Source organism: Gavia stellata, chromosome 6 (assembly GCF_030936135.1).
Source record: "Gavia stellata isolate bGavSte3 chromosome 6, bGavSte3.hap2, whole genome shotgun sequence".
In the NCBI taxonomy this organism is placed as follows: Eukaryota; Metazoa; Chordata; class Aves; order Gaviiformes; family Gaviidae; genus Gavia; species Gavia stellata.
This window is the reverse complement of record NC_082599.1, coordinates 27,345,190-27,588,982: the sequence shown is the minus strand read 5'-3', so window position 1 is coordinate 27,588,982 and position 243,793 is coordinate 27,345,190. Positions and strand designations below refer to the sequence as shown.

General features: G+C 39.7%; 3 protein-coding genes across 9 annotated transcripts; 1 reads left to right on the top strand and 2 right to left on the bottom strand.

Moving 5' to 3' along the window:
* Window positions 1-1,546: 1,546 nt before the first annotated feature.
* On the top strand, window positions 1,547-33,000 carry SGCE (sarcoglycan epsilon). 7 transcript variants are annotated; one of them, XM_059818438.1, is made up of 13 exons: window positions 1,547-1,667; window positions 10,294-10,398; window positions 14,251-14,373; window positions 16,900-17,057; window positions 20,127-20,199; window positions 21,023-21,221; window positions 22,896-23,058; window positions 26,405-26,616; window positions 27,363-27,389; window positions 28,104-28,292; window positions 29,900-29,943; window positions 30,778-30,812; window positions 32,506-33,000. In XM_059818438.1, the coding sequence occupies exons 1-13, from the start codon at window positions 1,547-1,549 to the stop codon at window positions 32,554-32,556; spliced, it is 1,500 nt and encodes a 499-aa protein (XP_059674421.1). In that variant the 3' UTR covers window positions 32,557-33,000. The 7 variants fall into 7 exon arrangements, with proteins under 7 accessions (XP_059674421.1, XP_059674422.1, XP_059674425.1 ...); XM_059818439.1 differs by lacking the exon at window positions 10,294-10,398; XM_059818442.1 differs by lacking the exons at window positions 14,251-14,373; window positions 30,778-30,812 and having other exon boundaries at window positions 1,598-1,667.
* A 1,847-nt stretch (window positions 33,001-34,847) lies between these two features.
* On the bottom strand, window positions 34,848-68,996 carry CASD1 (CAS1 domain containing 1). The gene is made up of 18 exons (XM_059818595.1): window positions 68,864-68,996; window positions 60,676-60,772; window positions 59,855-59,975; window positions 58,273-58,317; window positions 56,099-56,161; window positions 54,675-54,719; window positions 52,103-52,226; window positions 50,162-50,376; window positions 48,797-49,222; window positions 48,293-48,382; window positions 47,579-47,698; window positions 45,287-45,443; window positions 43,657-43,736; window positions 42,725-42,826; window positions 41,234-41,374; window positions 40,616-40,693; window positions 39,573-39,665; window positions 34,848-38,500 (listed from the first exon to the last, which is right to left on the bottom strand). Exons 1-18 carry the CDS (start codon window positions 68,994-68,996, stop codon window positions 38,234-38,236), a joined length of 2,397 nt encoding a protein of 798 aa, XP_059674578.1. The 3' UTR covers window positions 34,848-38,233.
* Window positions 68,997-84,717: 15,721 nt separating this feature from the next.
* On the bottom strand, window positions 84,718-127,979 carry COL1A2 (collagen type I alpha 2 chain). The gene is made up of 52 exons (XM_059818265.1): window positions 127,794-127,979; window positions 125,419-125,429; window positions 124,781-124,798; window positions 124,060-124,095; window positions 122,318-122,401; window positions 120,886-120,942; window positions 118,551-118,595; window positions 118,393-118,446; window positions 118,010-118,063; window positions 117,567-117,620; window positions 117,003-117,056; window positions 116,657-116,710; window positions 114,923-114,967; window positions 114,646-114,699; window positions 114,503-114,547; window positions 112,000-112,053; window positions 110,376-110,474; window positions 110,246-110,290; window positions 110,046-110,144; window positions 109,542-109,595; window positions 109,333-109,440; window positions 108,402-108,455; window positions 108,204-108,302; window positions 107,281-107,334; window positions 106,795-106,893; window positions 105,955-106,008; window positions 105,246-105,299; window positions 105,069-105,122; window positions 104,916-104,969; window positions 104,026-104,070; window positions 101,720-101,818; window positions 100,878-100,985; window positions 99,480-99,533; window positions 98,872-98,925; window positions 98,260-98,313; window positions 98,098-98,151; window positions 97,888-97,995; window positions 96,851-96,904; window positions 96,704-96,757; window positions 95,619-95,780; window positions 94,086-94,193; window positions 93,553-93,660; window positions 91,780-91,833; window positions 91,567-91,674; window positions 91,319-91,372; window positions 90,838-90,945; window positions 90,111-90,164; window positions 89,870-89,977; window positions 89,206-89,452; window positions 88,589-88,779; window positions 87,232-87,474; window positions 84,718-86,650 (listed from the first exon to the last, which is right to left on the bottom strand). The coding sequence occupies exons 1-52, from the start codon at window positions 127,861-127,863 to the stop codon at window positions 86,504-86,506; spliced, it is 4,092 nt and encodes a 1,363-aa protein (XP_059674248.1). The 5' UTR covers window positions 127,864-127,979; the 3' UTR covers window positions 84,718-86,503.
* Window positions 127,980-243,793: the final 115,814 nt, after the last annotated feature.

Genomic DNA, 243,793 nt, shown 5'->3' with positions numbered 1-243,793 from the left:
CAGAAGGAGAAAATAAAAGTAGAAACAGATCTATTTATTGAGCTGGGGCTTTAGTAGTTGAAGGCAAAAAAAATCTTCAACTGCATTCTATGCAATTCCAAGCAAGTATTTCACAGAAACCCTCCATCCAAGTCTTGTCCCTATTTAAATGTACTTCTATACTAGCCTATACAGAAAAGCATATACAAAGCATTTGTCAAAAAAATCTACCCTCCCATGCGTAACTGCCCTAAGATGTTGCAAGTTTAAATAATGAGTTAATCAAACCTACTAATACATAAAAGCAGGCATGGCTCTAGATGTGGTTCTATATGTAGTTCTAGTACAGGGACTACTCTTACATATACACCATATAGAAAGCTGAAGGAGTGTAGCTCCCTAAAAGAAACTGCTGTATTTACATAGCACTGTGTCTTAAGTGGTTATGTATGACATATACATACACCTACCCACAAAATACATCACCATTGCCAAGAACTGTATTTGGCAATATTCTTCCTTCCTACAGAGGAGGATTTGCTTCCACAGCAGAGCAAATACTGTCATAGTTTTTGGGCTATGCCACAAACATTAAATGGCAGCCAAAACCCAGTAATTAGTCCAAAAAGCATAATGCAGCCAGTGTGAAATGAAACAGCACGGAATGATCAGACCTGACTCAGGAAGTTGGGTCCAACCTTTCATGGAGGCCACAAAGCTGCAAGGCAGCAATGCAAGAGGAGTGACAAGTCTCCACACACACCAGAGCCTGGAGCATGGACCCCTAACCATCCCCTCCAAGCACCCTACTCACAACTCTGCTAGTTGCAGGTGCAGCTGCTGAATGTTGAAAAAAAAAAAAAAAAGGACAAACCACTTTGGATTTACATGTAGACTGGGGATATAGAGTTAAAAAGGGGTAATATGTTCAGAAAACTGATGACACAAGGGCTTCAGCCATGACATCCTCCAAGAGCACACCACACCTGTGTGCACCAGGCAAGCTTGCGAGTTGTCCTGTCCTGTTCTGTCCTACAACTTGTGTCCTGGCTTCAAGGGCGGGGGGAGCGGGGCTGCAAGAGGCAAGCAGCAAGGTACCTCAACCACTGCCTTCCCTTCCCCACCCGGCGCATCAACAGCCCCCGCTTCACTCCGACTTCGTTCCCGCCACATTTGCACAGCTGGCCTGAGGCGACAGCGGCCAGGCCCCGGCTGCACCGGCCTCTCCGCTCAGATAGCGCCGAACACCGGCAGGGCAGGGCAAAGCAGCCACCCGAACCTGCCAGGAGCCCACGAGCCGGCCTGCCTGCGCCTCCAAGGGAAACGGGTCGTGCGAACTCCACTCCCGCAAAACTCTCCACTCGGCAGCTTAACTCCCCCGCGCACACCCGGCTCCCCCCAACATGGCCGCCGCAGCCGGGGTGCGGCGGGTGGCTCCTCCCGGCATGCTTCGCGGGGCAGCCGCGCTGCCTGGAGACCGCCGGCGGGGCGGGGCGAGGCGGGGACGATGCTGCAGCCGCCGCGGGGCGAGGCGGCGTTGGCAGCACGGCACAGCACGGCGCGGAGGATGCGGCGGCGGTGGTGGCGGCAGCAGCAGCAGGCGGCGGAGGAGCGGGGACCGATGCGGTACTGCGCGGCGGGGCCCTGGCCGCACAGAGGGGGCGCCCTCACCACCCTCCTGCTGACAGGTCGGTCACGGCAGCGTTTCACCGCGGCAAACGGGCACGAGCTTCGCGGGCAGCCGCCGGCCTGCGCCGCCGTGCCCCCCTCTCCTCTGGGCTTCGTGTCCCCTCCGGGCGGCGCCGCTCCCTCCCCGCTTTGCCCTCCGGCTGCGGCTCGCTGTGGTCCCTTTTCCCCCCACTCAGTGCCCCCCGTCCGTGCGGGATCCGAGCTTCCACGGCATCCCCAACCCGCGGGTCCAGCGGCTTCCCGGGGCGGCGGAGGACACCCCCAAGGCGGCGCTGGGATGGCGGCCTGCCCGCCCCTCGCCTCTCCCCCTGCGGAGGGAAGCGCCGCAGCCCGCCCCTCCCAGCGCGGCGCTGCGGGGGGAGTGCCCCGAGTCCGGCGGGGCCCCGAGCGGAGGGAGCCCGGCTGTGGCGGGGGCGGCCGGGCCGGGGAGGGGGATGAGGCCTCGCGGTGTGGGAGCGGGCTCGCCGGCAGGGCGCGGGAGCGAGGCCTGGCTGAGAGCCGCTGGATGGCGGGGGCGGCTCCGCTGCCGGGGGCGGCCGGACCGGGTGGCAGCGCCCGCTGCTCTCTCCCTCGACCTCACAGGGCTGGTGCCTGTCCCCGGGGGCTGGGCTACTTTGAGTACAGGGGTATCTTTCATGTTCCGCCCCCCAGTTATTTTCCAGTTTGACCACTGAATCCAACTGTGTCAGAATTACGACTGCAGAAAAATCTTAATCGTGCTCCCTAATGCATGTAAATAATAGCTGTTATGTAGTAGGCAGGTTTCACACCCACAAGGTTTTTCATAGTGAAACACTTCCAACGGGTGACACTAAATAAGCAGCCCAGCCACAGGAGTGCCTTTGTGAGACCGTTGCTACCCCAAGGGCAAGTTAACAGCAAGAAATCTGTTTCCTTAGGTTATTTTGTGGTCTGAAAGGTTGGTGATGACCTGAAAGCTAACAATCTGCTCAATATCTTCTCAAATATTATCTAGGTACACTTCTAATACTTCTTTAAGTATATGGCCATACTTGTCATAGGATACTGACAGCAGAAGTGACATGAGCATTGGATATATTAAAGATGCAGCACTTAGCACCTAAGCGTTAATTGTTCAACGTGAGGATAAAACTTTGCATTTGTTAGGTGCAAGATACTGCTTTCTCCTTATGTGGAAATTTTTCCTGCCTCTTCTGCCTCTCTCTCCCAAGACCAGTTGTGGGATAGCAACCAAGAGAGAACTAGGACAGTCTTAGGATAAGCTTTCAGTATCAACTAAGATACTAAGTTTAAAAAAGTTCAACTGAAATGAGCTTCTAGAAGTTGAGCTGTAAGCTTAATCTGCAAGTCCCTTCCAGGCTGCATGGTAAGGGAAGAGGTCTTAAGGTTTTTTTTTTTAGTGTTACATTTTCCACTTCAAATTCAGACCTTTTTAAGCATGGTTCAATTGGATTTCATTAGTTAAAACAACAAAATACACGTTTTGAGACTGATGTAAAAAAGGAAGCATGAACTTAAGTTCAGCTGAGTTCTTTTAAAAGATATCTATATTAAATTTATTATTCATCAAGGTGGAGTTTCATAATATGTTCCTGGTCTGAATTCGGGTACAATACAAGACAGCTTGTAGAAGTTGAATGATGCAAACTGTCCCAGGAGCTCCCCTGAGCTCCCCCCCCCCCATCCACCTTAAGCAAAAAAAACCCAAAACCCAAACCACCTCAAAACAAAACCCATTGTTTTCATGGTAGCATCTTCCTGCTTTCCCAGAGCTTGACATCTCAGCTATGACCATGTGAAAGAATTTCCAACCTCGTCTGCTGGCTCTGAGATGAGCCATAGCTCTGAATGAAAATCCTTTCTTTTGAATCCTGTTCTTAAGTAATGCTTCAATACTGTAGAGTCTACTTAACCAGGCAAAAGACATCTCACAGACAAAATGGAACATGAGAAGTAGCACAAGACCTGAAAACAGATTTCTTTGAGTTCTCCTCAGCTAATAGAGATTATTTTTTCCCATTTCTATTGTAGCACATGATCTACAGAAGAAACTTAACTTACGCTTTTTGCACTTCTTAAAGATGTATGAAACATATATGTAAAGGCTTTTTGGAGGAGGCTGGCTGCTGTCAGAAGTCCGGGCTGTTCCCCTCCGCCTCCTCACTACCCTCCCCGTGGTGAAACGTTAACTCAAAATCCAGGGATTTCAAGCGATTTAAGAGTTTAAAGGGTGTAAGAGTGATTTCAGAAACCCAGCATTTGCTCCTAGGGGGCTAATATAGTATGCAAATTGAAGGTACTGACTCTCAAACGTTAGCTGATGAGCATTTTCCCCACTGCTAGAAAAAATGGGACATTGTTGTGAGAAGCGACACTTAGGGTTAAGTATTTCTAATACAAACTAGGTAGTTGTTCTTTGACTCTAGCTTCACAGTAACAGACATGGTAGAAGTTTACTAGATTAAACTAATAGAGATGTCTGCCATATTAGTTTGGTAGAACAATGAATTGCCCCCATATTCTGCTTCTACAGAGAGAGTGGCCATCAAAACGTTGTTTGAATGACTGTGGCCATTTTATGGTTGTTGCCCAATATTTCTACGCTTAAAGAATTAGTTCTCAGTGGCCATGTTATCCCTGGAACCCCTGTTTTACCACAGGAACAGGGAGTCATAGAGCAGTGGAGTCATATTCCCCCTTCCCTGTAAAGGGGTCAAAATGGGGAAGGAGCTGATTAGTTTTCACTTTGGAAGCTGGGATTACGCAGTCACATATAGAGCTGCATTGCTGCCAGAAAACATTCTCCTGCCCTTCCACAGCTAGGCATTTTTCACTGTATCCCTTGTGGGTGCTGAATAACTTGTACAGTGATACTGTGAATTGGGTCATCTGGTTGAAAACTAGTCCACCCACAAACAAAAATTGTTCACTGAAATCAATTTACTGACCAGGACTGGTACGGGATCATTTACACTAGCGTGTGCTAGGTGGCCAAGAATGTGCTGGGATTTCCCCCTTTCAGCATGGCTGTAAACATAAGCTAGTTTAAAACAACTGTGAAATCACGGGCTAGGACGGGTATTCAGGAGACTGAGCTAGATCCCTGCACTCGTCCCGCTGTTCACAGCAGAAGTCAGAAGTACCATTGGCAACACCCAGCTTCTCAGCCGCACCCTGCAGAGGAAGGCAGAACATTTTGCAGATGATCTAGCATTTTCAAACTAATACCATAGCATACCTGCCTTTTTTTTTCTTTTGTGGCTGCAACCATAAGGGCAAAGAAACAGGTTTTCTTCATACAGGGCTCTGAATCTCTGCCTGTGAAGATGTTGCCTGTCAAGTCTTTGTACTAATCTGACCCAGATCAATAAACAAAATCTGTTGTCAATGAGTACTTGCTGGAATAAGTAATTATGGGAGGGAAAAGCTAGCCATACCGTTAGTAAGCTTTTCATTACAGAAGCACATTATTTATAGGTGGTATAGCTTACATGGAGACATCTTAGAGGTCCTAAAGCCGGATAATAAGAAGTCAGCTTTATAGTAGGAATTAATCTTCTAGATGTAACTTTTAGTGTGTAAAGAGAGGCTTATTTTTGCTCCTTAGTGTTTCTAGATTTGGTTAGAAGTTCATTGAAGTACTTCAGAAGGTACAGTCACCAAAGTAAAACCCTGTATGAAGAAAGATTGTTTCAGATCAAACTAATTAGAAAGAATTTCAAACCTAGACAAGAATATTTATTTTGGTACAGCTTTTGGGCTCTTCTTGAATAGATATTGATAAATTAGCAGGCACCATCACTGTAGAGTGCCTTCTTTTGGCAGAGCTCTAGAGGAAAGGAGGGAGTTGCTGCTTTTGATTACTTACATAGGAATTTGAAAGAAACGGAAGAGCCAAGAAACCAGAGAACACATATTAGTTTCCCTCTTAATCAGTTGAACTGCTTTTCAAGCAAGTAGTAGTAAGAAGTAGTAGAACCAAGAAGTGCTCTAACCTGAGAGGAGTTTTTACATGACTGTCTTGCTGAAGTGTTCTCAATGCAAAACGAGCTGCTACAGATTGAGAGCTGAAGGTATGGATTTCAGTATTCACTGGTAAGTATTGCTGTGTTGGAATTAGCATGAGCATGTTACATAGGTCAAAAGTTCTGTTAACAGCATAGTTACAGTGCTCATTATGTAATACCAAAAAAATTTGTTTATGTAAACATGGACTGTGTCTAAATGTTGTTATAATTGCAACACAAACCACAAAAATGCCTTCTAAATGTAGATTATTTTTAGTGGCAGCCCAAGCCATGAAGATGAGAAGTTAGAAAGAACAATCTAGTGATCAGACTGAAATTTCAGCATCTTGAAATCCATGGCTTTTCTGAATTCCTTTAGTCTTTTAAATCAATTGCCACCTCAGAAACTTGGAATGTAATTGCAGGGATACTCTCATAATTTGTATCAAGAGATAACAGAAATGAAGGGGGCATCCTGGAATAGGAGGTTTACAGGGTGACCTGGCCATGCCCCTTGGTTACACTGTGGGCTTGGGGCTGGACCGCAGGAACTAGCAGTGTTTTCTTCACCTTCATGGAAAAGCTAATCTAATTCGGTTCTCTTTCCAGGCCTGCAGTAGGAGGGAGAATGGTGGTGGGTAAATGTTACTATGAATAAAGCATGAGGTTTTTGTTCTCCCAGTACTTAACTTGCAGAATTCCCAAGAATGCAAATGCTGAAGTTTCCCAGTGAGACTGACAAAAATTCCTTATTCAGTTACTTTTCTGAAATGATCTTGGAGAAATATTCAGATGTTACAGTAATCAATGGGTAGCGCAGAAACAGGTAGAAAACCATTACCTGATGAACAAAGATGAATACAGAGCTTAGAAACATTTCTGGGTTTGATTGGAACTTTTACAGAGTTACAATGAATGGAGTGCAGAGGGATCCAAGCAATCCACAACAGAGAACTAACACAAATTAATTCTTATTTCTTATGTAGTAGCTGTTGTTGAAGAGGATCTTATCTGTTAAAAAATATCCAATCTTGATGTGGATTTCCAATGAGAGAATCCACTTTAATTCATAGTAAATTTCTGCACTGATGGTTGCTTATGTACTGCATATTAGGTAAGAGGACGTGTTTAGGTCAGGTCCAAGGTGGAGGTGTGGGAGAGAGGGGAAATGCCAGGTTTTGAGAGCTGGAGATGTAGTAGTGGGAGAGATGGGCTTGAGATCCTACTTCAAAGAAGCAATAAGAAGGATAGATAAAAGGTGCAAGATGGTGTGTGGATGTTAAGAGTGCAATAAAGGAATGGGGAAGGTGAAGTTGGGCCATGATACTTAGGTCCTTTTTTGATTGTGAGGTGGGCAGAAATTGTTGTGTGTATCTTCTGTTAAACATTCCACTGTTAAATATTTAAATACTTAAAACCATTACATAAAACGTAGGCAAATATAATTAAAGGGAAAATAGTATAAACAATATAAATATAATTTGTATTTATAAAATATACAAATACGATTAAAGAAAAATATTAAAGAAAAATAAAAAAGATTAATTTAAGGAAAATAAAATCAAAAGATTAATTAAAGTAAAATATAATTCAAGAAAAGAAAAAAGAAAACATTGTAGATGTATTTCACCTGGGCATGTTCAAGTTGCTCCTGCTGTTAGAAGCACTGGTGGGTGCTCCAGCAACTGTGGCAACGTGTAACAAACCGAAGAGCCTGACACAACTAATGTTTTTTTCAGCATGAATACAAAGCTGATCAAATTAATTCTAAATCTCTCTCTTTGATAAAATGCATAGTTTGAATCCCTGCATTCTGTAGTATAAGGCCTCTTTTGTCATCCTTTAATAATATTCACAGATCTTCCCTGAGTTTTTTTCATGTTGTCACTATGCTTCCTGAAGGCTCTATGTAAGTACTAGACACAGCATTTGAACACTGATCATATCTGTGTCAAGTACAAAAAAAAAAAAAAATCTCCCTGCTTCTCCTTCATGTTGCTGTTTACATATCAGCCATTCTAACCAGTCTTCTGCTGAAAGCTTCTGTTCAACCAGTTATTACTTGATGTATGTCCCTAGTTTTTTATCAAAGTTCAGCATCCCTGAAGTGTGTGCTCTGTAGTGTGCGTATGGCATGCCGCCTTTGTTCCTGGGTATGCATTTACATTTTATTCCATTGACGTGCACATCACTGATCACATTTTTACCAAACAATGCGGACTGTTCTGTGTTAGTAGCATGTCATCTCCATTATTTGACAATCTTCTAGCCCTTGTTTTTACCTGCAAATTTTATCAGTATATAGTATATATCCAAGTAATTTTATTTTTTTATATGTATGTGTATATAGATATTTGTATATATAAAAGTCAAATTGCATAAGGCCAATGTTGGAACCTTGTGAGACCCACTAGAAATCTTGTATAACAAGTTAACTCTCCAGTAGCCCTATTCTCTTGCTTGAGACTGCCATTCTTGTGGTGAGAGCTGTTGAATGGGCAGTGTGCTCCTGAATTGTTTCATGTCAAACCTGTCATTTGAAATCAAATAGATGCTGATATTTATTTATATTAAAACATTGCACTGTAAACTCTAGGATCTGAGAAGAAGCACACTGGTTGCTTTTCCAGTTCCCCTGTGAAATGCAGTGTAGGGTGGACAGGTAACCTCTTTAATCCTCACAGCTGAACCTAGCACAACTTGTGAACCCAATTCAAAGACACTTACTGATCGTTTATATTTAAAAATACATCTTGGAACCTGTCTTTTTTTTTTTTTTTGTTCCATTTAAATATGCTAGAATGTTTTTGTATCTAGTTTCTCAAAGTGCTAGGTGATACGCTGTATATCTAAGGGTAACACGTCATTATTGCTATCTTTATCAGAAAAAACTTGTGGGCTTAGCAAAAGTGTCTGAAAAGATGCATTAAGTCCTTGTTGACTGTGATAAATATAATACTCTTCTCCATTTAAGAATTCAGTATCAAATTGTATTAATTGTTTTGCTTGGTGCTGGTTTGTTGCTGACAAGCGTCTGATTGCCCAGCTAATCCTGTTTAAATATTGGAACAACTTTATTTCACCTTTTTGGAATTTCTTGAGTGTTCCAATAATTACGGAAAATTTACATTAAAGGTCATATGCAGTACTGAGTTGGATAATCCCTAGGATGGTATTATATTAAGACTTGCAATGTATGCAGATCAATTCAGCAGGGAGAAAGTTGTCCGTCTTGCAAGGCAGATGTAAAACAGTGAATGTGAATAATACCTTTTTGTTAGATCTGATCCTTTGTGTGTATTGAAAATCCAAAGAAACGTAACAGAAACTCATAATTTAGAAACATTGTGTTGGTATGGTAATTTGAACGCGTAATTTTTTTATTACACTTCATCCTCAATTCAGTTTTAGCTGTTTTGTGTAAATTATCATTAATAAATGGCTCACTCATACGCATAGATTGAGTATTTGTGTATCTTGGCTACTGCTTAAGCCAGATTTGTTGGGTCTCCTAAATTCTGTTCGGAGAATGCGATATCAGTAATATAATAGCTGACCAGTGTAACTATGTCAGCAGAAGTTTCCACAGATGTTTACGCTTCTAGTGTAAATGATATTTGCATACTTTGAGTGTTTGCCAATAAGCGTTCATTTCTTCCTGCAAACTGGTGTATCCGTACGCAAGTACTGCTGCTTGATGATGTTTCCGATATTGCTATTTTTACAAGGAAGTTAAACAATGGTATCGGATTAGCATCCTAACTGGGGTTTGACTCCGAGTTCTCGCTCCCAGGAGGAATTCAAAAGAAAGACTGTTTATTATGGCCACTTTCCTAGCATCTGACTGCAATTTCTTTCCTTTGCACTTTCAGTTGGCATGTAACTATACAAACAGCTGATATATCTATTATTCATCACAGAAGAAAAGGAACAAAAGAAAAAGAAGTAGGAAGTGAGGAGGGAGCTTTCTTGGGCAGTTCTGCTACTGGTGAAATGGAGTCTTTCTGTCAGTTCCACAGCTGCTTTCTGTCTCCTGTAATCATTTGCTCCTCACCAAACCTTCTTGCACCTTCAGCTGTACTGATCCAGCTGTTTTCAGGCTGTGTTCTAGCTGCATGGGATGAAGACAACCATTTTTAACTGGTTCTGTTTTTCAAAATTGATTATTGGTTATGCCTGCAAGGTAATCAGCCCCATGTGTCTTTATATAAGCAAAGCTGTGCTCTTGGTTATACTGCTTTCCCTACTTTGGCCAAAATATACTGTACCAGTGAAAATAACTTTAGATATGTCTTTGCCTGTATGTGAGGTTTCGCCAGTGCAAATATATTTATCAGAGAATGCTCTTCATCATCTTTATTATCAGTATAATTATGTCAGCAGAAGTGTCTGCAGAGGTTTAAGCATTTAGTGTAAACTAAGCTTATTTGGAAAAATGAGTGTCAAAAAGGCGACTGTCAGATTATTATGTGTTTATATATTCAAATCAAACACCACCATTTTTTTGACCTAAGGTTCCTAAACTCTGACTAAAACCAAAATCTGATTTAGAAGGTATCTGATCCCATCTGATACTTGGTTTGTGGCAGTCTGTTGATCTGACTAATTTTTTTTGCATTTGTTTTATTCTGAAAAGCTTTTTTGTTAAGCTCTGCTGATGGCAATAATGGAACAGTTAACTGGACAACTAAGCAAGCCCACAGTTATATTATCAGCAGAATAAAGGCTGTTGAGAAGAATGGTGAGTTTAGGTTGTAAATTTAAATCCCATGTTGGTTCAGTCAAATCTTCTTTTAATATTACTCTTGCTTTTTCAGTCATGTCCTTGTTTTAGGAATAAGGTGCTATTTCAAGGTAAGTAATTTGGAAATTTTTACGTTTCTTCCATCTTTTAAACATTCACAGACCTGCGTGTCTTTGTGAGTCTTCCCCAACTTTTCCTGTTCCTATAGCTTTGCTTGAAATAATGGCTGTGTGTATACCTAATATTGCACATTTTCTTATCACGGCTGGTTGCTTGGAGATACCTCTGCAGTTTGCTTAATACAATAACTTGTCTGTAACAATTTTAAAAAAATCTTTTCATATACATATGTAAAAAGACTATTTTACTGTCATTTATGCAAGTACACATAGAATATTTTAGCTAGTGTACACTAGCTGAGAAAGGGCTTTGCGCTGATTGACCATCCAGGCAGGCAATCTGGACTGGCCCCCAAATCAAGTTATTTCTGGGACTGTGCTTCATCTGCTAAAAATCAATGGGGAGAGAACCCATTGAAATTCCCAGAAAAAAATTTCCAGGTGGACTTTTTTCTGAAGATCATCAACGTACAGGCTTCAACCAACATGGTAAATCTTCTGAAATTTCTGGGGGTCATCTGTATCTGATAACAGGCTCTGGGCTGGAGGCTGATATAATCGTAGCTGAATTACTGCCTGTGCCCATGTTCAAGACCTACAAGAAGAAAAACTGGGATGGATTCTGTACATGTTTTGGAAAGAGTGATGCATGTTTCCCAATCTTCAGTTCAGAATTAATCTACTTCTTTCCCAGTCTGCAGAACTTCTAACCTTTCTGCACAGTTATATCTTGGGATCTACAGAAAGTCCTCCAAGGGATCTGGAAACAAGAAAGAAGAAAACAGTGCTGGCAAGGTAGCTGATACTGTCTTTTTTTCTAGTGGGGATCTGTTGGCATCCTATGTAGTGAAGATTTTTCATTTCCCGTGGTTAGTTTTACAGAAACCTTTCACAGTCCCTGAGATTTTTATCTACCATGGGGAATTTGCCCAAGCAATTAACATCTGGCAGTCTGCTGTGTTAGATTAGTATCTAGAAGTTGGTAAGTGTATTCAGTTTCATCCCTAGATCACCTAAGATGATTACGCATTCATCTCCAGTCTCAGGCAGTCTTACAAAAATAATTGTGGGTTTTAAAAGCTTCTGAAGAAAATAGCATTTCACTTGTTTCATTATAGAAAAGCAGTGATTGCTGTAGTGGGATGAAGACTCATCATTTTCCTTCTGATTTTGAAGAAACTTCCTGGGGGAAAAAGAAGAGAGCTTCTCTGACAAGGGAGACAAGAGCTTTCGAATTCTTTATCTCCATACTTGTGTCATTACAGTGTGTTTGTCATTATAAGATAAAATAGGTTTGTGGGTTTTTTCCTTCTGAGAGGCATTTTTAGACTTCTACCAAGATCAGTGGTTTATATCTGCATGAAATCCTTATTGGTATGCTTGCTTCAGCAAGAGAGTATGTCTCATTACTAGGAATGGGCAGGCATTTAGTGGTGGCAATAGATTTCCTCTAACAGACAAAAGAAATGTTATATTTTTTTTTTCAGTAACTGCTGATTCTATTATCCATCTTACTTTCTAAAACTATTGCTTATGGAGAAAATACACTTTACTTTTTCACTGTTCTTCCTGTTTGAAATGGATTTTTGTTGTAGAGTCAAAGCATCAGAAATGGAAAAATGGATTTTTTCTAGATATTTGATGCATTTTCAGCCAGCCACCATATTTTTTCAGCTTTTCTGCTCTATTAATGTTATAAATTACTTTTTCAGCTTTTCTTGAAAATATTTTGAAGGAAATTAATTAGTTCCCTTGCTCTATTTACAGCTCATTCACAGAAGTGAGTGCAAAAGTTTTTTGGGTCATCAATTTACTAATTTTAATTATACAAATCAAATAGCTATGTTACTGTACTTAGATCAAGTCTGCATAATTAAAATTACAGTAACTGGTTTGCTAACCACACAAAATTGTAAGAAACTATATAAATTTCAGGATTCATTTTAATTTTGTCTTTAAGGTAAAATTATTAGAAAGATATTCTGTTCATTACTGTGTTAAAAGCAGTTTTCAAAAGTGGGAAAAAGCAACTGCTGTGGAATTTGATCAATAGTACATCCAGAGCTTAAGACTATTAATTCTCCAATATCAGGCTCAAAGAGTGGGATGTATGTAACAGAATGTAGAGGTCTACATTACAGATGTCTGCATCTCCTCTCAGCTGCCTCCACAGTCAGTGGAGATCTAGTCAGTGTAGTCAGGAATCTAGGACATGATTCATCTCATTTTACAGGAGAAATCAAATTAATCAACCCCTAGAAGCATCTGTTTCTTTTCTACTGACTATAAAAGGAGCCTGACTAACTCAGTGGTGGATGTTGTTTCTGTAGGCATCTAAAATTAGGTAGATAGATTCCACACGGAGTACGTGGTGCGAGGGATGGAATGTCTGTGATTAATGCCTAATTAGCAGTGCCTTTTTAAGTGGATCTCAAGTGAGAAGGTTGGTACACTGATAAGGCTGGAGAAATTATACCAGGATTAGAAAATTACATGAGCTTGATCCACATTTCAAACATATCTTGCTTATTGATCCAACTGTTGAAATTAGCCCTTTTATCTTCTAGGGAGGTACAAGCATGTTCCTAGGAGTTTGTTCCAATGACTCTGAAGTCTCTTTCAGAGTCGCTCTTCCTTGTGACGGTACCCCCATGCTGTATTGCTTATAGTTCGGAGATGTGACTTCTCATGAAGTTTTCTTTCAGTTTAGCAAGCAAGGCAGGTAGCTGTGTGTCTCTGTATCGGTGACTTATCTTTATTTACCACTTGTGTAATCCTCATCTCATTGACAAAAATTACCAGCAATGGTTGATTCTTTCAGGGCATTGACTTAAATTTTAATAGGAATATGGAAGAGTAATATGACCTACAGTGTGTCCTGTTAAGACACCATGAGAAACACCTAATAGATCAGTATTCTCCATTTATGCTTCAATTTTTAAGCTTGTCGATAAAGTGGTTTCTTGTCCATTTAATGTATCATAATTATGTTTGTATTCTTTTTAGTTCTGAGTCCTGTAAAATATGGCTTCATTTTTTTGTTTGGAATCAGTGGCACTTGAATGGCTTATAATTGCCATGTCCTTCTGTTTTATCGTTCAATACAAGCACAACATCTTCAATAATGAGCTCTCTAACCAGATTTTTAGGTGTACAATATCTGAACTTGATGGTCTAAGAAAGTCTAGCTTTTAAGAACTCATAGAAATCCTCCGCTGAAGTTCATTGCTTTATTCTTTTCTGCATGAGAACTGAAAAATCTGCTATTTCCAGTCAGTGAGGAATCAGTACCATTGATTGGTAAGGTTCCTCTGTATTTCTCATGTTCCTTATTTTTATGTAAAATATCAAGAAAACACAATTGTATCATTCATTTAATGTATTTTTATTCATGTAATATTACAAATAAACCAACTATAATATTACAATAGCCTCCCTCAGTTTTTTTATTGCAATAAAAATAAAGAGCTAGTGCAACTTCTGAAATCCTGACATAGACAGTTTTGTTTATTGCACTGTTGGAAGGGATCCTGTTGGGCAAAGAGAGGGTTTGCTCTGTGTTTGCTGTTAAATCTATGCAACCTTTTAAAAACTTATTAACAGGTTTCTAATATTCGTTGCTTTCTTTCTCCCAGATTGCCCACACTGCTGTTGAAATGCATGCTGTATTATCTAGAGCATGTCTCATTTTTGCTTTTTTCTGTCTCTTATATTTCCTTCTGCTTTTCAGTGTACACGATTCTGTCTAAGGTGCACTCTGATCGGAATGTATACCCTTCTGCTGGAGTTCTTTTTGTTCATGTTTTGGAGAGAGAGTACTTTAAGGGGGAATTTCCTCCTTACCCAAAGCCTGGTATGGGATGCTAAGATCTTCCATATTATATAAAAATGTAGGGGAAAATAAAGTTTTAAAAAAAATCAAATCCATTTAGCATACCTTACAGTTCAGCTTATAACATACAGAAATATCTTCAAATGAAATAAAATATGTGGTTCTACAAGTTTAAAATGTTTTGGTTTGTGATCATCATTTGTGAAAAGATACATGTAATTGTGTATTGTGAAAAATGTACTTAATAATTTGGGAAGGTGTAATAACACATTATATATCTGAGATTAGGAAGTATAACTTTTCTACACTTTTGCATTAAATTTAAAATAATGGAAGTTTAATAATTATGTCTGTTAAAAATACCATTTATCTGATCACTGTTTCAAATGTGCTATGTATCAGGCTATATGAAGGAGCATCTTGAAAGCATATAGTAAACTTGAGACAAAATAGAAGATTAAATCAAATATGAGACTATGTAATGATCTTCTCTTTCATTTAAAACAAATGCTCCTTTGGATTCAGCCTTCTTCCTGTATTTAGGAACAGTTTAATATTAGTAAGCAGTTTGTTTTTAGAGAAAGAGCTGTGATTGCCTAAGTATGGTGTTTTGACATACACCTAAGGCAAACCTAAAGCATTGATCGTTGGCAGGTTAGAATATGTATAAGCAATCTAGGGGGGAAGGAGAAAGAGAGAACATTCTGCCCTGCATGCTTATCAACAATGAAAAGGAATAATAAATATATCCTATTTATATAAATATAACTATCCTATTTTCCTATAAAAATAAGAAAAATCTGTAATAAATGTACAGTGCACACATAATCAAAACCTGTTTCATTAATAAGCTTTCAAATTGATTTGAGAATATTATTTTCAAGACTCACTTTAAAGAAAAAATTAGCTTCTGTTAGCATTGGTTAAATTTTGTCATGAATAAACCCAAATGTTTTAAAAATGTCCTCTCCTTGAAAAATGGATGTTTCTCCTGACATGTGTACCTGAGTCTTCATTTCATGTAACAATGACTGGCAGAGTGAAGTTTGCTTCTGTCCCCATTTTCTCTCAGTTTTGGCACATAGATGGAAGGAACCTGGAAATTTTACTAAAGATGGATTGTCTTTCGAATCTTTGCAGCCCCAGCCTGTCTTGACATTCATGTAATTCAAAGGCAGTATGAATCTGATTTCAGATACTGCTGAAATTGTTGTACACATTAGATGATTGTGATCATATCAGAAATTCAGTGTAAGGCCAGCTGTTAGCATGGTCCTTTTATTTTTGTCTGCTGTGCTGGATCATTAGGATAGCCTACCTTGATGAAGGGCAAACCAGAATGTATCACAGGTGGCTTTCAGATTTTTTCCCCAAATCATTTGTGATGCTGGGAATTCTATTACGAATGCAATAGATGAGATTACTGGGACGTCCTGAGAGAATTGTGAGGATAGTTGTGTTACACTCTGGTGCTGGTTTAGTGTGGTTTTGGTCTCTTATCCACAGCCAGATGTGTAAATGTGTACCTGAAAACTGTTACCCGTTGGCAACGGGTCTCAGTCTCTTTGTTCCTCTCTGGAGATGACAGACATTCTTTCTTCACTGGGCTCAGTTTCTGCCTTCTGTGCCAGCCTGCCTGTTATCTTCTCCTGTCACTTGTCCTACAATTGCTGCTGTTGCCATTTCAAAGCTGAGTTGGAGGAGCGCAGTGCAGAGGTGTCTGCAGGCTCAGAGCAGATTTGCCCGAGTTCTGTGCCTCAGCTGTAAGGTGCTCACACCTCAATGGTGAGGATCTGGTAGTGTTTACAAAAGCTAAAATGAACGCAAGTCAAATTTGGCCATTTGTAAGAGTATCAATAAGGCCCATGAAAACTGTTGTACTGGTTTAAATTTAGAGGCTTTTAGAGATTGCATCTGGACCATTGTATTTAGTAGCCATCAGTGGATCCATTTTGCAGGAATGACTGGTCCTTTTTTGAATTAATTTGTTCTCTAAAGAAAAACTGCCAGTCTGTTGGTGCTGAAGACCTGTATGTATATCCTGATGCTAAGAGAAGCTTTCAGACTATGATGATTACACAGCTACTCTTTACAGTAAGTCTATCCAGGTACATTGGGTCTCCAGAGCCATTATTAAAAACATAAATGAAAGAAGGTTTTTTTGGGGAATTAAAGGACTGAAGCCTTTGTGCTTTTGTCAGTAAGGAGGTTAGATGCTTCAATTCTAGGTGGAACTGAGCTCTAAAAATCAGACCTACTGGTTAATGAGTGCAAGCACACAGAGTTAGCCAGGACTCTAAGAAGTACAAGCACATTCATCTCTGCAGTTGGTTACACTTTTCAGATACTAATTTCTTAATACTTACAAGTGCTGAGTAGGAGTTCACATATTTCTGGTATGGTGAAGGTTAGCAATTTTTTTTTTTCTTTCTGGAAATGTTTAGAAGAGATAACTGGAAGATAGAGTAAGATTTTCTAATGGAAACATCAAAATCAAAGTGCATAGTATTTTCTTGTAAATACTCTAATACAATTTTTCTTATCTAGGTGAAATAAATAATGATCCTATAACATTTAATACCAACTTAATGGGTTACCCTGACAGACCTGGATGGCTACGCTATATACAAAGGACACCATACAGTGATGGAGTGCTGTATGGCTCACCAACTGTAGAAAATGTGGGCAAACCAACCATCATAGAGGTATTTTCTTTTAAAGGTTCAAAAAGATTTATTTTGTTTTAGAGTATAAGATTCAGAATTGTCAACAAGCATTGCCTCTTTTTTTTTTTTTTTTGAAAAGTTAATTACAATTAAAGATTATAAGGTAGGGATAAGGACTTGTGACATTAACATTTTCTCTTCGGGAACGTTGTAGCCTCTTGAGAGAAAGCCAAGTTGTATGACATTTCATATTTTACTTTTAAGGTATAACTAGTAAATAGCAATAACCATTTAAGCTTAATATTTGTAGATGAAATACCTTTAGATTCTTGCCCTTCATCTTTCTAAGAGGCATTTCATTTCAGTAAATTCAGAATATATTAAAGCTGTATTCAAAATATAGGGGGGAAAAAACTTTGTAAACAACTGTACTTGGAGAATATCTGACTTCTCAGTTTTGTAACATTCTACTATAAATATGGGCCAGACTTTTCCCCACTGAAAAATACAGTGTTCAGTCAATAAGCAGGTTTTGGGTTTTTTTTAAATTAAATTATTTTTCATCAAATATTATCTGGTTCATTATTCATGTTTATTGATAGATTTAATTATCACTTTACATTTATTTAATTCTAGCCTTACAAATGTAACAATGACAAACCCCACTACTTTATTTTTGAGAAATAGCTATCCAAATGTTTAAAATTGAAAGGGAAAAAGGACGATATTTTCTGCCATGCATATCGTAGACAGCAGACTGAGTCAGTCGCTGTGTGGTCCACGATGTAAAGGAAAATCTGCTTATTAACTTGCTGCAGCCATTTTGCTGCTTCAGCAGTGTATTTGTCTTAAACCCTTGATGAGTTTCTTTTGTTGTAAATTGCATTTGATATAGTTGTTCTTCCTCAAGAATGACATCTCTGAATGTTAAGTTATACTGTAGATAATTTCACCCATGCTTAATTCTATATACATCATTCAGTCTTGATTTCAGCAGGACTAATAATATTAATCAACTGCAGAAGTACTTGCAGACTCCGCTTAGCTTTCAGTAGAGGAAACTTGTTTAAGCTTGCCCTTTTGTTTTAATTGGCACGTGCTTTTAGATTCTAGGATCTATATCAAGACCTCCTTTATAAGCATGACCCCAAGCCTATATTTGAACTAAATCGTGCCTAGCATACAATTTAATTCATTGCAGTCCCCTCTCAGATGTGGCTTTTAAATTCTGTAGTACGTGAGGCGGGCAGATTGCATTTGATCCACTTCCTAGTGCCGTCTAAGAGGAATGATTGCATATTCCTGGCCTGAACATAATTTTCATCATGTCCTATTCCTGAGGTGATGTCATGGGTAGGTCAATTAATTGGAGGAGACCTCATGATTAGAAGAGCCTAACATTATGCATAGCACCGCAATAGAGCGGGTAACATTCTTGAGCTCAAGCTCTTTTGAAAGCTGTGCAAAGATGATTTGTGTTGGAATGCTTATTCAGTACAGAGGCAATCTCCTCCCCTGTCACTATTACTCAGTACAGGTGCATGGTCCACACTGGCAACTCTCACTGCTGGAGTGCAGACTCAAAGTGGGTACTGTCATGTTCCTGTATAGATCTTGTACAACCAGAGACTTAGGTTTTCTAAGTATTAATGTTGAAACAAACCTTTGAAAAATTAACAGAATAAAGGATTTGAAAAATCTCAGGAATTTACTTTCTGTTAATTTTATAATGAACTTGTTACATTACATAAGATGCAATTGTGTCAGGTAAGATTTTCCCTCTACACTTAAATGAACCTGCAGAAGATATTCCAGAGCATTTTTCCTTTACATTTAAATCCCTTAGAAGAAGTGCAACATCTATTACTTTTGTTTCTTTATTAATTAATGTCACAATGCTTTGTAGCTCTGTTTGCTGAGAAGCAGCATAGTTCTGTCACTATTGCCACTACTATCCCTCTCCTTTGTCCCTGGAATGAATGAACTAAAGTCAAAATTAGGAAGAAGGTTAGTTTTTTTTTCAATTTGTTTAATGAAAGATTTATCACTTTTCAGGAAAAAAAAAAGTAGAGAAATTAACACATAATTATACTGATATCCAGCCTCATTCAGTATTTCTTACGAACAAGCACTTAATCATAGTACAACTTCAGAGTACAGTCACCACTGAGGAGTAACCACTTGGGAGCAGTTCAGGCATGCTGTACATTTAAACTATAAGATTGGTATCCTTAATAATTTGATCATGAATCATAAATTGTTTAGGTTGGAAAAGACCTTTAAGATGATCGAGTCCAACCATTAACCTAGGACTGCAAAGTCCACTACTAACCTATGTCCCTAAGCACCACATCCACAAGTCTTTTAAATACCTCCAGGGATGGTGACTCAACCAATTCCCTGGGCAGCCTGTTCCAGGGCTTGAGAACCCTGGTATAAGCTTCCATAAGAGTCATGAATGTTGCATCTACCTACTAGTTTTCAGTTCCCCTAAAGTTACATATTCCAGGATTTTTTTAAAAACTAGTGTTGGAGCAATGCTTGTGAATCGATTCATGGAGTATGACTTCAGTGGGGCTAGAGCTAAAAATAAATCCCAATCCCAAAGATCAGATTTGCTGGGATGCCAACACTCTCTCCTTTAAATATCTCCATCTAGTTTAGTTCCCTAGGAGCTGTCAATGAATATAGATCTTATGGTATTGGTAGAGGGGGTGGAAGGTGGAAGGGGAAATGGAGAAACCAGTCTTTGCTTATGGTGGTTCTTAAAGATAGCAGGAAAGAAAGAATACACATGTATGACAGTACACTTTTATCTGGACCAAAATATATTATATTCATATATATCCCTTGGATAATTTGGCTAGAAACCGGTTGAGAAAATTTTGGTATCCTGATTTGAAGGTAGTACTGCATCAAATAAATTGATCTTACCTTTCAAATCTTATATTAATGAATGAATGTTCATACATTTCAAAATAAGGAGGCAAAGCATTTAAAAAGTGATAAGTATTTCTAAATTATCGATTTAATTTTCATTGATGTTTCATTTACCTGATTTCCATATTTGCATTGTTGTTTTGCAATCATTTTTTTTTTTCACTCTAGATCACTGCATATAACAGGCGTACCTTTGAGACAGCAAGACATAATTTGATCATTAATATAATGTCAGCAGAAGGTATGTACAGAAAATAGCATGTTGGTTTGAACTGAACAAGTAAAAACATCTTATGGGCTCCTATTCTTTTAAGATTAAAAAATTAATGTAAGATAGTTGTCTGGTGATCAAGCCAAATGTGGAGGCACAAAGGGGAAGTAAGAGTTTTCCCTCTTTTGATTAAATTTGTTATTTTTATCTAAATTATTTCTGTCAGGTAAGACTATCATTCCTCATTCATTTTAAAAAAAAGTGTGTTTGCTTTTTTGAATAATTAATTTCAAATTTTTTCCTTGTCTTTTCAAGTGGACCTTACATGAAGGATTTTTCTCTCTCTCTGCACGTTCTTTATGCAGAGAACAATCATACAGGCAGATTCAGAAAACAACAGATTATGGCATATTTGGATGTTTCAATTTAAAAAAATTGAATAGTTTGTGTCCTTAAAATTAGTTCTCTTCATCATATTTATATATTTATAGTCTGGAGTATTGCAGATTGGAATTCATTGTCACTGCAGATCAGTTTTGACTCCAAGATTAGCATGAATGTAATTTTATCTGTTTAATGAAGATTTACCAGCTGAGACTCTTTTCCTCTAGTCCGCTCCTTCATCTCCCAGTTGCTTTATAAATAGCCAATGGTTTTCAGCTTAACTAACAGCTAATAGTGCTAACTATTTAATTAAACATAATCACATTAAGTACAAAATGAGCTAGTTCAAATACAAGATTTTTGGAAAGATGTATCAATCTTGAAGTGGTATTATGTTAATCATTACTTCAAATTCTTTGTTATGGAGCCTTTGTTTAAGGCAAAACTCTTCCTTTTTCATCACAACTAGATTTTCCTTTACCGTATCAAGCGGAGTTCTTCATAAGGAATATGAACGTAGAAGAAATGTTGGCAAGTGAAGTTCTTGGCGACTTTCTTGGAGCAGTGAAAAATGTGTGGCAGCCAGAACGCTTGAATGCTATAAACATTACTTCAGCCCTCGACAGAGGAGGGAGAGTTCCACTCCCTATTAATGACATGAAAGAGGGGTAAGCACATGTGTCAGTCTAATGTTTTTGCTTTATTCTTTTTTTTCTTACTGAAAAGCTTAATATTTTTTTTTAGGTTTTCTAGAAACTTTGCAATTGCTGTTTTACATTTTGGAAATCCAGATTGGTATTAGATATGAAAAGTTTTACTGATGTTCTGAGCCCCCGTTACACCATGGGTTTATCATGTTAGATACCATTTCAACAGGCGACAGTTTCTATATATTGATTTTACAATCCAAGGAATACTAATGAATTCCATTAATTATAAACAGTTGGTAGTAAATAATTCCAGCTCTAGTTCTGAGCAGTTGTTTGGCGTAGTTTTCGAGTATTCAGTAGTTCCCAATTCACAAAAGTCAACATTTTGAAGCAAGGTGTGATAGAGCATAGGTTATAAAGATGCTTAGATTTCTAAAAGCATTTAACATGTAACAGTGTCATTTGTAGCTGTGCTCTTACTTAGTGAAATTTAGTTATGTGCTTCAGGAGCACTGTGGACTTTTATCTGAAAGTGGTAAGCTGAGGTATCTGGGGAATTTAGGTTACTGAGTGTAAACTGCAGAAATGTGCTATTGCCAGTTGTGATTCGTAACCATAAATTCTGTTCTGAAATATGATACTTCAATTAGAAACTAATAAGGATTCAGTCTTTTCAAAATATGGTTGTGGTAGTGCTTTTCTCTGGCGCAAATAAAGATGCCTAGTTATTTTTAGATATTTTGTGTCAAATAATATCTAAGAAAGGGATGAGGGTTCAAAATCCGAGGCATGTGCAGAAAAGATTGTTGTTTCAGAGCTCTTTTGTTTATCTAGAGTTTCTGAGCACATCTAAAGAAGGAAAGCGACTTCTGTACTAGCCAGAGTAATAGCAGAACCACTTAACACAAGCGGCTACATTTTAAACATTTAGTCAGATAATGCCTTTTATACTGAACGGCAACTATGACCTAATTTATGTTTCAGGATCCATTGATACGTTATTACCTGGTGCAGCAGACTGTATTTTCCAGCAGCATTCTACATATTTAAACATGAAAATGAATAATAGAATTAGTGCAGTAGCTCTTATTTTATGTACTGTAATGCTAAAAGAAGTATTACATTTACATTCCGCTTTCAGTATTCTGCAAATTTTGTTGGCAGTGCATAGCTACAGTATGGAATCTTTTAGGAGAAGCTGGGGGCTTTGGCAGCTTCATACTAGTATTAGGTTTAGAAAGAACTAGTCCTCGTGAATTTTGTTTGAAAACATGGGGAGAACTTCTTTAAAAATACTATACTAAGCAAGACTGAAGATTTCCTTAAGATAAAATTATACTCTGTTAATGCAATTTTCAAAAGTAGTACAGATTTACTTACATGAGGAACTTGCACTTGGAGCTCTATGACTTCACAGAAATTGACAACTCTAATGGTGAGCAAACATTTACATTATGCAGCAAAACAGATAAGTAGTAATAAGTAGCTAGAAAAATCCTTTTGATTTCAGTCTGTTATTCATATGCTTAGATAAAGTATACTATCAAGAAAAATAATAAAAAAGTAGTTTTAGTCTTTAAAGCACAGCTGCATGTTACCATGAACAATAATAATGCTTGGAAGAGTACATCATTGTCCTTCGGGGATTTGTGACAGGTATCCTGACAATCTGTCACTCATCTCTTTCTGCAGTGTGTATGTTATGGTTGGGGCAGATGTTCCATTCTCTTCGTGCTTACGGGAAGTGGAAAACCCACAAAATCAGCTGAGATGCAGTCAAGAAATGGAGCCTGTTATAACCTGTGATAAAAAATTTCGTACTCAGTTCCATATTGACTGGTGTAAAATCTCTCTGGTGAGTTATTTTGTTACTGCATAAAAATTATGTTTGTAGTAGTACAATATTTTATGCCAGGCATGATTTAGGTAAGAGTTTTGCCAGCCTGGCCAGACAGCTCGGCCAGATCCTACTTTATCATGACTGATGTCCATTGTTTTCCATCTAGCAGACACTCTTAAGATTGTGAAAGGATTTTGTTGTGTGGGCTGAATTCTATTAGAATTGGGCGCCACTGAAATCACCATATTCAGTTTCAGTAGTGGTGATTTATACAAATGGCCAGAGAACTCTAGGGCTTACAGAACTGCAAGTAATGAGAGAATTACTTAGGTAGGTGTGGTTAATTTAATTCAGCGTGCTAATACTGCTAGTTATGCTTGCTTTCTTAAAATACATGTGTGTAAATATATATTTTCTCAAATAATGAGTCTACAGCCATGACCAGTTAAATAGTATTTCTATGCTGTTAAAAAAATCCTTCTGAAAATTGTCTAAAACATATTTCATGTTAAAAATGAAATAGAAAAAGAAAATAAGATAGTGTTGTCTAATGAAATCAAAATAAATGGGAACATTCTTCTCAAATACAAGAAGAATGATAACTGAACACTAGACTATTTGCTGTGGAAGAAGTGTAATTCCCAAAGAGGCTTTTTAAGGTTATTTTTGTTTAGTTCTGGTAAGAAAAATCAAGAAATGATACAGCATTGGAAGAGAACATTGCATATGACAAGTTTGAACATAGATGATGAAAGTACATAAACATAGATGATTGTTGAGCTACTTCAGACATTACCCAAGAGGAAACTGAAAGGGAGATATGAAAGACTTGTAAAATTCAAAAAAATGTGTTGAGTATGAGAAAAGGTATTAATACAATTGATTGGATAACTTCCAGCCTTTTCTTTCTATACACTGTAAATTAGCAAAGCTGTTAGACAGTGGAAAATACTTGTTTTCAAAAGAATATCCAGATTATTTACTGTTTATTGGCTTTCTGTTGATAAATTGCAAAAGGGACATATGTACACAGCAATACTTACCAGCACCTGAAAAATAGTAGAAGGCAGTCAGCCTTGGTCAAGAACAAGCTATGTAAAGTCTTTGATTTCCTTCTACAAGAAAGAAGTAGAACAGAGGTGCAGCATCAGATGTCGTTTCTTTTTGGTAAGTTTTTTTGATACTGTCTCATAAACAAGCTAGGACCTAGTGGAGAGCTGGTTGGATAGCCATAATCATAGCAGAATTATTAATAATTCCTTGCCATTCTTCATTAATAAGCTAGGTGATGGAATGTGCTTATTAAATTAAAATTGCAGGCCCCAAGAAACGTAAAGGATCTGCATGTGCATTGAAGAACAGAGTACAATTCAGAAAGGTCTTGAGAAATTGGAGAAACAGCCTTAGGAAACAGAGTGAATTTCAAAAGGAGCAGCAGAGGAATGGTGCACTAATGCAAGAATAATCAGCAGTACCCATGTACAATGAAGAGCATCTGGTTAGGAGTACTTCCCAGAAAAAACGTCCGATAGTAACAGTGGCTCGTAAACTAATCATGAAGCAGTGTTGTCATGCTGTTTTGAGAAAAGCAGAGATTGTGTAGCAGGAACAGGCTCTCAAAGAGAAGCGTAGTTTTCTACAGCAGCCTACAACCCAACCTTCTTGAACTTGGCACTTGTTTTGGCAGCATGCCACGATAACTGAATTTAAACGGTCTTAGAGGGGTTTGCTGTTGCCAACAGCATTGCTGCTGCACGCTGTAACCTGGTGGATCACAGGGAAAATGGAGCCAGGCTTCCCTCTATCTAATCACAGGCTGCTCTTTGCAAGGCAAGCCAAGGGGCAGGAAGTCCCCCAAGATCCATGGACTGGGAGGGAGTTGAGCTCCGTTTCCCATAACCACAACAGATACTAGTGAAAATACAACCATCATATCCTCTTCCTCCCAGTTTTTGTGAGGTGATGCTGGCGGTTAGCACCTAAATCAAAAAGTAGATTTAAGCTTGTGGGTCCCAAATACTGAAAAGAGAGGTAACTTAATACATGCTTCCTCTTAACGCTGCTTTCTGATAGCTTGTTCTCGCACTGTGTATGGGCTTCTGTCAGTCACATCAGTAGCTGCATACATCTTTTTTGTGCGTCTGCTTAGGGCTTGACATTCAGCTAAGCAGCCAGGTAGAATTCATAACGTAAAATATACTGCAGAATTTAGTAAGTGAAGAATACATAAATGATTTTTTGTCAAACTGTCTTGCACTTAAAATATGTAATATACACGTGTATGCATTTGAAGCTCAACGTAACATTATTTCTAGCATTCCATGAAAACCTGTTCATCCATTGCATAAATTTTAATACAGCATTTTATGACTGAAAGTGTCAATTATAAAGAAATTACCATCAGTTGCAAAATTTCTCAATGAACAGGCAAAAGGTCAAGCAAGTAGGCAAATACAATTTATTTTCATTAATGATCTGGAGAGAGTTTTAAAACTAACACTAATAAAATTTAACAGTAATATCTAACTGAAGATAACAAGAAAATGGAGGCAGAAAATTGAAAAGTCATGTGGGAAAGGCAGTCAATTAAATGCAACAGGAAATTCAGTAGCAAGAAAAGGTTGTATTTCTACGAACGTTAGATACAGACATAAAAAAAATAAATTATTTGTGACCAGGAATGCAGCCTTCTGGAGGTTAGTTGAATTAGGAGGTAGAAAAACCTTGGAACTCTGGCTCTGATCAACTAAATGCACATCTCATGTTGGGGTGCTTCCTGCATCTGGTGGGTAGGGGAGGCAATAAAGCTGCTCAGTCCTCAGCAGCTTGGTTCATGCTTCTTGCTTTTTTGAGCGCTGGATGCAAAGCTCAATAGGAAGGAGGAAGAAAATCCATAGGTACTCCACTCATCTGTATCACCTTCATACAAGAGAGGGCAGTATTGTTATTTAGGAAGACTGATAAGAAATGGATTAATTCATCAAAAAGAAATCACTATCAAATAATTAGTTTGCAATAAAAGTATTTACTGAATTTTTACTGAAATACTATTTGTGTGAGATATCCCTAAAATTAATCTGTAAAAAACATACTATCTCTGGTAGGCACAAAATAAATTGATAATGTGATAAAGTAATAAAGTGATATTACTTTTCACATTGATCAGAAGCTTTCAACAAAATGTGAGGTTTTATTGGGTAAAAAAAAGTGATTGGATGAAATTGTATAGAATTTGTCAAATGTGTAATATGGATTTTTCTATATGTTATGGCTGGTTAAATACTGCCTGGTTTTACACTCTGTTACTTTGTTACATAATTGTCTTTTTTTTTTTTCTTTTTTTTTTTCCCCTGGGTATCAGGTTGACAATACAAAACAAGTTTCCACCTTTCAGGAAGTGATTCGTGGAGAGGGGATATTACCTGATGGTGGAGAATACAAGCCACCTTCTGATACACTGAAAAGCAGAGACTATTACTCGGATTTCCTAATTACACTGGCAGTGCCCTCGGCAATAGCACTGGTGCTTTTTCTAATACTTGCCTATATCATGTGCTGCCGACGGGAAGGAGTGTGAGTACTTTAACACACTAATAAGTAATTGTAGACTTTTCTAAGATTATAATGCATAGAAGACTATTTGTTAGAAGAATTCCATTCAGTTCATTAAAAATATTTAAAACAGGCCAAAAGATATCTGCTTGAAATATTGAACTATTTCTCATCTAAGCACATAGAGTAATTTCCAAGAGAATGGATATAGGGCCTTTAATTGTTCTAGTTGAAAGGGTTAAAAATCTTAACATACGCAAAAAGCTCCACAAAATCTCCACGTATGCACAACTCTCCAAAATGCCCCAAACAAATAAAATACTAATAAAGGATCATTGATTCAGGAAAATATTAAGTAATTTCTAAAATGCTAACTTCTGTAAAATAGATCTGGGTGAGGATATGAACTGAATTTAGACATAAAAGAAAAACACAAAAAAGCAAAGCAGCAAGTAATGTAATTTCTGCCATTTCTTACACAAACTATAATTTCATTTTGTCACAGAATTTATTTTAGCCAGAAGCTTGTTCTTTAACTTGCATTTTCATTTCTCTGTGTGTGTCTGTGTGTGTGTCATCAGTATCACATCTCTATACGTGCGTTCATTGAGGCCTCATCATAAAACCAGTTGCAAATGCTGCCAAGTTGCGTTTAGCAATAACCTTGTCAGCATTTCTACATCATGTACTATTTTCATCATCAGATAGATTTAATGTTCCAACTATCAATGCTATTATTTAATTCATAAATTTTGTTTTGTTTTTAGGGAAAAGAGAAACATGCAAACACCAGAGTAAGTGTCTTCTTTCCTGTTATTTTTCTTTTACCATTTAATTTTCATTCTCAGTAGCTTGTCATGCTTCATACATGTGTGTCATAATCTTCTTTCATTCTCTCTAATCCATGGTTTAATTCATAAATGTGAAAGCTGCTTTTAAATCAGAGTCTTGGCAAGGATAGAAGACCAGAGTAAAAAGGGTTTGAAATTAACGACTGTCAATTCAAAATAAAACAGTGCTGTTAGAAAAAATATGTTAGTATGTAATTTATACTTCTGGTTATTGAACTTCCCAGCCTATGTCTTAAAGGCAGTGGACAGGAGAACAAATATCCTGGAAGGTATCCAGTGCCTATACTATGGAGTGGTTTAAAATCAATCTGAGTTTTTATGAATCTACCACAAGAATCAGGAGTTAACCAAAAACTTTTATTTTAACTGCAGCAAATAAATGGAACATTAGCAGGAAATGGATCCAGTCTTGGATCCTATGAAAAATACTTATCCAGACAGCAAAATCTAATGGAATAATTACTGCCTTAAAAATGAAATAAATCTAATATTTATTAAATTAACTATGTAAAGGTTTACTGTAATTGCTGCACTATAAAGTCTGTAGCATGCATCAAAGTCCTTGTATTTTTAAGAATAATAATAATTGTAAAAGTCCATCCATTTTGATAGAGCATTTAAAATACATATTTATGATTTTATTTCCTTTTGACATAGCATCCAGTTGGTCCACCACAGTGCTATACAGAAATCAACCAAAGAGCTTCGTGACATGTCTAAAAATAGAGAGATAGCATGGCCTCTTTCAACGCTTCCTGTGTTTCACCCAGTTACTGGTGAGATTGTACCACCCCTTCACACAGACAGCTACGATAATACCAGTATGCCACTAATGCAAACACAGCAGTAAGTATCTAGATTTTACTTTTTTAATACTTATTATGTTGCACGATTAAACTACAGATTCCAGTGCTTGTCATCTAAATGTGTTTATTATGGAGGTATCAATTAAGACTCTGTAGTTCAAGATTGCTCTGATGTTAGCATTTCAAGCAGAAAGAAAGGCCTTCTGTTACAAAACTAAATGGCTGGATTTCAGTCTGCAGGGTTGGCAAGAAGCTTTGCGTGGAACAGTTACATTTCTGCATATTTTGGAGAAAAACTGCTTTTGACAGATGAGTCAATTAAAACTGTTCTATTTTAGACACCCTACCTCTTAACCCCTGTGTTTGGATTTCTGGTATGAAACTACCACCAACCTGGTGATAGAAAATCCAGACTTTATAAGTATGTAGTCATGTACCTGTCACACACGGTTTATGTTTGAAATGTTAACATTGAACAGAAGAGCATATTCCATTACACAGACAATATATACAGACTTGCCAATGAAGACATTCAGAAGTCTTGGCCGTTTCCATTGTTGCCGGCCTCCCACCAAGACAGGAACCAGAAAAATATTCACTTCTATTCCTAAGTTCATTTATCAGTAACTTAATGAAACTATTGAGACAGACCCACCTAGTGCTTTGCACATGTTCTAATTCAGACAAGTCGGTTGTGCTGCAGAAAAAAGGCATTTCTAGAAAGGTTTTGTTGAGGAGTCAGGGGTTGAGCAGATCTGAGGCAGTGGTCTCTGAAGCGGCTGGTGTTTTTCAGTGCCGTGCTATGATAGTAGCTCCAGTCAGTAGCTCCTCAGCTGGCAGGCCTGCATGGCCCCAGTGATATTAGTCCAGTGCCAGCACTAACCTGGCCCTAATTTACACATGCTTGCCCTGAATTCCCTTCATAACGTAGATACGTGCTAGAAGAGTGTTTCTTTTCCCTGTCCCAAAGCTTAATTCCCCAGAAAGTATGGCTGTATAAATTATCCCTGTACAACTGCTGCAAAGTGCTCTGCCCTGTATTTTATGGTTTCTTCTCTATTCAGAATAGCAATTTTTTATGACTGGGGTGCCAAAGCCTGTACCAAAGGCTTTCTTACGTTGTATACAGAGTTTTTATCTCCTTCACTTGCATTCCAACCCCTAATTCCTTTCTGTAAAAGCAACCTTAATATCTGGTAGCTGTTAAAACAGACACTTAAGCAGGACACAAAAATGTTACTTTGCCTTGATAAGTGAACTGGTCTGATGTGTAAAACTAGCTGACCATTCATTTATTCCACAGTCAATAATTAAGTTGCAAAGGCTGTCACCTTTTCTCTATTCATCACTTACGGGAACCAAACTTTGCATAACATCAGGAGCCTCCAGTGATTCTTGTTACCTCTGGCATTTCACCAAGTCTGAGCTTTTGAACCTACTTGACAAGTGCAATAATAGTAACTACCCCTTAACACTAATTTTCTTTCTTTAACTGAATTGGCTAACCTTTTGACAACTGTATTGGCATAGTGAAAATGGATTATTTCTTTCTAAGTAAAACTCCAAATTTTAAATACTGAACTTTTATGCATAGCATACTTCAGAGTTTGTATGGAAGCATTAAAGACATTAAACTGTTTTTTGTAGGAACCTGCCACATCAGACTCAGATTCCACAGCAGCAGAGTGCAGGTCAGTACTGAGAAAATACTGTAACTATTAAGTGACCAGTGTGGAGCAATCACTAGTCAAAACACACACATGGACAGTGGAAACCATTTTCAAATATAGTAAAGTATTACAGCATTGCCATTCCAGAATTTTTTTGATACATCAGTGAAAATCTTGCAATGGGATTGATTAAACAAGTAGGAGAAATGCTACGTTAGGACTCAGCATGAGACACTGGAATCTGGTACAGCTAAGTTGGAAACCTCCTCATATAAGTAGTTTTCTGTTACAACATGAAGTTACAGCCAGATTCCTGAATGTGGTTACACTGTTCAGATTCTCCAAAACTTGACAGGAAATTAAAATTTCTAATTCCCGCCAATACTAGTTAAGCTCTGAAGGAACTCTTTATTGCTGTTACTAAACATAAAGAGGTGATATTGGGGAATCTGTGGTGAGGCAAATATCCATTCTGCTGGTCTCCTGTGTCTTAGTCATCACTTTTACATCATTTTCACAAATCGTAATGTACTGACTGAAGTGGTGAATGATCCCATTGGAGTATTGCGTAAGGCTGATTGTTCTCTCTAGTTAGTGTATCAGGTCTGAGAAAAAGCTACAGCCATAGCCATATAGGAAAGGGGATAAGGATCATACAGGGAAAATGTAGAGGCCAGAGTATAACTTTGAATATTTAAAGAGTATTTAGGCAAAACTCCAGATACATACGTATTGAACATAATACAGGAACTACAGCTCCAAGAGGAAGATTTGTTTTAACTTAAGGGTTACATAAGCAACTCTTTCTTTTCATTCAAAATCCTTCTTCTTCATTACTGCTTTCGGGGATTAAAGGAGAATTTCGTATGACAACATTTCAAAGATTTGAGGCAAGTATATAATAGATGCTTCTGCCCATGTGTTGGTTTTTTTTTTTTTCTGGAAATTAAAAACACATTTATAAAAAAACACCTGACTGCAGTTCTTCTAGCTTTGCTATTTGTGTGCTTTATTATACCTATACTGGAAGTGGCAGATGGCCCTGGCAGTATCCACCCAGAGCCTCCAGCACTGGTTTGGGTTGACATTTAGCATAGCACTTAACTCTCACTACTGCAGGCATTCTGTCAGCGGAATAAAAATGTCACAGAGGTCAGCTCTTCTGTTATGACTGTTTTCTTACAAGAATCCCCGTCTGTCTTGCAGTAAAAAAGATCCAAAATCACCTGGTAGTACTGTATGTTCACAGCGGTGAGAAATTTTTAAAAAGGTATGAAATGTAAGTTAGCATGGGTTTGTCACCTGCAAGTCGCACTGAAGAACTGCCATAAAAATGGATCTTAAAAATCCTCCTGTGTCTGTAGTACATTATTTTGGTAGAATACACTTGTTCTTTCATATTCATCATAGACGCTGCCTGCAACAAGCTCTCAGAAATCGGGGGGAAAGAAAATGTATTTGGGACAGACAATGTTTCCTCCTGTTCTCTTAGTTTACAATGACACCTTCCTTCGTAACTCAGATGCGCAGATGACACTGCGAGGACTTCCATGACATGATGGCATATGCCTCTTGCAGTTTATCTTCTAAAGGATATCTATGACTCGTGTTGTCAGAAGGTTAGATTTTTAGAATGTTACAATTTAAAAAAAAAAATCAGGCGCTCCTGAGATCTTTAGTAGCATCTGTACAAACTTAGCAATCAATTTTATTGATCTGTTCAAATAAGAAATTTATGGAACTAAAACACTTGAGGCTAAAAAACCTATAGAACTAGGCATTCATTGTTTAATTTTCTTCCTTTCCTACAGAGAATCCCCAATAATATACTCAAGATTATTAACATGCTATCAGTTGCCACCATAAATAAGAAGATCTTTCTATTTTAAAGCTTCAGTAGACCTTACTTAGTAATCTGAAGAGCAGACCATGTCTAATAATCACTATCCTCTTAAGGAACTATCTGAATCCCCAATAAGAAACAACTTTTTTTTAACCATATGTAAAATGCAGACTTAATAGCTGACATAATGCTTGACTATTTCACTACGTTAAAACATAATTGGGAAAGAATTTTATGTAAGGTGACAACTCACATCTAGCGTTTATGTTACACTGCTGAAAATTGCTACTGGTCTCCAATATGAAAAGGCATATTAAGTTTTATAATTGTCTCTCTGTCGATTGACAAAACTCATGAGGACATGTAAGCACCTTAAATAGAAAAAGTTTGTAGGATATTCCTATAATGCAAAAGACTAAATATTGCATGTACACTGTATACTGGATTTTCCATTTTGAGCTTCACAGTCTCCTTATGAAGCCTGTTAGATCCCTAATAGAGAGATAAATTTCCAGTTAAACAATCTTTTCCCAGATTTCTCCTTTCCCAGAAGAAAACAAGTAAAGCTTTTCCACGTTTATGTTGTCTTTTGGTCCAGGTTGTACTTGTGTTTCTCCAATGTGGTTGTTGATAAAGGACTAATAAATACTATTTATGTGCTGTGCTACCAGTTAGCAGTTCAATATTGTTGAAGCATCATATGCCACTGATGCATTATGTAAATTCTCATCTATTTGCAGGTAAATGGTATTCCTGAGGAAAGAAAACTAACAGAAGCAATGAACTTGTAATCAGAGAAAGCAGCAAATTGTCTTATTTCCTTATTTGTTTTGATTGATGCATGAGTTTTTCTGGTGTATATTGTGCATGCCTACATTATTCAGATGATTTCATTGCCAGAGAGTACAATCACTTCCGTATAACTAATGATGTACTGTATCCTTTTGTACTTTGGACATTTTTGACAATTTGTAAACACTGATAACTTTTTATATTTGTTACGTTCAGAAAACAATCTTTCAAATATATGTATTAATAAATATCAAACTTTATTCTGTCTTGTGATCTCTCCTGAAAGTTTTAACAGGGAAATCAAAACTTCAGAATAAGCACCAGATTCAAGGGATTTCAGACTCTGTTCAATGGGATGATATAATTGCCTTACATTTGCACACAAAAAGCAGTAGCGTATAAGCATGAAAACTTGTGCAGTGTGATGAGGCTCAGAAATAGTATTCCGGATTTATTAGACATTAATTTTGTAGGTATTATAAAAATTTAATGAGCAAAGTTTTTTTTTTTTAAAAAAAAAAAAAAAAACAAGAAACTAAAACTATTCCTGTTGACAGTTGGATTTCTGTTCCTTTACCAGATATTTAACCTATTTGACAACTTGTAAGCAATAAAACATTTAAAATCTGTCCATTCATTCATCTGGTTGTTACAAGAAACTGTTACAAACTACTGTAGGCAGAAATTAACGTCTGCAAGTAATCAAGGGTAAATTTTGTTATGGTATGTATGGGCTAACTTTTAACTCTTTAAAAACACTCTTTAAAAATTTGTGATATTCCTGATGCAGTTTATTTTTTATATCCTCCACATTCTTTGTTTTATTTGGAGCAAGAAGAGTTGTGGGAGAACTAGCTATCCAATAAACCAAGAATTATTTTTTAGCATCTTAAAAAGGAATTGATTAAATACATACTTCCCTGGGAGGTGGCTACTTTGAGAGGTGTTTGTCTATGCAGATGTAAAGCTTAATAATATGAACCTTGTTAAAAGGAACTGAAGTGAGGTTTCCTTATTTTTCAATTGATGGTGATAATTTATCTCCTGACATTGTTTGCATATTTTAAATGAGTTTTTCTAATGCTTCTTTAAATCCTCAAATACAGTGTAACACAGGACTTCAGGGTCTCCAGCTGTAACAGCTCACACCAACAGTTCTTGGGGTTTTACCTCAAAGCGTCATACTGTTTTAAGCTGACACTTACTTACGCGTTGTCTTTTTTCTGTTAATATTTTCTCTTTCTGAAGGTGTATGTTCATCAGGACATTGCATGGTAAGCAGAAAGCTGTGTCTGCTTTAAAATTGCTAAATGCGGGCTACATTTCCTTGGCTGAGGTTTCTGAGGTCTCTGCTAAGAGAAATTCTGCGTAACTTGCCTAAGAATTTAAGACTGAGGCTAAAAAGAAACTGTAAAATAAGGTTGTTAGAGTTTGTAAAAAGACCAAAGTAGTCACTGGCTTTTTTTCTTTTTACAGTTATGACCCTCTTCCTTCAAAACACAAACCCTTATTTTATGTTCACTTTTAAGCAAACAATGCTGTGTTTATAGGCTTTGACCTGAATGCAACACCTTGGCAGATAGTTAAAACAAGTCCTGAGCTGCCTTTTAGACACATTTTGTGCAATAAGTATAACTATTGCAGCAAAGTATATAATCGGAGCTCGGTCGTTGCAAGCCTTAAACATCAGTGTTTGCAAGGCTGCCCTAAACACTAAGCACAACCCACAGAATATGTTAACAAATGCATCTAGCCATAGGAATAGTGCCAGTGGTTATTATACTATGAGAGGTAGCTCAAGCTACAGCAGTGTAAGTTGAAAAATTAAGTCAGTTTCTGAAACAGCTGGAATAAAGAGCCATTCCTACTCTCTTTCAGTGGCATGCATCATGCCTGCCTACCTACCTCATCCAAAAGGTACCAGGGAAGAGATTTCATCAGTCAACTCCTCCTTTCTTCCAGCGGCTTGGCTGGCTATTGGTGAAAAGTGATTTAGAAAACTGCACACTGAGATTTACAGTAAATAAAAAATTTACATCTTTTATCCAAGCTGTGGAAAATTTGAGTACAATCAGCATTTGGTTTCTACTAGTTTCTATTAGTTTCTACTACTACTTTCAAATGTATGAGCTGTCAGTGCTTTGAAGCAGAAATGAATGGAATGGATTTTAAATTATTTTTAATGCAACATAAGACTAAACTTTGCAAATAGTATTGGTTTTGGATCATAACAATTTCTGGTAACTTGAGGATATGACAATCAATTACCTACCAGTTGAGCTGCTCCCATCTTACTTGTATGGATATGTAACAGTGCCAATATATTTAAGGAAATTTCTTAAACTGCTATGTACATGCATAAAAAAATCAGTTTGTACTAGTGGGGGCTCCACCTGGTCTGAAAAGAATCTAATGATGTAGGTGACTTGAGTATTAAGCACACCTGAACTATTTTATGATTGAAAGCTTCATTTATTTGAGGTAAGTTTAATAACAAAATATTTATTTTTAATTATAAAACAATTACTACGGAACCATAGATTTATAAAGCTGGCTAAAGACACTTAATGGCTAAAGAATTAGTAATAGTTAAAAGTGCTGATATTTAAAACAGTAAATTCACAGCCTCTTTTAACAATGTATGATGACAGTATGAACTGATATTGTATCAATTAAGTGGGAGTTGCAACCAAATTAAATAGAAAGCACTACAGATGTCTTTGTAAATATATGAAATGTAAAATCTAATAAACAGGAAAACATTAAGTAGTGATGTTGTTGCCTGGTTATTTTACATAGTGATACCGGAACAACTTGTGTTACAGTTGTTAACATTATGGACAGCGATACTGGATGGGTAAGTGTCCAAGAACTGAAGTGGAACTGATTGTGCAGGCTTTCTGTTTAACTGGGGGAGATGCCTGAACAGGTGTTGTAACTGGAAAGGCTGGAGAGTATTTGCACCACATAGTTCAGGTGTCCACGTTAGATATTATCTCCCCAATTACGCGAAGCTTTGGGGATATGAACTACCACTCTGAATCCTTTGCTTAAGGAGCCCTTCCTCCTAATTAGTACGGGACATAAGTAGCTAAATTAAAAGCTAAATTCCTTAACCCAAACAAATCTTAAGGATGGGTTCCTTGATGTTGCCAGACTGAAGAAAAGCCTTGTCAGTTCCTCTGCTTTCATGCAGAGCTCTGCTGCAGAGTTTCTAGCTTGTAACATGGGGGAACAAGAATTCAACACCTCCGGTGCGGAGTTCTGCTGAAGTCCCCTGAGCTCCAGGGGAGGTTTTGGCTACCAGAGCTGTAATTTCATCAGGTCTGGGACAGTGCGATTTACTGCAGAAGAATCTTTCTTTCTGCATTGGATCCAAAATAATTTGTGATACAAGTGAATATTTGCCCTTCGTTTGAAGTAATAGTATCCAGAATATCACTTTGGAGAAACTGCAATATTAATCTGTAATTTAAGGTAGGCATAATAGTGAATTGTAGCCCAGCTAGAGTCAAGCAGTAAGAAGTTTTTACTCGATGCTGCTCCCGTTACAAAAATAAGCATCCACAGCACATTTATTTAATGTTTTTAAATTACTTCATATTTTTACATAACCTGAAAATATATTTATCCCACATACAGTAATAGTAAACAAGTGCATTATTTCAAACATTAAAAATAAATCTTTTAACCAAGTCTGTACAACAGATAAATAAAATTATATCTACAATACTTAAGTTGTGAAGAACAAAAAAATTATCCCTCAAACTCACAGTTCCCCATTGCTCCTAATACTGGCATAGATGAAGGTTATGCATCCTATCCCCCACCACAGTGTTCACCTATACCATTTCTTTCAGCCATTCAAATGTACTGATCAAGGAGGTTAACTTTCCAAACATGGGAAGTAATGCACACAAAGAACAAATAGCTGAGTATCTTTCCAATAGCTTCAAAATAGCTAGCAGACGTAAAACTGCTGAATTTGGGAGAAGTGAATGACTTATTTTTTCTTTTTTATGATGAAAGACTGGTCATTCTTTAAAAGAAACTGTTCTCCACCAAAAAAAGTAATTGAAGCCATAGTTTTCACAAATCTTTTTTGCACTTATTACTGGCTGCAAGGTTGAATTCAATTTTTTAACTGGGATAAGATCAAAAACATGTGCGTGACAGTACATATGGTACAAATTAGGATTCATATTGTATATAATCCTACATCATTGCACATACGCTTGGAAAACAATATTGTGCTTGTGTTTTTGACTGCTAACAAGTAACCAGTAGAAAAGTAAAATGAAAAAGCAACTAGAGGTCAAACTATCACTTGAATCAAAAGCACAGACAGCAAAGAAATGACCATAATTTCACTGACTAAGTGGAACGTAAATTACAGCTTATCACTGCCACACTGAAGGGCTATTTCTTTCAATTTTCCTTTTTATGCTAAAGGAAAGAGTTAATAAGAAAAATGGGCACTGCTAAAAAGGATGGGAAAAAACGTTCCTCCAAACAGCTCCAATCTCACTTAATTTGTAATTCTGAGACTCGACCATCTGCATGCAACAAGATGATCACTCAATCCCTCATCCCCGTGATATCAACAGATTGACTTGCATCCTTGCCTCGCATCCTTTTAAATGAAAATATTATTACAGGATAGGATATGGCACCAGTTCCCTAACAAGACCTACAAGTTCAAGGTGACCTACAAACTCAAGAGAGAGGTTTGAAGATCACCATTCCCCTCTTCTCCCGCTTCCTTATGATCTGATGGAGTGGATATGATGGGATTTCATCCGACTGGAAAAGGTTGGATGTCTTCCAAAAATTCTCCATCTTGAACTGAGTCTCTGAAAATTATTCATCTGGGTGTTCACTAGGATTGTACAGAGAACTGCACACAGTTAAATGAATTAGTGGAAAATTTATGAAGAAGCACTCAATTTTAGGGGGGGGGGGAATCAAATTCTCTTTATAAAAAAAAATTCACCTCAGAATTCACCATTATTTGCTGAAAACATTTTAAATTTCTAAAAAAACCCCATAAAATATTATGTTAACTTGTATATAATCTTAAATCACTGAACTGGTGATGACTTTTTATTTCCACATATAAAGGGCTTTGTATAACATGCACTATCTCCACCCAAAATACTAATTTCTGAACAAAAAATTACCGTTTTGTTCAGAAAAATGCCCTGGTTTACCAGTAACTTCATCTTTCACATCAGCTAAAGGTGACCATTAATTAAGGATCATAAGTTTGCTCTTTTTTGTTCCTTGATGAGAATGATTACAGCATGTGTTACGTATAGGCAGTACTCTAGTAACATCCACTCTTCATTCGGCTGATCCAAGGTAAAGTTAGTTCCGTGATATGCACATGATATTGCTAAACCATTTAACTTCACTTCTTCGTGTCACGTTTAAACAGATATGTAAACAGAAACATATATCCAGTAGAAAAGACTCATTTTCACATGCAATTCTGTACAGTGCATTCTTGTTTCTCAGGTTATTTGAGAAGGCTATTTCCACACAACATATGTACATTTGCACTATATACATTTTCCACACACTTAATTTAAATGTCTTCTTGTACCTCCAGTTGAGAATTTTTGTTCAGGCGGACACAAAGAAAACCTGAAGAAAGTTTCCAAGAATCTCTTCAAGTTAATGCCTTGACTGATCTTGCATTGCTGAGAAGAGGAGTAGTCCAGAAAAAAATCCAGCTATGCACAGCAACCTTTTCAGCAGAGTTGAGTTATCTTTAGGAACCACAATCTGTGCTAGATCATTAGTGATCTGAGAAATTTCATGTGCCACACACACAAATATAAAAGTGCTGACAAGAACATTAAACATTGGATATCCAGGAATGAGCACCAAGATCCCCTTTGTGTCTGCTGCCAGCCAAATATGGTATTGGCAAATGAAAAGCTGAAAGAAAAAAGAGTGCGTTTAATAATACTTATATAGAAATATTTTTACTTATATAAAACCATATAATTATTACTATTGCATCAGTTGACACACTGTACTTCTGCTTAAGTCAGACATTTATGATTAAGTAACATACTTTGAGAAGCTGTTTTCCACATGTCTTTGCTGTAAGACAAAACTATTAGTCTCTTACAGTACACAGTAAAATGGGTTTGCTTAGCCCTTAACCAAATATGGCACAGGGGAGCATCATTTACATTATGTCAAAACAGATGAGGAATACGCCTATGCTCAGTTACTGTCTGGTGAGGGACTGAACTAACATGCCTGCAAATAAAAGATAATGCTTTAACTGCTGATGAAGGCAAAGGTCCCTTGAGCTGATCAGCACCTTGAAGTTCACCAGGAATCAGAGCAGTGAAAATGTGATGCTTTAAAAGAAATTAAAAATCATCTACTACATATACATCGTATTACAAGGAGTTTCTCCTATAAGTTCCTTTCCCTTTTAAAAATATATTTTACTAATACAATAAAATTAAAAATTTAATATTACTAAACACCAAATAAAATGGAAAGCAAGGTAATTCCTACTGTTTCAAAATATACACTCAATGGAACAAGAAAACATTTGCACTAAGAAGGGTTTTGTTTGTAAAGTTACATTTGTTTACTAACGCAGGAAAGCATTCTAGGGCAAACACATTTATAAGTGTACTTATACTAGTCAGTATAATTCATGCTGATTGTTCAACTGGCTTAAATTTTTATCTTCCAATTGCATACACACCACAGCTTACTCCAGCATTAAATACCCACTCTCACAACCCTGAACTCCCCCCAAAAAACAACATAAGAAATAAGTTTGCTACTGTGAAACTGCTTTTTCAGCTATGATTTTTAAGTGTAGATGGCAACTACAATGCTAAAAGAGGTCAAACACAACAGCAAGGTATTAAATAAATCAATAAATGTTTTCACTATTTATGTGTTATACTACGATTTAGATAATAAAACCACCTTACTTTTCTAAGTTGAAATTCACTGTACTTCTGATCATCGTACTTACCTCTAGAGAAATTTTCCCAAACCAGGCAAAGAATGAGCTATACACAGATCGGGCATATCCAGGAATGTTTCTGATGAGGATGAAAGCTAAAATCTTAAAAAAAACCAAACCAAAACAAAACAAGGGACCGTGGGTGACAAGCAGATCACACACACAGAGAAAACGTCTTACTCATTTTCACTGTCTAAATTAAAGTGCATCATAAAAATAGTTGTTAAATTTTCTTTCAAATCTAATAAATATATAAACCGAACAAAAATCCATGCAGTTTATAGTTAACTAAGTAGGTCTTGAAATTGTAAATCTCTTGCATACATTCTTATAGCACAGCAGGTCACGTTTACAGCTTCAGTAGAATCACAACCTCGACATTGATAGATACTACTATACACTTACCAGGCATAGTCACAAAACATGCTGTACCATGCCAGCCTAAAATGAAGGTGACCACAAATCTAAGTTAAACCTCAATTTTTAAAGAGAAAGTGTCAAGATGGACAAATTAATATTAAAAAAATTAGGTCACACACGCTGCCCCTCAAAAGAGCAGGACAAGCTATAAAAAAAAAAAAAAAAAGGAAACAGAGAGGGAACAGAATCAAGACAACTGGGATCTAGCAGGGCAGGGGACACAGTAAGAGGAAAACCTAAATTTAAGAAAACCACATGCATGCCCCTGTGACACACCTCTTCTCTGTCTCAAAGTGACTATGGGGCCCCATAATTTGGTTTCTGCACTAATACCTCCCAAACACTCACGCTCCCCTTCAGCTCTCTTCTTTTTCCACTGCTATGCAATTAGTCAAAAGTTGGGTTTGGACTTCAACAGTGCATATGAAACATACGCTAAGGTGCTTAAAGGCAATGAAAACCACCAAGCAACGTAATCAAACCCTTTTTCACTTTCAGACATGAGAATGAAGCTCATCATCTGACATTCCATGCTAAAGCAAAAATATATTTAAAACCGATTTTTAAAAAAGCCCAAATGAGAACAGACTGGATTCTATCACAGTAAGGAAAAGGACTATAATTATAATTACCTGCACCACAGAAACAGAAGGATGTAGTTCATTGCACTCTGTCTTGTTTTTACAGCTACTAGCCCAAATAGAGTAGGTCTAAAAGGTATAAAAATCAGTCTGTGTAGCAACTATATGTAACATTTAAAAATGAAACTAGAGGTAAGTTATTCTGAAGCGCTTCAGCAGTAGTTGGTTCACTAAGATGTGAGACAGTAATAAAAAAAATACATTATGCTTAGTTTTGTGTTTCTCTCAAATTCTTTGCACCTGATGAATACCATGCTTATTCAGACCCTAAGATACAGCCATACTGTTGACATTTTTTTCCTCACAAACAGACAAGCAATCAAGAGCGAAGATAAGAGCTGCATTATCTACCATATTATTTTTACTATCCAATTTTCTTGTAATCTTTGCAATGAACTGAAAAAGTCATGACGTTTTTATCTACAGTTGACATAAGGAAAAATATTTTAGTGAGTAGATAGGTAGGGCTGTGCACAAAAACACAGCTGAAATATCTCCAGATCAAGATTTGATTTTTTTAAAGCAATGTATTTTCTAAACAAGAACTTCAGAAAACTGATTGTTTAGAGATTTACAAACCTGATTATACTAGTCATACTAGGTACGTACCAAAAAGGATACAATTGAAATAAATAATAAAACATTTGAAGCTCTGTTGGAGAAAAGAGGATCTCCCTTTCCTTCTGAAATCATCTGACGTTTCTGCAATGCCAGATAAATAAAAGCGAACAGCATCCCATGAAAAACCACCTGTAGAAGACAAACAGAATGCAATGAGTATCTCATGGCTTTTGCATGTACTTCAGGTACAAACTCTTAACAGAAATGCTACAGGATAAACTATTTGTATTATCAAAGCCTAGGTGTCAAAGGGTCCTTCCCCAGATTTACTGAAGCAAACAGAAACAGGCTTTCTACACTAGGTTGTCATAAACTGCATTTTTAACTCAACTCAAAAACTACAAATAAAGTACTCTTACTAATGTTTCACAGAGCACAACAATGAAATTCACACAACAATGAAATTTCAAGAAGGCTTCAAGTACCTACTATCCTCTCTGCAATCTATGCCAGCATTAAAAAGGGCTTTCTCTGAGGAAAAACCATGAGTCTCTGGCCTTCACCCAAGTTGGCAGGTGAAAACATTCAAGAAGCACTACAAGTGCTTTCCTCTCTCACAGACACAGTTCCTCAGCAGAGTGGTTTATGATCTTATGCCAAGCTCTCGTTAGCTAGCAACATGATGCTGTTTCGGGCCCATGCGGTGCTTGTCTTCTGTATTTATTTTGGGACTTCCTCTTTAGCAGCATCACAGAATACACACTGTTGACAAGCAACAAAGCTCCAAGTCTGAAACGTCGCAATGGAGTATGCACTGCTGATGGGAGCAGCCCAGGATGTGACAAGTGTGTGCTCCACAAATTTCAGCTACTGAAGGCTGCCAGAGGGAGAAGTGTGCAAGTAATCCCGTAAAGGATAAACTTAGGAGATAAATGGTCCCATCTTGGACATTCCACTTACCTTACCAAGAAGCCAAAAAAAAAAGACCAGTGTCTCCCTGTTCTATCCCCCCACACTGGGGGTCAGTAACTGGAAGGAAAGCACTTTTCCACTGGAAAACCATTTAAAAATATGTGCAAGAATAGTCTAGTTTGGGCATCAAGACCCTGATTTTAAAAATGTTTTAAAGATTACCTTAAAAGAGATATATCCTTAATTGATACAACTTTAGAAAAATATATTTAAGAAAGCCACCACAATAATTCGTCTTGTATTTCAATAGCCTGAAGTGCTACAGGTGTTAAATTTTTGCAGTAATATTTTTGAGAAAAGACAAATCTAGGTCACTTTATGACTTTTTTTTTTTAAAAGCAAACTAAGCAGGATCCAGCACCAAATAAGTCAACACCATATTTTAAGCCAGGCTTTGACAGACATTTGCAGAAGTAAGGTAGATGCAACTCAGTCTTCTAATAAACAACCCACTGGGACAAACTTCTGCTTTATCTGGAGGAAGGGAAAACAACTTTCCCTCCTCCACCCCCCAAATTAAAAAATACACTTAAAAGACCAGTATAAATTCATGCAAATGTTACATACATAGCGATCCAACTTCCACCTAAACCACCATTCATAGACATTCCCATTCAGTTCAAAACACTTGGACAGTGGCCAAAAAGAAAATATCTTCTCAAATGCGCCCTGTAAAAAATAAACATGGCAAAAGCATTAACACTGATGTCAACCATATTTACTAAGTTTAAATCAATATGCTGTCCTTTATTATTATCACATGCCTATTTCACTAGCTGCGTGGCATCACCAAAATAACAGGCTTCCTTAGAAGGCACTCTCCCCCCCCCCAAAGAAAAAAAACCCAAAAGACTTCTTCATATGAGAGAGGGTTTCAGTTTTGTTTCCCATAAAGTACTGGCACACCTTCCATTTTGTACTGCAGGCTTAAAGGGAGAGATCCACTGATGTGTTGGGATAACGAATGCATACTCTACAGAAGGCTACTCTTCAACAGGCTTGAAACCAATGAGGGGTTAAAACCACACAAACCCCCGTGTAAAATCCTAGAGCGACAAACTATGCCCTTATTTCTGGCAGCTATACTTACAGCATGCAGTAAGTCACTAATTTAGCATGAGAACCAGTCTCTATTTGATAATGTATCAAAGCCAACACTAGGTCTCTAAGACACACAGATGTCTGTATCACCGTATGCTAGCAAAACCCAGTAACTTTAAGCATATAAAAAACCCACCCTAAAACCAAAGCATAGACCTTTGTATTTATTACATTTATTGTAGTATATTGACAATATGTCAAGCATTACAAACAAATGAGTAACATACAGAATTGTGTTTTTTCCAGCATCCACACCAATTCAAATACGAAAAGAAACTGAAAGGTTCCATTTTTTCCTTCTGTATTTATGATACAGGAGCAAATATGCAAGTTATGAGCACATTAAAAAGTAGTGATAGGTACTACTCTTAGGTTGTTAATAGTCAAAATTCACAAACCTGAGAATAAGACAGAAAATATATACATGTCAGCAAGAAAATCAGTTTCAGCAGTAAACCAAAGTGCCATAAGCAGTTCCCTGAGGAAGAAATAAATTAATCAGTATACAGTCATCAATTTTTCAATAGCAAAACCCAGGACACATTAAATAGTAATTGTCAATTATGTAGTGTAGCTATGCTTAGTGAACATTCATAAATAAATGTTCAAATATTACCAGCAATATTTTATCACTATCTACACTTACACATTAAATTTTACTTTAAGCAATTAAAATAAACATTCACAGCAATTAACAACCTATTAATCCTAAATTAAGCCTCATGTCTAAAACAGGGACAACATAAATACAAAAAGAAGCAGAATTTACGTATTCGAACTGAAATGCTATTTCAAAGCCTCTTCTTTCCCAAACATTCTACATAGGCAGTCCTTATTCTAGTTGAATGTGAAATAAATAAATAAAACAACATCCCCAACAGCTTTTGTTATGTGAAATAAGTAGAGCATATATTATTAAACTTTGAGGTACCAGCTGTACTCCAAAGCCCAACTGCAGGTCATTAAGGACAAGTATCTTGTTAAGACAAGCCTGAGAATTTGCTCCTCAAAGCTGTCAACTGATACTAAGCTCTACCCAAGCCTCAACATAGCAACAGAGAGATCATCTCCCTCTCTCACCATATAAATTGACAGCTGTAAACAGGGACATAAACAAGTGAAAGTTGTCATTGAAAGATTTTCTAGTTTCACAGTACACTGTTGCTCTAAAGTACACAATAGTCATTTCTCTGTATCTGGAACAGAAAAGCCTTTGTAGGGAAAAAAAAATTAAAATATTAGAGCTATTTGCCTTCGAAAGATCTTGTAAAACTACTCTCTAATTATATTTTTGCAGCATCTATTCCTAGCATGCATTTGGTATATTTATTGTCGTATCTCCAGACTACAAAATTTGGGTATCACTCCATCAATAGGGAAGGAGGATCTAAGACTCTTAAGGCTGTTAGTTCTAATTCAGGTGAAATAAACTATAAGCACTTAACACATGATGACAGCTCGTCAATGAACTGCAATGCATAAAATAAATTGGGATTTCACTTCAATTTTTGTTTAAAATACCTGTATCACAAGACATACTTCTGATAGTTCACTTAGTCTAAGACACTAAGATAACAAACCCCACGTTCTTATTTGGCAGGATATGGTAGGATTAGTGCTCAAGATGGATGAGACATTGGAGAATGGGAAAGTCTAAATGCTCACTGTTCATGTCATACCCATTAGTACACTACAGCAACAATCTCAGCTAGCATAGATAGTGTAACCTATGTTTTTAGTTTGCATTCAGTAATATTACAACTCTTATAAAACACATTTCTGATGGTCAAAACCTATTAAAAAGTATTCTAATATGACTGTAACCAGAGACAGAGTTTAGTTACCAGCTGTTACATTTCTCAGCTGACATATAATTAATCTATGACAAACTGTATTTCTGTGAACAGCTGTTTAACATATTTTGATTATGTTACAGAGAGACTGAGATCTACTAACAATACCATTTTCTGTATGGTTATCATTGTAGTAACATGCAAATGTTTTATAGCAGAAAAAAAAAACCCTTACCATTTGCTTTCTTCTGGACTATCTGAGGCCATATAGCTAAGGTGGCATAAATTATCATAAACCAGACAGTGACTAATGGCACAAAGTAGTAGAACTGGTAAGGTCGGTCCATCACTATGCACAGCACCACGACCAAGAAATTGAGACGAAATAAAACCTGGAACGAGTCAGAGAAGACAGAGGATATATAAACTGGGAAGCAAAGCTAAGAGAGATGGGGGATATGTTTCTTTAGCATTATATGAAAATATCTATGTATTTTATACCTCACACACTGATTATATTTCCGTTGAAACCCGGTTAAGTATCTCGGGGAACACCAATAATGCAATGTAAGACTGCAGGCTGATTATGTAGTACTGGACCTGTCCTATGCTGGCCTACTTGGGTAGAGGTAGCAATGAAAATAGGGTAAAATAGAACTGACTCCACGCTGGGGACCGAGTATTCCAGTTGCTGGATGCTGTTAATGCCTCTCTGCTTTCACTCCCATAGCACCTGGGCTAGCTCAGTTAAAGCTAGGGTAATGTCATCACCAGTGCTGCAGTTAGGCTGTAGTTGTACATTTAATAAGCAAGATGACATGAGTTACATGACAATACAACACTTAATAGCAATTAAAAGATTTATTTTTATTTTCTAAACTGCTACAGCACACACTGCAAAACCTGGGAGGAAACCCACAAAAATAGGTATGTTCTCCAGTACTGTTATGGTGCAAAAATTAATTATTTTTATTAACAAATGTGGGCTCCAATACACTGTCTTTGGAAAAGGAAACAACCGATAGAATCAATATAGCTGACTGGAAAGTATTTGTTTTCTTCCTATTTTGCATTTTGATCTGAAAACTCAAACCCATAACTGAAAAGGCTTTTGGACCAAGAAAAACACCTGGTTTTAAATGAACAAAAAAAAACCCTGTATATTTGTTTTTCAAAGGAAGCAGATACATCTGATACATTTGTGAAATTTTCATATGTTTCTAAAGCAAAACAGTAGAGGGGTGTAGTGTTTCTGACCATATTCTATATATCAAATGGTTAAACATACTGTTACACATAGCTAACTGTCCCAACAAAAAAAACAACCCAACAAATTCTCAGTTGAGAATGAAAGAAAAAGTAATGTACAATATTTGGCGATACTTTGCTATGTCTTGAAAGACGTAACAAATACTACAGTGGTGCCTCTTGTTCATGTATTAGTAATCTACTTCAATGCAAAACAGTTGGATACTTAATAAAATAGCGACATGAAGAGTTTCTTTAACAGATCCAAAAGATCACTCATCTGAAGGAAAGAAAGATACCACATGTGCTTTGGGACACTATTAATGGCCCCGACTAATCAACCAAAAAGTTGTTCATTTCACCAACAAGTGAGGAAGAAATCCAGAATGCATACAAAAATTAAAAGCTTTCACAATAAGCAAGTGGAAATGACTTAAATTTGAATCAGAGACAAGACAATGTTTGTTCCATCTACAAGACTTGCCATGCTGGGAGCAAGCAAACCAATATGCTGAATAATTACCTTTATTCACAGAATAGGACAAAAAAAGAAATTCTGTACAGAACTGTCTCTTGGATTCACCAAACATTTATCTACTTGTATAAAGAAAACTCTAATAGAAACATACTAATAATTAAAAAAACCCAAACACACAGGAAAATACCAACATGGAGCAGACCAATGTTGTAAGAACAAGGTAAGAGAAGCAAAATGAAGTATTTTCATTGGCTAATTTGGGAAAACCATCTTTTTTTTGGCCAACAGGGGAGACCAGATGAGAACATTCACTCCGCCTATCTATTCTCAATAGTAACTGGAGAAAGGCGATTCAGAATACCACAGCTATCCATGTAAATTTCTTACTCACCAGTGACTATAGAATAAATCTAGGAGGATTTAGCAAATAAATTAGCTGTCAATGATATCCCTCTTTACTGCCAGCCAGCCTGGATCATTACTTATATATTGCTATATCTTGTAAATTGCTACTGCAATGAAAACTCCATTGCTATACATTGGAAAATATTTGTCTTGATATTTTAAAGGCTACATACTTATGTTTTTTACATTGCAAGTACCATTTATATGATATGTATTTGTACTAGATAAACACTACCGATTAAACAGGTCAGATTATATATAATCAATAGCCATTTTTAATGTGCAAATTTCAGTTAAGTAATTTCATATCACATTATTTAGGGAGTACAGCTATATTATGGATATTTTGTTATCCGAAGAAATTTCTTTATTAAAACGGTAAATAGATATTCTTACCTGACACACTCTGTATACACCAAAGTCCCCTTTTATCCAAAAATATGAAAAGTGTCCATAACCTGTTTGGAACAGATATGCAGCAACCAGAACTCGAATGTGCATGTACACAGGCAAAAACTGTTGAGAAAAATAAAGTACCTTTTATAAATGGCCATGTAAATGCTTTTGATTTTCCTTTCTTCCCCCCGACTTTATGCTTTTTCTGCATTGCAGTAAATCAAGTTTAACCAAGAAAAGAAACATTATGCTGCATTTCCTTGTTTCTTACTAAGCTCTTTTGTTGCCCTAAACTCTCTGATGCTAAAATGAGTTTCTGCTATTTATTGCTCTACACTTTCCACATTCTGTAACCAGTTAAGAAAGAGTTAAGAAAGCATCTTTGAAAGCTTACCTTCAGCAGTTTTAAGTTCTGAACATAAAAATAAAGTGTTGCTAGCAATTAAAAATAAACTAATGTAATATTCTACATGGAAGAAACCATGTATTTTTTCATTGGCTAAATAACGCATAACATAGATTTCATTATCAATGAAATCTACATTTCAATTGAGAAAAAAACTAATTCTGCTAATACCATTTTTAAAACTACATGAACAAGAGCATGAATTATTCATTCTATTCAACTCTTATACACATTTGCACTATCTTTCTTCCAAAGTAACATACCCAAATTGCATTCCCACTTTAAAAAAAAAAATTCAAATCACTTACAGTGCTCGCTCCAGAGATATGATAAATCAAAATAACAAGTTGCATCCAGCCCTTCCATTCATCAGTCTGTTCTCTATTTAACACTTTAGTCTAATGCAAAACAAAACAAGAGTGTTGCTATTCCAAAATGTACAACGAACATCTACAAAATGAGGAGAAAAAGTTCAAAACAATAAACCACTTTATGGGTAAATAGGTCTCAATTGTAAAAGACTTCTGTCTAGTGGACACAGGTCTACCAGATTTTAATGTGCTCTACACTCTCTTGTATCTGAGCTATGCTCACTTCAAATTTGACTGAGTGACAATGGCTAAAAGCACTCATACCCATATGCTTTCAAAAAGCTTTTGCATCTAATTCCTTGCAAATGTTATACTACTTGTGAGTGCATTTTTTGCAGATGAGTTATACTGACTTTGAAAATTTAACTTTCAATATTTAGCAATTATTTACACTCAAACTGGGAAACAGCGTTATAAGTAGGATGTCAACATGATCATTACCTCTTTGGTATTTTCGGTATAAAATACCCCCAAAACCAAGATATAGGCGATTGGTATGAAGAAAGATGAATGTGTATAAAATTTATTTTCCTTCATGAAAAGATTTGCTCTGTCACATAGATAAAAATAGGTCATGATTAGACCAAGTTTGCAGAAGGAGTGTAAGAGCATCTCTAAAGTAGAAACATTAGGAGTGCTGATGGCAGGTTTCTTCTCCTCTCCACTTTCCAAATCAGTGCATGATTTGTTCTTCCGAAAATTATTCCGATGAATTAAATTGATAATTAAATATCCAATAATGGACAAAGTAAAGAAACAGAAAGCTAACTTCTGTATCAGAGTGAGAGGAGGCTGAGGCTGGCAGCAGGAGCCATCAATGGGCTTCATTATCTTATTGCAGTAGACATTCATAAGAATCATCGCGTTCTGTCAAAGAAATAGGCAGTTTTGTCAATTAATCTCTAATAAAAAAGCGAACATTTTCATCGTAAGAAACTTTCTTCTAGATCAGGCATTGACATAAAACATATGCAGTTTTCCCTTATTGTTACATAGATAAAATTTCACAGTACCCCCATATACCTAGTTGCATTCAACAGTAGAGTCAAAACATCTCTTCCAAACAGGAAACCCTTGAGCTTCTTGAGATAAGCAAAAAGAGCTAATCCTAATTCTTACAAAAGAAGGGTTGTCTCTACTGGCTGTAAAAGGAGCTACAAAGACCTAATGGACTATACATGAAAAACAGCTCACAAACTTGGGTCCTAAAGGGGCACAGTAATGGAAGTCTCTAAAACATGACAATGAGACTGAAACCTGTCGTGAGATGATAATTTAGTTCATCCAGTACTTGAAAGTAACTGAAACGTGCAAAGGGCAGACTGACAAAGCTCAGAGGGGCTCACTGCATGCATGCATATGCAGGTTAAAGTCAGTGGCACTCCATGCAATCAGGAAGGTGTACATTGTGTGTTTTCTTACTCTTTTCATGCTCCTTACTAAACAAAATTATATGAGCACATAAGGGAAAATTTAAGACTTATTTCTTAGCACTGCTTTACAAATCATTATCACTCTAACTCATTCATGCAGATGAAGGCATGAAGTTTGCACTCAAGATCTAAAAGATCTAGTGGATTAACAGCTATTTTAAAATAGCTACGCACTAATGTCTTTGCTATTACATTTTTTAAACATCCTATATAACTGCCTGCCCTCCAACCTATAAGATCTTCTGAAGAAGATTTCCTGAAGAATGTGTAGGTCCTCATTACATTCATATTGTCTGCCATTTCAGAACATTCACTTAAAATCTTGTTTTACTATTATTACTTTTTAATGTTGACCAGTGATAAAAACACTTACTGTATCTCTGCTTGATTCAGGGAGATGCAGGCCATCTGCAGACTTCATGATAGTTTCTTGTGCTATCAATTTTGATACACTGAACACTTTAACTTTAGCTTTGGAATTTCGGGAGCTGCTGTTCAGAATACGAACAGCTGCTTCGTTATAAGCATCTATTTTCTCATTAGTGATCATTTTCCGACTTTCACTCAGCATATCTTCATAAACAGGGTCTGAATTTGAAAGGACAAAGAACAGGCATATTAATCTTCTACTTGACAAATACTTAGCTCAACATGTACAGGCTACTTTCATTTAGGTAGTCAAAATTGTTTAATGGTACAGAAAAAATGTACAAGGAGGAATGAGTGACTATTACAGTAACTAGAGTAGTAACGAGAGTTTATGATGAAATGTTCTTATCACCATTCCCTAGTTATGCATATGTACTTATAGATTAGAAAGCTTTAGCCAGACATGAATACCTCTTTAATTTCCCCAAACCCACGAAGAGCATATAAGGCTGGAGGGCAGAGCTGCTTATGCCTTCTCTCAGTAATGGAATCCCCCAAGGAAAGACTCCAAAGCTGAGAGGACAGAGATAGGCAGCAAAATAGACACGGGGAAGAAAAAATAATCTCTCAAACCCCCTAGTTACTGCAGAGGAAACCAGCTTCTCATTTCTCTAAGTCATAGTCCATAAGAATATTCCACTTGCTCCTGTTGATTCCAGTTTAACTGATGGTAGAATTTCAGTTTTTCAGAAGAATGAAACACCACTTAATTGCCTACAGGCTTCAGAGATTATGTAGAGCTTAATACAAAGCTATACAGGGTTCTAGATCAAAAAGTCAACTGGAGATCAGTAAGTTGCTATGAAAAGCTACTGATGTTTGTAACTGGTAAAACACACTCTACAAGCTTTAAGTTTATTTACTTTAGCTACCTCAATGCCTACTTTTGGACAATCAATGTTGAGACAACTCTGTGTACAGACTGCTTTTCCTCGTTTGTTCCATTAATGAGCTCAGAGATTACTTAAATGGACTGGATCTTTATCAACAGAACATTGGGACATGTCTGACAGCTAACTGCTTCTGTTATAGATAAATATGATTTTGAAAGGAATGCGACCAGATTAATCTGTTGATCCAGGTTAACCTCTAGAACCATCTTTGACAGGAACTTAGATGTGACTGTAAGGATACAGCTGGGTATATTCCTATCAGGGCTCAACATCTGGCTATGTTTCTACCTGAGGTGATGATAAGCTAAAATGCTGTGTTCTGTGGCAGATAAACCAGGAGCACATTCTACCTATGAGCTCGTTGTTCAGTGTCAGAGACATACCTTAATTTTATTGAAGAAAAGCAAAAGAATGTAAGCTTGGTGCTATAATAAAAATATCACAGACTCATTTTGAATGATGATTTCTGGCTCCTAATCTTAGCTCATCACTGCTCAGTGTACAGAAACAAGTTTCATTCTAGAGACTTAAATACTCTATAAGCTCTAGAGTATGTCTATTAACTCTAGACACACACAGAAGATGCACTTGTTGAACCTCTCCTATTACTTACGTAATCTGAAAATTTAATTGAACACAAACACAGGAATACAGCTGTTCTATGCACTTGTGTTCTTGACTCCCAGGAGGCATGTATGGAGCACAGCACAGGGAGAACAGACCTGGTATACCGAGTCTGAGAGTAAGCTAACAAAGAATTAAGAGTTCAGAAGGCAAAAGATTTTCCTGATAGAGCTTTAAAATCTCCATCACTAGTAACAGCTAGTTAGGTACCAGCTAGTTAAGGCTGCAAGAAAGGCCAGATTTGAATTCAGCCAACACCCTTTTCACTCTGCAAGTATGCAGTATAGACTAAGTTTTCCATATCCTACAAAATAATGATTCAACAGACAGTGACAGTACAAATTGTTACCTATTGTTCATTACTTTACCTTGTAAGACCCAGTAGACATCACTACTTTTTGCTAATTTTTCCAAAAGAGGTGCAATTGAAGTGATATTGATTTTATATTGTGTGAGGGCTTCGTTGCTGCCATTGTGAATCTTGATAGACCACTGGAGAAATAAAGAAAGATTCAGAAACTGTATGTCGCAGGACCCTTAATTAACTGATTCCATTGTTCCGTTAGTAGCTATTTTTCATTATTTCTATAAAGCTAAATTATTTCTTTAGTCTTCACTTTTAAAGTGCTAAAAAGTTTCTTTTGGACCAAGCAGCTGTCTAGACAGATAACTACATTCAAACAGACCGTTTAAATGTGGATATATATTAGTCAACTTAATGTGTATTTGATTTTTCATAAATTAAATAATGCAAGGTGTTTTAGTTAAAAGCCCCTTGACTTTGAACGATGATGAAGTAGCAAAGCCAGACATTATATAAAAATCATGGCCAATTTGGTTGATTTTACTCTAGGAAAACTGACCACAGCAAGAGATGCATGCAAGCAAAACTTGACGGTGGTATCGAGTTCCAATATTTCCATTTGTTTTGCGATATCCGCAAAGAAAAAAAAAGCCATTTTAATTTCTTATTTAATCTGCTATAGGAAATGATTGGAAGAATGCTAGAGCCACTCAAGAATTTCTCCTAACTTCTGAAAATAATCTCCCATACTGTAGGAAAAATAGATTTAGAATTTTTTTAAAGTATTACTGTACACTGATTTAGTCAAAATCTGTAAAAAAAAAAAAAAAAAATTTAGCCTGAATGTAGTGAACTCTGTAGTTATTTCTAAATATCTACATAAATATTTTGATGTAAGCCAAGTACACTGATTAATCCACTTCCTGAGAATATTATCAAATATAAACGAATACTTCATGAAACCAAATAACATGCAGCTGCTCTGAGAACTCACACTCTAGAAAAAAAAGAAGTTTCTCCCAGTAGCTAAATCTTTACTCATGAAATACTCTATTCAACAGGAAGTCAGGAACTAAGAAGCAGAGCACTGCAGTGACATTCTCAGAGCATCTCCTTTTCCCAGAACAAACAAGCAACTGAATTTTGTACTAGCTGGACCTTCTCCAGCTTTACTCCTATTTATAAACTGTTATGCAGTTGACATCTTAAGACAAACATGTCCAGACCAAAGTAGCATGACCAAACTGAGAGCTAAGTTAAAGATACAGGTAAGTTTCAAAAAGCTGACAAGTCCAAGGGCACGCACCAGTTTAATCTAGTAGCAGGTTACCACACTAGTGCTAGCCATGGTAATGTTGCTGACGTGTCAGATTTTTGAAGCACTTTATTTTTCTGCAAGTCCTTTAAAATAGGGGATGTTTAACTTTGGCCAACTCAAGGTACCACTAATAATGTTTTGTGTAAATATATTAGTGTTATAAAGAGCTGAGCATCACGTACATCTTGTTGCTTCATATCTCCTGCTGTCCACAAAGGATACAAGCTATGGCTAATGTACATATATAAGTAAAAGGAATTATTTAGCTAAGAGTCCTGTAGTTTTGCAACCTGACCTTCTGCATGCCAGAACAATATCCATATATATTGACATTTTCTTTGTGCAATTCCCCTAAAACTGGGGGAATTCACCCTAGATTGGCATGCCCAGGAGCTTCCAGATTGGTAGAATGCCTGAACTGTCTCTAAGCCAAACTGCTTTCAAAGGATTTTGTTTAAAATGGAACACATTCTCCCCCCTCTACATTTGAGCTGGTATAAGTTTGTAATAGCTAATTCCTTTCAAATTCCAGTTCCAAAATATTTGGAAGTAAGGGACATTAAACGTGGAATTAATGATATGAGCAGCTGTTCCACTCTTGACTCCCAGTACCAGCCAACTACTGGAAGAGACTACTTAGGAGGGCTGTTGAATTCCATCCCTGGAAGTTTTAAAGAATTGGTTGACTCTTGTCAAGTGTGACACAGGTATAACTGATCCTGCCTTGTGGCAAACTGATGGGTTAGACCTCTTCAGGTCTTTGTCAGCCCTGTTTTCTGTGATGCTGCAGCTCATAGCAGTGGTGGAAACTTCCAGCGGAACAACATTCAGGAAGTGCAATTTCTTTGGTTGTTGAATTATTCTTGTAAAATTCACGGGTTTGCCCACATAAATCTAAAAGAAATATGTGCGCTCAAAAAGAGTGTTCCAGATTGGGCCATGCTCAAAAGCAGTATTTTGTGACTGAAGAGAGTTTATTAAAAATGCATCTCAGTTAGTATGCAAGTACTTTTATTTAACTTTTTTAATTAATAATCTGCTTTTAATAAAGAAGCTACTTTATTTATTAGCTAGGTTCAAGCTAATCAATGCTTATCAACCAGTTCTACTGCCAAAAAGCAAGCACTGTACATTGCACAGCTATAATAAAATATATCTGATATTTTAGAACTACTTGTTATAACAGAAAATTCACTGAGAGTATTTTTTTTTATAAATTGGGTTTAATAACTTCATCATGTAACCAACTTGAAAGCATACAAGTTAACCTACTAGAACTTTCTTCTTTACTAAAATACTCCATATATGTGTAACTTACCGTGGCAGCTCCTGCTACAATTATATGAGGTTTTGCCACAGAACCCTAAGACACAAAGTAAAAACAAATCAGTTTTAAAATATTCACAAATTATTATTATATTGAGCAGGTTAATTAAGACTCATATCTTAATTAACTGTGACTCGACTTGTCCATCAGTTAATGGTTACAAAAGAATAGATTGCAGATATATTACAGAGAACATCAGTTTGTGATATACCAGAATTTTCACGTAAGAGAATCTGCAAAAGCGCAAAGCATCAATAAGTACTTACAACCATCATCAATTTAGCAGCATAAGTTCTCTTTAAAAGCTATCTAAACATCTCCTGCTAAGGTCAAGTAAACTGTAGATCACACCATTAAAGTACTACTTCTCTCAGTGTCTCAGCATTCTCAAACATCTGTTTGAGCTGTTCTACTGACTGAAGTGACTGTAAACCCATTGCAAAAACAGAAAAAGGACAATGGACAGTTGTTGCCCTGACCTGAAAGTTATGTCTAGGACAAGGAATACAATATGCACCCAAACAGAAGAGTACAAGGAAACAAACAGTGCTGATCACTTCAGCATGAGTTTTGCCTTGGTACAGCAAGGGTTTAGCAGCTCTCAATTTTTTTCAGTAATCACAGAAAAATGGATGATAACTTCAGCTATCTTGATGGAAGGTGTTGTGCAAAAGTGACAAATAGGGTAGCAAAAGCATCACCCACTGCGATAGCTAAATAACTCCAGGCTATTTAAAGGTCAACAAAGGAAGAAACCAGAAAAATTTAGTTGCCAATCTGTAAACATACTACTCATTATCAGAATTACATACATAATTTTATGCTGAATAACGTGACAACCTATATCATAACTTAAACATGTAAAATAATTAGTATGTAATTTGAGGGAAATACTGGGAAAAAAATAATCAAGACAGGCTCGATTTTCCAAATTGCCTTTGTCCTTCAGTTTGGAACACTCAAAGTAACATAAACATAAAATCATAGAATCATAGAATATCTCAAGTTGGAAGGGATTCATAAGGATCAAAAATGTTTGGTCATACAAAAGTGGAGCCATCGCAGACACAGGAAGACAAATGCCAAATCAGAGTAAAACCCTTTCAGCTCTTAATAGGATGAATCAGCCTTCTCCTAGGAAGTAGGGTTTGTTTGGTTTGGGGGTTTTTTGGCCCAAGTGAAGCCATCCTTATGAGACCAGGAGACGTCAAGGAACATATACACCAGTAAACATCCCTCTTTCACTATTTTGATGTCAACTTTCAGATCTCTGGCACATAACTGACTGAATATGTGATATCCTGCAGTTACTGGACTCCTAGAAATTATAGTTGTGTGTATGAAAAACCAAGAAAGGTAGGAGTCCTCAGTCAGTTGCTCTATTTTCCTAAAATAAACAGTTTTGTAAGACAGACCTCAGTCCAAGATTTGATACGTTGCCTCATAGAGCCATTAACTTCTGGATACCACAAGAAATCCTGTAAAATAAATGCAGATTTACTCTGTAAGCTTAAAGACAAGCAGTAGACTAATAACAAAAAAAAATCAAAAAAACCAAACTAATTGCAATCAATTCAACTGTGAAGGAAAAACACTTGGTCCAACATGAAATTTCCTTTATAGTTAGCATGAAAAGACTGACATCTCGGTCTAGCATGGAAAACAGAAAGAAAAAAAAGGAAAAAACACAAAAAAACCCCTTTGCCCCCGTGAAAAAAGAAGACATTTTAATTTGTAGTTCAAGAGTTGGAATTTCACCAAGAAGGTCTTTTTTTAGCTTCTGCCAAATGGGATGTCCTTGAGCTTCCAATGCAATCAAGGCTAAAACCAAGCTCACATCTATAACATATTTATTACAACTTGCTTTTTGCTCAATTTCCCCACGTTTTACCAGCAAGGTTTTTTTCCTCCAGATCTTTACATAATGCGATTGATAGCTGGAAATCACAGTTTTCAAACAAAAATAAATCCTAATATTTTAGATTACCACTTCATAAATTATTAGCTGTTTAAATCTAATAGTGCTATGGACATTAAACGCATTAGCTACTGACTTTTTTTTAGCTGTCAGGAGTAGTGCCCAACTTTCATCTAGACTTTGGCTAGTGCTATTATGTCTCCCAGGTAAAGCTGAGACTACCTAGCATCTAGTTACTCCTCAAGGGCAGAACTATCAAAAAGACTAAAAATATACATTAAAGTGAAATGGCAGGGACTACATATGCAGAAATTATTGTGAGGAAACTTTATAATGCAGAATGCAGAAACACTACCAGCAGAGAGGAAATCTCTAACTTCCACCTCGACAGACCTGAAGATTTTGGTAGTTCAGTCGAGTACTGTCAATTCACTATTTGGCAGGAATCCGTAAGTGATCAGGCAGCCATCTGCAGTGGCTGAAGGATGGAAGGATCAGTATGATGAACAGAAAGGGCAAAATTACAACCCTCTGCTTGTTTCCAGTGATTTTCTCTTGTGTTGGTCAAGTATTTTCCACATTTACATTACTGGGTTACAGTAATTCTGAATGTGAAAATTCAGCTACCATGCCAATAATGTCGACAGCAATACAGCATCAAAACAGGGAAGCAGCAGACTAGGAATATATTCTTAACTACCCAGACATCTCCCAAAAGCCCAAACCTGGATACCATATCTCAAATCTTGGTGCTTAGACACCTCCCAAGGCTTAAAGAGTTTTGAAGATGTAGTTCTGTGCCAGGCTACACCAACATAAATCCCATTGCTTTGTCCCCTTTGTCCTGCCTTGTGTTCTGCTCCTTCTCTTCCAGCATTCACATAACCATATGATGAGCCACATCAGACCTGACCAAAAACAAACCCTACAAGGTAAGTTTTTGGCTGAATCGACTCCTAAACCAGCCCATCCCACAGCTGTACCAGGGCTAGTTACAACACAAACACAGAAACATACTGTGAAGGGTGACAGAATGGGACAGCCTAGGCTTAAGTTGCCACGGGCTTACACCTTAAAATGTTATTCTGTACCCTAAATCTTAACCATGTACACAAACAAGTACTGAAAACTCACTTGCAGACAACTCAGCAAATACACCACTTCTTTGGTTTTCATGAACAGAGAATGAGTTGTCTCCAGGGAATAAACAAATACATGACTAGCAGAATCCCAGCGCTGCTGACAGCAATCATGGGAAGGAAAGAAAGCTATAGAGGACACCATTCCAATTGCCAGGGCAGAGGAGAACAGAGTCCTTCATAAAACCTACCCTGGAGTACTTTTGTTTGTTTTCTTTTTTTAAATATCCACACTACAATCAACATTGTGGTTATTTCTCCATGCAAAAACAGTGGGAGGAATACTAGCTGGCATAGCATAGGGCGCTCAATGGCAATTATGACAATTACCACTCCAATTAAGTTAGCCTCAGACACATATTTTTACAGCAGTGGAAAAGTAAACTTTCTGGCAAAAGCTATTTTTGGGAAGGCCAAATTATAAGATCTGACAAAAAGAAAAATCCAGTTCTGAATGCAATTTGGATTACATTGTATGAAATAATACTATGCATTATTATGGCTTGCAGTTTAATCCTAGATAAAAACTTACCACTTTAATTGAAGCAGATTTATCTTCAAAAGGAATATTTCCATGCTGTCAAAAAACCCAAAACAATAAAACCAAAGTAAGACAAACTTTCAGAAGGAAAAAACCAATTACGTTCATATGTTAATTTGCTCTCACTCAAAGGTTTATTGTCAGCAGAAAGGATTTTTCTTGTATAGACTTGACAGTATACTCACGCAAATTGTTTCTGTTACTTTCTTGATAAAACAAGCTACTTGCATAGAGGGTTATTCTTCCTGGAAGAAATCTATCCAACAAAGTCTGAAATGCTTTCTGTTCACTCTGTTACAAAGGTATAAATTTTTTTCCTAAATTTAGCCTCCCAAAATGAGAAAAACTTAGACTTTTTTTTCTTTCTTTCTTTTCTTACACTTCCTTTCCCCTAGCCTTCCTCTCCATCTGCCCACCTTCTTTGCACAAAACAACCAAAACAGTTTTAATTAAAGAATAAAAGAAAATAATCTCAGGCAGAAATAGAGTCTGGAATGCATTATTAAATTTGCTGAGTGAGACTGTAAGAAATCAGAAAGGAAGCAGTCAGATACTACATGCACAATCCTCCTTTAAAATATTACTAAATACAATATTATTTTCAATCCTCAACCAAAAGAACAAGTGTATTTCTCCTCCACAAACTGAGACCTTGATTTCATAAATACTTGACAAAAGATACCTCTTGACTTAAAAATCAGTTACAGCACTATCATCTCACCATCACTTTTGTGTAGCAACTGTGACCTAACCAACAGACTAGGAAAACCAGAGTTATTCGATCAAACATCTCGTTTTGACAAGTGAAAGTGACTGCATGCTGCCTGCTGAAGAAGCTGCCAGCTTGCACTTCTAAACAACAGAAGTACTAAATAATTGACAAATCTGATCTACAGTTGAAAGTGAAACGTCTTTTCCCTGACATATGTACATACACCCATAAAGGGATATGCCTAAGAAGCCACACACAGCAAAAGAAATGAATATTCTGTTCAACACAGCTAAATCCTTTCTTACTGATTCCACCCAGCAAGCTGCAGCTACATTCTTCACCTTATAAAATCCAAATAGCTCTTCAGCAGCAATCAAAAGGAAGACCAGAAGCTATTTTTAGTTTCAGCCTCAAGTTAGACCTGGAAATCTGTCATTGCCCCAAGGATTTTTACGAACAGATTAGATCAGCAATTTAACTGTCATTTAAAATGACAAATTATAAGCCATGAATTACAACTATCTAAAAACACACAAAGGAGCAATCATTTTCTCATCAAGAAGTCAAATATGAAGCATAAGTTGCTATGGGACAAGTCAGCTGCATTAATTTATTCCCAGACTGCCGCAAGCTTTCTCCCCAGCTTCCTAGTTCACTTCTCAGATTCCCAATCATCTCATTAGTACTCAAACAATTATCTTGGTCTCATCTTGCTCTTCTGCAAAAGACCTTTCTGTGGTGGTTCTTCCTGATGGCTAGCCAGCAAATGGTATAATTTCTTGCTTTTTTTAAGTTCAGAGAAGAGTTACAAGGGAAATTAGAAAGAAAGAAACAAAAACATCATCAAATAAACTATCTCACCTTATTTCCTTCTTCTTTGACTTGAGGATTTATGAGTTTTATAAATGAATAGAACAGCTGTCGAATTCTAGAATCTCCTATAAACACAATATATTTGTCTATGAGGCAATTTTTTGCTTCACTGTAAAACAAAACAGCAACGTTCATGTTACAGAAAATTTATATTTCAGGAAAAACTCTTTAGAAAATCTACACAGCAATATACATAATTCTAAGCATTATATCCAGGTCTAAGGAATGGTAAATATTTTTTTAAACATGCTGAATTAAGAAGTTTAGCGCAATTTGCATATAAATGAAAACAAACTCTCCTGCTAATGTGATGAGGCAAACAACCAAGCAGGCTTTCCTATTCTGTGGTGCTACACAGTAGTTTCAGAATGGTAATATACAGCATAATTTTAAAAAATAATGTTCTCTTACTAGTAGGTGAAAAAAAGTGATTGGTAATTTTATTTGGGATTTTTTTACTGTGATTCTACACATAAGGTCAGCATTTTCCCTTTCAGCAACCTGAGAGTGATATATGAAGCTATGCATTTTTTTGTACTATCTTGTGGCTCTCCATAAGACATATCCGTACCAATACCACCAACATTTATTTGTATTTTTATATATAAATACAACTATGGTAAACACTGTAGGCACACAGATAATATACAAGGAAAAGACTTCCTTTTGATAAATGTCGCATATTTTTGAAAGCCTAAAGAATCAGCTATAAAGTGAAAAACAGATGACACTGCAATTACTACAGCTGCAGTCAAACAGCAATTACTCTTCTTTCCAGGCAGATGAACAGAAGACATGAGTTTCCTTACCTATTTTTATACTTATGCATCATACAACTGTGGGGCTGCCATACTTTTTCTCCAAGAAATCTTCCACTGGACAGAAGATACTCGCATGTGTCACCACCTTTAAAATGTCATATTAAGATCAGAATTCAGACACATGAAAGTTAAAACATAGCCCCATTACTGTTAAAAAAAGTAATTTGACAATATTTGAAACATAGGAATTGACGCAATCAACAGCAGTAAACAAATTTAACTTATTGTAAAAACATCTTGCACAACTTTCTACAAATTGCCTTCTCAGTTATTATACCACACTCCTCTATCCACAAAATGTTAAGTGATCCCATTTCTGCTGTCAGAAAGATGTTGTGACCTAGAATGGCATTTCCACCAAAAGATGCCAATCCAGTGTGCTATCTACCATACAGAATACTCTAATAAGAAATTAAAGAATTACACAACAGTTCAATATAATAATCTTCTACACAGAATCACCATACACAGCATCTTGTACAGAACATGAATCTCAACATGAGATTTGCAAGAAAGTCTATTACATCTCCTTGCTTAAGACATAGTGGTCACCTTAGAACAGGTGAAATTACATACTGGGTTAATATGCAAAACTAAAAACATTTACGTAAGAATTTGCTGATCATTCTGAACTGCAGCTACCCTTTTCCAGTCAAGAAGTTCTACACTAATTAAGATTAATCACTGTACAGGTGGTGATGTTTCAGGTCACTTTAAGTTCATATAAATAAAATACCTCAGTTATGGAATCAGTGAGGTTTATCTTCCAGCAAAATCTGTGTCAGATTCTGCTGCCTTATAACAGAACACAACTGAGCACTGTTCACTGCAAGAGGAGTTGCCCTCCAACATTTTTGTCATACTTGGCATTTCAGAGCACTGACAAAACAGGGAAATGGTGGTGAATGAAATGGCAAGTACTTGTACTAGCTTGTGCAGAAATAACGTACCACAGCACCTACTTAAGACTTTCTGTGAAACCCTGACTTCATTAAACTCAGTGTGAACTGCTCTTTTACTCCACCGAAACTTGCACTAATCCTAAAGAATAGAGCATTTTCTATCTACTTCTTTCCAGGGCTGCTAGAAGCCACACATTATGAGACAGACTTTCTGCTTCAATTACTACGAGGGAATCCGAAGCTTTACCTAGAACTGCAAATTAGACGAGGTGAACAGAAAGAGATGCAAGTAGTGGGAGGTCTGAGGTCTGTAAGAATGGAAATTTACAAGGCACTGCTGGTGTCTGCTGACACCCAAGCTCACAGTTCTCAAACATTAGTACTATAGTAAAGCTTTTAGGAAAAAGAGACCGAGCCATGGTATCACTTCCCTTGTGCTTAAACAAAGGCTTCCACATGACCACAGTCCAATCAGTAAAAAAAAAAAAAAATGGAAAAAACCCCACATATACTGGATAAAGAAAGGCTTTCTATGTAACATTCTGATAAGAAAACATATCCTAAGTTACGGTCCTAAGATCACAATGAAAGCTAACTAATTCTCATATGCACTGAATCAACATTTTTGTTGTTGTTCTTGGGTTTTTTGAGTTGGACATAGGATAACTGGGAAAACTACTTATTTCCATAATTTCCCAACAGTGGGAAGAATGACAATAATATCTATACTGAAATAATTTTTCTATAAACATTTTAAACCTATGGGTAGTAAACTTCAGAAAATGTTAATAATTACATGGGTGATAGAAACATATCCATATTTCCAACAAATATGGAACTAGGATCTTTATAATCCTGCATGACCACAGATATTTCCATATAATTCTTGCATTAACATTGGCAATGACGTTGCTACTCTAGTTTGTGAGCTGATACTCAGCTGTCTGCTCCTTCACAATCCACCCAAAAAACCAAAAAGGTAAGGTTCCCATCTATGAAGCTGGGAAAATGTTACAAAAAGCATAAACCAAAATGCATGTTTGAAGTACAGCTGACACCCAAAACTCTTAGTTCTCTCTTACTTCAAAACTCTAGCTCTCTCCTAGTTAGGATGCATGAAGAACATCTCAGATATAGGAGCACAGACAATGCACCTCATGTATGCTGCTTCTTGAAGAAGAATATAAAGTCAGCTTGGAGGAAGGAAGAAGTGGCAGCTGAAGAAATTTTCTATCCTTACTGTCCTCCCTGAAACTACTCCTACCTGTTTTCATGAAAATCAGAAAAAGGCAATGTAGAACAGACTGTATTCCAATTGTTACTCTTTGGCTCATTTATCCAACCAAACCCAGCAGTGGTAACATAATCAAGTAGTATTATTTACCATGATCTAAGGCTCCTCAATCCCTCATTTCAAAATGCAACTCTAACAATCAGACTTATTTTCTCTCCTGGAACTTCAATAACTTACCACTGCTATTGCATCATGACTCCTGAAAAAGCTGGAATAACATGAAGAATTATAACAGTCTTGAAAAAGATCTAGATAAACATCTCAGAGTCATAGGTCTGGGTTTGAGTTGGTTCTCCGTGAGAAACCCACATGTGACCTACTCCTAACATGCACGATAAACTGGCTTTATTATAACTGCCATTCTTTACTCCCTATCTCTCAGTTTTGGGAGCTCTTGGTCAGGCAGATTTTAACATAGAGAAGAAAAACGTGTTTAAAATTTAAATAAAATACATACCTATGGTGATAAACTCCTATTTTATCATCAATAAGATCATATTAATCACCCCAGGGCAGTTCAGGAATTCTCTGAAATTGACCAGTAATCTCTCAAGCAAATCCTTCAGATACCACATATCAAATCCACACTTCCTTCCTAATAGCAATGCACATGCACTATCCATGTCAAACTGATTAATTACTGCACAGCAGCAACAGGATGTGCCAAACAGCCAGATGCAGAGAGCCACATGCTTCTGAACATTTAAAAGAGCTCTTATGAAAGTATGCTGAGACCACAGATGTAGGCTGAACTCAAGAGGTTTCCAGAAACCTAGTCTCTGTAACTTTCCTATCTTTCAATGAGTACAGGTCACTCCAGGTCAGCAATATCATCTTTTTTTCCAGTCAGTGCCTGTTTCATTATTCAATACAGTGCCATTTCTGAAAAGATTAAAGAAAAGATCTTCCAGAAGCAGTTTACCCATGCCTTTCTGCTCCTTTTCCCACTGCTGCTACTCACCAGACAGCTGCTGATCCTTCTGCCAAAACTTCTGCAAAAGTAGCTCAGAATACAGCAGATAACACAAAAAGCCGAATCTTTATCTGTTTTTAAGTATGTTTTAAATACGAGTTCTCACTCATGTCTATCGTGATTTGTAGACCACTATCAATCCTTCCTCAATCAAGTTTTCAAGACTGAAGTATCTTAGGTTACTAATTCTTCATAGGAGAGCATGTTCCATATCTTGAGTTCATGACTCAGGCTTGGTAGCTCCGCACTCCATGGCACTCCCATCATAACTACCCACAAATAAAACAATCCTCCATCCTACAGTATGTTTACTGAAATAACATTCCAAACATCACACACTCTATACATTTTAAATACAGAGATAATATTTTAAGCCAGGAGTTATGCCTTCTTTCCCCACTCCAGATACCAAAAATCTTACTATTTCCCCGAGCAACGTTAGAAAGCTCCTAAAACTCATCAGAAGCATTACTGATGTCTGATGTCTTTCTTTAAACATATAGTAGATGTTTAGGGGGGAAGATAAGGGAGGAGAATAAAACAAGACTAAAACAGCAGCCAAGAGGGTAAACTGGAGGTTACAGACAAGACAGTGCCTCTGGAAATGTCCAAGTCTTAGGAGATGAAATACACAGCAGCCAAAGAACCACTCTGATCTGAATATACCACACCTTCTTCTTAACCATTAATGAGATCTTAAAAGAAAAAAACAAAACAAAAAAACCCAAAACCGGAGAAAAAGAAATCTGTCATTCTATACACAAAACACAGACCATTCTTTTTAAGCTCCTCCTTTTTGCTTTGCTTAAATTGCCCTTCCAACATACTACCTTTTATTTTCATCAAATGTTGCACTTAGATACACTGCGGTATATTTATACAAAGAGTATAATTTCTCTGAATTTTATTATGCTCATTATTCTAATTTATCATTCCTCAAAATCATGTTTTTTTCCATTGAAATTGTAAAATCACAAAAATCTTTGTTCAGTGCCAGAACAGACTATGTTTCACAGCACTTTCTCTAAAAGGCACACTCTCTATTTCGAAGAAGTGGAAATTCAGTTGGTCTTTATTATTCAAAAATGTAGTTTTAAACAGTATCTATCACTGCTGATTTTAAGAATGCAAAATTTTAAATAAAAAACTTATTTCCAACAAGGTTTAGGACTGTACCTTTGAAATAGAATTGAAAAAATACACAGCACTAACTTCACTGGGTAGTATATTAACATTTAGTCCAATTAACTCTTCACAGAAGCTGTATGCAAGTTAAAGACGGTCCTTAACTTCTCTTAAATCACTTTAAGTTTCGCAAAAAATGTAGGCGACCCCTAAATATGACAATCTCCCTGAACATGAATTTGACCTTCCACAATCCCAGTCCAGCATTTTTTCATGCAAGTAACTTTTATACAGGCAAGTTTTACTGGGAAGTGCAGTGGGCTGCTCCTATCTATAATATATATTTGCATGACTGCGGCCAAAATTAGCTGAAACCTTTACATGTAAAGACAATCACACAAAACAAAATAGTTCTAACTAAAGTCTCAATCATCCAAAACCTCCCAAAGGAAGCCAAGACAAAAACAACCGCTTTATAAAACATGCATATTCTTAACTTTAATTGATGCCTTGTGAACTTTTCAATATTGCAGTGAAAGAAGAAAAATAGATGGCAATCTGCACAACATGGGTTTCTAAATTGAGTGTGATAAACTAGGCTAACTACCAAAAAGTGAAAGCATCCAATTGCCACTCATTTGAAATCTCAAAAGTACAGACATATTGCAAGCATAGAGTATCTTTACATTAACACTTTCACTCCTACCTCGGGATAGTAAGAAAAAGGAAAAGGTATGAAAGAAGAGGCCTTTATGTGCTTTTATCACTTTCAGAATGCCTTTATAAAAAAAAGAAAGTTTTAAAGGTAACTACTATCTCTCAAGGAGTCTTTGCATACCCTTGTTTGTCCCACAGAAAGAAGGATTCACGGACGAACCTTCTTCACATGTAGCATTCTATGTCTGGTTATATACATTATTTGTGGCTTTTTCCTTCTGGCTGAATTGTACAAGGGGAAAAACTGCAGTTGGACAGGCTAGAAGTCTCAACACTGTCAATGTGCTTCTGTGGTATAAGTTTGATTTTTTTAAATAATAGAGGACATGAAATGACAAAGTATTTTGACTTAACACATAATTTTTCTTCAAAGTCAACTGTGGTCTTTGCCATCCTTTATATACCCTAGAGGACACTTATAAACCAGGATCTTGTTTGTATCATCAGACATGTCTAAATCCATGAACGACACGTCTAATTTCAATCTAATTTTCTCCATTATTCAGAGAGTTGCTGTTTCAACTAATGCAAACGTTAGGTTATCAGTTTCTTCAGATCTGAAAGATCCAATTTTGGGAGGGAGAAAAAAATCCCCACACCTCCCACAAAACAGATTTCACCTCTTTTTGTTCATATACAGCTCGCTCTAATTTCCTCCATATTCCTGGACATCTATGAAAGAGAGACAGTATGCACATGGATGGTTAATCCATTGTTAAAATTCTTGTTTGCTTCACTGTGTCAGAGCATATGCTCACATGAAAGAGCTGGTCTTGCCTGCTTTCCTCTTCCTGACAACAGCTAACAACGGATGCTCAAAGACAAAGTATAAAAGCACAGCAAACACAGAGCAATCCCTTCCCTGGCATGGCCCAGCTTTCACAGCCCAGCAACTCTGAGCCAGAAGTGCAGCATGTTTGCAGCCCCACCTCATCCCCTCTCTGCAAATCAGGACAACCCTTTTCAGGGTATTTTTGGTATAAAATCTTGGCAACGTATTTCAAAATGTCTTGTGTGGAAAAAAAAATGGTATATTCTGATCATTTTAAATGTACTGCCTGCTAATTTTATTTTTCAGTTGATACTTTTGTGTTATGACACAATCACAATGAATTTACCTTCCCCCAACAATTCAGAATATTTGAGACCATTACCAGGTCATTACCAGGTCTCATTACCAATTTTCTATCCAGGCTACAGAATTTTAATCTATTTCACTACTTCATGTACAGAAGCTGTTTCATTCTTCTGCCATTTGTGTTGCTGTTTTGTTCATGTTTTTCAAGCTCTACTACACCAATACTAAGAGGGGGTGACCAGCACCACTGACAATAAGTAAGGTACTGTTAGCTTTAGTTGTGCAATATCACAGTGAAATTTTCTGTTTTGTTTTTCATTAATTGCCAAAAATATCCTAATATTTGCTGGATTTCAGATGTTTGAGATCACTGAAGGGTTGCAGAATGATCTTTCAAACACCTCTGCTTTTTATCTATCCTGAAAACGTTTGTATTTCTACAAATGCTCCACCCTCCTTTTCTAAACTATTTGTGTCTTTTGAATGTTATTTGTTCAATGGAGCACAAACTGGTAACTCTGTATTCACTCTCACTCTGTGTCCTATCTTTTACACAGTTACTGGAAAGCCTCTCTCTTACCCTATAATAAAGAAACTAAAAGCCTTAGGCGAAGGAACTTGTTGAAAGTTTTGTGAAAATCCATTCAGACTATATCAACTTACAGAAAGGTCTGCAGATTCTCACTGTTTTGCAATTTGTGACTCAACCCCCTCATTAACTCTCCCATCATATATCATATTTATGCACAGTCCAGTTTCCTTGTAATCTGCTTGATATGGCAGTCGCTAATTCCTTAGGCCAGTCTCACAATCCCTCTTTAAAAAAGCATCACATTTGCCACCCTCCTTCCATCTAGTTTTGCGACCGATTTGAGCCTTAGGGAACACAGCGCAACAGGCAAGTTCAATGACTTCATGCTTGAGCTCTGTAGAATTCAGTAAATGGTTCTGTGCCTTGCAACTTAGTACTATTCAGTTTATCAGACTGACATGCCAGCCGGCGGGTGAATCTAGGGAACTGTACCCATATTAAAGGCTCCCTACCCCCTTTCCCACTTCCACAATAAACTGCCTCAGCCCTGTCTTCCACAGATGCTGGCAGCAAGTGTTAGAATAGGACACCAGTTGTCCTACAGTAAACAGAGCCCTGGTGACCTCTCTCGGGATCAACTTTTTGATTTACCCACACAACCATTGTACATTTTTTCATGTGAATCAGAAACAAGAAAAGATATCCTTTAGCAGTGCCATTAGCATTCACGGATCATGCCAAGATTCACAGCTTCGGAGCCAAAACAACCCAAAAGAAGAGGAATCAGCAGAGCTCCCAGCACCGCTGTAACTGTCGTGCACCCACGTGCAGCCCCGTCACGTTCACCAGCTACAGTCTCCAGGTCTCGTCCACAGCCACTAACAACATGTGAAACCAAACAAGTCTTTATTTTGCTTCATCCACTAAAAAGGCCGGATTTTGTTACGTTTGAAGCAATGGTTCAAACGGTAAAAGAATATACACCAAGTCGTATACCAATTAAGATTTTAATTACTAATTGCCAGGTAAAGGTCATTAATCATCCTGTATGGGAACAAGTGACAGGGGAAGAAGTCACCCTCTACCCCTACAACTTCACCTGCAGCCACACAGCTGCTACACACACGGCAGGCAAGGCCCCAAGAGTTGAGCTGTGCTCACAGTAAAAACATCGCACCGCCATAGACCCCGCGAACCACACACGCCCGAGCCGCGGGGCCTCGCCCGGCCGGCGGGAAGCCTGACGCGACCCCGAGGCCGGGCCCTGCAGGGCCCCGCGATGGGGGCGCCGCGCCGGCTCCCCGCCGCCGGGTCCCCGGCGCCGCTCTCCCAGGCTCGCCTCCTGCAGCAGCCAGCGACCTGCCACGCCGCGCTGCCCCCCCCGCCCCAGCCCGCCGCGGCGGGGGTTACGCGTGTCGCCCCCGCCGCAGCTGCTCCGGGCAGCGTGACCGCCGCTCTACCTGCACGGCCCCGGTCCCCGGGCTCCGCCGGGGCTCCGCCTCCCGCTGCCCGCCAGCCGCGGCCCCCCGCGGAGCGCCTGCGGCCGCCCCCTCACCTCGGTAGCGGCGGGAAGCGGCGTGGCAGGCGGTGAGGAGGAGGACAGCGCCCAGCGCCAGCGCCTTGGCGCTCCTCACGCTGAAGTAGTAGTTGATCTCCCGCTTGCCCAGGGTGTAGGCCAGGGCCGCCATCTTGGCTCCTCCATGACAACAGTGTGCGATGGAGCGGGCGGGCGCAGCGGGGCAGCACTGGGTCCCCGCTGGCGGCGAAGGCAGATCCCGCCGCCGACGCTGGCGGCTGCCGCCGTCCCCACCGCCGCGGCGGAGAGAAGCCCGACACCCCGCTGCCGGGGCGGAGCCGTTTCCTTCCTCCTAGCGTCGCCGCTTCCCCTCGGCCGCCAGCGGGCGGCCCCAGCGCTCGCTTCCCCGCCCCGCGGCTGCCGGCTCGGCGCGGTGGGCCGCCGCGGCGGGCGTGGTGGTGCGGTGGATCCCCCTGGGCTCGGTCCGAGGCCCGCGGCAAGGCGGGGACCCTGCCGGCCCCCGGCGCCTTGCTCCTTGCCGGGGGGTCGTTGGGGCTGTGCTCCCCGAAGGAGTACCTGCGTAGGGTGCTGTACCTGAGCCGGTACGTGACAGCTGGCACTGGGCAGTACTGGCTTTTTTCCAAGAAATGCGATTTTTAAACACTCGTCACTCTTCAGTTGACATGGAAGTGGTCAGCCCGGCATGGGAGACGTTGACTCCCTCTGAAGGCGGGTGACACCGTACAGGGAAGCTGAAACACATTCGCAGATTTACCCGGGTTTACGGGGGGGGACGGGGACGGGACGACCGGTGCGTGTTGCGAGTGAGATGCTGAAATCTTACAAAAGGGAAATCCTGTTCCTCCGCAGGCGGTTACCTGCCTCGCACCTGGGGAAGGGTGCTGGGCAGCAGGTCCGCTGGCCGAAAGGCGGCCCTGCCCAGAGGCGGCGGTGAGGAGCTGCCCGCCACCCCGCCAGGCCCGGAGCACTGCCGGCGGTCACGGGAGCCGCATTTCCACAAAACAAAGTGACCGTGGTGTGTAAACCATGTAAACCATCTATAAAAACCCACACAACTCAGGAAAAGTGTGCATTCGCATAAATATGGGAAGTGAACAGCAAGCAGTCAAGCCTCGGGTTTGTGATGAAGTACTTACTGTGCTTGGCAGATTTTGAAATACTTCTCCCTCAGATCCAGCAGAACTCTCTTCATTAGCAAAAAAATGAATGGAAAAAGGTTTTTTTAACTGAGCACGTAAATAATAATAATCATGAATTAGCTGGATTTTGAACACAAAAAAAGTCTGGTTTTCATTTCACCATCCTTCTATTTCCCGGTCCTCCAAACAACACTATTCTAGATGTTCTGCAGATCATTGCATTTGATTATTCATTTAATAATACGTGAAAAAATAATTGGGGAAAAAAAAGAAATGAAACGTATGAAACAAAACCAGGAAGTCTACACACTGCCAGCAAAGTTTTATTTTCAAATCCTATCTGAAAAACAGAAGACCTGAAAGCATTATACAGACCTAATGTACGTACAAGATCTGAGTTCTAAGTGTTATTCTGATGTGCACTGTTACTATGTATTCGATGTATATGCCATTTCCACCCAACCGATGTCTTTACTATCTGCCAACTTGTAATCTATATTTTTTCTATTCAATTCAGTCTGTTAATTCATTCAGTTTCTGAGCAATTTTTTTAAATAATAAAAACACTTTACTGTTTTAAAGTGCTCAGGTTTTTTTCTCTCAGGGAGAGGGGAAGGAAAGGCACCAGGTAAACTCCCAAGTGTACAGATTTGTAGTTGTTGGGTTATTTTTTTCTTAAAAAAACCTAATAAAACCTCCAAAATGAACAAACCAAAACCACCCCAAACCTGGTCATAGTATGGATTCTTTTGCTCCATAAATGAAAAATTCCCATTCATGTATTATTTTTTGGTCATGCAGCATTCAAAAAGTCAAAAATTTTCAAAGCCTTCTTACTGTGAACAAACTAACTTTACTATGTGTTAAAATATTCCTGTTAGTTTTTAGCTTTCTTTGTCCTCATTTCACATATTTCACAGCTGCAAGCATTTTACACTTTAGGAAGCAACTTAAACATTTTTTAACAGTTTCTGTAACTGAAAGTATTCACTAGAATATTTTTTGTAGTTTTTTTGCACTGTTGCTCATTAATGATTCTTAAGAATCTTATGAAATGTGTCTTTCCTGTAGTCATTTAGGACTGCAGATACTCTTCTTCATTTGTTTTTATAACATTTATTCATGAACAAGTAAGCCTTTTCATCCAACGAAAACATACATACTTCAGCCTGTCTCATTCTGCAATATAACTGTGTGACGTTTGCTGGCTATGCTGCAAGCCTGCAAGGTGCATTTATGACTGTGAGTGTAGCTCCTCAAAACCTACCCTGGTTATCGCTGCTACTCTGAGTGGTGTAGATGAAGAAAGCACGGAGTTCAGCTGGAGCTCCTGGAGAGTTGACTCAGCTTCTCAGTTAGGATGGCTGCAATACTTAGCAGCAAAATTCAAATTTTTCTCCCCAAATTAAAAAAGATAGTCTCTGGGGAGAATTTCACTGATCATCAATTAAATCAACATCTTCCTATAAAAGAACAGCAGAAATTAAAAAGGTATCAAAACAACCATACTTTTGTTTATAGATACCTCAGAAAATTACAACATCCAGAAATAGTAACTCTGTCCCACAGCCTTTGGAGGGCTGTTTCAGATCTGCCGCCTGCCGCTGGAAGCCCCTGGGCAGTCCTCATTTGCTCTGAAGCACTAACACTGGCCTTCAGTGATGCCCGAAAAATCCACGTGTGAATTACATCTCTATTACTTTAGGACTGTACAAATGCATACTGATAATATCTTATTAAGAGAATCCACCTGCATATATTAAATATGTACATGGGTGTGAGCAAGACATCTGCTTTTGCTTCACCGCTCCTTTGAAGACATTGCTTCATTGCTTGGGTGTTCAACAAGAGAGATCTCCTTCATTTCAGTCAGCAGCTTTTGGCTGAAGTGCCATGAGTTAGGAAGTGGTTTGCATGCGTGCGGTGTTGCTTCTTACAGGTTTTTCACAAGCTATTTGAATTTGGCATCATTACACATACCTAAGTAATTCACACAAAAACCACTATGTATAAAAGACCTGATATCAAAGGCTAATTAGGGATTGCTAAGTACCCCATGAAACCGACTCCAGACATGAACTATTATTAGCTAGAAGCAGCTTTGTGATTTCCATTATATACCTACTTTATTTTCCTGTCTGCTGATAAACTTAGTGTGCTGGAAGTAAACCACAAGTCTGCTAGCTCTTCTGATCAGTCACACCTCAGCTTTTGGTGTGCAAATGCTAAAGCTTCGTGTTGGCTTTCTGCTTGTTCTGCTGGAAGCACCAAAGGCCATCAGTGGGAGGGGAACACCTAGAGCAACCACAGAGAGGAGACCCAGCAAACAGAGAAGCAGTTTCTTTGAGAGGCAGAGGAGATGTGACACTACTGCACGCATGGGATAATGGCTATGAATATTAAGAGTGAAAAGCCACAGGAGGGATTTCAGATTTCCATTTTCTACAGATGTAGCCTTGGCTTAACTGAATTCACTGTTTCCATAAGAGACTGTGGCGTTATGTATGGTCACTAATGACAAAAGCTAAAAATATTACCATGATTTTTGGCTGCTCTATTTCCCCTATGTGTCAATATAATAAAGCAATCAGGAAAGATGGGCTTCATCTTGCCTAACTCAACCCACTTGTAGTGAACCAATCTATTTTAAACTAATCATTGACCTCCCTCTGTCGAACTTTTGGAAGTAAGGCACCGGTAATTTACTTGTAAGTTAGAATAAGGTGGATGACTTACCATTAGGAATGGAGACTCTCAGTTGAATTTTAATAATAAGTTTAAATTGGACAGATGTCATTTACACAGGTATAATTTAAGTAAGATAATTCTTCCTTTACTGTTTCCTGACTTTGCTTGGCAGGCTCAGTGTAAATGGAAGGAGAACTTTGTGCCATGGGTCAAACCTGGTATGCACCTACGAGTTTACTGGTAAGCTTAGTTCACAGTAGATCTCCTTCTCTGGATTTTCCTGTTTTCAGCATTACAGCTACGTGTAGCTTCTGCTGTCCTCAGTCAAAGGCACAAGGCAATCCTAAGGACTGTAAGCATTTAAGACCTGGTAAAGTGACTAGTATAGAGTCAGCTATTACAGAGAACTGATGTTTAAACACTCCCGGTCAGAGGAATACTAGGGCATTCTCATGTGATATTTTCCCTTTAGAGTTTTTATATGCTTATAGGAGTGGACTTAATTTTTCACAAGTATATATAGTAAGGAATATAGGCACCAGAGCTGGAAGAAAAATTATGATTTACCTCTAATCTGTAAGTTTCATAAGGAAAATGTTCATATGTTCATAAAGAACATACTGCTTGTTATGTACTAACTGGAATATTCCCTACATTACCTTACAGGTTAAGTGTTGAATAATTAATCAGTAGGATCTGCCATACCCCAAACCATATCACGTCTTAATTTAATTTGTGCAGCATTGTCAGATTGCTCTGGTCATATTGTAATACCAGAAATAAAGCTGTATCTCCAACAGATCCCTGGGCAGAGTAGTATTTTCAGTGGTGCAGCTTTTGCTTCAGCAGCTTTTGTGTATTTGCCAAATGATGGAACCAGACATTTTAATTGCTGAGTTTTCAGCCTCATAATGGCAATCAATCTTTCCGTAAGCATCAAGTTTCCATGTGGTTGTGCATGCACGGTAGCCGTCTATTGCAAATATTTGATTGCATTAATGAAAAGGGAGTACAGAGAGTAAGAAGTTTTTTTCTCAGTGGACCCTGCATACTGTCTTAGCCAAATACTGAAACAAATATGCCACCAAACCTGTAAGATCTTGGAAATTCTATCACAAATTACTACTTTTACAGATTTTCAATTTAGATTAGTTTCTTGGTATGCAGGTACTATTTTTTTCTATTTTCCCCCTCTCTTTTCTTGACTCCTGGTTGAGAGAAAACAGCAGTCATTGTTAGTTCATTGTCAAACTGAGTTATTCTTTTTTCATCAACACTTAGTTTTCACATTGTTCCTCTTCCTGGTTCCCCCTTATGCTACCAGATGTGTCTCTTTAAAATTCAGGATTCTTTATATTTATGGGGCAGTCTTTGGAAACCTACACAGCCACTGTCCAAGCTGTGTCATCTTCATGGAGCATTAGAAGCCTTCTCAGATGTGTAGACGTGGTGCTTAGGGACATGGTTTAGTGGTAGACTTGGCAGTGTTAGGTTTACGGTGGGACTCAGTGATCTTAAGGGTCTTTTCAAACCTAAATGGTTCTATGATTCTATGAGTCTTCTGACTGCCAGCAATACAGATGCCATCCTGTAATTACCATGTTCTCTTTAAAACAGAAAGTCAGCATCATTTCCACTTCTATCAGTGCAATCTCTAGTAAAAATCATTAACACTAATCACCATTAACGTTCTGTGCAGTACATTAGTAGTCTGTCTGATACTGGTCCATTAAAAAATACTTAGCCTTGACTTCAAAAAGTCCTACATCAAAATCTCAGGCAGCTTATGCTATAACATACCCTGCCTCAACAGTCACCTTTGTCACAGATGTTAGATGGGTGTACTCTGATAAAAAGGCCAGGTACCTGTGTAAGTGAGAGTTGATTTTCATTTATTGATTACCCTGACATGAAGCTGAGAGGCAAGGAAGTTCCAGGAAGAACTTTACAGAAGGTACTAATTAGGGAATATAGCAAATGAACTAAAACAATGCAATAAAAGATTGCATGAAAGAAATACATAGGCAGAATAGGTTTTAAAGTTTAACAGAAGGGAAAACAACTTAGTACTGATTGTTTCTACATTTTAAAATGTTAAAGAACATTAGCTAAAGAAATGTTGAAAAAATATTAGTAGGTGGTCAAACTGTTAAGTCTTGTGCAAGATTCAGATGATGAGCTGTAGGAGATTAAAAACTCAGTGCATCTTGAAGTGCAAACATCTGAATGAGCATGGGATTCATCCCAGAGGAGCAATGCCTGGGTGCACATCCCTTCTAGGGATTAATATCTAATCACTGATAAAGCTGCATTACTACAAATCTAACAGGAAAATATAACTGACTTTTCATCCTGTCTTTAGGCCAACTAGTTACAGTCTTTAGCCTAATTTTTATACTTTGTACAGACTGGACCAATCTGGTCTTAGTTTATGTTTCTCTTTCCCATAATATCATCTCGAAATACTTTAGGCCTAAAGATGTGGTTTCTTAAATATAATTTATAAGACCTTAGAAGTCCTATTAAAAGCTCTTTAAAAGTCTGTTGACATGGCTACTTGTCCTCTAGCACTCCTTGGACAAGCTTCACTCTTTCTGCTCTAGGAGGAATCTTTTCGCTCTGTGCTTCCACAGCATCTACTCTTACAGCTTTGTTCATGGCTTGTGCCTATTGATACTGCTAAAGAGGTTTGCATGTTACAGGACCTTTGGATGTGTAGATGGCATGCAACCTTCCAGAAGTTGAGGAAACGGCACAGGTTAAGGAAAAAATATTTGGTAAGAGTAAGAGAGAGATCAGGCTGGACTTGGTATGAATGCTGCTTGAAGGTAAAGCATCTCTGTAAAGTGATTCTCTTCATTCCTTTAATGCTTAAAAAATCAGTTCAGTTTTCAAAGCCTGGAGTCTGTAATGGGGTCAGCAATCAATATAGGGCAAAACACAGCAAGGAAAACAGTATGTTTGACAGGAAACCAGTCAAAACCTAGAAAATGATCAAAGGAACATCATGAAGAGGCAAGCTAGATTTCCTGGCAAAACAATGTTCTCAAGCATAAAAGCAGTATAAGGCAGGAGTGACATTTTGAGAGTTGAAGATGGGTAAAAAGCTGGAACACGAAGGTGAAGCTTTTCTGTTAGAAAAGAAAGTGAGAAGTGAAGCAGCTACTATTGCCTGCAATGATGCCTGGAACACTGGGGTAGGAAAATATGCCGGTGGGTAAGAAAACACTGAGATAGATCGGAAACTAAATCCTTTGATCCTTGAGCCTGGACAGAGGCAAACTTCAATGTCACAAAGGATATTTGGCTAAAGAAAAATTCAGGACAATGTAAGTATTAGTGATGAATGAAGTGGCATCTCCTACTGGCTATGAGAAACTGGAAGAATGTTCCACCAGGTTTCAGACCCCAAACCTAACCAACCCGTTTTTACTCATGTATGATTGCTACTACTTTTGTGCAATTCAGTGTTTCAGAACCTCTCCAAAATAATAGAAAGTAAAATGTTAAATATGCCTATGTCGATCGGCAAATACTTGACTAGGTTCTTTAATGCTGCTGGAGGGAGGCTGCACAGCATCCTTCGTCTGGTCACTGGGAATACTCCAGCTCCGCAGAGCAACTTTTAAACTGACCTCAGTCAGCAGCCTTCCCTTCATGTTCTCAGCTGATGTTGCCTATCCAGCAGTATTTCAGGTAGTGGAACTGGGTGATTGTGAAAGTGGCACATATTTCACTGGGGAACCAGCTAGGAATGAGCTATGGAGTTTATAATTTAAAAGCAAATATAAAAATGGGAAGGTCTGACTAATTTATGGAACAAAAGCTAAAATGGAAAAGTCAAAGTATGAGAAGCTTTATTTGTGAATGAAAAATTGTAATTGACTGTTATGGACACCAATGCAAAAATACACTTTTTTGGAATTACTAAATGTCTTGTCAGCTCTGATTTTTCCAAGCAACTGATATTTATACCCTTGATTCTGTAATGTTCTTTTAGGAGTGAAAACCAAGCTGTATTAGAAATGGAAGAAGTCAGTTTTTATAAAGATATCTTCAGAAGGTCATGAACTTGATATAACTCTGGATCTTTAAAGTTATGCTAATTTCCCTGGTTTCTTTAAATGAGTTTGAAATTTGGTGGAACTGGGAATGCTTGACTGAGGTCAGGGAGGAAAATATCTCTGTTGTTTTTGATAGCGAGAGATCAAACCTTTGGAGGAGGGCTCTTTTCTCACTCCTAATAGGGAGAACCTGCCAGGCAATATAAGTTCTCCAATAGGAACATTCTTATTTATTTTCCATTGTAGTTTCTTAGTGGAATTTGCAGGGTGCTGTTGAGTAGCTTTTGCATTTAAACACTGAATTACTTAGATCCTATATGAAATAGTCTACTACAATGAAACATTGTATTGTAAGGTTTTTTTCAGCTGGAAGGATTCTAGGATGTAGGATTATTTAATGCAGGGTAGCTCTGCTACTTGGAATCAATGTTTTTAGGAAGGTAATTTTATTTTAGGATGGATTTTTTTTTTATTACAAAGATAATGGTAACTACGGAATCTCTGTGGTGTAACTGGTTAGTGTGTTCGGCTGTAACCAAAAGGTTGGTGGTTTGAGCCCACCCAGGGTCAGGTTCTCCCCTTTCTTCTGCAGGGGGGTTGGAACTAGATGATCTTTAAGGTCCCTTCCAACCGAAACCATTCTATGATTCTATGAAACTTTGGAAAACAAATTCTCTGTTAGCCTCAGGCTCATTGAAACACTAGTTTGCTGAAGTATCAGCAATGGATTAACAGACTAAAATATTTCCATGGGTCATTATTTAAAGATGAAATTGCATAGAAATAATTAAATTTAAACACAATATTACAGAATGTTCCTTAGGGTTCATATTGTTCTGTCATATCTGTTTGTCTATATGGTGCTCTGTTGGGTTGCTGTGAGCTCTAATGGGTCTATGTAATTTTATGATGTTGAAATGTAAGCATATATATAAAAAATATGAACATGGGCTACTGTGCACCTCAGGCTTAGCAAAGATTTGTCATTTAGGAATTAACAGATAGTTGAGTAGTTGTGCCATTTCCAGAAATCTTGTGTAAAAGCCTGGTGAGTTGGAATCTGCAGGACAGCTGTTATTGTTTGCTTTTAGCTTTAAATCTCCCGTGTATGGCACACATATTAATAATTGCTCTAATGACAGGCATATGGATCTAAGTCTTTGATGTGATGTTTTTGCTTATGCTTTAAAAACACTTGTATTGAGGGGCTTAACTAACAGAATATGACTTTCTCTAAAGCCTAAAACCAGAACAAATCCATATGCAGTGAAACCACTGAAGCCAGTAGCTCTCTGGCTACTGTCTCTCTCCTTCAGCAGCTCTCTCTTGTTATCATTTTATGAATCAGACCTTCTCTCACAGGGAAAACTGATAGGGTTCTCTCTCCACTGCCCATCTGCCTGTTTTCAGGGCACGTGCAAGAATTTAATCTTTTTGAGATGTCTTCCTTTCTATAGTGCTGGAGCATAAGGAGCTAAATACTAGGAAAGAGGCAATCAAAATGCTGTTTTCAAAGCTGAAGGCAAAAACTCTACCATACTATCGGCTTGGGAGCAGAAAGCAGACAATTAGCTGGGAAAGAGGTGAACCAATAGCCAAGAAAAATGCTGGCCTTGATCTATATGCAAAAGAGCAGCGAATAAAACCAGAAGAGATCTTTGGTCTTGTCTTTTGGCTTTGACAGAGTGCTTCCACTCTACAAATAAAGCACCAGTCTTAAAAACACCTCCTGGTTTTCAGAAGATGGCTCTATGCCCTCAAGGTGGCAGAAGAGTGCAAAGCGACTTGCAAATGGAAAAGAAATCCCGGTTGTTTTTCAACACGCTAGATCCAGATCATACTAGATAACCAGTTTAAAATTGTTATTTTTTAGAAGATCATGCTGTCATAAATTTCAGAGCTTCAGATAGTAAAAGGCTATGAGTTTAACTGAAATACCTATTAAACTTTGTAACCATGCTAAGAAACAGATGAAGGGGTCAATAAGAATCAATACAATTATTTTTCATGTTGTGTTTGAACAGTGCACTATCATGGTTGTGGCAAAGAGGTAAAGGAATTGTTTAGACAAAGCCCACAGAAAACAGCTACTGAGTTGTTGCATATGCAATTTCCACTGTATTTATGTAGAATTAACATAGAGAACAGGTTTATAAACTGACCTTCTGGAGCAGAGGCTAAGGAGAAGATAAGAACATTGATGTGGACCAGGAGAGAAGCTGAGAGAGAAACTCAGTTAATCCAAAGGTCAGTCCTTGTCCCGTAATTTAATTAACAGAGTGGTCACACTGGAATGGATACTCAAGTCTTATTACAAAGAAGTGATCTATGAGATACTGATCTACAGAAAACAGTAAAGGCTATGGAGATAGTAGTATCATTGTATACAGGGCCAGAGGAACACTGGCTTAAACATGAGCAAGGTCTTAGAAACAATATTGTTTACTATTGGACATGCTTGTCAAAATGCATATTTAATGGTTAACCTCTGGCAGAGCGTGGGGTGTAGGAAAGTAATTCCTGAATCTCCAGGAGAGACAAAGAGCTCATACTCCTAAAGGAGCTGAGGGCATCCCAGCTCAGGAGGAGGGAGCTGAAACTGTAGTTCCTCTCACCTGGCAAAGAGAGCAGGCACAGGGAATGGAGCCAGCCAAGGATATTCCCATCTGTAGGCACAAGACACCAGCTTGTCTTGCACAGGGAAGGCATTCTTAACCTTAACTCTTAAGATATTCAACAAATTGGAGACTATTAACTAAAACAATAGTTTCAAAAGTTACAGGAACTATAGGAAATAAAGTGTTTGAAGTCTGTACCCCAGAACCAAATATGGAATTGAACAAGTTCAAAGGACCTCTTGTATCTATTTGCAAATGGAAGTAGCTGAGAGAGATGAAGATGATACACACTTTAATTCTACTCTTTGTGTACTTTGAGGTAGGTGCTCCGCATGTATGTGGTTTGCTCTCTTTGCTCCTCTTCAGAAGAATGAGGAGAGGTCCTTGGGATCTCATTGCAGAGTCTGGGGAACCAGTCATTTCGGGTATGTGCAGCTTCTGTAGGAATTGAAATTTTAGGTGACTGTGGTAAACCAAACATGGTGTAGAGATAGGTACAGCAATAATAGCCATGGATGTTCTTTTGGACTGAGGAATTAGAGTTAGTCTTATTCCCTGTTAAATGCTGAAAGATAAAAACTAAGGAGAAGATAAAAAAGACTATCAACCAGAAACAACTGTATACATGAAAAGTGTTTTGCCTAAATTAAGGAAGGCTCTGTGTGGGTGACTTCTTGACACATATTCTAGGCATCGTGTAGAGAATTTAGTGGGAATCAGGAGCAGAGACTAACATCTTGAGATGCTAAATACCTTAATCAAAAGGTAGTGGTAAACCACTTTGGACAAAATTGCCCAGAAAAGCCTATAATCATTATAGAGGGAGGATTTAATGAAGACAAAACCTTGTCCTTTAGATCACTAAGTAGACAAGATCATTTCAGCAATTAGGCTATTGCATGATTTTTCCCAGGGCTGAGAACCTGGCCATATTTACTGCTTCTGGGAAGAGTACAAAAAGCATTTGGGTATGGCAGTGGGCTAATGGAAGGATCAACTTAAAAAAAACTCTAGGTGTAGAAGTAGAGCTGGCAGGGTGACATAGTTTGCCGTACTGGTGTTAAGGATGGAAGAAGGTGTGGAAAGAAGAAAGGAGGAGATATTCCCCCAACAGTCATGAACATGGTAGAACCACTTGAACAGAAAAACAAAAGCAAATTCTGTTTTTCAATGGAAAATTTCTCATTATCACATTATGTAATTATTTAGTTATTGCTGTTGAATAGTATAATACCAGCATTAATCAATAATGTCCTAATTAAAAGTAGTTAAATGGTTAATTGATTAATATAATTAATATTTACAATAATTATAACATCTGGTTACTACTACTACATTGTTTAGTTACTCAGATATCCTGTTGTTCCTGTCAGTTTTTAGGTAATCTAGATCTTTTTTCAGAAAGAGTATGAGTAGGCTGAGGAAATGCTGCTCTCCTGGATAGTTTGAATTTTAACAACATATTTAAACGTCAAGACACAGGATCAAAGATCCCTTTCTTGCTTTCTGAAGTGAGAACTACTTTCTGTTTGAAAAAAAGATACATGATGATAGAAATACAAGGTCTGTGCCATTGCCTGCCTTTGCAAAAAGTAAGTCAGGGCCCAGTTCTCCCCTACTCTGACTCTGTAATATGGAGGACAGACATTCTGCACTCCTACTGTGACGTTAATGCTTCAGAAACTTTATGCAGAGGCTGTTCATATCAAACACCCAATACATGCTACAGCTGGTGTGTTGTCATGGTAAGAGTCTTGGAATACTGGCATTTCTGAAATAACCCTGTCGATTGACTTCTACAGCGTCAATTTATGGAGGAAAATTGTGCCCTCCATCAGTGAGGAGAGGGCATCCAGACCCATTCTCCCCTCAAACTGGTTTGCTACCATTTTCCCCCATTATGAACCTCATGTTAACCCTGTGTAAAGCATAATTGTTGACGCCCAAGTCCCACCATGAGGTCTGGAGGCTAACTTGGTGGGCTGTGCATAGTTTACTCAAGCGTGGGTGCAGCTGTTAATGCCTTCCACTTACGCCTCATGACAAGGCTGTCTTTGCCTTGCAAGAATAACTTTTAACCTTTCCTGAAGTGCAGACAGACAACAGGAGGAAAAAGTTGAAACCTCGCCCTGGATTAAGATGAAGTTAAATAGTCCAGAGTGATCCCAGGGTAAATGGATTGCTTAGAAAGAGAGGTGGTATAAATGCTCTACTTCTCTAATCAATTATCTCGTCTGAAAACACAGGGTATGCTCAAAGGCTAAGGCCCTGACCGTGGGAGCTGAGTAAGCATCTAGCAGTTAGTTAGGAAGATAGAGAGGGAGAAAGAGACACCTGTGAGATGCCGTCTTGAATTTCCTTTCTGCCACCTGTGTCCTTGTAAACCTCATAGCAGTATTGTGGAACAGAAGAAACCAGTTTTGCAGTTCCTCTGTAAATAAAATTCTTTTTGCTCTGACCTGTTCCAGATCACTACCAAATGTACTGCATACCTAAAATGACAGAATTCCATTTAACAGCAGCATCTTTGCACAGAGGTGGTTGCAGGAGACTGATAGGTGAGTTACAGGCAGCATGTTAACAAGCATTTGCTTCATTGGGGAGCTATTAATCAGATGAATTTGCACCTGCTGTTTCACATTCATAGGACCTGACAACTAAAAGACTAAATTATTATTGTCCTGAGCCTTTTCCACCCCAAGTGAGACTGCAGTTTGCTGCCAGGAGTTTTCCTGGTTTGGATGGGTGTTCTTCTGATAAGCTGATACATTTTTAGGATGAGTTGTGATGCTGATATTTTGCAGAAATAGCCCTTGGGATATTCTTGGCCACAGGCGGCTCAGAAGATTTGGATAGTAACCATGAGAGTGAATTGAGGAAAAAACCCTAGAAGAATACTTTTCAGGGGCCGGTAATTAGTGTCTAAGTCAATAGGTGGTGCACTACGCCTGTGGAAATGGTGAATTGCCCTTGCTGTTTCACTAAGAGTCTTAAGAATTGGCATTTGGGAAAACTTGTTTCATTTCACCCAAAGAACCAATTTCGGTAGCTTGAAAGCAGTAAGAGAAAAGAAAATGTATATGAGTTTTTAAGATGGTGTTGACAGTAATTACTGGGATGAATTATATATATTTCAAATGCTTGTGTTCAAAATGGCATACAAATGTTGTATTTGTGTGTTTTGATGCTTATATTTGGCTTAACGAGAAGCATCATTTCATGAGTAGTTGGAGAGTATACTTAAGCATGGAATCATGTTTAGGAAATTTTGCTCACGTAACACCTGTATTCAAACACCTGTATTCAACCACCTGTTTTCCAGGAAAGGACAAATTTACTCCAGCCTAAGAATATGGAAATACAGTCATTTCTGTGGATGATCTTCGTTCATGCACCATAGATTGCATTAATTTTGCATCTGAGATTTATGGGGGAGCAATACAGAAAATTAGTGGTATTTTAAGAGCTCAAAATGAAGCCTGAGTAAAGCTAGATGAATTAGAGATTACTTCTGGTAGCATGTCTAAGAATTTATTTATTTGAACTTGCTATTATCTCATTGTTTGAAATCAGCATACATGATTCTAATATTCTAGAACACTGTATCAGGTGGGTGGTAGGAAAACAGCTTCTAGGAGATCCTGTCTGAAACCACTACGCATGACAGCAAAACTAGTCAAAGGTCATGTCAAAAGCTGCAATTTAAAGCTGTGCGGTGGAAATGTAGATCTGTTAATCTGTTAATGTTGTTTTGTCCCTTTCTTGTATTAAAGGAAAATTGTCTACTCATAGTCTTTGGCACAGTATTCATGTTTTAATTTTATAATACTTTGTTTGAGCCAAGAGCTGTTGCCCATCACAACTAGTAAAATTCAGGTGTCAAGAGGACTACATAGCAAGCCCAGTTCATACACACAGAGGCACTTTAAGCACTTCTGAAGACTTTTTAGTAAGATTTATGGGTACAGTAAGGAATATTTGCACTGGAAACTTCAGGCTTCAGCTTAGATGCAATTCAAAGCACCTACTGATAGGAGCCTTTTAATCTCTGTTCATCTCCTGGGGACATGGCATAAGGAACTGACAGAGAGGACACATTTATTGATCACACAAGTGGGTGATCAGTCCCACAGAGTCCAGGGAGGAAAATGGTCTGAATGCTGCAGTACTTTAATTTACACAATCATACCGCAACCCAGCACCGTGTATGTCAGTGCCCCTTAGCCTCTCTACCCAGCCTTAGGCAGCTTTTCCAGCAATTCTGTTCCTATGCAGAGCAGCCTAGGCTTGCTGCAAGCTTTATCTTTCACTTAGTTACTCCAGCTATTTTCCTTTCCTTCCAGGTTTCTTTTTTGTTCTGAATGCAAACTTTAACCTATTTTAACTCTATTGTTTTAGCTAATTTATGCTAACAGTTTAGTTGCATTACTGCTGATGCGTACCTGCTTATAATTAAATTCTCCAGAGATAATTCTTATAGGGAGGCAGACCACTCCCAAAGATGATTCAGCTCACTTCACCAGACGTTTACTCAACATTTTGTATTTCTGAAATTAGACAATATGAAGGCTCCCTGTGCTGTCTGCATTTCATCTGACTTATTTTCAGCTCTGGTCCTTGAGAGGAAAGGCAGTTTCTTCAATATTGTGCACAGCATAACAAAACGTGATGGTGTGGTTAAGTTCTGATGAGCTCAAAACCTGCAGGTCAAACTGAGTATCTTCTTGGTGCTAATGAGGCTAGAAGTTGTGAGGTAGTTGCTATGTATTTTTTCTGGTTTAATTTCTAAATGAGTCCACTTTTGTGGTGAAGGTGTGAAAACACAGAAGAATTTGGATGTTACCAATGGGCTGGTAGAAAGGAAGCATTCTCTGCCTAGCAGGACATGCTGTGGAATAGATCACAGAGAGTGAAGGAGAAACCAGACAATGACAAGAGAGACAGCATTTGCCCTTTGTAGTTTCCTTTCTAAACCTCAAGTGGTACTGTGTTGTTTCTTTTTCCTTCCCAGGCAGCGGTAATCCACCTCCAAGACCTAGCAATAACATTTGTGTACAACCTAGTGAATTACATAGACTGAGGGATGTAATTTTATCTTTTCAGTCCTTGTAGGAACTTCCTGGTGTGTAGATAATTTACATGAGAAAAGAAACTCTTACCATTTTAAAGCATTTAATTAGTTTCTTTTTACAACAACAACAAAAGTTGTATTTTGAAATACTAAGACAATGATTGAAATACTAACACTTTAAGAATCATCATGGTCCAAAGACTAAAGGCAGGTGTTTACCTGCAGTATGTTTTACTCACTTAGGAAAAAATGGGCTATATTTTATCATGGCAATTCCCTTTCTGTTAATTCAGCACACAGCTGTGGGCACATAGCGGCTGCACGTTTTGATATTTGCCCTGTTTTGATATTTGTCCCTTTTTTCCTTAATCAATTCATCGCAAGCAAGAATGAAAAACCTTCTTTAGGAACAGTTTTTAGCACTTATTCCTCCTTGCACTGTTTGGAGCTGCCTTCAGACTCTCCACCGCCAGCCTTTGGAGTGGTGCTTTCTTCAGGTTACAGGGACCTTCTGCATATTTTCTTCATGCTTCCTTTCAGGGGTTCCTGCTGACTAAGCCTGTCTCACCTCTCCCCTTACCTGCTTTTGCTGTTGTCCTCATGGTCCTTTGTGTCTTCACCCAAGCGCCTTCCCAATTCCAAAACCATGGCTGATCGAAATGCAATTCATTTAGGGTTTTCAGAAAAGCACTGTATGATAGCAGCCTCTTAAAAGGCCTCAGGTAACAGTCTTTGCTTCTCGTGGTGTTTTTTGTGATAGTAAATTATTAAGGTTAGCAACAGCAGATAGCTCTGTGTCTCATAGAGAACTGAACAAACTATAAGGGCCTAACAAACCCTGATCTTCCTGACAACTAAATTTAGAGATTACTTGCATGGACTTCTGCACATCATTTCAAAAGCATACAGCACAGTTCTGCTGATTACAGCGTGGCATCAGCCAGCACAGGTCTCTCAACACCAAGGAGCTTTCTGTCTTCAAGTGTAAGACAGAAGCCTCATTTTCCTTCATTTGGCCATTAATCCTGCTTAGCATCTGGAAGAAAGGAAGGAATTATTTCTGCTTTTGAACTTCTCATACTATGAGCACAGAGTTACTGAGTTTCTTGTGCGCTTTTCAAAAGGTAGCGTTGAAGAGTTGAATCATACCCATAAGACAGTTGTAGGCAGACTTTGAATGCTCTAAGCGAATGTTTTACAGCAATGGGCTAAGATAGTTGGAGTGATGCAAACGTATTGCAAATTCCGAGTATGAATACCTGCCAATGCATCTAAGCAAGTAACTTAACTCATTAAATAGTTTCTTTTGGAACACTGGACATGCTTTATTTCATTTTTTCACAATTTATTTAAACATCTCACATATACAAAATACATTTTCTTTCTTTTTTTGAGAAGTGATGTTTTTTTTTTAACCCATTGTAGAAGATGGAAATGAGATTTGAGAGCAGGAGCACCTGATTTTAGAGGAAGAGGACAAAGGTGAGGAAAAATGATCCACATGCTTAAGCTGCGGGTGAGACAGGACATTCTAAGTTTTGAGACAGACTTCAAAGAAACAGAGAAGTGATAATTTAAACGCTACTAGCACCACCAAAGTTCAAGTATTGGAAAGATACTCTGTAATAATGCAATTAGCACCACTATATTTTGAGTGGAACTGAAAGTACCTCAGATCATATGGAGAAGTACCTACAAAAGATGTGGATCACACTTGATTTAGTGTATGAGGTAGTTTAAACCTTTGGAAGTCGTGGTTTTAAACTTCCTCTGTGGAAGACATTCAAAGGCCACAAGTGGTGCAAACTTTCATGACTTTTTTATTTTGTTTTTTTTTTTTTTTCTTTACAAAGGTTGACATTTCCCAAAGCAAGGTGTTAAATCTTGAAAGACTTCCAAGTCCTTTTGGGGCTGTATTAAATTTCATTGCACAATGCTCCAATCAATTCTTCTCCTTCTCTTTCGCCCAGAGTTTAAGCAAGTAGATGAACAGAAGAAATAGAAGGAGTTGGCTTTCATTATAAAAAGAAATGACAAGAGAATAATTTGGGAGAGGCTTTAAGTTAATTTTAGTTCATTCATTTGAAACAGACTGGGCCAATGTCCAAACCGAATTCTTGGTCAGCGCCGCCAATATCCAAAGGTGCAATGTCAAGGATGGGCAAGCGAGATGGCTTATTTGTTCTGTATTCAATGATCGTTTTGCCCCATTCATTGTTCTTTCTCTGCAAGAAAAGATTCATAACAATTGTTAGTGCATTCTTCATAGTATTGAGAATTTTTTCACCTGAATGGATAATTTCTGAAAGAATTTCATATTAATTTTGCCATTTTTTGCAAATCAGATACCCATATCTAACTGTTTAGATACAGAGAAAGTATTTACTTTAATCTTCTGAAGTCATATGTGTGATGCTCTACATAAACTGTCATATTATTCACACTGATGTGAAATCCTCAGAGAACCGTGCCTGAGTTTTTCAGGACTTAAAGATCCTGCCCCTGCTACAGCTTGTGCACGATTTTCTCATCAGTCTTCAGCTGACACAGAATTTGGGTCTGGGGCCTCTAAAAACTTTTTCTTTTTTTGCCACACTGCACAGAACAAGGTAGGCTTTGTTTGTACCCCAGTCCTTCACACTTGTTAAAGATCTGGCATAGTTGTTTTTGCAGGCTATTTATCTTCACTGCGTAAAATTTTGCTGGTCTGACTGATAATTTAGTTCTGAATCAAAGTACAACTCTGTCCTTAATCACATGTTTAAGCATAAGCAATCATGGTGCCCATGGTTTCTGCATTACTTACAGAGCAGCCATCCTCAAGAACGCTGAAAGTGAATCTGCTGTTGCCTTCGGCTCGTAGTTCAACATCATTGGATCCCTGCAGTATAACAGCCTTTTTAAGGTTGCCAGTTTCCTCATCCATGTAGGCAATGCTGTTCTTGCAGTGGTAGGTGATGTTCTGGGAGGCATGGTTGGCCAGCAGACGCATGAAGGCAAGTTGGGTGGCCATATCCTTTGAGGTCACTCCTTCATCATTGTATTCAAACTGAAAAACAGAAAGGAACCCAGTCAATTGTATTGCTGGGGAAAGGTGGATGTTTGTAATGCAAGTATGTGACATTTGCTCTAGGAACATTAAAAAAAAAAAAAAATCACGTAAGTCTGCAATCACTTGTCTACTGCAACTAAAAAGCATCATATAAAACTAGTAGGAGGTAGGTTGAAAACCAGACAGGAGTGGATGTAGTTGAATTGTAGAACTCTGTTCCAAGGTGGGGTGTTAGCAGGTTATGTGGATTCAAAGACAAGATCAGACAAGTTCAAGGAAGAGGAATCTATTGTTTCCGTAGATACACAGAAACAATGCCTGTTGCAAGAAAATCCTGAATTTTTTTGAGTCTAATAGACTATTGTCTGTGGATATTACAAATGTTTACTTCATTCTTATATTCTTTTACAGCATCTACTTTTAGCCACTGTAAGAAACAGGATCCTAGACTTCTCTGCACTCTTGTTCTAACCCAGTGGGATCAATCTTATGTTCTTATATTAAAGATCTCGGACACTGAGTTGATCTTATGATGAAATCGCAATTTCATTTAATAATTATGTAATTAGATCTCCTTATCTGTACAAAAGTGATTTATTTGCAATTGGCTGGTGCAGTGTCTAAAGTGCAAGTAGACATATTTCTTGTTTGAACTTACACTGGCAATTCTGAATGTTATGGTGGCATACACTCGGGACCTGTGATGTGTAATATAAATATCTTTCCAGGAACAATTTCATATGTAAAAAATCTCAATTAAAAGAATAAGCAAAGATGTTTTTCTTACTTTTTCAGATAGTTTCTGGACTGTGCTTATACTAATGTACCATATTCCAGTCCAGGCTTCCCTTAGCAATAGCCATTAGTCATGCTGAATTGATCATTTGCAGACACCAAGAAAAATTAGAACAATACTGAGAAATCCTTTTAGCAAATTGTGATTGAAACCAGAACTGGAGCTCTGCTCCCTTGAGATAAATTATAGTTCCCTTTTTCATATTTCTCCTCTGAGAGAGTTTAATTTATATATGTTTCCTTGCTGAAAGTCAGTGAATTGGGAATTCTTCAGACAGCACTGTAGGAAACAATCATCCTCCCATACATCACTTACCTGGCTGCCACCATTGATAGTTTCACCAAACCATACGTGCTTCTTGTCCTTGGGATTCTTGTTGACATACCAGTTCTTAGCGGGAATATTGTCAGGATTGGCATGGATGCAAGTCTCACCAGTGGCAAAGTCACAGTATGCTCTAATGGCATCTGCAGAGCAGCCTTGGTTAGGATCAATCCAGTAGAAGCCTGCCGTTGAGGAAAGAAATGTGAACAATAGTTCGCTCAGCCTAACATTTGCATTCAGTTTATGTTCACTTGTTTGATATGGGAACTCAGAGAGAGGTCATAAATATCACAGCTACGTAGAATATTAAGGTGATAACTGGGATAAATACATATTTTAGATTGTCAATGTATAAGAAACTGTGTTTGAAAGCAAGGGTTAAATATTTTTGTAGTATTCTGAAAAATTATCACGATAATTGTGCAACAATAGCTATAAAGAGCTTTTCCGAATGTCCTTGTATCTATTTTCAGTGGAGGCAGAGAGAACTTCTTCATTGGTCATTTAGTATTTTCACTGGGTGGCCAAGGATACCATTCCTCAGAGAAAGCTAATAAGCTGGAAGTGCTCCCTGAGCCACAAAGGGCAAATATCCGGCACTAACATACCGCTGCTCCATTCTGGATGGCTAAGTCTTAGGTCACGACAGGTGCGAGCTGGGTTCTTTCTAGAGCCTTCTGGGGTCAGCAGGGTCTCAATTTGGTTGTTCAATGTTTTCAGAGTGGCATCAACTTCATAATCCTTGGGTCTGAGAGAAGGCTGATCAGCCCGGTAGTATTCTGCATCATACCCAACTTCGTATCCACCACCATTGGGACCAGGGGGACCAGGGGGACCAGGAGGACCAGGAGGACCCTGAAGTTTTTCAGAAACAAAAGAAAAGAAGCATTCTATTAGACATATGGTTCTCTCAATTAAATGCTGCCACACGTGCATAGTTCTACTTAACTCCTAGCACCCTCAGCTGTAATCTAAGGCAGCACGTATGGACCTGCCCTGTGCTGACTATGGGCTCAAGCAGTAGAAGATGCACAGTGTAGGACTACCACATCTTCTTTATGGATTTGCTGTCTGGCCATAAGGAATGAACAAGGACGTCAGGTTTAGGCCTGTTAGGGAAATGTTTAATGTTAAATAACAACAGACATTTGGAAGTCTTTTTTTTTTATAAATAAAACCACATCTTTTCCTAAACTGCTAGGCTTTTGAAGTGATTTTTATTGTAACTGTGACATAAATGTGTTAAATCAACAAAAAATAAGTTATACTCACAGCAGGGCCTTGGCTACCGTGAGAGCCACGCATACCAGCAGGGCCAATAGGTCCAGGGAGACCATTGCGACCATCTTTACCAGGAGGACCAGAAGGACCAGGTGGTCCCTAAAAGGAAACTCAAACAGTTTAGTGACAGTAGAAAACACTACAAATAGAGATTCATATAAATGGGAGTGTACATATATATTCCACAAAAGGAATAGGAGAGTTATTTGAATATGTTCTTAAATTCACATACCCTTGGGCCAGCAGGGCCGTTGTTACCAGGAGGACCTTGATCACCATGTTGGCCCTATTGGGAAAGACATGCATAGTCATTAAAAAAAATTCAGTGCAACACATGTATTAGCATGATTCAAGAGGGAACTATAGTCAGCGTGTGTATTTGGGCTCAGAGAATGGGAATCTAGGGCTAATGGCATTTATTAGTGGAGCTGGGGTATAAAATGCGTGTTCTCTGAAGGGAGGAGAGAGAGCTTAAATACCACTTCAGGGGGATAACCTATAAACATCTCTATATTGTTCCTTCGGGTTTTCAGAGAAGGCTTTAAAATAAAAGTCAGAATTCCTAAACGTGATACTAGAATTTAAAGGGAAGAAAATCTACAAATTACTGCTTCTTCTCTGTGATACAAAGGCTTTACAATTTGTGGTCAAAATAAGAAATAATACTAAAACAAAGGCAGAACTTTTTGAATTCTGTGCTAGCCAAATGCAGTCAAGTTTCAGGGCAACTAATGGTACTCACAGTTCTAAAGCCAACTATCAATGGCAATATCAAAATTCACCATTTTATGTGAAGAGCATTGAGTGTTAAAGAGAATCTTATGACCTTTGAAAGATGGTGCAGAGTAGAGTAAGTGGTATCAACCTGCTGGGTTGTGTGTATGTAATTCCATGCTAGGGTGAACTTATTTCCTTTTTTTTGCTCTTTATATTCAAAATACTGAAAACCATTTACTTACAGCAAGACCAGGAAGACCCTGCAATCCATTGTGTCCCTTCAAGCCAGGCAGACCTCTATGCCCCTTATCACCAGGTTCACCTTTCTCACCACGTGGACCTTGTGGGCCCTAGGAAGGGATATAGGTGTCAGAGGAATAAAATAGAAGGCTTCAAGTATATACTACTGTCAAAGCAAGAATTAAGCATGAGCATTCTACATTATGCCATAGGTCACCCCTGAGATACATATACACACAGACACAAATATATATATGTAGGTACATCCTGTTAACACACCCAGGAAGAGTGTCAATCCCAAAAGCTTCAGGATCAGTCCCATAAGAGAGAATGCTGATTGAGATTCTAGAGCTGTAACTAGTTACAGCTCCTTAAGCACTACTTTTTGGGCTCACACCTTAAGCACAGTCATGAGTTCTTGTTAATAAAGCATGTTTTCTCTTCTTGCATCAATGTGGTAATGTGTTTAGCAATCAGACTTACAGCAAGACCTCTTGGACCAAAAGCACCAGCAGGACCGACAGCGCCAACAGGACCCTGAAACAGGAACAGAAAATGCATGTCAGTGCTATATATTATACCTAATAAAGGTCCCAGGCTCAACACATCTCTGCAGAAAGCAAATTAATTATCTGCATATTGTAGGGCTTTGATGTATAATGTGTATATATATATGATGGACAAGTGTTGGTCCTGTGTTAATAAAAAAAATGAAGGTCTCATCAACTTACAGGATCACCACGGTTTCCAGGCTTTCCAGAAGGACCAACTTGGCCATGAGGACCAGGAGCACCCAGAGCACCACTGGGACCAGGGCTACCAGGAGCACCACGCTCACCCTGGGAACAAAGGAATGCAAAGGGAGAGACGGTGTGTTACTACTGACTTACACATATTGGAATATTTCTTCCATGATTATGAAATAAAAGAAAAGAACAAGTTACCTTGAAACCAGGAGCACCATCACGGCCTGGAGGACCATCGTTTCCAGGATTGCCCTGTTAAAATACCATGAAAAAGCATTAAATTCCATCAACTTTCATCTCACACAGAACTGTGTGTCAGTCTTAATTGCTTCCAATGAGAGTAAGAAGACATTGAGATGGGATAGCATAAATCTTGAAGATAACAAACTCCTTCTTATAGATGCCACTTTCAAATCCCTTAAATACATTAATGTTCTCAGAAAAATATGATGGTCTTCAAATATTTTAGGTTTTACAAGTTCAGTATGGAAGAAAATTACTGGGTTTTGCTATATTTCTCTAAATGAAAAGGTCAAGACAATAGTGGTCTTCATTTAGCTTGCACTCTTGTAAGACTGAGACCTACCTTTTAGATGAAAAATGCCAGTGGCAAGAAAAGGACTTCAGCAGTAGTCACAGCTAAATTACTTTGTTGTGGTACTACACAAGCTTAAATGGCTTCCTTTGTGAATGTTAATTTCATTTCAACTGTTTCACTATGTACACTAGCAAACCTTTTCCTTCAGAAAATTCCCATGGAACAGAAAGTTTATTTTTAATACTCACAAAATAAAATTACTGTTCTTTGATCTCTTTGAAATCCTATGAGTCTCAGGACTCACAGGAGTCCTGTATTAACAGTGCTTCAAGTTATCAAATAAGCTTCCTTGATAAGGCCCAGAGAAAGCTTTATATAGTTATCCTTACAGGAGACAAGATAACGTTTTAATACTTTACTTTAACTGTTCTTATAGTGTAAGTCATGTATAGCCACTGTATTGATACCCTTCTTTCAAGGTGAATTACTAACTTGGATGGTTAAATTGGATGGGTAAGTTTATTTGCTGCTCTATGAAGAACTGGGAGCTGGGCCCTGACCTCCAAGTAATCACCCATAAGGCACAGCATTAAAGAGAGCAGTTTGTCCCACTCTAGCGTTCCCACATTCCCCCTCCTGCACAGGACTCAGGTCCTCCATTGTGCCTTAACCTGGACTGATCTCTGCAGTTCAGCAGTACTTGCCACACAGGCCAGAATTTGTTCCATCGTGTTTTTAGCCTACAAACATACTTTACATTTTATGGTGAGGTAATGCACATTGGGAAACATTACGTAGCTCAGCCACAATGTTAAAGTGTATCTGTTTTGTTAGGACTCCAAAATAGCGCTGAGTGTTGCACAAGTCCAATAACCGAATTCCAACATTTGTGTTACGTGCTTCATATGCCTTCTGAGTGGGCCTTAAGTTAAAAAACACTTTGTCTTTAATACCATGAATCACTAGACCCCTCAAGTAAAAGTGACTGCAATTTTTATACTTCCTTGAAAGATATGTATATTGCATTTAACATGATGCTTAAGAAAATTTGCTGATAACAAGCTTTCCTGATATATTCTTCTCTATAGCCAAAACCTTATCCTCTGGGGTGTACTATTTTTTCCAGCTCCAGCATTGAAGTAATCTTCTTCCCACTCCATCTTTCTTGGCAATTAAGTAAAAAGTCAAAAGATTTGGATAGTGACTCCAGAATGTATTTCAGACACAGCTTGTGCCTTGAAGAATTCGTCACCCAGTTGGGGGCGAGAACCCATGTCTGTTAGAATCCTGCTATACTTTTCCCTGAAGACACCGGAAGGTACAAGTTTGCTAGCAGAACAACCTCCAGTTGCATCCATCTTTTCTGTGTATTTCTCTTTGGCTCAGAATAAAAGAAAAGCAATCCTGAAGAGGAAATAAAAGACATAGCTTACATCACGACCAGCTTCACCAGGAGCACCATTTGGACCAGGAGAACCCACAGGACCAGAAGGACCACGGGCACCAGGAGGACCAGAAACACCCAGGGGACCAGGTTCACCCTAATACAGGAACAGTGGTAACAAAATGTGACATTATAATACAACACAAACCAGTCTTACAGAACTTTTGGCCTATATCTAAGAGAAACATTTCTCTGCAATCGATTTTGGCAGTGAAACAGATGCAGGACACCAGAAACAGATCTAACTATACCAAATATTATCTTCACTAAATTTTCTACCTTTTCTATCAGAAACCTCTGATGCCATTCAAGAATATGCTCACCTGCAGACACAAGTCTTATTTGTCTGCAGGAAGCAATAATTTCTTCCACTGCTCTAAGTCTGTTAGGTCCATATCCTCTGTTTGCAGCAGCAATGGAAACAGCAGAATCTATATCTCCTTTTCCCTGGTTTCCCTTAAGATGAGACCTCAACTTTTTTCTTTACACCTGTTTAAAGCAGTTAACTAGTCATATACTCACTGTTGCTCCAGAGATGCCTGGAAGACCACGTTCTCCCCGAGAGCCGGGCAGACCAAGGATACCAGGAGCACCAAGAATACCCTGAGGACCTGGACTACCAGGAGGACCCTATGACATGAAAAGAAAATTATTTATATTAAAAGAGAAAAATCAATTTTTATGGCCCTCCACATTTCTCATTTGTTTTGCTGAACAACAGTACAACAGTACCAACTGCTTTCCAAGGATTTCAACGTCTGTTAGTGCTAGTTCCTGCATGGAAGAAGTAACCGAGCCATAAGACTTTAAACTCCAAAGCTAAATGTCTGTAAGAACGTAATGCCGGTTATACTCCTCTCAACTGTTCTGCAGTGAAAATGCTGTTTCTGAACAACACTATACACACACTTTTTCCCTTCCCATTCAATAACAGCGGGTGATGCTTGAAAACTGGGGTATTCAGTACAGAGAAAATGACTATGTGAGGGGATTCCATAGCGAAGAGACTGATCATGAGCGACTGATCCTGAGACAGCCTTAGAAGATCTCTAGGTGGTATCTGATATCTCCAAACAACGCTTAGAGCTCTCTACTGACCATTTGAAAGGTAAAGGTTGTTTAGTTAAGTAACTTTCCCATGTCCTTGAAATTTGAGCATATGTGGCGATAAATTTGGCGTAAGTAATCATCCTGACAGATTACCCTAAATTATTGTCCTAACCTACAGTCAGGCCTACTAGTTCAATTATGTTTTTCATAATCAAAATTAAATTAGAACATAAAAATTAGAAAATATATTGCTTTATACTGGACATTAAAGGGCAAATTTTCAATTGTCACTTTCAAAATTTTAACATACATGTCTGACAACAACACTGAAAATTTCATTAGCTGCAACTTCTGCAGATCACAGAAGAAATTCCTATAGACTTTTATTGCGAAACAACAGAGTGGTAATTCACACAAGTGCATACTTCCATATGATAGAAATGTGTCTGACTTTAAAAAGGCCAGTAATTCTGGATTTGCAAGCTTAAAGACACTAAAAATTAATTTATTTATTTGCATAATTCTAAGCCACCCTGGGGTCAGACAACTTTCGCCTTGTGATCCCCACAAATTAGAGTTTCGGATGCAGAAATGAATTGAGGTTGTTCTAAATAGATGTTCACATGTTCCTCCTTTTTCCATCCATGATGCTCAATTTCAGAGCAGGAGACTTGGCTTCCCTTTCTCAGGCTAAGTAGCAATTTCTTCTGCAAGTTAGTCTTGTTGCTTTCACTTGGGCTACTTGCAGAGAAAGATGCAACTCACCACAAGAAAAAAAAAAGAGATAAAAACCTGACCCAGAGATCAGGTTCACTTTTTAAGGCATGTTTGTCAAACATGTCTATAAACAATTTCATGAGTCTCAGTGGAGCTTCTACTTAAAAGCTTTGCTAAATTTGTGGATAAAAGAGAAAAGCCCTTCACAAATACTAAAAGTATCTTAGAAGCCATAACATTTATGTGAAGAGAAACATTTTCAACAAGATGTGATTCTCAGTAACTTACAGCAGCACCAGCCTCTCCAGACGGACCTTTCTCACCAGCAAAACCAGGTGGGCCAGCAATACCTTGTTCACCAGTACGGCCAACTGGACCAACATCGCCACGTAGACCTCTAGCACCATCTTTGCCAGCTGGGCCAGGAGGACCAGGGGGACCAGTGATGCCCTAGGATTGAGTATGAATATGATATCATTACAGTATAGACCCGTTAACTGGGGAGAACAGAGCTAAGTTTCATTTTATGTCCACGTACAAAAATTGTGCTTTGCAATAAACAGGTTATCAGCTGTTCTGAAGCAGCAACGTCTATTGCTTTTGTTAGCAGTGGATAGCTGGAATCTGAATTATTGAACAGAGATTTTTTTTTTTTTTTACTCACTGCAGGTGAAAGTGGCAAAATTTGGCAGAAAAATATTCATTTGGCTCTGGAGACATTAATTGCAACTGTAAAATCTATGAGAAAAAAACTCTTCCAATTCAACAAGATTATTTGCTTTGGATACTGGGATTTACAATATATTTAAATGTAGGGTATCTAAGGAAAGAAGTACCTTTCGGTAAAGGTTGGAAACACCTTTGAAAAGAAAACCACAAATGTCAATTTGAAATGAGAACATTTGGCTGAAAAATAAAGAAGCAGGGATTCACATTCTTAAACACAATGAGAGGTTGCCCTACTGGAGACAGGGGCTGGAACTGCAGATACTTCAGAAAGTGTGGACAGAAGGTAACCTTAACATTCTTTTTCAAACAGGACATGACGTTCTTATTCCACTCAAAATCAGTGGCTGTTCAGTTACTCACGGTGAACAAAAGCAAAAGAAGCACAGATTTTTACAAATGGTTAGGCATCTTAAGATGCAGAGGGATGCTTGACAGATTGTAAAAAAACCCCACCAAACTAAATGCATAACTCCCACTCTAGGAGTTTAAACAGTTAAGAGACTTTTTCTTATCTCATCCAGTCCTATAAGGATCTGAGGTGATTCCAGTGCAGTTAGAATTTGTGCCCATGTAACAAAAATGAGGATTACCCCAATGCAACTTCTGACTTATCTCCCATTAGAACTTCTTCATTAGTTACTTACAGCAGGGCCAGGAGGACCAACTCTTCCAGCAGCACCAGGGAAACCAGTCATGCCCTAAAAATAAAAGTGAAAAGGAAGATTTGGTTTAAAGGAAACAATGACTTCATGAAAAGCAACAATGTCAGTGCCAAAAGCCTGAAGACTTACAGGAGGACCAGCATCACCACGAGGGCCAGCAGGACCAGCAGCACCAGCAGGACCCTATAGAAGAAGGATTGAAAAAGACAGACGAATCAAGCAAAGACTGTTAATGTTCCCTACTTAGAATAAGGGCTCAGTCTCACTCTCATGAAAGTTAAGAGTGATTTTTCTTTTTACTTTAATAGGAGGACTGGGCCCAAACCCACAATTCCTGTCCTGATACTAGGGTAGTAAATTCTCACAGACATTTTAAATCACTATCATAAGGTCTGAGAAGAGTTGCACAAGGCATTTATGATTCAAATGAATTTGCCTTGCAAACGTTACGTGCATCTAAGAAAATCTGGAAGTCAAAATATGAAAGACATTATAAGGCCAAGAACAGCAAGTCCTGTGTTTGCACTGTATAACTGATACAGCCACGTAGTGCAAGGGCCTGGTATTGCTCTATTAGAAGCATACAGTAAGAACCCCAAGCCATGTTATATTGCAACACTTTACAGTATTTGAAATACCAGCACCTGACTTTCTGCATCATTTCAACCAGTTCCCCAATAACGGGCTGCATGCATGTGAAGTAGTATATACCTTTGGGCTATAAAAGTGTTAGCACATGAAAAGCCTGGGTGCAAGTGGGTGCACAGACAAATTTGCACATATGCTTCTGGATGACTGGGTCTGAAAGTCAGACTGCAACAGCACATCCTGTCTTTGAGAGGAAGATACCATCATCCTCAGCTCCAAACTTACCCACAATCACCCCTGAATGGTCCAAGATAGACTGATTTTCCTGATCTTGGGGGTGAGTTAAAAAAATTTTTTCTCTTCATTTCAGTTCCAGACTCACAATCTGAGCCCACATAAATAGATTGACAAAGTTTATATAATGCATGAAAATCAGTATGGTGACTTTCCTCACAGCCTAGTTTGAAGTTTTGTTGCTTTTTTAATTACCTTTTCAGAAATCAAGGCCTTCAGGCTACCATATTGCTTGCATAGCACAGTTAAGAAACACACATTTTACAAAGACACAGTTCACTTACTGGTGGTCCAGAAGAACCAACTGGGCCAATAGCACCTGTTGGTCCACTTTCACCCTTAGGTCCTTTAGGCCCACGCTCGCCTTTAGCACCAGGCTGACCAGCTGCACCCTATGGACAGAAAAATACCCAGAACAAGGAGTTGGAAGAGCATGCAAAGGAAATAGAGGAATGGCATGGCATCAATAAGAGGAAAGTGCAAACAATACTCACAGGAGGTCCAGCAAATCCACTAGGACCTACGGGACCAGGCTCACCACGTTCACCCTAAAGAGAGGACAAAGAAGAGAAGACTGGTTGGAATGAGCTTTAAAAGGGTATTTTTCTGAACATCATGTCTTTGACACAGGTATAGTTGTAGGAATTGCTACTTACAGGGATACCACGGGCACCAGCAGGACCAGCGGGACCAGCAGGACCTCCTTCACCCTAAAACAGAAAGCATTGTGACACTGTGGGCGAAGACCACACTGCAGGCAGAACAGGGGTGATCTTGTGGTACAGACATATAGAGCAAGTCACCCTGTGTCTCTAATGGAGAGGGTGTTACTGAAAATGCTTCTGTTTTGATCCACCCTGTATTAATAATTCTAATGGTACTCAGACAGGATAAAGAATCATTCTGAGCTAATGTGTGGTTGTTCATCACTGTATCAAAACCTGTTCTCACAGTGTGAAGAGGATTGTGGAAATTAGCCTCAACTAGGAAGAATTCAGACAAAGCCTAAATTAGAACCTTCTCCCCATATAACCCACTGCCATGCAGATGTGCATCCCTTCCTTGGCCTTTTAGGAAAAGGTTTGGGATGCTATGGCAAACTTCACTGAATAGTTCTACATTCCCAATAACACTTGCTTCCCAAATCTGAAAAACTTGCAGAACTCATGCATACTACAAAGATGGAACTGGTTTTCATGGAACCCAAATATTAATGCATGGGTAAACTGCATAAACAAGACACTTTTTCATTCAGAGAGTAGACTTACCCGATCACCAGCACCACCAGCAGGGCCAGGAGCACCAATAGCACCAGGGAGACCCTATAGGTCAAGAGACAGGACACCATTTCTAACAAAATGTAAGCAGGAGTGACTACTTTTAATATCTTTTCTCTTTCCTCCTGGAGACAGGTGTGTGATTTTCTTCCAGCCGTTTTCAATATGAAGGACACATGATTTTATATTCTGTTATTTGCCTTCCAAAGTATGAATTCTAGGACAGGCAGCCAAAACCTCAAATTAATGATAATTTTGTGTGGCTTTGCAGGCTGCCTTTAGAATTAGCTGTCTGGGCTGAGCCCATGAGGTTAAACAGGGTAATGTCACAGTGAACAACTGTCTATGAAATACAAGGTTCTCTGCTGATGTCATTTCTCTGCTTGTGTGCATGAAATGTTATCATTTTTCTCTCTCTCACCGCAAATACAAACATCCCTGGACAAGGGGCAACAAAATCATATTGATTTGTATCAAAAGTGAGCAGATATAAAAGGAAATGCAATACAGTGGGAAATGGAAGTCCTGAACATCCTTTTTAGTCACTTAAGTTCTGAGGTGTAGCAAGGTAAACTCAAGTAGAACCAAAAGATACTTACGCGAGCACCGTCTCTTCCTGTTGCACCAGCATCGCCTCTCAGACCTGGGGCACCCTAGAATACAGAGGGGAAAAAACCCGTATTGGTAATGAACACAATAGTTTGTATGAAAGAAGTCTTGAACTATTTGCTGAGTATCCATGTAGTACTTGCATACCATATGAGATGCTTACCATGCTAGGTTTTTTTGGGAATGGACTTTGATTATTAATTCATTCTTACCGCTGAGTATGTACTAACTTGCAAAGTGAGAATTTGCAGACAAAGGGGACTGACATACTTTTCATAATTATAAGCCTGCCTCTTTCATGGGAAACCTACTTACTTTCCCCCAGGTGGCAAGAATTTTGAATGGAATTAAAGATTTAAAAGCAAGTTAATGTATATTCCAAATGATGAATGTAAATCCCCCGTCAAAATCCCTTTTCTTTTGGTCAAGAAATAACCATAAGTAAAAATTCTTTTGGGTATTCATGTTCTACTTTCTATTTGAAGCAGGAAAACAACTGTTAAAAACAATGTCATATGAGTGGTCACATAAAATGCCATATGTTTCACATAACAAAAAGTTATATCCAGCCCATCACTAGTGTCAAGAAATCAGACCAGCACTCTGTTCTATCTCTTTTTTTAATACATCCTACTCTTCTGCATTAATCTGCATGTCAGTACATAGCATTTTATGAAAAGTTGCAAGCAATTTTCATCTTAATTTCCTTACAACTCTATTTATGCTAAATGACTATGGATTTTTTTTAGTCAAAACAAGTAAAGCGGTTCTAGAAATCTCAGTTTAGAGTTTAAATAATGAACAGAAGAGAATATAGAATGAGATGTACATAACAAGATAAAAATAATTTTATAAATAATTATATGGATAAAGCAGAAGTAGCAACAGGACTTCCAATCACACTTCACAGCTTTATATAAGGGCTTCCATTGGCTAAAATGTTTTCTGATTTTATAGAAAACTGATATAATTACAAAGTTTTTGTAACTGATTTACTTATACCATAGCCACTGCACCTAGAGCAGTCAAGGATTTGATCAGAGACTCAGTCCTTTGTGATCAGTAGGCCCATTCCTACTGTAAAGCCTGTACTCAAAGACAGCTTTTGTATTTCTTCAGTAAAGATAAGCTCATTGTTAACCAATCCTGTGAAGAACTAACTGCCACTTAAACCAATTCCAAATGCTGAGCAAAGATCAAAATACAACCTTAGAAAGGACTGTCAGTCTGTTAGACCAACAAAACCTCTATTTATTGAATACTAAGTAATACAATTTCACAGTAAATGAAGGTCTCATTGGAGTAACCTGCAGGTTTTTTTAAATTAATGAAAATCAAGCATCTCCCAAACCTGTGCATGGAGTAACAAAGCTGGTTGTCCACCTTACCTTTTCACCCTTGCCTCCTGGAACACCAGCAACACCTCTCTCTCCTGGGATTCCACCAGGGCCAGCAGGACCAGGACCACCAGCAGCACCAACATTGCCAGGCTCACCCTAGCAGCAACAGCATATCATGTAAGACAGGGCCAAATCATTCACACAATTTGGAGCAAAATTCTGTCATTACTACTTTGTCCATCATTCTGCTTGTTTGTAAACAGTGTGAGCAGTAGTATTTCATCTTAAGCTATTGTACTTATTTTACATTTTCAGCTAGTGAAGATGCCAGACGTGAACACTCTCTCTGATTCTGTGGGCTCCTGAGGTTTTAGGGTGTCCCATATTCCAAACTAAAGTTCTGTGGAAAGACTGCCCCTGAAAACCTTGAAAATTAAGACCCATATTCAATTAGCATCGAGCCAACGTTATTTTGGTAGATGACTGCTCATTATTGTGCTAATGTTTTGGAGAACGTTGCTTACTAGACACAAGAACTTCCTGTGTATAAGTAAAGGTGGGTATAAATAGAAGTCAGCATGAATTTTGGCCAAAATCTTGGACCCTATCTCAAAACAGAATAATAGTATACCCAGCTGACAAGCTGTATTCAAACTGAGTCCAAACTGGAGTTCCCATCCCATCATCTATAGTCCAAAACATAAAAACTTTTAATATTAGTGTGGACTAGCTGGGGATGGAGCTTTACCACTTGAAGAAATGATCCAGGGGCTATGTTGTATAGGTAACTACCTATTACCAGTAATCACTTATGCTCTTAGGAAAGAAGGTTTTGGGTTACCTTCATCAGGAATTCAACAGTAAGGCAATGGCAGCTGGAAAAAGCATACCTTGTTGCCATCAGGGCCTGGTGGGCCAGATGGACCACGGCTTCCAATGGAACCGGCGGGACCAACAGCACCACTTTCACCAGGAGGACCACGTTCACCCTGCAGGAGACAGTCTGATTTGAGTTTTTCCTCGAATTGTTCTGTAGCTTAGAGGTTTAAAAGCACTGACTAGTAGCAATGACAACACGATGCATTTTTGTCTGAACAAGCCATTAAGAACTGTATTAGAATTGTGCAGATATTAACTAAACTGGTCATAAGAATTGGCTCTAGCTTTTGACGCAAATGTAGCAAAGGGAAGTACTAAAGTCTTGCATCGTGATAACAGGTGACAATTAAAGTACAAGTACTTCTTGAACATGTATTTTGGCTACTGTGCTCATTCTGGTAACAGTGTCTTGAATTCTACTGTCAAATGGAGCTTCTGATACCAGTTTGAGGCCAGATAATGGATTCTAGTGAAATTGGGGCCATTGTAAATGGCAAACAATTATTTTTGCAGTGGCAAATGCCTGGTGAATATTGGAGAATAAAGGTGACAGCTAAAGCTTACTAATATGACCTGTACATTATAACAAGTATAGGGATAAATTCTGAAAGAGAGGTCATCTGGACACATGGAAGTAGCCAGAAACGGGGCTTAAATGCACAATAGATCTATCACAGATAGAAATACCATTTTTACTAAAGACATCTCAAATTATCCCAGTGTGATCAAGCTGGACATCAGTGAATAATCTGATAAGGCATAATGGAGACTTTTAGTTATCTTGGAGAATCTGGGAGTTTGTACAAGAACTATAATGTGGTCAAAGAACTGACTCAAGGAGAGATAGCACACTGCTAAAAAGCACCAACGATGCAGAAGGCTAACTTATATTTTAGTGATGTTCCCCAATTAATATATCTTTTCATTATTTTTACATACATTTTGTTAATGACAGAGAGGCAGACAAGAAAGAAAGATATTTATGAAATATGCAGATATCACAAAGGTGGAGACTCTTGTCAACAGAAGAAAGGTAGGCATATTACACCCAAAGAAGTGAATAACCTGCTGAATGGCTGTCACAGTAGAAGTGGGACAAAATTCAAGAATGCAAAGTACCAGGCCATTTATTTAGGCACCAAAAATGAGGATTTATGTTGTAAACAGAGGTTTCACCTAGTGAAAATGACAGAAAGGGAAAGGTGATAGCCAATAGCCAACAGTATGATGCGGACATGAAAAAGGCAAATGTGATCTGGCACAAGCAGCGAGATATTTTTAGGAAGTGTTAATTTTGTTGTAAAAAAGCATCAGTAAGACCTAATTGGAATACTGAATGAAATACACTCTGGTTAGGTATGAGATGTTTAAGACAAGCTAGAGCAGAGACAGATACTGCTACTACAATGATAAACGGAACTTGGCTTTGATAGATTAGCAAAATGAATTTTTAAAGAGGACATGGTTCTTCATTCAGCCTCAGGGCACTAAATATAAGGAGGAAAAGTGCTATTTAAACTGACTGACACGACTGATAAGAGTGAATGGGAATATTTGTCATGAATACATTTAGTCTGGAAGTCAGAAGAAAAGAGGAAGCATAAGAAGCAGTTTGAATATCAACCTCTTTATAGGTGGATTTGGAAAGCAAATAATTAATCAAGCATTTTATAAACTACTTATTGCTTTGCATAAATAGGACCTTCTGCCATGCAGGAAGGCCTCCACACAAAGCTCTTTATGGATGTTTATTCACAGCGCAGGAATAAAGGGAAGTGGGAGACAATATCTTCTAACAACTATTCCAGGCTCTGGATTCGGCCCACCGTTTGTTCCCAAAGACATTACATGGGAGGTAGGAGCCGGCTAGCAAGGGATAGTATCACTGAAATGGTCAGGCTAAGAAGGTCTGCGCACAAGCACTGGAAATGAAAATTCTCATATGCACCAGGCCTCAGTGTAACACTGTAGGATCAGTATTTTGTCATCCACATTCTCATTGTGAGGTTCATTAATAAAAAAAAAAAAAAAAAAAATTACATCAGCTCTTCAGGATATCATTAGTTGGGTAATATTCATACTGCTTATCTAGAAGTTTGCTAACACTGGCAACTATTGTGTTATATAATCATATACCCTGACACAAGCAAAGAGCAGAGAAAATTCTCCCTCATTCCTGGGAGTCTGCTGCAATACACTGTAGTCTGTAAGTGAGAAGAGCTGTTTGTCTTGAGAAACTTGGAAATGTATATAGCTACTATTATTATTGAACACATTATTAAGATAGTCTGTACTTGATTTCAAATGAGTTACTCACTCTTGGGCCAGCAGGACCAGGGACACCAAATTCACCATGAAGACCCTAGAAGACAGTAGATGTATTGGTAAAGCTTATTTCTAAAGCAAATTTATTAGCTTAAAATGTGCTTTGTTTCTTAGCAGTAAATATAAATGCTTCTCAAATTGCAGCAGCATATTGAAAATCTTTAGACTAAACCCAGTCTTTTAGATACATGGAAATAAACCCTCTTCAAATAGCTGCACAATATCTCAAAACACACATGAGATAATAATTTCTTATCTGAAGAAAGAAGTAGTTATTAAATTCCACGCTCATTTTTCAGGTACATGCGATGTAAACTCCTTTACAGGGACACAGAGAGATGTAACTATAAATGTTAAAAGGTGGTTATGACACATAGGATGAACAATTTGCAGATTACATCACGCATTTTAACTGAGCAGAACCTAGAGCCTGAATTACCACTGAGCTACTTCAGTTGTATGCTGCTGTAAATTCATTGAAGTCAATTGAGGTGCAAAAGCATACAATTGGAGTAATGCAGGTTAGAATGAACCTTGAAGATTTCAAAAGAAATTTGAAGTAAAATGTTTTTCATGTACTGTCTTGTCTTTTGGGGGAGGGAGCATATTTTATTGCTGCTTAAGGCCCAGAAAGCAAAGGATTGGCTTTGCTCAGTTTTATACCAAAACTTTGAAAAAAGTAGTACGTTGCAGATTCCAACAGACTTTCTTAATTTGTGGCTAGCTTTAACAAAAGGGACTATTAAACTTTGCATATAACATGGATTGCTTTGTTTTGGCAAATGGCTCCAACAGGGTGTTGCTTTACTACATGTGCAATTGTAAACATAATGCTTATGCAATGCCTGCCCCTACTTGTGGAGTACTGTATCTGTTACTCACCCTTTCGCCTGGTTTACCAGCTTCACCAGCTGGACCTGAGGGACCTGGCAGACCCTAAGTGTAAAGAAACAAGAATACAAATAAAGTTAAGGCAGAAGCACTTCATGCTTTGTAAACCATAGATAAGATTGGGCAGTGCACATAGTTACTTACCTGGAAGCCAGGAGGGCCAGCAGGACCTTGTTCGCCCTTTCCGCCTTGGTTGCCCTGGATGGAACAAACAAGTGATTAACTTGGAAGGAGAAATACAGGAAAACATATTTTAAAATGGGGAAGTCCCATTAATGAAAAGTAAATCACAAATTGGATCTTGTGGAGGCTGTTACTTACAGTGACTCCAGGAGGACCTTGAGCACCATTGTTTCCCTCTGGACCAGGAGCACCCTAAATGTATTCAAGTAGAATATAGAAATTGTTATCAAAGTTTGGATTTATTATGTATAATATCTCTCTAAAGTGATTCTGTGCCAAAAACAAAGGTCTCTTGCTGCATATTTTGAACTTAACCATTTACTTGTAAGAGCTTCTCTGTCAAAGGGGACTGAAGATGCTTACAATTTTAAATTCTGGGGATTGTTTTAGTTATTGCAGCACATTCATCCTTAAGGAAACTTCTTCTGAAATTACAGATTATAGGAACCTTGCCGACAGCATTTTTCCTACAACAAACCAGTTATTTGGTCCCTTAAATGGAAGAATTAGTGAATTTTAACTATTAGTAAGAAGCTGGAAATTTACAGGATAAATTAGAAACCATACACTGTCCTCAAAAATTTGCATGGGGAGTACTATTTTTTCCTCTTCATAGGAAGCTAATACCCCATAATTAATTTCCCAATTAATACCCAAGAAGGGTAGTTTTCATTTATCCCTTAAGTAATAGTCCCCACTGACATGAGGCTAGATGAATGCATTCCCAAGTGCTTTTCTATTTCATCATCTATTCACGCTTGCAAAAGACAATGCTATCTTATTACAGAGGTTTTGAAAATCTACTTTTTTCTCTCTGGAAGTTGATAAAGAAAACATATCCACATACCCGTGGGCCAGCAAGACCAACATTGCCTTTTTCACCAGGTTTGCCAGGTTCACCCTGAAGTTGAAAGAAAAAGATACAAAAATTAACTAAGACTTTATATCAGATTCAGTTTAAACTGCTAAACAGAGACCTATACTCCTCTTGTCAGAAGATTTATTGTAACATTTCTTTAACCCTAATTAAAACACTGACAAGCTCCATTACCTTGTTGAACCACTTAGAAAGAATAGCTCAAAAATGAATGTCTTTTCTTTTCAAAATTCCATTCCTTTATTTTTTGAGATCGTAATTCATGACACTCTGCGTAGTATCCTATGCAATACACTATAAATGTCTGCATGTGTGTGTATGTATAGCAACACCACAAATCCAGGAGATGATTATTGTTATCTGTGGCCTCTGTGTGACCTGTCAAGAGCCCCACTGAAATCACTGGTAGCTTTTCTTCTAAAGTGAGTGAGCTTTGGATTGTGCTCCATAAATAACAATACTCTGGAACCTAAAATTAGGCTTGGTGGCCAACCTTTACAGAACTTTTACTGAAGTGTATGTACAGAAATGATAAAATGGACATGCAGAAATTATAATATAGACATATATTAATCTAATCACTTCAATGTCCAAATATTCCTAAACTAATTAAATTGTTTTTCATTTGTTTAATCATATTGTAGATAACTGGAAGATAATTTAAAACAGAACTCTTGAATGTAAGTGGATGCTATCCAATAAGCAGTACAGGAGGACACAGGGAGATGTGTTTGATTGTTAGATTTGAGGACCTACAGATTCGTCTGGAAACACCTTCATAGTAATAAAAAGTTTCTGTACTGTACTTACAGTGGGACCTTTTGGTCCAGGGAATCCAATGTTGCCAGGCTCACCTCTATTACCAGCTGGACCGATTGGCCCAACCCTACCATCTGCTCCAGGGAAACCCTAGAAAAAGAAATCATACTATTAAATGGCTGGGGTAATTTAATTAGAGTTCAGGTTTAGGAGAAATGTGTACTGACAGGAAGGAAATGGCATTTAACTTTTAAACACTGTTTATACATCGCATGCTCATGCATTCCTCCATTTTTCTTCTTTTTGTAGAACTGTGTATTTCTTCTTCTCCTTCCAGGACATAGGCCTGATCTGAGACCCACAGAAATGAATGAAAAGTTTCTCACTGATCTTCTGAGTAATATGGTAGTAAAATCTTGCTGGTTTTACACAGAGTTGTGTTAGAGCTCAATGCTGAGATCTCTGCTTTCTAAAATCTCAGTTTATGGCTATGTTTCACATGCAATGGGGAAATAGAACAAAAAGCAAGGTACTTACAACAGGACCTTCCTTGCCAGCAGGGCCTGGGCTTCCAGGCTGACCTGGGAGACCCTGAGAAAGGAAAGGTTTCATGTTTTTAGAAGGAAACCAACTCACCCAACAGTTAACCAAAATTTTTCTACATGCGTGCACACACACAGACACCAAGTTATCAATATACACTGTGGAAAGAGGACTGTATGTCCTACAAAGTTTACATCTAAAACACACTGAAGTTTCATTTGGTGGTGTGTGCTCCCATGCCAGTTGAAAAATCAGTATAGGTAAGTATCTGTTTCACTTAGATAAACTCATTTAGGCTCTAGTTTAGCACAGAATGTGCTTAAATGTTTGCAGATGCCTAATAGTTCACATGTGCATTGAAAACTCTTTCACTTCAATGGGTGGGGTAGGAAGAGAAAGAGTAGTATAAAGAGGCTAAAAGACAACGACATGGACATAATCTGGCTGCAGCCAGCACCACTAAAGGTAGATGGCTGTTTTCCCTGAAATAGTTTGTAAAATAAAATTGAAATAATTGAGATCAGCCATCTAACATCATTTTAGTAGGGTTTGCTTTTCTTTTAGTTGGTTAAAGAGGACGCACACTTCAGCTGTGATCTTAGTGATCACATTCTATAAATAACCACAAGTGGAACCCCCTCTCAGAAGTCAATGCAGTACCCAGTACAAGGGGGCACTGCTCCACGATAAGGCAATCAAATGCTACCACATACAAAAGAAATTAATTTCAATATACATTTTGATGTTTCTTAATAATTTCCTCATGGATGTTTTTTCAGTAGAGTGGTAGAAGTGCCCTGATTGTGGTTAGCACAGGCTGAATTTTTGCAGTTTGATTTCTGAATAATTTTGCCCCTAAATTGTAAGACATTCTCTTTTTGCATAGTTTAAACTTACACCACAGAGTTCAAACTTACTCTTGGACCCATAAGACCAGGCTCACCAGGACGGCCACCATCACCATTAGGACCCTTAGCACCAACAGGACCACTAGCACCACGGTTACCAGCAGGTCCCTAACGAAATAAATAAAATCAGGCAGAGGTAACAAAAAGCATCACACATCTGTATATAAAAAGATGATTTAGAAACAGTAACCCAGACAAAAGTCTTACCATGACACCAGCTCTGCCATCAGCTCCAGGGAGACCACGAGATCCAGGCACACCCTGCAAGTGAACACAAAACAAATCAAGAAAGGGAAAGAAATAAATATGTTCCTGTATGGTGTATAGTGCTTGATAAATTTCAGCCTTCCAAGCAGGTCTGCTGAATTTGAGGTAAGTGCAGCTCTAAGCACACACACCTCAGTGTAAATGTGTATTGTGAAAGAAATCTCTCTCACTTCCTTTAGATTTCTTTAAATTCTAATCTGCTTGTATCAGAGCATTTTCACTGTTCATCGTAATCTAATAGCAGCTTTATCCAGCAGCTAGGATCCCACAGCCTGGCCCACACTTTTTCACCTTCCCTTCTCTGCAGAGAGTTACTGGCTTCTCTATGACTCTATATAGCCTACTCAAGATGCAATACTGAATCCTTATCTCTACCAAAAAAATTTCGTGGAAACACTGCCATATTTCCTATTCTTTTCCAGTGAATTCGTGCTCCTGCATGAAGCCACATGCCTCCTGAAATTCACTGAGTGGTTTCCTCACCCAGTAAAAAGGGTACTAGGCACCCTTGAAGACACTGAACTGAAACTTTTTGCCTCACATTACATGTGAGCCAATTATCTGATTTAAGCAGTTAAATACCATCACAAAGCTTTAAGAGCAATCAAAGATAATTTGCTAAATATTACACAATGGATAAATTAAAGCAACCTCTAATTACTTCAGGGATCAGATAATAAACAGCATAAATATAAAGCAAAAATAGGTTTGGTCCCAACTAATCAAAAGGTTCAGAATGGCAAATGATCTTTGCTTAGCAGCATAAATGTAAATTTAATCACTCATAATTACTTAATTTGCCTTTGTGAGTCTAGCTTTATTTCCTCTTTCCTTTTTGCTTCTACTTCTGAAACATGAAAAGAAAACCTACTCTTAGACCAGCAGGGCCGGGGGGACCAGCAGAGCCAGGTTCACCATTGCTGCCTCTCTTGCCTTCCTCACCACTAGGACCAGGAGGTCCAGCAGGTCCAGCAGCACCCTATTTCAGGCAAACAGAGAAAAAGAAGAAATGAGATGTTGTGTTGCAGATACTATCAGGCTTTATTAATTGAAACAACCTTCATATGTTGCCATACTTACAGGCTCACCCTTATTACCACTTTCTCCCTTGGCACCAGCAGGGCCTGGTTCACCCTAGAGTCCAAAACAGAAAGAGATCATAGAATTAAGCATCATTCCAAACATCTCTTTTCTACCTGGACAACTCTTTCATTAATCAAAAAGCTATTTAATCATCCAATGCCATGCCTGCCTCTATTTTGATAAATGGTTAGTGAACATAATTGTATTTCTGGGTTAACAGGCATGAAAAGAAACATGTTAAAGATACTTTGAAATGGCAGTAATTGAACTATGAAATATTCAGGGCTGGTTCCTCTACTGAGGAGTGCAAAGTGAACCTTTTCAGTCCCAGCATCTGAAGCAAGCAGTGAGACCCAGAAATGAACTACAATGTTTAATTATAGTGGAGCAAGAGAAAATGTCTGCATTAAATACAAAAATATATCCAGAGGAAATCTTTTACAAATGTCGACACTGTGTCCAATTTTCAGATGAAGACATGCAATATACAAGGTCACTTACAACAAGTCCTCTAGCACCACTAGGACCAGCGGGGCCAGGAGGACCAGGAATACCACGGGGACCAGGCAGACCAGGAGCGCCAGCAACACCAGGAAGACCCTGTCCAACAGAGGGGAAAAAAAAAAGTTATTATTTTTTCTGTGCATTAACTGAATTATATTTTTTTTAGAACAAACAAGTGTGAGTATGGCTGTACTTACAGCTGCACCTTTAGCCCCTGGAAGACCGTTAGCACCAGGGTTTCCCTATTAAGAAAGATAACAATACTGGTTAATTCAGACTCTCAAGTGCACCTGTCCAACAACAGATAAAGTCTGGCAAGTTACTCACTGGAGGGCCAACAGGGCCACTAGAACCGGGAAGCCCAATCTCTCCTCTTGGACCAGCAGGACCACTGGGACCAACATTACCAGCAGGTCCAATTTCACCCTGTTTGAGAGAAGGATAGAGCCCTCTATCAGTGTACACAGTATTAGGGGAATAGTGGAGCAATCATATATTAGCCTGATGTTAAGAAGACGATCCAATATATATTCCCACTTCAGAGGCCAGGAAATCAAGCAGCTGAGAGCTTTTATTGGATTTTAAAGGCACTGAAGCTGGGAAGCCTAGCTAGGCACCATTGAAGCTGATGGCTAACCCAGGAACAACAGATGCTCAGCATATCTAAGAAGCTACATTATCACTGAGGATTACACAGAAGGTTGACCTAGAAAATCAGGATTACAATTCCAGTCCTATCTATAGCCATGTGCCTCCAGCATTGGCCTGAGATGCCTCACAGTGCATGAGACCTAACTGACCATTATCTTGCACCTTAAGATGCCATTTGCACTGATGCAAAATGCAAAACAATGCCTGATCAGAGTGCTGTAGGATAGTGTTAACAGTGGAGTAAATGACAGGAAAAATGGTTCTTAGTGAATACAAGCTCCTGAGAGTAAAACCAAGTTACTACAAAAAACTGAATGTAATGACAACTTCTTTTCAGCAATTCTCTAAGTAGTCAGAGTTCACCCTGGACACGTAGGCAGTCTTCTCTTGAAATTACATGCTGTAACCACACTCAGATTCGCATCAGAGAAGATTTCATGGTTTCCAAAAGTCTTGCATTTTCACAAAAATAACAAGAATGGGATCTCAATTTTTTCTCATCTTCCCTGCAGTTACTATTAAGAGGTCTAGCAAACAATACTCTATTTTCTTCTGAAGATGGATCAAGATAAGAGTTTTGTCTGTTGTGACATGGAGTTTGTGTATCTGTGTTAAGGGTGAAAAACTGTACCACGCTACATATAACTGTATGCAGCTCTGAGCTTCTTGGCAAATGGTCAGTGAAATTTTTAAATGCATTATATGGGACACTCTTGCCCAAAACCCTCTGTCCTTCCTTGGACAAAGTAAAATTCAAAATAATGAGAGTCTTACCCAGGTAAAAATGCTAAGATCTGAGCAATAAACTGAATCATCTAAGTTACAGTCTGCAAGAGCAAAATGGTATTGCCCTACACCTGAAAAGCTTCTCCACTGTAATTTCAAGAACTTAGGCTGGAAGGAGCCCGATACTCAACTCCACTTCTTGGAGTTCTTGGCCCTCCACTACTTCTGTAAAGTGATATAAACTGCTACTTTGCTTATTTATCATGATCCACATCACCTTTTAAAGGTATCTACAACTGCACCGTGTAGGAAGTACTAAAAAAAAAGGACTTTTTTTCAATGTCTTCCTGAACCTGCCTAGCATCAATCTTCAGCTGTGAAATAACTGCTGTATTTTAAATTAGCTTTCATATGTGATTTCTCCAAATACTATAGGGATTCATCCTCATCCTGTTCTGTAACTGTCTGATAAGAAAGCACCCCCATTTCTGAGAGGGTGGCTGCCTAGCAATACTAGTTTCATCTATATTTCATCTTCACTATCAAATGTACCAGTAGAAGCAGATGTTCATACCTTAGCACCAGGAGCACCTGGGAAGCCTGGGGGACCAGCAGCACCAATAGGGCCCTAGGAAATGAAAGGGAAGCAGTTGTGTAAACATATTCAATGATGACAGAAGCATCTTGCTTGCTGAAGTAAACAGATTAAAAAAATGCACATTTACTTAGACACTTCCACCCATTACCGCAGAATTACCTCAGAATATCAGTTGCCTTTTGCAACTCCGAAATGACAGATTTGGTTCACTACAGTTAAGAGCGAGATCAATGCAGAAAAACATTTGCAGTGCAGCTAAAAAAAGTGTGAATTAAGGAACGATTGGTAAAACCTTGCCTTGAGGCCAAACACCTGAGAAAGAATACACAGAGGATGGGCAGAGGCAGGCATCTGCAAGGCAAGATGTCTTGCTGTACAGTACCACAATGAACAAAGGGGAGCACTGCATCCTGCAACTGCAAGTCTTAGGTGGCTGTTTCCAACACCTTTACTGTGCAGGACTAACTGTGTACACTTTCACACCAGTGGTCTTTCTGGACTACTGGTCACACAAAAGAGCCCTGTGTTGCTGACAGCATTTGTCCTTCTTCACACATGGGAAGAGGGTTGGTAAGATCTGTGCACCACTTTACAAGCCAGCGCTTGGCACAACTTGCATTGAGGTCAGTAAGAACGTACTAGAAACTGGATCAGACTTAACAGCAGATGAGGGCAGGAGTTGATTCTAACATGCGAGTAGATTAGAAATCTTGATTCATACTCAGAGTATACATTTTGAGGCAGTGAACACATGCAGCCCCAGTGCCCTTTCATTAAACTGGATTTTTTTAATGTCAAAGGCAATGGAATGTCAGCTTGAAGAGGGCCTTCTGCTGATTCTACTGTGTCTAGCTATTGCTGTGAGATTTGTAATTATGATGGGACAAGCTTTGTAGTGTACAGTACCCAGACGCCACAAGAGAAGATACTGACGGATTCATAGCCTTTATTATTCTTTAATGCATAGAAATGCAAAGGGATAGTTTTCTTCAATTATTAATGAAATATCCAACTTATTCATAGCTATTGGGGATTGATACCTACTTTTTTGTGAGCTAACATCTTTCAATTATAAATACTTATTATAAAACTGCCTCACAAATCCAAGGGAATAAAACTGGTCAGCTGGTATAGCAAAGAGGAATTGGCTTACGACATTCTATAACCTACTGCGTTTGTTATAAACTGGGTACCTGGAATCCTCACTGGTTTTGCATAAACAAAGAAAAAAGACCAAATGCCCTTTAAGATATGTATGAAAATATAAACTTCCAGAATTTCCATTGCAATGACTCTTTTTATGTTTAAATTCCCAGTGGCAAGGAGAATAAAACAGTATTTCTGTTCTGGTTTAAAAAACAGAGTGTAATAAGTGCTATGCAGAATATTTACAGCATCATAACCTAAGTATGTGTAAAATAACTTTAGCCTGGTGTAGATACTGGGACCCAATGCAACTCTCTGCTGCTGCCCATTCTGGGTAACACCTCTGCAATCAGCAGCTCCAGAATATTTTTCCTATAGTAACCCATTTGCCTTCAAAATGGCTAAAATGCTTTGGTTCTACTACAAAGTATAACATCAGATCTTACCTATAAGGTCTCTATTTGCCTACAATTTAAATGCCCAATCACATACATTTTTTAAATACCCCATATGGGAGAACTGAAGTGAAATTCACACCTATGCTAACATTCTACTCTGTTAAAGCACGACACAAGTTTGCAATGACAAGGAGTATTAAAATCAACTTTAGCAAAGTTAACAGAATGAAGAACAGCTTCATCATTGATTCAAATTTTGAAGGCAGGAAGGAAAAACTATTCCAGGCTATTCTTGAAATTCTACAGCTTCAAAACTATACCTTTGTACACACATTTATTTCACTGAAATAAATGAGGTTTACTGAAGTCAGTGGTATGCTATAGCAACACTAACTCCTTTTAAAGGGACAAATCTGGCCTTTCACATTAGCTCACATAACTTGGGTATGAGTGGTGAATAAAAAAGGTTAGCTCCTGTTAGTGAGATAGGACAATGTTGCAGGTGCAAAGCTGTGTCCTGGCGTGCATATAATGGTTTCAGGATGTATGTAATTACAGCCATCTGCAACACGTGCATGGTAAATTTATGTTAAAAGCTATAAAGTCTCTTTAGTTTTGGGATGAGAAGTGTTCTCTTAGACTGTTGGAAATAAGAATTCTGTTCACTGAGTGTTGAACTCACCAGTACAAATGAGAGAATATTTGTTCCTTTGATAAGATGTGTTTAACATAAATCCTGAGGCTCTCAGGATATTGTCTGCAAAGGGTTTATGTTTTATTAATTCTTTTTGTGATGGTCTGATAAGCAACAAAGAACTGCATTAAAGACGTCCACACAATCAACTTCTCGGAAGCCCAAGAAATCCTCTATAAAAAGAAAGAGAGACACAAGGCCTAACGGAACCAGACTGTCAAAGATCAAGACTGAAACTTACAGCAGGTCCAGTGGGGCCAGTGCTGCCATCACTTCCACGAGCACCCTGTGAGCAGAGAACATGATAAATACAGTTTGAAAAGAGATTCAAAGACCAGATTCAAAGCCACAGTAAGTGGCTGGTCAAGATGGGAAGCCACTTACAGCTGGTCCAGGGGCACCTACTCTTCCTCTCTCACCAGGGAGACCACGAGCACCCTGAAAGAAAAATTAACTCAGTTATATCTATTCACTGAACAAACACACGTAGATTTTTTTCTTCTTCTAAGTCCCTATATGAAGCAATTCTGTTCTAAATATTCACATACTATTACATTAGAGTAGCTAGCTAGCTGGAGCGTCACTAACAAAAATTAACCAAAATTCTGGCTGAACCATATATATCAGACTATTATTTTCCACAGCAGCAGTAAATACTTACAGGTTGTCCTGGGGTACCATTTTCACCAGGGGCACCAGGTTCTCCCTATGAAAAACAAAGTTTGCAGGCTTGAATCACTTAAAGGATGCTTTGGACAGACAGCACAACACCATCTAGAGAGATACGCAACTGCTGGATCCTACTGTCCTTGTCTTTTGTAGCACTTGCACCACAGTATACAGTAACAGCACATCAGGTCCTCAGGGTGCAGAGACTGCAACTGTTCCTGCATATACTGGAACATGGCCAGCTGGAATCCTCGTAGAAGAGGAAGACCAGAGCAAGTCGCTTAACTTGCCCATCTCATCTTTCTTTACCCCCTTTCTTTATTCTGATATTTACGCTGTAGCACACACGTAAGAGATAGGGCCTGGATTGTCAACTACCAATTCAGATCAATCAGCAGCTCTTTTTCAGCTAGAGCAGAAGCAGAATGGTGCTTTCTCTTGCCTTAGGTTAAGGTGACAAAGTTGCTGTCTAATGGCTGGAAATAAGGATCTGCCTCAGGTATTTTTAATGTAAGACCAATAAAACTGAGATAGGAGTGACAGCCATTAAAACATGACTCCTCTGCCTTTAGTATTAAGTGTTCTCAACAAGCCTGCAGTTGGTCTAGGCTGGTCTATAGTGACAAGATTTGTCCTAGAGCACTTGCATCCTGAATATATCTGAATGCACCTAGTCTTAAATGCTGCGAACAGCACAAGTTTTTGCCTTCATCACTGCTTTCAGCACAGTTATATCATGAGTGACCTTGATTTATTATGCCTATGTTTTCCAGTCAGATTAGCACTCTCACTAATAACTGTTCTTTCCTTTACTTAATTGCTTTATCTACTTTTAATCTCCAATGACTGGACAGACTGAGTGTTTGCTATCTCTTTAGCAAGTTTTTTCTGAAGTTGCACTTGCAGTGATATTGGAGAATGCTATGTTGCAATTAATAATTCTATAAGCAAGTAGTGCTAAGCTCTTAGAAACAAGCGAGAGGGAGAATTAGTATTTGAGCTTTTCATTGTTGTATTAGAAGTTCTTGCATACAAATGTCCTGTGAATAAGTCAGCAGCATTGAAATTTCCTACAACCCAATATTGCAGTAGTGTTTTCTTAAGAACACTGCTATTAGGCACTGAGGTGGAGTGGAAGAAGAAACTCAGAGGGAAAGTTTGCTAAACATGTTTCTAGAACACGTTTAAAAACATTCTTTTAAGGATACTATTCAAATGTGCACTAATCTGAGGAAGGTAAAAAGAAAAAAACTGTGAAGATCAAATATCCTCAACTCAGAAGACCACTGCATCTATGCAAAGTTTTAGCAGAAAGCTTTACACTAGAGCATGTGTCTCACACAGCACAATTTTGTAGAAAAATGACAGCTTTTCATTTTAGCGTGCTTTAAAAAACCCACCAAATCCCCAGATACAATCCATAGAAAAGTGGAGATAGCAAAAATCAGTCTTAAGTGCTGCTGGATAACCAATCATTAGGAGCCAAATTCTGCAGCTCTTACTCATTGAAAGTACTAGTTTGACTGAGGGCTCAAGAATAATGACCCAGGAATAATTTCTCATGTTAAGGTACACATATTTGTCCTACATGGATCCACTGACTTCTAGATTATTGCAGCTGAGAAATGTTTAATGACAACATGGAAGATTAATTAGAGGGGACTTCATATGTATTTCTCTAAGAAGCACTACAAATGCATCCTACATTTTCAGATTTCATCTTTACCTTGTTGCCAGGAGTACCGGGTTGTCCCTTTTGACCATCCAGACCATTGTGTCCCTATATTGAGTAGAAAAATAATATTAAGTATATATTTTCCTACTAATGGCTATACACAAACTCTTAGTCTTGTAAGGTAAATCCTTCTTTCCATACAAAATGATTTCCTAATATAACCTTATGATTTAAAAAAAATAAATCACTCTTTCATATCAGGAGATATTAAAAACTTCAAAGAGGTTCATGCACTTAGAATACATAGTCTTAAATTTGAGGGGATTTCCAGGTGTTTTCAGTGTGCTGAAGTGTTGTCAGTCTTAACTATTCAGGGAAAAAGTATGTATATACTCACCCTAATTCCTTTAAAGCCAGGCAGACCAGGAGTTCCAGGGAAACCACGAGCACCCTAAAAACACACAGTGCATGAATGATTGTCTCTTATATTATATACTGCAGTTAAAAAAAAAGTGTAAGTCTTTCAGTAAAATTAATGAGTAGATTTGGGCCGTGATCATTCAAGTGAGGAACAGAGTCCATTCCCAAACCTCCCAGGACCAGACTTGTTCCAAGACTAACAGGAATCAACCTGATTTTCCAGTTCTGAATCTCAGAAATTTCATGCATTAACATGTGATAGCACAGCTGTTTTAGCTTTCTATGCCAAGGTACCTGCTCACCTGGTCCTTTATAACTCTCACTATGTCACTTCTGTTACTAATTACACTAGCTTTATTGAAGGGGGGAAAACACAAAACAAAAACATAACTGCATGATATCCCTGAAGGTAAGAACTGAAATTGGGTTAATCCATATAGGGAATATTGCTAGGCTGTTAATGTGGTACAATTCAGAAATGTTGTTAGGTTTCATTGATAAGAGAACTGTTCTGTATTGTATACATTAGATAGCTACATACCTGAGGGCCAGCAACACCTCTCTCACCAGGTCTTCCAGGTTTGCCAGGGTGACCCTAAAAAATGCAGTAAAAATGCACTAAGAAGGAAAACTCATTTTATAAAATAACAACATAAACCATTAAAAAAAGAAAAGACACTGGCAAAGTTTCTCTTTTCAATAAATACAGAGAGCTTGTTAGCTTTCAAGTTTCCCTCTTCCTGTGTTCAGGAAACTAAATACTGTATTTGGAGATGTTTTGAAGTTACCCATTTTTCTGTACATTTCCAACATACAGCATCTCTTGTGCTATAAAATAATTATTTCAGGGGTTTATTTATTGTATCCAATATTATAGAACAATGTAAAAAATATGACCAATAGAATGCTTCGCTTAACAATAACTTAATGTTAGAGTTGAATCACAGCCCCAGAAGAGATGAGAAACATTTAATAACCACTTACGTCTTCACCAGCCTTTCCTGGAGGACCAGGGGGACCACGAGGACCATGGGGACCCTGTTAAAAATAGATTGAAGATTACTTAAAGCATCATTCTTCAGATAAGTCTTTTCACTGGTTTCTGACTTGAGTTGGGGCATAGCTGGAGCCTGAACTGAAGCAAGGTCCTTCTATCCTAACTGACTTTGCACTTTATGATTCCAGTCTGAAGGAGTCTGAATCTTAGTGTTCAGCTTTGCTTCTGCAATAGGATCAAGCAGGAATATCCAATTCAAACATTCAAGGACATGCATATGGGTAGGAGAAACGGGCCTAAGCATTACTAGCCTACTTTTTTCTACCCATTTCTAATGCTAACAGTGTCTGTATGTGAAACCTGTACTTACTGTTTGTCCAGGTTCACCAGGCTCACCAGGAACACCTTGAAAACCAGGAGGACCCTAGAAGCAGAGGGAGATTTTGTTAGTGTTTGAACAAGCTGTTTTGTGATTTTACAGGTATGACAACGTTAATTAGTCATTAGGAGAGATGAGACTGTACTTACAGGGGGTCCAGATGCTCCAGGTGGGCCTCTAGGTCCCATTAAACCCTAGGGGGAAAAAATTACAAAATCTTTAAAAAAAAATCACCATTATCTAAACTCATCTATAACACCAATTCCTAGTATTCCTAAAATATTGGTAAGCATTACCATTTTCAGTGTGCAATGTCTAAATCAAATTAGAGGAAGTTAAGAGATCTGCATGAATTTGCACAGGCAGTCCAAGTGCAAACAGATCTTCTAACCAGTGCAGAATCCAGTGAGATGATTAGGAACATACCATTATGGCTGGGAACCTTGTGATTAGGCTTCTTAATCTATTCTGGCAAGTACATTGTTAGCAAGTACACTGGTTCATTCTTCTATGTACCCCCTCCCTTCCTGTGCATGAACTTCCAGAGTTTAAAGAAGGGTCATAACAACACAATAAGAAAGGTTCTATTTTTGGCCTGTCAATTTTATCATGATTTTCAAGAAGAGATGCTGGAGAAAAAGATCATTAAAATGGTAGAGAGGTAAAAGGGAAAATAAAGGTATATAAATGGCAGTATTACCATGAACTAGGAGATTCACACATAATTTTGGAAAGAAATCAAACAATTCTTACACATATTACGTCTACATCTATTTCAAATAATGATCAACTTCTATTTAAATATTTCATTGTTTTCTGGTTTTGATTAAATTATCTTCATTTCACCTCCAAAATAAGTCACTAAGATACTCTCCTTGACTGAATTTAGAATTTACATACCTCTTGGAAAAAAAGGGTCAAAAATCACTTTTAAAAAGGAAATTTCCATAGATTACTGCACTTTCTTAACATTTGTCTTAAACTTTACTTAGCAAGCAAACAACTTTGAACTGAAATTTGATTTAGGCTTCTATTGTCCAAACGAATGTTTTATGAGATGTTTCAACAGAAATTATTATGTTTTTAATTGGTTTTAAAACTTCTTAGGAACTCCTTTAGATTTTCTCATTAGAAGATTAAAATCGTGACCTACTTTTCAATGGCTTACAGTAGCTTTGCTATAAGACTGAATACTTTTTATTAAGGGGAATAAATGCATATTAAATACAGGCATTTACTTATGGAAGCTAAAGCAATCTTGTGGCTATAAAAATATGCAGTAATTCTAGGAAAAATAACTTTTTCTGGACAGTCTGAATCATATGTGCTACATATACCCTGTGAATCTCTTCACAAATTATATTCCATAATTGTTTTTCCCTTCTTTTCTATCCTCCCAGTCTCTCACATTTTCTTTATAAAACTTAAAAATTCCTCACAGTAGGTATATTCTACTGCTGTTGCTTTCAGATGAACCCTAACTGACCCAAAAATTGGAACTTAGAAATTGTGACACCCCAAATAAATCCTCATCTACATTTTCTAATTTATTGTCAGACAATGAGAGCAGAACTTGATTGAAGATACTCCTATTTTCCTATATTTAGTATCTAAATGGATGCCAAAATATTTTCAGAAATTAATTTAATATTACTTTGTTTTCAGGAATAGAAACAAACACTTGACCCAGAAGAATCCTGGGCAGCCTTCATCCTGCTGCTCACCCATCAGACGCATTGTCTGTGATGTCAGCGTGTGGCGAATTTTACCCATATTCTGCTATCTATGTACACTGAAAATATCTGCTAACATCAGGAAGGGTTAGAAATCCATGTGGAGAGGCAACAGACTCCTTAAATGCCCGTTTGGACATAGTATACAGTAACTGATAAAGATTCCTCCTCAGAATAGCCTTGTAGTAGCAACTACTAACATTCAATTGTTGAGAACAAAACGTGGTGGCCAATTTCCTACCAAACCTGTGCAATCCAAGGATAGCAAAAGGGTTGTGCAGCCATGGGAGAAAAATGGTCACCAACTGGAACTGAGATACTGAGTTACTTTCTAGACTTATGTCTGCTTTAGAGAGCAGCTTTACAATTTATCTCATTCCTAAAACACAATCTTCTGTCTCAATAGGGGTAAAGTAATACTATATCAAAGTAGATGTGTTATCTGACATCAGATTATGAGATTCACTGGTTCATAAAAGTGTGGTCAACAGACACAATTAAAGCATAAGACCCAGTAGTGCTATATTCAAGTTAATGATACAGTCCCAAGACCATATTTCAAGTCCTAACACTGTATCTCAAAACTTCACATTGTCATAGATCAGAGGATGAGTTTACAGTCTGACTTGATATATGATCAAAACACTGATTTTAAAACTATGCTTTGCATTAATCCAGCTGGATTAGACTCAAAGGAAAATACAAAACACATTGTCTATGCAAGTTATCAAGTGCTAAATCGTATACCTACCATAGGTCCTGGGCCAAAGTCAGCTGCTTTAGATGGATCATATTGAGCAGCAAAGTTCTGTAGGTGATAAAAAGTTTGAAATTAAAATACCAAAAATTTTACTTTAAAAAGTGTTGATAATTATCATTCTACATCTAAATGTCATCTGACTTGCTATATGGTACATTAAAGCAGTCTATGTAAAACTCAGTAAACATAGCCCTATCATAAATACGTTTCTATTCACTTGTTTCCGGAAAGATTTGATTTTACTAGGAAGGCCCTTTCTCACAATGGCCTCAAATATTTACAGAGTAGTGAGAGAGAGGCACTGCAATAGTGTGAACTGAAAATTAAGAATGTAAACCCAATGCTCATTTGAAATTGAAAACTTTCTTGAAATCCTCAAATCATTCTGCCTAATTTCCAGTAGGAGAAGTTATGCATATTTTTTCATCACATTGCTGAAGTAAAATTCATGTACCAGCCCTGACTGATTATCAGATGAGGTGGGCCCTTCAGCTTCAAAAAGTTCTGAGGAGCATGCAGTCTCAGAAACACTGCACTGGATTTTTGATCTTTCATCAATATAATTCCTGTAGGCAAATATATATCTAGTTTTGTGGAGTACATTTTCCCTCTTCACTAAAATGGAAAAAAGCTCTTTATAATACAATTGAAAATCCTTTTCTTGCTTGTTTTGTTTTATTAGCATATTAAAATAATAGAAACTAATGAAAGCAGTTTGGGGTTTGCTAATAGGAAAATAAATTATTGCTATTCATATTGAAGGCAAAAGACTATTCTTCCATGCAGGAGGATTTACTACACTTGCTCAATATGACACTGTCTGTGTCTTCATGCTCCCCATGCAAGCTAATGTCCAGCAAACAGTTAAAGCCAACGTTCTTCAGAGAATACATGATGGACACTTCTGCAGAAAGTGTGCATGCAACACAGTCCACTTACGTTCTACAGCATGAATACAAATAGAAATGAAAAATTCTAAAGGAAGAGAGGTATTGACTTTTGAGTATGGACTTTTAGCTTAAGGGTAGTCTTCTCCAGCTAGTTCCAATACAGCTGCTGTCACTTGAACTCAACCGCAAAGTGCTGTTTCATTTCCCCATCTGCTTAATGGCACAGGTTTCATTTAATTGATTCCTAATCCATAAACATTATGGCAATACAAATTTAATGCTAATTAACAGGGTTGATTTGCTTCTGTGCATAAGTCCCTACTGAATACAAAATCCAAATTTGCCGTGGAAAATATACATCCTAAGGAGAGTTTCATTGGAACTGGGACCATGAATTTCATGCCGATCACAAGAGAATGTTTCCTCTATGCTCCAATGTAACTTCAGTGTTTTCCAGGAGATAGGCATTTAGTCTTTGGATGTCACAAAGCACAGATTATCAGTTTCAGTAATAGAAAGTTTGAATGCCTTACTCCGCCAAGACCTGGAGGACCAGGGGGGCCTGGAGGACCTGGTAGACCGTCTTCACCATCTCTGCCTGGTGGACCTGGTGGACCCTGGAGTCAAAAAGTGGATTATAAAGTGAACATTAGAAGTGCTAAAGAAATCTCTGAAGTGATTAATTCATTAACAACCAGGCACCTACAGCACACACTACAGCAGTGCTATGTATGCAGTTTCAATAAATGTCTAACTTCAGAAAATAAGCATAGCCTGAATTTACATTGCCTTGCCACACCTCATATCAGATATTTACTGTAGTTTCATATTTGAGAAGATTTATGGGGGCAATATTGGATCTATGCTACCAAAGCATAACCTCCAAATAGGGAATTTTCATTTTAAGCAACTAAATTTTGGACCCATGAACCCCAAGCAACCCATGTGGACCCCCACAGCCTGTTAGACTCTGTTATTGAGAGCCTAAAATTTGACCAATTGAGCACTGGCAGAGGTCAGCCCTACTGGTATGAACTAACATAGATCTAGAGTAAGTCAAAGGCCAGATTTTAATCACTCTAGACTATTTGCTGGTATAATTGCAAATTCAATGACAATAAAACAGTGCTCTTCTACAGGTTTTTGACACTGTCACTCTGCTACCATTATCATGACTTCTTTTACAACAGCTTGAAATTACGTGTGTTCAGTCCAGCAACATTTACCCTTATGTTCTTTCATCCTCAATGCACAAAGCTGGTCAAGTTTTGCCATCATGGCGACCGAGGTGAGGTATTTAATTTGTTCCGTATTTTGGACTCAGTTCAGTGCTAGATGAAATCCATAATAAAAGTCTTACGGATTTCTAAAGGAGCAGGATTAGGCTTGCTGCCTTCAGGACAAAGTATGTATCTCATTTCATTAAACAGATTTTGTCAGTGGTAACCTAAAACAAATATCCAGTTGACCATATCAATATACCCTTTCTAATAGTTGTCATTATGATCGTCAGCATATCATGATCTAAGAAATCTTCGAGAGCTACTAATCCATACTATGGCTTTTTAATTTTCAGAAGATACAAAATGTTATAACTACACACTGCTCAGATAAGGATGTTAATTTCAGAATACTACTTTACAAAAAGCAGCAATGATGTAGAATCAAATCAGAAAAGCAGGTATCAGCAATATGAATGAACATTACATTTAAATTATTCAACTGTCCTTATTTATGGTTATTTTTACAGTAGTCTTTAACAGTACAACATCCACTTTGACTAATAGGTTGTAGATGACAAATGCCTAGCTGCCAAGAAGAGATCTTTTTAAAGTCATCTTTGGAGGCACAGATAATGAACGATCCTCAAAGCTAGCTTTGTCTATTTGATGTAAAGACCTTATCCATGTAAGATATTGTTTAAAGACTACATCTTTATATGTCAACTTTCCCTTCTGCATTTTCATGCACTATTTCCACTGTAGGCAATTGGAAAAAAGTCTTTCAAACCATCACTTGGAGTGCTAGGCTGCCGTCTGAACTCCACCACATCTGCTCAGGCACAATGACCATCATGAGGTTGGTGAGATATTGCTGGGGTAGAATTTGGTACATAGATAACTTGGTTTCTTTTTAATGAAATTGTATACGCAAGCTTCTACAGGTACATTCATTTAATCTCACATCAATGCCTAAGCTTATTTTTTTCCTACTGGTCTTCCAACAACTGTTGTTCAAAGATCACAAACAAATGAACGTCAATCTAATTCCTTACCCTTTCTCCCCGTGGCCCTTTGTCTCCTCTAGGGCCCTGCTGGGAGAAAATAAAACTTAATGAGTTACCACAGAAATTTTCCAGGATGATACAAGGAAACAGATACATTGAAAATAATTAGTGTACATGAAAAAGGGAAAGAAGACTGCACATACAGGTCCGATAGCTGTTTTCCACAGACAGAATATTCTTTTTCCACAATAAGCTACTGGAAATAGATTAGTCACTGTCATTACTGCATCAGTTAAAAGTATCACTGCACAGTCCACAGAAGTACTTTCAAAATTAGTTTTAGTTGCTAATGAATAACTGGCTCTAATTTAACAGTAGTGACTTTTAGAAATAAAACAGAATCTGTTTAGCCTTTTAGACCTGTATGGATATTGCTGTACTGTTCAATTCATGTAAATCTTTCCAAAGGAACTCCGGTTGAACAAGAAAGCTACTTTGATGCAGTTTAGTTGTTGGCAGGCTTAGTTCTGCTCTGGGGCAAAGCAGCTTAAATCCAGTATTTGAATTTACCCTGGTGTTAAGTTGTTGCACCCATTGTTCCCTCCTTTTTACTTCCTTCTCATCTCAGCGCTACTGCTATTCTCAGGGAACATTGGAAATAATGAATGTAGTCAGTTTTCCTTTCATCCAATATTCAACAAAATATTAATCTGCCTAAGAATATCTGATATAATCTCCATTTCCACACAACAAAAATAAAAATGCTTACCTTCCGCCCTGCAGATGCCTGGAAAAAATAAAGAAGAGAATTAAAAAAAAGATACAATTTCTCCCAATATTTTAAACTAAAATAATGTACAGACTTAGACTCATATTCTTACATAACTATAATTTTTCTCAGTACAGTATATTTAAGTATGCCCTATGGTTTTAAATTACTATGAAGGCTAGGAGTTTATTATATAGTAAAGATACATGTAATTATATTAGAACATTCTGTTGAAGACTGACAAGTTTATTCCTATTACAGCCTAAAAAACTGGCATAAAAAAAGTCACACCTGAGTTTTTTCATAATCCTTCTGTGCAATGAAATTTAGACTGGAAGACTGGCTTTAAAGTACAATCATCTCCAATCCAAACTGCCAGGTATAATGTCCAAACACCACTGCTCCGTTACTTTCTCTTCATGGTCTTTACACTTATGAAGGCAGTCTCTTAAAAAGGCCGTCCCACTTCAGAAATTGGGGTGGGTACCTTTTCAGGCAGTCCTTTCAGGATTTAATCGGTGTATTTCCATGACCATCTTGGGAATTAACGATAGTAAATAACACTGCCATGAAAAAGAATTCTAGCCTGCTAGTTGAAGTTGAGTATTACATATTAGATAAAAAATAATTATACTGACCTCACTCACATCTGGAAAAAAGAAGGGAAAGAAAGAAAAGAGATAATTAGAGCATGGATTCAGTTACTTTACAACTTTCACATTTCAATTCAATGCTTTTAAATGAAAATGCAATTTTGTTAGTTTTCTTAATGCAAGAAACATTTTCTTAATGTAATTCTTACTTTTAAGGTGATTATCTTAAACTGTAAAGTCTCACAGGTGAGATTGCTGTGTATTTCAAATTCAAAACAGACTTGCTAATGAAATTAAAACAAGTGATATGGTTGATACAGTAAACAGGCAGGTATCTTCTATAAGTCTGCTCTAAATATGCTTAAACAAATCTCCATGGAAAAAAATGCACATATATATTTTCACATATGTGTGCATGCAACAGATGAATAAACCCAGACAGACCGACACATGTGAAGATAGTAAATTGTAGGAGTAATCTTAAATTTTAATATAAATGGCCCCATCTTACTTTTCAAGTATGGTTGGTATGGAATGGTTCTAGCAAAACATACCTATTTCCACAATTTCCTGTAAAATGTCATAGCATGTAACAGAGAACAGTTTGAACCTATTAAACACCAAATAACAAACAACTTCCTCTCTCTGTTTTTTACTACTAAGTATGCTCTTGTTAATTAGCTGGAGACAGTAATTTTCAAAAATCTGTTTTCTGAATTTCAAGCAATTAAAGATCTATTTTGGCTGAAACTTACCCTGGTAAAAACGCCTCACATCACACTTTAATGCCAGCAATTTGACATTCTTACTAACTAACAGGTTGTTGGGTGTTTTTCCACGAAGTGTCACTTTGGCAATGTATGATCACACTAAATTCAGACGGTTCATGCAGTCCAGCAAAAAGGTAACAATACTGAAGTGCTGACCACCATAAAGCACTGAGATACCGCGGCAGAACACCGATTGCCTGTACTAACTAAAGGTAAAATTAAGAGTATTACTGTCCTCAGGTGATGCTGACACTGGCGACTACACTTTCTTATTTCGGGAAAAGCGGGGGCGGGCGGTACAGCGGAACCGCTCCGAAGCGCGAAGGCGCTGCTACCGCTGCCCGTCACCGAGGGGGGGGGGGGTGTGTGTGTGGGGGTGTGTGGAATGACCCCGGGGGGGGCGGCAGCGGTGAGCCGGGACAGTCCTCAGCGGGCCCTCGGGCCTCCGCCGGGGCACGGCCACCGTGCCGCCCACCGCCGCGGCTTCCTCGCCGCCCCGCCGCCACCCCACGCCTCGCTGCTGGCAGCGGCCGGCACGGGCGAGACGGGGCGCAGCCGGCGGCGGGCGGGGCGCGAGGGGCACCTTCCCGGGGGCTCCGAGCGCCAGGAGCGGGCAGCGCACGGCTGCTCCCTCCCTCCTCCGCCTGAGAAAGCGCCCAAACCCCAGGTCAAAGCCAGTCCTGCAGAGGAACGGCGGCGAGGGGCTAAGGGGGGACTTCACAGGATGCTGCCCAGCAGGGAGGCAGGAGGAAGGCTCCGCTTCTCCCCCGCCAAGTGCGCGGTGCGCGTTTCTCCCCCACCGCAGTGTGTGTATGGGGAGCTGCGCTTCCCCCTCAGCGACGCGGGGAGACCAAATCCTCTTGCCAGCGAGTGGCGGAGAGCTGCGCTGCACCCTCGGGGAGCCCCATTCCCTTTTCGCACTAGACCTAAGCAATATGCCTTCCCTGCCTTCCTCCTCCTGCCTCGTACGGTCTTTCCCGCTCCGGAGACCCCCGGGAGGGCGGGCTCAGTGTGCGGGGAGCCACCCGGGGAGCCCCGAACAGCTTTCCCCCGCCGGGCTGGGTCGGAGGGCGCCCAGCAGCACGGCGCGCCGCAGCGGCTCCGCTCCGCCTCCAGGGGGCGCCGCCGTGCGCGGCGGAGCGCGGCCGCGGGGTCCCGCACCGAGCTGCCCGCCGCCCGCACGCCCTCCCCTCGGAGGGAAGGGGTGAGCCGCCGCTCCGCGCTCCTCCCGGCTCCCCCGCTTCGGAAAGCGCGCCTGAAGTCTCACAAAAGCGCAGTCTGGGTGCAGCCGGGATTCTTCCGCTCGCCGCAAACACTCTCCTCCTAGCCCTTAAGCATCTTGAATTAGGGCTTTGCATTCTCCTTTGGATACGATCCCGTCTTTCTTTCTTTTTTTTTTTTTTTTGTTTGGGGGGGGGGGGGGGGATCTCGTTGGCCTTTTGCCATCCCTTTCTATTTCTGAGGGAAAAAAAAAGAAGCTAGATTCTGATCTGGGACGGAGGTGGCAGTTTTATGAGATGGTCTCTGTAGCTTGGGAAGCTGCAGCTCCCCGCAGACTACCATCCGTAGGGAAGACGTCTGGATAGAGCGCAGAGTAGGACAGCCACCCCCTGACACCACCCATGCCACAAACAAGCTAAAAGCACTTACGTTGGCCTGTTGCTAGGTATGAAGTTACTGCAAGCAGCAACAAAATCCGTGTATCCACAAAGCTGAGCATGTCTAGTTGCAAGACATGCAGACTCCTTGTGGTGCAGAGTCCCTGGTCGGTGGGTTAGCTATTACCTATGGGACGCAGGCATACAGTCTTGAGGAGTAACTCCAAACTTAGCAGAAACCTGCTGCCCGGGATGCTAAATTAATCAAGCCCCGGTCCGCCTTATTTATACCGCAGGAGGGTCCCGGGGCTGCGAGTCACCGGCGGCGGCGCAGCCAATGGGCGCGCGGCGGCCGCGGGGCCCGCGCGGCTCCCAGGCCGTCACGTGCCCCGTGTCTCCGGCCCGCCGCGGCAGCCTTGGCAGCGGCGGCCGCGGGGCGGAGGGGGCGCGGGGTCGACGGGGGAGGGGGCGGAGGGGGAGCGAGGGAGGCGGCGACGTTAAATTGGTTCCATGCTTTGAGGACGTGGACACTTTGAGGCTTTCGGAGGGAAAATCTGACTCGTCGTCTGATTTTTTTTTCTTTTCTTCTTTTTTTTTTTTCAGACGTCCCCCGCCCCTCGCCCTGCTTTTCTGGGCTGCGCGGCCGGGAGCCTCGCCGGGCGGCCGGCTGGCAGCGGCCGGGAGGGCGCTCCGAGGCCTTTCAAAGCAGGAGCTGTCCAGGGCCTGCGGAGCCTCCCGCCCCGCTCGGATCGCGGCGGGGAAGCGGCCAGGGGAGCCGGGAGGAGGCTGGACCCTCTGCCCAAGTCCTCCCCGCCGTCCCACCGCAACCGAGGGCTCCCTCACCAGAGGTCCCGGAGGCGCCCGGCCGCTCCAGCACAGGGTGCGGGCAGCCTGTCACCCCGGTCCCTTGCCCCTCGCATTTCCCCGCTGGTGGCCAACGTGGTCGCTCGGCTCCCCGCGTCGAGCAGGGGGCAGCGACAGCCCCATCAGCCTGTTCGCAGCCGACCGCGACAGAGCCCGTTCGCGTCCCGGCGGTTTGCTCTCCCCAGGGAGATCTCCCCCGGCCAGGGCGCGGGCAGAGAGCCGCCGGTTCCTCCTCTCGGTTTCGCGGCCGCTCGGGCTGTGTGCATGTGTGAGGGGGAAGCCTGGGGTGTCCCGGCAGCCGGCCGTCCGGAGCACTCCCCGCCTCCCGGCCCGTTAAACAGAGCCCCACGGCGGCTCTGCGGCGCAGGAAGGAGGATGGGCGCTCCCCTTCCCGCCGGCTACCCGCGCACCCAGCTGAGGGGAAAGCTGGCGGGGTTGCTTGCCACGTCTGTCCGGCAGACGGTTTCTCCCTTCTCGGGGGGGGGTGGTGGGGGTGGCGACCGGCCCACGGCGCTCAGGGAGGCCGAGGGGGGCTGAGAGGAGGTGCCCGCGCCGTGCCTCTGAGGGCCGGCAGGGACAGGCCGCCCGTCGCGGCGAGCAGCGGGGCCCCATCTTCCCTCCCCGGGCACCTCTGTCCCAGGGACTGGGGTCGGGGGCTGCAGTCACTTGGGGTCGCCCATCTCGGCCCCGCCGGCCTCTGAGGGAGGCTCCTCGCGGCGGCTGAGGGAGCTGACGTGGTCCCGCCGGCCGGACCAAGCGGCGGCCGCGGCCAGCCCCCCTCCCCGCCCAGGGGCTCTCCAAGGCAGGCAGCCGGCCCCCTCCCGGGCCCCCTTTGCTCGCTGAAGGGAGTCCCGAGCCCCGAGCAGAGGTAACGGCGAAGGCAAATGGGAGCCCCGCCTCAGAGCGGGCCACCCTCTCCGGGGCGGAAGGGGCGAGGAGGGCGCCGCGGGACGCGGTGCTCGCTCCCCTTCCCTCCCCCAGCCCCGGGGTGTGGGTCGCCAAGCAGGCGGATCCTGCTCAGACACACCAGCAAGCCGCAACGACCCTCCGCGCTCGCGGGGGAGCCGCGGCGGGGCGAGAGGGAGGGCTCCTGACAGCGGGGCCGGTGGGGGCAGCCGACTCCGCAGCGCGGCCGCGCCGCCTCCTGCCCACCCCTGAGCGGAGGGGGTCGTCTCTCCCCCAGCCTGTCTCTGGGGAGATGCAGGGAGACCCAGCCCTTACTTGTAAGCTGCCTCCGGGGGACGTGTACAGAAAGCATGGGAAAGATGGGACATGGGTGTCCATCTGAGGGGGGACCCCACAGAGGTTGTGTCCTAGGGGCACTGCCACGTCGGGCACCGCCGAAAGCAGCAGCCCTGGGCCACGCTTCCACGCGTGCCAGGGAAAGCCCACCACAGCCAGGCTGAACAGCCTGCCCGAAGCCGCCACCGCGTACGGGACATTCCCTAGCTATCAAGAGTGCCGATGAAAGGATAACGCGCATGACAACACATGGAATTAAACTGCATGTGGAATTAAACCTGTAGTTTGGCTAACAAAAAATAATACCATCAGCATTAGAAAAAGGTGATCTAACAAAATATGTCTGACCGCAAAATAGGAGCCCAACAGATTATGATATATTGACACATTGTAATAAAAATATATGGAATAAAGAATACATAAATACTCTTTCACATCCTATCTTTCATGTGAATGCTATCAATTTAAATCAAGTAGGATTTAAAATTTACCTGGGCAGCAAAGTTAATTACTTTAAGGTTTATACCAGCATAAACCTACAATAGCTCAGTGACCTTCAAACAAGTTGAAATAATGATTGAAATTAGACCCAAAGCACTGAGGCTCAAGTCCACATATTTCCTGACACCTCCACTTCCAGTGAATAGTGGTGGTTTTTTAAAAAACTTGTCCCTTGAAATCAATTATTTGACTCTATAGCCAGCGTTTTTCTTCATTTTGTCAAATGAATTTATGCTCTGCTGCATCAGGAGAACATTTATTGCCTGTTTATAATAGCAATTAGACTCTTTTGAGACAAAATCTGGTGTAATTGCATATATATAGTGTCAGACAAATATTGTTTGCCTACTTTTATGCACATTTTCAAGACATGATAGCCCTTTTCTACTAATGGAATACTCTGATGGTGCAGGAATGTGGACAGATGTATCCCCACCAAATCAAACAAAACTACCATTCCCCTCCATCCTACCCATGAAGTTTCACACAGGAAAGACAAGCCTCCACTCCAAAGAAGGGAAACCCCCCTCAAAGACATGGATTTTCAACTGCCACTTCTACCATAAACCAAATGGCTGAGGGAGACACATAGCGAGAAGCTCAGCTTTCAACACACAAAAGCTGTTGAGGTGCTATGAAACTACAGCTCCTAGACTTCGAAACAGATATGTTCTTGGTGTGCTCCAGCCATTTCAGGATTGACACACATTGGTAAGGATGCCCTTCCCTAGAAAAAAAGAGAAGGCGATACAGTATAATAATTCATTGGTATGGCTCTTTTCCCATGCCTACAGGTTTCTTTTCAACAAATGACTATGCTGAAAAACCCGTAACCGAAGTTCTCTAGGAGTGGCAGCTTCGACATAACAGTCTCAGATGTATATGTGACCTTTGGAACCTGTGGAGCCTTTGGCCATTTTCTTCACTAGCATTCATCCATAGTCTTTTTCCACATTGTGAGGAAAGATGAGGAAGGAAAAAGAGGAATCTCTTTTTCTCTCTACCATCAGCACTAATTCAAGCAACACAAAATGATTTTTGGGTAAGTGGCAAAGGCCTGTTAAGTTGATCTTCCTGCAAAGTATCTTTATCATACAGATACTGTCACAGCTTCTGTTGTGAAGGTAGGCTACATTGCTCATCTACTCTATCTAAGCATACAAAAGTAATCTTAGAAAGTTGGTAACTATTTCACACTGAAGCCAGTAATGCTTCAGTTTAAACTGAAGCGGATTATAATAAAAAATAACCTCTGGAAAATTTGCTGTCAGGGCAAGCTTTGAAAGAGGTGAGTTTCCAGGTGATGTCAAAGCAGATTTATTTCTCATCATTTTGAACAATTCATTAGAATGCAGACCTAAAATTCTGAAAAATATAACTGTATTTAATAGATACACCAGAAAGCATTTGCCCTGCCAACTCCTTGAAAACTTCTCAGCCAACTGTTGACCAGCCTAACGGTACCATATTATAAGAAAACACAGAGCAATGCCAGAGTTTGGAGAAAGATTTGCATCTTTTTAGGCTGTCCCCAAACCTCATACCTGAAGGTGGATAACCGGTTTTGGTGTACTTTCAGATCCCGGTTCTCCTCAGGCTGATATGAATGGGAGAGCCACAGTATTTGTGGTTGGTGCAAATAATTATTGATTTCTTTACATCTGTTCCAACACAAAGCTTCACAAATTTGTTCAGATAATGGATACATGCCCAACTATATAGCAGTAAAGGATGAGCAACAAAGCTGTGTAAGGGAAGTAGTTTCCCAATGGGACTCCTTTGACTACTGGGGCTGGTTAAGTGACATGATCTGGCTGTAGCACAGTGCTTTAGTCTTTCTTTTGTAGGATGCGTAGAGATATGAGAGGCTATATGATTTAATGCAGCACTAAGCAGAACCCTGGGTAGATTCTACTTGGTGTCTCCTGTGTAGACATATCAGCTTGATTAGAGCTAGCTTTAATAAAACTGTTTATGATTTTGCACTTCACATCTTAGCTTGGTTATAGTCAGTATCTTGCTCTGAATAACAAGGAGACTAGTACTTTATCAGTGGAGAAAATACAGAAACAGTATGGCATATCGCCCTCACTGCAATTCATTGTTTCATGTTTGCTGTTTTCTTCCTGACCGCTTAGGTAAAGAACTTACACTTTTACAGGAAAATCCTGAGGAGAGACACGAGAGTGCAAGGAACTTCCACCAGTCCTCTGTACCCTGTGTTGAAGGGCCAGGTATGCTAAGCTCCTGTGGTCAGGACACTGTTCCCATGTAGGACTAAAGGTATACAGAGATCTAAGAGCGTGGCACAGGTACATAAAAAGAGTCATGACTTGGCTGGTCCATGGATCATCATTTAGAGGGAGTCTGTAGAGTGCCAGTAAATGGTATGGAAGCAGGAACATTGTTCTTCGTGCAAACAGCTCATAGCCATTGAATTCTAATAATTCTTTGATATTTTAAGACAGTTCTTTCAGAATCATTTAAAGTGGCTTTTGAGAAGTAGTCCAGCAAATTGACTTTTAATGAGAAACGAACTGGTTCTACGTGAACAATTATGGCAGCTCCTTCCTTTAGTTCCTGTTCCCCAGTGGCTGTGTACACTTGAAATAAATCATCATTCGTTATTCTCAGCAGGAGCAATGGTCTTGGATTCTCAAAAACGAACAACTGATAGGCAGAGAGCAGCTCAGCAGCCTGTGGGGGAGTGCTGTTGAAGTGATCAGTAGACAAATTTAATGGAAAATTTTCCTCAATTATACTTAAGTAAAGACAAAAAAGAGGACTGCTCAAGGCTGCTTCACTGAAACTGAGATGTCTAGTTATCCTTCTCAAATGTGGTAAACTTCTTCAGTAGCAGTCAGTGAGCTTTCTGGGTGGTGTTTACTGACTTAAAGTATATACTGTTATTCATCTTTTATTTTTTCCTTTTTCTTTTTTGTTCCTCAAAGGTTACATATTTAGGGATTGAGGAAGTCAAAACAAAGGTTTAATCCACGTATTGATAGAAGGCTCAGTTGATTGTTACGGGAGCCAAACCAATTTATCAAACTTAAGTAAATTCAGGACACACAGACTACTTTTAAGATCATTATCAACTCAATCTATTGCTCTATGACACTGAAAATAATCCAATAAAATAATGTGATTATTAATATGCTAGCTAACTTTACATCTGAAAGCTAATTTTTGAACTAATTTTTTAAGACCATTTGGACTTCACCTCCATTCCATTTAATAAATGTTATGTTATAGGCAGCCCTCCACACTGGCTCTGATTCTGTTCTCACTCAGGTAATAGAATGGAAACTCCCACTGACTTCAGTAGTAGCACAGCCAGGCCAGTATTCACTATAGTTGAATCTCACAAGGTCAGAAAATCTCACAAGTATTTAAGCCATATCACAGAATTTTGGCCTTTTTTTTTTTTCTCCTTTAATCATATCTTTTTTTTTTTTTTTTCCCCATTCTATTTGCCAGCCTTAGAATTTTGGCTTAAGGCATACAAGATTCTCATCAAAAACAGAAGGCAAGGTAAAATTAAGGCAGGCAATCCTTTTAAAATGATCATCAGCCTCAGTAAATTCTAGTAAAAGCAAATTGAAGTAATGCTGGTGAGCATACTTTCTCTATACGAACACAAATATTAATGGATGTGTGTAGACAGACTAAATAAGCTGGTAAGTCTCTGCTGTGGCAGTGTGTTCTGGTATACCAAGCTTGTACCGCTGTTAATCAGCATATTGCTGAAATGGAGGCCAAATAACAGTATTAAAAAGGTTCCGTCACATCTTTATGGCATAGCACTGTGAAGTGATAGCTACAGAGCCTCAGCTCCTGGGGACTTTCAGAATTTTCTTTATATCATAGACAGAGAAAAGAAGAATGAAAATGCAATGAACATCACTTGTAGTGGATCTGTATAGATCCATTCCTTTACATTCTCAGCAGGCTTGGGAGTGATAATGTCAAGGACTCATGGAAAATGTAAGAGGCAGAGATCAGTGGAGTAACTGAAAATAAGCAAACATGATCATGGGTTGTATTTGGTTTGTGTGAAAATGGATTTGCACAGAAGGTTGTGGAGGATATCATATAAAGCTCTAGTTATTACTTGATACAATTACTATAGCAATCAAAATCACACAGGCAATATTACAGCAGAATGCCAAATCATTGGTACTTTGCCTTGAAATTAATTACTGAAAAAGTTTGCTACACAGTTAGAATAAAAAAAAATAAAAAAAACCACCAAAAGAACCCACAACCGGAACTGTTTATAGCAGGTGGAAAAATAATCAGTTTTTTTGTTTTCTTCAGGTCCCGCGTTTCAATGAATGTAATAATAATGGCAGTTTTCCATATTAAGTGATAATTTCCAGGTACAACAAAGAGTATATAACCGATAATTTAATGGAAAGAAATCTGTCTCAATGAAGGAAGCACCTTCAACCTGACCCTTCATTCTATGGATACCATTCGGTATGCATGCTGACGGTTGAAAATAAGCAGCAGTGCAAGTAAAGGCTTGTTTCAGATACTGCACATGACTGAAGCTAGCTTTTGAAGCAGCTAAATTCCCACAGGCAGTGGGTGTAGTTTTCAAATGCATCTAAATCCTACTTTGAAAAATGAGGCAGCATGCAGGTATCAGTAAGATTCAGAAACAACATTGCCCTGTCAGTCCAGGCTTTTCCATGACTGTAATACTTTTCACCCTTTATTAACCTGCAGAGGAAAAAAACCCCTTCTGCACAGGCCTGAAAAGCTTTCATCTCCTACAGCAGCTAAGGACGGACACCTGTTCTGCTTCACCTGTAGTTAGAACCCCTCATTCTGGAGGGAGGATGCAGAGGAAATCTGCGTGCTGATTACTTTCGGATGTCCTTCCCACAGCTTTCTACCCCCCATTCACTGGAAAGACAAACAAGATCTCCTGCTGCAGACTAGGAAAAAATATTAGAGCATCTAAGTACAAGGACTCATGGCATATGCTCATGTCACACAGAGGCAAATGTGAAATCTTTGCAGATGCAATCACTCATGTAAGGCTTGGCTGAGTGCAATATCTTCTTGTGTCCCAGAATTGCTTATACACCACAGTGTTCCCATTTTTAAGTGGTAGAATCAATGGATGGCATGCAGTATGGTGCTGTTTCTCCCCACAATAATTTGTAAAGCTGGTTGTGCTTTGTTAAAAGCATTTAATAATGATTAATAGGTCATTGTTCATTGTAATAGCATGTAGTTTTGTAAAAAAACCCAGGGGATTCCATGAGTGGTATAACCAATAGACCTTACAGATAGATGTGGCATACATCCTAAAAACCTCAGCTGCTCTCTTCTCCCAGATTACCCCCTCACATTGTCTATACCTCAGCCCACGCTGGCCCCAGGCAGGCCAGCGTATTTGTGTTGAGTGGCCTGCTGGTAAGCCAAACTGGACAGGCTCTGACTCCCACTGCAGCCTTTCCTTCTTGAGTTGCTGATTTTAGCTTTTTCCCTCTACCTGCCTGCCAGTTTCATGAAACTTGCAGATTCTTAGTATCTTTGTGCTTCTTCCATCAGTTCCAAGGGCTACAAGTTCAGGAGTTACAGCGGGATGCAACGGGCAGGCAAACAGAGAGAATGCAGGTGTTCCCTTAGTGAGGTCTGTCGTGTCTTCAGACCAAAAATATATTTGCTGAATGTTGTTGACACTCTTCAGCACAAAATAACTTTTTAGTATTAACTTTCCTTGTTAGTAAATACCGCTAATGGGTAAAGACTGGTAGCTCTCAATTCTCTCTCCTACACTGTTTTCCACTCTTTGAAAACGGTTGCTAATCCTTGACTTGGTATATTCCTACATAGGCTTGTGAGATGATAAGCACCCTTGCTGTAATGATGTACTCTACTTTTTTTCACAGGATGGTATTTTCACGTATGAAATTTTAATAAGATACCTGAAACATGAAACAATATATCGGTGGACTCACTGAAGCTCTGCAAAGGGCAAATTGACAGTGAGAGTTGAGGCTTGTAGTTGCTGCACCACAAGAAGCTAAAGGCAATGAGAGTATTTTAATAAAATACTACCTCTTCTACATTTTTTTTTTTCTAAATGTCTGCTATTGGTCACTGCCAGAGACAAAACACTGCATTAGATGTACCTTTGATCTGACCTGATAGAGCAACTCTTAGGTTCCAAAGCACTTGTGAAAGAAAAAAAACCACAATATTGGAAGAAAGCTGGTTCTTTAAACAGACAGGTCGATCATATCCATTTATTTTCTATAACTGGTGTCAGTACTGAGCCTGTGTATTTAAATGAATTTTTATTTCCTATATAGTTTGCAGATTCAACAAGTTTACTTTTTTTTCTTCTTGATTTCCTTGGGAAAAATCTGTAGTTTAGAATATGCTTGAAACTGCCATTGAAAAATTAAATGGAAAACTAATGTACCTGACTGGTATACCCATGGGACTCTGAGGAAAGTAGGAACATGTCTACAGAATCTATATTACTGAGCAGGTGGTACATGAGAATAGTTAAACTGTCTGAGCTGGACCTGATTTTGTTAAACAGACACAGGGGAAAATATATTCATTTGTAAATTGCTTTTTTATTTTGTGACATGAAACAAGGTGCTCAGTGGGTAAGATTTGGACAGAAGACCTCCAGATGAAAAATGCATGTACAAATGTCTGCTGTCTTACAAATGATAATATATTTCTATAGTTACTCCTTTTTATTGTGTAAGAAATTACAGAAGAATGGGTAAGATCTAGGATGTCTTGGTGAAATTTCTTTGTGCATGTAGGCCTCAGTCCTAAAACACTGGAGAATCTCAGTGGGTTCACCTCAGGAAGCTCAATAGGTTTTGTCTCAGGAACAGTGCTGGGAACCTAGCGTGGTCCTTAGTGGAACTGATGCTATGCTGCCCTATAGGAAAGGCAGTGATGTAGAGTAGGGCTATACCACAAGTGAGCCGGCTGCCCTGCTCGAGGTGACTGCAGGTAGTGTACAGAAGAGCATGCATTAAAAGGGAATGCTATGGTGCAAGGTTCAAGGGCATGAGCTGTGTGGATTCCCTATGAGGTCCCTCCAGAGTGCAATGCTCTCTCAGGATAATTTGGGGCTGCAACCTAAGTAGCCTGGATAACCTCAGGAGGTGTGATTCAGCAGCTGCTCAGCCTCTCCTGCAGCGGTCACAGGACTGGGACCACAGGCTGCAATCATATCAGAGATTATCCAAATTGAAAACAAAAATGTGAAGGAGTTACATGAGCCTTAGTTCATTATTTTCTCTACCAAATACTCATGCTTTTGTCTCTAATTTTAAATGTTGAGACAGTTTGTGCTTTCGTTGGTGCTCAAACTCTAGTTCTGCATTGGCAGCATCAGCTGTGTTCAAGTACCCAAGACCTTTGCAATCTTTGTGCATATACAGACATGTATATATGACTATATATAGTCAGTCTTTCAAGCTCTAATATTCTAAAATTCTAAATTTCTAAATTCTAGTACTCTAATGTTATAAATCCTTGTACTCTAAGAATTTAATGATTTTAGCTTAGGTAGATGCATGGTTCAAAATTCAGGCCTTATCATGTTTCTGCATCATTGGCTCAGGACAAGATTTACTTGTTCATCACATGCAAACTCCAGCCTCACTGTACAGATACTTGATCATCAGAGGAGTCTGAGTGGTAACAAAGGGAAAAGCAAACTGCACCAGAGAATGTGTATCTTAGCTTGTACAGGAGCTCTCTTTTCTTCTTTGTTTTGGGTTAATTTAATTTTCCTTAGCTGCTTCCAAATCCATAACTTACCCTGCAACTCAGTGTTGCCACATTCCAGATGATTTCTGACTGGAGTTGCCCAGCTGAACTTTTATTGCTTTGTTTCCAGATTCTCATATTTCTCAGCTCTTTCCAAGTTGCTGGAACTGCTGCCCCTATTGCAGGGAAGAGCTCTGCTGAAGGGGAATACACAAGCTTGCTGTCTCTTTTTCATGCACAAAGACAAGTTTGGGGTAAGAGGAATTACATTCTTGATGTTTATGAAGTATCAACTGCGAAGACTGAACAGTAAGTTTTGTCATACAACTCATAGTATCTTAGGATTTCCTTAAACAGCAATAGCAAAGCAGTGGGCTTGCTTCTATTTTAAATCAACAAGAAAACTGTGTGGAAACTGAACCATTCTGCCTGATTAGCAAGGGTTAATTTGCTCATGGCTTAACTTGGCTCATGAAAAATTCTCATGATTCACAAATTTGACTTGAAAAATCAGATAACCTAAAGAATAGTATAGAATTTCCTTTCATCCCCATTTGAGGAAATACAGAAGGAAAAAGTTCAACAGAAATAGAAGACAACTCACAATTAGAAAAAACCCTTCAATTTATTTAGCTAAAAGAAATATGATTGTTTTATCCTAGGAGGTGATTATTTTTTCTGATCATCTCTAGAGCAACAATATTTCTCATCTACTATAGGAGATATGTTGAATTATAGAAAGACTTTATGTAATATATAGGTAACTAATCCATCACATATCAGGTGTCTGATCTGCTGGTGCATTCGTGGGAATTAGGGCTACAATAGGAGAGCTTGAGTCTTCTTTCCCTTATGAGCCACTGTCTCTGCAGCCTTGGTGCATTGGATTAAATTCTTCCAACAACTAGGGAAGTGAGGAGAAAAAAGAATCAGAGGGGTTTGAGGGAAATGCTTCAGGCTTTTACAAGGAAACCTTGCTCAGTAACTGGCATGGAAAAGCTGACATCGTAATTTTCTCATTCTAACCCAAAATACAGGGGGAATCCTGGGAAGTATTAACATTTTAGGGTTTCATTTGGTAAAGAAGAAAACCTGTTGTAAATTCATTCCTACACTGGTTACACTTCAGTCCTGAAAATTTAAGTTTGCTCCTTCTCTTCCAACTAAGGATTTTGTCAAGAATAGTATCTCAAGAATAGGGGAAGAAATATACTTTCACCTCAAACATTCTGAGTTCCTATGAGTTCTGTATCAAAAACTTCAAAGAAAACTTCTTGTCATTGAAAGGTTGCCAAAAAGTAAAGCACCTTTCAAGGATATCGCATATTCAGTGGGTGCAATTCTGCCTTGTAATTGCTGGCCTTTGTTCCTGGACTGACTGATGGGCCTATCTTAAAGATGGTGAGGTGGGAAACCCATTCTTCCAGGACTGGCAGTGCAGATGCCAGACAGGCATTAGCCTGCCTATGAAAACTATCAGGACACAAGAAGGAGGTAGCAAGTATCTGTGGTAAAAACAGGAATATGCGAGAAGAAACAACCATCTCCAACTACATCCTAGTCTAATTTCCTTCCTTAGACTGATGTCTGAAAATTATTTTTACTTAATAATCCTTACCCCTAATATCTTCATTGTTTCCCCACAACTAGCCTCTTTTCCTACACCTACAATCCTGTTTCTACCAATATTATTTTCTCAGTTCTGTTTTCTCTAAGTAAAAAAAATAATATCTCTAGCTTCTAGGTTATTTGTTTGTACATAGAACTGCATTTGACAGTTGCAAAGTTATTCATTAAAAATAAATTCGTACCATTTTTTCACATGGATTTCAGGTTCTCAGTTCTTATTCCACCAAAGTAATAATTGCTCCTAAACTACAGTCAGAGAAGGAGCAGGGGCTCACTTATTAAAGATGCAGAACTAAATAATGATTGCTTTACACCTGGGGGAATCTGTCACAGCACACCAGAGAATTTCACTGGTGCAAGAATCACACTACTAAAAATGACAGCACTTTGGCTCTCATTCTCAATATCCTTGCCAAAATTAGACTGAGAAAAGTGAAAAATACCTTTACGTTCGCTCCCTGCAGTATCACTTTCGTTTTCTTCTCTTGGTTTTTCACTTATTTTGCTGTTTTACCTCCCTCGGCTTAGCAGTTAAATCAAATTTAATTCTGAAATTTAACTAATGAGTTACATGATAAACACATTGCATACACCAATGTTGAGTTTTCAGGTCATTAATATCGTCAATGGATTCAAACAGAATAGTTAGAGCCCCTATTTGCCAATTTAACAGATCTCATAATTTCAAGGGGCCATTAAGATTCCAGATAATTTCTTAATTTCCCGCAACAAATAGAACATTTGCATACAACTTATGTAAAAGGGCAGCATGATGGTATTTGCCATAAGACCAGCAGTCAAGCATTTATCATCACCTGAAGCCACTGATTTACTAGTTAACCTCTGGCAATTTACCTCCTGGGTCCTTGTTTCTCCCCCCCACCAATGGGTATAAGAGTCTTCATTTACATGACTTACTGATGTGTGATGCATGCTAATAGTTTCATGCTGGCACAGGTCTTTGAAGATACAAAGTTCAACAATGGTGCTAAATATTCTTCTTTTAGTCAGCCCTGCCTTAATTTCAACTGACACAGAAATGTTAATGTTTTGACACAATCAGACTCTGTGGCTGAGCTCTAATGCCAGTCTGAACCTTTAGTGTTGCGTTTATTGACTCAGCTTTAGCTACACTCAGGCATTACATCTCTCCAAGTAATTAGCACTGCAGGAGCTATCTTTCAGTCATCACCTGTACACTTCTGTTAGACTGCTTACCATTGTCGTATATCATCCATGAATGTAATTTTTATACTTCCATCAAGTAGAATGTTAGGCCTTACTTATCACTGAGCTGGCATAACAATGAGTAAGGTTGGGAAAAGGCATTCTCACTGCCTGAATACAATTGTGGCTCTAATGCAGCTTTTCAGTCTTCTTCACACTAGGAAGGTGTCTGGCCATTAAAATGCCACTTGGAAGATGCTGTCTGGATGGCCAGCTCTATGTTAGTCAGTTCTAAAGCAATTTTGGAGGGAAACTTGTGGCTGATTATGCTTCTGAGGGCCTCAAACACTAGCTTTGAACCACATCAGGGTGGCTGTGCTCTAGCTATTCTTTTTATTTCTTACATATATTTCTTAATGACTTTGCCAGAAATGGATTATATTATCACTTGCAGAGACTTTACCCGTCAAGTAAGGCTGTAAAAGAACGTGAGCAAACAGGAAGCCCTTGTCTTCAAGCCCTAATTTGAACAATATGTGTGTTTACAGAGAGCCAGCTAACAACTATTTTGCTATATGATCATGCTGATCAGAGATCTGCGGAAGTCTCTTGGGTAGGCAGAATGTAAACACATCTTGCATTTCAGTGCAGGGATAGAAGGCAAAGTGCAGGAAAAAGATGCAGAGAGGGGCCTAGAGGGGTTGTAACCGAGGTCAGGAGACAGCTTAAGGCAACCTTTCTGTCTTCTAAGTATACCTGTATGTATGTATATGTGATATAACCTGTTCTTAAGGTTCAGTCCTACTCACATTACCATCTTTCAAAGAAAGCAGCACTTTAGAAGTGTCCATAGTTCCTGGACTTGCCCTATAATAAATAAATGTTCCAGGACTTGTCCCATAATTATCTGTCCTGGGTTCTTGTATGCTTTCCGCACTGCCCGAGAGTGTGTAATAAGCTGGGTGCTGTGTGGCAGGAAAAGCAGCTAGGGTCACTCGGGTAGCGCTCAGGTAGCATGAAAAATAGGCAGAATGAAGGTGAGGAACTTTGTGAAATGTCTGCTGTTCATCTGGCACCAAACATCTACCTGTCTCCTAATGGGCCCGGAGCTGCAGTGAGTGCCAGCTGTGAGAGAAGTAGGAGCAGTGTGCTGTGTGGGAAAGGCTGTGGCAGGGCATGAGAGGAGCTGTACTAGCAGACAGAACTGGCTTTGCCGGGAGTGGGTGCAAACACTGTAGTGAAATGGGCATCACTTTCCACTTGATTTCTGGGTTGTTCTCTGTAAGCCACTTAACGCAACTGGGTCTAAACAGCTAATAATTGAGAGCTGCAGTTCCTGGATGTGAAATGGGTTGACTTGCTCCAGCCTGTATGGAAGATTAATCACTTTCTTTTCTATAAGCTCTTGTGTTTCACTGCTATGAAGTATTAGAATAGTTTCTTTACCATACTGTGTGCCCCTTGATGGCAGATGAAGCATACACCATTCCTTGGAATAAAATACTCTGTAATCACACTAGTTGGCAAAAGAAACACAGAGCCCTATCAGTCTTCACAAGTCTTTGATTACAATGCGATCACAAAGAAAGACGTGAACTACTGTGTACAGGTGGTTTGACAAAAGACCTGGCACCAGCTGAGCTGTGATCACTGTCTCTGAGCATGATGAAGAAATCTGTGACAAACATAAGAAAATGAGATTACCTTATCTCTGTTCTCTTAAGAGATGAGGTAAATTGTATTAGCTTGCAGTTCACATGAACTGAGTGTGTGCTCATAGACAATAACGCAAACAGTTGATATGTAAACGTATCTTAAACCACTAATTTGATTGTGTATATGGATCTATACCTGTTTCCATCTAAAACTGTGTAACTGTGGAAGTTTGTTATGCTCTTTATGAGAGGGAGGACCTAAATCTGTACTTCATGGAACTGTTTGGTAAGTAAACACATGTTAATCTTAATGAGATTATGGTTTTGCTGTAGTATCAATACCAGAACAACACTCCCTGTTACACTATAAGTTCTCTGTTGGTATTTATATGGAGTGGTCAGCCTTTTTTTTTTGAACTGGTTGAAGGCTACTTTTTGATGGATTTGTCCCAAAATCTGTTTTAAAAAAAGGAAAAAAAAGCTGGAATGAAAAAGTAGGAGTTCTTCATAGCCAGTTCTGCATCAGCTTGTGTCCCTCTGAGAGTGTAATTAGGAAATCTAGGAAAGAGCCCATGTTCCCTCCTCATGTGTCAAGCAACAGCCGTCACCCAAAGTGGTGACTTTGGACTGAGCTCCCTGTGCTCAAGGAACTGAGGAGCTGCCTTTTTTTCCCCAGCAGATAAGGTAGAGTGAAACTTTTGACAAGTTGCCTGGTGTTTTAAAGATTCTGAAGCGGCAGAGAAATCATGAGTCAGAATAGACCTAAGGAATGTTTTCCAACCCAAATAGTTTATTTAAGTACAGTGCAGTCTGAAGAGTGGGGGCAGGGAGGGAGACAGGACTTCGGCTCAGACATTCTTACGATGTCAGCTGAAGTTTTTCAGGTCCTGGGGAGGAGTTATTTTTTTTAACCCTCTCATTAAAAGTTAAGTATCTGAAGAGCTACAGTCAATGCAATGAATCGTTTTCCGACTACGACAAGGTCTATATTTTCGTGGAGAGTCAGAGGAGAAGAATAAAGACACAATCAGAATAACTGACATCAGTTTTCTGAAAGGGAACAGAAAAGCTTCCCTCATTTACACTAGTTTTAATCTGGTGTAACTAGTAAATTAAATTAAATTTCTTTAGAGTACCACTAGTTTGAAAGTAAAAGTTATCTATATCTTTAGATATTCCTTTATGTTTGCTGATGTTTATATTAGTAGATTAATACTGTAATTGACTACTCCATGAATTCCACCCTAAAAACTCAGGACGTAAATCACAGCAAATGGGTAACATTCGATGATGTGCACTACTGCCAGCTACCTATATATTTAGAGAAGCATATACACAGTGGTATATTGGCACAGGGGCTTTTTTTGCTTTCTGTTCCTTTCTCCCTCCTATCCTGCACCATTAAAAATAAAACCACCCAAAACAGCCTTGTCTGGCTTTTGTTTCCACTGTGCTCTAGGGAGCTGCTGCAAAACTATTTTGTGGTTTGCCTTGATGCAGTGCAGCTGTTGGGAAGTACAGTATCTCCCCAGCCCTCCGAATGTGCTTTATAGCTGCAGCCGTTTCCCCCTCCTTCCTCTTACTAAAACTGCTTGCAACTCCTTGATTTCAGTATTGAGGCAGAGAAAGTTCATTCTGAGTATTCTCCTTATTCTGAAGTGTAGTAAGAGAGGAGGGGGAGAGAAGCCATTATGAACCTCTTGATGTTATGAAAAAGTAAGAGACAATCATCACTGACTGCAAAGAATTGTATTTAAACCACTCTTTTCTTTCATGCAGCCCTTCAGAAGAAGTGAGGGGGTGTTAGTCTTGGAGGAAGTCTGAGCAGAAATGGACAGCAATATGCTTGGGCTTCTCTGAAAAGTAGGGGGCTTAAAATAACACAGAGATGAGTTACCTGGTTTGTTAGAACCCACTTTTCACAATAAAACCTTTCTGTTTTCCTGCTCCACTAATTCTCATCAGTGCTGTGCAGCATTTCACAGGCAGTTAACTCGCAGCTTATAAACAGGGACCCCAAAGTTGAAAGCTCAGAGAAGGGCACACCCTTTGGTCAGCATAATAACCATTTACCTTTCAGCAAAATCCACAAGACTCACAGTTTTTTAACCTGACACATTAAAGAACTAAATATATCTGTTACTCTGAGATATGTATGAAAGGTGGCTGGGAAGGACTGGTTCAACTGTAGCCTCTATCTGGCTGTGGCATCTAGCAGTCCTGTCTTACTTAAACACAATGTTCAGTGAAATTCTCATTTTAGCCTTCAGTGGCAATTTATTCAGAGTAATTGCATTGTGTGCACTGCGCTTCTTGGACATTTAATCACCTGACTCCAGGACCTGCAACTAAAGAAAAATACGAAATGGTTTTAAAATTAGGATTAAATTATGAAATTGTGAAGTGCCTTGGTGTGTGTTTACTGACAGCAATCAGTCCAACTGAAACTCACTGGCAGTTCATATTACTTTGGTTCCTATCGCTTGGGGTAGGGTCATTCCTGGAGAGATTGTGTGTTTCAGGACTTTAACCCTTTTAAATTCCCTGCCTTGCTGTTCTCAGAAAATCTAACCTCTGTGAGCCAGCTGGGCATAGCCCAAAAGACCTTGGTTGATTACAAATTCTTCTTAAAATGTATATATCCCATTTTTGACCACCTCAATCTTCGTGTGCATGTGAAAAAAACCCCCATATATTTTATATAGTAAAATATCAGAAATGCTTAATTCTCCAGAAAATTTGGTTCAGCACTTTGATAAAGCTGGACATAGCTTTGTTTCATGAAGACTGGCTTTTAATACAGCTGAGGGTTTATTGCTGAGATGCAAATTGTTGGAAATTGCTTGGGAAAACAGCTTGAATGGGCCTCCGCTTCTAATTGCATTGCATATCAGATAATGCTGTTTCCTTTTTACTCCTTATTAGTCTCGAGTAAATACAGTTAGATTGTTAACTACCACCAAACAGGCTGAAAAACTTAGTAAGAGTGCTTCAATTTCTAAAGAAGTGCATGGTCAGAAACACCTGTCTGTGGCCCATGGACCTGGTGGTGCAGATGCTGAAGAAAAATAAGAATGATCTTGGAGTGCTTTGGCAGGCAGTCCCTCAGAAAAGGGACTTGGAAATATAAAGATGTTGAAGAAAAGAAGACAAGGAAATACTTTCATAAAGAAAGCCTACCAATCCTAAAAGGACTGTGGCAAAGTTTCCTTGAAATTCCTCCATCTGAGAACTGGAGCCCTGGTTTGGAGAACTTACTGCTGAGCCACGTTTGCTTGTGTCTTAAGGAGAGGGCTGGAGAGCGATAGCGTGATTTGTTCCAACTAGTTAGCCATGTGGCAGTGCTGCTGTTGCTGCAATAGGATTCCTTCATCATTACGTTTCTTCTCTTGGGCTCCAAGGGTAGTTCAGCTCTCAGAATCTACACTTAAAATTATAAGGCCTCAGAAAAAAAAGGAGAAAAGCCTCCTTCTGCCCTTCCCCCCCTGTAGTCGGAACATGAAATATTTGCAGTAGCCACACAATTCCCATTGAGCAGGCAGGAGACTGTTGCATTAAATTAAGCACAAAGCAGTGTCTGCCTATCCTCGCAATGGGCTGTAAGTGCTATGATGCTGTGTATGCAATACCTAGAAGGCATATAGCCAGCTCTGTGGGTGTGTTTGACCTGGGAAGTGAGGTTCCCTCAGGGCCTGGGGAGAGTTGGGTTTTGGGGAACATTCACAGTTCACAACATGATGAGGGGGAGATTCCTGCTGTGGCTAATAGGGAAAAAGCTAGAGAAAAGCTTGCCTGATTTTTTTTTTTTTTCTCTCCCATGTGGTAGTAGGATTCATGGACTGAAATCACATCCTGAACTTAACTTCCTACTGCTGTCTCTTTGGGATTGAGTAGTTGACTTGTCCTTTTCTTTTCTGCCGTGGGAGTTGCTGATGGATGTGCAGATTGACCCTAGCCATTACTGCTTATTCCTGGGATAGTGGTGATGCCTGAGAAGGGCCAGCCTATGTTTTATCATGTGTCATACACATGTACAAGCAAGGCTGTGTTTTAATCTATGCATATGAAAGACAAACTAAACACAAACAATAAATCTGTGAAAAATTTATTGTTTCTCTATATGCTATAGTTTGGTAAAAACCTTTAAATGAACACATACTGAACTAGCTGTATCATAAACGTGCAGGAGCTCATTATTCATGTAACAGTGACATACTTGTAGACCAATCTTCTCTTCCTAAGATTTTTTTTCAAAAGGGAGGAAAAGAAATTTTTTTTCTCTGCAAATCCTTTTGACTTGCAGCACTGAATTAAAAAACAGGCTATTATTCCTCTCATTCTAGTGTATATTTAAAATTTAGTTCATTAATGACTCATGGTTATGTGTTTGCTTCGTATTTAGCTGCTTCCACACAACTGTAAGATTCTGACAAAACACAAAAATACACTACAGAATGTCTTTACAGATGACCAAATTAAAAATCTTAAATTATGAAACCAACTAAGATCTAAAGTTTATTCACTTAATTAAAAAAAAAAAAAGGATTTTTTGTGATTTTTCCAAAATGTCTTATTTGATTTACAGATGATACCAGGAATAATTGACACATGTTACTACTTTCACCTGTAGGTGCCCATATAAGCTATCTGGATAAATGGTATGAGCTTTGCTGATTTTAGTGAGCTAATCTTTACAGAGTTCCTCTGTTATGAGGATGGGTGAAGCAGTTCAAATAAATTACAATCTTGGTCTAAAAAACAGGTGCCTTACTGTTTTTGTAGTACCTATCTATTCTTCTCTTTATGTGATCCTGCTCCTTTTCATGTGGGATCTATATCTGTGTATTTACAGCATGAAGTATGGCAGGTTTAGTGGATTTTAAAGACAAACTATTTGAAGGACCCGGTGCTGTTCCTACTTATGGCACAGTTGCATCAGATGGACTGAGCTGGTCTGACATCTCAACAGCTGTCAAAATGGGAACCCACATGCGTTCTATTCCCATGTGGTCCTGGCTGCGCAGTCCCTCTTTTGCCAGGTTGAGCTCTCATCTAACTCTTTGGTGAACCATCTCCGTTCACTAAACCAGCTGAAACCCCCTGATTTTTATTTTTGTACTTGTTTTCTGGCAGTTTAGTAAGCTGAATTGCCTCACAAAGTAGTCAGACAAACTTTGGACTGCAAAACTACCCCTTTTCAAGCTGTAAGCTCTCAGCTTCAATGGGCTCACCATGTAAATGTTCATAGAATCATAGACTCGTTTAGGTTGGAAAAGACCTTTAAGATTATCAAGTCCAACCATTAACCTAACACTGCTAAGCTCACCACTAAACCATGTCCCTAAGCGCCTCATCCACACAATGTGACAGGACGTGAGGCCCTGGATGAAGATTCTCCCTGAGAGCTGATTCACCCGCATTAGCCAGGTCAAGAATGCATATTGCCTAATTTGTATTTACAAAAATTGGACTAACAAATTATTAAATTATAGTCTGGGATTTCTTACTGGAATCACTACTTAAGAACTTTCTCCATTTCATTTTATGTATCCAAAATATACTACTGAATGTGTCATCTTCCTATCCCTTTGCTACTTCTGTTATATTAAAATTAACCAAAGCTGCCCTACATTAAGGTCTTCTCTTTTAAGAAAAATTACATTATTGAGAACTTTTCCTTTCCATTCTCTCCAAACATAGTATCTTTCCCCCATTCTTTCTAGGTCATCTGAAAATTTCTCCTGCTCAGTGTTCACTAGTTTTCAGGCATTCTTTTGACTTCTTCCCAGACACATAGAAAGCCAGTTGCAAACAAAGAAACCAAAACCAAAGAGAAGATCCTGAATCAGCCAATGAAATACATTATGCTGTGTTGGACTTAAAATGAAACTTGGCTAAGAGCTCCCTAAGGAGGTTGCTGTAGGTCTGATTTTTACTGTTTGCACCTTCAGGTTGGTTGATGGTGAATGTAAAAATGGAAGCACAGAAGTAAGCCAAAGCACCCTTTTGTGCTTGGGCTCCTACTGTTCAGGGACTAGGCAGTCTAGCTGCAGCTGGTTCATCCATTGTTTGCTGCAAAATGACATGACTGCCAAATAGCAAAATAACCAGTGCTATAACAGAGAATTACTGATTGTACTGCAGGTATGAATCCTCATCAATCGTTTTCTCAGTAGTACATCTATCCTACTCTTTGGCCTGTTATTCTTCAGTGATTGTACTATGAGATAGATACATATGATGCCAGATTAAGCACGGATGCTGGCAATCAGATCTAGAAAGCCTTCAGACTGCTGATTAAATACAACTCTGTGCATCTGCCGTATAGCTCAACTTTTGTTTCAAAACTTCCCTGAACTCCTTACGCAATCAGGTATCTATGTGAATTGCATCATCATAGAACACATACTCTATTAGATAGATAGGACAATCTTTGTATAGTTGCAGGTATCCATCCTCCTGAGGACATAAGGCAAGCACTAAGTCTGAGCTTCATGCTGCCCAGCTTTAGAAATCTGCAATATAAATATCTACATTAGAAGTAGTACTACAAGCTCCCTTTAGATAAACAGGTGATCTAAGGATGTAACTCATCTGACCTACTTCAGACTCTTACTTTCAGATGAGATGAAAAGTATGAAAGTATGCATTTTTGTTCTTGACTGTAAAGGGAACATGGTAGGGAGGTCACTGTGGGAGTGGTAAACTCAATTACATTAGGTCTTCATTTGCCCAGATGAATCCCATTTTATTTGGATTAAGAAAATGCTCCTTTCACACCTTTGTCTAAATTAGCTGCAAAAGCTGGTGGAATTCCAGCAGAAACAATTCCTGTTATATTTTTCTAAATAGTCCCCAATCTGCTTTGATTAGTCATTTAGATAACAAATACAAGAGGAAAGACTGTCCTATAGTTAGGGAACCAGTGAGATGTGGGTCATATTCCTGGATTGCTACTAGGTGTACAGCCCCAAACACCTGAGCTCTGTGACCTACACTTACTTCATTTGTATTGCTGGGTGTAGCTTCTCCCAGAAGCTACAGCTCTTCTATGTAAGAGCCAGCTGCTGCTGGGCTGAGTTGCAGTGTGCTTTCACTTCACCCCATACCGTCTATCCCAAATAATAAAGGAATCGCTTAGTTTCAGTTTAGGTGCAGATTGCTTAGCCACATGGGTATGAGCTCTGTTGTAACTCTTGCCCACAGGCCCAGACAATAGACCTTGCTCATTAGATCTACTAGTATAGATGTTACTACAGACTAGTAGGAAACATAGGACAGGAATACGACCAAAATCTTGCCTGTCTTCTAAAAGCGAGCGTATCCCATTCTGCTTTAATTAGGAGATCGTGTAAAACTGGGATTTCCATGCCAAAGCTGCTCCCTGTGTGACGGCACTTTAGTGTGTCAGTGTTTAGTCATCTTTAGTGTCATTTTGTCATTCTTGCATGCAAAATATATAAGCAATTGCTGAAGCAGGACCATAACCCAGGATTTGGCTGGTGATCTCATATCACAGCTTGAGTTCTGTACTCCTGCATTTTTAAGTGAAGACTGTGACTGCTGTACCTTGAACTGAGCTAATACCAGTTCAAGTTGTGGAGAGAAAGTGATCTTAATGTAACCTCTTTAATTTGGGCCCATCTGGCACTTAAGCACAGGTGTGCGTAAGTGTGAAACCCTACAAGAATGTGGGTACTGAGTCTCTTACCTTAACTGATTGTGTAAGATGTCCAGTAGCTGTACCTCTGGCTCCTAAATTACTTTCCTTTGGAGAAAACATGGCAACATAAGGATGCTCATGTGCTTATTCAACTGGGCAAGTTTTTTCTGTGTCTCTAGGATATGAGTGCTTAGTCTGAATTTTAAGAGTTTTGGTGGATCTCACATTTCATTTCTCTGTGTCTCAGTTCCTCAAGGATTAATTGCAAACAGCAGCAGGTCCTTGTCCTATAACCATACTGTGAGAATAAATTCAATAGAATTGTTGTGAAGCACTGAGAGGCTTTGAAAATTTGAGAACATTTTTGCTACTTGAAATTACTTTATGGAAGTTAGGTAGAAGGCTACGGTTTGCATATTTCAGGCTATATAAAACATGAAAATATGCAAAAGTTAAGCTATATATTTAGGCTATAAAAGAACAGTTGTGTTGGCCTTCTTTCCATAAATTCTTGCTGTTTGAAAAAATCCTTCTTGCAGAAGGTCCTAGGTCCCTCAAAAAAAAATTTAAAATAAAAAAAATATATAGTTTAACTCTGAATAAAATTATGTGAAATGGAGGCAATGCACCACTACAACCCAAAGAATGTGGGTAAAAAAGCTACAAAACCACTTCAGTCTTGTGAGATAAAATGCTGAAGCAACCTAAGAGATTATTTTCTCCACTTTTTGGTTTATTCATGCTATAGCATGAGAAGTTACCTACTGAACTGAGCAAGTGTAGTTTGTTCTGGTACAGTAAATTGTTTACTAGGGAATTTGCTGCTTATTGAGTTATTTTTATATGAAATGCTTTTCTTACATACATACCACGCACATATATATATGTGCAAACACACACGCCTACACACACACACACATCACATGGTGTCCTCAGCTTATCTACTTATAAATATACGAATAATCCTATTAAAGGCAAAAATTAAAGCAATCTGATAGGAACATAAACTGTTTTCTGAATATAATAATGTTCAAGCTCTCTTTTTTTTGGCATTGCAAAGAAGTTCACATACAGTTACAGGACTAAAGATTATGGCTAAGGTATGGACTTTTCTTTTCCTGTGGAGAAGAGTTGGTCGGACACAGAGGGAGTGAAAGGGAGGAAAACTCTAGAAATACATGTTGCTAGAAATGTAGCACCACATTATTAGCTGATTTAGCTACAGTTCTCTCAGTGGAGCTGCATCCATTTACCACAGTCAAGTCCCAGACCCAGACTCACTTCCACTGCTGCTCTTTGAATCCATGCCAGAGGGAGGTATAACTTAAACCAGAAACAGATGCGGACGACTGTGGCTGAGCTGCAGAATACATATAGGCTCCATATGTGTTAATTTTCCATGTATTTGTAACAGCGTTGCTGAAATAACTTTAAAATCTTGTAGCTAACGGACCCTGAATGGTGAGAAAGGCTTCTCCTTTGTTTGCTGCAAATTATCTTTCATTTCCGCCTTCCTTGTTTAGATCGCACTACATTTATTTTGAATTGTTTTCAGCCTTTTCTGCTAAGCATCATGGGAGCCCACGCTTAAGTGATTGCAAATGTTTCTGCGGTAATCATTTCCATTAGAGACGCCAGCTGGATCGTCCCCTGTTAACTAGCTAAAACTTTTGTCCTTTGCTTTCCAAAAAATAAAAACACAGTGGGATAAATACTTTTCATTCGTATAAATACGGTCCTGAAAATATAGGGTGCAGGTATATAGGAATGTATAAAGTGAGCATTTCTTGAAGCAGAGGCGCACCATAGTAAAAATCCTTTTCCAGTGCACTGTGGTTTTGGAAGGCAGACCAAAAGAAAAATGAGAGGTTTCCAGAAAAAACAGAGTGATGGGCCAAACTAAGCAAAATACTTAAAGTGAGCAAAGCAAAGCAAGAGTCCGTTAACAGTTTGTAGCAAGAAACTCTATTTTCTTTTCCAGCCTCCTACCCCAGGAACTTTGTTTTAACATCAAACAAAAGCACAATAGGAATAAACAGATTGCTGGGGATGCATTGGTTGTGCAAAAAAATAGGTTACTCGAAAGCTAAAATAATGGCTGCCTTTGGATGTGTTTTAATTCTTTTTTATGGATTAACTTACAAATCAAGACTAGATCACTGTACTTTGTCTTTCCTTAACTCTGTGACCTGGTAAGGTGTTTAGCCTGTTTATTAAAGTACTATCAGATTTCCTGTGGTTTTTCAGAAGAACCTTTCTTTAATAAGAAGAGGTGCAGTTGCATTTACGCCTTGAAATGCAGGAGTGAGAAGAACGTTTAAGAAGATTCAGAGGTCCTCGTTTTTTTTCCCTGTGATGTTTGTGCTGTCTGAAATGAAGGTGGAGAAAGAGAGTCCAGCTTTCCCACTGCAAGAATTTCCATGGCTGCATTTCCCGCTGAGTAAGTCCTCACAGTCCACAGTGGCTTTTGCAGCTTTAATACTAAAATCTTGAGCGGCATATCTGTCAACTTGTTCTTTAGTCCATTTCTCCTCACCATTACAGAACGGTTCTGCAGGGCATGTCTAACTGACTAAGCTTACGACTAAGATTTCCAGCCTTTGAAGTTACCAACTGATCTTTTAAGTTGAAATTTGCTTCCTGGGCAGGGTACCAGCACAGGGCCCAGCTGCCACGTATGTCCCATCTCTGTGTGGATCATAGGAATGTGAAGAAGTTGTGTTGGCTGCCTGTGCTTGTGGGAGTGTAACAGTGTCATTGGCTGTTTGCAGACTGGTTTTGCATCAGAAAAGAGCATTAATCTCTCCATGTTTATTGCAAAAGCAAAAGGGAATGCCTCTGAGTTTCAAAAATCACCTGAAGAATGTACCATTCTGCAGAGGTTACATGTAGAGCGTGTGTTGTGGGAAGGCTGAGATACTTCTGTATTCCCTATTCTTCTTGAATTGTACCAAGCAATAGGTAATAAGATAGAGAGACTGGGTATCTTCCCAACGAAAATGCACTACTGCACAGGAGTGCCTAATTCATCAAAATGATGAAAATTATATCAGACAATGGACCTTCGCAGATAAACTGGAGTGAGGAGAAGCACTCTATACTGTTATGCACCTGGAGATGTCTAGAACATGACTTTTAAATGGAAAAAGTATGTAATAGTATCATTCTCCATGCTATTCTTCCCAGTTCAGAAGATACCACCTATACAGAAGTTATTTGTCAGGACTCTGAGGCCACTAATAGGCCTTACTGGTGACCAACCTCACCCTGGGGCATCCACCCTGACCCGTGGGTCCAGGAGCTCCATTTCAGATCTGACTGGGGCCATCAATCCCTCTCTGAGTTACGTTGTAGGTGTACTGTCTCCAGCCCTGTTTCTGGCCCTGCCTCCTGGATGGACTTGGGCCCTGTGCAGTAGGTAGCTTGTGTATTGCATGGACTTTGGACCCACAATGTTGCCTTGCCTCTGGCCTGTCTCCTATTGCTTATGACTGGACTCCCCAGAAGGACCTTGGACCTTGTTCCATGTGCTCTGTGTCTCCAACTCTTGACAGACCCCATTACCAGCACCTGGCTCTGCCTGCTGTGTTGCAGTCATCCACTCTTACATTTCTGGAAACTGTTACTAGACAAGCTTTAAAACATTTCTAATATATATTTGAATGTGGGAGAAAAAAAAGTAAAAGAAACCAGAGTGGCAGGTTTGTGGGAGGTGCCAGGCTTGAACCCAGAAGAGAGTCTCTGTAAACAGAAAAAGTGCTCATAACTTATTTAGGGAAAAAAAAAAATTAATTTGCTGAGGTATCACATCTCCAATGGGATCTAGAAACGAACACGCACACTAAAGACTCCTGTGGTATCCTGCATTGGAAAGAAACCATCCTTTGTGTTCTGATGAAATTCAACACTGTGCAACTGTATTCTCATTAGTTAAATTGCACTGTTTCTGCTCATTATGGAACCTGTGTCATCCCGTTACATGTATCCCTGTGTTTTGTGCAGTTAACTTCAGTGTCATACTTCAGTGAGAAGTACAGGAAGTCCTAAAGAAGCCAAGTACTTTAGAAGAATGTCGTTACACCTATTTATCATCCTGCTAATTACTAGTCTATTTTGAAATCATTGGAAAAAATCAGAAATGCAAGCTTTTTTTTTTTTTTTTGACAGTGAAGATGGTTACTGATTTGTTTTCTGAGCATGCCTTCTAGCTGGTCATCATGGTAAGTTAAAGAAAATGGTGTTTGGGTGAGTTAATTTTCCTTACCAACCTGCAGCTGATCACTGAAGATGATTCACAACCTCCAAGGCACTCCACTTTCAGAGCAAAACTAAAGATTCTGGAATGAAGAATCCTCTGCATTGGTGAGGGATCACTCCAGGCAAATCTCCATCCCTACAGAAATAAAAATCCATGATGCTTCACAGTATACTTGGCTCCACAGTCACAAGCGGCTTCACCTTATGAATTAATGGCATCGTACAGTCTCCAGCTGAGAAAAGTAAATATAAACATGGGACCCCCCTCACCTCCATTTCATAGCCATAAAAGCAGCAGTCGAGTTGGAATTTTTGCAAGGCCATTCTCATTAACCTAGAAATTGTAGCCAACTGAAGGCCACATCCTGACAGATATACTTCAATGTATAAAAAAACCCTATGGAAAGAATGACCATGTTGCAGGCTGCCTTAGTTTAGCTTGCTTTCTCAATGTGTTTTTTTTAAAAACAAAAAGATTTAATTCTCTTTTGCAAGTTCTCGTGCTGCTATTATCTTCTCTACCTTAGAGGGAGAGAAAGAAAAATATTTAAGGTGCTTTTATTGTTGTTATTACTAGTTTGCACTAGAGGGAATAAGACCAAGCTAGAAACCATAAGAAAATATTTTAGCCTGGCAACTTAAGGGTGAGCTATGGTATCAGCAATAACCAAGTTCAGGCCTCCTTAGACAAACTGTGTCTGCAGGAAAGCAGAGCAAGTGTGACCACTCTGCCACCCCCCAAGGGCTCTGAGCATATTTTGTCTCCTGTCTAGGGCTGGTTTTTTTGGCAAACATGAAAACCAGTGAGTCCCAGCCCTGCAGCTCCTGCTCCAGTAATTACCCTGGCACCAGCACTGCAAGAATAGTGCAGGGACCTCTCCCCTTGGCTGACTGGGACTGTGCCCAGAGGAGGAGGTGCTGAGAGGACAACGAGCTCTTGACCCTATGGCCAGGAGTTGGGCCAGACAGTCTGAATTAATAGGGACTGAAGCAGATTTTACACTTAAAAGGGTAGGCCTATATTGATGGCTTTTATTCAGACAGAATAAGAGCTTTTAGGGGACGGCCCACTGTGAATTTTTGCTGAAATATGCCTATGTGTCTTTCTTTGCATGAAGAGGTTGCAATATAGTGGATTCTATAATAGACAGCTGTGTTCAGCTCAGATGACAAGCATGGAAGCTGAAGCTGTCCAAGGCTTTTCTCAGCTGCACAATTGCAAAAGGTGGATGTTTACTGAAATGATATTTCAGACCTAGAAGGCTTTTACACCCGACTCCAGCCCTTTGTTTGGAAAATGCCTTCGCCTTCTCCTGCAGGCAGAATGCAGCACAGGTCTGTCATATGGCAGAGAAATTAAACCCTATGGATCTCACAGGAGACTTTGTGGGCTTGTTTTAGAATTCGTTTACTGAAGTCACCAGGTGATAAATCCACTGTACAAGCCTTTATCCATAAAGCAGTATGAATCATACTAGGACTGTATCACACATTACCAAACTCAACCTATAGTCATTTAGGGTAGGATGCATGTCACTTTGTATATCCTTGAAACTCCAGAGAGATTCTAAACCTTTATCAGGACAGAGATCCAGCATTTTCTCCTCCAAATTAAGTATGGTATTCAGTAGCTGACCCCTTGGAACTGATGAAATAACTCATTGGTAGCTCTAAGGGGTTGGATTTTCAAGTCCATTGGTTTCATTGGAATGGTCATAGGTTCCTTATAGCAAAAATGGATCTTCAAAGGAGGAGGCTAGAATCAAACTACCTGCTGCTGGAAGCATGCTGTAGGATCATGGCTGCTGCCAAACCCTTGTTAGGTGAGGTGATACTCACCATATCAAGTAGGACCCATAGCTGCATTCCTCTTCTGTGCATTCCATCCCAACATGTGTCCCCCAATTAGCCAAAGTACCTAGTGATTTAGGCATGTAGTAATGAAATATCTACAGCACTGTCATAATTTATTGAACACAGTCCTATCTAGGACTCCTGTCACAAGGACCAGTGATAAAAATTTACAACGTGATTGAATAAAATATTTCTGTTGTGTTTGTAGACTACAACTGTGCTTTATATGAACCAGCTGTAAAGTAATTAGGAAACCTGCTATATTGTTAAGCCATTAGTTTAGTTTCCAACTTAATCAAGCTAAAAACTGGATATTTGCATAACGTGAAATCTGATTTCCTGACATTCTTTGTTTATTATAGAAAAAATATCTTAAAGAAGTTTATGGTATGGATACTTGGGAGCAGGTGAAATAATCGGATGAAAAGACAGAAATTTTAGTGTGTGAATTCATCTTTACTGTTGAGCTGAAAATTTCTTCTTTTTTTAAAGACAAATGGTTTTATTTTGTCAGAAAGCCAGTAAAATAATTTTGTTTGGACAATGTCTGGTCTACAATAGAAACAAAGGTGTGAAAATCCTGTGTATATAGTGTAGAAGCTTTAATTACAGCATTTAATAATATATAAAACATACTGCAAAAATTAGGCTGAGGAATTGTATTGAAGTCCCACAATCAGGAATTAAAGTGTAAGTAAAATCCAGATAATGAAGGCTACTAAGGAAGCCTGTACAGCACCTGGTGCATATTTCTTCTAATGAAAGAAGTATGTTTTTGAAACTTAAATGTAAACAATTGCTTTTTACATTTGTCAAGTAAATTAAAAAATAAATCTTATCAATACCTACTGTACAATGTGTTTGCATTTCCTCATGAATTAATGAAATGAATTCAAACGTTAAGTTTCAAAAAAATACTTCTTTCATTAGAGAAGAAAACATACTATTTCGAGATACTAAAAACAAAGATGAGAATGAATGAAGAGATAGATTCACAAAACTGACAGAGGATAGTGCACACAAGGAATTTGTATCCTTCATCCAACAGTTTACTATTCAAAGCATGTGCTTGTGAGGTGGGAGACTTAAAGCCTTCCTCTGTTTTTTCCCTCTCAGAAAGAAACTCACCTTCCAGAAGAAATGGCTTCCATGTTCATGGTTTATTCTTAGAAGGCCGTTCAATCTGGACAGTTGTTGTTAATCAGAGCCATGATTCAGACACCAGATGTCCACCCTTCATTTTCTTTCCCTGTCACAACATTAGAAAGCCACTTGCTATATGCAGGTGCAGATGGGCTCGCAGCCCTGTTGGACTGGGGAAGAAAAGGACAGGGAGGATTCACAGCTGTGCAGAAACACCCTATGATATAACATCTTGTGCACTGCATCTGGAGGCTGATGATCCTCCTTAGTTCCACCAGCCCAACCCACTCCAGGTCTGGGGCTTTTCTCCATCATTTTCAGACTCAAAGACTGCACATATTTCTTCCATATGTACCTCCCCAGCAGAAAGAATCCCGGTCCCAGAGGGCTGCAGAGATGGGCAGTCATTGCCTTCAGTTGATACTGGGACATGGCTTGAGTCTAGTCCATCTGATTCAGCACTGAGTGTTCAAAAGTCTGGGTACAGCACTGCCCCAGTGAAGAAGGAAGATAATTTGGGCCCAAAGAGACAGAAACACTCCAAAACAACATCCCTACAGCCAAGGAACTTTCAGAATTTCATATAACAGATCAGAAGTGTACATGAATGTACCCCTTGTCATAGGTTAAACCTACATCATACCAATTTCCATTACTTTTGTATTCATTACAGGTAGAGATTATCACTGCATTTCTCTTGTGTGTCATGCTGCAGGATATGTTCTTCAGAACATCAGAAGCTATTTTAATGCATTAGTAATTCTTATGCTTAATGGAACATACAGCTTTAATTCTAGTTGATGTAATATTTCAGGCAGGTAATCTACATATAAATTGTGCAATAAGTTCAAAATATGCAGATGAGTTAGTATACTGGTTGAGTAGAAGTTCTGATGAAATTGGAAATCAGGAATTATTTTGTATAGAAGTAGAAAGAAACAACTGACAGGGCAAAGTATCGAAGTGTGTCCTTGTCTGTTGGATACACACTACATCTTAAGTATGGGTGGATGAATAACTTCCATAGTAGTTAATAAACAGTATGCCTTTGCAGGACCAAGTTAAATAAATACATTGGTTGGGTTTGCTCCCTGCTAATAGCAGCTGGTTCCTCAAGCGATAAAAAGTTAAGCACTACAGCTAAAAGTCAAACCCTAGATTTGGTGGCAGGCTATGACTAAAAGAATATAAACATCTTATAGAAAATTAATCAGCAATGTCGTTCAGGACTCAAGGTAACAGAGTTTGCTCCACCGTTCCTCACAAGTCTCTTCAGGGTATGGAAAATTTCTGTGAAACTCATGATACATTTTAACCTTGCCTTCACTTCAGAGATAACATGGCATTTCTCGATTTAGTTGTGGAGTCTGAGGACTCCATGGACTCCATTACATGCCCATGGTAAAACTTCTGGGTTGAAATCCTGGGCCCTACTGAAGCCAGGTGTTTACCCTGAATATAGCTGAATATAGCTGAGTATAGCCTCTTCCAGTTTGACCCCCATTTATTAACACCATATGGGGCTACAAAGTAACTTCCCTGAGCATCAGCAGAAGGGAGAGCAAAAGGCTTTTCTGCTTATGTAAAAATTTCTCCCTGCACTAACATGTCAGGGTACCTAAAGGTGGATGTAGTGCAGAGTGCCTCTTTGACACTTTAATTCTTTGATCCAATTTCTTAAACTAACAAGGCTTAAGCAATTGTTGTGTCTTTTTGTTCCCATCCTAACGATATTTTAATTTTCTGAACATTTTTAACTATGCTTGAGAGAGGGTTAGAGGCCTTGGAAATATTACGCTCTAAGTTTAACAAAAACAGGATGCTGAGTGGAAGAGAGAGACCTGAGTTAGAGCTTCTACACCCTGCTCCGGGAAAGCGACGCTGAGAGCACAACACTCATGTTACTGGACACCAGGTAATTTAGCGGAGACAGAGAAACGAGGCTTTATTTCTTTTGCTGCTCATGAAGTTGCTTGGTTTTCCTTCTTATTTCTGTCTTTTTTTTTTTTTTCCTAAGCAACTGAACTGCAAGTTAAGGCTGTTCCTAGGAAGCCAGGATCTGGCATAGATTTGAACCAGCTCCATAACTTACACTTCACAGGGATTCTCCATCTGCATGAAATCTCCCAGTAGCTGCCTCTCTGAACTTTTTGACCAATTTGACTGGCCCAAATTGAACCAGAGATGGAGCAAAAAACTGGTTTTTCGATCTCTGCTATCTCGGTGTAGTTACTAATGCCCTTTACCTACTCACTGAATAGGTAAAAAGCTGGGAAACAGTAAGAAGCTAGGATTTCTTTGTAGCCAAACATTTTCAAGTCCAGTGGGGAAAATTGGGAAGTGTGAACAAATGCATTGCTAACAATGGGCTATTGTGAAGGAAGCACTAAAAATGGTCTGAGGCCATATTGCGTTAGTGAATCACAATTTCACTTTTCTACAGAAAATTACAGTCAGTTTAAAACAATCTGGCTGAGAGCTGTGTTACGTATCTGAAAATATTTCTGATAAGAAAATAATAAGGTATACTTTTTACCAGTTTGATTGACTGAACATTTTCCCCACAGACAGTTTTAATCCTTCCAATTTTTTGTATTTGGGTGCTTGACTCTGTAACCTTAAAATATTCTTTTAGTTTAGGTTTATAATATGTTTTATGTCCTTATTAAGGACAAAAATATTATAAATTGGATAAACTGTTTCAGAAAGACTGGTCAGATGGTAGCTCGCCTGTGCTAAACTTTATGCACACAAACATACCATCCCTTTTTCCGGTTTGAACTGTAGATGCTTTTAAGCACCTACTTCAGGAGAGGCTCTAGTGAGGTTACACAGATCCCACAGTATCACTAAGTCCAATGAAAATAGTTCAGGCTGAATGAACCAGTCATTGACATGATGGGCTTTTTAAGCTATCCACACAGAGCTCTAACCACATAAGAGACTAGAAACCACCAACATAGCCACCTGTGGAGTTCATTAAAGAGCCAGATGTTGTTTCAGAAAAATAAATACTTCCTCCAGCCTGGCATCTAAGTCCTGCAGTTCTCTTTCAGAGTGGAGGGCATTAATGTAACAGAGATGGAGGGCAAACAGCTGCTCTCCTGCCACGACACTTCAGCCGCTTCATGCCACTTTGACTTTTACCATAAAATAGACATTAGAGGTGCAAGTGTTAAGTTCATACCAGTGTTCAGCACATACACAAGGATATCTGTACAGAGTGATTAGACACCAGAGGGCCTTGTGCACACATTTAATTTCAGATTTCACACAATCACTGAATTTATATAGTAAATAATGTGTAAACTATTCAGTTCTCTCCATTCTGGAAAGTGGGATACTGCCTCTGTTACCCACACCAGGAGTTTATGTTCAGGTGATTCAATAGGGCACTGAGGATAGGCAAAAGAGATGACTGAACATCAGTCATCAGGTGAGGAAAGTCCATAATTGCATTTATTTTCTACATGATCCAACACTCATCTGTATGGTTGTCTTTATAATTTCTCTGAACTTTCAAAAATATTTGAAAAAAATTACTTGGATACTTTAATGTTCACATTTAAATACCCATATCAACTAGCTTCTGCCTGCATAAAACATGACTTCTGGGAAAAGCTCACTTATCCCTTTTATTCTTCTCTGAATTCCAGTATTTTTCTCTCCTTATTCCTCCCTACATAAGCTTTTTATGATCACATTCAAGTCTCTGTCTGTCCCTGTTCTTTTCTGCATATTTTGACATCTCAGATCAAGTATGGATCTTAATAATTCTTAATGATCAGCATATGATGCCAGCTCTGATACTTCGGAGGATGGCTTTTACAGCAGACTCTTCAGCAGGTTCTTCTGTCCTCAGGCCCATCATGTCTGTGATAGAGCCATGGTTGAGTGAACACCCACTCCTTTATTTTCTGAGAGCACCTGTAGCACAATGCTGTACAGGAGCTCAGAACTGGTATGCTGGGCTCTAAGGAACAGTTGAACAATGTTAACTAAACTCTTCTGGAAAGGCTTCTGAGGCAGACACATGGCTGTCCTAATATCAGTCCTAATGGTTAGTGTTCGGCCAAACTATGTGCCAAAGCATAGGGTGTATTAGAAGAAAATACTGTATGGCTTTAACTATGTACCAAATAATCTAAACCATGGGTGTTTAATCAAACTATTAGAGCACAGCACCAATTTAACTCCAGCTATACAGTTAAATGGGTGTAAAAAGGCACATGAGGAAAAGGTTTTCTCTAATTAATACTTTGCTACTATTAGGGACTGAGCAAACAAATTGGGCGCCCATGTTTGTACTGTTACCCCTACAGGGAGAGCATCCATATAGGTAGTCACTATTTGGCCTTGCTAATGCAGTGATGAATTGTTCTGGAACAGCTCTTCATAGTTCATAGAATTGCGAATACACATAAGTGTTTATAAATGAAGGGTTTTAGACACACTCCATTAAAAAACTACCCAATGGGCCCAAACCCAGGTAAAGGTGTCTTATACATGTGGCTCAAAGTCTCTCTCCAAACCTCTAGAAAAAAAAAGCTTGAGTTTTCACATATGGTGGGTATTCAGAATGTGAGCATAGCGGTACCAAAGCTAGCTAAGAATGACATTTATGTCTACATGGGAATTGCAACATCATCCAGACATGCCTGAATTAATTCTAGTACCAGAAGCCATGGGAACCTGAGGCTCCACATTAGGGTCGGAGCAACATTGAGTGGCTGTGTCTGTTAGGCTTTGATTCCCAAGTTAGCTCAGGTATTTGTATGTGGAATTGTACTACATGGTGTAGATATACCCTCAGTCTCTCTGTGCCTCAGTTCTTCCCTAATTCACAGAGTGGATTGCAAGGCTTTTGGATACAGAGGTAGTAAGTTCCTAGTCTCCTAAATTGAATTAGGTACTTTGTTTTAAGCAGTGAGCTTTGAAGTGTGTAATATCATCTGTCAAGTCTGACTGAGATGTGAGGGGCAGAAGGGCATAAATTAGCAGGCATTTGGGAAGATCTTTGTGCCTTGAATTTCTTCTATGGGGCATGTTTCACTTCTGCAGTGACTGGAGAGCACTGTGCTGGGATATGCTCCTGCTGATGTGGCACCAGAATTTCCAAGTTTGTCAAGTCGAAGGTATTCTTGTTACCTCCGCCTCCTTTTGTGTGCTGCAACCCTACAGACGTGGCAGCTTCCTGAACTGCTTCCCAATTATACGGTATGCATGCTGTATGTCCCTTGTGACGGTCAGGACAAGAAGAGAGTCAACAATTCCAAATTAAGAGCCACACAGCACAAAAAAAAGGGAAAAACTGAGGAGTTCGGAATAAAAGCAAAGACTTTTTTTCTCTTTTTTTCTTTCCACAGAAAAAGTTTGGTAGTAGAACAGCCTGACACATTGAGACTGAGAATTGCTAGATGTCAGGATCCGAGTTTTGTTTGTTTTGTTGCAGTTCCTCAGTAACATAAAAGAAATTACTGTTACGATTTGACTAAAGCTTGCAGTTTGAGATATTTGCAAGGGAAATCTTCAGCCTCTTTTGCCTGCCCCTTCTGAAAGGGGAGAAGCTGGGAGGCAAGATGACTCACTCACTCCCTGGGACTTTTAATTTTAAGTGTCTAGAGCTGCTGTGAGCTAGGCAGGGCTGTGGAACACCCGGAGCCTCACAGGGTTTTATTACCCTCTTCCACGTCATCCTGCAGTTCTCAAATCCCTGGAAGAAATATTCAAGCAGAGCAGGGGGGAAGGGAATCCTTTGCTTTTTGACCTGCAAGTTTTCTTGCACTCCATTAAAGCATTTGCATCTTTAACCCATGAGCCAACATTTTGCCAACATTGGTTCCAAGTGCATTTCTACCTCCCACGGGTTTGTTTGGAACACCAGAGAAGTTAACATTTTCCTTTTCACCATGGAAAAGGACATTTCGCCCCTCTCCTCTGTGCCTGTACTTTACTATTGTGAGTTAAAAGTAAGTTGTTCTATCACCTCTAAAGCTTTCTGTTCTTAAATACAAAGATACTTGATTGTAAAAAAACAATGCTAGGGTAGTAGCAATATTTCTGAAAAATCACAAAGAAGTAACATAAAGCTAGAGGACAATTCTCAGTTCTATACCTTGATTAGGGTATAGTTTGTCACTGAGCTAGCGAAGTAAATCACTAGCAATTTGCAGCTAAGTATAACGGTGCTTGCATTTCTTTTAGAAAAACACACCAAGCATGAACTATAGTCTCCTCAGCAGCACTAGGAAGAGCAGTTTTAATGAATGGCAAATGTCTAAACTTCCTTGCTCACCTCAACTGCCTAAAAAAGTTTCCCTGCTCCTTGCCACAACATAAACCCTGTATGTGGCATTATTTTTTTAACTTAATCTGAGCTGATTCACATAGCTGTGCACCAAAAGAGTGAAAAAATACTCTGGAAAACACATGCAGGATAGAGGCAGGGCTTCGAACAATCTGTGCAGAGTAAGGTAAAAAGAATCTTATGGAGAATCTCTGCTAGGAGAAGCTGGCCTGTTTCACTTCATGACGTGTCAGAAAAATACAAATGATAGACCATATTCAGGCTAAGCACAAAGCCTGGGCAAAATCTAGGAATAGCCTTTGTTAAACTGCCCCCTGGATCTTGAGGAGGAGATGCACCACAGCTCAGGATCATGCAAACTAAGGAGGAATCTTTAATGCTTATGAATAGAAGTGCCTTAAATAAATGAGATTTTAGAAAACATGAGATCGTCAATGAAAAATGAGAAATAATATTGTAAGATAAAAATTCAAGAAGGCTGAGGATTTTTCTACTTTTTCAAAGTTTGGTAAACACCTATTTAACATTGCTTGAAAGGTTTTTCACACTGCTTTTTAATTGCTTCTGATAGCTTTGGTGATCAACATTTTTACTAAAAGCTCCTTTTTACTTGAAAAGTAAAAAAAAGGTTTTTAATAAAAAACTTTTTTTTCCCCTAACCCCCCCCCCCTTTTTTACTAAAACCCTTCAATATGTAGCATGATACATGAGGGGGGGTGGATAAACAGCAATTTTATTTAATTCTTAAGTAAAAACATTACTGAAAAGTTTACAAATACCCAACATTACAGTAAAACTGATCGATCTTCATGAAAATTTTCTGATTTTAAATACCTTAATTTTAAAAAAAAAGTTTGCATGAAAGATTTTGAAAAACTTTTCATCAGTGGCAAGTACGCACTTCACAGAATCATGGAAATGTTTGCTGATTGGGATCTTTGGAAGTCAGTTAATTCAACTTCCTGCTTGAAATGGCAGAGTTGCAAACACTGTATCAGGTCAGCTATGAGTGAAAAGGCAGTTCATCTCCTGAGGCTGTTACTTTTTTTGTCTCTGTGATGAGATTTCTGATTAGACGTTTCCCAAAGAGAGGGCAAATGAATAGGAAGCTAAGATGTAAAGAAGAATTTTGCAGGAACATCTGCAAAAAATAGGGGATAAAATAAGTCTCCCTGATGACCAACCGATTAGGGGCATTCCCTGTTTCACACTGTGTTATCAAAAGCTCTTGTCTACATTACAGATCTAGTCTACATTATGTCACTGCACTTAATTGTTACGGTTTTAGGGAAGGGGAAACACTTGTTCATGAGAAATCACTGAAGGAAGAATTCATAAAGAATGAAGAAAAACAGTAGTTGGAGAAAAGTTTTAGAAATGAGATTAAGATAAAAAGTCTTGCAGTGGGACAGCCTTAGAAAATATAAGCAATCTGATGGCCCATCAAATGTCTTTCGTTATAAATGTTTGATTCAGGGCATTTTATTATTGTCTAAAGAGCTATATGTGACTTCTGCTCCACTCGGTATTCTCAGGGCTTATTTAAACAGCACACTAAAACATTTGAGTGTCACACTGTAGTGAGGGCAGGGGGTGAAAGACCTTAGGATTAGGTTTCAGAATCATCTTGACAAATTGGAGAATAACCCCGTGCATCAGTACAGGTTAGGGGCTGACCTGCTGGAGAGCAGCTCTGTGGAAAGGGACCTGGGAGTCCTGGTGGACAACAGGATGACCATGAGCCAGCAATGTGCCCTTGGGGCCAAGAAGGCCAATGGCATCCTGGGGTCCATCAAGAAGAGTGTGGCTAGCAGGTCAAGGGAGGTTATCCTCCCCCTCTACTCTGCCCTGGTGAGGCTGCATCTGGAGTAGTGTGTCCAGTTCTGGGCTCCCCGGTTCAAGAAGGACAGGGAACTGCTGGAGAGGGTTCAGCAAAGGGCTACAAAGATGATTAGGGGACTAGAACATCTTTCTTATGAGGAAAGGCTGAGGGACTTGGGTCTTTGTAGTCTGTAGAAGAGCAGACTGAGAGGGGATCTTATCAATGCTTATAAATACTTAAGGGGTGGGTGCCGGGAGGATGGGGCCAGTCTTTTCTCAGTGGTGGCCAGTGACAGGACGAGAGGTAACGGGCACAAACTTGATCATAGGAAGTTCCATCTAAACATGAGGAGGAACTTGTTTACTTTGAGGGTAATAGAGCACTGGAACAAGGTGCCCAGAGAGGTTGTGGAGTCTCCTTCTCTGGAGATATTCAAAACTCGCCTGGACGCATTCCTGTGCAACCTGCTCTGGGTGAACCTGCTCTGGCAGGGGGGTTGGACTAGATGATCTCCAGAGGTCCCTTCCAACTCCTATCATTCTGTGGTTCTGTGATTCTGTGAGTAATAACACTCCAGAGAAGGATCTGGGGAATACAGAGAAGGCTAAGCTGAGTGAGAGTCAATGGCACAGCCTCTTTGCAACATTGCCTGGTTCAGTTGGAAGTATGTTAATAAGAAAGTTGTATGCAAGCAGTTACATTGCATTTTTCAACATTGATGAAGTCTCAGATTTTTTTACTCGTGGGATGCACAGGGGACAAATTGGAGAGACAAAGAGAGAGAGCAAGTAAGTGAGCAAGCATTCATTCAACAAGGTAGATAAGAGTTTTAACAAATCAGTTTTGAGGAAATGAAGATTGAATGGACATATAATCCGTATTTTTCCAGCATGTGAAAGGATGCTTAAACTTCATTTGAGGCAGAACAAGTAATTTTTTTATTCTTTAAATGCAAAAAGACTTGGGTTGGCTATTAAAGAAAAACTTTCTAGTAATGCTACTTACCTACTGACACTTTTGAGACAGGTGGAAGAAATAATTGCCTTAGAAGTTTTAAAAGTATATCAAGTATGTGTCAGAATTTGTCTAGAAATATTTACCCTTGCTTAGAAGTAAAGAGATAGATTAAGCTGAATTCTTGACTTGACTTCTCAGCCTTACATTTCTATTATATTTAATAGACTCAGTTTCTTAGCTTTTTAAATGGGCTTGCTGTTAAAAGACTAATTTCAATGTCAGCCCTAAAAGCCCAGCTTTGCAAAACCTTGGCAGTAGCTGGGAATTCTTCCTGACAATAGCAATGTTGGTGATCAAGGACTAAATAATCTGGCAAAAAACACTGAATCTCAGAAACACCTGTCCAAAATGATTTGTTACTTTCACATATCAAAGGATATGGTATGGATTTTCTGATATGAAACCTCTGATTTTACCTCAAAGCTGTCTGAAACTTTTCTGCCAAATGTTGCTTTGGATGTGAACAAAATTCCTGCATCCCTCTTTATGTCTAGGCCAAGCTGGCTATGGCTACAGTAGTAAGTTAAACAGTGCCTGAGGGCCTTCCTGAGCACTATAAATGATCTATACTGTCAGAATGGTCTCTGGGCTGCTTTTGGCCCATGCCAGTTCATAGTCTGCCAAACAATTTTGTGGTACTGTGCCTGTTCCAGGGATCAGCCCCCCGAATCATCTTTGTATGCAGCACAGTGGTGAAAAAAGGTTAGCTGGCCTAGATGTGTGCCAGTACCTGATAGCGCGCCTCTGTGCACAGAATATTTCTGGGCATGTCTGGCGTACTAGTAGTGACATGGGCATTGTGTCTTCATTACGAATCTGAAGGTGCACCCTCATTTATATTTCTAATAAGGGCAAAGAGAACATTTTCACTGCATAGATGTTGAGATATTTCAATAGACAATAAAATACAGGTTCAAAGTTGAATGATTTAAATAAGAGAAAGAGTATTTTCTGATGGGATTCAAGACTTTTTAAACCACTCCCTCAGGAGAGATCTATGCTTATCACCTAGATTTCCTTCTAAATCTAGATCAGTGCTAGCAGTTGCAGAGGAAGGAAATACTCTTTTTTTCTTACAGATTTTGTGAAGTTTTCTGTACCATTTTAGATACTCTCATGGCAGAGAAATCCAAGTGATTTTAATGTTGCTTTTATTAGTAAAGGTTTTATTTACTGAAGAACTGTCATAGATCTCATCTATCTAGTATAAACTCATTAAATGACCAAGCAAAAGAGCTAAATCAGAATTGCTTTCCTTATAATTGATTTTATTGTCCTGCTGAGAGTTATTTGCCTTTGGCTTGCACTTTGTCCATGTGCTGAATAGTGAAAATGGATGAACACACTAGAAAGAAGTAGCTTCTTTCGAAGTAATTCATACCAGCCAGATCAAACTATTCCATTACAAGTCTTCTAATTTTAACTAAAAATCGGGTTACTGAGTTTCTTAACTCAGTCTAATTCTGCCCAACACTCTGAAAGTCTTCTGCAGACAGCTTTCAAAAGCATTCCTCCTACTCCCAACTTATCAGGATCAGCTGGCTGTACTTTTACATAAAGTCATTTAATGCAAGAATTTAAAATTGAAAAGGTCTGATTCTCAAAAAGTGCCTGATGCTCCAAGAGCTGACCTGTACCTGATCTAGAGGATTGGCAGCAGAAGTGGACAGTCAGAGACAACAGCAACAAACACGAGAGTGGGCTTTGATTTTTTGTACTCTTTTTTCTGTAACATTTTTGATAGTCAAATCTAAAAGAATCAAACAAACAAACAAAGGCCTAGTCTATATGGTATGCAGTATTCTATGCTTCCTTTATTTATTTTGTAAACATATTTATGGCAACAATCTCTGTTTCGAGCTTCATTTAGTTTACTACTGATTAAAGTGTCTCTGAAACAGAAAGGAATTAGCCTTAGGGTAATTATGTATCTTTTCTGGACAAAGTGAAATCTACTTTGCTACTCCAAACAAGGACCCACTTGCACAAAATGATGGAGAACAACAGTGTTATACTTGCCATTACTTATCTGTGATGGTGCCTTCCTGCTACACACCTACATATCTGTACATATCTGCAGATGAAGCCTGATGCCTTCTTCATTGAAATCTTCCAGTTAGCCTAAGAAAGCACTCGTCTCTCTTTCTTGGCAGGGTAACTGTCTACTTGGAATACTAGGTTTTACAGCTATGAGTAAAATTATAAAACCTGTTTATTTTAATGGCCAGAAACATTAGCATTGTAATAGCAAGAAAAAAACAAAGTATCTTCCTTGGCCCTAATTTGCATTTCCTTCTTTTTCGGGTTAGAGTGAAGAAAATGGCAAAATTCTTTTTTGATGTATAATTGAATTCACGTTATAGGTAACCATGGTCTCATCAAACCTTATGGATGGAACCATCTCATGTAATTTCAGGTACCTAAGACATAAACCTTTGTATTTGAACACCCTTTATTGTTTGCGGACAGTTTTACGACATAATTAATTTTGCCTTAGACTGCAGTGAAGGTGTTGACCAGATCTCCATATATTATGAGGGAGTCCAGGTGACTAGCATAAATGTAGGAGTCTCCACACCATGACTGGCTCACATAGATGTCTCAAGGCTAGGAGAACCCAAATGCTGGTGAGGGGTTTGTAAGCACCAGAGTCTCAGCTCCAACTACTCTTCATGACACCCACCAAATAGGGCTTGCCTCAGCCTGTCCAGTCCCCCAAAGCTATCCCAGCCAGCCTTGTACCCTCTCTCTCATCCATCCACACCAATGCAGACCCTGGCATGACAGTAAAAACCACCACTGATAGAAGACACTGAAGCAGCCACTTCACGTGTGTGCTAGGTTGCCTAGTCATGGTTCTTCCTTGTGCTTGGCAGTACCAGCTTGTCACCAACAAGTAAAATTTTTCTGGCAGCAGTATGAAGGGATAGATGTGGGGCATAGGCTGGGATGGGGTGAACCAGTGAACAAAGCAAGGAGTTGAAAGCTGCATATATTTAAGACAAAGGTAGTTTAGCATGTCTGCTGATGTTATCAGGAACTCCATGGGGCTTTTGGCCAGGTGGTAGCCAATGAAGTTCTGCTGGTGCAGAAGGTACTAGCACCTGAAAGCCAGACCTCAGAGGCAGTCCAGGACTTATGGAAAGACGTCTTCTTCACAGGGTGTAACAACACCCCTTCTCCCCTTGTCACAGATGTGAGGGCTGGAAGACACAGGAAACATGGAGGTGGACATTTTCATGTGGACATCAATGTTAGGGGAAGAGAGAATGGCTGGGTAGAGGAATGATGGGATTCCCCCGAAAGATATATAATAAATGCAGCCTGCACAGGTCTGAGTTTTATCCTCTGAAAAGGTAGGTCTGGTAAAATGCCTAGGGAGGAATTAGGACTCAGTGGTTTGCTGGCTTTCAAAGACAGCAGTTCTTAGCACTAATACATTATTTTTTTCAAAAGAGAACAGAGTACCTTGCAAATATTGTGACTATACAATGCATGGCAGCCTTGCATGGGCATTAAATGCACTATTCCAGAGGAAACTGCTGTTTTGTTCTCCAGCTTAGCAAACACACCACAGCTCTTCTGTCATCCCCTATGCATGTCGGAAGCTGTTTTGACCCTATCTTGCAAAGTGCTTTTCATCTGAAAGTCATAAAAGTTTTTCATACTCTGGCTGAGCCCCATTGCCTCCATTTCACATATGGGGAAACTGAGGCATTAAGAGGCAAGATTATTTGCTTTAGATGACTCAGCAGGTCAGTGACACAAACAGCAGCATGAAAATTATTTTGTGGTGGGGAGTTTTAGGTTTGTAGAGTAAGGGGTTTTTTGTTTATATTCAACTTTATGCTATTTTACATAAATATCAAGAGATTCTAGGGAATCTGCTTTCACCTCTTTCCCTACAAGGAATTTAAGTGAATATTTTTCCTCCACTTTGTATCAGAAGTTTTCCTGGAGCTCAAAGAGAGACAGCGACAGACATTTTATTTCTCCAGCTCATCACACATTTATATAACCAGAGAGAAATCTGTTTTCTGTTAGAAGAAAGAGGAGGGCAGAGTAAGGTTTTTTCTTTTTTTTTTTCTTTTTTTTTTTTTAATGTTAACAGACCCAAAAGTTGTCTGGAAACTGTGCCAAAACAATAGCATAAAAAGAATGCATCTGGAAGTCATTAGGGAAGCTTGGAGTGGGCAGTGACTAAAGCAGGATGGAATTTCTACTTTTTTTTTTCCCTTTACAGTTTCTAAGCCAATCAAACACAACTTTAAAGCCAATAAAAAACCCCAACTTTTTAAGTCTTATGAATATGCAAGCAAGAAAATTCTCCCCCCATTTCCATCCTGAAGGCAATTCCAATCATCTCTTCTGTAATACCTCCCAACACAGTTCCCTGCACTATTTGGGACAGTTCAAATAGCTTTACTTTTGCTCGGCTTTTTTTTTTTCCCCATAGTAGCCACTGAAAAATTCTAGCTTATTTCTTACCTTAAAAAACAACAACTAGAACATTATACTGGCATTTTAAAATATGGTACTATAATTTGGCATTAAAGCCAGTTCCCTGTAGAGGATTAGAAGAGTCAGATTACAAATGAAGATCTATTCTTTCTCAACTTCTTCCACTGACAGATCCGTTTGCCTGTGGGTAGCCATTTTCCTTCTGCAGCCATCAGTACTGTGGGTCAGGCTGTTACAGTCTCCTCCCAATAACTCCTGCCAATTAGTGCCTTGAATGCAGTGATTATAGCCAGATAAATAATGCCAGGGTCCTCCTTTCCTAACTGCCTCCAACCCCCTCATAGGATCTCCTTCTGCTTAGCATATCTGGTGATGCAAAGGTCTGACAACTTCATCCTTTATTATTCTGCTAAAGTCCAAATTTTTTTCATTCCATCTTTAACTGTCTGTAGCAGGAAATCTAATCTACTGTAAAGTCAGAAACAGCTGCAGTCAAAACTACAAGTACCCACTTTTCTCAACTGATTTTAAAGATAAATGATGTCATACAGAAACATCCATTGATCACATTTCATTACCACAAACAGGGCGATATTTACTGAATTAATAGACACTGTTCCTGGTACCTGCAAAGACCATAAAGACCATATATTTTCATACACAGTGTTTGTACCTCATTCCACTGTTGGGGGTGCTATGCTTGCAAGCCTGCAGTGCTCCACTTTCTTTGTTTGTAAAAAGGCAGATGATATTTGTGTGCTGTTTTCAATGCTTTTGACTCTAAAAGATGAAAACCAGTGCAGAACTGGAATGACCACTACATTGAGTGGTGTCAGTAATCATAGAATGGTTTGAGTTGGAAGGGATCTTAAAGATCATCTGGTTCCAACCCCCCTGCCATGTGCAGGGACACCTTCCACTAGACCAGGTAATGGCTGTGTTCTACCACTGAAGTGCCCTGTGGACACGGCCAGGCATTGAGTCCCTCATTCTGCAAGTGTCTGTGCTCAGGCAAGCATCTAGCTAAGCACAAAGGTATTGTGAGAATTCCTTAATTAACACTTGGATGAGGCTTACACAAGATTAAGTGTTGCACGTGTGGAAATGTAAGTATTACAGCTATAACAGCTCTGTACCACTAAAGCATATGCTGCCTGAAATGATTGCAGAACTTTAATCACGACCAAAAAAATACAGATCTAGCTCTGCAACTGATATTTATCTGTTAGTCTCCAGCATAGTTTTATGCTTCTTATGGATTAATTCATTTTCCTGTACCCTATAGCGTCATAAAGCTATGTACTAGAAAACAGAGTCAAGGAGATCATATGCAGATGCCCCATTTCTGCCATTTCACCTGCCAGGAGCCCTAGAGAGTGAAGGGAAGGAGCCTATGACCACCAGCCAAGCCAGCAGCCTATGCCTTACCCTCTGCCTGCAGCAGCCCATATGAGTACACAGAGGTGAGCTATGAGGGTTGCCTGAGCACAGGTGACTATTTTCCCCGCCTTCTTGCACCTACTTTTTACCCTGTGTCTCCTCAAACATTACAGGAATATCATACATGGGGCTTTTGCCTGGCATTTCTGTTAGAGAAACAAATAGGTTTTCTGCCTCCTACTGCCTTAACGCAAGTCACTAAAGTGCTGCTAACAGGAAATAGCCTATGTATTATTTTGGCTGTGAGAACTCCATATATATATATTTAGCCTAAGACGTATACCTTAGTCAATGCTCTCCATTTAACAATCCCCAACTTCTTTACTTATTTGAACTTTGGAGCTGCTTATGGTATTGTCTCATTTTCCTCCCCTAATGCTTTATTTTTGTTTGGCAGTTCTCAATTTTATCCAGAAACGGTGATGGGACCAATGGGTCAACTGTCAAAATATTGCTTCTTGCCATGAGCACCATTAAAAATTGACCATCCGGGTCTGAAGAAATTTTGCTTGAGGCCAGGTGCAGGTGCAGCAGAAAAATAAACACAGCCTGCAATAGGACTGGGAAAAGGGTTTAGACGAGCCTGTTACATTTCTCTTAATTTGCTAACAAAGAGCACAAAATGAGTGAAAGAACCCAAATGGGAAGAGATGTGGAAGGTACAACAGTGTGAGAGGCCTGAAAACATGGGGAAGAAACTTAATTAACACTGACCAGATGGGACTGACTCCAGATATCTTTCTACATGGCAAAATAATAAGAGTCCTCTCTGCCATAAGTAGTGCCACTGTAATCAGGAAAGCTACTTACGTGAGTAGAGCATGAAGCATTAACCTCTCAGGCAGAGATGAGGTTAATCTATGAATAGCGACAGTAGTTTGGGTGCTCCATCTCTATTTCCGATAAATTAGTGGTAGTCAGATCTGCAGCAAAGTAGGGATGCAAGAAAAAATTCTTTTGCGCCCAGAGGCTTCATGAAGGTGCAAGGCAAGATGAATTTCTGCATGTTCAGATACATTAGCCTGCAGAAACCATTGACGAATTAGGAATAGGAGGAATTAATTCCACACAGATTCTGAGGGTATTGTAATACAGTGACCCCAAAGTGGGCAGAAGAGAAATGAGACTTGCTGTCATCTCACGTATGCGTGCTGTGGAGCGCTGGATTTCTGTTTTCTCTCACTGCTGTACACTTTTGTTTACCCATGTGAGACAAACCACCAAGCTCACGACTAGAGTTAGAAACTGGTGAAGGAGGTAACCCTTCCAAGACAAAGAAAATCACAGGTAAAGAGACAGTAATGATCATTATTCTGATCACAGTAGTTCTCCAAAGAATGATTAGGAATATTTGTTTTTCAGTTATTTGGTAAAATCTCCAAGAGCAGCAGTTACCATCAGCACTGGAATACAGTGGATGAAAATTCTAGGTTTTCCAGACATTGAAATGAGAAAACAGCAGCCTGAGGTGGGTGTGGGGATGTCAGAGCTTCCGAATGTTAGGAGAAAACCATAAACCTTTCCCTGTTTGCTGCTGATGTACTCTGTATACTGCAGAGGTGTTTCATTTCCAACTTTCTTTTCTAGTCCTTTTTCTCACCTAACATCTCTGTTGTTACTTATACAGGTGAAATTCTCTGTGAAATTAATGAATTTGTGTCAGCATACCCAAAGGAGGCAAAGGAAACACATAAGTAATGTAAAAGATGGCCCCGGGAAACTTATTAACATAATGCTCATTTATTCCACTATTCTTCCTACTTTGACCTTTCCCAAAGGAAACAGAGTATGTTCTGAGTAAATAAAACAACATCTTGCAAACAGCTTCATGTGAATTACTTTGCTGCTATCATCCCAACCTTTGTAATCAGGTGTAATCATATAATCAAGTGATTACACAAATTCCTACATTTGAGCAGAGTTATTCATTTCCTCAGGGACAGACATGTAAGATGCAAGCAACAATGGCCATTTGCCAACAGAACCAGCAGTCCTGTCACCATTTCAGAAATGAATTACCCTAGATTACCCAGTCTTTTCCACAGGTGAGATTTTCTTGTCAGGAATGAGGCATACCAGGTGTGGGGACTGCTTTTCCAGTCCTGAAAAATCACAGAATCATAGAATCATTTAGGTTAGAAAAGACCTTTAAGATCATCAAGTCCAACCGTAAACCTAACACTGCCAAGTCTACCACTAAACCATGTCCCCAGGCACCACATCTACAGGTCTTTTAAATACTTCCAGGGATGGTGACTCAATCACCTCCCGGGGCAGCCTGTTCCAATGCCTGACAACCCTTCCAGTGAAGACACTTTTCCTAATATCCAGCCTAAAACTCCCCTGGCACAACTTGAGGCTATTTCCTCCTGTCCTATTGCTTCTTACTTGTGAGAAGAGACCAACACCCACCTCTCTGCAACCCCCTTTCAGGTAGAGAGTGATAAGGTCTCCCCTCAGCCTCCTCTTCTCCAGACTGAACAACCCCAGTTCCCTCAGCCGCTCCTCATAAGACTTGTGCTCCAGACCCCTCACCAGCTTCGTCGCCCTTCTCTGGACACGCTCCAGCACCTCAATGTCCTTCTTGTAGTGAGGGGCCCAAAACTGAACACAGGATTCGAGGTGCGGCCTCACCAGCACCGAGTACAGAGGCACGATCACCTCCCTACTCCTGCTGGCCACACTGTTTCTGATACAGGCCAGGATGCCGTTGGCCTTCTTGGCCACCTGGGCACACTGCCGGCTCATCTTCAGCTGGCTGTCAATCAACACCCCCAGGTCCTTTTCTGCAGGGCAGCCTTCCAGCCACTCGTCCCCAAGCCTGTACCGTTACATGGGGCTGTTGTGACCCAAGTGCAGGACCCGGCACTTGGCCTTCTTGAACCTCATACAGTTGGCCTGGGCCCATCGATCCAGCCTGTCCAGATCCCTCTGCAGAGCCTTCTGACCCTCGAGCAGATTAACACTCCCACCCAAATTGGTGTCATCTGCAAACTTACTGAGGGTGCACTTGATCCCCTTGTCCAGAATGTTGATAAAGTTATTAAACAAGACCGGTCCCAAAACTGAGCCCTGGGAAACACCACTTGTGACCGGCCGCCAGCTGGATTTAACTCCATTCACCACACCTCAAAATCAGAAGGTTTCAGTCTCCGGGCCTGTCAAGCAAGGATGTTTGACAAGGAAAGTTTTTGTTTCCCTCTTTCAATGTTACTGAAGAACCCTGGAAATTAACCTTCAAAGTGTGCAGGGAAGAAGTTGGACAGAGAAAGGGAAGAAGATGCTGCAATAATAGATGTAAACTCCAAAATAATTCTGTGGAATTGGACATTTATCTGTGATGTGGGATACAGAGACCCAAATTCTTGCCCAGAGTCAAAACAAAGACTTAGATGTTGGAATTCAGCACCCCAAATTCTTGATTTTCTCTATTAAATCATCCTTCTTCAGAAGGAAATGGCAGATCTGAGAACCAGCCAGTGGTCAGCCATTAATCTTCCCTCCTGTCACAGGGTACAGGAAATAAGGAAATAAGGGGAAAAAAAATCAAGATGTTGAGACAAAGTGATAGAAATTTTCTTTTTTTGTGCATGTTTCTATTACACAGTACTCCCTAAATTTTTGAACAAACATGTTTTTAAGAAAGATGTTGGGAGAGATTCTTATAGTACGGGAGAGGATGCTTGATGCGCAAGAGAGGATATTTCATTCCAGATACTGGTAAGAGACTGCATGGATAATTAAAATGAAAATCAATTATATACAAATTATGCAAAACCCAACATTTATCCTGTAAAAGAGAAGATGAAGGGAAGGGGAATGGACAAAAATGAATACTTGGGCTTCCATATACTGAATGAGCTGGAAAAAAAAACCCCTGAGAGATTTCCAGAAAATCTTGAAGTCAGAGGACTTTGTTTAAAACTGTGAGGGAGAGATATGGAGAAATAATGATGTCACAGGGCTTCTAATTTGAATCTCAAAGATGACCTCGAAGTCCTGAGAGCAGTAGAGTGGGAGGAGAAAGAGAAAATGAGTTAGACCCTAAAAAAAAAGGTAAAATGTCCTCCAACTATATAAATGAAAGAGAGCAGCAGGAAAGAAGAAATGGGCTGGTAAGCAGTGAGAAAGAGGTGAGTGGAAGACGAAAGAGAGAGAAAAGATGAGTTATTTGTAAATCAAAATCTAGGTAAGTACTTTGCTTCATTCTTCAGTAAGAAGGTTATGCTTTTATTTGCTGAGAATTCAGAAAAATTTCATGTTGACACTAAAACTTAAAAAAAAAATTCCAAATGAATACAATCCAGGCTATTTGCACAGTTGATCTTTCTGGGCCTACCTGATCATGACACCCCTGGTCATGACACCTAATCTTATACTGAAGCTTCCCAGATCTGTAGAGACATCCTGTAAAACTGATTGTTGCCAACATTTTATCTGAACTGAACATAACCCAGCGCTTAGTCAGGGGCAAATATTCATAGAGCATATCTTAAGAACTTTGGAAAGAGAGAAAAAAGATTATTTTTTTTTTCTAGTAAAGAAAATTGTGGAGTGCACTTCTGAGATCATGTTGGTAACTGAGTAGCTAGTGGGACAGAAACATATTTCAGTGTAATTAATGTAAGCAACTGGACTCTCCAAAGAATCTTTGCTAAGACTGACCTTACTGATCATATCAGGCCTGTATCCTGGAGTAACCATTGCTGGCAAAGCTACAGGAACAGTTAGATAAAAGTAAGTACCCCTGATAAACTATAACCTGGGTTTAGCCAAGGGTCTGTTAGCAAAGTTCTGTCCAAAAATCAGTCACTTAACATAAAGGAGGCATAGATACAGAAAGCACAACAGAAACCTTATCCTTTCACATAATCCTTTCACAGCCCTGAAGGTGTCCATTTGTTAAAAACAAAACACCCCCCAGAGCCTGGTTTTAAATGTGGACTTCAGCACCTAGTCTGTGAGCAACACTGATGAACAGGTATAAGAAGAGGTCTTGTCTTTAATAACTTTTTTTCCCTATGGCAATGCTCTCTCTTTGAAGGTAGCCTTTCATTTAGTTTCAAGCAATATCTTCCTGTCTCAATAATAAATGTACTCTGCTCTTTTTGGAGGGGGACTGCTGTTGTTCTCACTACACAATATATATACAAGACGCCTTGGGTAAGTCATGGTGGTGAAAACAAAAGGGATGCCTTGTTCACAGTATTGCAAATGAGCATGGTTGTGTGCTGATTTTGGCTCACTCATTTCCTATTCCACCCTAACATTTGTAAATTAAACTCCTACTTTCCAATTTCCAAAGACTGTTCCAAAGTTTATGTGATTCCTTTAATTATGGCTTGAAATAGACCCAAAAGCATTCCAAGAAACCAACAATTACCTGGAACATCTTATTACAGCAAGACTTATGGAGACCTGCAGCTTTTGTGAAACTCCATGCAACATAACTGCAGAAGAAACTGATGAAGATAGACCTGACTAAGTTGCAATAAAGGAGTCTCAAATAGTATGGAGTCTTCTTTCAGTACTAAAGTTGGTATAGCAGAATTATACTTCAGATGGAACTGCCGTTTGAAGGCCTCACAAGATGAATAAGGAGCATTTTTCACCAATTAAAAAACTGAGTAATTAAATGTATTTATTTTTAAGACTATCACACAATTATCAGCAATATTACTTTTGACATACTGAAAGATGTTTTCAGCAGAGATATTTCAATGCACGACATGCTTTCCTTAGCAGGGTCATGTGGGGTGGGTGTTCTGCAGATGTTCCTGAAATAGACATCTATTACACTGTAATTTATGTTTTGGCAATAGAGCTCATTGAACCTGATGATTCCTTCCTATCCTGTGTTTTCCTATATATACTGAGCACATTTGCAGATTTGGAAGTCTCAGGGTAGACTTCGTTTCTCTAAAGGTGGATTTCAACAACAAAGGAATTTGTATCTGAACTAGGCATCCTGCTGTAATACTGAAAGGAGATCTGATCAGTCATCTGGGGGTGGTATTTTGACATTGCACTGCAGCATGATATCAGTACATTATCACTCAGAATCAAAGTGTGAACCATGACAAGACTATATCTGCAGTGGATTTGAAATTGTCTACACATTAGCAAGACTGTAAAGTGAATGTGATAGCTGATCCTCCCCAGAAAAAAATTGTTTACAGTGCTTCATCTTAGAACATCAGAGAAGGAACATAGACAGGAGAGCTCCTTAAGCAAAAATTGTAGAGATGGGGAGAGAGAGGTACATCAAGAGGTTGTCATATTAGCTGAGATGGTTCTAGCTTTTTTTGCCTTTTTAACAAACTGATTTCTTTTGCAGGGTAAATGTAAATGTTAATATATTTCTAAACTCCAATTGATTTTCAATATTGGCCAAAATAAGACAAGCTACATACATAAGTCTAAGGTTCTAAATACACAGAGGCATGAAGAAAGCAATTTTGTTTAGGGACTATTTCCTGAAGGTACCTACTGCAACAGATCTACTGGTGTAGATCTGGGACAATAGAAGTGATCTTTCCTCTGTAGCTCTTTCAGGCTTAGGCTACAGATCCTTGTAGATCACACCTTCCCTCATCCCTGCAGGCAAATGGGTGTGCTGATGTAGTGGAGCACATTTAAAGGATACTAAGTTTGGCACATGGCTGGGAGCTCTCAGTTACTGGTTGGCAAAACTGCCTCACTAATCCACCTTAAAGAGAAACATGGACACTGTTGGATTTTGCTGACAAGCATTCGTGAGCTTTGAATTTGATTGCGAGCATTCTGCCATGTGGATTTGCTTCCTTCCTTTGTCAGACTGCAGTAGAGTGGTGGAAACACGGCTGTGCATCTACCCTACCTGAGTGCTGCAAAGGAGAGGAGATTTGTGGCTCTGTGCCAGTAACAAATGTAAATACGGCACCCATGAAATGTTTTTGATGGAAAACCCATGGCTGAAATGCGTGCAGTTCCTTAGAGAGTTATGTACTTCATCTAGTGCCCTAAATAGCATGAACTTACTCAGATAACTAAGAACCAGAACATTCAATGGCAAGTGGGAGATTTTTTTCCAAAAACCAGCTGCTCTATCTTTGACCTGGCAGTTCTGATCCTTGAGAGGGGGTGATGCGGAGGTTTACAAAAATCTCCTTGAAAGACAAGCCGTGGAACTACAATACATAATGCTGCCGCCTGTCATATTCAAGGATTCAGTAGAGATACTGACCTAGTAGCACACTATAATTTTTCTTATACTTCACGTGTATTTAACTCCTCATTGATCCACAATTACCTGTTCCTTTCCTCTCCCAGTATAGACTCTATATAGGTAAAAGACTCCGTTAGTTCTTTCCCTGCTAACATCCCTCTTTCTCCATAGGTATCAGATATCCTTTTTCCCTCAAATTGTCTAATTGATTAAGTTAAATTCCTCAGCCTGTATTTATCCTGACATTTACTGGTTTATTTCAGGTCTACAATGGGATTAGTACTGCAAAAGACCCCATAATTTTCTAGCTGTGTCACCTGGCCTAATAAAAGATACTCCTCTATAAGCCTTGCTTCATAGATGGCTGCATAACAATACTTTTAGCTCTAAGGAATCAGAATAAAGCTGTCAGCCTCATTTAAAATTCAGAAGAGTAGAAACATCAAAAAAACCCAGGGAGAAAGAAATACCGAGTATATTATGAATTCCCTCCATCACACCAGATTGTCATGAGATTTTTAGGAACATTCACATCTCGGGCAAGACCATCTGTAATCCCTTAGGAGTCTGACAGTTGTTGTGCAACTGTGAATCCTGTGAATGCTTTGCAAAGCTTTAAGTTTTATTCTGCAACTTCCTCAATATTAATATTATGCAGGCTCATTCTTGTTCCCTCATGCCCCATTAATGATCATTGTTTCTAAGATTAAAAAAATAGCTGACATTTTCATGCCAATAAAGCAACATATTTTTTCATTTACCAGTTTAAATACTAAAACTGAAAAGGAGTGCCCAAGAACAGGGGAGTGAACTGTCACCTGTGCTACCGCTTAATTTTTGTTCTGGTAATAAAGAGTAGTTGAATAATGGTACACTGTAGTCAGGTGAGATGAAGCCCTTTCCTGGAATGCTGTTATCCTCTGGAGTCAGTAGATGGGTCCAGATGGCACTAGGCAACCTGACGGCCTTCATTAAATTCTGTTGTGAAATACAAGTGGTTTTCTTGTGACCCTTAAAAGGTAGGCTTTTCCTTGCCCTTGTAGGACTTCATGCTTTTCTGCCTTATGCAGAGAGACTGGCTGCAGCCTGATTCCGTCTCTGTGAAGGGGCATTAAATCTCTTCTGCATAAGGAAATATCTGTCAAAATGATGACACAATCAGTAGCTCTCTTTACTTTGAGGGACCTTTTACACTTCAGTACACTATTCATCAGGTATTTTGGGAACCAGAATGGTAACAACTGTGATGTCTGTAAAATCACCTGCCATTCCTGAGAAAACAGAACTCTAAGGTGAAAATATTTTTCCTACACTTACACTGTGAAGTCCAATGCTGCCAAGAGATCATACTTTGATTCACTTTGATATGTGATAAAACACACCTTGGTAATAAATGTAAGGCATTGTCTGCTCTCAGGGTGTTTGGTAAGCAGCTTCTTTTCTTTTCTCTTGTACATTTTTCCTTCCCCAGGTCCTTTGACTTCTGTTTTCAGTTACGCTTCTGTACTGCCAGCCTGAAACCAGCCCAGCAGCTGTCTCAGTCCTTTCCACCCGAAACTCACACTCTTTCTCTTCCTTTCTCTCTCTCTTTTTTGAAGCAATGTTGAAAATATGGTTTGAGCATTGTTTTTAGTGAAGTCTCCAGAGAAAGCTGACGTGTCACTCAAGCCTCCATATTTAAACCTGGGGATTTTTTTCCTGGTTGCACAAAGTGGAAGGGAATGTGCTCCAGTTTTCTGATGCAGAACATGCCCTGCTGAATAAAGGTCTTCTCAGCTCATGTCTCCTTAACAGGAGAGAAGATGAAGAATGCATGTTAGCAAGCCAGGATAAGCAGTGGCCTACCCTCAGTGTGGGATTTAATGAAACATTTTAAAGCTAGTGGAAAAGAATGTTTGGTCCATAAGTATACCATTCACTCAAAATTTTAAATTTGGGCTACATACTTATTTTTTCAATACTTCCTTCAGCCCAAGATGGAGCCACCATAACATGTAGGACAGAGTTCAACTCACCTAACTTGAGATTTTTCAAAGTCAAATACGTATACATGAATTTAGCACCTGAAAAGCCACCTTTTGAGAGGGAGTATCTTAGATGCTTGCCCACTAAAGGGGACCATTTCTCTAGCTTTTAGAAATCGAGGCTGATGAAGCTCATTCATTGATAGTTCTTATAGATGATTGATGCTTACCAGATGTGTGAAGTGAGTTTGGTCTGACAGCTTTACAGAAACACTTAACCTACTTTAACTCTAAATGTGACCCATCCCATGGTACTTGCTATCAATTTCTTCAGTGGCCATTACTGCAAGACAGAGGATGCTTCTGTTATGCCCCTGCTTCCAGTCTGTTTAGAAAAGAGGGAGCTGTAGCTGTTGCTCCAAAATAGCTTTATTGAACTGGAGAATGTTGAACTTAATTGATCTGATGGTTAGAAGGCTGATAATTTCCAGCTTAAACTTATTGACAAATAATTTAAACCTATTTTTTTCATGTGCCAACATAATTTACAGGGTTAAATAGCAAGTCCACCCTCTGATGTCCATTTTTCCTATAAGATTACATAAAGTGCTATGTGATTGGAATTATGGGGTTTTTTGTGTTCCCAAAACATTGTCGTCTGCATCCTTAGTTACAATAACACTGCTGTTATGCTACTTAATGCTTTCTCTAAATGAAAGCAGTTTATTTTTGATTAATGAACTTTAGAGAGAAACAGGGTAGCAAAAAGTTCTAATGATAGTCACCAGCAGACTGTGTTTAAGGTGACAGTAGTGATCTGGGAAGTTACATTATTTTCTTTAATGACAGTTCTGAAAAACTTCACTCATTAAAATTCAACCAGATTGACATTTATATATATACTGTTATGTACAGCCTTTCTGACAACAGAAGAATTTGTTCACTATTATAAGGTGGGAAACATTTTAATTCCTATCTCTGGAAGCTGAGGAAAGAGAACTTGCTTGACAAATTTTCACATATGCATCATATTAAATATTCTAAGTTATCAAGGAAATTACATTGGAGATCATATTTTAGTGCCTAAATCATTTGGTCAAATTGTTTCAGTATTATGTTTCCATTATAGTATTATCATTCACAGTCCAATCCTGTACATTTATCTATTCCATCTCACTACAAGAATGATTAACCTTTTATTTTCTCTACTACTTCTATGTTTTTTCATGTAATGGCTCCCAGATTAACAGTAGATTAATTTCCAGCCACTACTTTTCCTAAAGATGCCAAAAGCCTGTCCTGAATCTTTTAACCTTTTGCTGCTGTAAAGCACTTTCACAGCTATTGATATTAGTGCTCAGTGATTTTCTTCTACTGCTTCAGTCACGTGCTTTAAGTAAGTTCTCACAGAAACAAGTGATAGCAGCATTACACCAAACCCGATATTTCTACTGCTTCAAAGAGACTAAAATTTTCCAGGCTTCCTGCAGACTGACTGAATTGCACTCTAGTATGAATTGCAGTCCTAGCTTAGAGGGGTGATTTAAATCCAGCTAAAATCAATGTTAAGACATTAGCACTTCACTGTTTCTATTGACTCACTACCTAGAATAATTGGTCCATGATAAATATAACTCAAGCCACCAATGTAAATCATATTTTTAATTGTGTTGTCAGTCTGCCTTAGTTCCACTGAAATTTTAAATGACAAGGAAGTACAATCTGTCCTACCCTAAATCCACAGAAAAGTGCACCTTCATTAGGATTTTCTTCATCAAATAGCGGTCCTTTAGAGCACTAATACTGTAAATGAAATTAAATGAAAACTGCTTCTACTCGCCTTGTTCCCTTCTCTGGAGGTAACTGCGTCCCTGTATGTGTCAAGCACAGGAGAAATCTGGAAACTAATAAAAAGGCAGACACTCAGCTACAGGGCAGACTGTGAACACAGGTATGGGAAGGCCAGTAAGCGTTATGCAATTAGAGGCTTTTTAGGCCATCAGATGAATATATCCTTTATGTCAATTTTCCTGTAGATCTCAGACCAGGGGGTTCTGTATTGCAATACATTTCATTGTGCAGTGATCTTCCATGAATAACTATAATTCACTGTATTATAAAATGTCCAGGTCTGCTGTCCCCCCGAAATATGGTACTACTGGGGCATATACTTTCATACTGTGGAGCTATGCCAGATGAGCAGAGAACAAAAAGAAGTCTACAGAAATACGATCTTAACAGAAAGAAGTTGCAAGGAAGCTCTCTTTTAGGTGGCAGGACTGTGACTGTGGACCTCTGCACAAGCTATTCCACCTTCTGAAGGGAGGGGAAATGAGATGATGCAGCTGGTATTTGGATTAAAGATGAATGAACAAGATGCCTCCTCATAGTGCTCCTTGCACAAACCTACTGCCAGAGACAGCGTGAGTGAGTCGGGATGCAGTTCACCCTCATTGCTTTTGAAAATTTCAGCACCTTTCCTCCCAGAGTGACTTCATCTCTTACAGCATGGGAGGGACCACTGACTTCACATTAGATAGGCAGAGAGGTTTATTTTCCCCAGCCACAATCTTGCATCTTTCAGGCACGCTAAAATTCATTTGAACCAGAGAGGGAAAGAAATGAAACCTAGAGGCAATTGTGCAAATCTCTGTTTTAAACTTCTCTGTATTCTCTCTATAGGCCAACGTCTCTGCATTTGCTTAATTTTATATGAAACTGATGAAATTCATGTGTAGCTCCTCCAGTTAGGTAAGTATTTCCATAAATACAACAGTAATTAAATTCAGCTATTGGCAGAAATGTAGAAAGTGAAATGCTGCCAAAATAACTGACTCTGCTATACTGCAAGTTTAGCCTTTCACAAAGGAACAGCATTTGAAAGCCTATGCAATAGCTTCATATTTCACAGCTTTAAAAGCACTTCAATTTTAGCCTGGGAAGATCGTTCATCTCCTGTTTTATGTATTCATTGTGTATATCAGTGCTCCCTATAGCAGTTCCAGAACTGGCTGCCTTCAGTGCTAGCCTAGCGTAGACTATAGACTGTTCAGCATAGAAGTTACTGCACTGCCTATAAAGCAAAGCCAACTGCAAAATCAAACTAACATCTAATTTAGAAAAGTGACTTTTATCTAATGCAAACAGACCTACATGGAAAATCTTTCCTAAGTGCTTCGCTGAAGCAAGGCAATGATCTGTGGGATAAAGATGACAGGGAATTATCTGAAATTAAAAAATGCAAGCTGAGGTAAGAGAAGTGACGTGGCTGTCAGTAACAACAGCTATTTAGGATCAACCAGAGGAGTTCAAGCCTCAGCCTCAGCATGCCAAATAAAGCTCTTCTAAATGACAGAGTGGGAATTCCAAATAGAGTCTGGCCAGTCTGCTCAGATCTCACTGGACCGCAGCGGGAGACATGGCAGTTAGACTCGCCAAAAAAATGGCAGCAGTGGGGAGCTCCCTCTTGTTCTTCTTTCTTCTTCCATGAACCTTTCTTCTTCCATGTTTGAGTAAGGGGCCTTTTTCACTCACTTAACTTCATATACATGTTGCTTCACTCATGCAACAAGGTGGGACGATTCATGTGTATGCAGCGCCTGTATCGTAACAGTCTCTCGTAGCCGGCTTACCAGTAGCTCTAAGGAGTTCCTACTTCTTAATTCCTCAGCAGGCAATAGGGTACGTACCTCATGTGAACCGACTAAGTCCAAGCCAAGGATTTATACCGATTCCTGTGTTGTGCAACTTCTGCAGTGAACCGAGGGTTTCCTTTCATGATTTAAAAAGCAGGTCATCAGTCACAAATAATAGGAGGGGGGGCAGACTCACTCCTTCTATCAACATTCAAAAAAAAGGGTGCTCAGCAGGGCTGTCTTTCAATTTTTTCTCTCAATGTATATGGAGAATATACATCCAAACAATTTAAATATAGTTTAAAGGTTCAAGGTTTTAAGTGAGCTTTAAGAACAATGATAATAGATGGGAAGAAAAAGAGGTGAAAAAAAGCAGTTGAATCTAACTGAAGCAGACTTCAAGACCATGGTATTCTCCTCCAGCTTCTGTGGCAGAGAGAAATTAAAATTAGTGGGAATCCAGAAAGGTGAAAAAGAGAATAATAGCTCTGTTTCTTCTGTTTACCTCTGTCTTCTTCTAAGGAGTGGCTACTTTTTAGTCCAATAGTGTGAAACTAAGGTAAGAACTGAGCAAATGTGTTCCGATTTTTCCTTCCAGGCAAGCAAGAATTGAGCACTGAGTCCCTTGACTCTGTTTATAAGGATAGATGACTTACATGCCATCCTTGAATTTTACTTGCAGATTCTGTATGACAATTATTTCTCTTGTTATTTTGGCCCATATTCCAACAAGTATGTACTGTCAGTCAAAATGACCTTTGTCTGAAGTGCTAAGAGCAAACAACTGAGAAATACGATTTTTGTGAGAGCATGTCCTAGGTATTTGCATAGTCCTATAAATACATGTGTGTCCATGCCTAACCTATAATTCTGTGGGTGCATGTCCACTTTGTGCTGGTCCCTACTGAATAGACTATGGAACAGTGTCATTTCCAGAGGTGACTGTATCTAAAGATGTTAGGAAAGAAATCCATCTTTGATAGCAAACACTGAGCCTTCACGGGAAGATTGGTGAACTGGTTTCTTGTTCATCCAAAATTAATTGGCTGGGCAAGAAGCAGGAAGGCCATGCAGTCTAAATAACCTGTTCAAGGGTGAAATAATGACTGCACCAGAAATAGGTCAATTGATGGTCCAGAACATTTCCTGTGCTGTGAGAATGTCTAGAGTCAGAGTAGATTAAAATTACAAATCATTTTGCTGCTAATTATTGCAATTTACCACATTTTGAATACGTAGTCAGTCTTTTCCTTCCAAGACTCCCTAGCTGCTGCTTACTTAGCCACTCATATTTTCTTTTCACCATTCCCTAGCAAAAGGCACACGACAGAGAGCTGAGGGCTGGTTTGAGGCAAGCTACAGCAGCAGGCAGATTGCAGAGGGAGCGGGTGCCACGTGCCCTCCCTCTGAGCTCTAGCAGACTCTCCATTGCACAGTTTCTACTGGGAAAAACTTTGCTGAATACAAAAGAAAGAGACCCCTGCAACATAGGGGAGTGGAGAGAAATCTTGGTTACAACTACCTTCCCTCCTGAACCTGGTCAATTCTACCTTCATGATGACTACTCCAGTTTTTGTTCTTTTAGGCTTGTAGCAGAACAGATTTTTTAAAAAATTTCCTCCTTACTAGACTGCTGGATTTGGCATTAATTCAAAGGGTAAGGGCCCACCCAACCAGCCTGCTGGGACCTTTCCCAATGAAAACACCTTTCTGCTGCAAGCCTGTAATCACTTGCAAGTGAGCACACGGCTGAGGAAGCAGGGGGAGAAAGGAATTCCTCCAGATTTTCCCTTTTGCAGCTTTTCATTAAACTACACCTGTGTGTGCTCTGTTTCTTCAAACATTTTTGTTTCATGCAGTAGAAGGGGGCTGGCTCTGTGTCTGTGGAAGTAGTTCGCCACAACAGCAGCATGCAGTCATTCTTTTTTCCCCTTTTATTAACAGAAAAAATCATTACTTTTTTTTGTGGTCCTCATCCCAGACAGAGATGTGTGGATGAGAAGCGAATCCATGAGCAGGAGCTGTATGGCCAGCACCTTCATCCAGGGCACAAAGGGGCTGAGGAGAAGGAGCCAACTGAGATCCATCAAACAAAAAAAGAAAAAAAAAAAAAAGAAGAAAAGATGCCAGGGCTCTGCAAACAGAATTTGGAGCTATTTTCCCAGCTAACCCATACTAATATTTCTCTGCTGCTTCCAGGCTGTCTTGTCCCCAGGGGCTGGGACTGCTCAGCAGAGCCTGTGGCCACGCTGGTGCTGGTGGCTGGCCTGCTGCTAGAACTGTGCCTGGAGAGAAGTGGGGATCACCGGGAGGAGTTAGTCCTGCTTCACACAGCTTTTCCTGAATTTCTTTCACTGTCCTTAGAACAGGGTGAAGAAAAATTATGCAGCTCAGTAACTGCACAGTTGGGCTCCTCCCCCTGTCTATCCTCCCCCCCCTCCTTTTTTTTGGTGTACATCCCACTGACTACGTGGACACTATGTGGAGGAGAGCCAGAGCAAGGGACACAGAAAAGCGTGTCCTGTGTCAGAGCTTTTCTCCCTTTTCACAAAGCTATCTCGGCTCTAACGATTCTTCTCATAGCTCCATGTCTGCCAGGGGAAGAGAGAGAATTTAAGGAATAAAGCTTCAAATGAGCATTTATCACACTGAAGCTGTAGCGATTTTGCACATCTTCAGCCTCAAATAATTTCAGCTTGACTGTGTGGCAGGATCATTTTATTTGCACCATTTCATATTTCTCCCTTAGCCCCTAATCCCTTAGACAATATATTTGGGAAACTCAGATCATATCCCAGTGCTGATAAACCCTGCTGATTAATTGATACATAGCTTGATATAGTTCAGTGTACCCAAGGTGAGAGATGCCTTGGGAGTCAGCCTGGCCCATAATCATAAACACACACAAATCTTTGTGAAAGTTTTTGTGTGGAGATTGTGTTGCACTAAAAGCATTTTTAATTGTTACTGTGTTCTTTTGGCTTAGTCTCATCACTAAAAAATGTATGTGCTACATGCTGAAGTGAGCAATGCATGTAATGCACATAGGAATCTCAGAGCGCTTGGAAATTGTATTTGGAAAAGCAGAATATGAGTGGGAGTGGACTGTGGATGACTGTGGGGCATGACTCTGTGACAAGAGGACTATGCCAAGAGTTTGTTGGTGTGGTGTAGAAGCATAACGGAGCCCTCCAGCCTGCTGAAGATTTGTCAGAATGGGGGTTATAGTCTTCAGGATGTTTAGTGAATATTTAAGAAGGTGCCAAAAAGGAAGAAGAGTGTAATGATTTGGCAAGTATCACGAGGAGAACTGATAATGTGCTATCAAATGCAGGGGCCTTTTGCTGCAACTCTGGCAATATCATCAGGCTCTGGTAGAAAAAAAAAAATATTACAGAATAACAGCAGAATTTTCTCAGAAATTGTGAGAAAAGGCAAAATCAGGTAGAGGGAAGGACAGATGTTTCAAAACATCAAATTCTCTCTGTCTCTGTAGGATATTCCTGCAGCAGTGAAAATCAGAAACACTCAACCCTTTAGCTACGGCTGCTTTGTTTTTTTTCTGGGAAGATAAAGCCAGCAGGATATCTTCATCAGGGACCCACTTTGGTCTAACGTAAGCAGAATTTCCTTCTCAAACTGAAGTGAACTTGGGATTTAGGGCCACCTAATTTTCTTAAAAGGTTGCTGCCATGGTTGGTGGAATTATGTGACCTTTGTGTTCTGAAATACTCCTGCAGCTGTTCCTCCGTCCTTATCCCAGGTCACTTCTCTTTGCAGCTGGGGTAAACTACCCCAGGGGGAACTCACATATGAAGAGGCTGATGCCTTTTCCACTGGGGAAGCAGGACACCCATACCAAATGGATCTAGTCCTAGAAAAGGTCCTACCCACCTTAGGCTCCTATGAGGAAAGGGAAGGGAGGGCTGGATGGAATTGCCTGGGCAGCTGATAAATACAGACTGTAACTAAATAAATGCTTGAGGAAAGCAAGAAAGTGAGAGAGCACATAATAGAGATAACAGAACCCAAACTGAGAAGAGTAGGCGGTGGAAGGGAAGAGAAAATGCTGGAAAAATCCGGAGGCCAGTATTGGGGGAGACCAGCTACATTACAGAGCTGTTCCTGGGAAGTCAGCCAGAGTATCTCTGTAGGAGTCTTCATCTCTCTCTCTGACTGCAAAACAGTGCTAAGGCCTCACACAGCATCAAGTTAATGAGCTTAACCAGTGGTAATGGGAACATCAACTCAGATACCATCAGATATCATCAAATAAGTTCCCTCAGAATGTGCCAGAAAGGAAGTTATGGATGGAGATTCAGAGGTGTCCATCTCCTTCCCTGTAAAGCCTGATGGCTTTTGTTAACCCCAAATTATCCCTAGCTTTTTTTACTTTTCTTTGTGCTTCAAGAGCACTCTAAGACAACAGCTGCTTTCTAAAACTTTGCTTTTTACTTTTCTATCCCTGCTTCAAATTTTTACATTTATTTTTATAACAATTTTTGTGAGTTTTGGGAAACCTGAGAGATCATCTAAGTTAACTTGTTGTTCAGGACTGCAGCTGCTGTTCTTCCTTAGAAGAAGATTCTGCTGACCTCCACTGAAGTTTTACCTGCAAGAGCTGAAAAATGTGAACGAACAAATTAGCCGAAGAAGCCACAGAGGGGTAGCACTGGTGAAATGATCCAGAGTTTGCAAGCATCTGAGTTACACACCACAAACACAGCTCATAGCCTGAAGACCTGTGCTTTATTACTGGTGTGAGCCTTGGGGCAAGTGAGGATGCAAGTCTGTCAAGTCTGTCAAGTCTAGATTCTAGAAAAAGGCACCAAAATTTTCTGCGCCTATCTTTTCTTCACCTATAAAACCAGGGACACTTTCATAAAGCACTTTGATATCTCCATCATACTGCTGCAATATAGAAATATTATTATTCAAATAAGTTTTGAGTTGAGCCTTTGCCACAAATCAGAAAATAATATTTTGCCTTCTATTTATTTTTGAGTACGGTGAAACTTTTGCTGATTTTCAACATGGACTGATCAGCTGATTCTTGGAGTAATTTTTTGACTCATTTCTAATTTGGCCAAAACTCATTAATGGAAATGCCACTCACTTGTTTTAATACCATATCATCACGAGGCAGTTCATCTGGTAGGACCAGCGGAATGGTATAGTGTACCGGGTCCTCTCAGATGCTGGATAGCACTCTGCAAGTGTTGCAAGTATTACAACCCCTAGGCCTTTCAGCGTTCAACGGACTTCTGTTGAACATTCACACATTAATTTCCAGATAAAATAATGAGAGCTGGTAGGAAGAAAATGCCGTTAAAACCCAGGCATTACGATACAGAGATGCAGGTATATGACTCCTGGGGACTAGTAGCTGTAACATCCTGGGAGCGCACAGCTGGAGGCAACATCTAAGCTCGGGTGGTGAAGCCTGTGGCAACTATTAGTATGTGGCACCCTTCTTCCCTGGTCCCTCTGATCCCCTGTTAGCAGGCTACTGCTCCTCTTGCAAGGTAGGTTGAAGGCTGCTGAACAACCTTCTGTCAGGCATGGTGCTGCCCTTGTGCTTAGACTGTCCCTCACCCCCTCCTCTCCTGGCAGGCACTTCCCAGGGTGGAGCCCAGGCCTGCTCTGACTTTCATGCTGCCACTCCACCTCTACCTCTCTTCTTACAACCAAATCCTCCAAGCTGCTGAATTTCGTTCCCTTTCCTGTGATGCCGAAGCCCCTCCCTCAATAACCGAGTCAGTATTTTCTTTTTTGTTCCTTTTGTTGCACAGAGCCTGGTGATGAAGGTCCAGCAGTCCCTTGGATCAGAAGAAACAACAGTGTCAGAGCTTAACACCTACATACAGGCTAATCTGAGGTCATGTCCGATTAAATGGAAAGCCTTTACCCCCCAATGTGGCTGTCTAAATTTTGTGCCAAGTGTGTTGGCATATGTTTGGGTATGTGTCTATGTGTGTATGGTTTGTGTTTGTATGGATACGAGAGACAAAGAGCTGAACACCTCTGGAAGATGTTTGTTTTGAGACTCCATATCCTCTACTGTATGTGAATAAAACCTCTAAAAATAAGCTTACAAATGCTGGTTCTGTTCTTCATGATAGTCTAGCAATTTCCCTGGCAGAGAAAAAATATCTATAGATACACATAAAACCATCTACGTTTTTCTAAGCACCATGTGTGAGAAAGTGTATTTGCACCGTAGCATTTGTATGTCCTAAATAGTTGCAGATAGCGGTGCACTTACACACCAATGTAGATTTAGTGGATAAAGACTTGATATGAGTATGCGAACACCTGCTAACTATAATAAATATTAATGGTTACTGTTTGACCTTGTCTGGCTCACATGTTCTTTCTGAAATGCCATGCACCACCTGAGCCTTGGCTGTAGTTCATCATCTTCCCCCCGTCCCTGAAATTCCTGCACTGGATCAGAGGTATGCAGTTTATAAGTGTCTTCTCCCCAGCCTTCCCAGGCTCCTACCCAACAGGCAGTGGGGACAACCTACAGAGCAATCAAACCATCCTCAATCAGGATGTGCAGGGTGCTGTGCCTTCTAGCTGCTTTCGGTATGGTGATGAGAAATCAGAGATGTTTAATGCCAGGGCAATCAGGACTAGGGTAAGGCAGATATGGGAACCCAACATGGGGAAGAGAAATCAACAAACCTGGAGGGTCAAGAATTACCCTTAGCAGGGTATGATGATGATGGCATGATACAGGGAAGGAAGGTGTGAAAGACAGCTTATTAGCAAAGGAGGGCAATGAGCTGACAGAAGGCATGAGCAGTGTGCAGAGAAGAGAAGTCTTCTGCTGAAGAGGGTTTCAGGTGGTGTGAGAGAAAATAATCGGGGGAAGAGTGATATGGGCAGAGGAAGAAACAGGTCACAGTTTCAGGGTTGCAACATAAAAAGTACCATATATAATATGGCCAAAACTGTCACCTGAAGAAGATCTCCCAGATGTAGGTTATTCTTTGAGACTGTGGTTTTTGTGAGAATAGGTCATTCAAAGGGCAGCAGGATAGAGCATCTATTCTCCAGTTCTCCAGCATACAGAGGCATAATACAGACCAAAGCAATTTCTCCTCCCCCAAGTTCAGAGGGACCTTTCTGTTGTACATTAAGAAATCTCAGCTGTGGTTGATACCTATCCTGCTCAAAGTGTCCACTGCCTTTGGGTGAGGTGTGCGGCACAGGCATCTCAGCTGGGATCACGGTGCTGACTGTCAGAAAGGCCATGGATGCTGTGGCAAAATAGCGCAACTCTTTCCAGGCAAGGCTTTCCTCTCTCTGTGGTGCTTGTGACAAACTCATCCACGCTGGCCACAGCCTGCACCCAAGGGAATCCAAAATTTTGGAGCCAGCTCTCATGGCTGCTGCCCAGTCCTCCTCCCTTTCAGGCGGAGGAGCACCAGCGTGTCCATGGTGTGTGGGGGGTGGTTTTGCGCAGGAGGGATGCAGGCGGGCAGAGAGGCAGGAAAACAGGGAAGGGACAGGCTGCAAGGACTGACAGCAGTGTTCACCCTGCTCCGAGGTCTTGGCACTCATGCCGCACGGAAAGAAAAGTATTTCACTTCACTCCCTGACTCCCCTCGCTCCCAACAAAGCTAAGGGTGGACTTGCTTTCATAGCCAAATTTTTTTTTTACTGATAATGTCAGCTGGAACCTTGTATGATTTACAGCTTCTGTCTCCTTTGCTTCCCCAGTAGCAAGGCGGCAGGCTTTTCCACCTCTTTCCAGGCTCCTCCTGCCTGCCATTTTTCCTTTAATTTTGGTGGTGACCCATTTAGCTTTGAGAGAACTCACTTTGGCATATCCAAAAAAATTCAGTAAGGGTTGATTTAGGATAAGTATTCCTCATTAACCCTTTAAAGTAATTTAATACAACTGACTTAGAGCATGGCTTTGATGGAAAATGTATCTGATTATTGTAAAGACTATAGCTTTGAAAAATAACAATATTTTCTAACTCCTGACATGGTGAAAAAGTGGTGATAGCAGAAAAAAAAAACATGTTCTAAACCTTGAGTGGGACCTTCACAAATAAATCTGACTTGAAAACATGGCCCAAAGACTATTTGCATAATAAATTAGGTTCAATTGATTGTTTCATGAATTCCAGAATTTTAATTCTAAAAGTAAGAAGGGGAACTGCTGCTTTCTTTAATAAACCCTTACTTTGTGCAGCACAGCCTCCAACTTAGGCATCTAAGAGTGGAATAAAAACACCACACCATTATTTTCAAAACCTCTCTACTTTATTTTTAACTCTCTTTTTCATCTAGTCTTTTTCAGTATACCAACCACTCTGTATTACAGGGTGTATCCAAATTCAGAGAAGAACTTCTGGCCAAGTCTTTTTGAGGAACTTTCCAGAGGACTGTGCTGCTCCGTTTGGGAGACTGAGAGTGCCACGTCGCTCCCTAGTTTTAAAGGCTGAGAAAACCATCATGGTTACTTTTGCAGTTCTTGATGTGGTTCTGGGTGGTAACTTCCGATGGCCAACATTGTTTTTTTCCCCTTGGCTGCAAGGACATGCCATAATTGTGTTTGCTGCATCAACTACAGTGTGCTTTAAAGTATAAAACTGGATCACAGGGACCATCTAGTGTTCTCAGCCTGCACCAGCCACAGCAGACATGTCTTTTATCTGCGTAACAACATTGTCAATGTTCTGCAGCCTCCTGGGTTAAATATCTCTACTTCTGCTTCTTTTTTTTTTTACCCTTTGGGGCTTTGGGGCATTTCAGAGAAAGACATCAAATACTGCTTGAATACTATGGGTTAGCACAACCAGTTTTCAACTGTTCTGATTGACTGATAAAATGTGAAAGGTGTTTTTGAGTGGCCTTTTTAGGTGTTCTGCTCTAAAAAAAATGAAAGCTGTGTTTTTCAACATATTCACAGAGAATCCATCACTACTTTTCAGCTAATATTTTTTCTAAAGTAAAGTGGAAAAGTTGTTGAGTGTGGCAAGAACAAAAAAATTTGACTTCAGAAGGTCCGAAGTTTCCGTTTTTGATAAACATATCAAATGTCTCTGAGACCATCCAGTGGCTGCTGTTCCCTGCGCAGCAGCTTGTGCTTCTCTCTGCACTAGGTGCTTGGAGGGCAGCAGCTGAGACATCTGGGCAGGAGGGTCAGGACATGCTGTGCCAGAGAGCTGAGCCGGAGGCCAGCGTGAGAGAGACGGGGTGGCCTAGAGATTTAGGAGGGACAAAGTGGAGAATTAGGATGCTCCCGGGTCAGCTGAGGGATGGAGGAGAGAGAGGATTTCCGACGTGCTGGAGAAGAGGTGAAAGCGAGCATAGCACAGCTGCAAGCTGTGCTCCAGCTGGGCTCACAAAAGGGAAAATGAGGGTGGAAAATGGAGCTGTGAGGCAGGGCTGAGGGTGTCAAGGCTGTGCTTGCCACATACCTCATCCCTACCCACACATCTGTAACAGGAACCCTTGGCCAGGGCACAAGCATACGCTGCTGCCCTTCCTCTCCGCAATAGGGTACTGCCTTTCCCCTCCCGCTTTCTTTTTGTGGTCAGAAATTTGGCCCCTCAGAGGGTCAGACTTCTGCAAAGGACTGCAGGTTTGGGGAGAACAGGTTTTCTAAGAATATAGTCAGCATTTATGGTTTGATCCCAGGCAGAAGTGCAGCAGCGTCTCTTTCCATGTTTGGACACTTTTGATTATATCCAGAATTTAAAAGGTAAATGGGACAGAAGGTTTTAGTAAATTGTGCTAACTTGCTGGAATCCCAGGGCTATTTCATCCCACTTGAAAAGAAAAATAAAAGAGGCGGTGGGCCTTAAGGAAATCTAGGGGTTGACTATATCTTAGTTCACAGATAAAAAAATATCAAAAGAGCATCTAGAGGCAATAGAGGGAGGGAGGGAGGGAGGGAGGGGGGCAGGGAGAGGGAGAGGAAGGGAAGGAGGAACATACTCCCCACAAGTCTGATTAATGGGGATTCTGCTGCACGGCATTGTGTCTGGGTGATTTTTTCTCTGAAACAAGAAGCTTTTGCATGATCACAACAGTTTGTGAAAGTGTTTTGATTCACCAGATGGTTCAGCTTGCCAAAAAAAGGAAGAAAGAACTGGCAAAAGAGCTGAAAAAAAGAGAAAAAAATAATTCAAAATGAAATGTATTTCAAACTGTACATCAAAATATCCTCATTTTAAAGGAATTTTAAAAATGTCCAAAACCTAAATAAAACATTTTATTTCATATCAATCCAAAAACTTCTCCAATTTAGGAGGAATTCTATGCAGTACTTTTCATCTTATACATCCATACTTGCACCTTAGCTTTCAAGACTAGATGTAAGCCCTGCTCACCTGTTGATTCATTGATAGAATGAAAGCCTGGACATGTCCTACTGACTCACAGCTGATGTGAAGGACTAAGGTGGGAAATCTGTGATTTACTCTGAAAGAGTCTCTAATCCATGGGCCAAGACAGCCAGGCATAACCTTTATCCTCTATGGGATGGAACAAACAGTACAAGGAATAGTTGTAAGCAATATTTTTCTAAAGGGTTAAAATCTTGCAAGAGTATTCCAAAACAGTTATCTTTTTTTAGCTTTGTGAAATTGAACTTTTCTGAACCTTCACCATGCCAGTACATGCTCCTGAACTAAGAAACTTACTCTAATTAATTGAGATCAAGAGATAGCTTTCATTCCAAGTCAAAATGTTTGTGTTCCATAATTACCTTTACAGCAGGATAATATATGGTATTAAACTTAACAGTAAACACATTAAGATATGATATAGTCTTACTTTAGACAATGTCATATCTCCAGTATATGCATTTAACAAGCCACGAATGATGTTCTTTAATTGCAGCACAAAAATGAGTGAGGCCCTGTTAGTGATGTGTGGGCAAGAAGAAAAACTTGAGAGTTCTTTTAGAAAAAAGGTTGGGAAAATTAGCAAATTTTTTCAAGACATTGTAGAAAAAAAAGCAGAAAAAATTAGAAGAACTTCAGTAAAGTATTTTTCCTTAGAATGAGCAACGAATTTATCTGGAGAATAATGTCCAGTTCCTCAAAATTATTTCTCTGACGAAGTATTTTGATTCAAGTTACTTTCTTCTTAAAGTTACTTTATTTCTTAACTTATGGCTTTAGGTTTTGCTGTTCTTGGCAATGATAGGCCAAGTACTGTTGGTCTTGCGCTGGTGCGCATTAGCCACATTATAATGAATAGATGTAACTATGTTCTGCTGTCTTTATAAACTCTGTCCATGCTCTCCCACTTCCAACACCACAATAACTCTGTATCCACGTCCTTTACCAGGCGAGAAGCAAAGTAGTCCTCAATGCATACAGGATTAGCTAGGATATGCTGACTGGCCCTCCTGGTGTAACTGACTCCATGAAGGCACTAATTTAAGTTTTCTCCCTCCAGATGTTTTTCCTGGTGTTTTCAGGATCTGTCTCTCTGAGGTAGCTGCTGCTCCATCAGATCCGGCTGAGATTAGTTACCAGTTCAGAATTTATTGAGGGTAGAGGGAGACACACGGAAAAAGTGATTGCGTAAGGTCATAGTTTAACAAAAATAGGTCTACCATACAACATTGGTTATTAGGTTATTAAGTACACTGCAGACATTCGGGTGCTATGGCACACAGTGTTGATGTCTAGATCCCACAATCAGTTTTGTCCAGTGTAAATCTGCTCTTTGCCTAAAAGGGAGATCGTCCCTCACCTCCTCCTCCTCCCCTCTGTCAGTCCAGCACTCGTGTGGCTCACGTGAACAAGATCACACAGCTGTGCAAGCTGCAAACTAGCTAGTGGTTTGCTGGGCTAGCTGCCTGAGGCTCTCTAATGAGCTTGAGTTTATTGCAAAAGAGTTGTTTGCCCTTTAGTGGCCTTGCTCTGCCAGCCCAAATATCTCTTAAGTCATTAGTAACTTGGCACAAGGGACAGCTCTGGGCACTGGCTGACTATGAAGGTCAGAGACCCCATTCATGTCAGACTGTTATAACACTTTCTGAGAAAAATTTCCAAAGTCTGTGTTGCAGGAGGAGGAAGAAAGGGGAGTGTGTGTGTCTTCAGAAGAGGCAGGAAGCTCTGCTAAGAGGAGGTTGAATACATCTCCCTCTGCCCATGTGTAGTTTTGCTGCAATCTTGCCTTTTGAGCTGTGAACACATGCTTGTGACGTGCCCCTGAAGGCAATTGCAGCAGCCTTCTTTAGCCTCCAGTGATGGTCACCAAGGATGAGATGGGGCCTTTTGATTAACAGGATAATAAATACACAGAAATTTACTCTCCAGAACTGCTGTCCCTGTACTTTCCAAGGCAGCAAACTGGCAAAGGCCAGATTCAAAGCAACTGGGCTAGCAGGTACTTACTGGCAGAGATCTTTTCCTCTGAGTGTCATCAGATTTCAATGGAACTGAAGTTCCAACTGCTGTGCTTTAAAGTACACAACTTTATTACTAGCACAGCTGCTGTTGGGATGTATGTACCCTAAGATTGCTTTTTGAAAACAAATGCAATGTTTTGTAGCTGTGGCTGCTTGTGGCTTAATGTACCTTCAAAGGCAACCAGTCCGTTTGTCTCTCGTCAAGAACGAAAAACTGTCACACACAAATAAAGGCTTCTATTAATGTTTGGTTTTCTGCTTCTTCTCATAAATTTAGTAATTTTCCTCCTTTTCATCATGTAAAATTATGATAATTGAGAATGAAGCATCTGGTTTTCCTTTGTATATGATGACTATTAACAAAAATAGAGTACAAAGCATCAATCTCACAGGTAATGGACTAGTGAAAATGATAGGGAGTTAAATAAGGAACTTATTATGGCAGAAATCATAGTCTGGAATATTTTCCTGTTTATCTCCAGGCATCAATAATTTAGTACAAATCACTGGAGCTATTCCAGATTTTAACTCATGTAATGAAGATCTAGATGTCATCCAGCATCAAGATAGAAACATATAGTTATAAACATTTGCAGCGATGAAAAATAGAGGTTACTTTTTCATTGTAAAAATATGTAGCCTTCCTCTGTGACTAGTGAGAGTTCTTTGCAAAACAAGGATAGTGCTGCACTTTAAGTCTTTTACAGATAAATCAGTAGTGGTAATTGTTTGTTTAATAAATAAATTAAAACTAATCTATACAGCTTCAAATCTTGTTCAGTCTTTACTCCATATAAACATCATATAAATGAATGGAAAAGGCCTGGAAATGTGTGATACGCAAAATAGTATTTTTGCCGTAACACCACACTATTCATCATTTAAGCTGAAAGAGGATCGATTTACAGAATCACAGAATCACAGAATCACTACGGTTGGAAAAGACCTGTAAGATCATCAAGTCCAACCTGAAAAAAAAAAAAAAAAAGAAAAGAAAAAAAAAAAAAAAGAAAAAAAAAAAAGCCAACCACCACACAACAACAACAAGCCACAACACACCAAAAACCAACCCACCCAACACCACACAGCACCATGTCCATCAAGCTACATGCCACAATGCCACATCCACACGCTCCTTGAATACCTCCAGGGAGGGTGACTCTACCACCTCCCTGGGCAGCCTATTCCAATGTTTCACTACTCTCTCAGTAAAGAACTTTTTCCTAATATCCAGCCTGAACCTCCCCTGGCGCAACTTGAGGCCATTTCCTCTAGTCCTGTCACTAGTCACCTGGGAGAAGAGACCAACACCCACCTCTCTGCAACCCCCCTTCAGGTAGTTGTAGAGAGCGATAAGGTCTCCCCTCAGCCTCCTCTTCTCCAGACCAGATATTGGGAAGAAACTCTTCACCATGAGGGTGGTGAGGCACTGGAACAGGTTGCCCAGAGAAGTTGTGGATGCCCCAGCCCTGCAAGTGTTCGAGGCCAGGTTGGACGGGGCTTTGAGCAACCTGGTCTAGCGGAAGGTGTTCCTGCCCAAGGCAGGAGGTTTGGAACAAGGTGATTTTTAAGCTCCCTTCCAACACAAATCATTCTATGATTCCATGATTCTATGTTATTTAGTATGTTAGGAAAAATGAAGTCATTAGTGAACTAGCTAACTAATGCATCATTTGTTGAAAATGAGGAAATCCTACGTGGGGTTGTGTGTAAGAGACCAAATGCCTCGCGCTCTCATGGTTTCTTCATTCTGTAGGAACTGTAAAGTCAGCTGCTTTGGCTGAAGAAGGACATGATTTAAGGAAATCAGTGGGTGATACTCTGGTGGTTTTAGAGTTTAAATGTCAGAGAAAAATGCATTTTGTGAAACAAAGGACTGACTGAGCATCTCTGAAGTTGCAACCATCATTGGAGCCCTTTCACAGACCAGGTAACTTGTGAAACTCAGACTAACTTCAAATTGTATGAAATTAACTCTCCTGGCAAATACAATGATTCCTACCTTTGATTCTCTTTCCAGTCTTACAAGGTTGCTGGAAGGATTCCCCTTCCTAACATGCAGAGATGTACAGAAAATCTACCTCCACAGCTTCACTGGTTTTAATCTTGCCAAATGGTATTCCTAGCAGCAAAATGCTGTCAGAGACTGTGTAGTTTTCAGAAGCACCACATGGTGTCTGTAGTGCAGAAGAAAAGAAGTCACATGAAACATAACTTGAAACTTTTTAAAAGAGGATTTTCTTGGAAACATGACCACACTTGCACAGTGGGAAAGAGGGAGGAAGCATAGGGATTACAAGTAATGAAAGTAATAAGACATTTGCTGCTTACTAATAGGTGCATTAAAGGAAAGAGTCAGGGGCTGACAACTTAGAAGCATGGAAAGACAGGGCTGGGAGGGATGTCAAAGGGTCACCTGGTTCTGCAGCTGTCTCCATGTCATTCTTGACAAGTGTTTAAGAAAAACACATGAGTGATGAGACAAGAAGACCTAGAAATAAGATTTCCCTACCTCTTCAAGCAATATCTTCCAGGGCTTCACCGGACTTAGTACTGGATTTTTTTTTTTTTTTTTTAAACTTAGTCTTTCTTGCTCAATGTCCTGTCACTATGGACTTAGAGACCCTTTTTTTCCCTTACTCTTTCACCATGGTCCTGTGAATTTTGTCCAGTTGGTCCACATCTTCCTCGAAGTACAGTGCCCCAGACTGAACTCAACCCTTTGAGGGAGGCCTTATCATCCCTGAGCAGAGCAGAGGGATCGACTTGTGTAGCTTGCTAGCTCTACTTGTATTTTTCATCTTAGTGTGGTATTTGCATTTCCTTAATATTTTTAACTTTTATTTAGCTTTCCACTTCTAAAAAATCTCTGTTCTCTTTTTCTGTGTAACAGACAGACATTTGCTTCTTGTCCAGTTAATTTTTCTGAACCAAATGAAGTACCTTGTTCTTACCCCTGCACCATGATTCTTCAGAGTTTTATCTCTAACTTTTAAAGATACGATTGAACTCTAATCTTCTGCATGACTGGAGCTGTTCCCAAAGCGGTCATGTCATCAGATCCAGGTCACTAGTTATGATATTAAGGACATCTGGATGCAGCTGAGACCTCTGCAGGACCTCACTCAATGCAGTCTTCCATTCTTACAGTTAGTCACGTACGGTTACTGTCTGAGAATGGCTTTCCACTCACCCTCCAATAGTTTAATCTAGGCTATACTTAGCTAGTGTGCTGGTGGATTAATTAATGCTGATTGCAATTTGTGTCCTATTTTTTTTCGAGGGAGTTCCAAACAGTTTGTTGAATCATGACTGGCATTTTTTCAGGTTAACTGACGTTAAGTGACTGGGTTTTCCATTCCCCAGTTCTTCCTTTTTCATTTTTTAAAGACAAGCCTCTTGTATGCTGCTGAATATCTCTTTTCTCCTTGAATAACTAAAAAGAATTGTTAGCAGTGCTGAGAATTATTATCCAAGCTTTTTAAGTATCATGGGATGAAGTCATCAGTCCCAGATGATTCAAACATATTAAAGACTCAAATATAAGGTCTTTCTTTTCTGCCGCATATTAATTATGCTACCTCACCCAATAGCGCCCTTTTTAGTGAAGATTGTCTTAGTGAAAATCATTGTCTTAGTTTTCCCTTTAACTACAGATGTACTTCTATTTTGGATGTCTTGTGTTAATTGCAGCTCAGTCTATTCCTTGCCTTTCCAAGCAGTTGTGCTATACCCCTGTATTCATCCCTGGTAGCTTGGCTTTTCTTTTTGTTTCTGTCTTATAGCTGAACTCCATGATTGTTAATTATTTTGTCAAAACGATCTTATACTATACTTCCCATGCCCCCTCCACAATTGAATAATTAGCTCATGTCCTTAATATTAATTAACTAATATTCTTGCTCCCTTTAACTTTTTCCTTTACTGCTGACAGAAGATGCTATCCACAAATCCTCTGAGTTTAATAGTGTCTGCCTTTCTGAAATCTGTAATTCTAGCTTTTCTTTCATTTCTCCTCTCGTAATGATCACACACTTTGTCATTTAATGGCCATTCTCATCTCAGTTACCTTCTACTTTGAGACAGGCATTTTCTGTTCTTCATCAGAATCATATGTGGAATATCATCCCTTCTAACTGCTCTCTCCACCTACCGTGCCACAGATTATAACTGGTACATTTCAGAGGTTTGATGGACAGTCTGTACTCCATGTCCAGTTGGTATCTGGGTAATTAAAATGTCCACTAATGATAACATGCACATTAGGCATGTTTCTGTAATTGCTGACAAAAATCTTCATGCATGTGTTCTTCCTTGTGTGTTTATCAGCATTATGAAGTGTCTCTATTTTCCTCTTTAATCACCACCGAGAAACTTTCAGCAGAACGTACTACCATCTGAATCAAAGCATTTGTATGTATCCTTGACTTAAAGGGCAAAGTCTCCTTCCTTTTTGCCTTGCCTCTTCTTTCTGAACAAGCTATACCTTTTTAGAAAAATATTTATTCACATAAGTTGTCCCACCAAGTCTCTGTTATAACAGCAATGTCAAGCCATGGCCATGTGCAAGTAAAGGCACAAATGACTAAACTCACATGAAAGCAGGAATGGCTAAACCTGGCTGAAGGCCAGTTACAAAATGTGTATCTGAATCCCAGGTTATACTTCGACTCAGTCTCTGAGTTGGCATCCAAACTCTCCTCTACATCACTGGCTTGTGTTGGCTCTTTAACCATGTTTACACACTTCCACCATTTAACAAGACTCTTAGTATAACTGATTTTCAGGAAGAAATATATTCCTTGTTTGGAAATACACTTGAGCTTAATGAACAAATTATTTACATGTATAGTTTTCACAGTATTTAAGACCTGTGCAAGTCTATTTGAGATGTGCAATCATTTAAAAAATAAGTAAGGGATAAAAGGGAAGTGGAACCTGATCCTGTCATCCTTAATTCCTGTAAACAGCATGCATATCCTTTCTGATCCATGCTAAGAGATGCAGAGCAAGGTTTGCAGATTTATAGCAGGATTTTTGGTTCTCCCTGAATAATAATAAAATTATTACTCTTATTAATGAACTGGTGGTTGAACGATTTTCTTGCTGATGCTTTTAAGATACCCATTTTCTTCTTAATGCTCTTCTGTCTTTTGGGGGTTCCTATCTGATACCTGGAACATAAAGATTCAAGACTTATTATCAAAATCTTGGTAAAAATAGATTATTTAATTGTCACCCACATCACATTTACAGCTGAAAGCTTGATTTTGGAGTGGCATGAAGATATTAATGAGGAGAATTATAATAAGAAAAGAAATCACTGAAGATAAAGCTCAACTAAAAAAAATATCCACAAAAGTCAAGCTAGTAAGTTCTTCCTGTCACACCCCACTGCATTTACAGGGAAACTTTTAGTCTTTAAAGCATTTTTAAGAGTTGAAAGAAAAGAGGAGGCCAGAGTCCTTTACCATGACAGACACGATAAGTGTCAAGCATCGGCTGACTACAGCGGTTGGTGGGGACAGGAGTTGTGTGTAGTAATGACTTCCAAGCTCTGCAGGTTTTGAAGAAGCACTGCAATCGCCTGGAGGTTTGTGGAAATGTTGTTGCCATCTTTGGCAGATGTTTGCACATCCCATAGCTTTCAACTAGATCAAAGTATGCACTGTTTATTACAGTTTATTGCAGTTTTACCCATAGGCAATAGTGACAAATCCCACATCACAGCATAGCAGTATTTGAGCTAAACAGATTTAAAGATATTCCTTCCCCGCACCTCACAAAAAAATTATCCAGCAAGTCGGGCCAGTTTTGACTTGAGAAATACAGAACAATCACAGATTGGGACCCACACTCTTGAAGTGCCACTGAGGGCAGAGAATCACTTCCTTTAGTAGGCGTGGTGGCCATGGATCCAGCCCTCACTGCTCAGAAGCCGCCTACCGAAGATCCAGCAGTAGCTCTGCCTGCTGATGTCCTCACCATCTCCACCATAAGCCAGTCCTTAACAAATAAGAGGTGAAACAAAGAGGTACAGTGCCCATCTTTTTCCTGCAGTGAACTATCTGTCCTGGTCTCAGTGGTGACCTCTGTGAAGCAAAAAACACATTAAAAGAGTTCAGTGATAAAAATCTGTCTTCTCTGCCCTTGACAAATTCCTATGGGCCATCAATACACCGGACATGCAACCGGTACCAGGTGCTGGGAATAGATTATCCTGGCAGCAGCAGCGGGCAAGAAGGAGATTCTTGTAATGGTTATGGCATGAAATGAATGGGCTCTGACTACTTTGAAACTACTTTCAGATGCTTGTTTATGTCTGAACTGAGGCTCTGGAAGACTGAAGGCTCTATTGTGCAGGTACTATTATTTTGTGCCTTTGTATATCCTGTAGTGTAGCAGGGCCATTGTCAAATATTAGATTGCTAGGGCACATTTATGAAATCAAGCCATCAACCAGCCACAACTCTCAGCGCATGGTGGCCCAGGTCCCCTGAATCAAAGCAGGAGCACAAGTATTTTAAACCAAAAAAAAAAAAAGCAAGTAAACCTTTTCAGACTGAGATGCCCAAACCCATGTTTTGATAAGGAGCTTGAAGTACTGAATAATGGAAGTGAAAGGCCTTGAGTCCAGCAGCATCAAGATACTTAAGTATCCACCCCAAATCAGTCATCAAGCTTGGAAATTTTTTGTTTGCACTTTGTTTCCAGAAGCATAACATACAAAATATAAGCCTATTTCTATTGTTATATAAATGATAGCAATGTGTTTTAAAAAAATTAGCACAGTCCTCATAAAAAGCAAATGCAGCTGGCTTACATCTCCTGATCTTTATGTGTACTCTAGTTTTTTGTTATGCCAATAGCATCTCACCTTAACCTTTTAGAGCTGAATTCACCTGCTGTAAAATTTGCAGTCTGGTATGTCCCACACTGCATTAAGAATAGCATCTTTTCCATAACCACATATGGTTCTACATTGTTGAATTAAATGAAAGTTTTGTATAAACCAGCACAGTTGCAAAATAATAGCAGGGGATTTTTAATTTTCATATTTTATTAACATTTCTCTCACATTTCTGCTTGGATGGTATCACTCTATTTTCTAAAGGCAAATATACACTGCTGGAGATTTGGCTGGGACCATCTTCACACAGCTTGAATGGAAAGAGGGCACACTCTGCTGGCAGCAGCCTTCCCAAGATTTTAAAGTAACGCTGTGAGGAACAAAGTGCTTTCAGAATTGCTAGCTATGAGGTTTGTTCAAAAATTCATTGCTCATCAGCACCATTATAGTGATTCAAAACTTGTTTATAGCTGTATTTTTTTATTTTAAATTGGACTAAGTTACAGGTACAAAACACATATTTAAAACACTTTCAGGTATTTAAAATGTGTGGCTAAAGTGCATAGTTTTGCTTATAAATGACAGATTGTCACAATTTTGGAGGAATACAATGCGGTCAGTAGAAAGACTCCTGTTATTGTTACACTGTTCAAATCTGGCTCACTCAAGAAATTTAAGTCCAGAGTGACTGGGGTGTAACTCACATGTATTTTTATGACACTCTTAACATTTAGCTGCCTTCCTGAGGATGGTGAGATCAATTTTTATCAGAACTTTAACTTGCCCATACCAAAGGTGTTCTGTCTGTCACAATAAACTAAAAATAGAGCCACTAACACTTAAAAATGCCTCAGAGAAAAGGTTGGCTCAATCAAAAAGCAGTCAAGAGGACTAGCCCAGTAAATTAAACTTTGTGAGCCAAGCTAAAAATGACCTCACTAGGAAGAATTCAAGGTAATCCAATCAGCAGGTTGGGATCATGCAGTCCTGCCATAACTCATAACTGATTCAATTTCTTTTAGCTGCATACACTCCATGTATTCACAATCTTTTCCAGTTCCTAGTAAATCTAAACTCTTTTCCCAGAGATTGCTTTCTCAGCCGTACATTGGTCTGTGTTTCATCCTTCTCCTGTCTGAGCTTGCACTTGGATGCAGGAGCATTTCAGCGATGCTGTTGTGGAAGTGTTGATCCCAACCCCTACCTAACAGCTCACATTTTGCCTCAAGAACCTCACACCCCTCCCTGTCTTTGTCATTGCAATCCACATGGCCCCTGACAACCAGCTTTAGCCCAGGATGCTTTGGGAGACATCTCAAGAAGTCCACCAGTTTTGTACTAAGCAGTCAAATCCACAGAAATCACAAATTTATCTACAGGTGTCTGAAAAGTGAACCATTGGCTGTGTTTTCCTATCATTAGTGATCATGGACCTTGAAAGGGTATTTTCATTGCAAAAGGGCTCATAGGCATCATCTTGGGGGAGGTGGAAGTTCTGCCTACTCTCAATCTTGAGTCTTTCTTTCCAGAAGATACTCTTTTTCCACAAAACCCTTTGAGGTGAATGACTTGGGGGTGGAACTGCTCTGTGGCACATTTTTGTGTGTCCTGTGGTCCTCCGGATCAGCATTTTGGCCATGAGATGGTGATTTATCCCTCAGGATGAAGAGCTGCCTTCTCCACATGCATGTGTATGTGTCGCTTCCCTACAAAAACCTTAACTGCCCATCTGAGATCTGGTGCAGTGAACTGCAGGATCCCACCCTCACACTGGATTTCAAACTCTGTTCTGGTTTCCTGGTGGTTTTTTTTTTTTTCAGAGGATGTATCACTTGGAAAACCACTTCAGACTAGCTACCGTGTCATACCTCTTTAAACATTTATAACTCCCAAATTATTACTTTCCTTCAAACTTTTTGTGTTTACAGAGGAAACTATTGAGCCCAGTTTGCAGAAGCTGCAATGAATGCCGGATATAAAAAACCCAAATCATAGATATAATCATTAATTGCCACATGTGATATTAAATGACAAAATATCGCTCTGCTATGAAGTAAATATTCAAAAGAAAGCTCCATGTTTTGAAATTAAAATTGATATTTTGCTCTTGAATTTTTAACCTTTCCTAAATTTTGCTTATTTCTTCAGTTTCTCGGTGCAGCAGCACATGGACCTTGCCAGACTCTAGGTTGTGCTGCTGCATTTAAATTCTTCTGAAGTTTTGGTCTTTTGCTCCAGCCTGTCTTGAGTCTTATCATGAGTTGATGACTTGCCCTTACCCTAAAAGCATAACAGAATAAGTTCTATTCATAATTAAAATGGTAACTTTTTCTCAAGCCATCTTCAAATTTGGACCTATGTCCCAAGAAATTTCACAGTAGACACACACCGTGCAGTTAAATGAACCCTTGATGTTGCATGATAACAATACCAACACATTAATTGTGTTTAATGATGCATAGTTGTTCTTTGAAATATTTGTGGGTTAGGCTTTTTTCCCCCTGAATATTATTTATATCATAAATACCACTAACATATATTGTTTTTATTGGACAATTACTACTTGTATTGATGTGAGCTTTCTCTGCTGTTGCCACTGAAATTTTTTCTTTCTCAACACAAGTACCAGACAAGTTCTGTAAAAAGCAGAGGTGTCACTAGCTTGATTTCGTGAGGTGTTGAGCACTTGATTTCAATGAAAATTGCAAGCCCTTATGCCTCTGGAAGCGGCGGGGGGGGGGGGGGGCGTGGGGGGGGGTGGGGGGAAGCAGACTGCTTTTATCTGCCACTAGCTGAAATGCATAAGGCATTTTAATATGAAAGAAACAAATTATGCAGGTTGAGAGAAGCTTGACAAGTTAATTGCATCCTTCAGCTTGTAGCATCCATGTAGGTCCTAATTAAGCAAACAACCTTCTTTTGGGAGGTTATGTTGTGAGGGCTGATCTCACATGATACTTTCAGTTGACTGCTTAAATAATTTGAAGCCTTTTCTATGAGTGGTTGGAGCTCACCACATTTTCACCTGCAGATCTCCCCACTAAATATGGGGGCCACTGAAGTACCTGAGGTGACAACAGTTTTCACAATGATATTCAAATATGAATATTTAATAAGGCCTCAGGCATACTTAAGGAGAACCACAACAGAAGCAGGGACATGTTGTCTTTCTTGCCAGGGAAGAGCAATCCCATCTAGAAGAGATGCCATGCTGTGAGTGTGCCTCACCTGTGCGCTCAACTAACCCTGGAAGGCGGCCTTGTAAAACATCAACTTTTCCTGCACACTCTCAGTTGTCACTTTCCTTCCCTGACATATTTAAATAAAATTCATGTGCTAAGTCTTTTTGTACTGGAAGTTGCTGTTACTTATTTTTTGTTAGAAATGTAATAGAAGTTGAATATGCTTCAGTTAGCATAATGTCTGTAAAAGTCTCCTGCGCATAGCATATTCAATACTTCAGGCCATACTGATCTGAGGTTTCTCACACACTGAGGTAACCCAAAAATCACAAAAGCCCTACATTGCTTTTATTTCCAGCAAAGTATACATAGACCATTCTCGAGGAGTTTTGTTGTCCAGTGTGATTCATCTGATCTTCCTGTAGGACAAGATGAAACCAAGGCACACTAATTATGCCTGTTACTGAGAAAATTATAGGGCTGTTAAACTGAAGGATTTAATGCAGGAATTATCAGTTTTACTTTCCGATAAGCAATTAGGAAATAAGGGTGATATATTTAATAACATGTTTTTTAGGTGAAAGAATAAATTAATTACTATGATGACAGTGATTTAAGGCAACAACTTATGTAATGAAATTTCCTTAAATAGAGCTAAAGAATAGATGGGTGTCTTGCCGCCTTTTCCTCTCTTTTCAGTTTTGCTGCTCAGAGAAGACTGATGCTCCACTTCAAACTCTCAGCTAGGGTCTCCTGTGACCTTTCATCTCAATGCGGCTGTGTTGCCACACTGAACATTTTGGGTTTGATGTTTTTTGCAAAATTAACTGTTGCTTTGAAGGAAGCATTCAACAGTCTCACACTCACATCTTCGACATCCCTTCCACCGAGAGTCAGAGTGGGATTTTCAGGAGCCGTGAGCCCAAACGTTTCACTGAACTTGGATCCTGGGTATACTGACAAAGCATCCTGACAAAGTACTCTCAGAGGTCAGGACTTGGAAGCATTTGTGATCCAGATGACAAGCTATGAGGCTGTGGAGTTGCCACTCATGTCTCAGATGAGTTGAGTGCATGGAACTTAGGGGGAAGTAGTGCCCCAGCCCTCTGAGCCCTGCGCTCTCTCCAACCATCCTATCTGCTACTTGCCCTGGGGGATTTTATTTTAGATCTGTAAAGCCAAAATTAAAAATTTGCCTGTAGTTACGGCCTAAATTTTGTTTCTTTCAGAAAAGGAACCTTCAAATGGTCTTCATTGCTATTATTGATATCCACATTATACTAGTTACCTTTTATTAAAGCTAAAAGGTGAACAATCTAAGCAGGTCGAAAAACCTCTTCGGAATCAATGAATCACCTCAAACACCTATGATCTTCTCCTCTATGATTTTGACTTTTTCTCTAACACAGAGGAACCTAAAGTTATTCATTTGTAAAAACCAACTTATTAAAATGTAACATTGCAAATGTAATTTGCCACTCAGGAGAAAATTGAAGAGAAGGGAAACCAAGCACAGAGGAACATAAAGCTGTGATGGACTTTTTGAGCCATTAAAATCAAGCTCCCTGAAACTGCCTACACCGTTAAATATTTTCCTTGATGGTGCCAACTTGCTACAGAGATAATGGGGGTGTAAGACCCTTTAGGGAGTATTTGTGTGCTGGTACTGGCTACATAGAAGGGTGGGGACCAGCAGATTGAGGAAAGTGATTATCCCACTCTACTCAGTATGGTGAGGCCACATCTGTGTCTGGTTTTGGGCACCCAGTTCAAGAAGGAAGTGGTGAAGCAGCAGAAGCCTCCAGCAGATAGGTACGGAGACGGTCACAGGCTGAGAGCATGTGACCTGCAAGGAGAGGCTGGGGGAGCTGGGCTTCTTCGGTCTAATGAAGAGGAGACAAAGAGGTGAGCCAACAGCCATTTACAACTACTGGAAAGGTAGTTACGAAGATAGTGGAGCCAAATACCACCAGGTAGTGCCAGATGCCATAGCAGGGGACAACACATATTGAGCTGAGGAGGTTCAGGTTGGGCATTAGGAAAATGTTTTCTCTAGGTGGCTAGTACAGGGCAGGAACAGGTTGCCTGGGGAGGTTGTGGGATCGCCATCCTTGGAAGGTGTCCAGAGTTGTCTAGATTAAGCTACATCTGATCTTACCCTGTGTTGGCAATAGTCCTGCTTCAAGCAGAAGTTTGAACTAGATAAAATCCTCTCCAATCAATACTTCTGTGATTCTGTATGGACATCTCGTGCTGCCCTGCCTTCACTGGACCTAGCTGGAATGGTTAGTGAATGCAAAACACCTGAAACGCATGCACGCTTTCACAAGCTGGTCTTTAATACCAGGTTTTCCCATCCACAGAATCTTAATTTTTAATCCCAAATTATATTTTTCAGCAGAATTCTATTTCTATTTTGTTCTAAATTCAATGCAGAATAAAAAGTGTTTTTAAAAAGCTGATATGGAATGGAACCAACATCCTCTGGCTAATGTTCATCCTCTTGTCTTAGTAGTAGCTCTGGAACACTGGATTTCAGCATTTACTTGCTGTGTTAATGCTTGTGTTTTATTCCCCCTTTTCTTTGCATTACCTTACTTAGTCTGCAAGGTTTTTGTAGTAAACACTACTGGTTTACAAAGCATGAAGCAAAGGTATGTTGCTATAGTGATGTTTGCTGTAATGGTAATACCTTATTATGTATTAAGATAATAGAATATTACACTCCCTGAGAGGAAGACACATACAAATCTTGACAAATGCAAAGTGCAGTGTAACATGAATATTTAAACACAGGTGTAAAACATGCAAAATATCCAGCAACATCTGTTTCAGAAGAATTTTAGATACAAAGAGTGAGACTGAACATAAACCCCACATATTCTTGTTGATGTTATTTCAAAATTTATGCATGATGCACATTGATGTTATGGTCATGGTGGCATGAAAGAAAAAAGTGAGAGAGAGAAAGAAAAGAATTCAATAAATTTATCAATAACCAGCATCTGCAATGAACCTCAAAATTTTAAAGAGTCTCTGTGGATAGGTGAGCACCTCAGGATACATACAGAAAAGCTTGGATATTTTAAACTGCATGGTTAATGACATCTGATGAAATGGCAGACAGCTGCATGAAATCAAAGACCTGGAACTGATATAGCAAAGGGTAGATGGGGACAGAAAACATCTTCCTTTAATCTAAATCTGCTCCAAGACAAGCAGTTCCTCACAGTTGAGGTTGTCAGCTTCAGTAGTCACCATGTCTGGTGACCTGTTTGAAGACTCGTTATAGAAAGGAGGGCATGGTGGCAGTGTTAGGAAGCCTTACCCAAATCATCGCATCAACAGGTTGCACCACCCCGCCTCACTGAATTTATCGGGCTCATCCAAATGTTAGAAGAGCAAAATCTTCAGAACCTGCACACATTTGGGGAGTAGACGAGCCTGTTTTTAATTATTCCTCCTCCTCACTTTCCTGGGCTGCAGCACTCAGAATAAAACTATGTGTTACCAGGTCACTATTATGGCTTTTGGGCCATTGCTGCTTATGTGAACTCAGGGGAAGATTCCTCTGTTTTTCAAAGTTAGTTGTTTCACAGCACGAGACATATTCAAACGGTCTTAAAATTAGCTTCACAGGAACTGTTTCTTTCCCAGGGAGTAAAAGAAAATCACTGATAATATTTTAGGTACAAAAAGGTACAGATGATTTTAACTACAATTACGAATTTGTGTGGATCCTCCAAAACACAAAACAATTGGCTTTCTCAGTGACCACAATCAGGAACAGAGGTCTTCATGACTGTCACCGCCTCATGAGCCTCAGGCATCTGGCTCTTCAGCTTGCCCATTTCCCTGCTAGCTGAGGTGACTCGGGCTGGGAAGCACTGGAGCAACACCACCTGGAAATTATACTGCAGTTGGATAGTAGTAGCCAGAGCGCTCTAGTCCCCAGAGTGTGGCAGTCTCCCTGTTAGCAATGGTTTATTGCCTTCCCTATTCACCAGCCCAGTTCTGTTCAGTAGGTCTGTAAAAAGTGTGAAAGGACATAATTTCTTGATAAAAGTCAAGAAGCATGGTGTCAGACTATAAGCTCTTCAAAGCAAGGGCTGGGTCACACAATGAAGTGTTGATTCTGGCTGGGGCCATGCCTCTTACTGTAGTACAAATAATGAAAATATAAAATGTACAGTGCTGCCCAAATGGAGAGGGTAAGCACAATACAGATGCATTTTCACTCTCCAGATGAATGAGCTCTCTGTGCAAGAATCCCAGCTGAATGCGAATCCTGCCTTTCTTCTTGAACTTTGGGAGATCTTCATCATACACATAACCAATGTTATTGCATAGCACATATCTCCTGCTTCTAGCAGTGCCATGTAAAAACAATTGGAAGGCATTGTTTAAAATAATGATCAGCTTAGGTCCTCTTCCTTATAGTTACACATGAAACAAAGAGCTGAATGGCAAATTGGATCCTGTTCAAAAATTTACTAGCAACAAAACAGGTAATGCAGCAAACAGCAAGTAAGACTGTGTACTGTCAGCATCTGAAATGATGAGTTATACACCGAAAAGCACTCTTTATATAATAGATATTTGTTCTAAGACTGAATGGTGCCTGCAGGACTACTTTATGAAAGTGGAGTCAGGAATACAAAAAGCTATGGCCCCCCAGCACTCTGTTATTGCAGTTATCCTCTCTAGTCAATATTTTGCAATTTTTGGGTAAGAAAATAGGGGAAATTCAAACCAGGAGGGGCAACAGCTGCTTGATCCTTTGTTAATGTGTTTGCTATAAAGGGAGACATCCATATTGTTAATGGGGCTTGAAAGACAAATAGGTGTTATGAATATCTCTTTAAAGTCTAGTCAAATGCCATGGCAAAAAAATTACCATTAAATCATGACCACAATTAATGCCCTGTCGTTCTGACTCAAACATTAAAAAAATAAGCTTTGCTTTGGAGCTTTGGAGGTTTGGTATTTTTTTCAATTGGCGGTACTTTGGGAGCAGGACTATCTGTCGGTTTTAGTTTGTACAGCACCAGCTCAGTGGGAGCCCTCTGGGCTAGGGTTAGCATGCGTTTTAGTCATCTAGTTGCCTTGGTGCCTTGGAAGTGCAAATTGTAAGAGGTCCCCCTAGTTACCTCCTGCCTCCTTCAGGCATTTTTCCCCTGCTGTAGGTTGCTTTCCCCTCCACTGTGTGTGGATTGTACACCTGCCTGGCTCTCTGAAATCCCATCTGTACATTTTCCTTCTATTTAAACAGCATCATGTGAAAGTCCAGGTCAGGAAGGTGGTCACAGAGAGAGGCGAGTGGATATGACTGAGGAGGCAGCAAGGGTCCAGGAATGAGTGGCTTCAAAAAAAGCAGGAAGGGTCTTACGCTGGCTGTGCAACAGCCAAGTGCACGAGAGCAGGAGCCGAACTGTCTCCATGCTCAGTGGCAGGAGCAGGATGGCTCCTGCAGATGGCTGTGGGGGTGTTTTGCCCTTCCCGTCTGTCCCTCGTGGACCCTGTGGCTGTGTCCACCAGGACCTGCTCTGCAGCCCCGGGGGCTGGCTGCTGCCCAGGCAGCTTGCTGCACAGTCAGCCCATCCACACCACAGCCCTTTTTGTTAATGTTTAGTTCACCTCACCAGCATCACTGATGGACAGTGCTTGAGGAAAACCAGATCTAAAGCACTCCTGTGAAGTGGGAAGGGAGTTCCCATGGCTATTTATCACCTTTTCTGACCACCTCATGTGACTACTTCAGAGGACGTTGTGATTAACTTTCAATATTATGCAGTGGCTCCTGCTTTTCCTTGTTTCATGTGTGAGATTAATTTTATATTGAATTTCACGATGTATTATTCACCTCCTAAGCCTTAGAGCAATCATGTTTCATTTTACTAATCTCTATCCAACACTACTCACCACCCTCGAGCCCAGCGTTTTGAGTTTCATAGTGATTCCACCATAAATACTCCAGTTCCTTACACTCGCACTGAAGCTGTGTTTTGTTCCTGTCACATTTTGCTGTACTTCTTTGACAAAGTAGGTGCACTTCTTTATAAGCTCATCTTTCTTGAGGCTTTTTGTCTTTTGCACTCTCCCTTGAAGTCATTAGGATCTGTTTTATGGAGGAGGAGATGACTTTGCAAAATATTTTAACTGCAAGGGGAAAAAAGAAAGTTTCAGAGACTCAGAAAAGCCTCTGTAAGTAATGGTGGGGCTTTCAGTTATTTATAAAGGGAGATGCTGAGGCCAGATCTGCATGGCCTGCCTGGGCTGTGACTCTGCGCTGGGACTTCATCCTAAGCCCCAGGGAACTGCGGCAACTGAGGTTTGGGGGTTTTGTGTGAGTGTTGGATATGCCAAGGAATTTCTAGCGATTGACTATACAGGGTGAGCAGGGACACTAAAGCAACAATCTTTTTGTGCCTAACATTGGGGTCACGTGACTACCTCTCGCCTTGCGGATGAAGGCACTGCCCTGACAACCAGGGTGGTGATGATGCTTAATCGCACAAATAATTAACATTGTCCACTCACGCTCGAGAAGACAACAGCCTATACCGTGACACGTCCCCAAGGTGACTTGTCTCCTGGTGAGAATCCTCAGTGAAAGGGGACTCCTGATGTTCCACCTGCAGCCCAGTGCTCAGCACTGTTCTCCTTTGTGTAACCACATGGGCTTCTCTCACACCAGTCCCATAGAAAGTTGAGAGGTTTGCAATGAGTTTAGAAATATACAAGTGTGTTCACTAAGTTGCAATTTCAGATGGTGAGTTTGCAGGTGGAATGAGTGTTGGGCTCAGGATTTTTGTGAAAATTGTGTTATAAAGCATTAGAAACCTAGCTACAAACATCAGCAGTAATACCAGGGTTTCTACCTGCAGCAGAAACAGTCCTGCCCAATCAAGGAAAAAAAGAACAAGGAGAAATGCAACTGCTTCCTAAAAATGGCATAGTAAAGTCAGCATCAAAGAAAAGTCCTCTAGGAGCTTTAAATGCTACTAAGTGCTGAAATAGCAATGTCTTTACTGACAGCGATACTGATTTAGAAATACAAGCACGTTGTAAAACAATGGATTTTGACCATGGAATCAGAGTCAGCTGTATCCTAATGGCATTTTGTCCTTTATTCTTCAAATCAACTAGCATTCACACATGTGCCCTGAGGAGACAGCAGGCCATTTCAGACTTCTAAGTTTCTGCAGATTTTGCACACAGCTTTTTATTGCAGGGAAAGAGGGGTCATGCTTTAAGCAGTTCATAAGGAAAATGTTAAATTGAATACACATGCAGTAGCTAATAGTACAGTTACTAGCTTTGGAGGCTCAGATATCTCACATTGGAGAATGTGGGTCTTGTGAATGGTGTTGATTCTCTAGCAGATTAGTTTCTTTTGAAACAAACCACCTTAAAATATTAACAAAATGTCAAAATTCCTACCTCTATATTTTTCAGGGTCAGTCCTACATGTTCAATGGTCAAAGTGAGGGCCTGGCTACCAGGAGACAGACTAGTCAGACTAGTGGGCACAGTGGATTTTTGGGAAAGGTGGGAAGGATTCAGTCAGTCAGTGATCTTTAGGTGTTTGCTGAGGTTGACTGAAATCAGGTCACTTTTCGCTGATAGACCTATGAGCCTATTGCTCAGTGGTGCAACTACTACCACCTGTCCTCTTGTTAATACTCGCACCTCCTTCGTGATCTGAAACCTTCGTGGACAGTGTCTGGGCTCCAGGTACCTGCAGTCCAGCTCCATGATGTCCACCAGTGAAGAGCACAAACTACAGCTCCATCTTGCACCCTGGGGGGAAAAACCGAGCTTTTTATCTCTGTGGTTCACATGCACATAAGTGTTACTTAGAAAAGAAGTCAGAGTTGCATCTTCCAGTGATGCTATAGCTAAAGATAGAAAGAAATCAAAGCATCTGGAAGACCCTAGGTCACTGTGGTCCCTGCTGAGGTCAAATGAAGTGGGGTGGTGGTGGTGGGCCATCAAGTCAAGCCAATAAATATTCAAGAGTGTTCAGTAACCCAAGCACAGGATGGCAATGGTCAGATATGGCAGTCACACTGAGGACAGCACCAGCCTTCACACAGCAATGAAATTTTGGTAAAGGATGACATTAAACACACCAAAGAAGACTTGAGTATAAGGACACATAATGGCTGATAAGAAAGAGGGTTCTCCATTCAGCACTGTTTGAGGTTTATCATTCATTGTCAGCTGACACAAGAAAACAAAAATCTCATCTTGAGATGAATGTTTTTCAGCTGAATAAAACTGGCTTCAAGCCAAATCATTGGTTTGAACATATCAAAGCATCTTGTTTAAATTTTAATGTGTTTTAAACAGTAGCTTTCTAATATAATCAACTGTGCTGCATAAACAAGTCATTCTCAAGTGGAAAATGAAAATTTTCATTTGAAAAAGGGTCAATACATTGTATTCTGACATTTTCTCAATTTTGTTAGGTTGCAGGATTCTCATGAATGATTTAGGTTTCAGTAAATGTACATTTTACTAAGAAAAAAATCATAGTTGAGAAATTGCTAGTCACATCCAGAGACAATTATACAACCACCATATTAAAACATGACACATTGCCTTTTTATGAAAGAAATTAAAAGCCAGAGGCAAACAGACAGTACCAGATTATAATGCAGGAATATTAGCATTAGAAATCAGTGTGGGACCCTTTTCAGCATATTGATGAAGATCAACATATGCTAATAATATACTAGATCCATAGATAGGGAATGTGGACTTATGTTGAAGGCTGTATAATCTGTCAGATGCAAGATCCACTCTTATCTTAGAAAAGACTTCATGGCTAATTAAATATAGGCTGCAGTGCAAAGGGTTAACAGGTGAAGAAGACTGGTGAACTGGAAGAAGAGAAAGTATGAAGTTAAATGCCACAGCTTCTTACCAACCCTGACTCTGATAGGATCAGATTTACAATTTCGAGAATAGACATCAAGGGTGCAAAGCTGTCAATAAAATGATCATCTGGATATGGTACAATCTATAATGATGTTATTTTCAGGGACATTGCTCAGGAGGGACTCGCATCCATTTGATAACACAATATGTCAGTTCACTTTACAGTGTACATGCTATATTTTACTATATTTACAAATTTACATTTGTGTATTGAAGCTACACATATTTGAAATGAATACTGACTTCAAAGAAGTACATATTTGCAATGAGATTTAAATTATTTCAAAATAAACATGTAGCTGAAATGAAAGCCTTAGAACTTACTATAACGGAAAGAGAAGTCACAGAATCACAAAATCACAGAATCACTAAGGTTGGAAAAGACCTGTAAGATCATCAAGTCCAACCATCAACTAACACCACCATGCCCATTAAACCATGTCCCACAATGCCTCATCCACATGTTCCTTGAACACCTCCAGGGATGGTGACTCCACCACTTCCCTGGGCAGCTTATTCCAGTGTCTCACCACTCTCTCAGTAAAGACATTTTTCCTAATATCCAGCCTGAACCTCCCCTGGCACAACTTGAGGCCATTTCCTCTTGTCCTGTCACCAGTCACTTGGGAGAAGAGACCAACACCCACCTCTCTGCAACCCCCTTTCAGGTAATTGTAGAGAGCGATGAGGTCTCCCCTCAGCCTCCTCTTCTCCAGACTGAACGACCCCAGTTCCCTCAGCCGCTCCTCATAAGACTTGTGCTCCAGACCCCTCACCAGCTTCGTTGCCCTTCTCTGGACACGCTCCAGCACCTCAATGGCCTTCTTGTAGTGAGGGGCCCAAAACTGAACACAGGATTTGAGGTGCGGCCTCACCAGTGCCGAGTACAGGGGCACGATCACCTCCCTGCTCCTGCTGGCCACACTGTTTCTGATACAGACCAGGATGCCGTTGGCCTTCTTGGCCACCTGGGCACACTGCTGGCTCATCTTCAGCCGGCTGTCAATCAACACCCCCAGGTCCTTTTCTGCGGGGCAGCTTTCCAGCTACTTGTCCCCAAGCCTATAGCGTTGCATGGGGTTGTTGTGGCCAAAGTGCAGGACCCGGCACTTGGCCTTGTTGAACGTCATCCAATTGGCCTCGGCCCATGGATCCAGCCTGTCCAGATCCCTCTGCAGAGCCTTCCGACCCTCGAGCAGATCAACACTTCCACCCAACTTGGTGTCATCTGCAAACTTGCTGAGGGAGCACTCAATCCCCTCATCCAGATCATTGATAAATATGTTAAACAAGACCGGCCCCAAAACTGAGCCCTGGGGGACTCCGCTTGTGACCGGCTGCCAACTGGATTTCACCCCATTCACCACAACTCTCTGGGCTTGGCCATCCAGCCAGTTTTTTACCCAGCGAAAAGTGCACCTGTCTAAGCCACGAGTCGCCAGCTTCTCCAGGAGAATACTGTGGGAGACAGTGTCGAAGGCTTTACTAAAGTCCAGGTAGACAACATCCACAGCCTTTCCCTCATCCACTAGGCAGGTCACCTGGTCATGGAAGAAGATCAGGTTGGTCAAGCAGGACCTGCCCTTCATGACCCCGTGCTGGCTGGGCCTGATCCCGTGGTTGTCCTGCACGTGCCCTGTGAGTGCCCTCAGGATGAACCTCTCCATAATCTTCCCCGGCACCGAGGTCAGGCTGACAGGCCTGTAGTTCCCCAGATCCTCCTTCTCGCCCTTCTTGTAAATGGGCGTCACATTGGCAAGCCTCCAGTCATCTGGGACCTCCCCTGTTAACCAGGACTGTTGGTAAATGATGGAGAGTGGCTTGGCAAGCTCCTCCGCCAGCTCCCTCAGCACCCTTGGGTGGATGCCATCAGGCCCCATAGACTTGTGAGTGTCCAGGTGGCATAGCAGGTCGTTAACTGCTTCCTCCTGGATCATGGGGAGTTTATTTTGCTCTCCATCCCTGTCTTCCAGCTCAGGGAGCTGAATACCCTGAGGATACCTGGTGTGGCTATTAAAGACTGAGGCAAAGAAGGCATTAAGTACCTCAGCCTATTCCTTTTCCTTTGTGAGGATGTTTCTCCCCACATCCAGTAAAGGATGGAGATTCTCTGTGGCTCTCTTTTTGTTGTTAATGTATTTATAGAAGCATTTTTTCTTATCCCTTACGACTGTGGCCAGATTGAGCTCTAGCTGGGCTTTTGCCTTTCTAATTCCCTCTCTGCATGACCTAACGAGGTCCTTGTATTCTTCTTCAGTTGCCTGCCCCTTCTTCCAAAGGTGATAAACTCTCTTTTTTTTCCCGAGTCCTTCACATATAAACTAAAATGAACGATAAAATGAACTATCAAAATTCAAGCTTCTTCCTCCTCTAACAATTGACTTCAACTTTCTTCTAGAAGGACCAAATCTGCAATTTAATTCACTTGCTGTGGCAATTCAATTCAGTTGCTGTGGCGTTCCAGTCCCTGGCAACTAAAAACTAAAAATAAGGATTCCAGTTATTAACACAAATTTGGCACAAAGCTATCTGGAAAATCAGTGTGTTTGCTTTACAACATCTTTTTTAAAATTTTGTTTATAATGCAGCATGGTGTGAATAGCAACAGTCCATTCCCCTTTGTTCCTCTTTTTGTTATTTTCCCTCTCCTCACTGAATAAGAAGCAAGTGAGGTGACAGGCAGAAGCAGAGTTTTCCCTCCACAGTTTCAGAGAATTTCGTGTTTCACTTAGTTTTGGGATTTTTTTCTTGCCACTAAAAAGATTGGTTCCGAAATAAAATTCTGTCCAAAGGTTGTGGGAAAATGCCTTCCTGCTCTTATTAGTTTTAACTGAAAGGTCCCTATCATAGCACAAGGTTACTTTTTTAGTTACATAATTTTGTTACTTGATAATACTTGCTTATGGCTTTTCCAATGCATTGATTGCTAATTTATTCTCTTAATTTTCTGCCTCCATTCTGCCTTTGTTATTTAATCTCTTCTGGCCTAAGAAAATGAAAACATAATTGACATTTTGTAAACAGTGCATTTAAGGTGAATGATATTTTTATTAAATAATACTCCCTTGACCATCTGTTTTCCAGTTCACGGAATACAGCTGTCTCTGAATGTGCATGTAAATACCATCAGCACTTACAGGAGCTATCATGTACATTAGGGAAAAATACATTCTTTCCTGCATTCTTCTCCTCTGAGCATTAGTGCCAGGTATTCTGTTGTGTTGAAGAGGCAGGAGGTTGTAACACTCAAAAAGAAATTTTTCCTAGTAGAGGTGGGTAGCTCATCTTTCAACCAATGCTTTACTATTTTCAGTTTCAGTATTTCATCATCTAGTTGAGAAACTTTGTGACATTAGCAGTACAGACATCTTCAAAGTTAATTCGGTACTTCAAAACAAATGTGTTTATGCTGTTTTCAGGACCTGATTAGGACAATGAAGCCTACACAGCTGAATTACAGCAGAAATCATTGCCACAGTCAAGTAAGGGATGGTCTCACCAGGACAGAACTCTGTATGCTTGTCATATCATTCCATCCTTGGCCCCTGAAGTGATACGTCTAAGGTGAAATAAGATAGCTATACCAAAAAAAAAGGTCTAAAATGGTAATAACAATGAATGAACCTGAGGAAGTGACTCTCAGAATTATTTGAAAGGTTACTAAAGTAGAATGATCTTTTGAAGTAACCTTGCTTTTTTCTGTTGTGAATACCTCATTCTCTGTACTCTTTCAAAAATGCCTGTGTTTCTTATTGATATCCTTCCGCAGTGGCCTCTGGCTCTGCATCTCCCTGCCGTCGCCACATTGTCTGGCTGGACCAGCTGCTGGAAGCAGTTGAACCCATTTGGCAAGTTCCACCAGATGCAGAAGATTAATCAGTCCAGAGGATGCACACAGCATGTGTGACCTCCAGAGTCCATGGGATTTATAAGGCTGGGTTTGCCTTTCAGAAGGAGGTTTTAACAGGAAAGCCGCTGAGGAATGCAAAGTTTGATGCAAGGAACAGCAGCAACAGAGCAAAGAGATTGGCAGATTTGCTACGTCTTCCAAAATTAAGAAAACACATTTAGGATACAGGTGGTGAATAAATGAAACTCTCCCAAGAGGCAGAACTCCTGCAGGTTCCTTGAAACTAAATCAAGGCAGATTTGTCTCTACTTCTTATTAGTGGCTGGTTACAGACAGTGTGATTGAACAGGAAAATGTTAATGGTAACAATGGCTGACATTGCACTAAGCATAATTGAAAGTTGATGCTGCTTGGGGAACTGGTTCACGCACTTAAAATCAAGACTAAAGTTATAGCACTTTTAAATCAGGTGAGATAATTTCTTCTGATAGCCTTAAGTTCTTTTACATCTTAACTGAATAATTCTAATCAAAAGGGTATTGCTTTCTTTTGATGATGGAAATGAAGGAAAGCATTCCTTGTCTACAAACTTACTTGAATTTGCATCATCATTTCCCCTTGGTTAATCTGATTGTTCTTTAACTAATTTGTGTGTCCATTAATTCCTGCACCTTTTTTGCAGAATCTTTTGAACCTGATGGCCAATTTCAACCAGTTGTGGCAGAAGGATTAAAGATAATCAGATTCCTAAAAGTTTTGTGAAAATAGGCAGTGCTTACACTATGATAGCCTTGTGAGCTCACCAGGCTTATGCTGCACTTACCCTGGGGCGAGCCTGTCACCGTGCTGTGCCCTGCCTGGTCAGGGCAGCAATGCACCACTTGGGATAGGCAACAGTAGGCGCCACCACTTGCTTAGCTCAGTAGTGAAGCAACAAGAGGAATGTGAGGTAGTGTGAAGGGCACAGAGAAAGCGGGAAGAGGGGAAAGCAAGGGTTGTGGTGGTCAGGTTGTGTGCTAGGACATAGGACAGACACATACAAATAAGAGACACTGTTCTATTAGATTCACAGCAAATGGAGTAACCTGGTTTGTTCTAGACACAGTATTGCAAGTGAATTTCAAAATGCAAAATAGCGTATATAAGAAAAGTATGTCTGAATATCTGCAACATCTGCATAATTCATCTTCCCAGTTGTTCTTGTCTTCTCCTATTGACTCTTCCAAAGCCCTTTTCAGTTTAGATTAGTGTCACTGAATTAGCTTATCCAAAAGTAGAGTGAAATGTGGTAGGAGTATACCAGCTAGAAGCAAGTAAGACCAAACGAAGTTGCGTTTAGGGGCTTCTTGGTGAAACAGCAAAGCTAGTCAGAAACATGCAAGGAGACTTCATAGAAACCTCCTGCAATTTCAGAGATAATGCATTGTTTAACTATTACCTATTTATAAAGCATGTGGTATCATGAGAATAGTAAATACTTGCCCAGAATTTCATGATGTGGTAAATTCAGGGAACTCAACTCTTCCTGATTAGGTTGGACGATGGTTGGTGCTAAAATCTCCTCAGCTGTTGAACGAAGAGCATAGAGTATACGGATAGTCATCAGCTCTCAAAGGCTTCATCCTTGCACAGCTAATTAGCGATCAGAAGTAGAACTAGAGCCCCAGGGTCACATTTGGATTCAGGGAGTTTCCCCTTGTCCACAACCCGTTACATTCAAGGACAGGATCTGAAGTTCTCTTTCAGGCTCCTTTCTTGTTTTTCAAGCTTGAAAAGATGATAGCTGAATCTGGGCCCACTGGGGCACTGCACACTCCATGGTCTAATTGCCTCGCATCTAATAATTTCCTTCTGAAACAGCTGTTGTCTTAAAAATAGCATTAAGGGTATGAGCCAACTCCTTTTTAATATAGTTAGATGAATCAAACCGTATTAACGAATTAACTCCACTGTGTAGGGGAGCTGTCGTTTACGTACTATTGTGATTTGTTTCCTTTTCTCAGAAGATACAACTGATTACTTTTTAATTGCATGCCATGCTTTATTTTTGAAAGTTTTTGCTGTTTCAGTCACATTCTCTTGGTCTACCAGCAGAGTGTGCTGACTCACAGGAACAGTATTTTTCAAGTAAAGATAGGGCTGAAAGAAGACTTGAAACAGAAAAGAAATTTTAGGCTAGTAAAAAGGGAAAAAACCCCCCAAAGTCTGTCTTTAGGACAGCATATTTTTTTCTCACTTTTTAACCTCTGGTGGCCTTAGAAACTCTATTTTTATGAGTCACCCAAACTAACTGGATGATGATAAAACTCAGAGTTTATGATCTTAACTTTTAAATCTGAATTTAAATTTCAGGATAAATGGAAAATAAATAAGCCTTAGATATTTGGAACACACTCCAAATATTTCTCAGGTTTTGTTCCGTGGAAGTATTTTGTTCCAAAGAGTCTAAATTTTCCTCCAGAACTGTTTGGGAATGCTCTGCTTGTTTTTTATTCCACAATGTGATAATATATGAATACAGTTCAAATACAAATCATTAATGACTTTGTTATTTAATACTTATTAAATATTGAAATATTTATTGAAATAACTTACTCTCTGCTTTCAGATAATCACCTCTTGACTAAATTTCATTGTAGATCTATGTGGTAGCCTCAGGACTTTTATGGTAGGGTGGACCTCTGTAGAGAGCTGTAGAGTGCAGCAGAGCACAGCTAGCCTTGCTGTGTGCATGTGAGATTTGGGAGGCTGGGCAGAAGCTGGTTAGAGAGCTGTTGCCAACTGAGCAACAAAGCCTTAGCTAGAAATATTATACATTGACTAGCCAGTGCAGAACTGAATGCAAGGACAACCTCAGGCTGTAACAGCAGCTGGGTAGAAATAATATCTGCTCTGCACTGAAAGCTAAGGGGTTTTTTCTGCTTTATGGTGGTCCCTGTAGCACAGCTCAAAATTTGCAAGTGTTTCCTAAGTTCAGGGTTGTCTAAATGTGTACATGGAAGCTTTGTGTTATTTCTTGGAAGCAATAAATGAGAATAACACCTGCAGTCTGTTATGATTTTACGGAGCTGTTTTCTCTCAACTGTTGCTACCTACCTGAGCACTGGAATCTTCTTGGTCCTGAGTTAAAAAGTGTGGGCTGACTTCTCCAGCTAAGTAGCTTCAAGCTTACCCACCAACGCTTTCGCCTTTACTGCTTCTAGGCAACAGCTGGCTCCAAAGAAAAATCAGCACAGTTACAGCCCACATGATGCACACACCCACACACTGAATAAGAGAGACTTGCTTGAGGGTTTTCAAAACATGGAAAAGAAAGCTAAATGACTTGAGAAAGAATTTGAATTGCATATTATCTGAGCTTATTGACTGATTCAAATAATTTTCTCTTCCTAAAAATCTGAACACTGGCTGGGAATAATAAATTTCAGAATACCATCACAAGATGAATCTTTAGACTTTTAGATATCTGAAGTATTAAAGATGTTTTTTGAAACCATGTACGTAACAATGATCTTCTTTAGGCTCCAGGTTGTCTTTGGACAAGCAACCCCAGACATTAGCCCTTGATGTCTTCTTAAATGAGTCAAGACTTGTTCCATGTAACTGAGGAACAGTGGCACCACAGTTTTTTTTTTATCATGAGGTATCATAAGTCACATTCATGATGTATGTTACACAGGGGACAAAAGCTAGGGTTAAACTTCTAAAGCAGCTTGCACTTAATCCGACAGGCCTTAAATTTGAGACCCTTCGCCTGACCATAGATTGACCTCACGACAGGCACTGAGGCAATACAGCTTGTGCTCAGCTACTTTATACAAACCAACTGCATTAATGTAAGAATGGTCAACCTTATTCTATCTGAAGATTGTTCCTGGCACGTTCTAGCTGCTTTTGCCATGAGCTTTCCCTGATCCTCTACTAAACACATTTGCCTTTGGGCAATATTCAGTCCTGAATATCACCAGTACACTTTAGAAGTTGTTAAATGACTATGGAAGCAGGTAGATGTAAATTAGTAACCAGATGTTCCCTTAAGGTTATGCAAAGGGGAAAATGTTAAGGAACACCAAGAAGGCGTTGCTTGCTAGTTGCTTAGCTGCTACTGGTGATATAATCAGAACGTTACTAGATTACTTTGTGGCCCTCTAATTCAAGAATCCGTTAGGTAGCAGAAAGAATTTCTAGATGACACAGCTGGTCTCCATCCTGACTTATTTATCAGCTATATTGATTGATACCTCAGCTATAGTTTTGCTAACGGCCTGAATTTCTCTGTTCAAAAGCTAAGAGGTCACACACAAAATGGCAGCTAACTGTCATACACAAAGTGTGAACAAATCCATGTGGAAATCCAAACTTACCTTGGGACATACAGAGCTTGGGTGGGCTGAAATACCCTTTAGACATGCATCTTTCTCTACCTCAGCTATAGAGGCAGATATAACTTAAGTATCCTGACTAGATGCATAAAGTTGCGGGGGCTCAATCAAGGCATAATCTAGGTGGCCTTCCTTTTCCATATGCAAAGGAATCACTGGCATTCCTGCATGGGGCTTGGCTAAAGGGATATAGTCATAACTCAACCAACCTCAAACACCACCAAAACTGTAAGCAATGTTCATGCATGCCTGCATGACTTTTGTCTAACCAAAAGCAATAACCAGTTTAAGAACAGCATCTTTAATGATATGCTATGCACAGTTGAAAATACAGATTTTTATGAGAAATGTCACACATCATAGAATCTGTCAGGACCCTGAGGGCATCGATAGGCCTTAATGACCTTGACCAGCCTTACCGGGGACATCCACCCACACTTTCTGCCCACTGCTCCAGGAGCTCCTTTTAGGTGCACCTGGTCCCCTCAGATTAGGTTATCCAGGGCCCTGTCAATCCGAGCATTTTATATTTCTAGTGAGGGAGATTGCATCACTTCTCTGGGCAACCTCTTCCAATGTTTAATTGCTCTCATGGTGAAGAATTTTTTTTCTTATATCTCACAAGAGAGTACAGTAGAACAGTAATAACCAAACTTTCTAAATAAATTAAACTTTTTCAGCAGTTGATGTTTATTTGTTACCAGGTGTTTTCCAGCGGGTGCAGTCATATAGTTTATGTGTTGAACCAGAAGCACAAATTATGAAGTCCTGACTCATAATGGGGGATCAGTCCTCTGTATTTTCTCTCTTTGCTAGCTGCAACTGGAACATTCATTTCCTTCAGCAAAGATATTGGCTGGCTCAGGGTGTGTCTAACCTTCTGGGGAGGAAACCACCAACAAATGTCACACTACATTTCTGTAGGAAAACGCTAGAGAAATCTATCAGGCTATTGCCACTGCTCCTATGGCACATGATCCCTATCAAGTGATGGAAGACAGGTCAAACCACAGTTCAGTCTTTCCATCCAGGTGTTGAGTGTAACAAAGCCTGCTTGAAAAACACTCAATTTTCAGACCTGGGAACACATGTTAAAACATATTGTTATTGCTGAGGTGACTGAGAAGGTATTTGTATTCACCCCCTGTTTTGCAATTGTTCTCTTTTGTTTCTGTTTCGCTTTTTATTTTTATTTTTATTTTTATTTTTATTTTTATTTTTACTTTTAAATGAGTAATGACACGGAAAAGTCATCGTTTCCAACAATAAGCTACACAGTATTCGTGTCACACCATGCTGATTTTAGGTGCCTAGATGAAAAGAGACATAATAAGTCAGACGTTACTATTTGTCATGTTTCCACGTAGACTAGGGTGAAAGCATCCCATTAACATGGCCTGATTCAGAAGGCTTCAGGTGATGCACATAGTGATCTTGTGGCATCTTCCTTGTCCATATCTCAATCTATATAACTAATGCCTATTGAGCAGACTAGAAAAGAGAAGGGATTCATATGAGATGACCCTCGTTTGCTTTCATTTATAGAATTCTATTTTTATTTTGTCTGCCACAGTTCTTTAGATCCATTTGGTAGTCAAACACAGATGATTTAAAGAGAAACCCTTCTTAACAACAATAATGTTAATAAGATCTAGTCTTAAGATCTGAAGCCATTTTGTCTCTTCAGATTAAAAGGTAATAAAATAAAGAGGGTGTCCCAAAATCAGATCTTTCCTATTCTCAGCCTATAAGTGAAACAAGTAGAAATACATAAACTGACAAGAGTTCAATTCACCCACTAAATTTTAAATTATATCCTAGGGGAAGAATCAGTTCAGTCAGGAGCCCTACATGACTGCAACTTCTGCTTCAGAAGGTATGAAATACTATTTTTCCTAGTCGTTCACTGGAATAGAAATCAATTTTAGAGTAGCAGGGTTTCTTCTTGTAATTAAGTTTGGAAACTAGTCCAAAAATTTGCAACAGCCACAGTTGCAAAGGGAAGGGAAAAAAGAAATGCAAGACCTTAAGAAGGGATGAATGAGAGCAACCAGTGTTCTCATGCTGGCATGAAAATGGAGTAGAAGATGCACTAGCCTAAAACGGGACAGTGTAGATAGCAATACTAAATGCACAACAATCCTCAGAAAATATATTTTTTGAATGGAGTGTGACAGCAATGGCTGGGAAACTTCACAGCTGGTAACTGAACAAGAGGTCAGCTTCTAGATGGGAGGTCTTGGAAATTAGTGCAGGAGCCTTTATATGGTATGACCATAAAAGATCAGTGAGTGTGAGACTGCAACATAGAGATAGCCCTCACGAGTGTGAAACTAAGCAAAGCAAGCAGACTCCCACTGAGAAGCTAATTCTAGGCATGGCCTGCCTTTATCAATATCAAGGAGTGCTTGTCTTAACAAACCTCTGTGAGATTTAGCTGATTTGTCCTCCTGGAGTTGTTAATCAATGAATACTGAGCCACAGTTTAGCTGGAGAGCTGGGAAAGAAATGTTAATTCTAAGAAATATAAATTTAGTTCTCCTTAGTCTACCTCCTTTCTCCTAAAGTGTTAGTTTTGTCAAAATTTTCAGTAAGCCTGTCCATTTCCATCCATAGGGAACAGCTCAGCTGAATTCCTTGTCAATATCTCCCATTTTACTCTTCTCACTCTGTTGGGTCAACTACATTGTTCTGGTCAGTTTTTCCCTTTTCTGTCCTAAAAAAGAGTTTTGTTCTCCTCTTCCTTAGCCCTACTAGCCACTTTCTTCTCAGCTTAATGTTGCTGTGGCCAAGACCATTCAAACCTCACCCCATTTCCCTGGTTTTTTTCATGTGCCCATAAAAACCCTTTCTATTTATACAGCACTTGTATGAGACAAGATTTCTCCAAGCCTTCCCCGAATCTTTGAAAATATCAAAAGGGCAATACCAAAATTACCAGTAATTTTAAAAGGATAAGTGAAATATTACCAACCTTTTTACTCTTCTAGTTTGGATGGCTGAAAAATCTATGTCAGATTCACCCAAAGCCCTTTGGCAGGAATCCCAAAGAACAGCATCCCAGTCTGAAGTCTTGTGGCTTTTGTGGGAAAGAATCAGTGAAACCAAAATAGGAATGTTGACATCAGTGCCATAAATTCACAGCAGTAATGTGCATAACCTGAACACTGGGCACACCAGCCCTTGATGTCTTAAATCAGAGCTTGCTAACAGTGTTCTGAGGGGAAGTTATGGATGGTTCCTTTTGCAAAGCAAAGGTAGGGTTGGGAGTATTCCCCTGAGAATGTTGGTTTGTGAGGATTCTACAATATTTTTAAGGAGTGAATGGCTTATCTTTGGAAAGAACCAGATTCTCTGAGGTGGCAGAGATTAAAAAAAATATTCTCCCTGGGGAAAGAGGCTAGTATAAATCTGACAGGCAGCCAAGCCATGTTTTCCCGCCTGGAAAGGCCCAAATCGCCTCCTCTGTACCACCTCAGCCAGCACTGGGGGCGCTCACTCAAAGGGTCTCTAAAGTGGCCAAATCACTTCAAAGCCCAGTTTCTCTACAAACATTACAACTTTGCACAGACTTAAAGTGCGTTTATGGCTTGGCCAACAATGAGTTTGACTGAATGTATATATGCAGTGTTCATCGACAAATTTTCCCCAAAATGCTGATGCTATGAACTTCCAAATAGTGGCAAGTTGTATTATTAGAATTTATTACTTTTTTAATTCAAAAGAAGTCTCAAAAGTGCTTGCAATGCTATATAGAGACAATTTTTTTCTGGAGAAAAATAATTTCTTTGGACACAAGACTGAATTCTGATGGGTAGAGAGAGGACAGTTCTGGGAAACAAGAACTATATCCATAAATGAAGCGTTAGAGCATTAAAAACAGAATGAGAATGATGCCTCGCTTTGATAAATGCTCTTGTGGTGTTTGTAGATAATCACTTTTCCTACCCTTCCACCAATTCCCTTTCTTTGAATTCAAAACAGGACTAAAACCTTTTCTCTCTCAATTTCTCTGCTCAGCAAGCAGGAAAAATACAAGAAGCCGTGCAGGCTGCTGTTCTGGGATGTGAGCTTGCCAGGGTTCAGCTTAGCTGAAGAATGAAACAGCCCACATGTGCAATACTGCAGGCCTTTAGTTGACTTTCATTGCCAGATAAATATTAATTCTCTTAGGAGAAAGCATACCCAGCATCATCTGTGCCATAGCCTGGCTATGTGAATGGACTCTTTCCTCCCTTATCCTTTCTACTCTACTAGGAACTGGCATACTCCTAATAAAAATGAGGGTGGGAACTGCACCACTGATATGTTAGAGATAAGGATAAACAAGGCAGCCCTTTACCTGTTAACTTATGTCCTGCAGTTCTACCTCAAAGCCATTACGGAAGTGATGGCCCAGTTTTTCTGCATACTCAGGATGCTAGTGAATGGCAGTCCCTTGATATGAAGAGTTTAAAATCAAAATAGGAAAGATAGGTAGAACAAATACTATTATTTTCTCCATTTTGCCATAAGGAGGTAAACTGTCTCCTGAAAAATGGCACCCAGATCATTTACAGCCTATGCCGGGATCAGCTAAATCTGCATCTCTCCATCTTTCAGTAGATGTAACCCCAGTGGCACGCGCCAGTTGTGTCACCACAACATGGGAGAACAAAGAAGCTTTGTCAAATGAAATTACAAGAACTTAGATTTTTCTAAAATCAGGTATCTGACACCAAGATACCACTACCGCAAATAAATCAGAAATGTGTCCATAATAATTATATTACATATTTGAAAAATAGATTAGGCCAATATTTTTCTTTATACATATCTCTGTTACATTATCACTTCCAGCTTTGAATGTTCCTAGGGGACTTCTTCCCAATACACAACCTGTCAAGCATCCAAAACCATAATTACTTACCAATAAATGTCAACCTTCTGCACCATGTGTCTTCCTGCTTAAATGCCTCCTTGAATCCAGATGCTTCATCCAATTTACATAAGCTCCTGCATAACTTCACAAAACAACTTACACATTCCTTCCTTTGTTCTCTTGATCCAAGAGTTTCCTTATTTTTTCAGTAATCATTGAGGGTAAATTATCACAGCTTGGTTTTGGGTTTTCATATTATTTGGTTTTTTATTTTCCTCTTTAATGGCCAGGTCTTGCAAATTTATTGTAAAGGAAACAGGAAAATAAAAATACGTCTGCCTCCTTCCTGGAAACTTTATTCCAGCTACTTTGTAATAATAAAATCTCCTTATAGGAAGATGCAAGAAATACTACAATTTATTAGCAGTAGAAAGACATGACCTTCAGATGACGCATACAGATATTTCACAGTGTTCTTCCAAATAAAAATACTGAGTGTTGAATAAGAAAATGTAATGCTTGAATCCCTACCAAAAAATAATGTGACCATTTCCAGACTTATTTTCAGCCCACTGCCAAACAACTGTCATGTCTGTTGTACTGCATCCTATTAAATTTATATTGAATACTGTAAACAGCAATTTTACATTTGGAATACCTTGGGTATTAGCTGACCTTTAGATTAAATGGCAGTACCAGCAATATTTAAGGTAACATTCGAGACACAGTACAAGCTTATTGGACTGGTGCACTGGGAGCCCTTCACCAGGATGCCCCCATCAGCCCGGTGCAATCATATCTTGGAGATCAGCCAATAGAAGACTTAAGTCTTAATTACAGAATCAGAGAATCACTAAGGTTGGAAAAGACCTGTAAGATCATCAAGTCCAACCATCAACCCAACACCACCATGACCACTAAACCATGTCCCGCAATGCCACGTCCACACGTTCCTTGAACACCTCCAGTGAGGGTGACCCCACCACTTCCCTGGGCAGCTTATTCCAGTGTCTCACCACTCTCTCAGTAAAGACGTTTTTCCTAATATCCAGCCTAAAACTCCCCTGGCACAACTTGAGGCCATTTCCTCTTGTCCTGTCGCTAGTCACTTGGGAGAAGAGACCAACACCCACCTCTCTGCAACCCCCTTTCAGGTAATTGTAGAGAGCGATGAGGTCTCCCCTCAGCCTCTTCTTCTCCAGACTGAACAACCCCAGTTCCCTCAGCCGCTCCTCATAAGACTTGTGCTCCAGACCCCTCACCAGCTTCATCGCCCTTCTCTGGACACGCTCCAGCACCTCAATGTCCTTCTTGTAGTGAGGGGCCCAAAACTGAACACAGGATTCGAGGTGCAGCCTCACCAGTGCCGAGTACAGGGGCATGATCACCTCCCACACTATTTCTGATACAGGCCAGGATGCTGTTGGCCTTCTTGGCCACCTGGGCACACTGCTGGCTCATCTTCAGCCGGCTGTCGACCAACACCCCCAGGTCCTTTTCTGCGGGGCAGCTTTCCAGCTACTTGTCCCCAAGCCTATAGCGTTGCATGGGGTTGTTGTGGCCAAAGTGCAGGAGCCGGCACTTGGCCTTGTTGAACCTCATACAGTTGGCCTGGGCCCATCGATCCAGCCTGTCCAGATCCCTCTGCAGAGCCTTCTGACCCTCAGTCAGCTCAACACTCCCTCCCAACTTGGTGTCATCTGCAAACTTGCTGAGGGAGCACTCAATCCCCTCATCCAGATCATTGATAAATATGTTAAACAAGACCGGTCCCAAAACTGAGCCCTGGGGGACTCCGCTTGTGACCGGCCGCCAACTGGATTTAACTCTATTCACCACAACTCTCTGGGCTCGGCCATCCAGCCAGTTTTTTAACCCAGCGAAGAGTGCACCTGTCTAAGCCACGAGTCGCCAGCTTCTCCAGGAGAATACTGTGGGAGACAGTGTCGAAGGCTTTACTAAAGTCCAGGTAGACAACATCCACAGCCTTTCCCTCATCCACTAGGCAGGTCACCTGGTCATAGAAGGAGATCAGGTTGGTCAAGCAGGACCTGCCCTTCATGATCCCGTGCTGGCTGGGCCTGATCCCGTGGTTGTCCTGCACGTGCCCTGTGAGTGCCCTCAGGATGAACCTCTCCATAATCTTCCCCGGCACCGAGGTCAGGCTGACAGGCCTGTAGTTCCCCGGATCCTCCTTCTGGCCCTTCTTGTAGATGGGCGTCACATTGGCAAGCCTCCAGTCATCTGGGACCTCCCCTGTCACGATCCTCCGCTCCGGAGCCCTTCGCCTCGGTATCTTTGCCGAAATGGCAAAGTATCTAAGATTAGCACAGGCAGAGGAAGGAAGTTCTGTCCCTCTTACATGGCTGCCTCTGTCTAGCCATTCCTGTTTAGCAATTAACACTGCAGTTCTTTTCTCTCGCACTTTCCCTGTTAGTGATCACTTCTTGTGAAGCTTTGGGGGTTGAAAATTAGGCCTGGCAGTGGAACATCTCAACTAATTCAGATTTTCCTATTTATTCTCAGCAACTATGAGGGATGGCTGATGGTGAATAGCGCTGACTATTCTGAACCTATACTCAATCTCAGACCTAGGCTCAATCTCAGACCATCACCAAACAGATGTCATGTCTCTATTACAGTATTTGCTATGCACAAGGGAAGATTAGAGACTAGAATTCCTCAGGCCTGTTCAGAGACACTTGAGAGGACACGTGTTACAGGTCTATAAGCCACATGTAGTGTGATGAACATGACTAGGAAACAGTTGTTTTTTGTCCATCATAATATATGAGCTAAGTAGGCTCAAAACATAGTCTTTTTCACAGAAGATATAAGCTGTGGATCACTTTGTGAATTCCAGACATTGACTGAATTAAAAACAAGACATATTAATGGAGGAAAAATCTATCAAGGACTATTAAATTCAATGATATAATTTCTACTTTAGAATCTGTAGATGCTAGGAGACTATATCAGTGAAGTATCACTGCATGGCTGCTCTGTTTTTACTGTCTTTCCTGGACATTAAATTTGGCCACATTCTAAGTTTTTATTACTTTCATCTGGTTTCATTTCTATACGGAAATGTTTCGAAGAAGAAGTTTTAAAGAAGTCATTATCAGCGTCTTTAACTTCATTATAATTATTAATGAGAATTAAAGTTGCAGAGCACCCTTCAAGTAAGTTCCTCAGTCACCTTTTCTTTCGTTATTGGATTTATATATAAGGATTGGATTATACTGGATTTATATAAGGAATTTGTGAAATAATGTATCTTTTAGATTGAAAAAAATATCAATTAACGTCAATGGCAATGTTTCTTTTTTAGCAAACAATGCTATTTTTCAATAATCTATGAAATTGTAACACAATGCTCAAGGAATATAAAATTATTAACTTAAAATGAAAATTCTTATTATTCCTTTGAATAAAAAAAAAGTATTTGTTTATTGTAATTGTGCAGTTATCTCTTTATTAATGGTAATGTCTTGGCTTCTTTGAAGGATGTAACAATAAACAACATAGCTTTTTCCTGTAACTCTTCCCATCATTTACCTTGCAACACAAAATCAGGCAGCAGAAGTCAGAAATGATCCTCTATTTTATTATTTTGGTCATATTACTAAACACAGTGCAAAGGTCAAAAGCCAGCTTTTTTTGATTGAATGATTCAAGAGTGCAAATGTTATAAGCAGATGTTACCTTTTGTTCAAGACAAAAGGTAAAGGCCTTTTTTTAACATGTTAAGATAATGTAGACTGAATTAATGTCCTTCTGAAGGGTGGGAGTTTTATTCTCAAGTTATCCTTATATGCTAATTTGAATTGAACTGTACATTTATTCACCTTCAGGAGAATCTTACTCTGAAGCATTTCCAGTAATGGCTGGAATTGCTTGCTGCAAAAGCACCATCTAAAATAGATAAAGGTAAAAGGACTGGATCTTTAATAGAAAGATTTGAATTCTCTAAAGACAGCTCAATTTCAGTCTTTCTGTCTTTAATAATGTTTTAGCAGCACTAGGTTGTGTAACTGGGTTAGACTTCATACAGAAGTCATGTCATTAATAAAGTAAAAAATGCAAGCTATTTTTCCTTAGTAGTAGTTCCTCAAATACTATTTCTGCAGTACAGCAATATGATAATGGTATTTTGTTTGCTGAATGCCAATTAATTATGCTAACATCTTTTTGCAGATGTTACACGTTTCTACAGATCACCTCTCACATTAATGTTCAGAAACCCCATTTTGGGGGTCAGCAACTTTGGGGTTATCCATGCACCCTCTCCTCTCTTCTATCACTCCAAAGACCCTATCTGAGCTCTACCACAATCTTCACTTTCATCTCCACCTGCTGATAGATGTCCCTTCACTGTAGAAATCACTTCCATCAGATTCTACCCATAAATACGTCCTGCAGCTGCTGCATGTAATTGTCTTCAGTGTCTCTAGTTTTGGTCTCCTTTCCTGTTGCTTCAGGCACCACCGCTGTCCAATTCTTCTTGTTCCTCGAAACCCTTTTCTCAAAATTCTCCACAAACAGCTGTTTTACTGACCTGTTGCCTTCACTGTCAAGGGATGCATTTTTTTCTCACTACCTGGATATTGGATCTGTTTGTCTCAGGCATGCTTGGATGGAGGATTATGTATTGCCTGCTCTCCAAGTCCTGTCTGAATATTCATTATGTCCCTTAAATCTGATGGATTAAATCTGATGGTTTTCCTACACTGGCTGATCTTTTTTAGTGATGCCAGCAAACGCTTGATCTATAGTTGACATTACGCTCAGAATAAGCATTTCATTTACCTTAAGCAGAGCAGAAACTGACATTCTTTTTCCCTTAGCTGCACTAAATCAGCAATGAAAATAGCTTTCTTATACCTCCATCAGGGCATCACTGTGAAAAGATAAAATATAGGCATTAATGATATCATTATATAGAACAGTGTGCTGGTTTTGGCTGGGATAGAGTTAATTTTCTTCGTAGTAGCCAATATGGGGCTATGTTTTGGATTTGTGCTGGAAACAGTGTTGATAATACAGGGATGTTTTAGTTACTGCTGAGCAGTGCTTACACAGGGTCAAGGCCTTTTCTGCTTCTCACACCACCCCACCAGCGAGTAGGCTGGGGGTGCACAAGAACCTGGGAGGGGACACAGCTGGGACAGCTGACCCCAACTGACCAAAGGGATATTCCATACCATATGATGTCATGCTCAGCATATAAAGCTGGGGGAAGAAGAAGGAAGCGGGGAATGTTCAGAGTGATGGCGTTGGTCTTCCCAAGTAACCGTTATGTGTGATGGAGCCCTGCTTTCCTGGGGATGGCTGAACACCTGCCTGACGATGGCAAATAGTGAATGAATTCCTTGTTTTGCTTTGCTTGCATGCTTGGCTTTTGCTTTACCTATTAAACTGTCTTTATCTCAACCCATGAGTTTTGTCCCTTTTACTCTTCCGATTCTCTCCCCCATCCCACCTGGGGGGAGTGAACGAGCAGCTGTGTGGTGCTTAGTTGCCAGCTGGGGTTAAACCACGACAGTCCTTTTTGGCACCCAATGTGGGGCTCAAAGGGTTCAAGATAATGACAGGTTTGATTGGAATGTGCTAGATCGAATTTATAGCTGTTATTGCTGTTTAGCTATTAATCAGCAGGCTCCTGTGCTTGCCATGGGGCTTGCTTGCCTTATTGTATATTAGAGTCTAGTGCTCGTTAGTGGCTGCTTTTTGCGTTTGCTGCTTGCTGTACTGCCATACTGCTTATCATCTTGCTCTGCTGTGCCTGGGAACATTTTGATAACAGCAATGGCCATGTGCCTGGACTGGCAGATGGCCACAGCATCGCTACTGTTGCTGTGCTGCTGTACTGGAAAGGCTGGAACTCCAGCGTGAACTCGAGTCAAAGGGACTGTGACCTGTGGATGAGTCCACGCAGGAGGCCGACACCCCGAAGCATCTGTGGCCGTGAATAAGTCCACATCAGAGCAGGTACATCTCGAAGCGTCTGTGGCCGTGGTTATGTCTGTGCTGCAGCAGGTGTACCTCTGAAGGGATTGTGGCCCAAGGATAAGCCCACACAGGATAAGGTACACGTCGAAGCATCTGTGGCTGTGGATAAGTCCATGATGCAGCAGGTACACCTGGAAGCATCAGTGGCTGTGCATGAGGTCATGCTGGAGCACCTCAAAGCATGAGGCCATGGATAAGCCCATGACAGAGCAGGTACACCCCTGGAGAGACTGCAGCCATGGGAAAGGCCACGTTGTAGCAGGTTTACTTCTGAAGGGACTGTGGCTGTGGGTAAGGCCATGCTGGAGCAGGTTTATCTCTGAAGACATTGTGACCCATGGATAAAGCCACGCTGGAACAGGTGCACCTCAAAGCAACTGTGTCTGTAGATAACTCTCTGCCACAGCAGGTATACCTCTGAAGAGACTGTGGCGCACAGATAAGGCTCCACTTGGAGCAGGTACAACCCTAAGTGACTGCAGTCTGTGGATAAGTCCAAGCCAGAGCAGGGGCAAGGGGAGGAGTTAATTGCAATGTTAAACCCTATGGTCTGGTCCCAAGGGACCAGGGGTGGAGACTGTAATGGAAACACCTTTAAATTGTTGTAACCTGGGATTTGAGTTGCATGTTATGGGAATTACTATAGCAAGAACCCCTTGTTGCTAGCCAAGCTAGGAGCAAGGGGAGGATTTCATTGCAATGTTAAGCCCTATAACCTGGCCCAAAGGGACGAGGGGAGGAGATTGTAATGGAAATACCTTTAAATTGTTGTAACCCATGATTGGAGTTGCATGTTACAGGAATTACTATAGCAGGAACTGCCTGAACCAATGGAGGACAAGCCTTACAAGAAGCAGTGCAAGTACAGCAGTGACCTGACCTGAGCTGGCTTTGGTGCCCAATAACTCCATGCAATACAACATCTCTCCTGTCCTGAGTGACCACCATAACAGATGGAATACAAAGTCAAGGACTAAATGAACTCAATGGACATTTTGTGGACATTTGTGGACATTTATGGACATTTTACAGACATTTCACAGGGGTGGTCCATAGACTAAGGGAATGGTATCTGTGTATTGCATCAAAGGACGGGCAGACTAGGGAATCTTGTGGTCAACTATAAAAATATTCTTGCTGTTATTCTCCCAAGACAAAAAGCTGATGATAAAGAGGTTAGTCTACATAGCCTTCTGAGTTCATCTCCACTGTGGACTGTTTGTCATTCAATCTTGCATGAAGTTTATGGCTTCAGCACCAACTGGCAGAGTAATTTCAAAAGTGTCATTGCTGTTATACTTTAGAGACACTGTTCTTTCCAAAGAGCTGATCATATTTGAATAGATGATTAATGGTGACCAATATATCCTGTACACTATATAGCACCTAGACAACTGTGCCGTGAGAGCCCCCACCCCCCGCATGGAGTGATGAGCTAGCACTTGGTTTCTCAGAGCCAAATCAAAATCACCAAAACCCATTGTGCTTGAAGAACTCAAACCAAGGACCTTCTGGTGTGCCTCACCACTTACAAGCTGGCCAATGACTAAAAGTCAGTCTTTTTCTTGTAAGTTTTAAGGACACAGGCCTACTTCCTAACAAAATATTTCTTGCCTTCCTACTACTTCTTATGAAGAAAAAAAGGCCAGAAGGAATAGCTATGGTAAATATCAGAGCATAAAAGCAAAATGTTGTTGCTCCAGGCACTGGGCAATGTTCCCATTGCTCTCTGTATGATTCAGAGGGAAGGATGCGTGACAAAGGCTGCAAGCCATATTTATATCTTCCGTGACTGATGAATGTTGGTGGCACATTGGTCTCTGGAATAATTTAGAGCACTTTGAGGAAAGAGTTTCAAAAAGATAAGCCTTACCTGCTGTATTCAGATGTTCTTTTCTGTATGATGTTACATGAAGCTTGACTGATTATTTATTCCATACCTCAGGTAAAACAGCACACCGTTAGTAAGTAAATTAAATGTAGATATAAAGGACCAGCTTCTGCTCTCACATTTATGTAAAACATATAATTCTCACAAAGTCAGATGAGTAACCCTGGAAAAAAAAAAAAACATAAGACAAAACTAGATACTAAGGAAGAAAAGTATTTGTCAAAGTACTACTGGCTGTATTTGAAACAGTTGCCAAAAGGCAATTATCGTGTATGTTATTGAAGTAAGTAGATAGGTTTGACCCAGAGCAACAATACTTTTGAATGTGATAACTAACTTTGCTGAAAAAAATGAGAGGTTTCCAGTTTCACATTTTGGTATAACCTTATTTTTCACTCTTGAAGATTTATGACTTATGTCTGAATTTTATCTAACTTCCTTGAATGCATGGCTTTTGCCCTAAGAATAAGACTGAAATTGAATTATTAAAAGAAGAAAAGAGAGCAAGGGCATGTTTTAGCTATCAAATATTCACTTACTTTTATTTAGAGCTCCTACTTTTACAGCTATTTTTTCCATAAGGTGTAAGACTGTCCAACATAATTCCAACTTTTGGTTACTCATGAACTTAACAAAAAACCCTTGACCTCAAAGATATTGGTAGTTGTTGATTTTCTAAAGAAAAAAACCCCTACAGTTTCTGTCAGTATAAGAGCAGTGTACTGTTTGCTATTTTATAGACTTTTTACACTATACATAGTTTGACTTAAACTGAAGGAATATTGCTGTGATCTTACTAGTATCTCCAAGAAACTGAGACATGTCTTTTAAAGTTGTACTGTTCAGATACTTTCTTAAGTATTGTGATCTCTTTTCCAGTCTTCATTGTAATATGTTACTTGATGACTTGAATTGTGTGAAAGTGAAAAAAAAATTCTTTGAAAGGTTTCATTTTATACATCTAGTGAAACATGCATTGAGCATAATTTTGCCCTAATTGTAAGTAGGTTTTGCTCAAAAAAGCAAGATATGTATATCACGAGTCCTCTGAAGAAATAATATCTGTTGACATGCCATATACAGAAATCTGACTAATTCTAATAATCCAAAAAACAAGAGGAGTGTTTATATAATAGTATCTGTAACAAGCACGGTGCCTATCTTAAATTTGTGACCAGGTTACAAAGGTGCTTACTTTTCAATGTCATGAGCCAAGGCGTTCTCCAAAAACATTAGGCTTCACAGTACAGGTAGTAAAAAATTTATTAAGTCACTGGTATAACTATAGTAATAGTAAAAGATCCATTCCTGCTGCTGTTAGTTATCCTTACATGACCCGTGTACGACTTTCCCTGAATGGCCATTAAAACTGAAAACTGCATGTGGGAGCTGTTTAGTGATATCATACATGTCATATACGATGAGATACCAGCAGGAGACGTTTTAATAGGGCATGTGCTTCCAAATCCCACAGTTTCCCCCCCTCATTCTACACACATACACAAAGAACTCTGTCCATTTTTGCTGTTTCCAATGCAAGTGAGTATTCTATTAACAAAGTGGGGTACACATGCGTTCAAGTCAACCAGTCAGAAATCAGCAATAAGAAACTTCTACAATAATATCTAATCTGTGTTAAATTTAATTCAGCACCATTTTTGGAAATTGTATGTGATCAAAAGGAAATCTGTAAATTCTCACAGATCTCCCTAAACATGCCACAGAGCACTAAAGAGAATGATTCACTCCCTGTCACAGAGCAGCCCCCTCAATGGATGAAAATCTACTGAAGCGTCAAGTAAGGCTCTTCCTGAACCTTATTTTGATCTTCATCTTCCAACACAATCTCTTACCTCTTCAGAGCTCAGAGCCTCAAGTCCTGTCTGATACTTTTAACACTTGAACAGTTTTGTTATATAAAATAACTAATTCCTGTTTGAATTGTTTACCAAAGAGACAAAGGAAAAAACCAGATGCATTTAGCAGCTCTATAGCTTACTAATGACATACTCTAGTTACATTTACTTATTTTGAGTTAAAAAGATCAACAATATTTCCCTTAATATGTATGCAATCATATGCAGCACAAATGTTTAAGAGTTTTACCTATCCCCTCATTTGTAGAGCCTTCACAAACTATGCATCCCAGTTAATTCTAAGACATTCCTGGATAGTTTTACAAAGTCCTGCACAAGGGATATGGGGGGTAATGGAAATGGTTGCCTAGAGACACGTACGGACCTTCCGCATTGACTGGGGGTAAAGGGAAGCGTCTGGGCAGCCTCTTCTTGTAGGGTGGCAAAAGCACATACCACATGTAGTGGTACTAATATGTGGGAGGGTAAAGTTGCTGTAGCTTCCTTTCTCAGCATGGGTTTCTCTCTGACATTTTTACAAGGACAGTTTGTTGCTGGATCATGGCTGGCTGAGCTGCTCTGGCCCTGCTGTGTCAACAATGGGAACATTACATATCCCTGCAGAGAGACTTCCCCAGCTTGGCAGAGGGCACAGCCCTGTCTCCTAGCCTTGAAATATCAAAAGCTGCCAGGTTTTAAAACTGGCATTTCCATTTCTCTAACAGGTAGCGAACTAACAGATTGGAAAATAACCATGTTTCCTTTAGGGGCCTGATAACATTATAGCCATAGGTTTGCATTATAAAATTGCCTTCCAAAGCCTTGTGTCTACATCTATTTTTCGTGCCTAAGAGGCACTTTCGCAGAGGTAGTGAGCACAAAGAAGTCCTAGTGAATGACTGAGTAAAATTGTAGAAACCTCGTCAATATGGATGTGCCAGCACTATTCATCTGCATTAATAAGCAGAATAAAGCAGCCTAATCTTCTTTTCTAGACTTAAAGACAAATGCCTCTTTTTAAACAAGCTTCCTAACAATTTGGGAGAGACTGACTGTAATGATACTAAATATTTCAGAACCTACCTTAAAATACACAGTAAAAAAAATACACTGAGGCTGTACTTTATGTGAGGCAGCAAAATTCAACATTTTAAAAGTAAATTGTGAATGTGTTAAGCCATTCCTCCTTCCCTGGCAATGAAAGAGTAACACAAGCTTGGTGTAGATGTTAGTGATCTGAGTTTTGACCTGCCTTTAGTAAACAAACATCAGATTAGATTTAAAAGCACAAATCACATCAGATACTCTGGTGCGCAGACATGTGCTGCACATATTTGTCTACAGTAAATTCTTTTTTAAATTAGCTTTCATTTTAAAATATGACAAGATATTTCATGTTTTTAGTACATGTTCTGCTCAGTACAACTAAAATTGCACATGGGAACCATTTTCCAAAGGAAACTCTAAACTATAAAGGTTCAAAATGTCAAATCAAATTACTCATAATTGGTGCTGTCATTTCTCAGTTTACATAGCTGTTATTCTGTTGCATAGTATCCCTAATTTTCTTGGTGTGTAGCTAGCCAGACTTTTCTTTGCGATAGATTTGAGGCATTACTAATTTTTCAGGATAATAGTGATTTGATTCTTCATGGATTAGTGAAGGCTACCTTGCTGTTATGAGGTGGCAGAGGTGCAAATAAAATTGCAAATTAGTGTACAAATTATTCTCTGATACCAAAGCCTGCAGAAAAGCCTGTAGACAAGTTGACTGCAAATAGTTAACTGCAGACTAGCCATACTAATATTTATAATTCTTCAGAAGGAAATCACTGTTTTTAGCAAGGTGCATTGAGATGTAATTTGTTAAATATTTTGTATGCTGAAATCACTGTACAGTAACAGCTACAATCATCCATTCAGTTAGTCATTCAGAATTTGCTAATAAGCATGTACTAGTCTGTTGATTCGATTCAATAGTACTCTATTGATCTAATTCAGATGTCTTGGGAGCTGTTCTCTGCTTTAGACATGTCAAGAAATATTTGTTAATTTGATCTTTAATCTGATACTTGCTAAATTTCTTCATAATGTAACTCTTTCATTGTTTCTATTTAGAAAAATGAAAGGAAGTGATAACGAGAAGGGGCAGTCAATTATAAAGATGACGTGAAATGGTCTTTTGCGTTCTGTCTTTCCTCTGCAATGGAATGGAAGAATGGTAGTTCGGAATGCAGAAAAGCAGCAGGATTTCACTTACGAATTCCGGGTAAATTAGAAGAAGCTTGTTAAATATCTAGCTCAGATACCATAACTTAGTGTGGTTTTTACAAGAATCTGACTTTATAGTCATATTGTCTTTTTTATACCATGCCAAATTTTTTTCCTTTTCACTTTACATTTGTACCTTAAACCTGCTTTAAAAATGCTGTAAATGTGCACAGACTGTAACTACCACAGACCACTATTAAGCTCCATCATTTTGCTGAATTGGTTTTTAGAGCACTCATACACTTATAGCAGAGTTTGTAAGGTGTGCTGTGATAAGTGTGAATCTTCTCTAGACTGATCTGGCATGCTAATTACTGTGTAGGTCTGCATTGCCACATCTTCATCATTATGCCAGTGGTGGACAATAACTTGTATATATTGTTGTAGATATTCTGTTATAAATAAGTTAATGTCTATTATTGTAAATTTCTTTTTATAGCTTTCAATTCACAACTTGTTTGTAGATATCCTCAATATGACATCCTTTTATCCTCTCTGTACCGTATATGTACAGTCATGTGTGTCTAATTTTTTTTCTTGAGGCCCTAATGTTTAAATAACCATATCCAGCATCAAAAGAATTGTTGCAAGGGAAGCCCAAGATCTTGCATTTAGTGACATTGGATTTAAATAACTTGATGGTGTTTGTTTTCTAATACCCACAAATGATGTGTGTGAAGAAAACAAAAAAGATACGAGGGAAAATAAACTGTTTACTTAAAGCATATTTTGGCATGAACCACTGGAAGTAAACTGCAGGAAGCAGCCAACCTAAAAAAACCCACTTTTCCAAAGGTGCTGCCAAGGTCATTGAGAATGCTGGGTCTCTGCCTATAGGCTGGCCTCTTAATGGGCTTAATTTTTGTTAAAAATCTCATCTGTTTTGTCTACACCATTCTCTGTTTTTCTGCTGTATCTTTATGTACAAAGGTCCACTAGGAGGCATTAATCAAACACTTAATGATTTAGAAAGTGTTTTCTGGTACTAGCATTTTCTGAAATTCATTTAAGCTTCACAATTTGTCTGCATAACTTTTATCCAAGACTCCACAGCTAAAGAAAAGCTCATCATAAATCACTTGGATATATGAAGAAAAGATAAGTTCTTTAAAGCAGTCATTAATAAACGTCTTTGCTGGACAGAACAGGTTGAGAAATTAATGAGTTTATAATCACTGAGTCACTCCTCCATTTTCATGTTAACTACCAGAATGGGAAAATTTGGATTTCTCTTGGCTGGCTTTCATCCTTCCTTCCCATAAGGCAAGTGGCAGGAGGGCACTGTGTCCCTCTCGCTGCTCCCTCTACCCAATCCTACTCAGCGATATCCCATAGCTCCAGTGCATGAAGCCCACACCAAATAGCTAGTGTGATTTCTGATGATGGCAGGGACTAAACTTGTCACCAAATCTTAATAATACTCTGAAAGGAATATTTTACCCATGAAATGAATGGTTTCATGATTTTTTTTTTCACCTTTCTTCCTAATATATCTGTGCAATTTTAGTGTGTTTCAGTGCACTGAATAGACTAAAAAAAAGGAGAGATGAATGATTCCTGTCCTCAACAACCTGTGTGGGGATGGACCTTGAGCACAGACCTGCACAGTGAAATCTCAGCTCCTTATTTACTCTGGAGTTCCCCTCATCCCCCATCACCTCCCACATCAGTGAGTGGAGCGGGCTGGGACACTGACTTTTGGCAGTTCTCCCAGGAGGTCTCAAAATTTTGGTGGAGGCTTTCTCTTCATGCTTATCCTCTTGAGCATCTAGCACTGAGTTCAGCTGTCACATGAGCTCCTCACCAGCCCAGTCTGCACACACTGGGGATGCAGCAGCATCCCCAGTGAGTGCAGGTTTTGCTTACACTGCTCCTCCCTCAATTTCTTTATCTCTTTTTTCTCATTGCTTCAGGATTGTCAGACTCCAAGGCACAGTTTTCCCAGCATATTGCCTACTAAATGCT

Bases quoted from the DNA above. Each gene is read 5' to 3' on its own strand.
- SGCE (XM_059818438.1), top strand. From the start codon at position 1,547: ATGCGGCGGCGGTGGTGGCGGCAGCAGCAGCAGGCGGCGGAGGAGCGG. The intron at 14,374-16,899 runs GTATGGGATGCT...TTTCTTATCTAG, and splicing joins TCCTCCTTACCCAAAGCCTG to GTGAAATAAATAATGATCCT. The intron at 27,390-28,103 runs GTAAGTGTCTTC...CTTTTGACATAG, and splicing joins AGAAACATGCAAACACCAGA to CATCCAGTTGGTCCACCACA.
- CASD1 (XM_059818595.1), bottom strand. From the start codon at position 68,996: ATGGCGGCCCTGGCCTACACCCTGGGCAAGCGGGAGATCAACTACTAC. The intron at 54,720-56,098 runs GTCTGTCTTACA...TTTGTGTCTTAG, and splicing joins GTATCAAATCTTGGACTGAG to GGTTCTGTGGCAAAACCTCA. The intron at 43,737-45,286 runs GTAAGGGTTTTT...TTTCTTCCTCAG, and splicing joins AGTCCAGAAGAAAGCAAATG to GGAACTGCTTATGGCACTTT.
- COL1A2 (XM_059818265.1), bottom strand. From the start codon at position 127,863: ATGCTCAGCTTTGTGGATACACGGATTTTGTTGCTGCTTGCAGTAACT. The intron at 110,291-110,375 runs GTGAGTAACTTG...CTTTCTTAATAG, and splicing joins GTGGCCCTGTTGGCCCTCCA to GGAAACCCTGGTGCTAACGG. The intron at 98,926-99,479 runs GTAAGTATCTTT...CTTGACCTATAG, and splicing joins CAGGAAGAGACGGTGCTCGC to GGTCTCCCTGGTGCTATTGG.